Source organism: Balaenoptera musculus, chromosome 18 (assembly GCF_009873245.2).
Source record: "Balaenoptera musculus isolate JJ_BM4_2016_0621 chromosome 18, mBalMus1.pri.v3, whole genome shotgun sequence".
NCBI lineage: Eukaryota > Metazoa > Chordata > Mammalia > Artiodactyla > Balaenopteridae > Balaenoptera > Balaenoptera musculus.
The window spans coordinates 78,611,774-78,897,796 of record NC_045802.1 but is presented as its reverse complement, the minus strand read 5'-3'; the positions used below and the strand labels follow the sequence as shown (position 1 = coordinate 78,897,796).

At 53.7% G+C, this 286,023-nt stretch overlaps 2 protein-coding genes and 2 long non-coding RNA genes across 9 annotated transcripts in view; 2 read left to right on the top strand and 2 right to left on the bottom strand.

Moving 5' to 3' along the window:
• Positions 1-89,959, bottom strand: part of MCF2L (MCF.2 cell line derived transforming sequence like) — a 131,002-nt gene extending 41,043 nt beyond the window's left edge. Inside the window, 4 exon segments of the mRNA XM_036831389.1 lie at positions 6,488-6,602; positions 10,038-10,121; positions 83,515-83,687; positions 89,881-89,959. Of these exon segments, the coding sequence (XP_036687284.1) occupies positions 6,488-6,602; positions 10,038-10,121; positions 83,515-83,683 (368 nt within the window). The 5' untranslated portion in view covers positions 83,684-83,687; positions 89,881-89,959.
• Positions 62,337-66,285, top strand: LOC118884133. The gene is made up of 3 exons (XR_005017196.1): positions 62,337-62,760; positions 63,981-64,077; positions 65,213-66,285. It is a non-coding gene; the product is annotated as an uncharacterized LOC118884133 (long non-coding RNA).
• A 6,445-nt stretch (positions 89,960-96,404) lies between the features above and the next one.
• ATP11A (ATPase phospholipid transporting 11A) lies at positions 96,405-221,609 on the bottom strand. 6 transcript variants are annotated; one of them, XR_005017179.1, is made up of 31 exons: positions 221,147-221,609; positions 160,294-160,416; positions 153,304-153,393; positions 152,449-152,529; positions 148,851-148,958; positions 145,757-145,885; positions 143,276-143,379; positions 142,748-142,798; positions 139,903-139,967; positions 139,156-139,237; positions 137,777-137,927; positions 136,517-136,714; positions 135,127-135,300; positions 133,360-133,523; positions 132,999-133,055; positions 131,593-131,664; positions 130,451-130,524; positions 126,578-126,681; positions 122,053-122,234; positions 120,066-120,317; positions 118,765-118,939; positions 116,538-116,640; positions 116,139-116,284; positions 115,517-115,576; positions 114,927-115,054; positions 112,892-113,027; positions 107,224-107,289; positions 106,550-106,653; positions 104,393-104,558; positions 100,821-101,065; positions 96,405-100,150 (listed from the first exon to the last, which is right to left on the bottom strand). XR_005017179.1 is itself a non-coding variant. In XM_036831419.1 (31 exons), exons 1-30 carry the CDS (start codon positions 221,183-221,185, stop codon positions 100,973-100,975), a joined length of 3,477 nt encoding a protein of 1,158 aa, XP_036687314.1. In that variant the 5' UTR covers positions 221,186-221,609; the 3' UTR covers positions 96,406-100,150; positions 100,962-100,972. The 6 variants fall into 6 exon arrangements, 5 of the variants coding, with proteins under 5 accessions (XP_036687318.1, XP_036687314.1, XP_036687315.1 ...); XM_036831419.1 differs by having other exon boundaries at positions 96,406-100,150; positions 100,962-101,065; XM_036831423.1 differs by lacking the exon at positions 135,127-135,300 and having other exon boundaries at positions 100,962-101,065.
• A 189-nt stretch (positions 221,610-221,798) lies between these two features.
• LOC118884204 lies at positions 221,799-223,870 on the top strand. The gene is made up of 2 exons (XR_005017228.1): positions 221,799-222,081; positions 222,548-223,870. It is a non-coding gene; the product is annotated as an uncharacterized LOC118884204 (long non-coding RNA).
• The last annotated feature ends 62,153 nt before the right edge of the window (positions 223,871-286,023 follow it).

Below are 286,023 nucleotides of genomic sequence, written 5' to 3'. Positions count from 1 at the left end.
CTCCCCTGCCCGGTCAGCCTTTGCAGTGCAGCCGCCAAAGGACAGGCAGGGCGCCGTCGACGAGGACGCCTGCCACACGCCGTCGGCCAGGAAGGGGCTGCGCTGTCCTGTCTCGCGGGGGCGCATTTGCACACGGACGGGGTGAGAGGCTTAACTGTGGTTTCCTGTGGGGAGCGTGAAAGCTAACGATTTTCCACGTATGCATTTGAATTGCTCGGGACACGTTCATGCCACATTTTCTATCTTTATATTCAAAAGTCAACTGAAAATTCACATGGAAATCACAGCCACAGCGAGAAGTGAGGTGCTGCCAGGGGCTGAAGGCCGGGCGAGAGGCGGCCTGGCCGCAGGGCTTTGCATTAGGCGTGTCCCGAGCGCGCGGCTGGGAGCCTCAGAACGGCATTTACAACCCTGTTCCATCCCCACGCGAGCTGCCTTTCCCCGTCACGTAGTCCATACAGCTGCATGTGGGGGGCACATGTGTGCACGCGTGTGGTGTGCATGCTTGCGTGTGGTGTGCACACACGCTCCTATGCACGTATGAGCGTTCGTGTCTGTGGTCTGTGATGCACACCTGCGTGCACACGTGTGATGTGTGATGCACACCTGTGTAAGTGTGCATGGTGTGATACACACCTGTGTACATGTGTGTGGTGTGACGCACACCTGTGTACGTGTGGTGTGTGATGCACACGTGTGTGCACGTGTGGTGTGCATGCTTGTGTGGTGTGCACACCCGCTCCTATGCACGTATAAGCATTCGTGTGTGGTGCGTGATGCCCACCTGCGTGCACACGTGTGCGGTGTGTGATGCACGCCTGTGTGTGTAAGTGTGCATGGTGTGATGCACACCTGTGTGTAAGTGTGCATGGTGTGTGATGCACACCTGTAAGTGTGCATGGTGTGATGCACACCTGTGTGTAAGTGTGCGTGGTGTGTGATGCACACCTGTGTGTAAGTGTGCACGGTGTGTGATGCACACCTGTGTGTAAGTGTGCATGGTGTGATGCACACCTGTGTAAGTGTGCGTGGTGTGTGATGCACGCCTGTGTGCACGTGCGCGGTGTGTGATGCACGCCTGTGTAAGTGTGCATGGTGTGATGCACACCTGTGTAAGTGTGCATGGTGTGATGCACGCCTGTGTGCACGTGTGCGGTGTGTGATGCACGCCTGTGTGTGTAAGTGTGCATGGTGTATGATGCACGCCTGTGTGTGTGTGACCTCTTTGTGTGCACCGCCCCTCGGGGTGAATGTGGCCCGCCACGAAAGCCAGATGGGAGATGTGCCTCTGCCTCCCGAGCAGCTGGGTGATCCGACCCGGGTCCGTGGAAAGTCAGCGTCCTTATCGGCGTCAAGCAATCTAGGAGCCCCTGGGCTGGGGAGGGACGGCAGCTGTGCAGGAAGGCGATCCTCACGATGTTATCTTCCAAGCACAGGGCGGGTAGGTGTGGGATGCCCCCAGGGACCCTGCAGGACTGCCGTGTGGAAGGGCGTCCAGGACGGCTAAATCTGTCCTTCAAAGAACAGCCAGAAACCTACTGTCTCAGTGTTGGCAGCCCTAAGACCCTATGACCTTGCGTGTGTGAGTGCACGCATGTGCCTGTGCATGTCTTGTGTGTGTGTACACCTGCACTCACGGGGGAAGCCACCGGTGACTGCCTTCACCAGGAGGGGAGGATCAGCTTGGAAACTTCGGTTTTGCCACAAGGAGGGGTGAGAGGGGGTAAGAGGTGGAGGGGGGGGTGGGGGGGACCGAGACTTCAGAATCGCGGGAGGAGGGGCCCTGGAGCCCGGCATGCCTGCTCCGTGACTCGCTCACAATTTACTGGGTGCTGGACCCAAGCCCTGCATGGAGACACATGGCAGGTGTAAATGAATCAAATGGTCACAATCTTTCTTTTTCTACTGGGCAATTTCCATCAGCATAAACATGCTGTGATCTCCCTCATCTTAAAAGAAAACCTCCTCTGCCTCCCCCCGTCCCTCACTGACCATTTCCCCACCCCCCTCGAGAGCAAATCCTGGAAGGAGGTGTCCACACTCACTGCACTGGCTCTGATCCCTCTCTATGACTGAGGTCCCCCCGACTGACACCCCCCCGGGGTCCTGTGAGGACCATCCCCCTGACTGACACCCCCCCGGGGTCCTGTGAGGACCATCCCCCCTGACTGAGACCCCCCCCGGGGTCCTGTGAGGACCATCCCCCCTGACTGAGACCCCCCCCCAGTGGTCCTGTGAGGACCATCCCCCCTGAGACCCCCCTGGTGGTCCTGTGAGGACTATCCCCCCTGAGACCCCCCCGGGGGTCCTGTGAGGACCGTCCCCCCTGAGACCCCCCTGGTGGTGCTGTGAGGACCATCCCCCCTGACTGAGACCCCCCCCCTGGTGGTCCTGTGAGGACCATCCCCCCTGAGACCCCCCAGGGGTCCTGTGAGGACCATCCCCCCTGCCAGAGGTCCCCTCACCTCCCGTAAGTCACCGTCGGCGGGGGGTCCCCTCTTCCCGCCCCCGCATCCTTCACCCCCTTTCACTTTGTTTTTCTTCTTTGGCAACCCACACTCCTTGCATCCCGTTTAATTTTCTGAGACCATGAGATGCAGGACTTTACCTGTTTTGTTCCCTGCCAGGTCCCAAGTGTGTCCAGCACCGGCCGATCCTCACGGCGGTGACCTGAGCGGCTCCCTCTGCCGTGTGCACCCCCCGACCGCCGGCAGGAGTTCTGCTGAGGTCACAGCCACTCTTCGGGCAGGGCCTGGGGGTCACGGTCACACGTCCTTGGACTTGTCCCCACCGGCCTGGCAGATGCTGGTGATCAAGCCCCAGAGGAACTGCAAGGGTTGTAGGCATCGGAGTGGGAAGCCGGCCCCTGAGCCACGACGTGCTCCCAGGACCAGCCCCGCGGTGCGGCCGCGGACCCGCCAGCTGAGAAATCACCAAGGCAGCCCAGCTTCTCTCATGGAGGCATTTCCAAGTTCACGTGCATCCGGTGCATCCGGACGGGGGCCGCCCGGCAGCGTAAGGTTTCGAGATGACCCACGACTGTGAACCAGACGTAACCTGGGGCTCCTGTCCTCTGCGTGTAATAACGGGACGAGTGCTACGGGCAGGAGGGTGTGTTTTTCAGAGGACAGAGGGACGCTCGGGGCCGACTGCAGGAGGCAGCGTCTCTGAGAAGCAGCCGCACGAGACGTCCGTCCACGTGGTTTGCGTTGACTTTACAGCGCGCCTGGTCCCAGATCTCACCCTCCCGCGTGGAGGCCGTGCTGGCGCCGGGCTGTCTAGGGTAAGCCCGGCCCGTGCGGGGGGCGGGGGGGGTTCCCCCTTTTCTTGGGGCCGGCAGTGCTGGCTGCGTCCGCCAGGCGGCAGCCCCTCCCTCCCTGGGTTCCCGCAGGAGGGGAGCCCTTGGCGGGCAGCGCCCGGCCCTGCTTGACCCACGGACACCGAGTGTCTCCCCCCCGCCCCGAGACGTGCATTGAATCTTCTGGAAACACAGCTGCCTGTGAGCTGATGGGCGACACCCTTCTGTACCCTTAGGAGGTCCCCCAAATCCGCCCTCGCTCGGGGCTGATCCCCCCACACCCCCAGGAGCCGGCCCAACAGCGCTGCGGCCAAGGGCTCAGAACGCGGCCCCTGCCCGCCTCCCTGACAGCCTGCTGGGCAGCTGCCCCTCCCCTGCTGGCCCAGCGCCCAGCTGCGAAAGGACGGTGTCCGGCGCTGCCGCCGGGGTTTCACTCTGTGCGAGAGGGCGTCGGGGCCACGGGACCCCACCCCATCCTCCGTCAGGAGGAAGAGACGTGAACAGGACACGCGCTGACCACCACGCCGCATGCGCCTCCCTGGAGACGGAGCCCACGGGTCTGGGCTGCACACGCTCAAGCCGGCCCCGCGGCCAGGTCCACGGCACCATAGCCCCGCCAGGTACAAGGAACCCACCGTCACTCCTCAGCTTCAGGGGGAACGTGTCTCTTGCCCTTGCATCCGAGGGCAGATTCTGTTTGCGACCTTGGAGACCAAGGTTTGGAGAGGTTCCACTGCACCGGGGTGAGAAGCCCTTAAAGAAGGAGCGAAACACAGGTGCTGGTCCCACCTGAAGGAGAGGTGAGTGTGCGGCGGTGAGGGACGCGGGGGGAGCCTCAGTCCCGCCAGGCCGCGGGCTGACTTCACCCCCTGAGCTGGCTTTGCTCTCTGCAGACGAAGCCCATTTGTCCAGGAAATATTTACCAAGGAACCACCTGCTGCTCTCGGGACCTGCGTGCAGGGCAGACACAGACCAACACCGCGCCGTCAGCTAACGGGGACACTGCAGGTAAGCCCGTGAGGCCAGTGGGCCGGGGCCCGGGGGTGGCGGGTGTGACGGAGGGCCCACCAGAGGAGGGGGCCTGCAGCCCGAAGAGGAACCACCAGGGCCGAGGGAGCGAGTGCAAAGGCCCCGAGGCCAGGAGGCCCGAGGAACAGCAGCGCTAGCGAGAGTGGTGACCGGGGCGGGGAGGGGCCGAGAGGGCACAGGGCTCGGCCTGCTGCGTCCGGGCGAAGGCTCGCCTCTGAGCCCGCTGTCGACGCTGCCAGACAGAAAGGGACCTCGGACCTTTCCAAACCCGAGAGTGACCTGAAACCTGAGACTCCCCCACCGAATCGGGGGGGAGGGTCACCCCAGCGAACCACTGTAGGTGGGCAGTGGGAGACCACACAGAGCGCCCCCGTGGCCCTTGTTCAGCCTGCACTGAGCGGCCCGGTCACCGCGGCAACGCCGCCCGCCGGCCACCGAGTCCAGGGCCGGCCACCGCCTCGGCGGGGGCGGCAGGGCCGTGACCGTAGCTACGGACAAGGCTCATGGCAGCTTCTAACCGCAGGACTTCGGACCGTACGTCCCTACGCAGGGGCCGGAGGGGGAAGAGACAGAGAGACGAGGTGGCAGCAAGGAGGCCACGGGGGTCTCCAGGCCCCTGGACGAGCGCAGAGCCCGCCCGCCCTTGCCCATGCCCCTGAGTCATCTGACCCTGCCCACCGGCGGTTCAGCAAAGAGGGGCGGGCGCCCAGCCGGCTCCACACAGGGCTGTGACACGGACGTGGGCAGAAACCTCCACGGAGCGCAGGCGGCCTCTCTCACGGCTCACGGGTGTCGGACTGAGAACAGTGACTCGGACCCCTCCCCGGGCAGCGTCCACACGGACCTCACTGCACCGTGAGCTCCACTGCCTGGTCTGAGACAGGCCTGGGGACCACGGGAGATGGGGGAAAAGCCGGCCACAGGGGGACAAGAGACACGGGGTGGGGGGGGTCACAGAGCGGGGGAGGAGGGCCACGCCTCACCTGGACGTGGAATGCCCACCCCTGGGACGTGTCATGGAGGGGAGCTGGGGAGCTGGCCACAAGCCCGCCCCCCGGAGGGCCAGTGAGACCCCTGGGGGGCCCACAGTCAGCCACCAACGGCCGCCGTCTTCTTGTTAAATCACTGACTGCCTGAAACCGGTGCCGAGTGCAGCTGCCCTTCCTCTTGTTGGCCTGTCCCCGGTGTCCCACCGCCAAGGCTGTGCGGCTTTTCTGCGTCTCACTGTTGGGTGCGCCGAGAGCTGGACCCACCGTCCCGGGTCCCCCTCCCCAAAGGACACCCCCTGTGCCGCTCCACGCGGGCAGCAGACACCTTCCGGCCACTCTCCAGATCCTCGAACCTACTCAAGCATCGTCCCCCGAGGTCCAGGGCCTTGTCCATGGCCTTCCTGGCTGTAACTTCAAGGGAGAAGACAAATGGAGATGCTTTGCAGGGTCGCAAGCCCCCAAGAAGCCCCTCGAGGGGGCACGGCCAGCCCGAGGGGCCCTTAAGGAAGGCCACGCATTCCCAGGACAGTGGCCGAACCTCCCGCCTCAGCTCGGCCACCCGGAGCCTGGCCCAGCGAGTTGGGTACAGAGAAGGACGGAGACGGTGGCCACCCTAACCCAAGCTTAACAAGAGACCGCACCCCGCGGGACCCAGGGCGCGTCGTCCGGCTCTCTCTGCCAAGTGGCCTTCACCACCCACGTCCGTCGGGAGGGCTCCCCCAGCTTAACAGCTCCACCCCGCAGGCATCTGGAAGGATCTCCCCCAGCCTCCCCCTTCCCCCGGCACCGATCGGTGCTGACGGGACGACACTGACCAGCAGTTTCTGTAGGACAGGTGTCGGGCGGTCAAACTCGCTGCGGGTCTGTTTCCCAGATTAGACTTAATTCACCGAGCTGTGACCCGCCTTCCGAAACCCGACGGAGGGAGAGTCTGACGGCACCCACGTCCGCAGTGCCGTAGCGGGGCAGCCGCTCGTCTGCTGGGCGGGAGGTCCGCAGCCTCACCCCTTCCGAGGGGGGGCCCCCGGGCAGCATCAGCCCCCCCCGCCCCTTGGCTCCTGGGTGCCACACCGCCCAGCACGGCCGTGGGCTCGGAGAAGGTCTCCCTACCTTTCTGGAGGACGGACCCAGTTCTGCTTGTAATACAACAGAGTGACCCCTCCACACGCACCTGGGGATGCTGGTGAGATAGGTCATGACATTCTGGAAGTCCTTGTCGGGGACGTCGCCGAAGGCCGGGTAGTCGGGGAAGGTGATGACGGGGCTGCCGTCCTGCCCCCGCCCACCTGGGGAGAGAGAAGATCAGCACTGAGCACGGGGGTCGCGGGGGCTGCTCCCAGGTCTCGGCTGGACAGTCATTTTCCAGAATGAAACTCACTTTCCATGTTTTGGTATTTTTTTTTTTTTGATGTAGACCTTTTTTTTTTTTTTTTTTTTAAATTTTATTTATTTATTTATTTATTTATGGCTGTGTTGGGTCTTCGTTTCTGTGCGAGGGCTTTCTCCAGTTGCGGCAAGCGGGGGCCACCCCTCATCGCGGTGCGCGGGCCTCTCACTGTCGCGGCCTCTCTTGCCGCGGAGCACAGGCTCCAGACGCGCAGGCCCAGCAGCTGTGGCTCACGGGCCCAGTTGCTCCGCGGCATGTGGGATCCTCCCAGACCAGGGCTCGAACCCGTGTCCCCTGCATTAGCAGGCAGATTCTCAACCACTGCGCCACCAGGGAAGCCCTGATGTAGACCATTTTTAAAGTCTTTATTGAATTTGTTACAATATTGCTTCTGTTTTTACGTTTTGTTTTTTTGACCGCAGGCATGTGGGATCTTAGCTCCCCGACCAGGGATCGAACCCACACCCCCTGCACTGAAAGTCGAAGTCTTAACCACTGGACCTCCAGGGAAGTCCCTTCCATGTCTTCTATTATGAGAGAAACGTGTGCTGTCGATGGAAATATTTGGAATGAAGAGATGAGCTGAAAGAAGCACCCGCTATTCTGCCACCGCGGGAGCATCGTGGCAGCACGTTTCCTCCCAAACCCACTTCCGTGCGCTTTTGCGTGTGACAGGCTGCGCTGAACAGAAAGCTGGCATCCTGCTTCCTTCCTGACGGCGTGGACGTTTTCCACGCTCCACAGGTGACGTGACGAACATTTAAACATTGCACGTGCCATCAGGCTGCACCCTGACTGCCCGCTCGCCCCGTGGCGGCTTCGGGTAGACAATTCCTGTCTGATGGGAGTCATCCCTTCGGCACCGTGTGTGGGGAGGGACAGGTGGAACCGGCGGGGGGGCACTTTTCCCAGGGGAGGCGCACCCGACACAGTTCCCGAGGGAAAACGAGGCAGTGGCCTTGGATCTGGGAAGGTGAGCACGGCTCCCCAGGGCCAGGCAGTCGGGAGGGCGGGCGCGGAGATGCAGGCTGGGAGTCTGGGCCGAGCTGTCCCACTGACGACCCGCAGCAGCAGTGCGGAGGCCGGGAGGTGAGGCCAGGCGTGGTCCGCTGCCAGCCGGTGCCCTGGGCGGCAGGAGATGACCACCGCTGCTCCACCGGGGCTGGGCCCTTCCCTCTTCCCTTTGAACCGAGGCTGGCCTGGCCCATCCGAGGTGGCAGAAGTGATGCCGCGTGACTCTCAAGGCTGGTCTGCAGTGACCTTGCACAGGCAGCCAGCTGCAGACAGCCTGATACAGGCGAGCACCTGGGGCCCCTTACGAGGGCAGACCCGGTTGACCCCTGAAGACCTCTCACTCTGTCCACACCAGCATGCTCTGGTGTCCACTGGCAGCGTCTGGGCAGTTCTGGTCGTCACTCTGGGGGGTGCTGGCCTCCAGTGGGTGCAGGGCAGGGTCGCTGCTCTATGTCTTACAATGTGGGACAGCCCCACGGGGGAGCCGTCCCCCCAGTGTCAGCGGTGCTGGGCTGCGAAGCCAGCCACCCTGACCTTGGCCCACGGACACCCCGGCAGGAGGTTACGGCAGTTTGGTCCAGGGCAGGCGGTGGGCACCGTGGTAACTGGCCAGGGCGTCCTCACGCTGGGAGGCGGGCAGCTGGGTGTCCTGGCGGGTGGGAGAGGGATGGAGAGGACGAGGGCCACCCCCGCCCCCGGGCTCTGCTTGGCCAACCCGCACGGGGTGTCCGCAAAAACCCAGGACGGTCCAGCTTTGTTTCAGACGTTGAAGCTCAAGATGTGTTGTCTTCTAACCAATTCCCAGACTTGACGACGTGAACCAACCCGGTCCGTCGGCTCTCGCTCTGCAGGTTGGGATGGCGGCGGGCTTGGTGGTCCTCAGCTCAGGGCCTTGCCACCCGCCTGTGGGCTCGCCTGAGCCCGGGGTCACCGCCAGCCTCGCTCAGGTGCTGGCAGAATCCCCTCCCGTGGCTGTAGGGCTGGGGTTGCTCTCTGCCCACCTCGGCCGCCCACCTTCCTCCAGACACACCCCCATAGCCCAGGCCGGCGGGGGGGTATCTTGGTCACATCAGCTCCCTTGTCCTTGGCCCCCCGTGTGCTGGGGGACCTGGGGCCTGTGAGGCCCAGTGGTCAGCGACCTTGTAGCCACCGGGCTGGGGCCGTGGTTACTTGCGCAAAACCCCCTCCCCGAGCACCCGGCGGCCTCTGAATAACAAGAGGGGTGTCTGGGGGTCAGGGCCCCCCTGGGGTCTCCTCCTGAGGGCAGCGGGTGAAGACCTGAAGGAAGGTCAAGGTCATGACCCTGTCCTGTTGGGGACTTTTGTTTCTCAGAAGGACACCCCACTCTCTCTCCTTCCTCCGTGAGGTGGGCGCCCCCTGCGGTGGTGGCCCCTCCAGGAAGAGCAGGATGCCGTCTCCGCTGACAAACCACAGAGGCTCAGCTTTCCTGCTCACGGGGCTCGGGCCTCAGGAGGCACTTAAACCCCAGAGCGACACCGCGGGTCCATGTGTAGGGGGGCAGGTGGGCCAGAGCCACACAGGGCACGGCCTGGGGAGCAGCTCCTGGCACCAAGGGATGGGCAGGTGAGCCCGGGGGCGCAGGACTGGCTCTCAGAGCTCAGGAGAGACCCCAACCTGCTGGCCAGGGGAAAGGGCCGTGAGCAGGGGGCCTTCGTCCTCGGGCCCCTGACGGACAGCACAGGGAGGCTTGGTGGGCAGGCCTGCCCGATGGGAGGGGCGGCCACCCCACTCCAGGCACTGCTCTCGTGCAACCGTCACGGCCTTTGCAGGCCCGAGGCACCAGCACCTCGGCCGGCCAGGTAGGACAGCAAGATGTCCCTGCAGGGTGGAGACAGAACCTGGATCCCAGGGGAGGGTGGCAGGTGGACAGGGGCCGGAGATACAGAGCGACCCCAGGACAGGCTTGTGGGCAGTGCCAGCCCCTCGCCCATGCCGGTGGCACCCCAGGGGCTTCTCCCAGAAGGCGGAGCCACGGAAGCCAGACCCCAGGCCCTGGACACTGCACGGCGGCGACTGTGCCACACCTGCACCTCCTCCCCGTCCCAGGAAAGCTCTGGAAGCCAGGAGACTGCAGCCAGGAGCACTCGGGCCGCGCCCCCCGGGGGACCCAGCTGACCCCTGGCCGGCACTTGCCGGCTCTGAGCTGCCCTCGTCACAGGCATCAGTGCCATGGGGGGCGGGCTGCACCGCACGGATTGTCCCCAGGCCCCACGACGCGGTCACGGAGGACCAGGAGGCCGACCGCCTGGCCGAGCACACCCCCCCCGCCCCCGTCACACGCCCTGGCCTTCGCACTCACCAGACAGGTAAGCAAAGCGCTTCTGCAGTTGGTCCTGGATGTCGGCAGCACAGAGCGGGCTGATGTCGTGGTGCATGATTTCATCTGCGGGGAGAGCAGAGCAGACGGAAACACGCTGTCACTTGGAGGAAATGGCCTCCCGAGCTACGTCTGGGTCAGCCCCACCGCAGACACTCGAGGGTCCAGCGGTCACGGGCCTGGAAAAAGGGATTCCAGTTTCCAGTACAGAAACCTTTGTTTCTCAGAGCACAGAAAGCTGTGCGCTGAGTGATTCATCAATATTTAAAGCGTGGTGTGTGTCAGAAGCACAGAGAAAGGCGGAGGGAGTGGAGGAAGGGACAGGGAGGGAGAGAGGGGGGACAGGGAGGGACAGGGAGGGACAGGGAGAGAGAGAGAGAGGGAGGGACACGGAGGGACAGAGGGGGACAGGGAAGGACAGGGAGGGAGAGAGAAGGATAGGCGGGCAGAGGGGAGGTCGGGGGGAGCGGGGCAGGACCGGGAGCTGGAGGACTGACCCCGAGACAAGTGCTCAGGGAGCAGACATGCTTTGGTCTGAGAGCACCTACCGACGTCCTGGAAGTGGCTGGGCCACCCTTGGGGTTCTCGCCTGCTGTCTATGCAACAACCCACTGGTCAGAGTGGAAACCTGGCCATGGCGGTGGGTTCAGACACACATGCCTGGAGCCTCACCCCAGCCTGACACTGACCCTGAGCAGGGCGCTGAGCCCAGTCCTGACAGCCGCAAGTCCTAGATCAGGGCCCGGAGTGACCCAGTCACAGCCTGGAGGCGTTGACCAGAAACAAAAGGTTTAGCAAGACTCCTGGTGGAACCCAGACACGGACGGGGTCTGGGTCCGTGCTGGGGCACCAGCAGGTGGCCACAGAGCTGGGGTGCTCGGGGGCCTTCGGGGACCTGTGTCTCTAGTTGCTGCCAGGTTGGTACCACGTGACCGACGGCCCACGTCTCGTGTCTCCAGACCCGGGTGTCCTGGAGTCTGCAGCCTTGAATGTTGACACAACTTCTCCACAGAGACTACAACTCACAAATGGCTTGAAAGTCAGCTCTCCTACACCCAGAAGAAGACCCAGGCCCCCAGGGCCCGGAGATTCGGGTCACGGAGACAGTGAAGCGCCCTCCGAGCGGATGAGCCTCCGTCCTGCAGACCAGCGAGCATGGGCAGGTGGCACGACAAAACGCACAGGCGGGTCCCCAGATCCGGGCTGTCATTTGTGGAGCTGCCGAGACCCATGGCTGGCTGCCCTGCGACTCTGCCTGGCGCTGACGAGGACGTGACGGGGGCCGTGTCCCTGGGCCCCTCGTCCCGACAGAGCCGCAGCACGTTCAGGGTCAGGGACTGAATGACGGGTCACACTCAGAAACCTCAGAGGCCACGACTCTGCCGGCTCCACGGGCAGCTCGGGGCCACGCCACCTCCCCTGTGCAGGGAAACGTCTCACCAGCGGCTTTTTTTTTTTTTAAGATTTATTTATTGATTGATTGATTGCTATGTTGGGTCTTTGTTTCTGTGCTAGGGCTTTCTCTAGTTGCAGCAAGTGGGGGCCACTCTTCATCGCGGTGCGCGGGCCTCTCACTATCGCGGCCTCTCCTGTTGCGGAGCACAGGCTCCAGATGCGCAGGCTCAGCAGTTGTGGCTCACGGGCCCAGTTGCTTCGCGGCATGTGGGATCTTCCCAGACGAGGGCTCGAACCCGTGTCCCCTGCATTGGCAGGCAGACTCTCAACCACTGCGCCACCAGGGAAGCCCCCAGCGGCTTTTTTTTGTGGAAGAAAAACAGGGCTGGAAACAAGTGCTAAAAGAAAACCTGAAATGTTTTTAATTCCAGACGAGGTGGTTTATGGCCGTCACACCTCATTTATTTAGAACACACGTCAGGTGCGATGGGCAGGCAGCTGCACGGAGGCTGGGAGGCCAGATTTTACGCTGCCCACGCTGTCGAGCATGGACCCCGTTCTCCTCAAATCCGGCCTCTGCCCGCTGGGGACAAGCGCGTCATTGAGACAGACCCCCGGGGAAGTGGGGTCGCCCTCAAGCTTGGAAAGGAGACACGCGGGGCTGCGGAAAACAGCACGGATGCTGCGAGCTGTTAAGTCCCCTGACCGGCGTGGACGCTGGGACGGGCAGTTCCCCAGGCCCCGCGAGACTGCCCTCAGCCTCCAGACCCCCCAGGACCACATGGAGACTCCGACGGGCGTTTCTGCAGAGACTCTCAGACCTGGTTCCGAGCAGCTCCGAGTGGCACGGCCTTCATGTGGCCCCTCCGACGAGAACACTCCCTCCTTCCTGGGCTCGCTGTGGACACCAGAGCTGTCTGCCCTCCGTGTCCGGCTCCCCCGGACGGCAGACGGCGCCCCACGTGCTAGGGGCACGGCTGATGCTCCTACCATCCCTGCCCTTTCTCACTGGCCGGACCACTGTCCATGTTAATTTGCTTCCGCAGAGAGACGTGCTTGGGGCCGCCGCCCCGATGTGCTTCGAGTTCCCCGACCAGCCGAGGTCCTGCCAGGCCCGGGGTCTTTGCACAGGCTGCCCCCTCTGTGATGCTTTTCCCATCCCTGTTTCCTGGTCCAATCTTACTCAAGATGTCTTACCGAGACGTCACCTCTTTGGGGGGGCCTTTCTCCGCCTCCTAGCCTGGCGGGGGCCTCACAGCCTCCCGCATCCCCCGCGGAGGGCACCAGCCGGCCCACTCCCAGGGCAGGAGCCCAGAGAACTCGTGCTGAAAGAATAGACGATGACTTCTCAGAGCTTCATTTGGAATCTGGCTAATTTGGCAAAGTTCGTTCTGACTTGCACCCAGGCTGGTTCCAGAATTTCTGCCCATCGCAGGCCCCGTGGGTACAGACCGCTGACCACGGCAGCCGCGCCCCAGAACCCACCACCCGTGAGTTTTCTTGGGCAGGACTAACCTAATATCGTGCCTTAGATCAAATGACCCAGTCTACGTTTAAAAGTAGGGTTACTCTGCGCACGAGGTCCATTCAGACAAATGGACTGTACAAAAACTCATACGTGTTAAACGGTCACTGGCCGCCCCTAAGAGAGCTGGGAATAACCGAGCACAGTTTCCATCGAGGCACGTGGTGTTTGTCACGTGACCCTCCGTGGACAGCGGGCGCTGGGGTGTCAGGCACTTACTGCTTCTTTCTCGCTCAAAGACTGGGGCCTCGTCCACGATATTTCATCTTGCACTCGAGCGGCAGGTGACGGCCGGTTGAGAAGGAAGTGGAGGTGCCCGTCCTGGCCCATCTGAGGTCTGGGACGGGAAGTGGGGTCGCCCTGCCCGCCAGCTCAGGGTCAGGGTCAGGGTCAGGGTCAGGGGAGGCCCAGCTCCCGCACAGACCCGCTCTGTGTGCGCACAATGCCTCACAGATAACCACCCGACAACAACTTTCCTGTCGCCCAGACGTAAGCGGAGACTCCAGGCAATTACCCAACACAGAGTCACTCTGAGACGGGAGGGGTGCAGGGGGGAGAGGACAGCGCTTCCCTCCCGACCCCTGCAGGGTGGGGGCCGGGGCCGGGGTCTGCAGGTTGACCTGGCCCCGCTGGCACCAGCTCTGGAAGCCCGTCTGGAAAGGTCCCTCTGTCCGGAGCACCGCAGGGGACAGACGCCCGCTCCCTGTCAGTGGCCAGAGGGAATGACCCCTCGCTGAGCTCACGACATCTCAGTGGTGCGGGGCCCCAGCTCAGTTCTACACAAGGACAAAGGGGAGGAAACACCAACCGCTGGAATCTCTGGCCACAGAGTGGTCCCCTGAGTCCTCCCTGGTCTGGGCAGCAATCAGAGAGTCCGGGGGAGGGGGTATCACCCCTTTATCTTCACACCATTTCATCTTAACACAATCAGACCCCGGCAGAAAACTTCCTTCCTCTGGCAAACTGGCTCGCACATTTGCTCTCCTTTAGGACGAGGATTTCGTAACGCAGAGCAGGCGGCATCCGGCCCGTGCTGCCCACGGGAAGGGCCTCTGAGCTGCACCGTGCTTGCCAGCGCTGCCTCGGGCCGAGAACACACGCAGGGCTGGGGCTCGAGAGACGCAGAGCGCGTGGACCCTGGAAATCCACGTCCAGGTGGCAAGGGTCCGGGTCAAGGGAGCCCACAGCACGTGCAGGAGCCTGGCGTTCGTGTTTGGAGGCTGGTCCCTGCCTTGCCGGTGACCTTGGATCTCGCTGAAGGGGGACAGGAGCCTGAGAAGGGCTCCTACGCAGGGGTCGGCAGCTGGCAAGAGGCCCTGGGCCGCAACGTCCACTAAGTCCGTTACGGCTAATTCTCTTCCTTGTTTATATCTGGCTGAACATCCACACCCGAGGCTTTTGTTTATTTTCTGTTTATTTTATTATCAGAATACACCCGTGATGCCCTTTCAGAGTCCAAAGTGGAGAGTCCGTGGGGTGGTTCCACCAACTCACTTGGGTGGGATTCCTAGTCCACCAAGACCCCACCCCGGAACCTCCAAACCAGAGCAGAGTGTGTGCAGAGGAACGGCCACAAAGAGGCGACTCCAAGCCGGGGGACGAGGATGCCTGGGGCTCCGAACGGGCTCCGTTCTGGCCGTCGGTCAGGCAGGGACCCGTCAGCTCCCCGAGTCCCTGGTCAGGCAGGAGAGGCATCTCCATGGCAACCTGTAGTCCCCAGGACGGCTCTGGGACTCAGCCCTGCGGGATGTTGGAGATCTACACTCACTTGGGCTGAATCCTCTCTCACAGGCCACCCTGGGTATTTTTGACAAGTTACGCGTTACTGGATTTTAGGCACAAACATTTCACGTCACGTACGATGCGTCGTTAACTCAGTTCACCACTGTTCTCCCCGATTTCCTGATCTCAGGACGTGAATCCTTATGTATTTTAAAATAAAAGGCCCCATATGAGAAGATGCTTAACCAAACTCGTCCTCAGGGAAGCCCCATCCTCAGCAGAGGGGTTGGCTCCCAGGCACCCCCGGCGAAGCTCAGGGAACCAGTCGGGGCCCAGCTGGCGCCGTAGGAGCTCTCCCGCGTGGGCACCGGGGACAAACTCTGAGCAGAGCCGCAGGAGGCCCTGGGGGACCACAGAAGGCACCATCCGTGCAGACGAGGCCCAGCGTCCTCCTACCATCCAGGCTCTAGATCTGCATCTTCCAAGGCCACGGCCCACTCGGCAGCGTGTCTGCAGCTCAGGCTGCACGGGAATGACTCTCCTGGGGCCTCAGCGAGGCTCATGTAGAATCCTCATCCCGCCCTGCCCCGCCGGCCACGGCCTTCTCAGTTGATCTCAGAGGAGTGCAGGCTTCTCAAGGCCATCCGCCCGCGGGACTGGTGCTGATCAGACCCTCCTTCCGTGCGCTGGACAGCACATCAGAGGCCAGGGCCCCCCCAGGGACACCAGCAGACACGTTTCCATCTGCCCCTTCACCAACACCCGTTTTGTGAAGGTTTCGGACGTCAGAAGAGACCACCTGGGCAGCAGCTTCAGCCTGGTGGGCCTCGGGGCGCACGCTCCACACCCACCCCAGGGGCCCCGGATACGAAGCTTGCACGTACGTTTCACAGCCTGGCTTGTGGACATTCACACCGCACGCTTGGCGGTTTCTGAGCTACAAACAACTTCTTAAAAAATAGCTTTTGGAATCCTGTCCCGTAGGATGTCCACTACATCACCTCTGCCAGGTCCCGGGAGATGCAGGACGTGGCAGACACCTGGCTTAGATGTCGCACCGCCTGCCGACGGCAGACGGCTGAGCCCCAGCGGGCCTCAGAATCCTCTCTAACACAGGCTCCAGGCAGCTTGCCAAGCATGCAGAGACCTGCCCCGACCTGCATCAGTGCGTAAGCAACCCTCACACCCACTGACCCTCACACCAGCATGGAGCATTTTCCCAGGGGCTCCACTCACACTGGGGGGCTCCAGACTTTCACTTCTCTGCACCTTCGGCAGAGCCCCCTCCCCAGTCAGGGAGAGAGAGAAGGGCTCCGCAGTCGGACAGACTTGGGGAGCACCACAGAAAACCTCTTGTCTTGGAGACTCTGGTACTACCCCCCCAAACTTAACTGTCACGGGTTCTGGGGTGTGCGGGGAGAAGGGGGTGCACGGCACCTCCGACTCCTGCAGGATTCACGTTGTTGACAGCATACTTGGGGACAGGCCACCCTCACTGGTCCTTATGAAAACAAAGTCTTAAATGAAATTCCCACACAAGTACCCACTGAGTCAATGACACAGATTAAAGTTAAAACAAAACACCGAGGTCTCAATCAAGAAAGCAAGTGTGTCTCAAACATCTCACTGTGACCAGTGGACACAAGAGAAAGTATAGGAGAAAAGTAAGAATTTCTTAAACTTGTAGGCTGTCTGGGCAACTGGATTACTTTTAAATGGGTTCACACAGAAAATCTTTAATCCACAGTAGAAATAGCAGTTGCAATATAACTATTACTAAGTACTTTTAATATACTAATGCATTTAATTGTCACAACAAACCAAGAGGTAGGAACATGATTATCCCATTTTTTTGGATGAGCAAACTAAGGCACAGAGAGGCTGAGTGACTTGCCCGAGGCCACACAGCAGTGATGGGGTGACCATAGGTGGAGCAGAGCAAAGAAGGGCAGGGCAGGGGTGCCCTCAGCCTGAGACAGCATCAGGGTGGGTGATTCTGGGTCTGGGGTTAGCAAGTGGAAATGCTGGCGGGGGGCGGGGCATGTCTAACTTGGTGGGAGGCTTGGCTCTGCAGAGCCGCGGAGAAGAGCTCCAAGTAACTGCAAAGCAGGGGAAGCTGGGCCCCTCCCGGGCTCAGAGGGGTTACAGCAAACGGTAAGGCCTTCCCCTGCATGTGATCTGGGGGGTCCCTGACCCAGCGGCAATGATCTAAGAAATGACACTGCAATTAGATGAGACACTTTAAATCATCTCGTGAGTTTGCATTTCCTCCTTAGAGTCTAAGGAGAATTCTTTCTTCCTTCCTTCCTTTATTTTTGGCTGTGTTGGGTCTTCGTTGCTGCGCATGGGCTTTCTCTAGTTGCGGCGAGCAGGGGCTACTCTTCATTGCAGTGCGCGGGCTTCTTGTTGCGGAGCACGGGCTCTAGGCGTGTGGGCTTCAGTAGTTGCGGTGCACGGGCTTAGTTGCTCTATGGCATGTGGGATCTTCCCAGACCAGGGCTCAAACCCGTGTCCCCTGCGTTGGCAGGTGGATCTTAACTGCTGCACCACCAGGGAAGCCCCTAAGGAGAATTCTGATCCAAGATCTTATAAGATCTGAAGCTGTGGGCGGAGAGGAGAATGACCTTGCCCTCGGTGAACGGGCAGACGCGCACCTGCAGCCACCTGTGAGCATGGACTGTCCGTTGTCCCCAAGGCTCACACAGACATGCCATCTGCAGAGCTGCTCTGGCCTCTGGGCCACCTCCTGGTCCAGAGGCTGTGTTTTATTTTGCAGAATCACCTGTTACGTGCAGGGATTCTGGTCTCCTGGGCAGTGGACCAGTGCTCCTGAGGCAGGTGGGAGCTGTGTGACCTTGGGCGTGTTACCTAACCTCTCTGAGTTGGTCTCTTTGTCTGTAAATCAGGATAATCGTGGCATCTAGCTCTGGGGAGGCTTGTGCACACATGCAGCAATGGTGTCTGGCATGCGGTGGGTGTCTAATTGCTGCTAGTGTGTGAGCCGGCACCTGGCCGCACTGCACCTCGCGGAGGTCGGGCCAGGAAAGGGCCGCATCCACCCCTCAGCCTCTCCCGGTTTCTTCTGGCTCTGCTGCCGTTACCGAGAGCAGGGACGTGCCCACGGGGAAAGGCGGGTTCTGGGTGGGATGGTCCCACCCTGGCTTTTCCTGCTCCCCGCACCTGCTTGGAGGCACAGCTCTGCCTAGGACCCTCCACCCGGCCTGACGGTCCTGCGTCTCTCAGCTCAGCTGGGGCCCCCCCAGCGCCTGATCCCAGAGCCCCGGCACCCCCGCTGCGTGCCCCTCATCTGCGTGGCGGCTCACGTGTGTCCAGAGCAGGTCCCCCGCCCCCAGAGCTCCCGGGATGACCGGAGTGTCCCCGTCTCTGCCGCCCGACCCACAGACACCGCTGAGCGCTCGAAACGTGGTTGATGGGGGTGGAGCAGCTGCAGTTGTTCATTTTATTCAGTTTTAACTGGTTTAACCGTAAACAGCCACACGCGGCCGGTGGCCGCAGAGCTGCACGGAAGGCTCTAGCATCTGGACGTCAGGAGCAGAGGGAGGCGGGGCCTGCACCTGCCCAGCAGAGAGGACCAAGCCGCGGGGTGGAGGGGAGAGGTGCCACCTCACTCACTCAGTTCATGGGGCCGTGCTCCCCCCGGGTCGCGGAGCTGGGGTCTGGCCGCGTGCTCGGACGGCCAGGTTCACCCTGGGTTCAGGGTGGGCACTGGGCTGGGGCCTGGGATGTCCGCTTGGACCAAGGGGCCTTGGGCCCCGTAGAGGACCCAGAAGGGACCCCCTTGCCATGGGCGAGGGCCTCCTTTGCACCCACCCGTGGAGCTCCAGGCGGGGTCGGGCTGCCCCTGCGAGGCCTCCCTGGAGAAGGGCCCTGATGAACTAGAATCAGACCTGCAGGATGGGGGCGGGGGGGGGGGGGGTGGAAGCCCAGCAGGAGGCCTCGTGGCCACATCGCAGGCAGGTTAATTTACTACACGTTACTCTGCGCAGTGATTCTGAGTGCCCAGAGCAGGCTGGAGGGATGAGGGTGGGTCACACACCCAGCAGGGAGCCAGGCAGCAGGTGGGCCAGGTAACGAGGTCGGGGAGGACTAGGGCGGCCCGGGGGCCTGGGCTGGAGCCTCCAAGCTCGGGCATGGGGTGTGGGCTGGCACGGAATAAAATCTCCGTGGACCTTTTATCATCAACAACGGTCCTCCTAGTGGCCCTCCTCCCCGTGCGGCACCTGGCAAACCCTGCCAGGGTCCAGCTCCCGAGCCTGGCCAGCCCACCAGGCAGGTCGTCACACACGATGACCCAAGGTTACGACGACGCAGTGGGCAGAACTGCTGAGACCCACCGGCTCCCCATGGCTCTGGGAGCCCCCGGGGCCCGGGCCAAGCTGGAAAGGGGTGGGGGATCTGCAGGTGCCAGCGGGCCCACGAAGCAGCCCCGGGGCCAGACGGTGGGCGTCCCTCTCCTGGGCCTCACTGCTCCTCCCCTGGCCGAAAGTCCACCGCCACCCAGGGCCTGAGGGTCAGTCCTTTCCAAACCTTCCTCCTTCTCCTGGGCATCCTGGGCCCGAGGGCACCTGCCTGATGAGTTAATGTTGCCACTTAAACACGCACCCAGCGGCCCAGGTCCCTGCGAAAGAGCGGGTCCGAGAGCAGAACCGCAGCCCCCGCCAGGCAGGCCCCCAGCTTCCGTGCGAGCTGTGCTGGAAGTCCCTCGGGCTCCTGCCCGCTCCAAAAGCAGCGGCCCTCGGTGCCCAGTTAGGTGGAACCCGCCCTTGTGCTGCTTGCGTCTCATCCCGGCCGGGCGGGGCCTCCACAGGGATCAGGGACGCGGTCCAGATGGGATTCCAGGCCCCGGAGATGACCGGGAGGGGGGCCGCGGCTGGGGTCACGCTGGCCCGGCCTCCCCGCAGGACGCGCCGAGCAGAGGCCGCAGGAGGTGCCCCGAGGGCCTGGGGAGGACGTGGCGCCTTCCCCGGGGGCCAATGGCCAACAGCTTGCACACCCTTCAAGCCACACCACCATCCACGCCCTCTTCGGACGTGGGCACTTCGGGGTTCAGTGAAAGCCAGCGGGTCCAAGCAGTGCGCCGGCAGCAAGGCCCCACCCTCACTCGGCTTTGGCTCGAGCCTCCCGCCATGCTGGGCCCCCGGCAGCTTGTCGGACACATCTCACAAACACACCACAGATACACACACGTGTGAGCCCACTGCTGTTTGGAAATGAAGGAGATGTGCGACAGCTCTTTTCTAAAACAACCACTCGTCAACAGTAAAAAGCAGCACGTCCATAAAGCTCAGGGATGTCCACCTACTTCCGCCCCTCGTCGCTCCGAAGGCAGAGGTGGGGCTGGGGGCAGTACCCCCGGGACCTGTCCAGATCTGCCCTCGGAAAGCAGCTCACAGAACGGGCCGCGTGGGAGGCCGGTGCGGCCCTGACACCCACACCACGCTCCCGCAAGGACCCCAGCAGCTCCCCAAACCCTCCCCTCGACGGTGGACACGCACACGGAGTCCCACTTTCTAAGTGTCTGCAGCTCGATAAATCTAAGACCAGACAAGGAACTGCACTGACCTTCTCAAAACACAACCCTCCCCCCAAAACACAGAAACAACGACGCACAGGGCAGAGGAGGCTGGGGCCCTGGGCGACAGGGACGGGGGCGCATGTCACCCTGAGCCTCACCCAGGCGGCCCTGCTGACGGGGTCCCTGATCGCCAGGCGGGGCGGCACAGAGCAGAGCGGGGCTCGGGCCCTCCACGGACGCTGCCCCGCCGGAGCTTGACCGCAGAGCCCCGGACACACGTAGGAGACAGGGGAGAGAGACAGAGACAGAGAGTGAGAAAGACACAGAGAGACAGAGGGACTGAGGGGGGAGAGACAGAGAGAGGGGAAGAGACACAGAGAGAGGAGAAGAGGCAGAGAGAATGACACGCACAGACACAGCGAGACAGACGAGACAGACCAAGTGAGAGAGACAGAGAGACAGAGAGAGGAGGGGTGACGGAGAGGGAGCTGGGGGGCTGGCAGCGGCGGGTCGTGCACACCTGGCGACCTCACTGGTTTCGCAAGGGACAGGACGGGGGACCCTGGCCCTGGTCTGGGAGCGCGGCTCAGCCCTGCTGTCCTGCTCCGCGGGCTCCGCTGCCCTGGGCGCGGTGACGGAGCTGTGGTCTCGCCACGTGACTCTCATCCACTCCATCTGCTTAGGGCCCGGCTGCCGGCTCGGTCGGCGCCAACCGCCCCGCCTCCCCCCATCCTGTGCAGCCTGAGCAGAAGTGAGGAAGGAGGCGCAGCAACCTGTCCGCAAACAGCAGGCGTTAACGAAAGTCAGCATCCGGTTACAGAGCCAGGTACGGGCCACCTGGGGAGTGTTCCCGGCAACACCAAGGGAGAGGTCACATCACATGTGCCAGCAACTCTGCGAAACCGGACAAACGCTTCCTTCTGTAGGAGACCAGTGGATGGTTTCCAGAGACTGGGGGAGAGGCCCTCCACCCCTCAGGCACCCCAAATTGCCTCAGGACGTTCACTCAAGAGCCCGTGTATCTTAAAAGTAAAGCACGTGTTAGAAAAACACCTAGAATTTTTAAGGGAACCGTGATAAGAATCAGAGCCGGAGTGTAGTTTGGAAACAAAGGGACGGCTTTGAGGACCACACGGGTCCACGCGGGAGGGGAGACTCCAGCGTGCGGTAGGGAGCGCACCACCCACTGGCGAGCCTCTAAGCTCCAAGCCCCAGGAAGCGTCCCTTCCAGGATCCCAGCCTTGTCATCGTGCTGCCAGCTCAGGCGTGAGTCACACGCTCTCACTCCGTGTACCAGCCTGTGTTCCGACCTGGCCGCCCAGGCGGTCACCGTCCTGCGCCCTGTCCATCAGGAAACTCACCGATTCCCTCGTCTCACCTACCGGTCGCCTCCTTATAAAACCGGAAACTTCACGCACTGCAGGCTAGGGTGTGGCTGATTCATTAAAATTTACAAAAGACTATTTAACGCATTGTTGGTCAATCCTTCGCAGAAGCACCCACAGGAAAACGAACTCACGACAAACTACTTCCAAGCGAACACCTTCCGTCCCTAGAAACGAGCCCAGGAAACTGGGCGCCCTCCCGGGCCCAGCTCTCTTTGTTCTCGGTCACCACGGGTGTGACCCTCCCCCAGCCAGGCAGGTACAGGAGCGCGGGCTGCAGACCGCCCCGCGGTGCTCCCCGCCGGCCCAGCCCTGGTCCCGCTGCGTGGAGGGGCCCCAGCGGCGCCCCCCACCATCGGCAGGTCTCCCGCAGCCGGAACAAAGGAGCTTCCAGGCGGAGCGGCGACCGTGGCCCGGTACCCGGCAGGCGCTGCCCGAGGACGAGGATGAGGATGAGGATGAGGATGGGGGGGAGGGACGCGCGGCACGCCCACCCAGGAGGCTCCCTTCCGCGCCCGCCACCCGGCCCGGACCCCGCCGACAAGTCCCGAGTCCGGCGTGGGCGACGCGCCAGGCCCCCGGGGCCCCGCCCCCTCGCGCACGGTCCCCACGGCGCCCACCGGCCGCGCACCTGTGCGGGTCTTCAGGGGCAGCCAGAGCGCGGACAGGTCCCGCGACAGCAGGGAGAGGAGGCTTAAGGTCATGCTGTCGCCCGCCGGCCGCGTCAGGAGGTGGCGACCGGCCGCCCGGAACGCCCGTGCTGGGCGCACAAAGGGACGTGGTCGGGCTCCATGCTCGCGCCGCCCGCCCGGAGTGCGAGGACCCGGGCTCTCCCCGGGGCCTCGGGTTTGCCGTCCCCGAGCCCGGGGCCTGCGGTCGGCTCCCCTGCTCTGCCCGCCGCCGGTTAACCGTGCGGCCAGGCGGTGGCAGGGCTCGCGCAGCGCCGGCTCCCTCCCCGTCGCCCGTCCAGACCCTCCCTGCGGGGCCCCGCGCTCAGCGGCTTAGGGAGCCGGGCGGGAGGGAGGCAGGACGGCCGGGGTTGGGGGCGCAGGACCCGGCCAGGACCTCCCAGGGCCGACCCCCCAGGTCCTCGGCAGCCAGACCTCAGAACACCGCCGCCAGGGGCTGGGGGGCGGGGGCGTGGCTGAGAACAAGGAAAATGGGACTGGGACGGGGTGGGGGTGGGGGCCGCCGCGGGGCGAGGGGGGTCCCTGGGGAGCTCGTTAAAACGTGAAAACGCAGGGTTCGGTTCTGCAGGTGGCGCTCCCGGGGGAGGGGGAGGCCAGGCTGCCCCCCAAGGACCAGATCTCCAGCAGGAAGGACCCGAGGGGCTGAGCCCAGCCTGGAGCCGACCCACCTGGAGAGGACGGCCCTCCGGCTGGACCAGGACTGGCCGTGGCTGTGCGTCCACGGGCAGCGAGGGCTCCGTCCTCTCCATCGTGGGAACGAGGCAGATGTGCCCTCCCCCAGCCTGGGCCCCGGGCCGCTCGCCCCAGAGGAGGCCGTGGAGTCCAGCAGCTCACGCCACTGGGGGCACCGGTCACGGCACAGCCAACACGCGCCCCGTCCACGCTCCCGTCGTGCGTCATGTGGTCCCGGGTCTGACCTGGCCTTTGCTGGATGGGTCCCACGTCTTCCTTGTAACAGCTCCCCTGTGGCCTCCCGCTGGCGCTGGCACACGAGTCCCGCGAGCACAGCTCTCACACCCTCCGCCCAGGGGCCGGGACCGCGGACGTTCCTGCAGAGCGGGATGCAGCTCCCAGCGTGGTGGGCAAGGCCCTCTGCGGCCGGGCCGGCCCAGCTCCTCCCCAGGCAGCCCTCGCCCACGTCCCCCCACGCGCGGCCTGCGGCTCACACCTCAGGCGGGTCCTTGCCCCGAGCGCGGCCTCCAGAATCACGCTCAGGGTGGCTGGCCTCTGACCCCTCGGAGACGCGGAGACCACAACGGCCCCCTCCTGCCCCAGGGACACCTCGGGCATCCAGCATGGTGTGGACGCCTGCCAAGTGAGTGACCGACAGCCTGAGAGGTGACCGCTCTGAGAAAGGAGTCTTCAGGCCCGACATGCCTTTACCAGGAGGTCGTGCCGCACGCCCGGGGTACGTCCAGCCTCGCCTGCTCCCACTGTCCTTTCTTCCCGACCGAGTCAAGGTCGAAGGCCCGACCTCCAGGCCACTGTCTCAGGCAGGTCGCCACACTCCTCAGCCAGCTGCTGGGCCACGGGCTCTGGGCTCACAGGCTCAGCTGCGGGCGCCCTTCTCCAGCCCCAACCTTTCCTCTCCAGGCTGTGCTTGAACGTGAGATGCGTGCCCGGCCCGCTGCTGAGTTGCCTGGCCTCCGAGGTGAGGTCCGAGGCCCACAGGTCTGGTGGGTGGAGTCCTAATGCCCGCCCTGTGCTTGTGCAGAACCAGCCAGAAGGCACCGCGCTTCAACGTGCACAAAACAAGCACGCGCTCTCCTTTAAAACCGGTCCGCTCCAGATCCCCGACTCAGAGTTTAAAAAGAGAGTCACTGGTTTGTAAGTTTCCCTCTAAAGACACGTGATCTGTTCATCCAGGAAATGTGCGTGGGGTCGGGCGGGAGGGGTCAGAGGAGGCCGGGGGCTGCTCTCCCCCCACGGGCCACGGTCAGGGAAGCATCAGGACAAACCCCATTCGGTTAATCAGCTCCTGGTCTCTCCACCCCAAAGACCAGAGAGCCGAGGGGCACCAGCACCACCCACACGTCGGCACACCGCCAGCCCCGTTCCCGCGTCCACGGCGCTCGGGTGCCCATGTCTGCGCCTCAGCTTGTGTCTGCCGCCGCCCCCCAAGGGCCGAGCCCCCGCTACACCTCCAGCAGCCCAGGGCAGGTGCGTGACGAAAGGAACGTGGTCTCCGGCGGGCGGGAGAGGAGGCCGCTCCCTCTGCAGTCACCTCCCCCGACTGGCTCTCCGCGGCCCCAGAGGCCCTCGGGGTGGTGTCCGGGCCACAGGCCCACGCTCGCATGGGTCTCCTCGGCCTCGGGCCTCCGCGTCAGTCCCTGTGTGCCCACCCGCTCCCCATGTGGCCCTTGACCACAGGCTCCACCACAGACCTGGAAGCCGCCGGGGTTTTCCTCTCGCTGTGCTGACGGCTCTAGGACCATCGCTTCGGCCCCTGGTTTTCACGTCCACCCGATGCTGTGCTCTCAAGAGTGGGCCATGCACGGAGTGAGGAAGGGCGTGTGGGCCAGCTGGGGCCAAAGGGCACGCAGACATTTCTCGCAGTCTCTGGGGATGGCTCAGTAGCTGATGCCCTGCAGAGCCTCAAGGACAGGCCCTGGGCCAGGGGTGGCAAGTCACACTGGGGGACAGCTGAGCCGGAGCCCAGAGTCGCACACGGATGCCACTGACATGCGGCTCTTGAGTGGCGGGCGTGTCCGTCTGGGGGTGGGGGGGTTCGCGACCTCAGCCCCGATCAGCTGACACTGGTTACTTCTGCAGAGTTGGCTGCGTCCCATACCTCACCCCACGTCCCTTGTTTGGCGCTACAGGCCTGCGAGCTCACTCAGGACCTGGCCCCAGGGCTGGCCGCTGGGCCAGGAGGGTGTTTGCTTAAGATGTAAACACTCTCCCAGGTGCGGGGTTTGGTGAGTTTGTGGATATTCCAACCTTTTCAACCTACAAAGAAGGCAATTTTATGCGGCTCCACCCAGCAGTACAGGCAGGCAACCAGCGCAAGATGCAGAAAGAACCAGCGGCAGGAGAGGGTGCAGAGAATCCGGGGAAGGAGGCCTGACGGTCGGACAGGAACCGGAGACCAGAGGCTGCCGACCACGGGCCCCAGGCAGACGCCCTGAGAGAAAGGCAGCGGGCAGGGGCGGGGCCTCTGTTCCCAGAGAAGCCCGCTGCGAAGGGCCGTCCAGCTTCCCCCGTGACCCTACAGGGGTTCCCTTAGCCGGAAGGACATGCAGGCCCGGAATTCAACGTGGACAGGGCGTATTTGAGCAAACGCAGCGTTCTGGGTCACGTGCGCGTATTTAGCACACGGTATAGGCGGCGTCATGCTCTGAGCACACAGGGTGCACCCCGGCTGCACCCCGACCCCCCGCCTAGCTGGTCCTGTAAATAGTTACAGACACTTGGTATTAATTCTTCCTTGCCCAGGGATGCAAGACGAGCTCACCAAGGACAATCTCCTCGTGGGCAAGACTGCGCTGCTTGGACCGTGCAGAAGTCAGGACCAAGCCGCCACCCTCTCCGGCCACGACCCGCTGGTGATAACGTGGGAGGGACCATCCCGCGCTCACAGGCGCGCCCTTGTTTGCCGAGGCCACCCTTGCCACCTGGTCCTGTTTCATCGTCATGGCAACCTGTGAGGCAAGTGTCCCTGATCAGCAAAGCCTCAGGCAGCAGGGAAATTGGACACAGCGGCTACTCAGTTCTCTCCAGGCCCCCAGGCCCAGTTGGCCCCTGTCCCCTCCATGTCTCCTCCCTGACCTCACTGTCCCCCTCCCTGTCCCCCTCTCATGTCCTCACTGTCCTTCTAAGGCCCCGTGATCCTTGCAGCCCGGGTCCCTCCCACCCCCAGCTGCTGCCCCTTAGATTAAGGTGCTCCCGGGGCTCTGCCCTGTTTCTTGTCTCCTGCAGCCCCGTCCACCCAGCTCTCCTGAGCTGAACGCATCATCCCTGCCCCCAGGGTCACCCACGGTCACAGGATAAGAAGCAGCCTTCCTGGAGTGACAGGCAGGCCCTGAGGAGCTGGCCTGAGCGGCGGTCCTCGCGGCCGGCCATCCGCGCGCCCGGCCTCCGCACGAGCTCCAGCCGTGGATGCGGCAGTGAGAACCTAGGAAGGTGTGCGGGGGCCCCACCTCGGGACACGTGCCACCACAATGTGCGGGGCCCGCAAGGAGGGTGGGCGGCCACCGGGCAGAGGGCTCGCAGGCAGCTCGTCCCCAGGCAACCTCTCGGCTCCCGCAAGCACCGCGGTCCACGCATCCAGCTAGCGAGCCTGCGGCCGGCGCCCTCCAGTCTTAAACCAGCGCTCGCGGAAGACCACAACCCCCACCCGTCCCCCGGTCCCACGTCCTGGCTCAGGGTCTATCGGGGGTCTAGCCCTGGCCCCAGGCACGCAGCTCCTTCCCCCGGATTCCTCTACCCGCCCCCAGGCCTTCCAATGATTCTGGCTTTGTTTGGCGGCTGGACGAGAGTCTCCTGGGAAGGCGGGTGGAGCCTGCCCGCCCCCACGGGCGCCCCACGCTGGTCCCCAGCACTGTCCACGCGCGCCGGACCCTCGGAAGGGCTGTCTCTTCCTCATTCTCAACCCAAGACGACTTCCGCCCTCCCGGCCCCGAGTTCACAGTGAGCCCGAGAGGAAGGGGACGTGGGCTCGCGGTCCCGCGGCAGACTCACGGAAGGCCGCCACGAGGCTGTGCTCTGAGTCTCCCGGCCCCTTTGGGGAAGGGAGCACGCTTGTCGCTGTTGCAGCTGGAACCACGTGGCTGACGGCCACCCCTCCGTGCCCTGGGCCTCCCCTGCGGCCAGAATCTCCAGACCAGGCGCCTTGCCGGCTCTGAGCACACACACCTCCGACCCGCGCTTCTTGCCACGGGGGGATCGAGGCTGGCGGGGATGTGCACCGGGAGGCGGCTCTGTCTGTCTGACCTTTGCCTGTGGGGTTCAAGTGCCAAGGGCACCGGGGGCTCTGACCACCCTTCGTGGGCGGCCCGAGATGGGACACGTGAAATCAGGGCCAAACGCATCCCCGCCGCATCAAAGACGATCCGTCCGCCCCCAACCCGGCTGCGGCAGAGCCAGGCCGCTTCTCTCTGTCTCTCTGGCTTCCCTTCCATCTGACTACAACCCGATTCTGGTGCCCAGTCACCCTCCAGGACAGCATACACCCAGACGCCGCGTCCCACAGGGCCCCAGCCCAGCTTGCCCACCCGCCCCCGCTCTACGCCGCCCCTCCCTCTGAACAGCGCTCGATTCTGTGTTTTACTGCATGTCTGCACGCAGTATGCTCTCCTTTCCCAGTCACAGCAGGGATGAGCCCTGACGTTTTAGGACTGCCCACGGCGGGACCAGAGAGGGCTGTGGGCAGTGCTTAGCCCTCACTTTTATGCTGGCTTGTGTGCTTCACGTTGCACAGTGACCGTGCATGGGGGTTATACTGCGGGTGCCCTAAAGTCTCTCCTGATGACTACAGGAACCGGGGACTGAAAGACGACAGAGGTGAGGCCAGCGGAAGTCAGTGACACCTAACCACTCGGGTGGAAGGCAGCACGAGGGGCTCAGGACCCCTCCCGCGGGCCACAGAGCAGATGTGCCGCCCGCAGGGCCGTGAGCAGGGCCCCCGCCCACCTCCGTGAGCTAAACAGGAAGACTCTCCTGCCCCGCTGGAAAAAAGACACAGGAGCTGCAGATACTATCGCCTGCCTTCCGGGCGGGGCTGGGACAAGTGTTCATCTGCACCCATCACTCCCCACCCTCCAGGGCAGCGGGAAGAATGTTCCATTTGTTCTGCACAAGTTGCGACCTGGACAGAAGGACCGGGAGGGGGCCAGGCCCCGCCTGCTAGATCAACAACTTCTGTCACAAACCCAGTAAATCCGGGCGGCTGTGAGGAGCAGACGCGGGGCAGAGAGCAAACACAGCTGGGCCTTAGGTTAATAAAATGCCACTGAATGAGGGTGAGGCTGGGTCCGTCCAGTGGACACCCGTGGGTCCAGGACACCCTGGCTCCGGGACACCCTGGGGGCTCAGCCAGTGGACGGCAGGTGTCCGGGGCTCGGAGGGACGCCTGACTTACTGGGCCCTTCCTGCCCCCAGAGGGAAGGCGGCAGCATTCTCCCCCCGCCTGCAAAGCACAAAGGGGCTGTTGTTGTGGGATTCAGGACGGCGTAGAGAGGTGACCCGGGCTTTTCTGGGCTGGACCACGGTGGTCTCGGGAATTCTGGATTCTAAATCCGACCACCGAGCGGGTCTCAGTTTCCTTAAGGGAGAGATGGGGACAAGGTCACCCACCCTCCAGGGCTCACAGTCCCCTCCGTCCACAGTGTGGCAGGACCCTGGCCACGGGGCACAGAGGAAGGCGGCCCTCACCCGGGATGTGGGGTGCAGACCTGCCTGAGCCAGTGCTGGGTGTGCCTGAAGGGCTGAAAGAGTCTCGAGGGGGTGGCAACTCAGATCCCAGGCAGGAGGCTCACGAACGGGAGCCCAGAAGTGAAGACAGCAGGTGGGCGGTGCTGCCGGGCGGGGCGCTCAGGAGAACCGAGGGGGCACCAGATGGGGACGCCCACGGGCCCACCGGATCCACATCTGGGGAAGATGGTCCCGAGAGTGGGGACAACAGATGGAGGAGTCAGATGCGGCAACGGGAAGATCCCTCAGGAGGGGCAGATGTCATGACTCGTTTAAAGCTGTTTCCAAAACAAGCTTCCCGTCGCAGGAGACTCGGGAAATTGTGGCACAAATGCCCTTGGGTTGGCTCACAGCTCTGCCGCATGCGGGGCAGCGGGAGGGCCTCGGTCCTGGGGTGGCCACTGCGGGCACCTTAGAAAACTCTGTTTTTATTTTTAAAACCTACCTCAAGAAACAAAAAAAATCTCAACTAAACAATCTAACTATACACATAAAGCAATTAGAGAAAGAAGAACAAAAAAAACCTGAGGTTAGCAGAAGGAAAGAAATCATAGGGGCTTCCCTGGTGGTGCAGTGGTTGAGAATCTGCCTGCCAATGCAGGGGACACGGGTTCGAGCCCTGGTCTGGGAAGATCCCACATGCCATGGAGCAACTGGGCCCGTGAGCCACAACTACTGAGCCTGCGTGTCTGGAGCCTGTGCTCCGCAGCAAGAGAGGCCACGACAGTGAGAGGCCCGCGCACCGCAATGAAGAGTGGTCCCCGCTCGCCGCAACTAGAGAAAGCCCTCGCACAGAAACGAAGACCCAACACAGCCAAAGATAAAAAAAAAAAAGAAAGAAATCATAAACATCAGATCAGAAATAAATGAAAAAGAAATGAAGGAAACAATAGCAAAGCTGGTTCTCTGAGAAGATAACCAAAATTGATAAACCCTTAGCCAGACTCATCAAGAAAAAAAGGGAGAAGACTCAAATCAACAGAATTAGAAATGAAAAAGGAGAAGTAAAAACTGACACTGCAAAAATATAAAGGATCATGAGAGACTACTACAAGCAGCTATATGCCAACAAAATGGACAACCTGGAAGAAATGGACAAATTCTTAGAAAGGTATAACCTTCTAAGACTGAACCAGGAAGAAATAGAACATATGAACAGATGAATCACAAGCACTGAAATTAAAACTGTGATTAAAAATCTTCCAACAAACAAAAGCCCAAGACCAGATGGCTTCACAGGTGAATTCTATCAAACATTTAGAGAAGAGCTAACACCCATCCTTCACAAACTCTTCCAAAAAACTGCAGAGGAAGGAACACTCCCAAACTCATTCTACAAGGCCACCATCACCCTGAAACCAAAACCAGGCAAAGATACTACAAAAAAAGAAAACTATAGGCCAATATCACTGATGAAATTAGATGCAAAAATCCTCAACAAAATACTAGCAAACAGAATCCAACAGCACATTAAAAGGATCATACACCATGATCAAGTGAGGTTTATCCCAGGAATGCAAGGATTCTTCAGTATATGCTAATCAATCAACGTGATACACCATATTAACAAATTGAAGGATAAAAACCATATGATAGGGCTTCCCTGGTGGTGCAGTGGTTAAGAATCCGCCTGCCAATGCAGGGGACACGGGTTCAATCCCTGGTCCAGGAAGATCCCACATGCCGCAGAGCAGCTGGGCTCGTGCGCCACAACTACTGAAGCCTGCGCGCCTAGAGCCTGTGCTCTGAAACAAGAGAAGCCACCGCAATGAGAAGCCCGCTCACTGCAACGAAGAGCAGCCCCCGCTCGCCGCAACTAGAGAAAGCCCGCGCGCAGCAGCAAAGACCCAATGCAGCCAAAAATAAATAAATTAATTTAAAAAAATACCATATGATAATCTCAATAGATGCAGAAAAAGCTTTTGACAAAATTCAACACCGCTTTATGATAAAAACTCTCCAGAAAGTGGGCATAGAGGGAACCTACCTCAACATAAGGAAGACCATATATGACAAACCCACAGCCAACATCATTCCCAATGGTGAAAAACTGAAAGCATTTCCTCTAAGATCAGGAACAAGACAAGGTTGTCCACTCTCACCACTATTATTCAACATAGTTTTGGAAGTTTTAGCCACAGCAATCAGAAAAGAAAAAGAAATAAAAGGAATCCAAATCAGAAAAGAAGTAAAGCTGTCACTGTTTGCAGATGACATGATACTACACGCAGAGAATCCTAAAGATGCTACCAGAAAACTACTAGAGTTAATCAATGAATTTGGTAAAGTAGCAGGATACAAAAGTAATGCACAGAAATCTCTTGCATTCCTATACACTGACGATGAAAAATCTGAAAGAGAAATTAAGAAAACACTCCCATTTACCATTGCAACAAAAAGAATAAAATACCTAGGAATAAACCTACCTAAGGAGACAAAAGACCTGTATGCAGAAAACTGTAAGACACTGATGAAAGAAATTAAAGATGATACAAACAGATGGAGAGATAGACCATGTTCTTGGATTGGAAGAATCAACATTGTGAAAATGACTATACTACCCAAAGCAATCTACAGATTCAATGCAATCCCTATGAAACTACCACTGGCATTTTTCACAGAACTAGAACAAAAAATTTCACAATTTGTATGGAAACACAAAAGACCCCGAATAGCCTAAGCAATCTTGACAAAGAAAAACAGAGCTGGAGGAAGCAGGCTCCCGGACTTCAGACTACACTACAAAGCTACAGTAATCAAGACAGTATGGTACTGGCACAAAAACAGAAATATAGATCAACGGAACAGGATGGAAGGCCCAGAGATAAACCCATGCACATATGGTCACCTTATCTTTGACGAAGGAGGCAAGAATATGCAATGGAGAAAAGACAGCCTCTTCAATAAGTCGTGCTGGGAAAACAGGACAGCTACATGTAAAAGAATGAAATTAGAACACTTCCTAACACCATACACAAAAATAAACTCAAAATGGATTAAAGACCTAAGTGTAAGGCCAGACACTATCAAACTCTTAGAGGAAAACATAGGCAGAACACTCTATGACATAAATCACAGCAAGATCCTTTTTGACCCACCTCCTAGAGAAATGGAAATAAAAACAAAAATAAACAAATGGGACCTAATGAAACTTAAAAGCTTTTGCACAGCAAAGGAAACCATAAACAAGATGAAAAGACAGCCCTCAGAATGGGAGAAAATATTTGCAAATGAAGCAACTGACAAAGGATTAATCTCCAAAATATACAAGCAGCTTATGCAGCTCAATATCAAAAAAACAAACAACCCAACCCAAAAATGGGCGGAACACCTAAACAGACATTTCTCCAAAGAAGATATATAGATATCCTACAAACACCTGAAAGGATGCTCAACATCACTTATCATTAGCGAAATGCAAATCAAAACCACAATGAGGTATCACCGCACAACGGTCAGAATGGCCATCATCAAAAAATCTACAAACAATAGGGACTTCCCTGGTGGCGCAGTGGTTAAGAATCCGCCTGCCAATGCAGGGGACACGGGTTCGAGCCCCGGTCCGGGAGGATCCCACATGCCGCGGAGCAACTGAGCCCGTGTGCCTCAGCTGTTGAGCCTGTGCTCTAGAGCCCACGAGCCACAACTACTGAGCCCATGTGCCACAACTGCTGAGCCCGTGTGCCTAGAGCCCGTGCTCCACAACAGGAGAAGCCATCGCAATGAGAAGCCTGCGCACCTCAATGAGGAGTGGCCCCCGCTTGTCGTAACTAGAGAGAGCCCATGCACAACAATGGAGACCCAACGCAGCCAAAAATAAATAAACGAATAAATAAATTAATTAATTTAAAAAAATCTACAAACAATAAATGCTGGAGAGGGTGTGGAGAAAAGGGAACCCTCCTGCACTGTTGGTGGGAATGTAAGTTGATACAGCCACTATGGAGAACAGTATGGAGGTTTCTTAAAAAACTAATAATAGAACTACCACACAACCCAGCAATCCGACTACTGGGCATATACCCTGAGAAAACCATTAATTCAAAAAGAGTCATGCACCACAATGTTCACTGCAGCTCTATTTACAATAGCCAGGACATGGAAGCAACCTAAGTGTCCATCACCAGATGAATGGATAAAGAAGGTGTGGCACATATATACAATGGAATATTACTCAGCCATAAAAAGAAACGAAATTGAGTTATCTGTAGTGACGTGGAAGGACCTAGAGACTGTCATACAGAGTGAAGTAAGTCAGAAAGAGAAAAACAAATACTGTATGCTAACATATATATATGGGATCTAAAAAACAACAAAAGGTTCCGATGAGTCTAGGGGCAGGATAGGAATAAAGACGCAGATGTAGAGAATGGACTTGAGGCCACGGGGAGGGGGAAGGGTAAGCTGGGACGAAGTGAGAGAGTGGCATGGACATATATATACACTACCAAACGTAAAATAGATAGCTCGTGGGAAGCAGCCGCATAGCACAGGGAGATCAGCTCGGTGCTTTGTGTCCACCTAGAGGGGTAGGATAGGGAGGGTGGGAGGGAGACACAAGAGGGAGGGGATATGGGGACATATGTATATGTATAGCTGATTCACTTTGTTATACAGCAGAAACTAACACACCATTGTAAAGCAATTATACTCCAATAAAGACGTTAACAAAAGAAAAACTCTCTGAAGCCAATATGTTTTATTTTAAAACACCATTTACCTTTGTGCTACCGGACGTAACTAAAAATTACTTAGAGGCTGGGCCAACTGGTTTGGGCTCAGAAGAGATGCCTGATTCATCGGGCGGGGCGGGGGGGGGGGACCCTGGGAGAGACAGGCGGTCGGGGGAGGGGCATGGGGGCCGACCCGCTAGAGGACAGGGCGGAGCCGGCATGGGCGCCTGGCCCGGGGCACCGGGGGCCTGAGGGAGCGTCCTGGCCCTGCCTCGGGCCTGCGGAGGTGCACGGATGGGAAGGAAGGGGCTGCAACCTCCCCCTCCTGTTCCGTCAGACTCGCGGGTCCCGCACGCCCCGCACCAGCCAGCCGGGGAGGGGGCATCTCTGCTGTTGCCCACCCAGCTCGGGTGCCCCAGGGCCGGGGGGCAGGATGCAGGGGGGCCCCGCCCTCAGGCGAGCCGGGCAGACCCGAGTGGAGGCGCCTGCGCTGGGCCGGGGGCTCGGAACCCTCTTCCCTCCTGGGGCCACCGGCAGAGACGCAGGTGAAGCAGGAGGCCTCACCGCTTTACCTTCTCGCTCTTTGGTACGTTTTAGACACGTGTGTCTATATCGCAGCACCGCATCCCACAGGTGCTGAACCGCTGCTGCCCCCCATACCACGCTGGGGAAGGAGAAGCCAGCACAGCAGGGAAAGCACATAAAAAGCATCTCGCGCCGGTGAGAAGCAGCCACGCCCACACAGCAAACGGCCTTCGTGCTGCCAGGCTTCCCGGGAATCACAGCCAACACGCAGCGCCAGCAGGACCGCACTGGGCATGCCTCCCCGGGGACGCCTCCCACCCTCGGTTCACTCCCTACAGCCCCTCGAGACACAGACTACTGACAGCAGCCACCTCTGCCCAAGGCCCGCGGCCCTCGGGGGGGCTCGGTCGGGGCGTGCCCCACCTGACGGCGGTCCCGACGGCGCCTCTGCCCTCGTGGCGGACATTCTCCCACCTCCACGTCCGGGTCTGGCGTGCACCTGCCTGGGCAGCAGCTCTGAGCGACACCTGCTGCCGGTGGGGATACGCCCCCAGCCCGCCTCCCCTGGCCTCTGCTCTTTGGGGCGGAAGCTGAGCTTTCTGAGACTCAGGGCCTCATGAGACGCTGAGGTCCCAGGAGCTCGAGTTTCACTTCCCCATGGCCACTCTGACTCAATTTTAATTCACCAGCTGAGTATTTTTAGCCAAATATGGGGAGAAGGGCACCCGCTCTGTCGATGCTACTGTCATGTGAACAGCAGTTCCAAGGGGAATCTGGACATTCAACAGAAGTGAAAAAGCCGGAGAATCAAAACAGAAACTGCGCTGCCCAGATTAACTTCATGCCTGGCGGGCTCAGGGGGACCTGGGCTGCGTCCTGGGCACTCCCACCCTGCCCGGGGGCTGCAGTGTCCACCCCTCGGTGCCAAAAGTGTTTCCAGAAAGTGCTGGAAGGGGCGGGCGGAGAGAGACTCCATCCCGCCCACATGAGACCCAGGCAGAGACCCGGCGGCCCCCCAGGCCCGTGCCCCTCGAACGGGCAGCCCCTCGGCCGTCCTGTTCCCGCTGTCCTCTGGGGAAGGGCCGGGGGCCGCAGCCCAGAGAGGCGTGCGGTGAGAGCGACCCACCGAGGTCAGGTCACCCAGTGACCAGACGTGAGCTTCGGTACACGAACTGTTCTCGACGCTGTGACCTTAGGAGTCTCGAGCTCGGGGCCACGGGCCCAACTGGACCGAGAGGCTGTTCTCGGCTGTCACTCTGGACGACTGTCCAGGACAAGCGATGCTGTTTCTGACAACTGCTACCTGGCCCCCCATGTCTGTAAAGTGGGTGACATTCACGTGAGACAGCGACGCTGCAAAGCTCTAAATCCGAGGAGATTCAGAGCTGGGGCCACGTGAGACGCTTAGGAGGCACCGAGGCTGTGTCTGCACTGCGGCCACCTCTGCCTGCCAGGACCCGGCCCCGGCCCCGGCGACCCCAGGGTGCCTCCCGCAGAGAGGCCGGGACTCAGCCCAGAGGAGACCCGATGGCCAGCGTGGGGCCCGGGTCCTGCCAGGACGGCCCAGGAGGATTCGCCGGCTCGCAGCTCCCCGGAAAGCCCGCCACAGAGCAGCTCTGTCACTGAACCGCACTTGGACGTACCAGCAGCTGACGTTCAAGTGAGTCACCTGCTGGTGCCTCTCTGTCGTGGGCTCGTCAGTACTGCGTAGCTAACGGCTCTGTTCTGTTCTGCGTTTTGCGTGGACCTTCGTCCTTCCAGGGCGCTTGAAGGAGGTCCGGCTGCAGCTCTGACGGGCGTGGCGCCGGCTGCACCAGGTTTGGACTGGCAGAGCTTATGCGTTTAGCCAGAGGGAGGGTCATCTAACGATATCTGGGTGAAGGGCTCACACCCCGTCCCCGAGCTGCTCCGAATGCCAAGGGGATGCAGGGTGCACGTGACCCGCCAAGACACCTGCACGCGCCGTGCCCATACTGCGCGGCCACTGCCACCACGGCCGGGTCCCTGCCCCGTCCCATCTCACCTCCTGCGAGTGACCCCGAAGCACTCACCCTCAGCTACAGAGAGCAGCCAGGAGCAGCACTCGGAGTAGATGTAGAAGCTTTTCATCTCCTCCAGGGAGACGTGGGCGGCCGCCCGGTCTCCCATGGCTGAGGGCCCGTTGCTCCCGGCAGCCTCCTCCCGCTGAACTTTGCTCCCTAAAATCCGCCTGCGACCAGCTGCCTTTCTACTTCTGCTTCACCCTGCAGCCAGGACGAGCCATCACAGGGCGGCTACCGCCCGCGGGCCAGCGCCTCCTCCGCCCGCCCCCGCCCCGCGTGTTTACACACAGGCTCGGGCCGTGCAGCTGTCCCCGCCTCGGTCCCAGGCACGAGGGACCCCTCCGCGGGCGAGACCTCCGTGCTCTCCAGCAGGTGCGCGCTGGAGGTGCTGATCAGACGATACCGTCCCGTCCCATCTGCTGAAGTCCAGGGACAAAGAGCAGGGCGGCCGCGCTTGTCTCGGGAAGGTGAGGAAGTGGGGACACAGGCACCGCATCCAAGGCCCCTCTCGTCTCTGCCCGGACTTCCATTCAAGGTGTGCGTCTCTAAGCCGTGCGGCGTGAAGCAGCGGCCCCACCTGGGGACCCCCCTTCAGAGCCCAGAGAACGCTTGTGCCGCCCGGCCGTCACGGTGGCCCTGCCCCGCCCAGCACGGGGACGGCGGGAAGGCTCCCCTCACCCAGTGCTCAGAGACCCAGGCGGGCGGCGTCCCCGGACCCCAGCCAGCAGGTACCAGCGAGGCTCCTGTTGCGCATTGGATGGAGCCCAGGCCGCGCAGAGCACGGGGCCTGGGGCAGGCGGCTGGCGGGTGGGCCTGCAGCCCCAGGGCTCCTCGGGCCGAGACGCCACGAAGACCCAGACGCCTGCACACCCCACTCTGTGTCCTCCTTGGATCTGGGGAAATCGGGGAGCTTGGAGCAGGAGGCCAGAGGAGGGACTTCAACCAAGTTGCCTGAAATTCGAAGTAACAAAAATACTACCAACCACCAGATTTCCTCAGCCTGTGAAGCGTCTCCTTACCCACAGGTTTGGTACGGCCCGTGGGGAGACACCTCAAGGCGAGTCTTTGCTCCGAGAAAGCGCTGTAACTAAAACAGCACGTCCCTCTGTCCTTACAGCTCCCACCAGCTCTCAGCCGGCGCTCCAAAAAGCCAAACGTAACAACCACGGCGAGGGTGAGTGCCTGCGGCTTCCTCTAACTCCCAGAAAGATGGAAACCAGGTTCACAGTGTAAAACCCGGAGGGAAAAACCCAAAGCATCAGGGCCGGGTGTTGACTGTACTTTCCCAAATGCGTGCCCACTTGTGGCCTCAGCACAGACCTGGGCCTCCACCTCCCAGGCCCACGGGAACGGCAGCTCCGAGGCCTGTGACCTTGTGTCCTGAGCATGACGGCGCGGCCCTGAGACAGTTTCGGCCCAAGTCAGATCCCACTTCACACAGGCTCTCCTGGAACAACAGGGGGAGGGGCCCAGGCAAAGGCTGGAACCACACTGATGCCTCAGCCAACTCTGAAAGGGCCTCACCAACATTTAGTGCTGTTTTCAACATTTTCAGGTGCATCGATTTTCCAAAAGAGAGGAAACGTTCCAAAGACGTCACCTACTGAGTGTTCCAATGCCTCTAATGCACACAGACAAGCGACTGCTTTCCTCCAGAATTCCTTCCAGAAGGGCCTTTTTTTTGGGCACGTGACCTTGCATTTAAACATTTCCCCTTTTTGCATCAGCTGCCAGGAAGCTCAAGGGAAAATTCTGTGCTCACTTGCAGTGAACAGCTCACCCATGCGCCTAAGATGCGTTTATCTGCTTTTTAAAGAATCAGTTCTGGTTCTGTGCAAAACTGTCCGTGACAACCTGGAACACGTTCCTATAAAGAACTTTCAATTCTGAGGGACACGGTTGGCTTTCCTGCTCGTTGGGACTCAGTCCCAAATGTCCCAGAGCAGAGTGGACGCTCCTCCCCACTGCTCGAGTGCCCACTGCAGGAAGTGTTCTGCTTCTGAAAGGGTGGCAGCTCCTTGTAGGAACAGAGCAGAGGCGACAATCAGGAGGCTGTCCCTGACTTCCTCTTCATGAACTGATAACGTCCACTCTGGCGAGCAAAGAAAACCACAGCCTCGCAGCCACACTTCCTCCTGCGCCCTCACCTTGCAGCGGGAAGTCTGACCCTGTTCATCCCCTAACTTGAAGGTGTTTCTTTCCACACTCACCCCAGGGAAACGGCTGAGGTGCCTGGGAAGGTCTGTCCAGGGGACGCAGAGGCCAGCCTGACCAAGACGTGTGCATGGTTGGGTTTGCAAGGAAGGAACCAGGGCAAACTCACAGGCAGGACGGAAAGCTGCGGTCAGACTGCTTCTCTGGGAGCAGGAAAAAGTGATGCTGTGGGACCCGTGAGCTTGGGACTGCTCCTGCAGGTCAAGGAACATGATCCCAGAAACGCCAGGCCAGACGGGGAGGGGCGTGGGGAGCAGACGGACAGAGCGGGGAGGTGGAGGACGGACAGAGCGGGAGGTGGAGGACGGACAGAGCGGGAGGTGGAGGGAAGACAGAGCGGGAGGTGGAGGACGGACGGAGCGGGAGGTGGAGGACGGACAGAGCGGGAGGTGGAGGACGGACGGAGCGGGAGGTGGAGGACGGACAGAGCGGGAGGTGGAGGACGGACGGAGCGGGAGGTGGAGGATGGACGGAGCGGGAGGTGGAGGACGGACGGAGCGGGAGGTGGAGGACGGACAGAGCGGGGAGGTGGAGGACGGACGGAGCGGGAGGTGGAGGGAGGACGGAGCGGGAGGTGGAGGACGGACAGAGCGGGGAGGTGGAGGACGGACAGAGCGGGAGGTGGAGGACGGACGGAGCGGGAGGTGGAGGACGGACGGAGCGGGAGGTGGAGGACGGACGGAGCGGGAGGTGGAGGACGGACGGAGCGGGAGGTGGAGGACGGACAGAGCGGGGAGGTGGAGGACGGACGGAGCGGGAGGTGGAGGACGGACGGAGCGGGAGGTGGAGGACGGACGGAGCGGGAGGTGGAGGACGGACGGAGCGGGAGGTGGAGGGAGGACGGAGCGGGAGGTGGAGGACGGACAGAGCGGGGAGGTGGAGGACGGACAGAGCGGGGAGGTGGAGGACGGACAGAGCGGGAGGTGGAGGACGGACAGAGCGGGAGGTGGAGGACGGACAGAGCGGGGAGGTGGAGGGAGGATAGAGCGGGAGGTGGAGGACGGACAGAGCGGGAGGTGGAGGACGGACAGAGCGGGAGGTGGAGGACGGACAGAGCGGGAGGTGGAGGACAGACAGAGCGGGGAGGTGGAGGACGGACAGAGCGGGAGGTGGAGGGAGGATGGACAGAGCGGGAGGTGGAGGGAGGACAGAGCGGGAGGTGGAGGGAGGACGGACAGAGCGGGAGGTGGAGGGAGGACGGACAGAGCGGGAGGTGGAGGGAGGACAGAGCGGGAGGTGGAGGACGGACGGAGCGGGAGGTGGAGGACGGACAGAGCGGGGAGGTGGAGGACGGACAGAGCGGGGAGGTGGAGGACGGACAGAGCGGGAGGTGGAGGACGGACAGAGCGGGAGGTGGAGGACGGACAGAGCGGGGAGGTGGAGGGAGGATAGAGCGGGAGGTGGAGGACGGACAGAGCGGGAGGTGGAGGACGGACAGAGCGGGAGGTGGAGGACGGACAGAGCGGGAGGTGGAGGACGGACAGAGCGGGAGGTGGAGGACGGACAGAGCGGGAGGTGGAGGACGGACAGAGTGGGAGGTGGAGGACGGACAGAGCGGGAGGTGGAGGGAGGACGGACAGAGCGGGAGGTGGAGGGAGGACGGACAGAGCGGGAGGTGGAGGGAGGACGGACAGAGCGGGAGGTGGAGGGAGGACAGAGCGGGAGATGGAGGGAGGACAGAGCGGGAGGTGGAAGGAGGACGGACAGAGCGGGAGGTGGAGGGAGGATGGACAGAGCGGGAGGTGGAGGGAGGACAGAGCGGGAGGTGGAGGGAGGACGGACAGAGCGGGAGGTGGAGGGAAGACGGACAGAGCGGGAGGTGGAGGGAGGATAGAGCGGGAGGTGGAGGACAGACAGAGTGGGAGGTGGAGGGAGGATGGACAGAGCGGGAGGTGGAGGGAGGACAGACAGAGCGGGAGGTGGAGGGAGGACGGACAGAGCGGGAGGTGGAGGGAGGACGGACAGAGCGGGAGGTGGAGGACGGACAGAGCGGGAAGTGGAGGCTGCATGGAACCACACTGACCAGGGGCCACATGTGTCACAAAGCAGTTAACTGCCCATCGTCCACTCTGGATCCTCATGACCAACAGGCAGAGCACAGAACAAAGGCATCTAATGTGCTAACCAGGAAAAGAGAAGCTGCTCCGGTCACATGGCCCCCTTTCCCCAGATCTCCGATGGTCACAGCCACCCCCTACTCCATAGAGAGAGGACCCTCGGGGCCCCACTTCATAGCATAGGGCCCCTGGAGCCCTAGATCCACTGCCCCGACACACGCCTGGAGAGTGGGGGGCAGACTCAGGCCCCACCCTCCCCCCCGCCCCCGGCGTCAGGACAACAATTCAGTCGTTCTGGGGTTGGGGGTCCTGGGTGCCACCCTAACCGCCACAGCGCAGATCCCCAAGGCCAGGGCTTGTCCGGTCAGGCTACTCGGGGACCCCGCCGCCCGGGTGGAGTGCCCAGCCCGCCGCGGGCTTGGGAGGGAGACAGGAGAAGGTCTGACGGAGCACTCACACCCCTGTGTGCACCGGGCCAGGCGGGGGCTCACGCGGCCCCTGGTGACGGCCCCTGGCGCTGAGTTTAGGGCAGGAGTCAGCGGACCTGGTGAAAGGCCTTGCATCGTGGGCGCTGACGGGGCTGAGCCCAGAACCACGGCCACGGAGCCGGCAGCGTGAGGCTGAGTCCAGCTCCACCGGGGCCACGCGCACAGCTCCGTCCAGTCGGGGCGCCCTGCCCCCTCTCTCGGTGCCCCCCAGCACCGGGCAGCTGCCCGACCCTCCCCGAAAAGGAGAGGACCGTGGGCCGAGCCACAGAGGGGCCGGCTCTGACCTGTTGTTTCTGACGCCGCACGTTGCAGACACATGGGCGTCTGTCCTGGGAAGCGATCCCAGGCTCACGGCCGCGCAGAGCGTGCCCCGGTCAGCACCCACTCTCCCCTCTCCAGGTCCCCGAAGGAGGAAGGGGCTCCCGGCTGAAGGAGCAGAGCAGGGAGACGGGGCGCTTTTCTCCAAGTCAGCCCCGTGGAAGCCCCACTCCTGGGGCAGTCAGCTGGGAAAACCATTCTTCGAGACCCATGAGGGTTTCTCCTGCGCCGTCTGGCTGAGCCTTCACTGCGCCTGCCCCGCTGTGGTCCCAGCCAGAGCCCAGGGCCCTCGGGACAGAGGACAAAGTAAACCAGATAAGAGCCGCAGCCCAGCCTCAGTCAAGGCTGCCCAACACGGCTTTTCTATTCCAGCCTTTCCGAAAAGTCCTGTGAGTGGCACACGTTTCTTTGGTGAAAGAAATATACAGGGAGCCGCCCGCCCGCCAAGGGACCCAGGCGCCGGTTCCCACGCCCCGCGGCCAGCGCCACCCGTCCCGCCTCACCGGGCTGTGGGCACCTCGAGGCCGCCCGACGCCTCCAGCACTGCAGCAGGGGAAGCGGGCAGAGCCAGCGCTGGGGGGGCCCCCGGGACGCGCCCCTCTCGGCCATCGTGTCGTCTCCCCACCGGGGACACAGCGGCGGCGGCAGCGGATCTTCAGGACGGGCTCACTCGAGGGCTGCCCTGCAGGACTCCGGCGGGGACACTCACTCGAAAGCCGAGCCGACTCCGGGGACGTGGAGCGGGGGTGCCGGGCGCGGGCTGCACGCTGCGCTGGGACGAGGCCCCGGGTGACCTCGGGTCTGCCGTGCACGTCCGGGCCACGGTCCCCACACCGCCCGGCACCGCCAGGCCACTCGGGCGGCGGCGCACAGGGGGCCTGGCTGCAGGGCACAGGACTCGTCGGGGAAGGGCTCCTGCCGTGGGCGAGGCTCGGCTGTCTACTTGCAAGTCCTGGGCGTTTCCTTCCTTGGGGGGCGGGGAGTTGTGGCGGAGCTCCCAGCCTCAGGGGCCGCCAGAGCCAAAAGCCCCTTCCAAGCTCAGGAAGCCTCACGTCCAAACAAACAACGTGGCAGGAGGGCCTCAGGGGACGCGGCCTGGGCTCTCTTGAAATAAACTGGCAGTTCCGCCCTCTGTCACTCCTGCAGCTCCAGCTCGGGGAGAGGAAACCCTAACGCTGCTTTGTTTGGCAAGCAACACTTTCCAGAGAGACGCTGAGCCCGCCCCTCGACCAAGGCCCCCGAGCAGGCCGCCCAGGACCGTCCCAGGACGCCTGTGCTGCGGGCCGGCGGCCGGGCACCCTGGGCGTGCAGAGCCCTGCACGCAGCTCCGTGCCGATTACGCTGTGTGACGCTGAGGCCCCCCGGGCTCCAGGCGCTTACTAGATGCTCAAGGTTGCAGGATGGCGGGGGAGCACCTGGGTGCCGTTCCCGGAGCCCGGGTGACACGGCCGCACCACGACGCCTTGGTTCACCCTCCTCCCACGAGCGCTCCCGACACGACACCCAAGCCAGAGCAGACGCCGTCCACGCTTGCGTTTCCACACCGGCTTCCCAGAGAGGCTGGCCCGGCACACGATCCAGAGGAAACAGATGGTGCGTTTGATGTGGCACGTCCGGGACACAGGCCCCTTCCCGCAACCAGGTGCGGCGCCTCGGGAACAGCCACGTGGAAACGTGGTCCCTACGAATCCACGGAAGCCGCCGCCGTGGGGGACTGGGACCACAGCGAGCCGTCGCCCTGGGCTGTGTCCCTCCCCGTGCGTGCGGCTCGCACAGAGAACCCTGAACCCTGGGGGTCGGGCCGGTGAGTCAGAACGCGCCCCCGCGCACCGGTGCAGACGGTTTATGACCCGATACGGTCTTCCCACCAAGTGGCCGGGGTTAATCCACTTTCTCCCAAATATCTAATTGTTTTAAAGATGTTACTAATTAAACCCTTTTCCAAAAGCCGGCTCTGCACTGGGGCCTCACTCACAAACCGCTGGTTTCTCTGTCGTGCACGTTTGCCGCCTCGGGTGTCCGAACATCCTGAGACTCTGCGGGGTTTTGCCAGCAGTTGGCGGACGTTTCCTCCCCAAGACCCCGTGAAAAAATCACAAAGACTCCTGAGAGCCAGGGCTCCTGGTAAGACGCTGGCCGGGGAAGCTGAAGGCCATTCACGAACCGGACTCACTTCTCTGGACCCAGGGGTGTATTTCATACAACGTGGCCTCAAGTTACTAGGAAATTCCTACCAATAAATGGCACGGCTTTTGGCAGTAAAAGAGTCTTTAATCCTGCCAGAGGAGCAGGGAGTCATTCAGTGCAGGTCTGATGCCAAGTGAGACGCTGGGTGATTGAGAATTCAACCCTCGGGGGCGGGATGCAGGTGGCAGCACTGGGCCCTCAGGCCACGCTCCACACTGAGGTGCAAAACGTGTGCCCCTCGCTCTTCTTGCGACACCGCGTACAGGCGGCAGCCCGTGGCTCTCACGTGGACTCAGTGGATTCCCATGAAGCCGTCGCACCGGCGAGCACACCTGCACCCGAGGAGCCCCCGCCCCGCGGACCACGGACAAGCATGGCCCGACTGCCCACTTCATCCCTCCCTGGGTTCTTTCCTCGACCTGGTGCCTGGCGCCCCTGTTGCACTGGGTCGGGGGAGAGGGGATTCATTCTGGCTGTGTGGTCTCGGGTCCGGTGAGCACTGAGGTCCACAGGCGGCCACACACCTGACGAGCCCTCCTCGGGCTCGGCCCCATGACCTGGCACCGCTCTCGGCCACAACCTGTGGGCCCATCTAGTGACGGTTCCTGAGGCAGCCGCGTGGCCAGTCCCTCCTAAGTTGTTCCGTGTTTAGGAGGGGCGTCGAGTAGGGGTGCTTTCTGTCATTTCCAGGCACATGTCTTCCCTCTAACAAAGAAAGTTCTGGGAGCTGGGCGATCAAGGTAACCTGTAGGACTCGTTATGGTTCTAAAACTCAGAGGCTTCTGTAACCCAGGAATAAAACCATGTGTGGAGAAACAGGCCATTATAGAGTCTGGGACTAGTTACTCTTAAAAACGAGCTTCTTAAATGATATGCTTAATTTCTTTAAATAAAGGATAATGTCACAACTGACTGACCAATCATGACAACATCTGGAGATGATGCCCAGGGCGTATGACTTTAGAAATCTCTTAAAACACAGATAACAGATGCCAAGGTGATTTAGGCCCTTTCTAAGCTGTGTTTGCAAAAATCTTTCTTTTTTTTTGGCTGCACCACGCAGCATGCACAATCTTAGTTCCCCGACCAGGGATCGGACCTGTGGCCCCCGCGGTGGAATCGTGAAATACTAACCACTGGACCGCCAGGGAAGTCCCACAGAAATCAAAGACACGGATTGGGACGTGGCTGGGCCACATTTTACATAAGGGTCTTCCCTGTGCTGGGAACAAGCATGCAGCCCGTGAAATGCTCGGGTTCTAACACGGATCACGTTTAGTGGCGGTTGTGTCTGAGGACTGTTCCCGGCGAAGCTTTCGGATCCAGACAGGACCTCGCCGGCCTTGGTTCTGCTCCCTAAGCGTCCGGTGAGTGAATGAATGAAAGTGTCCATAGGAATGAATGATCCTGTCAACACTAAGGGTGTGGTTTCAGATGAGAAGACAGTAGAAACTTTAGTCCTCCAGAATTGATGGAGGCATAAAGTTATAAAACTGATAAACCACAGAGACCTACCATCTATGTGCATTCAACCGCTTTCCATATTTTGTTATCATTTAAGTATCAAATGACATGTTCCCCTTCTTAAGGGTTCAGGAATCAAAACACTAAAAAATTTTTGTCCTTAAAGACAAAGCACCCTTACAAAAGTGAAGTCGTACTGGGGGCATTAGTTCACCGTCCCTAATATCTTGTCCAAGATGTCATCATTTGGTGACATTTTGATACCAGTCCTTTCCTTTGGTGAAGCAAGTACCACGGCCACGCAGATGACGATAAACATGAGAAACGGGTCATGCTTTGGGGATGGGACTCATTTCTTTCACACTACTAATAATGGAATAAAGCAAAAACCCAGAACATTCGTTGAAACCCCAATCGAGACACATAAGAGGCACTTATCTCGAAAGCTGAGAAAGAACAATCGGCTCTTTTGTATTTTCAACTTTAAATTTTCTTGAAAGTCTCCTCCCCAGAGTTTGACTTCCTCTCGTACGTGTGCATGCGCGGGGTCTGAGCTGGGGACAGGGGTCTGGGCCCCGGCCTCGCCCGTGTGTGTCCTCCGCACACCTGCCCCGCCTGGGTCATCAGCCCTGGCCCCCTCCTCGCTGAGCCAACTCCCACTCCCCCGGGACACTTCCCTTTCCTTCTCACTAGCCTGGAGAATCCCCACCTTTCATGACTGGGATGTTAGTCAAATGACGTAGTTAGTAACATGCATAATAGAGGCCAGGGCATGGCCAGCTGTGAGCGCGAAGCCCCAGCTCTGTACAGGGCAAGGGGGTGTGAGGCTGAAGGGAGCTTCTTAATTACGTGCTGACTTCTGTTTGGTAAAATATAATTCCTCCTTTTATTAAAACACAAGATTTTGACAATCATTTGCTCAAATCTTAAGTTCTGTAGAGAAGCACACGATTTCTTTGACTCGTTAACTGCCCGTGTTTGGTCTATTTATGTATGGGAAAAAAGCAAACTCCAAAGATGAAAAACCAAACACCTAACAAAGAGGTATTAAGTGAATTCTCAGAGTTTTCCACCCACCAGAGCAGAAAGAACCAGGTTCCAGCTGCCGATCGGCCGGGGGACGCTCACCCCAAAATCCCCCTGCGTCCTCATCTCACGGGTTCACTCTCCGAAGCAACCCAGGAAAAGCACAACTTCCCCAGGAAGAGAACAGTCCCTACATCTCGAGGAGACGTGCAGCCTGGCACTTCTGGAACCTCAGAGGCGGTACCCGGCAAATCAGAAAGACAGCCCTGCTCAGTCCTGGGGAGGAAACCGGGGTTGCACCAAGCGTCTCAAGACAGAGGACAGCTGCAAGGGCGGGTGACGAAGAAGGCACGTTCGTGAAACTTCAGGAAACGCTGCCCTCAGCACCACTTACGTGCTTCACTGTGTGCGTAAGCTCTTCAAATAAAGCCGTCATGTTTCCACTTTACATAGCTGAGAAGTGCGTGCTGTGTTCCCATCTCTCATCCTGAGCAAGCCCCTAGGAAGGGTTACGCCTCCTCGCGGAACTGAGAGGGGGCGGGAAAGGTGACCGCCCTCCTCGCAGGGCTGATGGTAGGGGAGGGGGGCCGGGCCGCCTCGCTGGGTGCAGGACTCAGGCTGGTGCAGAGAAAAGGCAGGTCAGCCCCAGCAATGCCGACCACAGGGCGTGGGCACCAGTCGGGGGCCCGGAGGAAGGGGTGAGCGCCACCGGGGACCCCGGACACAGAAGAGCCACCACAAGCCCTGCCACGCAGAGGGGAGGAAGGGGTGAGCACCACCAGGGACCCCGGACACAGAAGAGCCACCACAAGCCCTGCCACGCAGAGGGGAGGAAGGGGTGAGCGCCACCAGGGACCCCGGACACAGAAGAGCCACCACAAGCCCTGCCACGCAGAGGGGAGGAAGGGGTGAGCGCCACCAGGGACCCCGGACACAGAAGAGCCACCACAAGCCCTGCCACGCAGAGGGGAGGAAGGGGTGAGCGCCACCAGGGACCCCGGACACAGAAGAGCCACCACAAGCCCTGCCACGCAGAAGGGAGGAAGCCCCCTGCCCAGGCAGGCACATCCCCGAGGGACCAGGCACGACCAGGGCAGAGCCCGCCGTGCGCCAGAAGTGGGCGCGCTGGGGGCGGAGGTGGCAGTCCTGGGCTGGAGCCAGGCCGTCCCAGGTGGGGCGGGAGTGCAGGGGGGCGGCAGCAGGACCACAACGCCTGAACGGTTTCCTTGGGAACAGCCCAGAGCACAGCTGACTCCGCGGGGTGCAGGCCGCACGGGCGAGGACAGGCTGTGGCCACAGCGGCCCCTCCCCCGGGCTGTCAGTCTCCTGCACGTCCTCTCCACCCAACAGTGTCTGTTTTCCCTACAGAGAGACGGCTCAGGTCAGGCCTGGCACAAAGCTACGTCCGCTTCCCTCTGTCGGGGCTCTCTAGGGAGCTCAGCGATAGGACCCCTACAAAGCCTCGCTTCTTGCAACTGATCGCGGCTTTCAGAGGACACAGCTGTGGGACGCCTGGGTCCTTAAAGGGAACAGGTCGGACACGTGAACACCATGTACCCAGGTGCTGCTAGAATGATGGTGCTGGGACAGCGTCCCGCCCCCAACAGGCCGAGTGAGCAGCTGGGACAGCAGGTGGATTTAGCTTCTTGCATTGTGGTTAAAGGTGGTATAAGAGATGAGACGATGGGACCGAAAGGACAGAAAGGAAGACGTCTGGATAAACAGTAAGGGTCCCGGGGCTGAACTTGAACCGGAGGAGTGAACGGCCTCACCGCTTACATCCTGATTCAAACCAGCGATTTGTTCCTTCAACATGCAAAGACCTAGGAGTTGTTAGTCCTCATCAGGAGACATGAAAACTCTGAAATATGACAGAGCTTCTTCTATCTTTACTGTCTTGTGTGCAACCTCGTCCATGGGTCCATCCATCCATCCGTCCACCCCCCCCCCATCCATCCTTATCCATCCGTCTGTCCGTCCATCCACCCAGGACAGGAGCTAACACTTTGCTCAAGGTCAATCAGTGGAGAAGGTGGCACTAGGTTTAAAGACTTTTCTACTAAGTGTTTCTCCAATTTTGCTTCCTGGTCCAGCACCATCAGCGTCACCTGACAACTTAAAATGCAAATTCTCAGGCCCCTGACTTCCTGAATCAGAAACTCTGGGGGTGGCCCCGGAATCTCAGATGATTCCCCCCAGGAGATCCAGATGCTCCGGTTCAAACCACTGTTCTCCTGCATCGGCAAATGCTTACAAGGACTCGATCCATTAGCATTCCTCCCTCATATGTTTCTTACTTTGTCCCCACTTACTGCAAATCTAGGGAGAAAAACAAAACAATGAAAACGCTGGAAAAGGAGCCCCACCACATGGAAGGGGACCCTTGGCCACCGGAAGGGGGTCCTGGCCTTGTGACTGAAGACTGAGTTCGAGAGTCCAGAGAATTTAAATTCTCAAGGTCAACAGCCTCACAGGCCACAGGGGCAGCAAGCGCCATCCTCCCTCACAGGCGGACTAACCAGCTGATGACCGGCCTGGAGGACACGGGGCCACAGTAACCCTGAAGCTAAAAGCAGGCGGCAGCACGTCCGCACGGCAGACGAGAGAAGGTGCTACCGGTCCGGGCCAGGGCCTCGGAGGGTCCAGCTCCGCGCGGGGAAACTGCCACCCAGCCCTGGGAGGGCTCCGGGCACCCGAGCCTCAGCTCCGAACCCCCTCCCCTGAATCGCGACAGCGGCATCCAAGTGACCTCTGTGGCCTCCAGACAGAGCCATCCTGCTACGGATGGGGCTCCCTCCGAGGAAGTGCTGGGGGTAAAGACCTGAGCTGGTGGGCGGTTTACAGCGACCCATATCCCCGTCCCCACAGGAGCACGTGTAACCCGCCCACGCTCGGCGGGTGGCACTGTGTCAACGCCGCACGACACACGCCCGGCGCCGTGTCTCACAGCCTCCGTCCGGTGGCACCTCCCTGTTGCAGGCGTGAAAAGTGGGTTTGCGCTGAAGGAAGAGGCGGTGTTAGTGGGAGGGAAGCAGGTCCTCTCCGCTAACCAAGCCCGATGCGGTGTTCCGAAGACCAGCGTCTGCTGACCTGGATTTTAAAGAGTCTTGGTGAGACTGGGGCCGGGAGCACAGGTGTGTCAAAGGACACACCTAGGGAGCTGCCGTTTAGAGCGAGGCGATGGTGCCCCGGGGCCCGGCTCGCAGCACGACTCGGGGGGCGGTCAGCGCCTCCCCGCTCTGGGCAGGAGGCCTTTTCACAATTCAAAGTGCACATGCGTCTCCCGAGCTCACCAAGAAGCCTGCATCCCTGAAACGCAGGGATGACATCACTCTTGGGAACAGTTCCCGCTGGCTCTGTAATCCCAGCTCCAGCCCAGTGCAGGGGGCACCCGGAACCCAGTCCCGTGCCCTTCACCTCAGCTGCACACCGCATCCTGTACCCAGCGAAACGCGACCTGCGTGTCAGAAAAAGGGGCCCCTTCCTAAGAATAAGGGGCCACGTGGCACAAAATGGCTTTATTTGCTTTTGACCCATTTACAATAAATCCAGTAGCTTTAATCACAAAAATCACCATTAAAAACAATGTCTCCCAAAGTCTCGGTTAGACCATCACACACAGTGTGTTTACACCGACTTAGTCATCGCTTTGCTCTCCAAATCTTTGGGGTCCCGCGCTTATAAGAGAGGGGTGGGGAGGATACCATGCCCAAAACCAAGTAACCTAATCTCTCAGGAAAGCATTATTCAGACAATGAGGCCACGGTCTATAACAACGCAGGGCAACGTCAGGCAAAAGGCTGGCAACTCACTGTTAATGATACACGCTTATTTCCTACTCATTTCAAGGAAAACGAGCCCAGGCCAATGTGCCCCTGCACACGCAGCAGGAAGGCTCAGAAGGGACCGCCTGAAAGCAGCGCCCAGCGCGGCCTGCACAGGGCTCTCCTGAATCCAAACGAATCCCCTGGAACTTCTCCTCAAAGCTAATTGTGAGTCATCCTTTACTCAGGGCAGAAAACGAGCATCCAGTCAAGCTGTGCCCCACTCCACACCCACACCGCGTTCCAACATCTGTCTTAGGTTCGAGTCATATTTGGTGGAGAGAAGAGCTACCTGATTCACCAGATTCTCCCTCCTCAAAATGAGCTTCTGACGCTCCGCCAGCCCTACACCAGCTCGAAACGCCTGGGCTCACGTTATTTTCAGGCCACAAACACGTACACTTTCTCCATTGCGACTGTAGCCCATGAAGCCGAAATGCGGGTTGAATGAGCAGATTTCAGACCACGGCTCCACGTACAAACCTGGGGTCTCCCAGAAAGCCCGTCACCAATCTGCAATTCTGTCCACCTTCCTAGGCGGAGTAAAATCAGGCTGACCGGCCACGGAGCCTATCAGCTGCCAGACCAAAGCCGTCCTTCTGCTGCCCTGTTACCTCTGCTTGGAAAAAGAAATGCAGGCTGTTACAGAAAAACCAGCCGCATCTCCCTAGACTCAGCACATGATGTCAGGCTCAAGAACGGGCTTCAGGGCCAGCGGCTCCGCCTACCAGTGCGCTTGGAAGCCGCATTCAGTCTCCGCACCATCTCCTCCAGGGCCGTCTCGTCATCTCTCAGCCAGAATCTCATCCTGAGACCGAGCAGAACGGCCCCTCAGCCCCGCTCTCGTCCGCACCAGAGGTGCTTCATGGGCGGGGCAGGCGGTGGGGAGGGGGCCGGCAGCGCTGCCTTCCCGGGATTGGTCCCCGAGCCCCGCCAAGGGGGCGCGCCCTGCGCGCGGTGCGGGGAGCTGCTCGGCGGAAGCGGAAGCGGTGCGCGCCCCGCGTCTCCCCGCGGCCACCTGGGAGCCCCGCGCGCGCACCCACGGACCCCGGACGGTCCCGCGCGCGCACCCCCGCGGTCACCCGGGAGCCCCGCGCGCGCACCCACGGACCCCGGACAGTCCCGCGCGCGCACCCCCAAGGCTACCTGGGAGCCCCGCGAGTGCACCCCCGCGGTGACCAGGGCGCTCGGCAAGGGCCCCCGCCGCGGTCACCCGGGAGCCCCGCGCGCGCACCTACGGACCCCGAACAGTCCCGCGCGCGCACCCCCAAGGCCACCTGGGAGCCCCGCGGGCGAGCGGGCGCACCCCGCCGCGACCTCAGCCCGCAGCGCACCCCTCCCCTCCCCTCCCCGCGGGCGCAGAGGCGCAGCCCGGCCCACCCCTCCAGCCGCGGGTCTCTGCGCCCGGAGAGACAGGGGAAGCTGCGGGCGCAAGCACCGGAACCTGCCCGCCGTTACCTCCGGCCGCCCCCAGGCAGGTGCAGAGGTCGCAGCAGCCGAGCGCGCCCTCCCCGCGCCGCCCCTGGTGAGTGGGTCGGTGGGTCCGCGGGTGGAGGGGTGGACCGGCCGCTCCCCCTGCGCCGCCTGCCCCGAGGAGAGGCGCAGGAGGGAAGCGCGCGCCCAGACTCGGGTCCTGTGACCTCGCCACTGTTGGCACGAAGCCACCCAGTACGTTCTGCACCCCGGCATCCTGCAGATGCCAGTCGTGAGTGTGCCCGGCCATGGCACCACTTCCCAGGGATGTGCGTGGACCATGTGTGCGCTCTCTGGACCCTGACTGGCCTCTCCTTACCGAGGGGCTGGCCATCCCTTAGAGGCTGGCGTCACAGAGGGAGTGTCTCAGGAGGAAGTGCCCGTTTCCGTAAGTGGTTTTGGGGATTCAGGTGGGCAGCTCGTGTCAGCACAGTGTGTGCCCACTAACCGTCGGCACCGCTGGCGGGGAGGAGGGGAGGGTAAAAAGGGGAAGGTGGCCCAGCGTTTGCCCTCAGCGCTCAAGGGTCTGGGGGCAAGAAAGATCTGGAAACACATAATTGCAACATGAAATGAAGGTATAATAGCCACACATGGAAAGTGTGGAGTAAAGCTAAGAAACTGATGATTTTTCTTTTTTAACGTCAAAACCCACTGAATGTCAGCAGTTTTGTGTGGTTCAGAGTAGAGCCCAGCGAAGGGCGTGGGGGTCTGGAAAGGTGTGGCCGCAGGGCAGAGGGTGGCCTCTCCCTGTGGACACGCGGCCTGGGCTCCTGCAGCTGAAGCAAACCCCGCTGTACCCGCGCCAGGCCAGCCCGCCCCCATCACCACCTCCCACCTCCAACTTCAGGGAAGGCCAGTCACCTGGCGGCCCAGCCCTCCCCAAAGTGCAGGGGGGCACATCCGCCTTCCCACTGGTCCAAGGGCAAAAACAGCCTCACTTGTCCTGGAGCTCAACTGGCCCCAGGCCACGTGCCCTCAGGCCTCCACAGCCACCTGGGCGGGGCCTCCTCTCTCCCAGGTACCACCCCCGCCTCCTTGTCCTGGCCTTCCCCCTCTTCAGGCACAAAAGTGTGCGCAAGTGGTGCTCCAACTTGAGGTGACTGGGGTCCCCCGAGAGCTCATTAACCCCGGAAGGCCAGCACCCTCCCCCCAGAGTTCCCCATCCAGTAGGTCTGGGGGACCCAGGAACATGCCCTTCTCACGGGAACCCCGGTGACGCTGGTCCACACTTTGAGAACTGCTGCCGGGGTCTAGCCCATCTTTAAACCAAAAGCAAAACAGAGGAGAAGGCGAACCTTCTGGCCCTGCTGCTCTCACGGACTCCCGGTCCCTTTGTCAGTCGCTTCCTCCCCTGAAGCACCTCTCGCTGGTACATTTCTGAGACCAAGCCGCTAAATCCAGCGCTGCTTCAGGGTTGAGTCTGCTGGCCTCGGTGCCCAGATGTTGGCTCAAACTGTCTGGATGTCATTTTGAGGGTGTTTTGTAGCCATGATGAATATGTAGACCAGCAGATCACCCTCTCTGGTGCGGGTGGGCCTCGTCCAATCAGTCGAAGAGGAGAAGATTGAGGTCCCCGTGGGAGAGGGAATTCTGCCTCCAGACTGACCAGGGTCCCCAGCCTGCGGCCACGCTGCACACTTCAGACTTGCTGGCCTCCATGATTCCGTGAGCCAGTCCCTCCCTCCGTCTCAATCTATATCGGACCTTTACTCTCTCCTTAAATTATGGCACACGTGGTGCCATCTTGCCATAAAAATCACTGAATGTGGCGTAAAGTGTAACAGTCATAACGATCACACCCAACACTATTGAGCACTTACTGTGTTTCGGGGACCCTCCTAAGTTCTTTCCATGATGTGAACTGATTAAATCGTCACAAGGATTTACGAGGCAGGCACTGTTTCTACCCTGTTTTACAGAATAAGGCAAAGAGAGGTCCAGTAACTTGCCCAAGGTCACACAGCTGGTAAGGTGTCAGAGACAGGATCAAACTTCGATGCGTATAAACACAGGCCTAAAAACAAGTGTTTGCTTCAGGGAAACACTGTCACGGATCAACTGGAATGTCACCCCCAGACCCCACCCTGCACAAAGCATCTTAGCCTGAGTGTCCCAAGAGCACAGCCCTGCTCTGCATCACTGCCTCGGCCCGTCCCAGAAAGAAGAGGCAGAACGTAAGATTATCCCCGGATACCGAACACATCCTCTTAGCAACCGTTGCAGAAAGTCAGCCCTGAAAGGGGAGGCGAGAAACAGGAGAGCTGGGAGGGTGTGCAGGTCGGGTTCTGAGAACCCAGGCGCCGGGGGAGCCCGCCCTCGGGAGAATGGAGGGGGTCCTGGGAGAGGTGGAGACATGGCTCTTGGAAGGTAGCGGGAGCCGCCCGCCAGGCCTGGGTGCGGCTGTTTCCTGCACTAGACTGTCCCACAAGGCGGGGGAGGGCAGCAAAGAAAAAGGGGAGACTTGAAAAGGATGCTGTGAAGAAACCCGCAGCCTTGGGCAGACAGCCTCACCTGTGAGCTGGGGCACAGAGCCGGCGGGGACCTCAGGACACACCCGCCTCTCCTGGGCAACTTCCCCCTGGGCGCTGGATCCAGGTGAGTGCTGAGCAGGCAGCAGGGGCTGGGGGCGGTCCCTGCCCTCACGGGGCTCCCAGGATAAGTCCCCGGCCTGGGGCCCCATCAGCTGCCTTTCCTGTAACCCCGGGCCAAAGGCTCGGACAGAACACTCAGAAGACAAAAGGCAGGGTTCACCCAGGATGCTGTGGGAGGGACCAGCTGTGGTTCCGCCAGCACACAGCATGAGAATGGCTGGAGGGCGCTCAACACCAAGGATGTCAGGGATGCAAAGAGACCTCGGGGAGACACCACCTCTCACCTGCCAGAAGAGCCTCATCAAATACACAAGAGGTGGCAAGTGCTGGTGAGGACACGGAGAAAGGGGAACCCTCGTGCACTGTTGGTGGGAATGTAAACTGGTGCAGCCACTGTGGAAAACAGTGTGGAGGTTCCTCAAAAAACTAAAAACAGAACTACCATGTGATCCGGTAATTCCACTTCTGGGCATTTTTCTGAAGAAAACAGAAACACGAATTCATAAAGATATAAGTACCCCTATGTTAACTGCAGCATTATTTACAGTAGCCAAGATATGGAAGCAACCTAAGTGTCCATCGACGGATGAATGGATGAAGAAGATGTACGTACACACAATGGAATATTACTCAGACGTAAAAAGCAATGAAATCCTGCCATCTGTAGCAACATGGATGGACCCTGAGGGCGTTATGCTGAGCGAAATAAGTCAGACACAGAAAGACAAACACTGCGTGATCTCACTTATATGCGGAATCTAAAAAACCAAACTCAGAGAAAGAGTAGGATGGTGGTTACCAAGGGCTGCGGGCAGGGGGTTGTTGTGGGAGATGGGGAGATGGTGCCCCAAGCGTACAAACCTCCCGTTACAGTTGCGGATGAGGAAGTTCCAGGCTCCAGCGTTCAGGGAGGTGACTACAGTTATCAACACCAGATTGTAAATGTGAACGTTGTTAAGAGGGTAGATCTCGAAGGTTCTTAGCACAGGAGAGAAATGGTAACTATGTGATGTGGTGGAGACATTAGCTAAGCTCACCGTGGTGCTCCCTTGATGTACCATGTATCACACTGTCACCGCGCACCTTAAACTCGACAGTGTGTATAGGGGCGTCCACCCAAAAGGCGGTAGGGGTCCCATGGCCCAGGTTTGGTGCAGAGGCTCCAGGGGAGGGTGGCCATCACCGGGATCGGGTGGAAGTGGCGCCACAGGGGTGGCGGTGGTGCGCCCGGCCAACCCCACACGCTGGTCTCCAGGAGACAGCCCGCGAGTCAGCCCATACGTGCACGCATCTCCCCGCCCTGCCCCGCCCTGGGTCCAGGGAGACGCTGGGGGAGGGAGAGTGGAGAGCAGCGCCCCATCCATCCCAAACCTGCGCCCAGGTGGGGCGGGACGGGGTGGAGAGGGAGAGATGGAGGCCGAGGTTTTACATCAGGACTGAGCCTTGGAAACTGAGCTGAGCTAACTGAATGACAACAATTAATAAACTTCTGGACTCAGAATAAAAAGTCACCGGGACGCCCTCTGTAGGTAACAGAGGGGCTGGCCTGGGCATGGCCACACCTGCTGGATCCCGGCCCAGCTGGGGAACCTGCAGACGGCATCCTGTCTCACGAGGCTCAAGTTAACCAGACACCTCCACAGACCGAGGCCCTGCTTCTCCAGCTTTGCCCTTTCACAGCCTTGACAGGCTCTGCAGTGCCATTCCTGAGCTCAGCAAGGAGCCCAGTGCCCTGTGCATTCTAAGAGGAAATGCGAAATCCAGAGTGCTCCCCTACTGGCACAGCATTACTTACCTGGGAGCAAGGCAGGGTGTCCCTTCCACAATTTACTGGGGATGGTTTAAGGGAAACTTCACAAAGATCCCCCAGCGGGCCATAAATGACTCTGACCGATCGGGACAAGGACCCTGGGACGCAGGACTGACTGTCCAGAAAGATCCTAACTGGGAAATGAAAAGCCTCTGGTCTGAGTGATGCTCTCAGGCTGCGAGTGAGCAGGTGGGGACCCCTGTGGAGCCTGCCTCAGAGAGGGCTGCGCCCCTAACTCAGCCCCTGTTCTGCTGGGGCCGCAGATCCCCCTGCAGCCACACAGGGCGGGGCCTGGGGGGAGGGCAGTGCCCGTCTGGGATCCACCCCCACTCCCCCCCGCTTGCAGGGACCCACAGCACCGGCATCGCCGGGTTCTGCGCTTACTGTAAGGATGTCGCCAGGCTGGGGTTCGGCCCTGCCGCCTCCCAGCTGGGCACCTTGGACAGATCTTTTGGGGCATTGGGCCTGTGCATCTCCTCGTGGGCCTGAGCAGCCTCCAAGTCAGAGCGGTTTCGACTTTCTGGGAAGAACGTTTTGTTCAGATGTGAAGCAGTAAGTAACTGCAAGGACCCACCTGGCACTTTCCTGCCGCGCCTGAGTCGGTGTGGAGGCTGTAGCAGAGCAGCATAGGCTCGCGGCTCGTAAACAACAGAAATTTAGTTCCCACGGTTCTGGAGGCTGGACGTCCAGGACCAAGACGCCAGCGTGGTCTGGTCTGGGGAGGACCCCCTTTCTAGGGCCTCCTTGCCGTGTCCTCACACGTGAGAAGGGGTGAGGGACTCTCTCGGGTCCCTTCTATAGGAGCCCTAATCCCATGGGGCCCCGCCCTCATGACCTAATCACCCCAAAGCCCCCCACCTCCTAACACCATCACCTTGGGAGTTACGATGTCAACATATGAATTTGCGGGGGGGACACAGCCCGACCACAGCATTCTGCCCCTGGCCCCCCAAAATCTACACCCTCACACGCAGAACGTGTTTGCTCTGGCGTCAACTCTGCAAAGTCCCAAGCCTCTCCTGAACGACGTGGCTGAGACGGGTCACCGAGGCCAGGTCCCCTCCGGCCGAGAGCCCGTCAGACGGGACAGGCGACCGCTTCTGAGGGACAAACAGCCCCGTCCCAAAGGGGAGAAAGGGAAGAACGGAGGGTAACGGGCCCCGGGCCCGTCCAGATCCTAAGGCCCCGGGGGGGCTGTCTTCCAAGATGGGGCGGGGGGTCGGTGCAGGCCCCGGGGGCCGCCCTCACGCAGCCTTCCCAGCTCGGAGCCCTGCAGAGGAGACGCTGCCACGACAACACCAGGGTTTACCCCCCGACCCTCCGGAGGGGCGGCCACCTGGGCCCACGGCACACCTAGGCCCATACCACGCCCGGGCCCGCGCAGGAGCGAGGTGCCACGATGCCGGGAGCACCGCCCCCCAGGCAGCAGCGGCCCCCCGGCCCTGGCACTCAGCTGTGACAGCAGCCCGGTGGTCTCCGGGGCCCCTGCTGCGTTGCCCTGGACAGCAGGTCCTGGCTTCGTCTGGTCACAGTCACGGCCACGCTCCAGTCCTCCTGAGCGCTTTGCTTTGTTCCCTAGGACGTCAGCCTGTAACGAGGCGTCACGTCACGCGGACGGCCGTCCGGGGAGGGGGAGAAAAGGAGCCGTGGCTGCCGTGACAGGCGGGTTGCTACAGAGCCACCAAAGTGCCCAGGCTGCCTGGCGTGAGGACAGTGGGATCCGCCCACCTGGGAGCTGACAAGATCCCCAGATGTTACACGAATGCCCAGAAGACGTGACAGCTCAGCAGACAAGCCTGATACTCGAGGAAAACTACGCCGGGTGTCCGGCTTTGATGGACGTCCGCCCGCGGTCAGGCCAGTGAAGCAGTGTGAGGTTTCAGGCCCAGCGCGCCTGGCTTCCAGGGGCCCTGGTCGGAACACGGCTGACGCAGCCTCGCCTGGGGCCGCCTCGTGCATCCCAACAGCACTGGACGCCCCCCGAGGAGAGCGCGCGGGTGGCGAGGCGGGTCGCAGGCTACCCGAGGACAGTCGCGGCCCGGGTCGCTCGGGCCCAGCGCACTCGGCAGGAGCTCTGACTCTAAAGTGGGTGTCACAAACGGGCGAGGTGCTCTGTTAGCGCACACCGACCTCGCTTATAAGCGAAACGAGCTTTCGGAGCGAGAACCGCGTGTCTGTGTCCCTTCTCCAGACCCTGACCCCTGCTTCGCTCTATAAACACGGCCCTTCGCCCAGAACGAGCGCCGGCGGGAAACACAAGAGTTTTAATAGGCAAAGTGCTTAAAGCGAACTCGCACTTTGACGTCTACCGTTCTCCTCACGTCGTGTGAACCTCAGTTCAGGTTCTCAGGACAGAACATCAGGTCCGAGCAGCGACTCGGGATTCCCCCGGGTTAGGGTCGGGCGCAGCGCCAGCCCCACGACCTCGCACCTGTGTTGGGCTCTTTCGGTTCCTTGGGAATCACGCCTCCTGGGAAGCAGGAACGGTAACTCGGTGCACGGGGACATCTGGACTTTCTTCCCTCATTTCAGATACTTTCCAAGAAACCGAAGGAGACTAGAGAAGAGCACGCGATTGGCCCTGAGGGATCTGGCATCGCTCCCTCTGGGACTCAGTTCAACACTTACACCCGGTCCTAGCAGCTGGAGTTGATTTTAGTCTCCGAGCACCTGGGGATCTCCTGTGCGCGCGTTTAAGAGGCCCCCGTGTTCGGGGCTGTGCACGTGGCATCCCCACCGTGAACCCCAACCCTGGCCTCTGGGGAGACATCCTCACGGAAGGCCGAATGCTGACAATGCGCTTTTGGGGGTGGAAACGCCCCTCTGGGAGACTGTCTAGCGGCGCAGCTCGGAGTTTGGGTTCCAGAGTCAGCAACCTGGGCTCACATCCCAGCCTGGCCACTTAACTTCCTGGGTGGGTGACCTCGAAGAAGTTTCTTAGTCACGCTCTGCCTCAGTTTCCCCATCTGTGAATGGGGACCACAAAATACCTACAGCAGTGGGTTGTTTTGAGGATTAAATACGTGGAAACGGTTAGAAGAGTGCCTGGCGTGTGGTACACATTCGATAAATATTAGCAGTGCTGTAATATTCAGAGAATCAGGCAGGAAACCCGGAATGGACCACTGGCCTTGTCCCCCTGGTTCAGGGCGACCGGGGGGACCCCACGCTCGCCAACCCCTGAGCCCTGAGGCCCAGCACGGACGCGAGGCTGCACTCCTGCTCGGCGGCGGGTCCACTTGTCCAGCACGGACTTGAGCCGCCCCCTCTGTGGCCCAGGTCGCAGTCACGTCTTCTTCGTTTGCCCGACTCCTGAGGTCTGATGACGCGGGGCCCCCAGCCTGGCCCTGGCCCAGCGGCCCCTCAGGGCACAGCGGGTGTGACACGGCGTAGCTCCGAGTATCCCAGGGCTGTTTTCTCCTTACAGGGCAAGCCAGCAAATATGAGCACCTGATGTTTGCAAAGCCACGCACCCAACCCTACGACGAGCACACAGAACCCAGAAACCCAGGGCCCAGTCCTCCTGAGGCCCAGCCGCCTCATCAAACCGGAGTCCGGGGCCTTGGCCGTAGGGGATGCCATGGGGAGGGGCTCAGCCCACAGGGGACGGTTGTTCAGAGGGGCCCAGCCTCCAGGTGGCCCCTGTGGCTGCCGGACTAGGTCAGGGGAATCATGAGGTTCAATAAAGAGAGTGAAAAATTAAAGCGGCTCCACTAACACGTGTTGTTCTTTTATTTCACTATTTCCGTTTTTGAGCAGCTTTACTGAGGACAGTTGAGATACGAAGAGCCACACCGTTACCGTGTACAGGGCGATGAGTCTGGACCTGCGAGGGCACTGAGAGCCCCTCCACAGTCAAGGGAACAGAGGGCGCCCTCACCCCGAGCTGCCTGCACCGCCTTCGCTGCGGCCAGAACGCTTAACGTGAGACCTGCCCTCCTGACGTGGTTTCAGGTGCACAGCAGCACAGCACCGAGCTCTCGGCCAGGGCGCCGTGCCGTCAGCAGCTCCAGGGCACCCTCGCCTCCGTAACGGAGACGCCACGCCCGCTGAGCCTCCCCTGCAGCCCCTGCGGCCCCCGTCCCGCCTGCTCCTCCGGGTCTGACTACTAAGACCTCACAGCCCTCGCAGCTGTGGACCTCGCAGCCTTTGCCCCTCTCTGCCTGCTCATGTCAGCCGGCGTAATGTCCTCCAGGTCAGTCCCCGTTGTGACAAGCGACAGGGTTTCCTTCTTTCGGGCTGGACATCTTAGCCAGGCGTTGAGAGCACACCACCAGCGTGAGGAGGGGGGCGGTGCCAGGTGTCCCCTCCCCCGGGAGGTGCGGGCTGGAGCAGGGAGGGGGGACACCGAGGGCAGCAAGGCAGCCCACAGGGACCTGAGCCGGGTGGGGCAGAGGTGGGAGATTTCATTCTTTTGCCACCACTGTGTTTGAGGCCTGGGAAGGCGGGTGTCACAGGAAAGTGAAATACGACCCTGGCTCTGGGCACTTACAATCTCATTGGGTGATAAGACAAGTTTGGGAGAAGTTCCAGGAATAGCAAACTTAACTCACGACCTCACAGCCGCTGAGAAAGGCCAGGAGGGTGGCCGAAGGAGACTGTCAAATACAGTCCCGTCCAGAGAGCATTAGAACGCTGGATGTAGACACAGTCTTCCGGCCGGGCGGCCCCTCCCCAGTCCTGCCTTTGCCTGGTCCCCCTCCTGGGAGCAGCTCCCAGATTCCCACTGGGAGGCCATGGATGGGAGGCCAGGGAACAGGGGTCATGGCAGTCCCTGGGGGCCGGGACACCCGCAGGGGCTCTCCCACCCTTGTCTCTGCCATTTGTGCCCCTGCACAGGTGAACCCTGTGACACAGAGATCACGGCTTCCGTCTTAGGCTCCCAACCACGGCCCCTTGGACGGTTGGCGGCTCCGTGTGTGCCCGCTAGTGTCCACCTTTGTCTGCTGGACTCTGGAGGAGATGGACACCCACGTCAGACCTCTCTCGGATTAGTGTCAGGTGGCCAGCCCTTCACCACATCCTACAGAGATCAGGGCTGGAAACGTTCCTTCCACCAGAAACGCACGGAATAAGCACTGATGCCGAAATAGGGCCCCTGGCAAAGGGCGGCATCCTCTTCTCCCCGCAGGGAGCAGGGCCCCTTTCAGCTCCCTGGGGGTGGGTTGCGCCCCAGCACCAGCCCACAGGACAGACTCGTGCAAAGTAGCCCCTCACACCCAAGGTACCTCGGACCTTCTGAGTACTAACTGCTCTCCATAAAAACAGTATCTCCTCCCCAAACGGGCGGGTGTGTAACTGTCGCCTGCAGCCTTAATTATCCGCCCCCCGCCGGGCTCTCCCTGGCAGTGGATTTGACGTCTGGGTGGAAAGGAAACTGCTAACAATAGGGGTCACCGATGGCGATGATAACGGGTCCTCTCGGGGCGCCCCGGCTGACGCACGTCTCTGTGCTGTTTACACTCCTGCCCCGGGGACTTTGGTCCAAAACAGTAAACATGGGAGGACATGCCAATCTGTAATTAGGAAGTTGGTTTATTACTTTCTTTAGAAAACTAGTAGTAACAACTTTAAATTTGATTTTATCGTACGTTTTCAGATCCTCCCCACCCAACAATCCACAAAATACCAGAAGGTCCAGGGGAGGGGGTCACAAGCGCTCAGGCTCTGCAGAGGCTCGGGGGCTGGTACGTGGGCCGTGGGCCTCCGGTCTCTCCCCAGGGACGTGGTCAGTGGAAAAGATGACGCAGGGGCGCCTTGGCGCTGAGACCTCCAGGAAGGAACCGGGAAGCCGGGCATGTGTGTGAAGCGCACACAGTGACACTGGCGGTGCCCGCAGGGCAGTAGGGGAGGGCAGGGGGGAGGGCAGTGGGGGGCGGGGGAAGGGCAGTGGGGGGAGGGCAGTGGGGGGAGGGCACGGGGGAGGCAGTGGGAGGGCCGGAGGAGCGGAGGGGGGAGGGCAGGGGCGGGGGGAGGGGGGGGGAAGGGTAGGGGGCAGGGGGGGCAGGGGGGGAGGGCAGGAGGGAGGCAGTGGGAGGGCGGGGGGGGAGCGGAGGGGAGGGAGGGAGGGGGCGGGGGAGGGCAGGGAAAGGGAGGGGGGGGAGTGGGGGGGTCAGGGAAAGGGTAGGGGGCAGGGGGAGGGCAGTGGGGGAGGGCAGGAGGGAGGCAGTGGGAGGGCCGGGGGAGCGGAGCGCGGGGGCGAGGGCAGGGGGTGGTCTGAGCTCCCTTGCAGCCCCCGCTGAGGCTCCAGCAGCAGAAGAAGAAACCACACTCCCCTTGGAATCGGCCGCTGCCTCCATCTCCTTTGCCTACCACTGAATATTTAAACATACCTGATTTAATTTCAGAAATGTCATTTATTCAAGCGTTAACTTAGAGGCCGTATTTTCCAAGGCTCAACACCAAGGTCACTGAAATTGAATTTAACCTACCTTAACATCTATTTTAACTTGTAGATCTGGACCTATAACTCTGTAGCAAATATTTATTTTAAGCCAGTCAAGGTCACAGCTATCTAAAAGGAAAGCTCTTTTCCCCCTCCTTCCCACTGCAAGTAAGATTCTACGTCTTGGCAAAACCCCTCCTACCCAGCACATATGTGTGGACTTGTTGGCAGTGAGTGAATAGGGCTGTGGATTATTAACTTCCTTTTTTTAAAGACAATTGTAGATTCGCATGCAGTTATAAGGAATAATCCAGAGAGATCCCTTTTCCCCCCAGTGGTTACAGCGTGCAAAAGTACAGTAAGATGTCACAGCATGGATACTGACAACCGACACAGCCCTCACCCTGGGCTCCCCATCACCACATGGTCCCCTTTTAGAGACACCTGCCTCCCTCCCACCCCCTCCTGAACCCTGGCGACCACTAGTTTTTTCTCCATTTCCATAGTGCTGTCATTTCAAGAATGTTCTCTAAATGGAATCACTCAGCCTGACTCTCTGGAGGTTCATCCAGGTGGTTTTGTGAACCTGTCGTTTGTCCTTGTTCTTGCTGAGTAGTTAGCCTTCCACGGAGTAGAGGGACCACAGCTTTTTCTAGCCATTCACCCATCGAAGGACACTAGGGTTCTTTCCAGTTTGGGGCTACTATGAATACAACTAATGGAAACATTCGTGTGCATGAATTTGTGTGAATATGTTTTCCTTTCTCTGGGATAAATGCCCAGGAGTGCAATTTGCTGGGTTGGATGACAGCTGCATGTTTTGTTTTAAAAGAAACTGGCAAACTGTTTCCAGATGGCTGTACCATTTTACATTCATCCCCACCATCAACGCAGAGATCCAGCTTCTCGGCACCCTCACCAGCATTTGGTGCGGTCACTGTTCTTCACTTTAGCTCCTCTGACAGGTGTGTAACTGTAGCTCGTAGCTATTTTGCATTTCCCTAATCACCTTTCTGGTGTTCCTTTGTCATCAATACCTCTTCATCTCTGTTTTCCATTTTCTAACTGGATTGTTTGCTTTTATACCGGTGAGCTTTGAGACTCCTTAGTCCTTTATTTGTGGTTTGCAAATATTTTCTCCTATCTGTAGCTTCTCTTTGTTCGCCTAGCAGGGTCCTTTGGAGAGCATACGTTTTTCATTTTGATAAAGTCTAATTTACCCGTTTTTTCTTTTATCATGTTTTTGGCATCAAGTCTATGAACTCTTTGTCTATTCCTAGGTCCTGAATATCATCTACTATATTTTTTTCTGACGTTTTATAGTTTTACACTTTATGTTTAAATCTGTGACCCATTTCGAGTGAATTTTTGTATAAGGTGTGAAACTTAAGTCATGGTTTTTTGTTCGTTTTTGTTTTGCCTCTGATGTCCGACTGCTCCAGACCATTTGTTGAAAGGCTGTTTTTCCCCCACTGAGCTGATTTTACACCTTTGTCAAAAATCAGTTGGTCCATCTGTGTGGGGTTACTTCTGAGTTCTGTATTCCACTCCACTGTCTGTCCCTCTGCCAGCTCCTACCCGTCCCGATTACTGTGGCAGAATAATGCCTTGCTATCATTTAGACTGGTTCCTCCTACTTTATTCTTCTTTTTCAAGATATTTTAGGTATTCTACCTCTTTGACTTTCCACACAAATTTTACGATAATCTTGTCTATATCTACAAAAAATTTTTGTTGGGATTTTGATAGGAATTTTGTTAATCAGTTTGGAAAGAATTGAGGTCTTTACTATATTGACATCCGATCCATACACACAGTATGTCTCTCCATTTATTTAGGTATTTGAGTTCCTTCATCAGCATTTTCTAGTTTTCAAGCCGTGTACGTGTTTTGTTGGAGTTGCACCTAAGTATTTAATTGTCTGGAGTAACTGTAAATGGTATTGTATTTTTAATTTTGGTGTCCATGTGTTCATTGCTATACGGAGAAATGCAATTGATTTTTCAATGTTTATCTTGTATCCTGCAGCCTTGCTAAACTCACTTATTAGTTCCAGGGCATTTCTGTAGAGTCCTTGAGATTTTATAGTTAGATAGTCGTGTCATCTGTAAATAGAGACTGTTTAATTCTTCCTTGCCAATCTCCATGCTTTTTATTTCCTTTTCCTGACTCACTGCACCAGCAGGAACTTCCAATACAATGTTGAGAAAATTGTTCCCAGCTGTATGGGGAAAACATGCAGTCCTCACCACGAAGTGTGACGTCAGCTGTAGGAGTTTTTTGTAAGTACTCTGATAAGTTAAGAAGCTCCCCTGTATTCCTATGTTTCTGAAAGGGTGTTGAATTTTGTGAAATACTTCTTCTGCATTGATTGAAATGACCATGTGATTTTTCTTTAGTTCATTAATATGGTGGATTACACTGATTAATTTTCAAATATTGATCCGGCCTTGCATTCCTGGATTAAACCCAAGTTGGCCATAGTGAATAATCCTTGTTATATATTGCTTCATTCTATTTGCTAATATTTTGTTATGGATTTTGTGTCTGTATTCACGAGGGTTACTGGTCCATAGTTTTCTTTCTCGTTTTTGTCTGGTTTGGGCATCATTGTAACACTAGCCCCATAAGATGAATAGGAAGAGGGTGTGCAGAGTTGGTGCTCTTTAATGCTTGGTAGAATTCTTGAGTGAAACCATCTTGATCTGAAGATTTCTTTTTTGAGAGTTTTAAAATTATGAACTCAATGTCTGTAATAGCTTCAGACTATTCAAATTATCTGTTTCCTATCAAGTGAATTGTGGTAGTCTGTGCTTTTCAAGAAATTTTTGTCTTCAACTTTCAGAAGTTTAACTATATGTCTTGGTGTGGTTCAGGGGGACTTATTCTAACTGGGGTTCTACTAACTTCTTAAATATTTGGGTTTGTGTCTTTTGCCAAATTGGGCCATTTTCAGCCTTTATTTAGGTACTTTTCAGCCCCGCCTCTGTCTTCTCTCCTGTGACTCCAATGACGGGAAGGTCAGATCTTCTGTTAGAATCCCCTCGGGTCCCCAGGGCTCTGTTCTTTTTTTTTTTTTTCAGTTTATTTTCTTTGTGTTGTTCAGGTTGGGTGATTTCTGTTGCTTCATCTTCAAGTTTATAGATTCTTTCTGCCGTCCTCTCCCTTTTGTTGTTGAGCCCACTGATGGGGATTTTTTGCTTCACTTACAGTACTTATGAAATTTATGAAATTTCCATTTCCTTCTCTCTATCTTCTATTTCTCTGCTGAGATTCCTTATTTTTCCCTTTTAAAGCATGTCTGTAATCGCTCAGTGAAGCGTTCTGTGGTGGCTGCTTTGACCTCTTTGTCGGACGGTCTCGCCATCTCTCCCATCTCTGCGTTGACACCTCTTGTCTTTTTTCATTCATTTTGAGGTTTTCCTGGTTCCTGATACGACAGCTAGTTTTCGAAGGACACGTGGACATTTTTGCATTATGTTACGAAACTCTGGATTTGTTAAAACTCTGCTGTTTTGGCTGACTTCCTCCGGGCGCTCCAGCAGGGAGGGAAGTAAGGGCACCGCCTCTGTACTGCCAGGCAGGGGTGGAGGCCAGGGTCCCCAACGGTGACACGCAAGACTCTCGACATCTGGGGCAGAGGGTGAGAGGTCGGGGGGCTCCCTGTCACTGCTGAGGGGGTCTCCACTGACGCCTCCCGGCCGGGGGGTCTGGAGCTCCTTGCTCTGCTCCCTGAGAGTTCCCACTGTCACTGTGGTGGGGGGGGCCTCGCTCATCCCCCCCGGTGGTGGTGAAAGTCCTGGGTCCACTAAACCTCCTCTGAGTCCCAGGGCAGGGGGACGTCTAGGCTCCCCACGTGGTCTCCCCACGTGGTCTCCCCACGTGGTCTCCACTGACCTCAAGTGTCAGCGCTGGGATGGGACTCATTACCACCGAATGAGGCAGGGGAGCCTCATGCAGCCTCTCAGGGTGGAAGCCTAGGTTCCCGCCATCTTTGGGGCCTGGCGGGTAGAGGGGCACAGTTTTCCCGTGACGTCAGGCTGGGGCGGAGCAGGTATCGTCCAGAAATTGCCGTCCTTCCTCTCCTGGTCCTTTGGTGGAGAGAGCAGGCTTCGGTCAGGGCTTTCTGGGGTTTATGCCCAGTGGCGCTTCCAGCTGCCGGTTCCTCCAGCGCCCAGCCTGGACCACCGTGTCCTTCTCGGGCCCTGGGATCCCGGCGGCTCTCCTCCTTCTCAGAATCTTCTCACTTTTTTCACATGTAAAGTTCAGGGGCCCGTGTTTACCGAGAGGAAGGATGAGGGGAAAGTCCATCTGCTCCGTCTTCTGTGCGGTGGTCTTTCACGGGTTAAGGTTTAAAGTGACATCAGAGCACAAGCATCCCTTCTGACCCAGCAAGCTCTGGATACACACCTCCCTCGGGCTCTGGGTGAATTCATTCAGAAAAACTCCTGAGACAACAAAGGGGGCTGCCTCTCAGTTTCCCACGTAAGAGGAGGCCCTGGCCTGGGGGCGGGGCGCTGACCTTGAGGAGGGCCCTGACCTAGAGGCGGGCGCTGACCTTGAGGAGGGCCCTGACCTGGGGGCGGGGCGCTGACCTTGAGGAGGGCCCTGGCCTGGGGGCGGGGCGCTGACCTTGAGGAGGGCCCTGACCTGGGGGCGGGGCGCTGACCTTGAGGAGGGCCCTGACCTGGGGGCGGGGCGCTGACCTTGAGGAGGGCCCTGGCCTGGGGGCGGGGCGCTGACCTTGAGGAGGGCCCTGGCCTGGGGGCGGGGCGCTGACCTTGAGGAGGGCCCTGGCCTGGGGGCGGGGCGCTGACCTTGAGGAGGGCCCTGGCCTGGGGGCGGGGCGCTGACCTTGAGGAGGGCCCTGACCTGGGGGCGGGGCACTGACCTTGAGGGCACCTCCAGCCCATTTTCACAGCAAAATCCGAGGAGGGTTGGGGCAGACACAGCCCTCTTCCTCGGAGCGGCTGGAATAAAGCTGTGACCTGCCATTCTTGTCTGCTTCCGGCCTGTTGGGTAGAACACGTGCATTCACATAGGTTTAAAGTTTAGTGGTTTGTCGGCTCACAAGGTATCTAGCTAGTAATTATGCTTCTGCGGGTCACAGCTGCATCTATTTTGTTTATTTTGATATTAGAGTTACTGTCGTTTTTATGGCAAAGGGAAGAAAAATGATCTTTAGGGGTATCTGCTGAAGGATGTTGGCTAACTTTAGTTAGAGTAATTCCACTGGGTAGCAAATGTGCCTACTTACATTCTGACATTTCAAATGAAAAGCTGACAAAGCGAAAAGGTGATGAAATTTTAGCATCCGTCATGGAAAGCTCTGGAATTTCAACAAATACAAATGGAAAAGTGTTAGCATTTCAAAGAGAAATCCCCTCAAAACATGATGCCCCGAAGAGAGAAGCCTGGCGCCCGGGTGAGCTCAGGTGTTCTGCAGGAAATAACCGCAGTTTCCCACCTGGCTGGAACCACCTGGAAGCCACAGGAGGAGTCCTGGGTTTAAAAAATTAAAAACATGGTTAATATCCGTGTCAACGAACCACGGTCTCACTGATTCACCCGCCTGTGCTTCATTTCTGTAAGTCTAAGAAGGACGCTGGTACCAACCCAATCATCTATCTTAACCACTGCAGGTACTGGGTGTATAAACGTGCCAGACACGCTCCATCACCACCCGTGCACGCAGGACGAGGCTTTGACTCTGCCCACCGGGCTCTACCTGCTCAGCTGGGTGGGCGCACAGCCCACGGTCAAGAAGACGGTGCAGGAGGTGAGGGTGCAAACCCGTCACCGCAGCTTCAGACACACCTCGTGGGAAAAGATCCCAATGACAGTGAGGTGGAATCACCCCCTTCGCGACAAGCACTTAGATGTGAGACTTCAACTTTGAAGGCAGTTTGAGGTTTGCAGAACAAGGAAGAGAAAGTGCAGGGAGCCCCCACGCATCCCCCCTCACTGGTGCGGTACCCGCGTTATGGCTGATGAACCAGTGCTGCTATGTTCTCTGTTATGAACTAAATCTGCGGTTCACGTCAGAGCTCGCTCTTTGCGTTGGGCAGTTTCTGAGTTTGGACAGATGCATGATGTCACGTACCCACCATTATGGTATCGTGCAAGATGGTTTCACTGTCCTAAAATCCCCCTCTCTCTGCCTGCCCTGTGGTCATCCCAGGTTGCTCTGGGGCGTCCCCGTGATGTGGTCCTTCCCACAGGACGCAAGCTGGAGGCATGGCGACCTACCCTCATGTCCCGCTCACTCGCCCCTCCACCCCCCAATTCCCTGGTCCCCCCACCCCCGTGGTGCCCACAGGACCTTCCTCCCTCTCCCCAGGCCCTGCTGCAGCCTGAGAAGCAAAAAACACGTGGTTTGGGGCACCGGACCCTGGAAACTTGCCCGTCAGGAAGGCACGTTCCCCAAGACAAACTCTGCTCTGAGACGCTCCACTCAGGGTGTCACGGGCCAAGGTGCACCCAGCCCCGGGGACCACGCCCATTCACCCCGGCAGGAAACCAGCCCCAGCGCCCTCTGGGTCCTCAGGGGTCAGCGCATTAGTGAGGTGGCACTTCCCACAGGAAGGCTCCTGCCCCTGGGCACGGTTTTGGTTGTCAGCATGGGTGGGTGGAGGCCGGACCTGCCGCGCACCCCACCGTGCACGGAAGGGCCCCCTGGCCACGAGCAACTCGCCCGCACACCCGCCGTACCAGGTGGGAGCCCCAGAGTGAGAGCCAGGGACACAGGAGGGCCCCGGGCCTTGTACCCAGAAAACGCAGAGCCCTCCACAACTCACAGTAAGAAGATAAACGCCCCTAATGAAAATGACCTGCATTCACCGTTCTCTGAAGAAGGTAAAAGACGGCCTTCAAACTCATGGAAAGATGCTTACCATCGTCAGTGATCAGGGAAAAGCGCATCAGGTCACAGGAGGCACCACCTCCCTCCCAGCGGACGGCCGAAAGAGAGCCGATGCACAGTGACACAGCTGGTGGGGATGGGTGGGGGGACAGCCACTGTGGGAGACGTGATCAGCAGCTCCCTCCCAGGTCCAGCCCAAGAGAAAGGAAAGCCGGGCCACACAGACGCTAGCGCATCAGTGCTCACAGCAGCCAAGACGTGGAAAGAACCCCAGAGTCCACCGACTGACGGACATGAAGTGAGGTCCATCCACGCGGGGCGGGGCACGATCCAGCCGCGGAAAGGAAGGAAGCGCTGACACGCTACAACACGTATGACCCCTGAGAACATGCTAAGGGAAAGAAGCCAGACACAAAAGGCCGCGTACTGAGACATCCAGAACAGGCAAAACCACAGAGGCAGAAGGCAGGTTAGCAGCTGCCGGGGGCTGCAGGGGGCTGGGGAGTCAGTGCTGGTGTGTGGGGGTTTCTCTGGGGCCAGGGGATGGTCTAAAATTAGACACTGGTGGCTGCCCAGCTCTGTGAACACTAAAAGCCACCAAATTATACATTTTAAAAGGGTGCAATTTTATGGTACGGGCACACCTTGTTTTATTGTGCTTCGCAGATATTGCATTTTTTACAAATTGAAGGTTTGTGGCAACCCTGGGTTGTCAGAGGATAACTGCCATTTTTTAGCAATAAAGCATTTTTAAATTAAGGTATGTAGGGTTTTTTTTTAGACATAATGCTGTTGCACACTTAACAGACTACAGTATAGTGTAAACGTAGCTTTCACATGTACCGGGAAACCAAGAAATTCATGTGACTCGCTTCATCGAGGTACTTGCTTTACTCTGGTTGGCCTGGAACCGAACCCACAATATCTCCGAGCTCTGTGTGTATGCGAATTATGCCTAAATAAGCTGTTATGAAAATTGAAGGGAATGGCAGACCGGGCAATCTACATTCACACACCCCAGCCCTTCCTGGACGCTGTCAAGCTTCTCACAAGTCATTTTCTTCTACTTTCCCTGCAACAATCCAGAAGCTGGCGGAGAAACTCAGAGAACGCCGAGCTCGCCCAGGCGCCACCCCAGCCGGAAGGGTGACCTGCCTGTAAACTCACCTGTGCATAAACTCACCTGTGTGCCTCCTGGGCTGGTACACAAGCCTGTGGCTCAAGGCCTCCTGGGACCCCTCGGCTTCTCCAAGGAGCAGGCCTGACTTCCCTGCTCATCCAAGCTGTACTCACCTAAAGCGTCCCCACCATTCTGTCACAGCCTTAGGACACAGTTCATCCCTAAACATGGAAGGAAAAGTGGTCCAGCCTTGGCCGGCCCAGCAGTGCCACCTGCTGGCACGAGGGGGTCTAGCGGGGCCAGGCCGGCCCACCAGGCGGCAGGGGAATTGGAATTCTCAGGGTGTCCGTGCCGGGGACACACTGTGTCAACAATTGTCGATGCCCTGCACCCCTGGGACATTCCTGTCAGTAAAATTTGGGTACATGTATCTGAGCCCAGAAACACTGTATTTTACACAAAACCAGACAGCATTTTTGCAGTTTCCATGTTCAGATACTAGCACACAGGTTTCAAAGTCAAAGTCAGTGTTTAACGGAACCCGGACCCTCCAGGTCGCCAGGATCTCCGCCCGCGGCTGACCACGGGTGTCCGCGAGACGCTGCGTCCCTGTGTTCACATGTTGGCACCTTCCACGTGCCGGGCGGCGGGGAGTCAGCGTGACCAAGGACACTCCTGTCCGCAGACACACAGGAAAATGAGCTATGACAGCCTTTGCAAGGGTGTCAAAATAAGCCAGTTACAAGTGGCTTATTGTAAAAAACACAATAGCTTCAAGATTTACATGAAAAAGCGGCGAGATGTTTCTAAGGACTTAAAATACTTATTGTGAAAAAATGAGAAATGAAATCTTTGCTTGAGGGGCCCGGCGGAGCCGGGAGTTACCTGCGGGTGACCGGTAAGGAGAGCCTCTGCAGTGGGGAAGCGGCCTTGTGGTTCTAACCGACCCCCCCTCCACCGGCCGGCAGCTCGCCCAGCGGCCTCCAGGGCGGGCTCAGGACCGGGGGTCTCTGGACGCGGAGCCCCCAGCCTAGCAGCGCCATCCGCCCTGGAGGGCAAAGTTGTGTTGGAGTTTCATCTCTTGTCAGAGCAGGGGTGGGGGGAGAGAGGGCGGCGACTTTGCCCCTAACCCGGGTACTGGCCAGCGTCGGGAGGTATCTCTGGTCGTCACGACGCGGGGTGCTGCCCACACCCCACAAGGCACAGGACGGACCACGGCAGGACGGCCGGCCCCGAATCCCAGTGCCGCCGAGGCTGCGAAAGCCCTGTGGACCCAGCGGATCTGTTCCTGCCCCTCCCACCTGGCTCCCAGGTGTGGCCCTCAAACGACAAGGACGTGATTTGGCCTTACTTTCCTCAGAGCGTAAAACAAATTCTTTACCTGCTGTTCAGTGAGGTTCACAGATGCGTCTGGAAATTGAAACTCAAAGGTGACATTTTTCTTTCTTCCACGTGCTTGATTTTTCTTTCTTGAAAGCTGCGGCCGCTGACATTTTGTGCCATTTCTGTGCTGTCCTGTGCACGAGGGGCCTGGGGCAGCCTCCCCGGCCCCTAATGCGGCGGCCGCCCTCCAGGGAGACCCCCGCCACGGTCCTCCCACACCTGCCTCTGCGGTGCTCCGGAGAGCAAGTCAGCATGTGCAACACGTGGCCCAGCTGTTGGATAAGCCACACAAAACGTGGACATTTCATACTAAACAGTGGACACGAGGACGGGCTGAGGTCAGGAATGTGGTCAAGTTTCAAAGTGGCTGTTCTGGTTTCAAACTAAACAAAGGCCCCTTTCCTCCGAGTCACCCGAGCTTCCGTTCCTGGATCTGCCGTCAAGGCCCCACAGCAGGTACGAGGCTCCTGGGTTTACAAACGCACAGTCACCGCCTTCACCTCCCGAAGATTATCCAACAGGGTGTCAGGCAAACACTTACATTCCTCCCAAAGAAGAAGTCCACCACCTGGTACTTTTCCTCTGTGTTCTCTTTATTTGACTCCGTTAGATAATTTTTAAACTGGAGTTTTAAAGAATTCACTTTAGAGAAACAGTAACCTCGAGGTGTAACCATCGTCCTGCACGAGGACTTAGTATTTACAGCCTGTACTTTGCAGAAAGACATCTAAGAAATAATCTCCCAGAGCAGCTGAATCACAAATGTTTTCCAGCAAAACATTTCAGATTGTTTTCAGATTAAGGAAAATCTTTTCTGACAAAGTGTCCACGAATTTTCTGCCACCAGCGAATAAATCGCACACCGTCTTATTGATTCCTTCACTTCGACCCCCAAAACATATTCTTCCAAATAACCAGCACTAAATCAGAGGCTTTCACCAAAAGCTTGGTAACTGCATTAAATAGCAGATGACCAGCAGGAAAACTATGAGTGTCCTGGGGCCACTGTAACAGAGTTCCACGGACTGAGCGGCTTAAACAACAGGGATCTGTTCTCTCAGAGTCTCCAGGCAGGAGTCCAAGGTCAAGGTGCCGGCAGACTGGCTCCTTCTGCGGCCACGAGGGAGGGTCTGTCCTGGGCTCTCTCCCAGCTCCTGCTGGTCCCTGGCATCCTTGCCTGCTAGAAGCATCACCCTGATCCTGCCCTCATCTTCACGTGGCTTCTCCCTTTGTGCGTCTCTTCTCCCTGGGTGTGTCTAAATTTCCCATTTTTAGGAGGACACCAGTCACGTTGGATCAGGACCACCCCATTCTAGTAAGGCCTCATCTTACCTAGTTACATCTGCAACAACCCTTTTCCCAAATAAGGTCACATTTTGAGGTGCTGGGGGTCAGGACTCTGACACATGAATTTGGGCCTTGTAATGTGATCCTGTCATATCTTCCAAAGTGTTTATTTGTTGGGAAACACAAACCCTAACACTAACGTGTCCAGGGCCAGGAAACTGGTCCCACTTTCAAAAGGCCCATCAACACCTCGGAACTGAGAATTCGGGGAGCGGCCCAGGGCCCTCGGGAAGGTCGGCCTGTTCATAACAGGGGTGGTGTTTAGAAGTCTCTGGGGGGCCAGCGCTGGGGATGCCAGGGCAACCGGGTCCCAGCGGCGTGAGACGGTCTGTGTGTCTCAGCACCAGCCCCCGGGACCCCTCCCACACATGACATTCCTGCACCCAGAGGGTCACTGGTCGGGGACTGAGAACACACGTCCTGTTCACACCATCCTCAAAAATAAAGACAGGAGAAGAGGTCCTTCAACACCACACTTCAAACAGGCAAACATTCCTGCCTAATCGTTAACTGTTAATAACAACAGGGAGGAAGCCACTAACAAAGCCCGGGGGTCCCTCGGCCCTTGTGTACGGACCCCCTCCCTCCCCAGGCCACTTGCGTCGGCACGTCACCCACCCTTTACTGACCACACATCTGTCACGTCTGTGTGCTTCCTGAGACCCCTGACGCCCTCAGTGGTTTGTTTCATTTGCATGCACTGAGGTTCACGCTTTGTGCTGTAAAGGTCTCTGGGTGTTGACAGATACGTGATGTCCTGCATCTACCACCACAACCGTGCAGAATGGTTTCACTCGCCCTAAGATCCTCTCTGCTCACTTCCTCTCCGCCCTGAACAGAATCATCGGCCGGATGGACCGCAGTTTGTTTATCCGTCACCTGCCGAAGGGCACCCTGGCTGTATCCACGTCTTGGCTGCTCTGAGTAAAGCCGCCGTAAACATCCACGTGCAGGTTTGGTGTGGACATAAGTTTTCAGCTCGTCTGGGTAAATACACAGGAGAGCGGTCGCTGGATCACGGGGTAGGAATTTTGGAAGAAACTGTCCAGCGTCTTCAAAGCGGCCGCCGCATCCCGCACCCCTCACCTCACTCACCCTGACGGGCTCCGCTGGTTCTGAATCGTGCGTCAACGTCCAGCGGAAAGGACGTCAGGAAACGGGGCCCCTGAGCAAAGGGGGGCTCCACAGGACGAATCCGACAGGGCACAGACCCGCTGCCTGGGCCGCGGCAGGGCCTCCCCGTCCACCTTGCAGGCGCCGAGCAGGTGCCGGCGGCCCAGGCGGGCGGTGAGCGCAGGCCAGAGGCCCGTCCCCGCAGATGCGTCCCCTGAGCGGTACGTGCGGCCGGGGGGCCAAGATGGACGCCGCCTGCTTCCTAGGCTCCTTGGGGGCCGGAGAGTTAACCTGGGACGAGCCTCGCATCAGCTCCCGCTCTTTCCTGCAGCGATTCCGCTAACCGCCCAGGAGCAGGCTTTTCCTGCTGCCCCGTGTCCCCCTCCCGACTCCCCCTGGAGTCAGTGCCCTCGGGGGGACGGGGAGGGCCGCCGCGACTCCGGAGCTCACCCCTCGGCTCGCGCGGGGCCTGGCCGCCGTCCGCGGCAAAGGTTAAGCCCACGGGGGGACGCACAGCAATCCCGAAGGCGAACGGCCCACGGCCACGGCCAGCCCGGCCTCCGCTGGCACCCGAGTCCAGGGGCCGGGCGAGTCCTTCCAGGCGCTGGTGGCCCGGAGTCAGTCTCGCAAAGGCCAGTTAGCGTCTCTGACTCTGTGTCCCCGGCACCAACCTCAGACGGCGCCCAGGAGCCAGGAGCTGTCGGGGACACCCCCGGGGTGGGGTGTCACTTGGGGAAGCAGCCCTCCCCTTCCCGAGGGCGACTCTCGTGCACCCCCCTCGGGGCAGGGTCATGAAGCTTCCAGGCTCATTCCAACACCCGCCCCATGCCTGTGCCACAGCCACGCCCGCGTGACCTGCGGCTCCTGGTCCCACACACACGCGAGCAACGGGCAGACTGGGCCGTCCCACGTGCCTGCTGCTGCGGCTGAAAATGCACTCGGGGCAGAGTTGTCATGGCTTTTTTTTAAGGAGGAAAAATGCACCAGATTTATCTGAAAAAGCGAAAACCGTTCCTCTGCATTCAGGTCTGGTAACTGTGGGCCCGGCTGGACGGAAAGAAGCCCGCTCTCCGCCGGTCCCCAGGGATGCGATCCGGCAGAGAACCAGCCCGGACCGTGATGACCACGGTCGTGGCCTCGAGTCAGGGGTCTCTGCCACGCAAGTCACGTTACAGGGGATTTTCCGCCCACAGGAGAAACTTCAGATGTGTACAGAAGCAGCGGCACAGGGTAAGGGCTGCGGGTGTCTGCGCCCGACTCGCCCTGCGCCTTCCTCATCCCAGGAAGGGGGCTGCACCGCCCCTGCCCCCGTGTGATCTAAGGAGACCAGACACATCATCGAAACACAAACACGAGACAGTCAACAGCCGCGTGGCCACGATGCGGTTAACAGTTCTCAGTTTAAATATCGTTTCTGTGTTCTGAGCCCACTGGGTTTGTTAGAATTGGGATCCGCACGATCCAGCTCACACACTGGATTGGCTGTTACTTCCCGGCGGCTCTTCGGACCTGCAGGTTCTCCTCCAATTCTTCCTTCTCTGCAACGTTTTCGTGGGTCACGTAAGGCTTCCCACAGACTGGGGTCTGCCAGTTACTCGCCTTCGGCGGCCTTTAGCGAGATCCCCGTTCCCAGTATTTCCTAGAAACTGTCTTCAGGTCTAAGTGTCCTCAGATGTCAGCGCAGCTTTTTCTTTACCTACCTCACTGCGAGGGCACCTCTCCCCTCCCCGCCCCCCTGTGACCCTCCCGTCCTGTCTCCCAACACCTGCTTCGCGGTGAGCACCCAGCAGGCGGTAATCACCGTTTCCACCCACTTCATCTGTCAGAGCAGATGAGCAGCCCAAGGTGCCGCGGCCCTCAGCCGGGGGGAGGAGGGGAGGAGGGGGGGCTCTTCTTTCCCTCCACCCACTGAATTCTGTCCCTCATCAAAAGCCCAGGCCAGCCAGGGCCCTGTGCCCCTGCCCCAGGTGGGAGGCCGCTCCCCGGCTAACAGCTGTCTGTACTCAGGGCATCCATCAGATCCCCGCCTCTCCCGGCACCTCTGTCTGCAGACACCTGTCCCGACTCTGCAGCCAGGCTGCTGGGTCCTGTTAACCGCACCCCAGGGATCCAGCTCCGCCCAAGAGACACGTTTGCCTGTGAGTGTCCATAACTGACCACACACACGTGCAGGAGGCACCACCCACGCACGGGCTGCACAGCTGCTTGCCGGGTCAAGTTTTCTTCCGTGTTTGTGCCAACACAAGAAAGAAAATGTACCTCCATCAGATGACCTCAGAACTGAGCCCTGAAGACCCAGATCCCTCTTCCCACTTCCCGATGCACAAATCCACGCTCTCCCCTCTGCAGGTGAGCGAGGCCACCTGGGTTTGTTGGCCACACCCCCCTTTCCCTTAAACGCCTAACTCTCCAGGTGTCGTGATCGCCTTCCCGCTTCTAACCTCAGAAAACAGAAAAGGTCCCAGCTGCACAGGGGACAGGTCAAGAGAGGTGGCAAAACTCACGAGAGATGTCAGACACTAGGAGACACGGCGTTTCCTGAAGAGGCATCAAACTACCTGGTAGGACTGTTTATTTAAGAAGAGAAGGACAGTAAATGACTAAAGATGCATAATTCAGCCAAGCCTTGATATCTGAAAGAGGAGAAATTATACAGAGAAATCATACCAGTTGTTGGGTCCTTCAAAGCATGGAGAAATGGAATATTGCATCTCGAACACATTTCACGGTCTACTTCATTCAATAAATAAAAAATTGCATTTCAGAGTTGCAGATGGTGCCAATGAAATGAATGAATGCTGTTTCATTACTCTCTGTTTTCAGGGAGTAACTGAAAAAGTTGCCTGGCTAAATGTGCAGACCAGACTTTAAAGCCGCTAAAACAAGACCACAAAGACAGCCCACAGGGAGAGCAAACATATGATAAGAATTACCATTAAGAACTTGTAATTTATATGCTTTCTATGTTTTCAAAGCATTTTCTTCCAAAGCAAAACCATGGTTCCAAACACTTTTGGTATGAAAATGGCATTTTATTTTATTTTACTTATTTCTGGCCGTGCTGCGCGGCTTGTGGGATCGAGTTCCCTATTCAGGGATGGAACCCGGGCCCTCGGCAGTGAGAGTGCAGCATCCTAACCACTGGACCACCAGGGAATTCCCTGAAAATGGCATTTTAATATAAAAATTGCAAACCCTTACCTGGTGGTCATCCATTAGAATATACAATTGGGAAAATGAGTAAAGACTAAAACTCCTGTTGTAGGATTTCATATATTTTAGATGAATCTGAATCAATCAAATCATCTCTACGCACATGGAGAGAGAATAAACGAGTGAACAGCACAGAGACGCTGAGTCCACGACGACAAGGGGCAGCCCAGAGACCCCAGAGGCGGTTCCAGGGGCTGCGGGGCAGGGAACTGACGGAGAAGCCGGAGGGTGGAGCAAGCAGTCAGCAAGGTCTGCAGGCGGAGACGCCGCGGAGGCAGCTAGAGGTGGGGCTCAGGGCGACCGGGCGCCCCGATGTGGATGGTTCCCACAGCCACAGGACTGCGAGCGCACCGAGGGGCTGGGTGCAGACGGCGGGCAGGCTCTCGGGCGGGAGACGCTACAGCACCTCTGAACTGATGTGGGTCCAGAGAGAATGAAGACCCAGAGACGCAGGGAGGACAAGGGGGAGATGGAGCGACGTTGGAGGGAGGAAGAGGGCACCAAGGCTCAAGCGGGGCTCAGGCGGGGCTCAGGTGGGGCTCAGGTGGGGCACAGGTGGGGCACAGGTGGGGCTCAGGTGGGGCACAGGTGGGGCTCAGGTGGGGCACAGGTGGGGCTCAGGTGGGGCACAGGTGGGGCACAGGTGGGGCTCAGGTGGGGCACAGGTGGGGCTCAGGTGGGGCACAGGTGGGCACAGGTGTGGTCAGGTGGGGCACAGGTGGAGCAGAGGTGGGGCTCAGGTGAGGTTCAGGTGGGACACAGAGGGGGCACAGGTGGAACACAGGGGGCACAGGAGGGCACAGGTGAGGTTCAGGTGGGACACAGAGGGGGCACAGGTGGAACACAGGGGGCACAGGAGGGCACAGGTGAGGTTCAGGTGGGACACAGAGGGGGCACAGGTGGAACACAGGGGGCACAGGAGGGCACAGGTGAGGTTCAGGTGGGACACAGAGGGGGCACAGGTGGAACACAGGGGGCACAGGAGGGCACAGGTGAGGTTCAGGTGGGACACAGGTGTGGTCAGGTGGGGCACAGGTGGGGCACAGGTGGGGCAGAGGTGGGGCTCAGGTGGGACACAGGTGAGGTTAAGGTGGGACACAGGTAGGGCACAGGTGTGGTCAGGTGGGGCTCAGGTGGAGGGAAAGGTCCAGGCAGTGACAGCCAGGAAGGCAGGCGTGTGGTGCAGGTGGAAGGGTGGCACCGGCGGGAAGGCGCTCCCGCGAGGGATTCAGTCCCGTGTGGGGTGGGCTCAGCGTCGCCCGCAGGAGAGGGTGAGGGTGGGGACGGGCACTGGGCTGGGGAGAGAGCGGGCCTGGACAGTCCGTGCAGACAGAGCAGCCTCCCGAGGGCTTCGGGCTCACCGAGGCTCACGGCTGAGAAGTGAGAATCAAACGATCTGCCTGCTGGTACACTCGGTTCAGCTGTGTTGACACCCGGTTGGCACACGACGCCCGTCCTCACTCACCCAAGTACGAGCGGGACTAGGCGGACGGATGGAGACACCAGGTTCTGGTTCTGCCCAGTCGGTGCCAGGAAACGAGGGGTGTGGGAACGGAGGTGCCCGCCGAGCGGCGGGGAGTTGCGGGGGCAGGAAAGATCAATAGATTCATTCCATTAATGCCCCGAAACTGAATGAAAAATAAATGAATCAGGAAGGAGCTCAAAAGATTCTTAAAGGAGAAATAAAGCACGAGAAATAGAGACAGAAGCAGAAACAGATGGCCAGTAAAATTAATTAAACACGCTTAAATACAATGGTCTCGCATAGTCCCCTCCTTTGGGATGGGCTGCACAGAGCAGCCTGGTTCCAAAAGCACGGACCGCAAAGGGGTGGGGGGAACCTGTGCCATGGGGAGCCTGACAGTCACACCTTGGCCAGCTGTGCCCACGGTGTGACCCAATGGAGGGGGTTGGGAGGTGGGAGCATGGGGGGGGGTGCTGCCTAGCCCCGCTTTCCGGGGCTCTGTCCATACCTAACTTCTCCCCCAGGAAAATCCTCCCACCAAACCTCCCTTCAAAGCTGCTCTGTGCCCTCCTGCCCTCGGGAGAAGCTGGGCACATCCCAAAGGGACCACGCAGTGGGGACAGTTCCTGTGTAAACAGCGCCCACGTGGGCATACGCTCCCGGGAACAGGGTCAGCGTGGGATGGGAGGTGGGTCCTGGGGCCGAAAGGGTCCAGGCTCACATCCTGCTTTGGGAAACGAGTATCTCAGAGACAGTAAGGCTTCCTGATGCGGAAAAACAGAGGAAACAAAAAACTGCGAATGCATGATAAAAATACACTGAGGCACCCGTCGTAGGTCTTTCATCAAAACTACACACACTTTGTGCTCACAGAATCGCCGTCACAGTGCATTGTTTTATAATCGGCTGCGTCACTTCCTAGAGCGTAAGACATGGGGCAGTTATCACCGGACAACTAAATGATTTCGCCCCCCCCCCAATCCTGTGATTTTGCTTTTCCCAAGATATCCATCATCATAAATAATGACTCTGGTGAACATCTTTGTTTATGAATCTTCATGACAATTTTTAATTAATTCCTTAGTTTAAATTCTAGAAGTGGAGATTGCTGATTGAAAACAAAATGCTTGAAGATTTTTATCCACACCATCAACCTGATTTCCAGGTCTGCTGTAAGGACAGGCATTCTTACCAGCAGTGGGTGTAAAATTTTTGTCCATAACGATAGAGACAAAGGAGATCCCGTGGGAAATCGACACTTCTCGTTCCCGTTTATTCACAGGACAGTGTTTCTCGTGCTGCCGTGTCATCGCTAAAGCTCTAGTTTCTGTCAAGACGCCTGCCCCGCTGATCCTGCCTCGTAGGGGAGCCACGTGTAGAAAGGCCGTATCTTTGCAGCAATTTTTTTTCTCGTTCTTCGCGGTTAATCTTCATGGTGATTTGTGATGCAGAGCCCAGAGACAAGAGCAGCGCTCGCTCTGCGGGGTCATGGGGTCATGGGGTTGCAGGCGCAGCCCCGGGGGAGGAGGATAGGCGGGACGCCGGGAGCACCGCTTCCTGGAACAGGTCGGGTGTTTTGCCAGTCCTGGATAGGCAGGCAGGATTCTAAGCAAGCACAGGGCAAGGCCAGGGGAGGACGAATTTCTGGGCAGTGGGACCTGGTCAAAGGGCGCAAAGGCTGGCCCCTCAGTCACCCTCCTGGCTAGGAGAGATGCAGCCTGTACCCGCTGGCCACACTCACAGGAGGGTGCGGCCACTGGTCACCCTGGTCATACGGCACGTGTTATAAAGCACATAGTCAAACAGAAAACCCGCTAAGTTTCTGCTGAAACGTTAACAAACTCGCCGCTGCTACTGGGCGGGCTGCGCTGGCTGCCAGAGGTGGGTCCTGGGGTTCGGGCTCTGGGCTGAGGGCTCCCCAGGCATCCTCAGGCCTGTGATTAACCCCCATCAGCAGCTCAGCCGTCCCTCCTGGTTCTAGGTGACACGGCCTGTCTGTGCTAAGTAAAGATGGGACACTCCAAGTCAACTCCCTGAGAAGAGCATGCAGGAGACGCTGGGGGACGGAGGACCCCCCTGGAGTCCCCGAAGCTTTGCAAGGTGGCCGGGGGGGTTGATCAGCTCGGGGCCGCTCGGGGCCCTTCTACCCTGAGACCTCCTCCCACCCCCCGGCTGCCTCACCCGGCCCTGGCCCCCCGGCAGCTGCCCTAAGAAGATGATCCGCTCCCAGTGTCAACCTGCAACACACCAGCTCGTCTCCCAATATTTATAAATTCATGAATGGTGCTGTGTTCTCTAAAACACAGTTCCTAAAACAAAAAAAAACTCCTTCTAGCTTCCTGGCTAATATAAAAAGTCCAAATAAAGACCAAGGGATCAGGAAAGGTTAAAAATGAGAAGTTAATCCTTTACGGTAACACCAGGAGCTCCGTTTCCACAAACAGCGTGTTTGTCTTTTGAGAACGTCCCCCTCGAGACGCACACAACCACAAGGAACAGACGGACCGGGCCGGGTGTTCTTGGCTCGGTCAGGAGGGTCGGCAACACCACAAGGCTCCCAGGAAAGTACGGACGGTCCCGAGAGAGAGAATGAGCTTCGGGAGACAAGAACCAGGAAACCGCGAGCGCGACGGCCGCCCAATTCTGCACAGCTCGACCCTCGAGAGGGCCGCGATCGTGGAAAGTCACTCGTTCTCCTTAAACTGCAACCACCACCCAGGCCAGAAACACTAGGGACAGACAAGAAGCCAATTTCTCTCCAAGCATCACTTTCCTGTGGTCATTTTCCCCTTTTCTGAAATGCATTTTCAGCCCAAGCGAATTGTTTCTGCAAACCCCCCTCCCCAGAAATGTGAATGGCCCAGGGTCACCCCCTGAGTCTCCTCCGACCCCCTCCTCAGGAGCCCCCTCCCCAGAATCCTGAAGGATCTCACACCGTAGATGCACTAAGGTGTTGGGTTCAGCTGTGAGCAATTACCGATATTCTAAGGTTTTTGACCCAAACAACAGCAACTTCACAATTCAACGAATATTGTAGGTGGCGTTTTGGCATCACTAAAGACACTATTAACCGATCAAGACAGACAGAACTTTCTAAAAAGGAAACGTGCACGGCGATGGTGGTGGCCCTGCCCCTTCGCCTCTGCTGTGACACGGAAACTGCTATGCGTTCTCAGCTCCCCTTCCTGCTCCCAAACTCAGGCTGTACGAGGACAGCAGGCATTCGGAAACACGAGCAAACGTTTCCAGGCAAATGCAGCCTCGCGCCCCGCAGCCTGCTTGTGAGGTCGGGGCCACGCCGACCGCGGCTGCGGGCCCACTGTCCTCCGTACGCGGCGCGTGCACAGCCAGGGCAGGCGGTGCAGACCCATCACCCGCCGGCTCCGAGGCATGGGCGGCAGCAGGAGCGCGCAGGGACCTGGCGTGCGGACATGAAGGCCTTGTGGGGAGGACGGGCAGGAGGGAGGGGGAAGGCCCCCTTGCCACATCGAGCTCACCGGTGTTCACGCAGCCCGGCCCAGCCCCCCTGACCTTCTCCAAGACCAGAGTCTGCTGATGCGGAGTCTGCAAGTGGGGCCAGACAGATCAGCCCTTCACCTCACCGTCACCCAGCTCGACAGGAGGAAACCAGCTTCCCTTCTGGTTTCAAAACCAGCGAACGCTCTCACGACCGGCAATCCCACTTCTGGGGATGCGCCCAAAGAACGGGAAGCAGGGCCTCGGGCAGACAGCCGTGTACCTTGTTCGCAGCAATGCTATTCACAGCGGCCAAAAGATGGACGCCACCCAAGTGTCTCAGCAGACAATGGATAAACAGCGTGGACCATCCCCACGAGGGAACAGGACTCAGCTCTGAGGATTGAAGCACCGACCCATGACGCAACACAGACGGGCCTCCAGGACATGTGTGTTGTCCTGGAATAGGGACACCTTATTCCATCTGTGCTGGCTGGAATAAGCCACAAGAAGACAGACGCTGTCTGACTCCACGGACACGAGGTCTTTGAAGGAGTCAGATTCACGGGGACAGAAAGTGGACAGTGGGGCCCACGCTGGGGGAGGGGACAGAGCTTCAGTTTGGGAAGGTGAGAGAGTTCAGAGATGGACAGCGGTGATGGTTGCACAACAATGTGAATGTACTTCATGCCCCTGAACCGCACACTTAAAAAGAGTTGAAATGGCCAGTTTTATGTTATGTACATTTTACCACAATAAAAATCTAATGTACTGATTTCAAAAACTTAAGTTCTGACACAAGCAGACTTCATACCCCATACGCCCGCAGCAGGACGGAGCCCAGGACACAGCCGTGAGCCGGCGACCCGGGGACTCAGCAGTCTCAGGACGACAGCACTGCCCTGAGCCCCAGCTGTCCAAGCCATCACGGGAACCAGCTCGGGGCCGAGAAAGCTCCAGCGGCAGAGCCGGAAGAACTGTTACCCAAGTTCCCGCATGAGTCTCTGGCTTTGGGCTCTGGCCCAGCCCCAGGGGGACGGCATGGCCCAGCCCCAGGGGGACGGCATGGCCCAGGCCAGCGCGCTCACCAGCAGATTACCACAGGACCTCGGGTGGCCGTGCGCGCGTGTCCCTCATCCAGGGAAAACTACTTCGAGAGTCAGCTTCGGAAGGAATGGCAACAAATGATTCAACACAGGCAAAACTAGGAACAGGAGCTACGTTCCTCCACTAGGAGGTGTGGGAGAGCGCTCAGGACGGCCAGGAACAGGAAGAAAGGTGGCCCGGGCCTGGACCAGGGGTCAGGCTGAGCTACGAGGAGGGCGGGCGGGCGCTGCCCAGTGTGTCCCACGGGCCTGGGCCACTGCTGTGGTGACCAATACAAGCCTGGCACCACCTCAGTCTGACAAGGCACCAAATCCAAAAGACGGCATGGGTGGTTCTGAAGCTGAAGCGAAGGCCGGGAACAGGGCCCTGGGGGAGCGCCGTGCTCCGTCTAAAACCCAGACACGTGCTTCTCGTGGTCCCACCGGAGCCAGCCTCAGCGGGTCGACTGCCAGGAGGCCAAACGGGCAAACGTGCAGAGGTGACGTGTCACCCGCACGAGGGCAGGGGCGGCCCCTGGACCCAGCCCGGCCCCGCCCCCGCTGGCAGGCGACCCGGGAGGCCAAGGCGCACTGTTCCCCCAGATCTGAAACACGTCGGTCCCCCCAGGAGGACCAGAGGCGCGATGAGGACCCAGAGGTGCACGGCGGCCCTACCTGCGGGCGTGGGCGTCCCCCCCGGCTGGTCTCGAACGAGCCTGATGACGTCAGACACATCGACCCGAGGGTCACCTTCTTCCTCGTTGGCCTCACTGGGCCCTCGCGCGGGAGGACCATCGTCACCTCCAGTCTCCTTGCACAGGATGAAACTCCAACAGTCAAACATGAGTCTGCAGAGCGAAAAACAGGGTTTAAAAGGAAATGCAGCTCACGCAGCCAAAGCCATCAGCCGTGTTTCTTTGAACAAAACCCAAATCACCAGATACAGCCTGCAGCAGTGTTTATTCTGAAATGGAGGCAGGTTATTTAGAATTCAAGTCATTCTTCTCCTGTGAATTTCTACCGTGTCAACGTTCAGTTAAAGAAGCGGCCTTCTTTTATAACGCCGAAATGGAATAACGCGTGGCACAAGCAAAAATATTATTTACTTCTGCTGCTTAAGAAAAAGAAAAACCTAGATTTTCCCCTTGACATTTGGGCTCTTGTTTCAAGGATAAAAAAGCCCCTGGTTCTCCTGGTTTCAATGTCACAGTCGAATCCACTGAACTGGCAAACGTTCAGAGCCGCTGCCACCTGCGCTGGAAACACCTCCAACCCCCCAGGTAGAGAATGCCATCCAAGTGCCAGGACAAACATTCGAGTCTTACTCCTGCAGTGAAAATGTGGTTAAGAAACTCAAATCAAGTCTTTGGGAGGCAATCTTGGATCGAAAGAGACAGCTAGTGACTATATTTCAAACAGAAGCCGGGTGACATCACCTGCTGGGTAGATGCTCTCCGCCAGCAGGTAATCACAGACGACTCCTTTCTGTACTCGGTTTTTTGGCATATTTATGGCTCATTGGCTTACGACCTGGCTGGGCCCCTTCCTTAAGAATAAAGATGTAAATAATTCAACTTGGATAAATTCTGCTTGGGATCCCATGGCAGCTGCTCAGCTGCTTTCTCCACTCAGGTGGCCTGTCCTGCTTCCAGCCGCACCCCACGGGCAAACCCTCACTAGCCCGTGGAGGAGGCCACCTGGACACACGGGAAAGGCCGCCCAGCTACTCTGGATGACCCTCCTGTTCCCATATCTCCCCCTTCGTGCCCTTCCCTGAAGCCCCTCCCCCAAGGTCCTCCCTGGCCACCTGGCCACGCGATGCCAGCCCACGCCCAGCACCGTTCACGAGCCCACCACTGCCAGCGGCCCCAGGGAGGGGTTCCAATGGGCCGCCTACATGAGAACCACGGCTCGGGGCCTCGACCATCATTCCAGGGGGGAAGGGGCTGCCACGGGGCGGGGGACACACAGTTCAGGTCCCAAACCCTGGGGCTCCACCAACCCCACACTAACAAGGACAGGTGGCGTTTCCTCTCATCCCCTCCTCTTCCCGCCAAAACCTACAACCCCACTGGGCTCCCACAGCCTCAAAGGCATGTCCCTTTGTCTTTATCAGCACTGCCTTCGGTCAGTACCTTGTCTGTTTTACCCGTTACCCACACGAGTCTTCGTGTCACTTTTCCAGGCATGTCTTCAGATCCCTGTAACGTTTTATTAAACCCGTTTGCGTGACCCTATGATGAGGGGCCTTCCTGGTGACAAGAGACAAGGGAGCCACATCCCACACCGTCTCCTCCGGCAGGACCTCAGCCCTCGGCCCTGGTCCTCGGGTCCTGCTGCATCTTTCCAAGAAACCCAGGCCAGGCAGGCGCTCGGGAGGGCACAGAAACCAAGCACAGTCAGACCCGGGGCTACAGACTTCTGGTGGCTTCGGTCTAGTTTTGACATTTAAAAATAGGAAGAGAGGGCTTCCCTGGTGGTGCAGTGGTTGAGAATCTGCCTGCCAATGCAGGGGACACGGGTTCGAGCCCTGGTCTGGGAAGATCCCACATGCCGCGGAGCAACTAGGCCCGTGAGCCACAATTACTGAGCCTGCGCGTCTGGAGCCTGTGCTCCGCAACAAGAGAGGCTGCGGTGGTGAGAGGCCCGTGCACCGCGATGAAGAGTGGCCCCCGCTCGCCGCAACTAGACAAAGCCCTCGCACAGAAACGAAGACCCAACACAGCCATAAATAAATAAATAAATAATTTTAAAAAATAAAAAAATAAATAAAAATAGGAAGAGAAATTTCCCTAGCTAAAAACAAAACAAAACCCCAAACCCTCTTTTGTCCTCTTTTCTTCTAAATTCTACTCAGAGAATTTCCGACAGGAGCAGGCCTATCGTGACCTCAAACCTCCAGAAGGAATAGAAAAGGCCGGTGTGTCTGCTTCACATTTGTCCCCAGTGGCCATGATGTGCCCCCCCCCACTCCGGGACAGCCCTTCCACCAACCCAAGAAGGCGCTGTTGTTAAGTATCAGCAGCTGCTCAGGCTCAAGACACACATGCAAGATCCAAGGTTTGCTTTTAACGAGTTTGTTCTGAGAAACAGAAGAAACGTGCCCTTCGCCTGACCCGGCTAGAGGACGGGTGAGCATCCCGCTTCCACAGGACACGGTCCAGGGCTGCCCCCCTCCCTGCGGTCAGCCTCCGGCCCCGAGGCTGCTGGTGCCAGGGGCCCAGGGAGGGCGGGGCTTCTGCCTTCCACCGGGATTTTACTTCTCCAGCTGCGTGGACAGGAGCATCCCAGCATCGTTTCAGCAGAGGTGCTGAAACGTCCCTCCAGAGACAGGCCAGGAGACAGGGCGGTTTCTCCAGCTCTGCGCTTCCCACAGTCCAAGGGCGCAGAGGACAAACCCAGACATTAGGCCCACATGGGTTGTCGTCACCCTCTGTTCACTGTAAAAATCTCCAGGCTGGCGTAACCACAGAGCACCGAACCCTGTCGGTGCCTTTCGATGCCCTGTTTCCCACCGAAAAAGCCCTGACAAGCAGCTAGGACAGAGATGACAGGGGCCCACGTCTGGTCTTGGCCTCCGAGCTCCAGGTGTCCCGCACACAGACGAGAACTCGGTCACCCGGCGGCTAGACACGGCCAAGCACCGTGCGACGTCCACCCCAGGAGCTTCCCTGGCGTGCCACCTGCTCAGCCAGCACTCCCTGCACACCTGCTTCGTCCCCCTGGGCGCTGAGGGCGCGGACACAGGGCAGCCCCAACCCAGGGAGCTCGCAGCCTGGAAGAGCGGTTTGTTCATGGACCACAGCCATGGGGCAGCGGGGCTCTGTGGCGCTCACACCCGCCGCGGCGTCTAGGGCACCAGGGAGGGAGGTAGGGGCTGTCCAACTCAGTGCCTGGGACGGGCAACCCTCAAGGGAGGTGAAGTCTCCATCTCCACCCCACCCCGCCCTCCCTGCCCCTCAGGCCCATTTTGTGGGACAAGAGCAGGGCCTTCCCCGCGGGAGTCAGGCCCGCTGTGCTCCTTCTCCAGCCCTGAACACGGAATGAGACACAGACAAGTGAGGAGGAAGGAGTCTGAGAAGATGTCAAGTCCTTCTAGCTGTACTCTCTTTGGCGTCCACACCATTACCTTCCTATTTGAGTTGTTCAGATTTTTGTCTTTGTTTCAACTCGGTAATTTGAATAAAGTTCTTCACTTTCTCAACAGATTGGATGGAATGCCCCAACGGTGACTTACATCCACACTTCACCTGACACGTCCCAAAGGTTACCCATCCTGGCGCAGGCGCTGCAGACGGACCCTGGACGGCTCCTTGCTCACCTCCGTGGAGCTGCGGAGGGACTGGTCCTTTGGGCGCCAAAGAGATGCTGGGAGGTTCTGCGGAGGGCCGGGTTTCCTGGGGATCCTGGAGCTGACCGGGGCTGCCCTGATGCTTGGTGAGGCGCTTCAGGAGGGGCCCCTGACCACAAAGTGAAGGGTCCGGCTCCAGATGTCCACGAGTTTCTCGGTAGACACGGAGTGTCCACAATCCCATCGTGGGCTGGGAGTCCCCAGCCTTCTACTTGGGGAGGCCCAGAGGACACAGGACGCAGCCGTCCCCAAGGCGAGGGTACTACGGGCCGGCTCCGCCAGCACGAAGACCCCACACGCGGCTGGCAGTGCAGCCGGCCACCCACCCCACGCCGACTGCACAGCCCGTGGTGCCTTCTCCGGACGCGGGGCCCAGCCAACTGCATCCTCCAAGGGACGAGTGGACCGAGCATCGCTCGGGCGGCTCCAGACGCAGCCCTGTACGCCCTTGGCCGGGTTCAGGGCGCGCGCGCTCAGCCCAGCGTCTCTCGTCTGTCAGGTAAGAGCTTCAGCCAGGCCCTCCTGGGCTCAGATGAGGGTGGAATGAGTGAACCTGAGAACAAGAGGCTGAGCTTCACGTAGAACAGAACGTCACCTTCCTGTCAGCGTTACTGTTACACTTCTAACTTCTTCCCCCAGAGCCTCTTAAAATAGCACCAAATCAACTAAGCTGGTGGCCAGACGCTGCGAATCCGAATCTGTAACATTCCCGGCCAGTTTATTTCCATCACACAAGCACTCCAGTAACCTTCCTTTCAACGTCAGGTTTTTCGCTGTTTTACAAAAGGTACTTAAATGCCAATCGGCAGAAAGCTCTTCTTTCCAAGTGACTGTAATTTCACTTCTAGTCACCAGGATTCTGCTTCCCAGATAAATGTCCAGTTTTCACAGCGGAGCCCCAGACTCAGAAAGAGGGTCTCGTGGAAAGCTGACCTTGGACCACTGATTACAGTTACCGCTGACCTGAGGACCTGAGTTCAACAGAAGCCCAGCAATGACGGCGGGTGGGGTGGGGGGAGTGAAGACACTCAAATTCAGGAGAAAGACGGGATTTCAAGCTGCATTTCAAGCACAGAAGTCCTCTTGTCGCCGAGCTCCGCAAATCCGATCACCTTGACAAGTTAGACTGCCGTCCTCCTCCTGTTCCCAGGGTCTCTTGTACGAAGACGGCGCCTCCACCACTCTGGAAAGGGTCTGCCTGAAGCTGTAGCCAGGAGGGTTGTAACCAGGCTTCCGGTGCGTAGGGCCCTTGGCTCTCTCGTCACAGCCTTTCGCACAACAGTCCTGGCCGCCAGGGGAGGCATCACACGGGGCGGGGCTGAGGCCACAGAGGCCTGGGTGTTCCCACCACAGCTGCACTGGCGCCTGCCCAGACTGTGGGGCCAGGACCTGGGAGGGTGCCCCTGGCCCAGGGGGCGGGGGTCCTAAAATAGAGCTGAAAACTCTCTCTTCCTATCCCTCCCGGATTGACTCACCCCAGAGAGGCCCGCCTGGCCGCCCCCCCCAGGACCGCAGGGCAGGACTCCCTCCGTCCCCCGTGGGGGTGGTCTCTCCTGCTGCAGTGGGTCCCAGGAGGCTGGAGCAGAGCTCAGAACGCAGGTCCCCACACCAGCTTTGGGCTGGTCATTTCACCGATGATTTGCATATTAGAAGACCCTCCAGCGCAAGGGCTCCTTCCCCAGGGCCCCCGCCTCTCACCTACCTGCCCAGAGGGGTCCCCTGCCGGCCTGGGGCCCACGGCAGACAGTCCAGCACCAGCAGCCCCTGGGGGACGCACTTCTATTTCTGTGGCTTGGCTCTGCCCCTCCCAGCGGTCACACATCCTGGGGCCTCCCACGGCCACCCCACACATCCTGCCTGTGCCTCAGGGTCACCTTAACCCCTTCCCCGTGCAGGGCTCGCAGGCGGTCCATAGGGGCAGGGCGAGCCACGTGGCCCCGGATGGGGACGCTTTCAGTGAAGTTAAGAGGCTGCACCTGCTCCAGAAAAAAGTCTCCTTTTTAGGAGAGTCTCCAGCTCCCGCCCGGCTCCTATTTAAGTGTCCAGCGCTACAGAACGGCAACAAAGTGTGGTTTTTAAAAACTGGCAGCAATAGTCTCTGGAGTTGAAAGAGCAAACGGCATTATTTTTAAACTGCAGAGCCTACTCTTCTGCGGCCCGGCTGAAAAGCAAAACAGCCAGACTGGGGCCACGCCACTCCCGCTGCCCGGCCAGGAAGGGCAGAGTCAGGGGGGCACCCACGCCCCAGCCGCCCCTATCACACCTGTCCCGGCACATGGTGGGGGTCTGCAGAGCCTGGAGAACGGCTCCTCCGCGGAGGGAACCCTGCAGGAGAAGGCCTGGGAGTGACACCCGCCGGGGTGTGCGGGACCCCGGCCCCGGCAGTGGGGAGGGGGGTCTGTGCGCGTGGAGCCCGCGCTCCGGGCGGGCCCGGCGTCCCCAGGGCTCTCAGGGGTCGCACGCTGGGCGGGGGCGGGGACGGGAGGCGAGCGGAGCCTCCAGGAGCTGACCGAGCGCGCGCCCTCCCTCCCCCGGCCCCCCTCCCCCCTTCCCCCTTCTCCAGCCCCACACACCTGCCCGGCCCCCCTCCCCCCTTCTCCAGCCCCGCACACCTGCCCGGCCCCCCTCCCCCCTTCTCCAGCCCCACACACCTGCCCGGCCCCCCTCCCCCCTTCTCCAGCCCCACACACCTGCCCGGCCGTGGGCCCGTCCTCCCCGCGTCCGAGGCCTCCACCCGCAGGTGCCCGCGCTGCCGCCGCTCCCCCTCGGCCTGGGGGAGGGGAGAGGGGAGGGGAGGGGAGGGGAGGGAGGGCAGGAGGGCGGTGGGGTGGAGGGCTGGTCTGGCGGCGGCAGGAGAGTGGCGGGGGGCAGGGGAAGGAGGAGGGAGGAGGGTCTGGAGTAAAGGGAGCGGTGGGGGAGGGGACAGCGCCGAGGGAGCGGAGCCGAGTGGGCGGGGCCGGGGGACGCGGGGAGGGGAGGAGCCTCCGAGCCCCGCCCCGCCCCTCCCCCCGCGTGTCCGCACGCTCCCCCCACGCGCCCCAGTCGGCCTGCGTGGGGCAGGTGCCGCTGCGCGTGGGTCGAGATGGGCGTCGCCCGCGAGCTGCTCGGACCGGGCTCCGGGTGTGCGGATCCCAGGGCAGGAAGTGGTTCGTGGATGAGCCGCCCCGCGGAGGGCCGGCCGCGGGGGTGCCCGACCCTGCGGCAGCGTTTGCAAGGAAAAGGAAGGCGCCCGCCTTTTCACCCTTGGGTCTTCCAGAGTTCAGGGCACACACAAGTTCCCGAGGAGAACTCGGAAAATTGAGGTGCACAGAAGGGCTGAAGCATCCCAGATGTTGACCTGGGTATAAACTTTATTTTAGTTGGGGCTTTAACACGTCTGCATTTAGTGGGTCACGGTGGGAAATGTGAGTAAAACAAGCGCGGGCTTCTGCCACGAAGGTGGCCAACATGAACCCCAAAGGCTCTAGGGCGCCCCCGGGGAGGCGGGGCGGGGCCTCTGAAGGACCTTCCCCTCAAAGTGCGGTTCCCGCGGCCACGCACCGTCGCCTTGCAAGTCCGCGTGCACTGCACCGGCGTCCCGGAGCCCAGGCGGAGGCTGGGGCGCCGGGCAGGCGCTCCCCCCGCGGGATGGGTGCCGCGGAGGGCAGGGCTCCTGGGTAGACAGGACACCAGCTCCTTCACGGGCGCAGCGGCGGCTGCTGCAGAAGGAGGGGGGCCTGAGGGGACAGGACGGTAAAGGCAGGGAACTCCCCCAGCTGGATGGCTTCCTCCGCAGAAGGGGGGTGGAGGGGTCCACTGGAAACGCCCCCAAGAACCTGCCAGGGTTGGAGACAGGTGCCTCTTCTCAAAGGGCCTCGAGACCAGTCAGAGGGGCCAGCGTGGGGTCCTGAACGGTTAAGACCGCGTCCCTCTTTCCCATGACACACCGAGGACTTGGGTCACGGCGGTGCCCTCCCAGAGGCTGTTTGAGTGTCACTTACCGGAGCCGTGAAAGTCCAAAGGGAGGCAGCCCGGCGGCGAGCCCGCGCGGGAGGGGTTCTCTACGAGACGTGCAGACAGACAGCACCGCTGGTGCGGACACGAGGGGAAGCAGTCGCTGACCCGCTCGACCCCGGTCAGGGCATCTGCAGGCTCAGATCCCACGGCCGGGCAGCACGGACTCCGTCCGGCCTGAAGCCCACCGGCCCAAGGCGGGCGTCCCGCGAAGGGTCCTGGGTCCCCATCTCAGTCGCCCGCACCCGGAAACAGGCCAGCGAGCCTGGAACCCCTTTCCTTCCCCGTGAAGGCTTTCTGCCTCGGGATGTGGTGAGCGACATGGGGAGGACACAGGACACGGGGCACAAAGCCCCAAGACCCCTGTGCTCTTAGAAATGGTCAGGGCTCATTAAAGTCGCCGTAACTCAGGGGGAGCGAATCCCCAGAACAAAAGCCCGGCGGGCGCCCTGCTGGCGGCGGCCTTTGGGGCCTAGTGAGCCCTTTGTGCCGAGCTCTCCCGGCTTTCAAGGCCCCGAGGCCCCGGGGAAGCACAAGGAAATTAGCATCACAAATGGGGTTGTAGAAAGAGCCCCGAGGAGCTGAGTTATAAGGGACAGTTCGCCCGAGGAGCCTCCGCTCCGGCACAGGGTCAGCCCCAAGGGTGCGGCAGAGCAGGGCCTGCGGCGCATGCAGGGCCGTGGCCCCGTGGGCTCCCCAGAGGCGGGGCTCGCGGCCTGGAGACCGAGCAGCCTCGGGCCCGCGGGCGCCCGGCAGGTGTGGGGGGGCGTCCTGGGACGGCGTCCCCGCTTGGTCACGGTGCTGATGGCCGTTCGGGGAGGTTGGAACTTTGCCGCTTGAGATTAAATCCTTTGTGGAAAGCGTTGCTCCCACAAAGAAGTCTGTATTAAAGGAAGTAATAACACCCGAGCGGGGAGAACCGCCCCGCTCTCCGTAAGCCTGGGGTCCCCTGGGACACGCGGGAGGCCAGGTACGGGACCTGGTCCTCTGGAGTCCTGAGGGGCCCTGAGGGGCCATCCCTTTGGGGGGCTGGGGGGCTGCCTACCCCATCCCGAGGGCGTCAGAGACCCAACCTGCTGGGGAGGACCAACGGGGCCCCCAGTCGTCAGCATCCTGGCCCCGACCCTCCCTCCCCCGCTCCTCCTGAGCTGCGGCACCTCCGGCCCAGTGCCCCGGTTCTAATGCGGGGCCGGGCGGGGCGGGCAGGGCCCTGAGCCTCCCGTGCCCGGGAGTTATTCAGGCAGCGACAAGGCCCCAGGCCCCATGCTGGCTGCTGCGCTGGACCAATCAGTCGGGCCGTGAACACCGGCCCCGTGTGGGCCCCCCGCCCTCTGCTGCTCCCTCCCCACGCGCATCCCAAGGGTACAGCCTCCGTGGTCGCCCCGAGTGCCCTGCCGCGGATCCCCCAAACAGACTGATGGGTTGAATTGTGTCTCCCCAGAAAGGTATGTTGAGATCCTAACCCCTGGCACTTTAGAATGTGACCTTATTTGGAAATAAGGTCTTTACAGACACAACTAATGTAAAAATAAGGTCATCAGCGTGGGCCCCTACCCAATGTGGCAGACGTCCTTATAAAGATGGGACGTTGGGACACAGACAGGCACAGGGGAACGCCCGCCTGATGGAAGCAGGGACAGGGTCTCCAGGAGCCCCAGGAGCGGACCCCCCCCTCCCAGCCCCGAGGGAGCCAGCCTGACCTCAGACTTCTGCTTTGGGGACTGAGGGACAGTCAGTTCCTGTGTTTGAGCCGTGGGCCACCACAGCCCCAGGGAACAGGAGACACAGATTTTCTTCCAAGTGGCTTTACTGTGCTGCCTGGTAATTCTTTCACACTGTCCTGTCCACATGGAATGACCTCCTCTTAATTGTTGTAAGACGACCTACAAGTGCTACAATAATAGCCAGTCTTCAGGTTTCATACATTCAGTGTCACTGGTCTGTGTTTTTAGCCTTCACGTCCCTAACAACACATATATTTTCTGCTCAACTAGTTTATAAGGATTTGGGAACTGTAATCATTCATAAACAAGACAAAGTCTTGGCTAATTAAAGCACCATGTTTATTTTGATACTTAGCTTGTATTTTGAGACTCTACAGTAGGTCTTTTTAAAATTCTAAAGGTACTGAAACTGAGTCTCAGAGGAAATTTTATTCTTATTTTACAACCCTCTCTCTCTCTTTGGATCAAGTAAAAACCAAGTGAATAAGAGCATTGATGAGTGAACGTTTTCAAATTATGATGTTGTGTAACTATTTTTTGAAATTAATTTATTTATTTACTTTTGGCTGCGCTGGGTCTTCGTTGCTGCATGCGGGCTTTCTCTAGTTGCGGCGAGTGGGGGCTACTCTTCGTTGCGGTGCGCGGGCTTCAGTAGTTGTGGCACACGGGCTTAGCTGCTCCACGGTATGTGGGATCTTCCCGGATCAGGGCTCGAACCCGTGTCCCCTGCATTGGCAGGCGGATTCTTAACCACTACGCCACCAGGGAAGTCCCTGTATAACTAATTTTAAAGGATAATACATACTCTTAATAAGTAATACATCTAGTAATCCATATTTCTCATTAAAGTTTTAACAAATAAATTGGGGCAGGGTCTGTCATAGGCCCCTCAGGTACCAGGCACAGCCCTTCTCATGGCTTCTGGGGTGTTATGAGTTCTCATACCTTGCTGATGGGAGCACACAACACGACGTAACGAAGAGACGGGGGCCTTGAAGAATGTGAAGAACGTGCTGTGTGGGGCATTAAGTGTAAATTTCTCTGGGGATCAAGCGCTGACTCAAGATCGCCTTTAGACATGACACCTGTCCACTAGTTGTGGGGTTTGATGTCTTGAGTAAGAAATTCTTCATCTGATTAAAGATGCTGCATCTCTCGATTTCTGCTGGGCCTCCGTCAGGATTGATTAGGACTAATGTACCTCGATGAGGAATTAGAAAGTTGCTAATTAAATGCTCCTGAATTATTCGAATGGCCTGAATAATAAAAATGTACAAAGGGGTTAGCATTTTCCCTGGGGAAGTTAATACGATGATACAGTTTTAGTGGTGTCCCCTTAGTGCAAGAAAGGAACTGAGAGGTAACTGCCTATACTGCTGAACTGAATGAATAAGCATTTTCAGAACTCTAATGGAAAACTGATGAATTCATAAAAGTGCTAACAAAAGATCAAGATGAAAAAAAATTAATTACATGGGACTGAGTGAACTGATGAGGATGATTTTAATTTTTGTGACTTTCTGTTTGAAAAAAAAAAATCCCACAAGGACTCAGAGGCAAAAAATATACAAATCAATTTTCACTGCAAAGTAAAGGAGCTGTTACAGTGGAGGATTACTGGACTGAATGTCAATATTATGACATAGTATGAGTGTGTTTTGTGTTTGGTAATTGCAATCGTTGTTGCTTTTGTTGTGGTCATCCATTTACAATGCTTGGTGTCAGTTGATTTATCTCTTGTAAAAATAAAATACAGTGTGTGTGAAAAAAAAAAAGATTACAGGGCTTCCCTGGTGGCGCAGTGGTTAAGAATCTGCCTGCCAACGCAGGAGACACGGATTCGAGCCCTGGTCTGGGAGGATCCCACATGCCGTGGAGCAACTAAGCCTGTGCGCCACAACTACCGAGCCTGTGCTCTAGAGCCCGCAAGCCACAACTACAGAGCCCGCGAGCCACAACTGCTGAGCCCACGTGCCACAACTACTGAAGCCCGCACGCCTAGAGCCCGTGCTCAGCAACAAGAGAAGCCACTGCTATGAGAAGCCCGCGCACCACAACGAAGAGTAGCCCCCGCTCAGCGCAACTAGAGAAAGCCTGCATGCAGCAACAAATACCCAACACAGCCAAAAAAAAAAAAAAATTAGAAGAAATAATCATGAGATTAATATGAATTCAATTTTGTTTTCTATAATTTTATAGCCATAATACAGCATTACAATTATAATAGAATTTATAGTGATGATTAAGATAAAAAGATTTAAATGTATTAAGTATAAGTTTAATACTGTTTATTATATTCTAATTAAAAAAAGAAAGGAATTGAGAAATTCTGTGTTTCTAAGATCTTTCCATGAAAGAGGAAGCGTAATAACGTGGGTGTGATCAAGCTGGGGTACGACGGCCCAGCAGAATAAAGGCCTGTGATCACGGAACACGGGCGCACAGGCTGGCTGCACCCCTGCGGAGCCTCAGGCGAGGGTGCCCTCACCCGCTCTGAAAGGCCAGCGCGCCCCTCCCGGCTGCCGAGGTTAGCGCGGTCACGCATTTGGGTCACCTGAGGCAGGTGTGGACACCGGACCACAGCAAACAGCAGCCCCGGGGCTCCGACTCACCTGCAGCATCTGCTTCCTGTAGCGTCTGTAGCTGTGTTGGCTGCTGGCGTTTGGTCTGACAGCCAAGGTTACCCACTCAGGGTGAGTTACTCGCCCCGGCTGTGTGCTTGTTTCGTGGTGTTTGGGAGCCGGGAAAAAAGCCCCCAGTTTAGAACTGTGCCCGGTGAAGCCAGAGGCCTGAGCCGGTCCCTCCCAGGGAGCCAGTTGGCCCTGAAGGGGCAGTCCTGCCCCAGCCCAGGGAGGCCCCTTCTCAGGACCCTCGACCTGGCTCCACCGTGGTCCCCTGGTCCCAGGAAGGAGACCTGGTGTGAGGATGCGTGGACTCTTCTGAGCTTGACGCTTTCAGAGGAGACAGGGAGCTCGGTGGTGCTGGTGGGAGCAGTGGCCAGGGGGTGGGGAGGCCAGGGCTGGGGGGGCAGGAACCTGGGCGCACAGAACCCGCCCTCCCTCCGACTGCCCACGAGCCTGTGGGACCCGGGGCCTGGACAAGAGCGGGGAAGGGAGGAGAGCCTGGAGGGAAAGGGGAGGAATCCAGATGGAAAGGGGTCTCAGGCGGAGGGTCAGGGAGCAGCTGGAGGGGGGCGGGCAGGACCACAGCGTTAGGAAATCCGACACCGAGCTTCCCGTCTGCGCCCCTCGGCCTCGGTGAGGCGGGGGCCCTGGAGCCAGCCGGTCCCACACGTTCCCAGGGCACCAGCTCCCACAGTGCCGTCCACTTCATCCCAAACAGAGACACTCCCTTTCAGAGTGTCTACCCGGCAGCTCCTCTTAGCAGGAAGTTAAGACCAACTTCTGTGATCTTTTTAATTTGTAAAGAAACTAATCCAGACCTTTCTTCTCCTTTATTGCAAGCAGATTCAGGTCTCCTGCTTAGATAATCTGCAGAAAAGTCCAATCATAATTCGTATTATGAAGATATACTTTATCTACAGAAATAAAAGTTAAAAACAGTAGCATACAAAATAAATTCTACAGAAATTTAAGATTTGGTTTAATTCACAATTTAATTTTTCAAAGCAGGTTAATAAATAATTATCAATTAAACACTACTGTTTGGAGGCTGATTTATTATCTTAAACGCACCTACTATATTCAATAATTTAAAAATAAATTCCAGTATTTATGATGACAACACCTAGAGATAACATTCGTGTTAAATACAGTTTTGAAGATTCTTTTATTACATTACATAGTGAATGGACATTTTAAACAGCAATGCAGACACACATTATAACTTTAAGTCAGAGACAATATACGCATATTAAAATTCTGTATATTTCGATAAGGTAAAAAATAAAGCTATATAAACGGATCTTCAGATTTTTTTCTGCAAAAGTAGAATCACACTTTAATAATACTCTGACACATCTTCATTAAAGCTTTGTTTATAGACAATCAGAATGATTCTCACCCCCATTCACCTACCCTCTAACTAAAAACAAAAAACAAAAAAAAAAAAAGAAAAGAATGCATTTGCCAGCTGACATTTTTCCTGTTTTTAAAGTTACAAATGGGAAACTTCCAAAAGAAAGTGCATAGCAAGCTGTTACACTGAGTTGTCAAATAAATACCATTAATTTAAAGATAAAGCAGAAGTGGTTGTATTACGTTATTAATAGAGCAAAACAGATGAACTTAGTGGTTTTAAAGAAAAAGGCCGGAAACTTCCCTTAGGTTGCCCTGAACTTTTGGTTGATGCCCATGAACTTAAGAATAGTTACACAGCATGTGCAAGGCAGTTCTGTAGTTAAAGCTGCAAAATCTCACCAGGCCGAACTATGCTTCTATAAACCTGTTACTGCAGAAGGTGGTGTTTCTGGGCTCCTCCCGCGGCCCGGCACTGCCACCAGTGGGTCTCACGGGGCCACAGTCCCCCCCGGGGGAGGGGGGCGTGGGTCATTTGGTCTGCGTTCACCCCATGGAACCAAGGGCACAGGAATGGGCTGATTTGGGTTCTAACAGGAGTTGCCAAGAGCGGGTCTTTACTCCCAGCCCCGGACACAGGGCCGCTGCAGCTGGGAGGGTCCGAGGGCTGCTGGCAGCCACCTGTCCTGAGGGTGGGGCTCAGAGGCCCCCGCAGGGTCCCCTTAGGACGTGGGATGTGTGTGCACCTGCGGCCTCGGGTGGCCGGGAGCTGAAAGCAGGAGAACGGAGGTGGCCGGAGCAACACGGCCTACAGACAGCTTGCTTCGGGGGATGGCGTGTGGGTCAGGAACCAGACATCTGGACCAACGGGGGAAATGTCAATAAGTGATTAACGTGCAGCTGTAAGATTTTCAAAACTAAGGAAAATGCTTAAATTACTTGCTTTAAGGTTAGTGTAAGGCAAGTAAGTACTGCCCACTGTCAGATGGGAATCTCATTGTCTTGTCTGAAATGTCACTTCGGTGGGTTCTCCTGTCCCTCCTTTGACTTTACTTTTGATCTCATGCCCCTCGCCTATTTCAAATTATCAGGCACAGTCACTTAATAATTTCCCAAACAATTTTAAAAAGACTTTTTGAAGCATGTAAAGGTCAGTAACTTTCATAAGGAGACTTGACTTATCCGAGGTAAATGGTAACCGTCTCAATACAGGTAAAAAAGAGGACACAGAACCGTCAAGAAGCTTCTATTTTAAGGCTGAAGGATAGAAATTAAAAACCAAATAAAAAGCAGATGAAATGGCAATGAACTGTGAAGAAAGAGCATAGCAAATTATCATACTCTACATATGCCTTTTAGCTACTCACTACCGCCAGAAACACCAAAAATAAACAGGTGTAGAGAATAAAATCAAACCTGAAAATTCACATTCATCAGATATTGAGACATTCAGCCAAAATGTTCATCAGAATTCAAATGTAAAGTGGCCAAAATGTCATCAACTTAAAAAATAAAAGCTTTAAAAACATACTTTAAAAATTAGATACGATACATTGACAAATAAATGAAGAAAAAAGATTATAAACAGCTATGAAAATACTTCAGTGCAAAGGGAATTTTAAGATTTCTAAAAAAATACATTACAAACAATTTGTTAACTAAACGTACAGAGAATCTGTCCCCCACACGTATTACATTTATACCCATTTTAGGTTCTTAAAAACGACTGTAAAAATGCACACACCGTTGTTTGCAGGGTCTAGTGTGGACCACACACCGGACGTGGAGCGTGGGTGACAGAGGGCGGGGCGGAGGCTGGAGGGCCCTCAGACAGACACGCCCTCCCACCCCCGTCCCACTGGAAGCCCCACGTCCACCATCCTAGTCTTTGGTATGTTTATACTTCACCTGCTTCACCCCGACTACCTGTGTACCCTTGTTCTTGCTGTTAACTCATCCCCTCGTTTAAACAAGTAGTTTATAGGTGAACATTGTACAATCAAACTGAAATCTGAACTTCCCGAAATCCCTAACGTCAAGCATCTCGGAAGTAGACTCAGTGTTCACTCCCCAACCAACATCCCTGAATCCCACCCATGCATCCAGTGGGGGCAATGGTTAGCTTCTGGGTGACCTCTTCCTAAAAAGCCATTGGTTTTACCCTCTGAAGTTTGAATCTCAAACTGAAATGTCTTCTTTACGGACTATTAAGGCTATGTCGAACGGGTTATTTCTAGAAATAAGATACTGGTACAGGAAAGTGACAGGGAGTTTACAGCACAGCTGCCTTCTGACGGTTCACCCCCCCAAGGAGACACGGATAGGACCCCCGGCAGAGCAGGGTTTGGTCAGAGCCAGCGCGGTGGCGGCGAGGGCAGCGATATTGCTTTTCAGGTCGCCCAGGCCACCTTGTCAGCCCTGTGGGCCTGACACAGATCTGGGGGACAACACCGCCCGGGAGGCCGACCGCTCTTGACGGGGGCCTGAGCACCACAACCAGAGGCCGGCCTCGGGCACCCAGGCCCCACTCCTCCCCTCAACCCCAAAACGGGCATTTCGCAGCGAGGGCACCCCGGTGAGCCACATCCTCGTGAGCAGGATGATGAATCGCCTGGAACCTGTGCCGGAAGCTTTACTGGACCGGTTCCCCTCTTCGCAGAGGCAGCTGGGGGGAGGCAGGAGGCGGTGCCCGAAGCACAAAGGCCCCAGCCCCTCGGAGGAAGGGACGTGGGACCAGACACGTCCACGGTCAGCCTCGCTACTGCAGGTCCCGGCGACAGCAGTGGACGGACGGGAGGGAGGGGTGCCGGTCCTGGGATGTCCGTGGGCTGGTTCCGAAAGCAGAGGTTTTGGGGCCCGGGAGGAGGGGCCAGACCCGACCCCACCTGCAAGGCTCAGCTGCGCTTCCCAGGAGGTCGTGGTGCGCCCTCACCCGGGGGGGATTGCGATCCCCCGCAGACGTCCCCCGGCTCCCACCGGGTGCACCGAGGGCTCGTGTGCGTCCTGCCTGGTCGCCGCCCGGGGACGCCTGTCCTGTCCCCTTCACCGTGCGGCTCTTAGCGGCTGGACCCCTGATCCACGCATCCGGTCTCCCCTCGGGCCACGGGAGCAGGGTCTCTAGCCGGGTGGGGACGCGGGTGGTGGGAGAGGCCGAGGAGGAGGGGGCCTGGCGCCCCCCGCCCTCCCAGGGCGCTGCCCAGGGCTGGGGTCTACAGAGAGGCAAGTGGGTGACTCCCGAGAGGTGGTCCTGACACCAAGCACGCGGTCTGTCGGGAACAGAAAGGACAGAGTCAGTGCCGGGACCCCCGCGAGAATCCCATCGAGCACCCGTCGTCTGACCCGACGCCCCGACGTGGCCGCCGCCCTCGCTGCCCTGGCCTGGGCTCCCCTGAACACAGCTGGACCAGACACGGAGGAGGCGTGTGGACCGTCCCGGCTGCGATCGTGTCCCTTTCTCGGGTCCACCGTCCGGCAGAAGACACGCGTGAAAACACGGAGCCCCTCCCTGGGCCCGGGCTGACTGCGGTTTCTCTAACGGGGATGCTGACCTCGCCCTACCCAGCGCCCCCAGAGGCATCTGCCCGGCCCACACGTGCGTTCGGATCGAACAGGCAGGGAGGGGAGTGGCAGCCGGGCGGGAGACGCCTGCTCTGGACACTGAAGGCGCTGCTGGACACCTGCCCCGGCCAAGCCTCGGGCCACTCACTCCAGATCCCCTTTTTTACTTCAAAAGGTGGTCTTTCCTGATGGACCTTTCGGGTGAAGCCATTCCCACCACCACGGACGAGAATGAATGAACTGTGCTCTGGACGCCGAACACCGGACACGTGTGGGGCGACATCCGCCCAGCGTGTGTGCTGCACAGGTGTGCAGGCGTGTGCGTGCGTGTGCACGGCACGCAGCCCACGCGGCCGGCCTCTTGGGCGGGCCACTTACCTGGGATGGAACCCACGTGTGTAAAAGCCTTTCTTTGTCACCGTGAACCTAACAGACACAGCACAGCACGCAAAACTTTGGAGGAAAACCGCGCAGTCAGCAAGAGCACAGCACACCGGGCTGCCCGCGGGTGGCCGTTACCTATCCGCCAGCTACTCGCGCCTCGGCCGCGGCTCGGGGTCCATCAGGAGAGGCCGGTCAGGGCTTGGCGCGGCGTCGGCCGGGGCTCGGCGGCTCGAGCTCCTCTGCAAGGCGAGGACAGACACTGAGCCCACGGAGGGGAGGCCGGGCCACCGGGGAGGCTGCTGCCCAGAGTGGGGCGTTGGGTAACGGCCTTGCCCGCTCCCCGAGACCACGGCGGCACGGCTGCGCGCCCCAAGAGGGCGCTGGCCCCAAGGGAGGCGCTCTGTGCCCGTCCCTCTGTCCCGCTCTGTGTGCCTGCCTGTCCCTCTGTCCCGCTCTGTGGGCCTGTCCCTCTGTCCTTCTCTGTCCACCTGCCTGTCCCTCTGTCCCGCTCTGTGGGCCTGTCCCTCCGTCCTGCTCTGTCCACCTGCCTGTCCCTCTGTCCTTGTGTGCCTGCCCGACCCCGTCCCTCGGCCCTGTCTCTGGTCAAACAGAGGAGTCCTGGCCTGAGACCAGAATCTGGGAGGTCCAAGGAGTCACAGGGCCACAGGTCAGCGGGGCCCGGCATCTGAACACTGAGATTTTCTAGTCAAACTGTAAGAGCTTCTCAGTAACAAGGAAGAAGAGAATTGTAGGAGTCGAAGAATCCCGAGTTTGAGCTGCACAGTGTTCTCTGGCGAGGAGGGGGTGAAGCAGACGAGCGCTGGAGTGGCTGCTCTCTGCAGGGGCGGAAGTGCACACGACTGCACGTGCACACGGATGGAGAAACCAGAAGTGCACACGTATACATGAATGACCTACGCGTGTACACACACGGTGCCTGCCATGTTTTCGCTTTAATAGGACAGGTGAAAACAAAAAGCCATCCATCTCAAACGCAGTACGTCCCACAAAAGGGCTAGTCAAGTGTTTGTTCCTCCCAAGTTTTGCAGAAATTGGACGGTTCTCCAGCAACAACACGTTGACCCTGTGTGTGCCCGGAGTGCAGGCTCCAGGCACCCTGGGAGGACTGGGCGTGGTGCACCCTGGGGTCACGGCCGCGGCCACGGACACACAGAGCTCAGGGCCCTTCTCCAAGCAACCAGAGTCTGGCTTCTGCAAATCAACTCTAAATGAAGTCCATCAATAGTCAGAGGATTTAGTTTTAGCCTGGAGTTGGCATGGTTTAACCAATCTCATAAGCACCTCCTGTGACTTATTAAAATGTTCCTAATAATTTCATCCTGAATGTTTTCGAGTGTGTGAACAACAAGATGAAATGATGTAACTTATTCTAACAAATTCTGATGGCATCAGATTAGAAAAATTTCGATCGCCAATAATTACTTGAACTTAAAAAATGCACCATCCTCCTAGTCAAAAAACAGTGCTAAAGCTGTATAGCATATGAACAAGGTTTAAAATAAGAAAAAGCCTTGTTTTTTTTTGTTTTTTTTTTTGCTTTAGGCATTTTCCCATTAAGCAAGCTGCCTCAGTAAAGCAGTAACACCAAACACAGATCTTCAAAGTGTGCCTGATTCGGAGCACACAGAAACGAGGCATCAGGTACACAAACAACTGAAAACAGATACGCTGTGTCCCTGAAGCCTTGGCTCTGGACGAAAAGCCTTCAATCCTGGGCGGCGGCCACAGAAAACTGCGAATGGCTCTATGTGCCCGAGAGAGAGGCGCTACGGCCCTTTAAGGCAAGGTCAGCGCCTTTTTCTAAAAATGATCACAGACTTTTTAAAAAAGTTAAGAGGGGCTTTGGTAAAAAAGTTGACCCCAAACACGTCTGTCCTGGCTTTGTCTGCAGCCCGGTGGCACGGCCTGAGTCTGGCCTCTCCGGAGGCCCTCAGTCCCGCCTGCGGAGCGGGCTCTGGGACCCAGGAGCGGCCCCCCTGCCCCGCGCGGGGACCAGGACCAGCCTCGTGGCAGCCGCCTGAGCAGAGGGGCCTCTGACGCTCCCCAGGGACACGTACAGGCACCGGTCGGTGGTCAGTGGCGCGGACGGCAGGAGCCCGGCACCCTGCATCCCCGACGCCAGCGGCCCCGTGCGGTCCTGCGGCTAAGTCCCAAACATGCAAAAAGACAGAAAAGCGTCACCTTGTTCCGTTAGAAAGTCAGACTGCTGGAAGTCTGAGAAAGCATAAAGACGGTGGGCTGCTCGACAGAAAGGCACTGGCTCCTAGTCTGCCGGTCCCAGAGGTCAGAGGTCAGAGGTCAGGAGGCCATGCACATCGTTAAACAAGGTGGTTATTTGGGCAAAGAGGCCGGAAGACGAAAGGAACGAAGAAGGGAAGAGACAAGAAAAGGCGGTGAGTCCGGTGAGACGGCGGCAGCCTCCGCACATCCCTGCAGCCCCTGGTCCCCTCGCACTCCCGCCTGCGTCCCGCCTGGGAACAGCCCCGGACAGCTGTGAGCAACTCGTGATGAAGTTGTCAGACGTGGACCTGCACCAACCCCTCCTGCGTTTCGTCTGGGCACCGACTTTACAAACCCAGCAGAACCCCCAGGGCTGGGGCACCGCGCTCAGCATTTTAAACCAGCACCCGGGATCTGAAGGCCTGCCCACCCGACCCGTCACCTGCTGGGAGGGGAGCGGGGGCAAGTGCCGTGACTGCGGCTCCAGCCCCCGGAGGTCCACCTGCTTTCCACCCCAAAGCCGGCCACCAGCACTTGGGGACTGAGACCACGGGGCCCCTGAGCTTCCCAGAGTGACTCAGCCCCAGGACGTGCCACTCGCCCTCTCCTGTTGTCACCCTCCCTGCTGTCCCTCCCCACCTGCATGCCCGGCCTCCTTCACCTGCAGAAGCACCTCGCACTACAGGTGAGACAAGCATCCTGCAGCAACGGGCCCTGCTGTGGTCTCTGCCCTCTCACTAGCATCCTTTCTCCTCCTCCTGAGGCCTGCACCTCCGAGGGCAAGTCACAGGGGTGAAAGGGTGGGGGGAGGTCACAGGGGTAAGGGGACGGGGGACACCCCCTCCCCAAGAACCCCGGGGAGGGCCAGAGTGCTCTTGGGAAGCTCTGAGTACCATCTCTGTGTCTGATGCCGGTCCGGGCATCCTTCGTATCTCTCATCTTTCCTGAATCCAGAATTCAGCTTGTTGGCTTCCATTGGGAGTGTGGAAAACAACAGCCCTACCTACTCATAAAGAGAATTTCCCAAAATAAATGCTAAAGTTTGAGCCAAATTCACCATCCCTAAAAATAATGCAATTTTACCTTCAAGGTAATGATTAGTTGAAAAAACTTTTAAAAATGTACACAAAACAATTTGCCTTTTGTATTGGCTTCATCTTTTTCTTAGTTCAGGGACTAGCCACTCAAGTCTAACCACTGGTCACCTAGGTTCAGGTGTAAAACCACGTGTCATCATGGAACTCGTTAGTAACGGTGGACTGACCGCATTTCCAAACCCAAACCTTTCCCGCTCCCCTTTCTAAGGACGGCGCCCGGGGCGGTACCTGGACTTTCTCGGTGGCGCTGGGCCACAGCTGCCGGCACAGCACTTTCTTGAGGACGTCGGGAAGGAGGCTGACGACGACGAGCAGGACGATGGCCAGCCAGGCGGGGCCGCTGGACAGCATTTGTATGAACACATAGTACATCCTTTGATAATTGAGGAACGGCCTGCAGCGTCGAGGGGAAGAAGAAACAAAACACGATGGCCGGAGAAACACCGAAATCCTGGCCTGTTTTCTCTACTTGCACGAAGAGCCCATTTGTCCTGGCAGTTCTCACTTTTGTCGCGACAGTCACTGGACAAGCCACCTAGCCGGCCTGCTGGGACTAATCACAGAAACACTGGGGTGTGACCTTTCCCTGTAATGCTGTGTGTTAACGCATGGGTAAAGGAGAGGAATTCTGTGAAGTCATCCCAAAGGGGAAAATAAGTCCCCGAAGTTCAGTTTCAGAACAGCGGGAAAGATTTTAAAAGATGAAGTAGGTGATTTTTTTTGTACCTTAGAATCATATCTGCGCAATAGCTATTAATATGGAGAAGATATGCAAGCATGCGTATCTTCATGCATTCATATCTGCTCGCGTCAGCAGAACGATTAAATACTTAAAAAATTATGCCATAATATTTTTTTTAAATTGCCATAAAAATACAGAGAATGAAATGACTCTCCTGCCAAGTGAATCACAAAAGCCTCTGGAAAGGGGCAGTGATGATGGTAAACTTGAGTTACACAGCCTCACGGCTCTGAAGCCCCAAGGCCCAGGAGCTGCCGGGGAGTTTTCGGGGGAGCCTCCCATTTACACAGCCGCTCTGGAGAGCTCGCTAGAACGCAGGGATCTTTGGCCTGGGGCAGGGTTGCTGGAAACCCACCAAAAGCTGGTCTGGTTTTCCTGGATTTCCTGGTCTCCAAGAATGTGCAACGCATGGATCTGGCCACTGGGGGGTCAGCGACAGAGCGGGTCACTGGGTGGATGTCAGCTCAGCAACCTCCACGCAGGGACCTGATGGACCCGGGAGCCTCTCCCCCATTTCAGGGGCCGCCTGCCCCTCCCGGGAGCTGAGATCAGCACTGGGGACGCCAGGTGGAGGGGACACTGCTTGTGGCCTCCCGTTCGGCCAGGCTGTGGTCCCGGGCCTCACTTGCCTCTCCCCAGTCCCAGCCCTGCTCAGGAAACTCTCCATCTTATGGGGGAGGTGGAAACGTAAACGGGAGAATTACAGGAAAATCCGGCATACGCTGTGACAGGGGAAGGAACAACTGCTTGGGGGACCAGGTGGAAATGCCCGCCTGGGAGGTGACTCGAGGGAAGAGTGGATGAGGCTGATGGGCCGCCGGGTTTCGAAAGAGGAACAGCTCACCAGGCAGGCTAGTTAGAAAGGACGCCTGGGCAGACGGACAGCGCCGGCAAAGGCAGGCTTGTGGCGGATGCCAGATGCAGCCGCTTGCTGCCTCGTCAGGACCGACCACTGTATTGCAATGGTCTCTAGACCGGTTGTCTTGTTTGTGTCCCAAGTGCACTTTCAACACAGCAGCCACGGCGACCTTCCTAAAAGTGCAGTCGGACTCTGATGCTCCTCTGCTTAAAATCCTCGACGGCCGGCAGGCCGGGGTCTCGGTCCTACGTGGCCGGCAGGCTGGGGTCTCGGTCCTACGTGGCCGGCAGGCTGGAGTCTAGGTCCTACGTGGCCGACAGGCTGGACCTTCCTCCCGCTGCCGGGCCCTGCCCCAAGGTGTTTGCACGTGGGGCTCCCTTCCTTAGGAAGGGCTCTGTCTGGGGTCCGACTGCCTCGGCCCAGGGCCAGCTCCCCTGGCGCACCCACCACGGTGATGACGGTGCTTTTCTCCCAGGTTTCCCTTTAAATAACAGCTTTTTTGGAGAGGCCTTCCCCAACCTTTAATCTGAAATAGGTCCCTTGCTGTAGTGTCCGGTCTGCTCCTCCCCCGTCACATGTACGATGCAGCGTGTCTCCCCCACTGAGAATCTGGCGGAAAGGAGCAGGGACCATACCCGCCTCGTCCCCCGCGGGCCCCCCAGCCCCGGCGCCATGCCCCCCCCCACAGGAACGAGGTCGTACGGAGAATGAGTGGTCAGTCCTCGAGGAGAGACACAGCAAGACTAGTAACGTAATGAGGATTCTATAATTACCAACTCCATACCAGATAATCCCTCCCCAGAGGAGGGAGAAGACGACGTAGAACAGCAACGACCCCCAGATCACAACGTGGTTTATCCAAGTCCAGTAGTGGGTGTCCAGCGCCAGCTGAAAGAGGGAAAAGGTGACGGATGGCGGTGTTACCTGGGCAAGGCCCTGTGAGCCCTGGCAGCTGGGGGAGGAAGCCAGAAACCACGGCCTCCGAGTCTAAACACTGCCAGTAACTCTGCCCGGATCCCGGGGGGATGCTCCCACAGGGCGACTCGGGCGACGGCTCAAGGCACTGGTTGTATTTCTACCCAGGACATTGCTTTGGGATTTTCCAAGACTCAGGTTGGTAGGATTTGGGACCTCCATAATGATATTCCGGGAAGAATCCGACTTGACTTGAAAAAGAGCTAAATTTTCCACAGTACATTAATTTGTTCCAATTAAGATGTATTTTGCTTATACTAGGGGTGGGGCAGATTGCCATTTAAAAGAAGTCTAATCCCCATCCCTTCATACAGAATAGGCTCCTTCCCTCCTTCACCTTCTGTGTAATTCTGGCCTTTGCCCCTCGGGGCCGGGGCCGAGTTGGTGGCGGGGAGAAGACCCCGGCAGGGTTAGGCTTAGGGTCACGACTCACTAGGAGGGCTGACTGTGCCCGGAGGAGGCACGTCAGGTCGGGGGATGTACCTTCAGGGTGACCGTAAACACCATCACCGTGAATACCAGCGTCCCGAAGGTCCAGTTCCCAAACATCTGCGGAGACAAGAGTCCACGTCGTCTCCCACTAATACGGATTCTCCTCCTTCGCGCTCCGCACGAGGGGCAGAGAGCTCCTCCCACTGCCCCGCCTGACACTTCCAGCGCCAGAGACGCGGAGACCCCGCGATGTCGCCACAACGTGAGAGGGAGGCCGGCCGAGCCCGGCTCGCTAGGCCCCGGGTCCCGCAGCAGCGCCGGGGCGGGCGGTGGTTCCCGGTGGGCGCCCCGTCCTTCCTGCACAGCCGCCCCCGGTGTTGCCCCCTCGTTGCTCCCGCAAACGGTGGCCCTGCTCACAAACTAGAGCAGGACACGCCTGAGAGCTAGAGTCACGGTCTGCACGGGGCCTAGCCGGCTCTTCCCGCGGACGAGACCTTTACCCGGTGGCCCAGCCCACGCTCGGTACAGCGCGTGTCTAGCCTCTTTCACCTGTCAGCTCGGAAGGCAAACCACTGCTGGCATCGTCCTGGGAGCAGTGAGAGCGACAGCCTTGTCCCCTGCGGGCGGCATCGCAGGGACGGGGCCCCGTGGGGGTCATGGAAACGGAGGAGGGGAGACACGACAGAGCTGCACCAGGGCCCGGGGCAGGTCCGCGGCCAGAACCTCGGACACACAGCGGCCCCCGGACGAGGCGCCGGCGGGATGTGGGCTCGGCCAGCGGGAAGCACACACGTCCGCCTGGGAGACAACACGTTTCTCACCCACAGACACAGACACAAGCAAAAGGAAACACCAGCCACTTAAGAGTCTTCCTCCCGGGGACAAACCAGCCTCTTGGACATGTTATTTTACAAGAGTTATTTTCCTTGAGATTTCTACACCGCCTAAGAGCCGACCCATTTCTGGTTGGTCGGATTCTGTGAGCTGGGCCTCTCAGAAAATGCTCCTACTTCTTCTTCAAGAGAAAACAAAGCTTTACGTCAGAAAGCATTACAAGCTGGAATAAAAATTGCTTTCCCGTATGGTTAGTTTTCAACCAAAGAAACATCCCTACACGCGACTCACTTCAGGCGAGCATGTGGGCTGCAGGTCTTGTGAGGTGTTTACCGAGGCAAGAACCTACTTGCACAATTCTAGAAGAAAAACCAAAGCGTCAGGATTTTTGTAGGAAACAGACTTAAGGACCCTCATCACTTTATTCTCCACTTCATCAGCGTGATCAAAACTGGGTTCAGATCCACAGCCACAGTGGCCCTCCCTGGAGGTGACTCTGTCCCCGAGGTGGGGGACACCTGCAGTGTCTGGGGACATTTCGGGCGAGGGGGGCTACTGGCATCCAGCAGGCAGAGGCCAGGGGTCTGCTAACTGCACCGGGGCAGCCCTACAACCAAGAACTCCCGGCCTCACCGGCGACAGTGCCCAGGCTGGGAAACCCTCAGAAACACGGCTCTCTCTTCAATGCTTAATGTCGGGGGCAGGAAAGTTTACCTCTGAGGTGGGTTGCAGCTCGGCAGTGGCCAGCAGGTGCAGGAGGACGCAGCACCTGCTTCCTTTTCATTGGAAGCTACCGTTTTTAGCCAAAAGCAAAAGGTGAAGGTGCGGGGGGGGGGGGGCAGCTCTGAACCCTGCGGGCACCGTCAGCTCAGCTGGACGGGCAGGAGCCCTCACAGCCCATGTGTTTGTCACCCCCGCTTGGCAGGGATTCAGAGATCTTTCGCGAAACTGTTAGATGACAGCAAATGTGGGTGTGGAACACGAGTGGCAGTGACAGGGCGCCTCCAGCAGCATCGCCACCGGGGACAAAGTTCCGATCACTCAAATGGCTTCTCGTCTCTTCCCGAGAGGGGTGGGACGGTGCTTCCCAAGGCACTGCCGAGATTCCCAGGATTTGGTAGATTCTGGTGGATCTGGGATCCACGCCCAGCCCAGCAAAACAGAGGGTGTGATTTTTACAGGCGAACAGCAGTAAAGCACAAGTACCTTGAATCAGATTCGGGCATTTGGGTTGGAACCCGGGCAAGGCTGCACACCTGCCCGCCTTCACCTGTGCCCTCCGCCAGCTGTCGCAGCTCACTGGGAGGTGGTCATGGTAACACCCCCGTAAGCTCCTCTCGGGTTCCTTATTTAAGGGAGCCCTCAGGTCAAGCTGAGAGTCAATGTATTATTGAATTCAATGGCCATTATTTCTATGGACTTTGGGGGTGATTCACTGGCGCTCCAATCCCCTTTCTCAAAGGGGTGTCCTGAGGGCCGGCCTTTTTCCCAAGTGATATCAGTTCCCCACCCCCCAGGAAGCCCCAGGGCTGATCTCCTAAAGTAACACGTGTCTCCGCGGAGAACGTCGTGAACTTCCGGGCCTCGCTCGGAGGATGAGGAGGATTCAGTAGGAGGTCTCCAACCTCCCCCCCCACCAGGTCCAAGTTTAATTCCTTCTCCTCACGCTCCGCCCTCCCTCCTCCTCCTCAGGAGCATGTTGTAGGAAATTTTACTGCTCACAGAAGCTCTGAAACCTCGACCAGTTTAATTTTTATGTGTGAAGATATTCCACGACCAACATGTCTTGTGTTTTCTCAAGATCGCAGTCACAAGGAACATCTAGTGCGTTCGCTCCACGTGCTGGTTCGGAACCTCTGCTGAATGCTGGTGTTCTCGTCCTCAGCCCGCTGGGGACCGCTCACGTCCCAGCTCTCTAGATGTTTACTGGCTTCTATTACAACGTGCCCCAAACTTTCAAGCGTTCACCTAGGAATATCCCGCAGTTCAACGATAAAACAATCATTGTCTTATATTCTCACTGGAGAAATAATACAGCTCTTGATGTCTGTGCAGAAAATGCTCCACAAGTGAATTTCTCTTTTTCAAAAGTTATCAATGATTCAGTTGTTCTCAATAGATCCACGAACATGCCTACAGAATGATTTAGGTCTTCAGGGGTCACCTCCCAACCATCACTAGACCAGGGCAGCTACAATGTCCCACCAAGAAGACACGCTCGTCCTCCTTGGAAGGGGACAGCGATGACCGGTATCATCACCGAACCACCTGCTGCCCAAGACCAAGGGCATCACCAGCCCCTGAGGCTGCCCTTGCCTTACAGCTTTGTTTGCAGCTTTATCTGAATTACTACAGAACCAGCCTACAATATCATTTTTGGTTTTGTAAGTGATGCAACCCCCTTACCTGCCAAACAAACAAGAATTTAAGAATCAGTGATTCAGAGCGAGAAGGCTCTGTGCGGAGCCCCCGAGGTACTGCGGGGGTCGAGAGTCAGACCATCGACGGGGTGCACTCGCCACACGTGGCCCTGGGGGCTCCCCACCTCCTGGGGCTCCTGTTCCCCTGGTGATAAAGGTCTACCCTGGGTCCCCGCAGGTGTCCCTCCACTTATGCTGGTCTTGCTCTCACGCCTCTACGTCTTTAGGTTGTTTATCGTCCCCCGCACGCCAGTGACCCAAGGCACAGCTGTGGACAGATGCCCAGGTCCAGCACCTCACTTGGTATGACTGTCCCGCATGCTGCCCTGACATCACCGTGCATCTCGGGAGCTTTTCATGTGACAGGGTGTGCATGGCCTGTGCTGACTCTGTTCCCACGGGGGCCTCAGAGCTCCTGGCCCGTGAGCACAGGGCCCCAGCCAACTGGCGTTTTTTCTACCTCGCTCTCCCTTCCTGCCATCGTTTCAGATTCTAACCAACACTTCTGTCCCATAACAGCTGAGCAAAGGCACAGAGGTGGCGGGCGGGGGAGAGATGGTACGTAACCGTCTCACGGAAAAGACCCCTTCTAGATGCTGGGATCCAGGTTCCATGGTGGCTCAGGGCACCCTCAGGAGAGAGTAGCAGAGAAACAGGAAACGGCAGAAGCCCTTGGCTCACGGGAAGGGCCTCAAGGCACCCGGGCCTGCAGCTCCGACCACAGCAGCGGCAGGAGGAGATGCGGCCCAGCCTCGCGCCAGGAAGGCCCCCCCGGCCTGCACCCAAGGTCACTCGGGCGACCAGCACCTGTGTCCAGGGTGCATGTCCCCTCCCTGCTCACACCCGCCCTCTCGTGGGCTTGCAGAGCAGGGCCAACCATGTCACCACGTGACGTGAGCGTCAAGCAATTCAGCAGCCGCGTGGTCCAAAACACATACCCTGGGTTTGAGCTCTAATTCCCTGACCTTGTACAGTATTTATAGGTCTGAACTTCCACTTCCTCGGCTTAAACACCGTGAAACTGTCCGACTGAAGGAGCGACAGTGGTGAGCGAGGGTGACGCCTGCAGAAGTGAGTCACTGCCTGGATCCTGGGACCACGGATGCTCGGGACGCGAAGTCTGAGCTCTTTAAGGTACATGTGAGGTGCTCGCTTAAAGCTGGGCCCGCAAGGAAATCGCACTAAAGATGCAGAAGAGCGAGCAGTAAGACAGCTCGACTCAGCTACTGATACATGGCCTGGTGGCACCCGGGAACTATTCTACTAAAACTAAGACGGAGAGTAAATTCTTGAAAAATGTAAAGATTTTAGAAAAGCGCAATAAGACTTTGAAAAATCCTCAAGACCAATTTAGGAAAAATTGGTTTAAGTTATAATAAGAGATAACAGCACCTTTCAGTCACGAGGAAAAAGAAACAGACAAATCGATGGGCAAACACACAGCAAGACTCTGAACTTCAGGCCAACCACGCGGAGGGACAAATGGGCAGAGAGGTGTCCCATCAAACAGGACATGCAGTAAACCTCTGTTCACAAGCTCCCCTTCTTTATGTGGACCCTGGGACATCAGGCCAGAAGCAGGACGCTGGGCCCCGGGCCTCTCGATATTCTCCAGGCGGGGGTGGAGGTCGGCCACGGTCAAAGCAGCATTCCCGCCGACCTCGCATGCTTGTGTGTCTTCCTACTTACTTAGGTCAAGGGAAGTCTAAACAGATCAAGTCCACTTAGAAACATCACTGACCCCGCTGGCGGTCCCCAACATGGAAATCCAAGGAGTAACCTCAGCAACAGTGACCCAAGTGGACACACACGTCTCTGGGACGACCCCAGTCCTACAGACATGGGGCAGCAACTAACAGCATTTCTACCGACAAAGCACACAGAGGGAGTCACGTTGGAAAATATTTTTGAGAAATATTTTATTTATAATGCACTCCAAAAACACAAAGGACACACCCACAGATTTCTTACCATGTGTGTGTTGGTGGTCACTATCTGAGAGTGGGAAGGAAGCCATGGCAAAAAGAAAAAAGCAAGATACAAATAAAACAACCCCTAGAAATTATGCAAAAAACCAGAGAGCTGAACGTCTACCAGGAAACTGTAAATCTACTCGTTGAGAAGGAAACAGATACTTAAGGACGTGAACAAACACTAAAATGGGTTAAATACTAAATTATTTCCCATATTTAATAAGCCACGTCTCAATGATTGAATCGAACCACTAGATATATAGCTAACGGTGAGTAAGCTACAGAACTAAAGCCTGGATCCCCTCAGGAAGGGTGTCCCTACAGTCGGCAAACTCTGCCATCATGTCCCTTCCGTCCAGCTGGGGGGCAGACACCCAGACACGGTCCCCACGGGCTGTGCTGAGACTGCGCTGACCCGGGACCGTGCTGGATTCAAGCTCTTTCCCCAAAGAATCCCGGAGCCACGTCGACACGACCCAGTTCCGTACTAACCTGTCCGTTGCTGGTCACGGTTGTGTTTTCAAACATGAAGTAAGCACCGAAGAAAAACACCAGAGCATCGAACACGCCTAAGAACGTCCAATAAATGAACACCCGCCAGCGGAGGAGAGCATTCTTGGCGATGTCTCTGGGGGAGGCAAAGGGTGGGAACCTGTGATCGCGTCCACGCACACGCACCCACTCAGCCCCCACTGTGTCCACCGGCCCTGCGGGCACCGTCCTCATCCGGGGGCCCCTGACTCGCGGAGAGCCCTGAGGTGGCAGAGCTGCAGGGACAGGAGGAGGAGGGCCCTCGCAGGGGACGGGGCCCCTACCGACACCCGCTCAGCCAAGCCCCGAAGAGCGGGTCCTGGAGAGGCCTGGCCGCGAGCACGGGGTTCCTGGTCTCCCGCCTGGGGTCACCCCACACAGCCTGTCCACGTCGCGGCCAGACCCCCATCTCCACCTGTCGACTGGCTGGCACACGCTCTGAATGCACGGAGCCTGTGGGATGCCAGGTGGGCCTCACGACTGACCACGCCCCCGAGTCACACCTGATGCTCTGTGGCTCCTCCGGCCACACGGCCTGTCACTTCACTCAACCCCACACCTGGTCCCAGAAGGGCCCTGGGACAGCTTGTAGCACAAAGCTGTTGTAACCGAAACCATCACGGTCAAAGCACAGTAAGAAGGGAGCAAACACGCTGAGGTGTGAGGGGCGACGTCCCCATCTGACACAGTGGGAAGGACCAACAGACATTAAGTTTGAGCTTCCTGGGAGCAAAAGCAAAATGTTCTCCAGACTTTGCATTTTACTACATAGGGATATTCCCGAACAATTTGTTTGAATATTTTATTTCTCAAAGTGGACTGTTATATCACTACAGGAAGAAAGATGGCAGCGCTCACACTTCTGCTTCTGACAGTAGGGACACAGGGACACGCTGGCATCCACTAATGACAAGACCGCCGGCCTCCGGGACCAGGCTGCACATTTCGCGATAGGACTTCCTACACCTGTTAGTTTAGTTCAATAACGCAGAGAAGCTGCAGGATTCCCTCTGGGTGTGCGTCTAAAATGGTGTGTGTTCTCCTATTTTCTTAGACTTATTCCTGTATCATTAAATGCACGTGACAAACTCAGAGCTTGCTTTTTTAATCACCTACAGGGATTATTTTGGACCCCAACACGTCAAGACCCCATTTAATGGCTAACGATTCTGATGAAGGCCGTGGGGCTGGCGAGGTGTCTTGACTGTGTGGGCACAGGACTCACACACATGAAAAGCCTGCACAGAATTAAGTGCACACACACACACGTGTGCACACGAATGAGGACCAGTAAAACTGAGAAAACTCCAGTAAGACGGCTGGGCGTGTCGCATTGTTGCCCTGCTTGTGACCCTGTCCTGCGGTTCTGCAGGATGGTCTGTCAGATGTTACCACTGGGGAAATTGGATAAAACCTCACAGAATCTCTCTCTACTATTTCTTACAACCACATGTGCATCTAAAATGTTCTGAAAATAACACGTTTAATTTACAAAGCCACAATAAACAGTGACACATTGAATCGGTCAGAGATCCTGGGGTGCGGTTCTAAAATAGCAGAAAAATCTTTTCCTTGTTATTAAAAATACTTTTTAGCAGAAGAGAGCACCCTGAGATCAGCTATGTTAACTTTTCTCTTTTCTCACTGAATGGAACCTATTTGGACCTGCAAGGATCGTTTAGGCCATAAATCCACTGGGGTCACAAGGGGATAGAAACTCTCACCCCAAGTTCTTTCATAACCATTGAAAAACACGGTGAAATACAAACTGGCTTAACGTGTACATTTCAAACGCAACATAAATCCTCTGTCTGAATTTGGAGTATATTCACTTAAATTACATTGCTTCCTGCTTGAAGAATCTCCTGTGGAAGCAAGTGTGTCAGCTGACACTGAATCGTCTGGTTTTTAAGTACTTCAACCAAGTATTATCTGGATTTGCGGTAGGGCTGCCCGGTCCTTCTCCGTGTCTACAGCGGCTGTCTGCTTGAGGTACCTGTAGAGGGCAGGGTCCCTCTTGAGCGTGTCCATGGCGACGTGCTGCTCCATCAGGCTGTACAGCAGGACGGGGAGGGAGGTGAAGCTGATGTTGTACAGCGTCAGGTAGGCAGTGTCGTACAGGGTCTGCAGGACCGAAAAGCCACGTGAAAACAGCACCCGGGCATCTTGACAAGATTTCCGGATAATTTGTCTCAATATGCATATGTAGTTTTCATTTACAAAGGCCCACAAACATGAGCATTCTAAAAGCACACCGGGCCATTTTTTCTACAGATACAGAAGGACAAGGACGTTTTTCAAAGTGTCACGATGTCGACTAGTCTGGATTATAATCACAGCGGACCCACCCGGTCCTGCCATTCCAAACCTGCGACAACAGAAAGTTGCATAAAAGTTTGCAGTTCTGATCGCCACCTCCAAGCTTCGATTCTCCCTGGTCCCGGATGCTTCAGATGAAAGCAGATCAGCGACGGAACGGGGTCGTCTGGCCTGCAGGCCCTACCGTCCACCCTCCACCCACCACAGGCACACGCGGGGAAGCGGGATAAGGCTCAGGTGAGCTCGACCTCAGGCCTCAGGACTCACCTGTTGTGAAAACCCACAGAAGAACTGGTATAAAAACTGAGGGAAAATGAAGCAGACATTCTGAAAGACAAGTCACACGCCTGTTAATCAAGGGCACACTGTAACAGGTGTCACTTTTCTATCCCGTCACAGAGCTTGGCCACGTGACACACTCTACCTGGGCAAAGTGCCCCACATTCTCCAGCAAGACGGGCAATGGCTCTAAAACTCTTTGCTCATCTCAGGGGCTCCCACAGTGCACACAGGACCATTCTGGTCACCCTGAGATCAGACAGACTCAAGGGAAGCTTGTGGCAGACAAATGAGGAGGCAACGTCCGTGTCAGTACAGACAGGAAAGAATGCAACCGCATTAAAGAAGAAGAAACTACTTCCAGGAGCTATAAAAGAATGCCCCTTCCTCAAGCGTTTTACAGCCCGTATCTCACTGGTTCCACATTCAGTTTTGAGACTGTGCGAAGAGAGCTGGGCGTTTGCTCCCGTGGTCCTACAATTACCCCCTCCTTTCTGACAGTCACTTCTATCCACGGACAAATCAGTCCTGTAGCCTCGGGGCATCATGACAGACGAGCCATCGGTCACACGCTCTGAGACGGTGAGAGGGGAAAGGAAAGCCTTCCTACCTTATAAAAGAAGTACTGCACAAGCTCCGATATTCGAATGTAGTAGAAGTGCCCGTGAACAAGCAGCATCTTCTTTAAGTGCTTAAATTTCGGTATCGCGTAGTCACTGTTCCGTGCAGCCTGGCGACCTTCCTTCCCAACGATGCCTACAAGAAGGGAGCAAGCGTGCTGAGTAAAGCCCTTCTCAGCGCCACGCAGGCGGACACGGACACAGGCAAAACGGGGCGAGGCGGAACCGTGACTGTCGGATTTCCAGTCACGAACGCTCTGTGTCACAGACAGTGTCCTGAACGTGTGTCTGAATTCTATGGCCCTGCCTTGGCTGTGTCCTTTCTCGTCCAGCTGCGTGATAAACCCGGGTTACCAAGAGGCGCAGGGAAGCAGAACCGAGGGGCTTACCTATGCCCACGTGGGCCTCTAGGATCATGCTGACGTCATTGGCGCCGTCACCAATCGCTAAAGTGATAGGGCGCTCTTTTGAAAATTTGATTAACTTAACAATCTGGAAAAGAAGTAAGTGCAGATTTTATCGTCTCTGTTGTATTTTTGCAAAGGTCATTCACTAACTAGGCAGAAACGACAAAGATGTAAAGTTAGCCAAGGAAAAATGAAACAACTATGTGCTAAAAGTGAATTATTTACTATATGCAGTCTATTTTATCCACTTAGGATAAAATCTTTTTCACGTCGAAAGTGAAACACACTTAAGCAAAAGCAGCTAAGAAATGACTGTAGTAAGATGAGCTGAGCAGGCTGGTGGGCAAACAGGACGGAGAGTGAAATCCGGGAAGTCATTTGCAGGGGCTGCTCCACTCCTTACGTAAACGTGGGGGGAAACAGATTTAAATATATGGGGGCGGAATGTGAACGCTGCATTCCGTTAGAAGATACTGCTATTCCAAGCTATCTGGTTTCAAGCATCTATTTTTTAAAATAAGCTGTTCATTTACTTTTCAAATTTGTCATGTGTGCAAAACCAAATCTGACAACTCAATGCAATGAATAATTTCCAAATTTTTAGTCTGTGTCTTTATAGTCTTTTTTTCCTATTTATGTGCCTAAGTATAAGGTTCCACGATGTAAGACTGAAAAGACAAGGAAAAAATGTGTGGATTGTCTTCTTGTTTCAAGACTGAGACACCAATTGGTATAAAAGTTTGCAAAAGTCAGTTAAGAACCTAAAAGAAATACCAAGTAACATGCGAAGACCAAACGACACCCTTAGTTCTGTTCTGGACATCACTATACGAGGTTTACTCAGAGTCACACACTTAAGAGGGACAGTCGGGAATAAAACCATTTTTATCCCAAATACAATGTACATGAATTCTTGAGTCTGCTTCTCTTCACTGAGAATCACCCCAGGGCGATGCTGGTGTTTTATGCTTAGTGACACTGTCACGTGGCAGATCAGTGTAGCACGCATGCAAGGACGCTAAAAATGACCCCTTTGCACGTGGTGTTCAGTATTTTACCTTAAGCACTAGGTCAGTCTGAGAAGCTGACAGTTTCCTTCATGAGCAACTCAAGAGAAACTGATCTCCCTTATCTAAAATGTGGTTTACAGAATTGGGACCGTTTTAGGTTTACCAACACCAGAAAGGCACACGTGCTCACGTTCGTATCCCATATGCTTTAAAAAATATTTAATAACACACAACAGGGGGCTTCTCTGGTGGTGCAGTGGTTAAAAATCCACCTGCCAATGCAGGGGACACGGGTTTGAGCCCTGGTCCAGGAAGATCCCACGCGCCACGGAGCAACTAAGCCCGTGCGCCACAACTACTGAGCCCGTGCTCTAGAGCTCGAGAGCCACAACTACTGAGCCCATGTGCCACAACTACTGAGCCTGTGCTCTAGAGCCCTCGAGCCACAACTACTGAAGCCCGCGTGCCTAGAGCCCGTGCTCCGCAACGAGAAGCCACCACAATGAGAAGCCGCGCACTGCAACGAAGAGTAGCCCCCGCTCGCCGCAACTAGAGAAAGCCCACACGCAGCAACGAAGACCCAGCGCAGCCAAAAAAAAAAAAAAAAAATTAAGAAAAAAACACACGTCAGGTGGTGTTTCCACAAGAGTGTGGTGCAATGGGCAGAACGTGAGTTCGGAGTCTGACAGAGTGGAAGCCGATTCGGACGGCCACTTTCCAAATCATCCCTCCAGGCAGGTTCTCCCGATTTTCTGTGTCTTAGGTACTTCATTCCTAAAATTAGCACAGCCTCCCTCGCCTCAAGGGTTACCGTGAGGGTCAGTGGGTTCGCACCTGCCTCAGCAATCGGCACACAGTAGGTGCTTGACTGCAGCTGCCTCCCTCCCGGCTTCCGTACAGACTCTTACAGACGGCTTTACCTCCTTGATACAGTTCTGTATACGTGAGAGGTGGGACGAACATCTCCCTTGGTCTCTGTACCCGGAAGGGCCATCCATTTGATTCCATCAACGCTTACTAACCACAGCGAGCAAAGTAAGTCTCACGTTTCAATTTCTATCATTTTTGCTTCCATTTTTAAAAGGAGGTGCTTTGTTAGATTTAAAAAAACCCCAGAGGCTGTAAGGGCTCATGAATGGCTCTCACTACGTAACCCCCTTCCCCCCGGGGTCCCTAGCTGGCTCCTGGCGGGCGCGGACCTGGGCCTTCTGCAGGGGCGCCATCCGGCAGCAGAGCACGGCGCTGCAGTTCCGGCAGATGTCCAGGAAGAGCTCCCGGTAGCTGCTGGAGCTCCCGTCCTCACGTGGCTTCATTATCAAGGACAGCGCGGCGCCATCAATAATTAAACCGTAGTCCTGCGTATCGGCTGAGAGTCTGTTAGATCATACAAACCGGAGAAATTACTCAACAACTAAATGCAGAGATTTGAGAAGACTATGTACTTTTTTGGGATATCTATAGATGCTACACATTCAGGATCAAGGATTAAGAAACCGGTTTTTCTTGTTTTGTCAATAATGATACAGTCTCTAGATCAGTGGCTGTAAGGCCTTTGATTACATTTTAAAATTGTGTGTGAATTAAACTTTCTCATTTCACTGAGGCAAAGCAAACAACGGTTGCAACTGTGGATTCCTGGGCGTGTTCCGGTACTTGACAACAGAAGGAGAGCGTTTATCCCGCTATCGAAGAGATCGGCCTTTATTCCTGAACTGCCTGGCCACCTCAGCCAACCACAGTCTTTATTGTTACAACTAATACCTCCTTGCTACTCTGCCCGGGTGACGTGACTTGGAAAGAACATGGTCGTAATATTTGTCTTTGCTGGGTTTCAAAATTACAAGGAGTATCTCTAATCCCCAAAAGGAATTCTGCAGATAGGGCAAAGGGAAATATCGTTGTACTATTTATAAATGAATAATTTTAAATTCACATATGATTAGAGAGCTGCCTTTGCTTTACCTAAGTTAATGAAAATTTGAAATGATTCAAATGAAATCTAATCTTAGATCATGCATCTAATACCAGCAAGGACAGCATTGATAAAATGTGAATAAATTGGTGAATATTCTTGGAAAAAACCACTGTTGGGCATACACTGTTTTGTCTTCATCGACAAACGACCATGCATTATTCACGTCTCCCTCCTGCTCTGGCAGATGCCCTGAGGAATCCACGATGCAGCCCCCAAGCGTCGTAGAAGCAGATGGGAATCACGCCATGCACGATATTTTGTAAATCCATGAATCAAGTCTCTGCATCCTCAGCCAGCAGTCTGCAAGTGAGCACACACACACACACACACACACACACACACACACACACACCGCTCTGAAGCAAAAAGGCACGTCACACTTGCTAAAGAGAAATAGCTCTGGTCATGGTCCCAACCACGGGATGCTGTTAGAGGCCAGAGGACAGGACCACGTCTGCACAAGGGAGCTGAGGCCACGGCCCTGCCCACGGAGCTTGCCCGTCCCTCTGCAAACGTCCCGCCTACCCTGAGAAGTTGTCGCGGGTCAGGCTGGCGCCGCAGTGCAGGATGGTCTTGCTCAGCTCGAAGAGCACGTCGTGCAGACTCTGCTCCTCCAGCCTCTTGGTGGTGACCTCGAGCAGCTGCGTATTCCTGCGGAAGAGCTTGCAGGCGTAGCAGGCGGCGGCTGCTGTCTCCATCTTGTCACCCGTGAGCACCCACACCTTGATGCCCGCCTTCTGCAGGGCCTCGATGGTGTCGGCCGCCTTCTCCTGCAGCCTGGGGGGCGGGGGGCGGGGGGCCACACACACACGTCAGCGTGGACACAGCAAACCAAAGTGTAGAATTCCAAGAACTTGTGATCTACTAAACTGTTTCCGTTTTTTGCCCCCAAATTAAAAAGCACGCTGGCTTGTGATTTACTGTAAAGGACCGGAAGCTGGTTACAGCTGTGTATTAACTTTTTACAACAAAACACTTCCTAATACCAGAAAATCCACAGGGATAAAATATTAAGAAACAAAATGGCATCTTGTACAAGTAACAGTTGCCGAGCACACAGTTTTCTGCCTGGTGGGACTTGCTACTCAGAGAGGATTTTACGCTATTATAAGAAGGCCCATCATAACCGCCAACCAAAAAAGTCTTAACCAGGGAAAAACGGGACCTGGAAAAGAGGTGACACTCACCACCTTTTCTTTGTGCATAAACTGCTCTAATTTTGCCACGTATCAAATTGGAGCCCAGGTTCCCCTGGAGAACGTGCAACGCCAGTCGCGGCTCTGGGACCGGCTGAGGGGCGTCACAGGCTCCCCGCGCGTCAGATGCTGCGGGAAGCACTCGCCTGCGACGTTTTGTCTCTGCCAGAACCTTGCAGGACGAGGACTGTGTTATGACCCTGGTCCACGTGTGGAAAACCCAAGGCTTGCAGAGGCCACAAGACAAGTCTGAGGATAAACGCCCCTCCTGATCTCGGTCAGGCTGTCTTGCCATCTGCGGAGGTCTAGCATCAAAACCATGTCTGCCTCATTTGGGGGCCTGCTGTGTTCTCTAGATTTTAGAGTCTTAGTTTTTGACAGATGTGTGTCAGCGATATACTGTATTTCTGTCCAGTGCTGAGTGAAAGGAAAGGGAAGGATCTGGTTTCTGCCTGGAAGCTTCGGGTTAGATTCTGGGGTAAACTTCCCAGGCCAAGTCTGGAGGTGATACAATCGTACTATTCTAGAGACAGAAAAAACCATCTCTCATTTCATCCTTTTTTGCAAAAAGGAAACCGAGGCCCAGAGTGGTCTGTAAAGATGCTGGCTAGAGATTTTAAAGAAATAATTTGTAATCAAATATCATCACTCCAACCCCTCCCCTCCCCCCCATCCCCGGGGATCTACTCTCAATGTCCTGAGGTGCCAGCTCCCCGCCGGGTGCATCAGCTCCCAGGACCCCTGTGAGGGTCCTTGGCTCTGCAGGCGAGGATCCCTCCGCCCTGAAGAGCCTTCCCTTCTCCCCAGTTCCTCCAAGGACCCAGGAATTTTACCAGCTATTATTGTCAGTTTTTGCAATATTCTACTTCATTATTTTAAATTCCTTCAGTGAGTGATGACAAAAACACTGAGAATGTTAAGATCTAAAATGTTTACACTCGTATTTGGAAAGAACTAGTGACAAATTTAGGAACAGATTAGTTATTGATTCCATTCTAAAGAATAATTGAACAACATAGCCTTGTAGCTTGACTAATCCTAATATGGTGTGAAAATGCGGACCATTTCTGGTTTCTTCTGGGGAAGTGTGACTTTCAGGCCTTTTATTCGTGGAAAGTCAAACATCACAATAGCACAGCCTGACCCCCTGTGCTATTACCCTAGGCAACCAAGCGGCCTGCCCGGTCCTGACGCGTGAACGCGTTCACCGGGTGCGGCTGACACCGGCTGTGGGGCTCCTCCCGCAGCGCCCCTGTAGCCCCTGCTGTCCCAATGCCACATGACTATTTCTGAAGACAAGCACAGCGAGCCTTTACCGATCCTCCACGGCCGTAGCACCGAGCAGGATAAGGTCTTTCTCTATTTGCTCATAGGCTTCTGCTAACTTCCTTTCCCGATCTTGAAGCGCCACTTTGGCAGCCTGCAGCAGCTTACAGATGCCTTCATATTCTTCTTGGATGAGCCTTTTGTAGGCAACGCACAAGGTCCGAAGCCCCTCCTGCAGGACACAAAGCAGCACTTAACGTGAACTCGAGGGTCACTCTGTTGAATATCACTTCCCAAAGCTTTCCCGACACCCGTCTCCAGCTAGAGTGACTAACCAGAGAACGAGAAACCAACCCACCCTCAAAGGGCTGGTCGTCTGCAACTGAAGCATATCCACCTTAAATATACATAATCATGGTAGATTATAAAGTTTTCAAACTAGTAAGCGTGGGAATACAAAATATAAACCAGGGCCGTCGAAAGATAAGACTTTGTTCTTTTATTTTGACAAATGAAGAGTTAACCTTTTTTAGGATAGCAATTTGCAATTTATAGTAAATATCAAGTGATATTTCTTTTTTCTTTGGCCACACCACGTGGCATGTGGGAACTTAGTTCCCTGACCAGGGATTGAACCCATGCGCCCTGCAGTGGAAGCTCAAAGTCTTAACTGCTGGACCACCAGGGAAGTCCCATCAAGTGATATTTCTAAAGCATCACCCTGCAGTGGAAGCTCAAAGTCTTAACCGCTGGACCACCAGGGAAGTCCCATCAAGTGATATTTCTAAAGTGACACTTTACGTGGGGTGTTTGTGCAACACTTTGATCTTATTTGGGTCTCACTGAAGGAAAACCACACGGTTATTGATCACACCTATCGGGTCCACAGGAGAGTAAAATAAGAACCTAAGACTAATTCTGGATGTCAGGGCACACAGGGCAAGCACACCAGGCGGCAGGGCACCAGGAAGCTGGGGTCTCGAAGGCGCCACACGGAGCACTTTCACTCCGTCAACAGACGTTTCCTTCGGTCACGATGAAGCAACCATCACAATGGCCCCACTGGCGACCTTGGATGATCCCCTTCTGCTTCCCTTGTTCCTTCAGCCCCAACTCTACTGATCCCCTGAAATGAGCCAGAGTCTCCTACATAATCAGTCCAAATTCTGGGAGGACACTGGTTTCTAAGATTTTAAGAAGGTTTTCCACTATATGAATTCTAATGTCCCATAACTCTCAGGGAACGCGTCACATCTCTCATATTTTCTCCGACCTCCAGATGCAGCCGAAGGAAGGATCACGGTCGGGTTAACAGCTCCTATTGTCCCCGGAGCTCTCGGAAGCCTGGAGGCAGGAAGGGAGGCCCCAGGAAGGAGCAGGACAAAAGCAGCATCTGTGTGTCCGACACTCTGGGAAGGCTCTGAGCTCCGTGACCGCCCACCGTCCAGGTGCTGAGTCCCGTCAGAGGGGAGCAAGCAAGCAGCCCGCTCGCCTCTCTCTGAGAAGGCAGGTCCCTCCCCACCCCTGAGCTGTGAAAGCGTAGAGATGCTGTTCCCCTGCATCCTTCCCGGGTCCGCTCCCCGCTCACTTCGCTGCCTCCTGACTGCCTGCCTCCTTTGTGGGGCGGGAGCTCTCAGGCCGCTGGCACTGTCTTACTTCACCCCCGACTCCTTGGCACACAGTAATAACTCGGTAACTTCTGCCAAAAAAAGTAAGTGGTTGAAGTTGGATCAGACGCATCCATGGTGATCAAGTTACAGATCAGAGACATGAACTTGAACTACAGAACAGATCCTCTGGCTTCTCCTAAGAGGTGAAACGCACAGGGTGTATGACTTCCTTCTCACGCCAGAAAAACTGCACGGTAAGAAAGAGGTTTTACGAGGATAGTAATTCAGAGCTGTCCCAGAATACAGAGCTGGTGTGAACGGTCAGCAGAAACTTCAGAAATAAATAGAACCTTGCTTTTAAAAGCAGCTATGGGACTTCCCCTTGCGGAAACATGGAGTAGAAATACTTTTCTCTATTCTTCCTGCGAAGTATTACTAAAACCCTGGACACTGTATATAAAACAATACTGATATACAAACAAAGCCAGACAAATACATCACAAGGAAAGAAAATTACGGCACATTATCCCTTACAAACATAGATGCAAAAATCCTCAACAAAATTTCAGTAAACTGACTCTAACAGTATGTCCGAAGGATTATATACATGACCAAGAGGGATTTATCCCAGGGATGCAAGGGTGATTCAACATATGAAAACCAATCAATGTAATGTATGACATAAATAGAACAAAGGAGAAAAACTCACATGATCATCTCAATAGATGCAAAGAAAGCACCTGACAAAACCCAACACCTGTTCATGATAAAACCACTCAGTAAACTAGGATAGAAGGGAACTTCCTCAACCTGATAAAAGCCATATATGAAACTCATAGCAAGCATCATACTCAACGGGGCAAGATTGAAAACTTTCTCCCTAAGAGCAGGAACAAGACAAGGATGGTTGCCTTTGCCACTTCTATTCAACAGGGTACCAGAAGTCTTAACCAGAGCAATCAGGCAAGAAAAAAAAAAGGTATCAAGTTGGAAAGGAAGAAATAAAGTTATTTCTGTTTTTAGATGATAGGATCTTATATGTAGAAAACTCTAAGGATTCCACCACCACCGAAAAAAAAAATTGTTGGAACTAAAAGATGAATTCAGTAAAGGTGCAGAATACAAAGTCAACACACAAAAAGCAGTTGCATTTCTATACACTAACTATGAACAATCCCAAAAGGAAATTAAGAAAACAATTCCATTTACAATAGCATCAAAAAGATTAAAATACCCAAGAATGAGTTAAACCATGGAAGTGAAAGATTCATAGGCTGAAAACTACAATATGTTGCTGAAGGAAATCATAGAAGATCTAAGTAAATGGAAAGGCATCCTGTGTTCATAGATTGCAAGACTTAATATCCCACGATGACAGCACCACCCAAAGTGATCGACAGGTTCAGAACAACCCCTATCAAAACTCCAGTGGCATTTCTTGTGGGAATGGGAAAACCCACCCTAAAATTCACGTGGAATCTCAAGCGACTCAAAGTAGACCACAATCTTGTAAAAGAAGAACGAGGCTGGAGGACGGACTCATGTTTCCTGGTTCAAAACTCACCGGAAAGGGACAAGTAACCAAAACGGTGTGGTCCTAGTGTAAAGACAGACATAGACCAACGGAACAGAACTGAGAGCTCAAAAATGAACAGTTGCACATGTGGCCCAATGATTTTTGACAAGGATGCCAAGACCATCCAACAGGGAAAGAACAGTCTTGTTCAACCAATGGTCCTGACACAAGCGGCCATCCATATGTGAAGAGTGAAGCTGGACCCTTACCTGTCCCCCACACACAAAATTAACTCTAAATGGATCAAAGACCTGAATATAAGTGCTACATTATAAAACTCTCAGAAAAAAGAAAATACATAGGGACAAATTATGATCTTGGATTTGACAACAGTTTCTTAAATACGACACTAAAAGCACAGGCCATAACAAAAAATAAATTGGACTTGATTAAAATGAAAAACTTTTGTGCATCAAAGGATACTATCGAGAGAGTGATAGACAACCTACAGACTGGGAGAAAATATTTGCAATTCATACATCTGATAAGGTGTTAGGATTCAGAATATATAAAGAACTCCTACAATTCAACAAGAAAAAAAACCTGATTAAAAAATGGGCAAAAAACTTGAATAAGCATTTCCGCAAAGAAGATATACAAATGGTCAATAAGCACATAAAAAGGTGCTCAACATCTTCAGTCATTAGGGAAATGCAAATAAAAACCATAATGAGCTACCACTTCATACCTAACCAGGGTGACTATAGTTAACAAAAATGGAAACCAACAAGTGCTGGCAAGGATGTGGAGGAACTGAAGCCCTCACGCACTGCTGGTGGGGATGTGAAATGGTGCAGCCTCTGGGGAACGGTCTGGCATTTCCTTAAAAAGTGAAACATATTGGAATTACCAGGTGACCCAGCCATCCCACTCCTAGGTACGTGATCAAAGGAACTCAGACGATACAAGCGCACCCATGTTCACAGCAGCATTGTTCCCCGTGGCCAAAAGGTGGAAACAACCCAAGTGCCCACCAACAGATGATGGATAAACACAGTGTGGCACACGTAGCACATCCACACGATGGAATATCATTCAGCCAAAAAATGGAATGACGCTCTGATGACATAAGAACTCGGATGAGCCTAGAACAGACTGAGCACTCGCTTCAGAACAAAATGTGGGAAGAAAACCAAACAGGTCACAAGGGAAAGCATTAAGCGCCAATCACTGGAAGTCCTCAGGATAAAGATCTATTTTCTTCAAGACTATCACAATGTGCTTGTCATTCTGGACGCCCTCACCCCCCAACACCAGCGGAGGGCTGCGGAGGGTGGTGCCCGCCGAAGGGCACGTGGCCAGGCTTCCCACGGTGCACGCACGTGGCACCCAGCAGGAACGCGCCCCCCACGAGGGAGAAGAGGCGTGAGGCCGCCGCCCGCCTCTCACCACTGCGTTGCGCTCCACTCTGGATCGGATCTGGTCCACCTTGCCTTCTATCACTCGGGGAAATATTGAAGAATCTGCTCCTTTGCAAAACAGATAAATTTCTCCTAGAAAACGAGAAAAGAAGATTTTCATTTAATCACTCTATGGGAAAGATGAAATTATTTTTCAAATGACGCTTTTATTAAAAACAAAACCAGGGATACCAGCGCTGAGACTGTCGTGGAGATGTCGACTACCAGTTAACCTGTAAGGTCAGGAAAACGTCAAAGCTACAGAGCCCCCCGCAAAGCCTCGTTTTATTCCGACAAGCCCAGAATCTCCGGAAAGTCAGGAACCAGGAGCGAAACTGGCTCCTGGGCGGCCTTCCGCCTGCTCCCTGGCAAGGATGTGAGTGAGGGACGAATGCCCTCGGGACCAGCGAGGGGTACGGACGCAGAGGGCGTGGCCGACCCCAAATGGGGTAACGAGCTGCTGGGACACCGGGCGTGACCAAGAGTGACGGGAAACACCTGCCGAACGATCCTCCCCACACCTACTGCCCGGTCACGTCACACGTCTCAGCGCTGGGGGTGCGCGCTCCTCCCCCCTCGAGGTGAAAGGTTTTCCCCTCCAGACGGGTCGGGAAGCTCTCGGCTCGGACAAAACTGCGGGCGCCTGCGCTGACCCACAGGCCGCTGGCACCGGGGCTCCTCTTTCTCGAGGAATCTTCTGGCCTGCAAACCACGTGGCTCTCTGCTGGGGAAGCACCGAGGGGCTTGTCACAGCGGCTGCAGGGCCGGAGAGGGGGCACTGCCGCTGGGACCGGGCTCTATTCAGCACTTGTCATCAGACAGAAATCACGCACACCGAGCCCCGGCCCGGGGTGGGTCCCTGGAAACCCAAGACGCTGACGGCCCGCGGGAAGGAAACCCGGGAGCCAAACCCAGGGCACCAGGAGGGGCCGAGAGGAGGGGGCACAGTGCCGGGGCAAGGGCTGGGGAGCCCAGAACCGGTGGTCCCCACGGGGATCTGCACAAGGGCCCGTGAACTCAGGGGCAGCGTCGGAGCCCACCGTGGCTCCGTCCTTGGTCCCAGAAAGAACTATCTTCTGCAACATACGGAGCGAAACACTTAGAACACGGCCCGGTTCACGCTCACGGAAGTCCTGGAATTAAGCCCAGGGCAACGTCCACCTACGGCCAGGAAAGATGGCGTCTGCAATGTGTGTCACAGGCATGCGGAGGGGACACGTGGGGCTGAGCTGGGAAAGAAGCGGCAGCACGCCGCTGCCCCCAGTGGGAATCTGAGGAGTGAGTCCGATCCCCAGGAGAAGCCTGCACACCCTCAGGCCGTGACCCAAGAGTCCTGGTCACGTGCCCGCCACCAGCCGTGACTGCTAGGCAATGCCTGAACGTACGGCATCAGATATAGGATAAAACAAGTTTTGTGGTCCAGACAATTCTGAGTGGTGATACCTTCTTGAACAGTAATTCTTTTTCTAGAAAAATCACAGATGACTCCAAGTAACGCCCTGTGAATGACTTAAGTCTTCTACTGTCTCAACCTGTCATCCCGCTGTACCCGCTGTAGACGTGGGACGTGTTCAGCCTAAAGACTTGGTCAAGCAGAGCCTCTGACGTGAAAACATCTGGAGTGGAAGGCAACATTTAACTTGCAAAGGACAAGAGCAGACAGTATTGGGCCCCAGCTGTAGACCTGCTTTTCCAGTTTTGTAAACGAGTAAGCAGCTAGAACTCCAGAGCAGTGCAAACACGCAGGTGAGGTGACCGTGGCCCACGCCAAGCGCCGTGGGACCTGGGTGGCTGCCACGGCTGCAGTGGCTTCTCGGGGAGAATCCTCAGACGCTCAGGGCTGCAGCGGCTCTGGTCTCCGTCCTGCCCACGAGGCTGTCAGTCAGTGCCTTTAGGGTCATCGCCGGGGAGGTATTACTACTGAGACAACAACTTGTTTAGTTAAATATTCAACGTCTCTGAGAATTCACTGCTGCCCTGCGGGGTTCTGATGGCCCGGCCTCTCCCCTCCAGGAAGGGGTTTCTAACGGCGCGAACGCCGAGGATGTAAGCCCTTCACGTGACCCAGCTCCTGCTCCAGGCTGAGCCACGCTCCTTTTGACGGGAAGTGTCGCTGTTTGTGAAGATTCCACGGTCCACACCTCGGTTCCAGCGCTGTGCCGGGGCGGGTCAGGAGAATGGGCAGAGGGGGCAGAAGATGGTCTGTGACCAGCTGAGGCGTTGCTTCCCGAGGCTGTGGCCATGACTGCCGGCTCACGGACTGTCTCAAGCATGATTCACGTTTGTATGGGGGAAAGTCACAAGAGAGAAAGACTGATGGTGTGACCTTGTGCGGGTGAAGGCCTTCATCCTGGATGGACCCCGGCGCTGCCAGCGCACAGCATGGGGAGCACCAGCCCAGGGGACTCGTCTCCAAACATGATGGGCTGTGTGCTTCCCGTGTCCTGCTGCCCCTGTGGCCACGTGTTCGGGGCAGCATTTACACAAGGACTTGATGTCCACGGCGCCCACTGGTGGAAGGCTCGGTGGTGGAGCTGTCACACCTGACAGCCTGTTTCGGAGGCGAGGGGGCCACGCGGACCCGAGCGCCAGCTCTGAGACGCCCAAGTGCTCCAGCTCGCGGAGCGCAATTCACAGGGCCTGGCTGAAAGACGGGCCTTCAGTGACCTCCCGATGTCCTCAACTGGCTTGGGAGACAAAATAAGGCATTTCCCGTCCCATCGCAAGAGGCCCAAGCAGCCCTGTTAAGGGACCTCACTTTGCGGAAATGAAATCCGCTCGACCTGGGTGTTAGGACGCTGCTGACGTACAGCTCTCCAGGTCACACTTCAGGCTGAGCCTGTTTAGGTTCAGGGCAGCAGCTTTGCTTGGTTTCTCTCCAGGCAAGTTTCCAAAGAGAAAAACATAGCCTAGCGCGGTCTAGTTTTAAGAAACGAAAGAGTAAGATGCCATGTCTCTTGGTAAGATGCCACTTGAAAACACGTTAGTAAACTGAACCCAGCAGCACTCACCGAGCACTCAGCAGTGCTGTGCTGGGCACACTGTTGAGAAAGTATAGTTCTGCATTCAGGACATCTGCAGCCCCGCAAGGGCAGAAGGAAACCAGGAAGGCTTCCTACAGGTGGCTGTGGACACGTCCTGGGAGAGCTGCACATGAGTAAGAGGGCCTCCAGGTGGAAAAGTCCAAACCAGGTTGAGGGCCTCCAGGTGGAAAAGTTCACACCAGGTAGAGGGCCTCCAGGTGGAAAAGTCTACACCCGATAGAGGGCTTCTAAGTGGAAAAGTCCAGACCAGGTAGAGGGCCTCCAGGTGGAAAAGCCCCACCAGGTAGAGGGCCTCCAGGTGGAAAAGCCCCACCAGGTAGAGGGCCTCCAGGTGGAAAAGCCCGGGCGGTGCACCCTGGGGGGCGGCCTAGGAAGGAAAGCGGGAGGCAGCTCAGGGCCTCCACGAGAAGAGCTGGAGCAGAGCTGCCTGTTTCCATCAAGGACACGAGCCCAGGGGGCCCAGGAGGGGCTGCGAGCAACGGGGGCTTGGGAAGGACGTGATCGCAGACGCCTGGGCGGGGCCTGCGGGGGGGACCCAGGATACAGGATGCGGCGTGTGTAAGCCGAGGGGAGTTTACAGCCCCGGGGATGAGTCACAGGACTTTCCCTCGCAGGAAAAACCAAAGGTGACTAAACCTCAGCCTAAGATGCTCGGGGACAAACGGGGCCTGAGGTTGAGGAGTTAGGGTTGGTTTATCCATGTTTTTAAAAAAGAGAATAAATAGTTAAATCCTTAAAGCTCCTATAGAATTTAGGCATCAGAGTAAAACACAGTCACAATGTATCATTTAAGAAACCAAAGGGAAAGAAATTTCTACCTGTAGCAGATTTGACAATTACACTCATCCTCCTCCTTACTGAGTCAAAGCTCAAAATTTCCAGCAATTCAAACCTGAAAAAGAGATTGAAAAATTGCTGTTACCGTCATCCGGCTCCACGTCTCATTACATCGGGGTGACTACCGACCCCCCCCTGCGTGCTTCACGGTCCCTAAAGCAGCACGGGGGTCGTCAGCCGGGGTGGCTGTGAGGCTGCGCCGGCCCCGCCGGCCCACGAGCTGGCTCCTGGGAGTCCGGGAGCGCCAAGCGGTGGTTATGGCCTCAGGGGCGCTCTCACTTGCCTTTCCAGCTGGAAACCAGAAGCCGGACAGCAATGCCACTGCCCTCCCAGGGGCGACCCCATGGCGCCCGGAGGCCCCGAGCGCTTGCGGGAGGAGCCCCAGCTGACCTCGGCGGGCCTAGGGCCCAGCAGCCGTTCTGGAGTCGAGGGGCGCACCACCTCCGCAACCTGGGAGTTTATTTTTCTTAAGAGCAAAAATTTAAAATCCAGCTCTTTTGAGACCATCACCACCAAATCTTACATTCTTTACCGCATGTGCCGTATCCGTAACTGCCCACTGATGTTTATTTAGCAAGGAGAGATGGATGACCCCATCCTCGGAGTCAAAATCAAAACATGCCATTTGGCTCTGGGAGCAGCAGTTTTAGACTAGACGGTCCCTAAGAGTCGATACGGAAAGTGAAACATCCCCCGTCCATCTGGTCCCTCCAAGGCTACCGCTCAGTGTTTCTATAGGACCCCGTGCTCCACGGCCTGGGAACCTGCTCTGAGAACACAGGATTCCAGGGCCACTCCCGGGGGAAGGGCTTACGTTGGCCCTCTCGTGGGGAGTCAGAGCTCGGCCTTGGGGGTGTCAGAACGTACTAGAAGCTTTGTCAACTCCTGCAGTAAAACTGACAATGTGTGGCTTAACCCCAGTCTGTCTGAGGGCACACCACCACCCAACTTCTCCTCTAACCATCTGACTCAACTTCTCCAGGAGTTTCGGTGACATTCTTGGGGTTACTGAGAGGAGGGAGAATGAGTTACGGAAGGAGTACAGAGAATTTGGTTTTTCTCCGGTGAAAGAACTCTGTAAAGACACTCCTGTACCACCATCCCAGCCAGGCAGGGTTCGCACCTCTCAATGTCATTGCCCCTGTTTTGCAGCTCCATGTAATTGTCCTTCAGCCTCAGGTACGTGAAGCCCAATCTGCAGAGGAGAAGACATACCTGGGAGTTAATGTGGACCCTGATGGTCCTCTTTTGTAGCATGTTTCCATTTTACACTTTGGGAAAGCTCTCCTTTTGAAAAAGAAATGCTTCCAGAAAAACAGAGGCTGTAAACTGCATTGTAAAGTCGGGAAATTATAGCACTGTCTCAGAACATTCTCCAAGAGCCCAGGGAATGTCAACTTACCCGACTGTCTGGCGCACCACACGCAATTAGCTGCCTTCTTACTGGCGTGTTGAACGGCAGCAGGTCTGAGGATTGGTCCCTGTCTCTACTGATCAGTGGGGCTGCTTAGAGGTTGGTTACCATGTCAGAATTGGAAGGACTCTGGGAGCCCGTCAATCTCCAGGCAGACGCTCCATTTTACTGATGAGGAAACTATAGCCCCGTTCAACCAACGGGCCACGGGGCACTTCATCTGTAACGCCCCCTCCTGCACCAGCATGTGTGAGGGCTCTGCCAAGCGGGCCCAGGCTGGGATGGGAAAGAGCAAACGGGCCTGGCTTCTGGACTCAAGGAGCTTCCAGGATGTGGAGGTGGAGACATACGCTAACACGGCAGCAGCCCTAATCGTATTAGGAAGACACTATGGGACCATGAGGACAGGGTCCCGCTGACCTGGCAGGAGCTGGCAGGCTGAAGGAGAGGCTGCTTGGAGGGTGATCTCTATGACTGCAGGCGCCTTAATTCCTGAGCACTCATTTTCCAAGGAGAGAGAAATCTCGATTCAAGAACTCTCACCTACGTATGTGTGAATTTGTACGTTGAATAAAGGTCTGTGGTGACACAATGTACATACCTGATGTCACTTTCAAATTGCATGGGAAAAACACATATAGTTTAGCCAACAACAAAATCATGGTTCCAATTAGAGGAGAGGAGCCTGGTGCCCACTCACTAAGGCAGCAAAAGGGGAAGGTGAGCGTGGCCTTTAGCACTTTCTAAATTGAAAGATAGTTGATTTACAGTATTGTTGTAGTTTCAGTTATACAGCACTGTGATTCAGTTCTTTTTGCAGATTATATTCCATTACAAGTTACTATAAAATATTGGGTTAGTTCCCTGTGCTGTACAGTATAAATCCTGCACCTTCAGTATTAAAGCAGGGTCGTAAGCTGTGAGAATGGAAAAACATTTCCCTGAGGGAAATTATGCCACGTGTCTGGAAAAAAGTATTTTTCTAAGTGTTTGCTTACAACCCCATGTCATGAGGCAGCGAAAACTCCCAATAACAAGATCTCGAAGGAGGCAGAGTTGGCACAATAGGACACATGGGAAGTGAGCAGTGAGAGAACCCCAGCACCCAGCATCACCTTTTCCTTGCTGTGTGACTTTGGGGAAGTTGCTTGATATCTCTGGGCGTCAATTCTCTAGGATGGATGAGGAAGACCTGTCATAAAGGGATTCTAAGACTGCTGGCATCTTTAAAAGCCTGTGACTATTTGGAATGCCCTCTAACTAATTTACTGCAGAAGTTCGGAGGAAAAACCACCCATCTGAGACAGCAGGAGGGACCCGCGTGCACCACTGTGGGAATCGGGGGGAAGCCCTGAGCACAGAGGCAGTGACCGCCCCCTCAGCAGAACGCACCGGACACAGGACGCTTCCAGGACGAGCCTGTGGTCGGGGCGGAGAGGCCCCGCACACCCCGCGCCCCCGGGACCAGAGACGCACCTCTGGACGCCTTCGACCAGAGCCACCTCGTCAGGCGAGGCTGAGATGTACACGCAGCGCCTCCCTGAGTCCGGCGACTTCCTGGGCCCGTCCGCCTCGTCGCCGTCCTTCACCTGGATGGTGTGGCACAGGCAGACGGCCCGGAAAAACAGCTCTTCCCGCTCCTGCAAATGCGGCACAAACCCACAGCTCTGCGGCACATCCGCGCAAAGCAAGGAAAGCAAACAGCAGACGGTAAGCAGCAACGCCGGGCCTGCAGCCCTGGGCGTCAGGGAGTTTTAGCTCCACCTCTGGCGGTGGCAGCCGAGTCCGGCTGCCTTCCCTCCTCTCTCGCGGTCCAGACGAAGACGGACACGGACCTCAGGGAGGCAGGGGGTTCAAGGCCACAGGAAGAGACGGGCCTGCGATCCCCGGAAGCCGTCCCGCGCCCTGGGGTGCGACCGAGACTGAGGGGCCAAGAAGGGCTGGGCTGGCCTCGTGCGGGCCACGTGGGCAGCTGAGGCAGGTGGGACGCCCCGCAAGGCCACAGACCACCTGGCCCTCCCCCGAGGCTCGGGGGTGAAGAGGCCGTCTCTGCACCACCAGAGGCCCACGCGCACCGGCTCTCAGAAGGCCGCTGAAGCGGAGCTGACTCAGGCCCCCTCAGTCCCCTGGGGCTCCACGCAGCCTCTGCAGCCACCAAGGCTTCCGGAATGGTCTCCTGGGCAACCGCCACCGAGGGTCACGGCCCTCCTGGAGGGGGTGAGACCTGGAGCCGCGGAACCAGCGTGTGTGTGTGTGTGTGTGTGTAGTGTATGTGAGCACATGTGTGCCTTGTGTCTGTATGCAGGTGTGTCCGTGTCTGTATGTGAGTATGTGTGTGCCTTGTGTGTCTGTGTGCAGATGTGTGTCTGTGTCTGTGTGTCTGCGAGCATGTGTGTGCCCGTCTGTGTCTATGACACGTGTGTGCCCGTGTCTGTGAGCACGTGTGTGCCCGTGTCTGTGTGTCTGTGAGCACACGTGTGCCTGTGTCTGAGTGTGTCTGTGAGCACGTGTGCCCGTGTCTGTGTGTGTGCGCGCCCGTGTCTGTGAGCACGTGTCTGTGAGCACATGTGCCTGTGTCTGTGAGCACGTGTGTGCCCGTGTCTGTGAGTGTGTATGTGTGTGCCCATGTCTGTGAGCACATGTGCCTGTGTCTGTGTGCGCCCATGTCTGTGAGCACGTGTCTGTGAGCACATGTGCCTGTGTCTGTGAGCACGTGTGTGCCCGTGTATGTGTGCCCGTGTCTGTGAGCACGCATGTGCCCGTGTCTGTCTGTGTGACTGTGTCTGTGAGCATGCGTGTGCCCGTGTCTGTGTGTATGTGTGTGCCCGTGTCTGTGAGCACGTGTGCCCGTGCCTGTGAGCACGCATGTGCCCGTGTCTGTGTGACTGTGTCTGTGAGCACGCGTGTGCCTGTGTGTGTGTCTGCGTGTGCACCCGTGTCTGCGTGTGAGTGTGTGTCTGTGTGTGTCCGTGTGTGAGCACTCATGGTCTGCAGGGCCCCCTACTCTCAGCCCACAGCTTCCCCACCTGGCCACGTGGCGAAAGCTGCCCCGGCCCTGATGTGACGGCCAGATGCACCCGGGGACGCCTGTGCAGACGGGGACGCTCACAGCTCTTCTCCCCCGAGTCGCCGGAGGGCGGCATCGGTCCTGGACCCCAGGGCCGCAGGTGCCCCTGGTCCATCGCACGACCCGCCCATGGGCGGGTGGCAGCAGGGTGCACGGCCAGGAGCGCGGCCACCTACCCGCCCGCCGGCGCCCGGGGAGGCGTCGATCATGTCGATGGCGGCGGCGGCGGGGAGCACCTGCCCGTTGCAGATGGCGTGCGGCACGTACACGTGGCCCTCCACACAGCACTCCTTGAACTCCATGTTGTTCTCGGTGAGGGTGCCCGTCTTGTCCGTGAACACGTACTCCACCTGCGGACATGGCGCGGCTGGGAGCTGCTGCCCCTCGAGGGCCCTCGGACCCCCCGAGGCAGCCTCGTCCGAACGAAGCGATTTCCGGGGCCTTCACCCAACCGCGCTGCCTCCCCGGCTGGACGGTGAGCACGCTGGCCGCCCCCGCCCGCAGCTCCGGGCATGCGAGCGTCCGGACACAGCCTGGCTCCGGGGGCCGAGGGGGGACTTTCTACACTTTTCTCCTTCCGTCTCATGGAAAGACAGAGACGCGGTAGGGGTTGGGGGCTTGGTCCTGGATCCGGTCTGACCAGAAAACCAAGGGTACGGGTGGGATGAGCTTATCCCATAAGGCCTGGGAGGCGCAAGACTGCAGCATCGTTTAAGGGTTGGAAGGTGACAGAATTCAAACAAGTCAAGGGACAAAAATCTCCGACAGAAAACTGTGGCAAGTGTGAAAACTACATGGAGTTTTAAACCCTGGATCTCGATGGACTGAAGGAAGGTGGGGATCCCGGACCCTGTGGGCACCTCGCGAGCTGTGGGGAGCACGGATCCCCCCCAAGCCCCCGCCACCGGCTATCAGAGACCCGCGGGCCCGGGAGGGGGTGGAGGGTCCCGGCGAGTCCACGCCCTACGCATCCTGCTGGGCTCCTGCTCGGGGGCTCCCACCCGCAAGTTCCGTCCGCGGGACACGCTGCAGGGCGGGTACCTGTTATTACGCCCACTTTACAGGTCAAGAGCCGTCAGCCTGGAGCAGGAGTTCAGTGGAGGGGTTCTGAACTCTTTACACCGCGAGACTGAAACTCGGGTCTCACTCTGCCCACCTTGACAATGATGACCGGGGCCGTGAGGACCGAGGAGATGGGACGGGAGAGCCGAGGGCAGCCCCTGTGAGCAGGCTCACTGCTAGCTCTCCCTTGAAACCCAGAATCAGCACCACTTAGAAAGGCCACGGCTGAGCTTATGGCAGTGAGATAATGGGATGAATCTGCATAACTTGTAAACCCAAAAGCACCCCGCCCTGTCACATAAAGTTAAAAAGCCACTTTGCCGTCGTCTTTCACTAGGTATAGGTTATATCTCTGTGCATGAGCTGAAATGGAAACGTTCCCATCTGACCAGCCTGATGATCTGCCTGCGTGATAAGAATCACGTAGCTTCTAGAAACCTGGGGACATGAAAGAGAGGGGCTCAATGGCCAGCCAGTGAGAGAAGACAATTCAGGAGACCTGACCTGTCCCAGCTCTTCGTTTAAATCCGAGGTGTTAACCAGAGGCCCTTCTCCCGTTTCCTCGTCAAACATTTCTTCGTCCCAGGTGATGAAGTAGGAGCCGAGGAACTTCTGCATCTCCACGGTGACGTACATGGACACGGGGATGATGTAGTTGAAGAGAACCATGAAGGCCAGGAAGTCCGTGAAGGCTCTGAGAAACTAAGAGAAGGCGGTGTGATCCCCATGCCGCCCACCAGCATCACGACGGCTCAAATCTTAGAGTCAGTCAGGCACCGCTTAACAAGTGCTGTTTTTAAACCAAGTGCTTCAAACCCAAAGGTAAAGACCACTGGGGCAGCGGGGGCTGTCGGCTTTGTCTCCTGCAGCCGACTTTAGCGCTGTGGCGGGCCCGGGACAGGAGCCGCCTGACATCTGCGCTGCTGGAGGGTGGGGGGCAAGGCGGGGGGATTAGGTCACTTGTGAGTCAAACTCAGAGACGGCGGGGAGCAGGGGGTGGGTCTCCAGTCAAGAGCCCGCAGGACGCTGTATACTGTGATTATTCCAAGTTTCCCTTGTGAGTCTGATAAACGACCAAATTTAGGGGTCTGTACAAATGGTGTTTCTGTATAGTTTTATCCTTATTTCTGAGCCATTTGTCTCATGGGAGGCCGGACTGAACACAGGAAGGAAGTGGGGGCCAGGTTGGGATCTGCACACGGCCCTGCTCTGAGCTGAGTGGATCCAGGTCTGGTTTTGCACACCGCTCAGGTGGACGCAGTAGGCCCAGCCAGAAGACTGTACTGCTTTAAGTAGAGGACATTTCATCAAATTAACACCCTGGTTTGGGGGAAAACATTTTTGATAAATATAAGCAACGGAGCCAAAATCCCCTACGTAAGAATGAAACCAATTCTTATTGTAATTTCCCATCATTGAGACGCTCCTTTTATTCACCTATTACCTAATTAGGGATCGTGTGTCTCACTAATAAGCAGCTACTCAGCCCCTCTTATAATACAGGTCACCGCGCTGAGTTTTATGTGTTTAAGGTGTGTCCTTATGAATCTAGGATGGAAGCCGATACCTTTTCAGACTTGATTATTCAAATACCCAAAGAAGGAGGCTCAACCAGTGTCTACAGCTGGGGGGCCGGGGGCGGGGGCAGGCAACTGACGCCTTCACTATCCACGAGCGCGTCTACTACAAAGATTTCATCGACCTAGACCTCATCCGGTCTCCCCACGTTTCCATAGCGACAGCCTGCGGAGTCACTTTCCGTACCAGGTTCCTCTGTCTTTCTGCCTCTGTCTTCTGGTTGTACCATGGCTCATCTCGGAACGGCTCGCTCTGCCACACGTACTTCATGACGGTATTAATCAGCGCTTTGCTGATTAGGATGCAGAGGTACACGATGAGGAATACATTCATTGATCTGAAACACAAGACAGCGGTGGGGGCTTAGTTCCCGTTCCCCGAGGAATCCTGAGCTGTGCGTCGCCTTTCTCACAGACGTCAGCAGGAACATGTTGTGAACAGACAGGGACAGCACAACGGCAGGTTTTAAAGGACCCCCCCAACCGACTGTCACGGTAAAAGTGAAAACGCAAGCTCGTCTACATCTGAGTACACTCTGTGGGCACTGGCATGTGTTCTGGGGCCACCAGGGAAAGTGCTGAGGGCAGGGAACTCCGACAGGCAGGAGGGCACAGCCTTGCTCACAGGGCTTCTGCAGGGCCTAGGACTCTTAGCTCAAAGAACACCCAGACATCAATTTCTTCTACCATGGCGCATCAGCCAGTGAGTTCCAAACTTGGAGATCATCACCACGAAGGAAGAGGGGAGGGAGGGAGGGAGCGAATGCCCTCCGCATAGGAAAAGTGCTGAATCCTTAGCCGGTATCTTAGGAGCTTATGAAGAAGGTTTGATTTTCCAACATCTATTTCTGAAACCAATTTGTCAATGCAGACATCTGGAAACTAAGCACTCTTCTTTAATAAGAACCAACTGTCCAAGTTCACATCTGATGCAGCCACAGATGGACAGAGACCCAGGATCACATTTCAGGGTCGACTTGCCAGGAGCAGACAGACGATGCCTCAACAGTCTCCCCACAAATCACCCAGGAGCCCAGAGCTCTTTATTACACAACATGCGGACACTCAGTTGTACACTTCAATCAAGGACACACTTTAGCGAGAGGCAAAGAAGACATCATTCTGGGCCATGTTTTCTTACAAATTCAACTGTGTCCTTGACTTATTATCAGAAGGATTTTACCATTTAATAAAAAGAAGACTGTTCCCTCTGCTAATGCTTTCCTCACTGAACCCATATCAGAAAAGTGACTGAACTTTCACTTTTTCATGAAATGGTGGGAGGAGATGCTGGGCGCCCACAACTGACCTTGACCCAGAACTCCGGGTGTCCACGCGCGGGCGGGAGCCTGCAGACGTGGCTGAGGGTGCGTGGCCATTTACGTCCCCACAAAGTAAGACTGTCAATCTAAGGTCTAAATAACCCGCTTGACTGTCCATCAGATCCCATGAAGGAGTTGCTAGTAAGACTAAGAGGAAAACGGTTCCCCATCTGCGGGGGTTTGAGACAGCGGGAAGCCACGGACGGGTTTTTACATGTTTCGAACCATGGGGCACTCAGCTTACTTTTCGACAGCAGATCGCTTCTGGGATTTTGACTGATAATTCAGCGCCATCTTGGTTTCCATGCCCGTGTAAATAGCAACACCTATAAAGTACAGAGCAGATGTTAGAACAACACCACAACTATGTCTTGCTCTACATCGTAAAGTATGCACAGCTACGATAAAAGCAAAATTTTGGACAAAACAGATCATATTTTAAATTCTTCTAGGCAAGCTAGCTGTTCATAAAAAGTCACACAGGATTCTTTAGACCAAAGGAATGTTTTTCTTTTCCTGCATAGAGAGCAATCCGCACTTTTTTTTAAGTTCAGATTTTAATGTATTGAGTTTTCCAACAACGGGACACATTTGTATATTTATAAGTTGTTTCAGTTAAAACATAAAAAGTAACCCACCAGCAGTGGGAAATACTAGCAAAGAAATACAGCCATTAAAGGAAATTTCTCACAGAACTACACCGTGTGAATCCTTTCATAGATATAAGTTTACGTTTGAGTCAAAAACTACAGGCACTTAATTTGCAAGCAACACTCTGAGGTGTCACGGCTCTGTGGATTGCGGTTATACGCGGCGACTGGTTTTCTTAGTGAGCAAAATTACCGCGGCCATAAATCCACAGCCCCTCAAAGCACAAAGAGACGCTTTCATGGTACGCTTTCATCCGTAGTTAAATCTACGGATTTTAACTGCTTAATGGGTCCTTGGTTTTAGAAGCTATTATTAATAATTCACTAATTAAAACATTTACCGAAGATTTTCTCAGTGTTCTTTAGCGTGGCTCCTCTAAGAAGCAAGTTTTCCGATCCTAATGGCCTGCAAAGATAAGGATGACCAGAAACAGGGCAATGGAGAAAGCAGGTCGGCACGACAAGATGGAGAAGCACCTCACTGGCTCCACACACTTTGTTCTAAGAGGAAACCGTCTCGGTGTAGACCTGCTTGTGCTTGGACTAGGAAAGCTAGCCGGGCCCATGTGAAAGCACGTGCTCTTTCCCTGGGGGGCGGGAAGAACCTGTCTGCTGGGAGATCCCGGAAGATTCAGCTCCTCCAGGGCCCCAGCCCCGCCCCAGCCCCACTGGGCCTCACCCCAAGGCTTTCAACGCGTTCCACTGGCGACAGCGAGGGTAGTGGGGCCCCCGCGGGTGCCATGAGCAGCCCCTGGGCACTAGTCAGAAGTGCCACTCGAGGGACCAACCCGGAAACCCGCTCCTAACAGGCTTCACGTCTGAGGCCTGAGGCACCGGGGACCCCAAGTGGTGCCCGTGCCTCAGCTGTTTCTACCGCACCCTCGGGGGTTTCACGTACACAACACAGTTGCGCTTTCAGGGAAGAAGGCTGTGAGGCCCTGCGTGGCATTTACAAGCACTGCAGCCAAGCCCCAAAGGCCCCTGAACGCGGGTGGCCTGGCAGTCTGGAGCGACCCAGGTACTGCTGTTCCAGGGGCAAATGCAGCGACCGAGGAATTCAGAAGCCATTCGTGTGAACACAAGCACTCTGGACCCAACAGTGAGCAGCAGACAGACACTCTGCCTCCAGGGGCTCGTGGTCCAGTGGTCCCCTTTGTTGACCAAGTAGTAATTTCTTCTCGTTTCCCAAGAGTAGAAGGGAAATAAGCAGAATTCAGATTCACTAATTTTGCCATTTACAATATTCTCCTGATTTTCTTCGGAGGGTAAAGGGAAAGAGTTGATTTGGGGTAAAGGGGAAGATTTGCTAAAGCTTGCTTTTCACTTTGTCGGCATTTAATTTCCCTTTACCATGGAAGGTTGAGAATCCACTGAACGTGATAAGCTTAAATGCGTTCAGTATACTTAGCTGACCCAGCTCAGGACCACATCAGGCTGAAGATGAGAAAGGGGGGCTGCCCAGCAGGGTGCGCTGGCAGGGGCCCCCCCCCGACCTGACGGGCCTACCCAGGGCTGTCCCATGGCCTCAGGGTGTGTCCCCCAGCCTCACAGCCACGCGGGACAGGCGCCCGGCTGCACACGTGCTGTCTGCTTGTGCTACAAGTACTGTCAGCCTCTGTTAGCAAACACTTACGACAGCTCATGTCCAAGGTGTTTATGGAAATAAAGGGCCCTTTTATAAAATGTCTCTGGGGAGTCTAAAATTAATTTACTTCAAAAAGTACTTCACTTCTAGTTTGGACAGGAGAATGAAGAAATATCACTCCAAAGAGACTGAGAGCTTAGATATATAACTCCTAACTGTCCACACCACGAGTTTATAAACACCTCTAAATACCCAAATATTAGAAGTCTGCTGAATCATATAGATACTTAAAAAGCTAAACTAGAATTAGTATCAAAATACAAAATATATTGGTAATTATCTTCCTAAAGGGCTCAGCCTTCAACTTCGTCCAAATATCAAACAAGGAAAGCCTGCAGTGCTCACTTTTCCAGCCTCACTCACTGGCAATATGGATCCGTCTAAATATATTCACTCTTGTTCAAACTCAAATTAGTCCTCGCAAGACACAGAAAGCCACGTTATTTCTCCAAAGTAACTAGGCATTTACCTTTAGAACAACAGGTATTTAAGAAGGATCAAGGCAATGCCTCCATAGGCTCTGGAAAGCAACTGCTAACCTGCTGATGAAGAATGGTGATCAAAACATGCTAAGAGGGGTGCCAACTGTTTCCTTAAAACAAGTCATTTCTGGAGCCTTTCAAGGAGATAAACCCCATGACGATTTATTTTGCAGTAATTTCCCACTGAGTGTTTTTCTCCTACTTCTGGCCCAGTATTTTCTTTAATACACAAGGTAATGCCAGGACACAGACAATCTGGTGACTGCTTAAATTGGAAGAAAGATAATTTCTCTAACCAGTGGGATTTGTGAAGAAGGAGAGCAATGTCAAAACCTACTGAAAGCCAAGTTCCCTCAGTGTAGACCTGAGGCCACGTGCAGGTAAAACGTCCAAGGCCCGGGAAGTGAGGCAGCACAGGCCACAGCTGCAGTGAGCAGGGCTGGCTCCGTCTGGGCGCCACGACCTCAGGGCTGAGTCAGCTCCCTGCCGCCAGCGGTCTGGGGTGAGGCCACTGACGAAGCAGGTGTGGACACCCACCTGTGACCGCACTGGCCACTGCCCATCCCCTGCAGCAGATTCCCCCGTCCCCGGGGGACGTGAGCCTGGACAAGCCCTTGGGAGACACATCCCCCAACGTCTAAGACTGAGGCTGTGTCCCAGCGATGAGTCTGGGCGGATTCATGCAGCCCAATAAAGCGGCCCCCAAGTCAGAAACCGTTCAACCTCCTAGCTGAAGACGCACGGTCTGTTCAGTTATGAAAAGCGTTTCTGTTGGGGAAACGCGCCTTCCCCTTCGCCTGCTGCACCAGCTCCTACCCTTCCCGGCTGTGAGAAGACCCTCGGCAGAATCCCGGCTCCACGGGGTCGTTCGTCTGCTACCGCGTCCAGACGTGTGCACGAGAGAAACCAGCAAGTGGAGCGGACCCCGGACCTCCGGTCACGCAGAATTCCCCCCTCAAACCCAGCAGGACAGCAACGATGAAAAACTCTCATCAGGAAAAGAATCCACTTTTAATTGAACGATAGAAATGAAATCGCCAAATGTTCAGGAATCCTCACCTCACCACAGGGTCATTCAGATCGCTGTAAACATTTATGCGGCCGACGAACCTGGGGACAGGAGAGTCAGGTCACTGCCAGGGCAGCAGGGGACCGGGGGTGGGCAGGACCCGAGATCCCGGCTCTGGGGAGCCCCCCTCCTCACCCCTGACCCGTTTCTAAGGAGGGCTGGGATTCTGTACTGGAAACACAGGGGTGTGAGGCTAAACCACGCCTCCCCCCTCCTCCCACTTCTTAATTGTTCTATTTAGCTCATGACTTAAATGGTTTTCCTTACAGTCACTTCCTCAAAATACAGAAAATTCATTTTTCTTTGACAAATTTAGCTCCATGAAGCCTTTTCAGATATTTGTATTAAGAGTTATGGATTGGAATGTTGCTGGACTATGAAAATACAGAAGTAATGTATTTTTGACCAGGTCCTGATTTTTCAGCAGTGATTTACAGTCTCATTCCAAACAGCCACGCGGCTAGGCCACGTGGCACGGACGGCAGGGAGGACGCCCGGGGAGGAGGAGGCCGGCTCACCTGTAGAGATCGGGTTGGGGCTGCTCACACTCGATGGTGGCGTGGAGAGAATCCATATCTTCCTCCGTATGAAACCCCTTTGTGTCTTGAACTGCATAATGGGTCTGCAGATTGACAAGAAACGGGAATTCACAGCCAAAACGATCAAGACAAACCCAGCAGCGGGGGCCGCCCGTCCTAGGGCAGCACCGATGTTTAATTTTTTAGGCATATACATAAGCCTGGTGACAAAGCCTGGTTACCATATGAGACAGGGTGTACAATAAAGAGTTTGCAAATGGAACAAGGTTACAGAACTGTAGGTTCCACCGGGATTCCGGTACCTATGAGGTGCCAGGAAATTCTTCCATTCTTAGCCAGTGCCCTCAACTAACAGAATTCTTCTTCTAAACTGGACACTTGGATTCATCTGTCAGAGTGGTCGCTCTGAATTAGGAAACGAATTTGGGACCTAAAATATTCGTTTCTGTTTATATGGTTCACAGACAGCTGTCGCAGGCATGGCAAGCTGCCCGCACCTGTCACTGTCCGGGGAGCACAGCTCTCTGCACGGACCCTCACCTGGCCTTGACCCCAGGGCTCCTCAAACCAAGGGGGCCACGGACCCCAGGCCCCGCCCCCAGAGTTTCTGAGGCCGTGAGTCTGGGGTGGCGCCCGAGAACCGCATTTCCAACCTGGTCCCAGGTGATGCTGGTGCTGGGGTCTGGGACCCCGTTTTGAGAAGATGGGCCCAGATGGCACCAGGGAGCGTGGATGGGTGGACCAGCCTTGGGAGGAGACAGGAAGGAGGGACGGGGGGAGGGGATGCAGTCTCCTCCGTGCCTCCCATGAGTAAGTGTCGGGCGAAGCGTGAAAGGATTCAGAGCAACCGGGGGTGTGATCACAGCGTCCCGGCAGCGTTGTGGAGGCACTTGTGCGTCCGGCACTTTGGGACATTTCCTAATTATAGCCTCACAAGAGCCCCTGGAACACAGGTTTGCCCCCGTCTTACAGATGTGAAAACTGTAGGCGTGACCTCTGCTTTTAAGGAAAGGGCTCAGGTGACTCCGGCCCCCCCAGGCACGAACACAGAGAGGTCCAAGCGCAGCCCCGGTGCTGACAGGGGCCACGTCTGGACCAGGGTGACTGCCGTGAAACTTCACCCTGACAGCAGTGACGCACCCAGAGGCTCGTGGCGTCTGCTCCGGGGACGCGTCTAGGCAGGGATGTCCCTCTGTGGGTCGGGGTGCAGAGGGCAGCCCACAGCCCGCAGCCGGGAGTGCACAGCTCGCCAGGGCCGGGGAGGACGGGACACGACACCCTAAGCTCCAGCGGCCACTGGACACCCGGCGCTTTCCAGCCCAGATCTGCTCTCCCTGACAGCTGACTGTGCCAGAAGGGTCCCCCCTCCTGGGATTCGTTACATAGAAAATGTGAGAGTAAACGTGGGAAACCCCACAGGGCTTCATACGATGACACCCCAAGTCACCCACAAAGGACTAGGGCACGCTTTGGTGCTTCCCCGGCATAGAATTGCCTGTGTCCACGGGCAGCATTCAAGCACTGTTAGAGCTGCACTTCCGGAGCCAGAGCCTCAGAGCAAGGCTCACGTTCATAAACTCCTTGGAAGCTTCCAGGTTTTTAAAACAATGAAATCCTTAAAATTAATAGCGATGTGTTTCTTCTTTTGTGATTGTTAATTAAAATTTTGTAGCACTAGCTGCTGGTACAGAATTCCACACTGAGCGTAAGAAATGAATCATAATTTCAGAAAATCCTTACTAAGATATTTTAACAAAAAGACACTCATAGGGCTTCCCTAGTGGCGCAGTGGTTAAGAATCCGCCTGCCAATGCAGGGGACACGGGTTAGAGCCCTGGTCCGGCAAGATCCCACATGCTGCAGAGCAACTAAGCCTGTGCGCCACAACTACTGAGCCTGCGCGACTGGAGCCTGTGCTCCGCAACAAGAGAAGCCACCACAATGAGAAGCCCGCGCACCGCGACAAAGAGTAGCCCCCGCTCGCCGCAACTAGAGAAAGCCCGCGCGCAGCAACAAAAGACCCAATGCAGCCAAAAATAAATATAATAAACAAATTTTAAAAAAAAAGACACTCACTGATGTAACAATCGGGCAAAATCTAGACTCACGACTCACTTTTCACACAATTCCAGTCCAGTCAAGTCACTAACTTTGACCAGTAAAATGAAAACTTCAAAATTCCAACAATTTCTTCCTTCCATCCTTAACTGGGTACCGCCGCTAAACGACACAGCTAAATAAGGAACATGGAGTTGCTTCTGTTAACCTGAGAGGCTGGTCGTTAGCGGGGCTGAGGATGGAAGGAAGAAAGTGGGAAACAGGGAGAAGCAAACGAGAGCAAACAGTCCCTGGCTTTTCCCTGAACACAGAGCCTCATGCCCGGTGTAGCTTCTGGCCACAAGAGCACAGCTGGGGGTGGATGGGGAGGTCCTGACGGGGCACAAACAACAGGCACGTTACCTTGTGGCTGGACTCTCCGTCCAGGCTGGCGGTGGTCACGTGGCAGGTCCCGTCCACGCGGCTGCTGGATAGGAAGATCAGGTCACAGGGGAAGGTCTCGTCCTCCTTGACCATGACGATGTCCCCGACCTGCAGGACAGACAGACAGCACCGTGAACCGAAAACCGGGCTCTGGGCGGCGGCTCCCACAGGTACCATCACGGTGTTACCTGCAGGAAGGCGTGTGGGTGCTAATATGACTGAGAAAGATCGCTTCCCGGACATTTGGCCCAAACCCAGGAAAGACCTGTGAGGTCAGTGCCCCAGCCTTAGACCTGGGATGCTTCACAGTGCAATAGGACAGAGTATTTTGCAATATTCTATTTTGCAATGATAGAAATATTTGCAGCATTTGTATTGCAACCAGGCAGATGAGGTGGGCAGTCACCCTGCGGGCACGAAGGCTGTGACAAGCCGCAGTGATCAGGGCTGGGTGGTCCCGAGTGGCCCCCGCAGAAGACCGGCACAGACCGTCGCGACGCAGCAGAGAGCCCAGAAACAGACCCACGAAAATACGCTAAACTGACTTCGGACAAAGGTACGAAAGCCACTCGATGGAGAAGGGACAGCCTTCCAACAGAGGAGCACTTGGTCAGACCTGGGCAAAAAAGGGCCTTTCACCTAAACCGCACACCTGACGTAGAAAGTAACACAAAATGGATCAGGAAGTTAAATCTAAAACATAAAACTATACAACTTTCAGGAAGAAAAACCAGGAGAAAACCTTTGGGCTCCAGGGCTTGGCAAAGAGCTCTTAACCTTGACAAGAAAGGCAGCATCCATAAAAGGAGAGATCAGTAAATTGGACTTCATCAAAATGAACAACTTCTGCTTTGCGAAATACCCCATTAAGGTATTTCTGACAGAGGACCAGCTTCTAGAATATATGAACTCTCAACGTTCAACAGTAAAAACCCTCAATAATCCAAGGAGGAAATGGGTAAAGGCCATGAATACATGTTTCATGAAGAAGATGTCCTGATGGCAGATAAGCACATGGTAAGATGTTCACCAGCCTCTAGGGAAACACACACTTAAGCCGCACCGAGAATCAGAATGACTGAAAGAAGAAACAGCGAGAACACCAAACGCTGCCGGGGATGCTGAGAAACGGGCCTCTCACACGTTGCCGGTACAACAGTGCAGACACTCTGGGAAATGGTTTGGCTGTTCCTTTTACCGTTATTTCATGACGACCCAGCAACTGAACTCTTGAGTTTTTACACCAGAGAAACGGAAACTATACACATACAAAAACCTGTACCCAAATGTTCACAGCAGCTTTATTTGAACGGCCCCAAACTGGAGAAACATCAACATCCTTCACCTGGGCCACCCCCACCCCCCCCCAAGACTCTGCAACGAAAGGAAGGCGCCCAGATGCCCAACCTGGGTGAGTCCCAAGGGAATTCAGCTGCATGAAAGTTACAGACTGTATGACGCCATCCACGCGAGGACAAATCCTGGAGGTGGACAAATTGAAGGTTTCTTTTCTACTAGCCACAAGCAGCCTTTGCTTCCTTCCTTGTCTCACAGACTCCATTAAAATCCTCTCGGGTAAAACAGGCTGGATATAGAGCAGACATTCCTCATAGGAGATCGATACATTAAAAATTCAATTTTCTGCTGATAGGTACTGTTTAGGTCTGTTTCTGAAGAGATGTTTATTAAAAGTATAGAAGACTTTGCAAAGGAAATATAGTTGTTTAAGGAAACGGTCTTTGGAGCCTAGGGTCCGAAGGAGCCTGTTAACATACACATGGGGGTCCCCACTGCTGTTCCCACACTGAGAGGCTGTCCTCCCAGCTCCTCACCTCCTGACTCCTTGACCACTAGGAAAATATCGCCAACCTAGGCTAACGGAGGGGAATTACTGAAACACCTGGACGGTGAAATTTATAAAACAAAGAAAATGTGGTTTAAAAACTTAAAAATACATCCAATATAGAACACATATAATAACTATCATGAGGTTAACAAAGATGGACCACATGCTGATGACACCTGAAACAGGAGTGTCCCGGCATCCTGAACCCTGTCCTACGCCCGAGATATCCACTGACCCCCCAGGCTGACCCGCTGCCCCCCCCAGGGCTTGGGGATGTGCCTGGAAGCAGAGGCTCGGGTTCAAGGACGCGGAGGCCCACCTTTCTGTCCCTGTGCACGAGGGCTGGCGACTCTCTCCCACAGCAGCTTCCTGATGGCCCGGCCACGACTTCCGGCCAGGAAAGCAGCCCCGGGGCGCACAGAGGGATGGTGGGGCTGCAGGGGAGGGGGAGGGGGGCGGCGACTAGGGGGAGGACGAGGACAAACCCAAGGAGAGGCCGGAGGAGGCTGGCCAGGCTCCACCCCCAGGCTCACAGCGAGACGTGACTCGGGGACAAACCGTAAAAATCGTCCTTATCACCTGCACACAGGTGAGCGCTTCTGAACGGCGAGCGTAGGCCTGAAAATAATCCACTTACATAATTTAAATATGAATTTAAACATAATGATGCATTATTACACCAATAATATATTGAAAAAAAAGAAATTAAAATGCAGCCTTCAGGGAGGTTTCTGTCCCCATTTTCATAAATTTCCAACTAGTAGAGTTGATCATACTAGTATGATTTTGCCTTCCTGTAAAATGACTTTTCTACAGGTGTTTGGAGCTTTCCCTGTCTCGACTGGTCACTATCATGTCACACGCTTCAGACAACAGGCCTGGGAGGAGCCTGATGGCCCAGAGGCTGTGCACGGGGGACCGGCGGCGGGGGAGACACGGGGAGGCTTTGGACCTTCCACTCAATTTGCTGTGACCCTAAACCTGCTCTAAAAATAAAGTCGATTAAAGCTTTAAAAATAAATACATAGAAGTAAGAAGTTAAAAAAAGATAGTGGTAGGAGCTTGCCCGAAGTGAGCAGTACTTGGGGAAGAGGGTGGGCCTACATCCAATAAATGAAACAGTTTCAGACGAAGGTTTGGCCAAAGAGAACAGCCCCGTGGCGCTGTCTTCTCATCGTAACAGGTTTGCGGCCGTCTGGGGGCCGCCTGGGGTCGGCGGGGACTCACCCTGAGCTTCCGGCTCTGCTTCCGCACCAGCCGGCCGTGCTGGACGAAGTGCACGGGGCACTGGTTCACGGCGCTGTCGGCTTTGTGGCGCAGCCAGTCCTCGTAGCCCTGCGGTGGGGGAGAGACGCTGTGAGCCCCTCCTGGACTTGGCGGGCACGGCCGTGGCCACGGTCAAGTGCGTGTGGACACGAGCGGGCAGGAGCCGCGTCCCTGGGCTCCCGTCACCGCCATGCGTGAAGCCACGTCACCTTTTGTGCCCCCTTCCCTCGCACCCAGCCCCCACCCGGGCAAGTCCTGGCGCGTCCTGCACAGGGACACGCGTCCTGAACCGACCCCTTCCTGCTCCGCGTCCCGGCTGCCCCGTGCCGCGGCCTCCGGCCCGCAAGGACAGGACCAACCCAACTCCGCCCCACCCGACACGGCTCCAAAGGCTCCCATCGGGACCCACGCGGGCGGACGGCCGTCCTCGTCCTCGGGTCAGCTGGGCTGTGCCTGGGGTCCCTGGGGGGCCGAGAGCCGCTCGAGCCCCCTGGGTCTCAGGAGCGGCCGAGGGAGGGGTGAGGGCCGCGGGCAGGTGGGCAGGGGAGCAGGCGGTACCAAGGGGCTGTGCCCACCCAGGTGAGCGCCGCAAGGGTCACGCAGAGGCGCCAATGTTGCCACATGCTGCTCAGCACCCAGAGGAGGGCGGGAGCACGGGAGCTGGCCAGGCGGTGGGCTCCGTGGGAGGGGCTTTGCATGCAGAGGGAGGAGGGGGCTGAGGAGGCAGGCGGGGAGGCAGGGCTCGGTCAGGAGGGCAGTGGGGGGCTGGCAGGGCTGGAGGTGAGCTTGGGGACGGGTGGTCCTGGAAGGTCACAGCTCTGACAGGGGACCTCCTTCGTCCTCTCCTCAGGCCCTTCGGGTCTGCTGGCCGACGTCTGAGGGTCGAGCCAGGATGGACCTGGGCTGCGGAGGGCAGTGCTCCCACCTGCCTGGCACCGTGTCCTGGCCGAGGTGGCGGGCAGGCGCTTTCTGTGCCCATGGGCTGGTCTCACCCACCAGGAGCTGCTACCACCGCCCTCACTCCGTGGCCACAGGGCGGGGAGTTCAAGGGCACACACTCAGGGACAGGGACACCGGCTGTATCCAGAGGCCCCTCGCCGTGGTCAGGATGCTCTTGGGGCTGGCTCGGTGCTCTTTCGGCTCTGCATGCGTCACTGTCTCAGGGCAGAACCCTCTAAGATCAGGCCCGGGGTCGCCAGCCCCCTGGTGACGGGTCTGTTCTAAGATGCTCACACAGTATGTGCTAAGTGCCTAGACCAGGCTCCATCTGTGGGTCCCTGTATCACGTCCTCAGCTTCGCCAGATATTCCCAACTGTTCCCCAAGGCGGTCCCGACACGCTCCCATCAGCGTGTGTGGATGACTGTCTGACCACATCTCAATCCCATCTGCTCTTCAGACTTTTACATTTAAAAGCCAATTTCATGGGCATGAAGTAAAATCATATCGTTGTTAAAATCTGTGTTTCCAGATGACTGGTGAGTGGAAAGTGAAACCCAAATGATCACAAAGGAATCCTTAAACGCTGCTCACGGTTCTGTATTAAATACAGACCAGTCCAGACGTTCACGCTGAAGACAAGCTGGGAGAGCAGCAGACACCGCCCTTACACTCACAGAGGTCACCTTGAGACTCCATTCTTCATGTTTTCTTGGTCCGGAGTCAATCACTCCGCCATGCATCACCTCATTCCCACTGTCACCCACTGTCACTTGTACCATGTCTCATGTGACATGTGTGTTCAGTTTTTAAATTTTTTATTTAGAAACTAACACAGAAAGCATGGCTTTGTCAGCAACGATGTGACCATTAAGAATTTAACTCGATGCTGTCTTTCTGTAAATTATTTCGAATGCAAATGTCATCGTGTTCAAAAGTTTGCAGCAGGGACTTACTTCCCTGGTGGTCCAGTGGGTAAGATTCTGCGCTCCCAGTGCAGGGGGGTAGGGTTCCACACCTAGTCGGGGAACTAGATCCCGCGTGCATGCCGCAACGAAGAGCTTGCATGCCGCAACTAAAAGACCCCGCATGCCGCAACTAAGACCCGGCGCAGCCAAAACAAATAAATAAGTAAATAAATAAATCATTAAAAAAAAAAAGTTTGCAGCAGATAAGGGACTTGTATCTACAACATATAAAGAATTTTCACGACTCATGGATAAAAAGACAACCCAATTTAAAAACAGGCCAATGACTTGAAGCTATTTCTCTAAAGAAGATTTACAAAAGGCCAATGAGCTCATGAAAAGATGCTCAGCATCATTAGTTACCAAGGAAATGTAAAACCAAAGCCACAGTGGAATGCCACCCCACACCCGCTAGGAGAAGTGTAATAAAAAAGATGGGCGACAAGCCTTAGCAGGAATGTGGAGGAACTGAAACCTCACACATGGCTGGCTGGAATGTAAAATGGGGCAGTCACTTTGGAAAATACATCGGCAGTTCTTTACAACATTAGAGCAACTCTATTCCTTTGTAGGTACCCAGGAGAAATGAAAACCTATGTCCACACAAAGCTTATATGTGAATGTTCATAACGGTGTTCTCCATAATAGACAAAAAGTACAAGCATCCCGGGAATTCCCTGGCAGTCCAGTGGTTAGGACTCTGTGCTTTCTCTGGGTTCGACCCCTGGTCGGGGAACTAAGATTCCACAAGCTACGCCATGTGGCAAGAAGTAAGTAAATAAATAAATAAAGCCACATTAAAAAAAAAAAAAAGTAGACGCACCCCAAATGTCCATCAGTGGATGACAGATAAACAAAATGTGGTCTATCCACATGATGGAATATTATTCATCTGTGAATGAAGCACTGACACACGCTACAACGTGGATAAACCTTGAAAACATGCTCGGTGAAATAAGCCAGACACAAAAGATCACTACTGTATGATTCTGTTAACATGAAATGTCCCGAACAGGCAAATTAGAGCAACAGAAAGTAGACCGGTGACTGCCAGGAGCTGCGGAGGGGGATGGGGAGTGATGCTCATGGGTACAGGGGTTTCTTTCAAGATGTCGGGCATTTTCTGGAACTAAACAGAGGTGATGGTTGAGCGTTAAACTGGCTGAACGGATGGTGGGACTAAGAGACGAACTGTCTGTCCTGTTAGTCACCGGCTTTATCTATCAGGACGGCAAAGAACAGCACAATCCACACTGAGCGAGTCAGGAGTCGCCGGGCGGCTCTGCTCATGGAGCCACATCCCAGACCCTGTGCACGAGCAGGTCCTCGGGGTTCAGGCAGCCAGGGACGCAGCGGGCAAAGCAACGCAGGTGCCGTCTCCGGGCACGTGATTCCACGTGAGATCGACCGTGTCCTCTTCAAACTCTCAGGGCGACAAACGAGCACTAAATTACACAGTCTCTCTTCTTTTAACTCAAGTATCTCTCAACTCAAGACTCTATCTAAACCAGTCACAAAAGTGAATTTCTAGAAGTCAGCTAAGTTTCCTACGAACCAGCTGAAACAAACCAGAGAACTTTGCTTTGGCTGAAAGGCGATGTCCTGTACCAGAGACTCTGTAGGACCTTCCTGCTTTCTGCCTGTAAAGCTCACCTGCTTGATAGCTGTGACAGTAATGACGAAGAACAGCGGGAGGCCACTCGTCACTGGACTCGTGGGCGTATCGATGATCAGCTGCAAGGAGAAGAGAACGGTTGAGTCATTTTCAGAAACACTTCTTAGGGGCTTTAGATGGACCGGTTGGTCCTGGAACACCTCCCAACGTTTGCTTTGACTCACTTTAACTCGCTTTACTGTTACCCCACTTCCTCCCACCACCGGAGGTAAATTAGCTATGAATTTTTACTATAAAACTGAGGGCAGTTCTCCTTAATTACGGGATGTGCTTAGGAAGCCACGTCAGCAGTGGCAAAGACACCAGCTGACTCCAGTGCATGTTTTACTTCAATTTACCCCTCTGCTTCTGGTGCCACACTTTAATTACATTATTTGCATAAACTACTGTCGGGGAAATTTTAAAACTCCTTCAATGGTATTTTGTATGATTGAGACCAGTTAGCTTGCTGTTCTTAAAGCACATCTGACCTGTTCCCTAATCCATACCTCACTGTGGTTTCCACTCTCTTATTTTTAACTCTTTCTCTTAATGTTTTTTTTTTAGGAGAATCCCCACTAAAGATTAGGAAGACCCCGCTCTCCCATCAATACTGGAGAATGAGGACGGAAAGTGGCCAGGACCAGTTCACATGCACAGGGCTCACACCTATGTTTTAGTGAACAGGTCTCTCTGAACCAACATGCTTGTCCTTGAAGAAAACAAGTGAAGTATCTGCAGATAAAGGGGCACCAAGTCCTTACTCCTTCTGATGAGTGAACCAATCAGCTGAGAATAAATGCCACTTATTTATATTTACATTTGAGGTGACAGAAAAAGATGACCAGACTTACCTGTACCAGAAATATGATAAGAAAATAAAAGTTGGCTATTCTTCTGAATTGTTCAAATAAGTTCTTGGGTATGAAGTTCCAAAATGTGTACTGTATAAAAGAAAAACAGAAAGGGGTCATTTCGGTCACATTTTACATTGTGTAGTATTACTCTACCACATGATAAGCAGTCCTGAATTTCAAAGTACAAAATGTCTAGTTTTAGATACAAAACAAAATTGAGAGTGTTTGTAGTCATTTTATCAACTTGTTGACTGTAAAAACAACTGCTAACACAGAACATGTGCTCCAAAAGCAGCATATGTCAACTACCTAATTCCAATAATTCAAGGCAAGGCAAAGTAGATTAAGAATAGTTTTACTATTAAAATGTCTCTCGTAAAATATAAACCTCTGATTGTTAACTCAAAACACACAAGGTTAGCATTTTTCTTTGACTGTAATTTTTGGTAAGCTCTCTGTTTTGTTACAGCATGGCTAGGAGGGGACAGAAAGTAAAACAGAAGTCACCATTTTCAGGTGGTCTTGACCCAGCTTGGCTAGGTTCCTGCACTGCGGCGGTGTCCCAGCCCCTCCCCCTTACCTAGGGGGCTGGAGAGGGACACAGGGAGGATAGTCAGGCCACTTACTCGCCAAATGTCTCGTTTTTGCCTCAGAAGGAGACCTTCCCTAACCTTTGTGTTGAAAACAACAATGTCCCATGTGTCATTAACCTACAGTAAACACTGAGCTTGGACACTGTTTTTAAAATTCCATTGGACAGTTTTGCCTTTTAATGAAGATCGTCCCCTGAAGGGGGAGAGCCTGCTCCGCCCGCCATCTCTCTCATCTGGACCAGTAAGCACCTTGGTCAGCTCCCATCAGGGGATGGAGCTGGTACCGAGGATCTTGACGCTGGTTACCAAACTCATCCCAAGAGCCCCTTTAATGCCAGGATCTCTAACACAGGTTCTTGCTGTGTTTTTAATTTCAAATTCCACTTGTTTGCTGCTGGCATATAGGGACGCAATTGACTTTTGCATCCTGCAATCTTGCTATGATAGCTTATAAATTCCAAGAGGTTCTGTTAATTCTTTGGGTTTTCTATATAGACAATCATGTCACTTGTAAACAAAGACAGTTTTATTTCTTCCTTCCCACTCTGTTTATCCTTTATTCCCTTTCCTTCTCTTACTGTATTAGCTACGACGTCTAGTAAGACGTTGAATAAGAATGGTGAGAAGGGCCTCTTTGCCTTGTTCTCAATCTTTGGCTGCAAGCATCTAGTTTTTCACTATTAAGAATGGTTTTAGCTATGGGTTTTTTTGTTTTTTTTTGGTAGCTGTTGAGGAAATTCTCCTCCGTTCCAAGAGTTTTCATCACGATTGGGTGTTGGATTTTGTCAAAGGCACACTAGGTTTTCTTCACCGGAGTACACCCAAGTTGAGAACCAAAAGGCAGGTCCGAGACTGAAATGTAGCTACAGAAATTGAGAGGACAGAACACACTGCTAGATCTTCTTTACCTCTGTTTCTCAACCAGAAAAACAAACAAAAACAAACAAAAAATCCCAACCCTGACAGCCAGTAAAAGTACAGGCACTTTCTTCCTTAAAATAAACAAACACCCCCCCCCGCCCCACGCAAAACCATGATCTGAATCTTTAACTTGCTCCTGCTACGTCAGGACATTTAACTACTCCATGGAATTCTCAAAATATTTACTCTTTACCACACCACAAAAAACATGGACTTCGGAGTCAGACCCCATATTAAACCCTGGTCCTGATATTTAAAGATTGGGTAAGAGCAAACTATTTAATTTAATGACTGAATTCTACCCTTCTCGTTTATAAAATGAGTATTAAGAACAGCATGTGCTTTAAAGGAATGTAATGAAGATCGAAGTTCTGGCTCAAGCTGGTCTCAAAAATGACTGAGACGATGAAATTCTACAACTTGAGAAGAAGCACAAACAAATCAGTCTTCTCAAATGTTTGAGAGAGATATATTTTCTCTTAAGCGGGCCATAATGAAATTCAGTTACTTTTCACTAACTTTCAAAAGGAGTTATTAAAAGAAATATAAGTTACGTCATCACGGCATTTATGTCTCATTTTTGTGGTTCTGTAACCAACCTAGAATGATCTTTCATTCTTCGTATGCTCATTTCTACGAGATACTGATCCCAAAATGGAATTGTCTTTAAGGCCCCAGCCCATGAAACCCACCCTGTCTCTCAGCACCCAGGCTGACAAACTCACTACCCAGTAGTTAATCAAAACGCCTCCCCAAATACCTATAACCCACTACTCAGTAGCAAAGTCCCATTAATGGAAAAAGTTCCTACTTAAAATCCCATCTTCTATCTGCCGAAATATTTATAGATGGAAATTATATATTGTTTAGGATTTGCTTCAAAATGATCTCGAGGAAGAAAACGAAGGCACAGATGAACACACTGGGCCATGTGTTGATAATGGCAGACAGTGCATAGACATTTGTACCCTATTCTCTTTATTTTCCTATGTTTTTGAAAGTTTCCATATTAGAAAGCTCCATATATTTATTATAGAACATCATCTTCTACAATCCTACCAAATGCGCAGATCAGTTTTTATTAACCCTAGCACGCTACATGAATATCTGGTCTTATTCTATTTTAATGCTACTATTTCAGGACACCATTTCAGTTTCCTAAATCCTAGTCTACCAGGGCACCAGTACAGATCTGGAATTTTAAACCACTTAAATGATGACTTTATTCCTATCAGGTGCAGGAGGCCCATGCTGCAGCTTAGACATTATGTTTTGTGATCTCCGTATTTTATAGAATAAATGACTGTCATAAGTTATTACTGCTGATTATTAGTAATACGGTCAAAATCCCTGATGATGTATGGTAAGAAAAGTGAAAACCCAATGAGATAGTTGAAACATTCATGACTGCACTGATATATCAGTACTATATGGATAAAATAAAATAAAACGAGCGTTTTATTACACATGTAAGAGTTGGCAATTGGATAATGGTGTGCCAATTGTACATTTTAAAAATATTCCATTACCACATTTTTAAAAAAAATATGTATTTATTTACTTATTTATGTGGTTGCACCAGGTCTTAGTTGTGGCAGGCGGGCTCCTTAGTTGTGGCTTCCCTGGCTCCTTAGTTGTGGCGTGCAAATCTTTAGTTGCGGCGTGCACGTGGGATCTAGTTCCCTGACCAGGGATCGAACCCAGGCCCCCTGCATTGGGAGCACGGAGTCTTATCCACTGTGCCACCAGGGAAGTCCCCCAATTGTACATTTTTGATCTCTGCTAAATTGTAAAGATCCAAATATTTGCTTAGACACTTGGGCCACAATATAATGTAATACTTTGTATTACAATGTACAATGCAACACTCTGACCTACATCCCTCAAGTCCTGCGATCAGTAGAATAGAACTTAATACTGGAATCCTTGCTATTGAGCCACAAGCATGGAACAAAGGGGTTTTTTTTTGCTATGAGGGAGCTGAGGAGTCTGAGGTCAGCGGAGCATCTCTTTCCCATCAGACAACTTGAGGAGTACGGATTCCACAGGACAATTACTAGCCTTGCGTTTCTTTCACGCCATGGAAGACTTCACACCCAAAGTGTGCATCTGCCCTGGGGGTCGTGTGTCATCAGCGCTGAGCTGGTTTCGGCCACTCTCTTCCTTCCGTGAGAGTCACCTGTGTCCTGTACTCACTGGGAGGGCGGCTCAGACGCAGAGAAGCCGTCCCACCTGGTCGACCTTTAGTCACATGGAGACGGGGAGACAAGGACAGCCTGGCGCCACCCTGCTTCGCCAGCCCCGGAGAGTGAAACCAGAGCACCTGGAAACCGCTGAGGCTGCGGCTATTGTGTGCCTGGAGGGGGAATCCCGCACAGGTGTGCGCGGGGCGCCCTAAAAACGCACCGGGCACGGTCACTGATCTCCAGGGAAGGCGACCCGGAAGGTCACAAGTAGTTCAGCTTTCTGTACAGGGCGGAGGGACAGCACAGCCTGAGCTGAACATTTAATTCCACAGCATTCTGAGGGCAGAGATGGGAGCCACATGCGTTTTGTGCCCAAAGGTACAATTTTGTAACTTGATGAAGTCCCATTGTCCCCTGAGTCCGGGATCTGGTGCTCGAGCAGGCCCTGGGTTGGGGGCTCGGCGTGAGGTCAGAAGCCAAGGGGTTGTGCTGGGGTCATCTACCAGGTTCTGCCCAAAAAGGAAACAGAACTCACTGATCACCTATAACAGCACTTCTTCGGATCAGGCCAGATGAGCATTTTCACCCCTCGTGTAACTTTTCACGTGCTAAATGCTTTCACAACCTTGGATTTAATAAAATCAAACTTACAACTTCACTGCTAGTAGTAGTATTACTACTCCGTAAGTAGTAAGTCATAAAACTTATTACTAAAGTGCGTCTGCGCACTTACGAAATCTTTGCTGACAATCTTTTAAGGTAGAAACGAATGTTCTCTTCCCAAGAAAACATATATACATCACCACAAACATATTCTCCAAACCTGTCTGTAAACTCACGCTTTACAAATTAAGTTGTATTTTCCACATCCTGAGCTGTTTTTAAATGAAAATGATCGTGTGTCCAGATGTTCACGGCGTCTGGTCTAAGGCCACGGCCTGTCCTCCCTGCTACTGACTTGGATTCTAGGTCCTCGTCTGAGGATCTCCTCTGTACTGAGATCAATTAGCAACCGAGGTTACGCTGCCTGTAACTGTTCTTGAAATCACACACCATCATCTACCTGGAACTGACTTTAAGCCACTAATCCTGCAAGCCCCCTCTCTCCTCAGAGCTCAGACTTGTTGACTTTTCACCAAACCACCCCCCTCCTGTGTGACAGCCTGATCTGGCTCCTGGGGTGAAGGAAACTTCCTGAAAAGAAAACACTTTTGAAAAGGCGCCCAGGACCTGCACGTGTATCGAAACCCATCCTTACAGTGCCCTCGCCCCGGGGGTGGGTTTCCTCTGTCAGAACCCAAGGAGCCTCGGGGCACACAGGAAGAAGCCACCGCAGGCAAGGCAGGAGAGAAAGGCGGTGCCGAGCAGGCCCCGGGAGGTGACACGGGGCCCCTCAACGCCTTGTTGGCCACTGGCTGCAGGAATAGTAGAATGGAAAACCTGAAAATGATAAACTGGCTCGAAACCTGAATCATAGCAAGGGGTCATAAATGGGATCTCGGAATCACTGCTCTTGATTATCTCCCCCAGAGCGTGGACGGGGCTTCGTAACAAACACAGCGCCCCGCAGCCTCGGGCTGCGGTCCACCGAACGCGTCAAGAAGGGCTTTGCTGCTCCGATCCCTGAGTCTCTGAAGTTTCCTTCGAGTGGCTGCACAGAACCTTCCAGGTGCCCGGGAGGAACCGGGGCTGGGACAGCAGGGCCCAAGCTTCGTCCCTGGGGGAGAAGCGAGCTGTGCGGGATGTGACTCAGCGGCCGAGGTGGCTTTGTCAAACGTCCTGCCCAGATTAGACGCGGGGCAGCATGGGGACTCGACACCTGTCCCCGCGAGTTCACACGTGCACAACATCTGAGTGTTTTCAGTGCACTTCCCCATTCCTCAAGGCGTCTGCACTGCACACGAGCAGATTTCTAAGAAATACGTTTGAGGTTTTGTTCCTTTGGGGGCACTCGTGGTTGGCAGAGTGCATCTTTGGTGAGCTCTATTCGAGACTGTCTAACTTATAAATGTCACTACTGGAAAGACCTATTTCTGGATATGAGGTCCTCCTGTTTATTTCTCCTTTCACTGATTACGTCTAGACAACCACGGACGACGTTTGTTTGGCTCTGATTTTGTTTATGAGCAACTGACTTACCCATGCTGTATTTCTGGAGATTAAAGTTATTATTTTACATTGCAGTTTTAAAATAAAATAATTCCATTAAGAAAACTGCCTTACAAAAATGAACCTATCTATGAAACAGAAACAGATTCACAGACACAGAGAACAGACGTGTGGTTGCCAAGGGGAAGGGGGATGGGGGAGGGATGGAGTGGGAGTTTGGGGTTAGTAGATGCAAGCTATTACATATAGAATGAACAACAAGGTCCTAGAGTTGAGCACAGGGAACTATATTCAATACCCCAAGATAAACCATAATGGAAAAGAATATAAAAAGAATGTATATATATGTGTAACTGAGACACTTTGCTGTACAGCAGAAATTAACACAACATTGCAAATCAACTGTACTTCTACTAAAAAAATAAATTAAAAAAAAAACTGCTTTAGAAAACCTCCTCTGTTGTCAAGTATTCGTAACAAGCACGGGACACTCTTGATAACTCATGAAAGAATTAAGCGGGTCCACCGCAGGTATCTGGACACGCAGCACACTGACGCGTGAATTAGGTGGGTCTGTGACGTGGATCTGAGTGTCCAGGACACCCAGGCATGTGGAATGTTCTCTGTAGCCTGCAAAGCCACCGTTTACTGTTTTCCAGAGTCAGCAACCCCATTCTCAAGACCCAGCTACCGGTCACTCTGAGGTGTGAAGACGGTCCTGCAACCCTACCTCCGGGCCAAGAGAGGGTCACGCCCCCCGTAAACAGTGACACGCACGCGTCCTCCTCTTTGCGTCACTGCTCCTAACGGACGGCCTCTGACACGCGTCCAGCGTGCGCGTTCGCAAGCTGGCGTCACTGGGGCACCTGCATCGTCTCCACTTTGCAGCAGGAGACCCTGGCCTGGGGTGGCTCGAGAGTGGCACGCGGCCAGACAGCTAATACGTGGTGCCGGCGGGATCTGGATGTCCTAGACGTCAAATCTGATCCTCAGACGTGACACAGGTAAGAGGGACGTGAAGAGAACGTGCTGTGACGTCTTGTCAAGTCTTAACAGTGTTCGGGGGCAACCGGAGGGGTGCTGAGCGTGTAGCCCAGCTGTTCAAGGCGGGAGGCCGCCGGGCCAGGAAGGGCCCACGCGCCGAGGGCCGTGCGGGGAGGTCACAGGCTGCCGCTTACCTTGGAGGAGACGATCCTGTTGTCCGGGCACCTCTGCGGGATGTAGGCCTCAGCGCCCGGCGGCGGCTCGCGGTGGCCCACGTACACGGTCCGGCTGTCCACGCATTCCTCCTCCCCGGCGCACTGCGGGGGAAAGAGCGGTCAGAGCGGGCCTCGGGGCGGGGGGTGGGCTCTTCCCGGGGTCTGGCTTGGGTGCAGGTCTGTGCCGGGCCCCGGGAGGGCTGGGCGCACCTGCAAGGCCGTGCCCCCCACCCCTGCCCACCCACTGGGCCCTTACGGGGTAAGTGCTTCAAACCACTCCCCCCAGCTCTTCAGGGAGGCGGTCTGAGCGGCCACCCGCACCCCCAGCGGGAGTCGAGGGGGGCCTTCAAAGCTCGTGGGCGGTGGAAATGCCACAGGGCGGGTCAGTTCAAAACCAGAAAGTGACAGCAAAACCCTAAGCCTTCAGAAAAAAGGACGACAATCCCAGAACTTTTGGGAAAGGTCTTTAACGAAAGAAGAAAGTAAAGCTATGAGTTCAGAGCAGAAGGGCTGTTCACACGCTGCGGCCGCCCGTCAATAAGCCTCTCCGGAAACGGAGAAGACCTGGCTCTGACTCATCTTTGCATTATTCAGAGCGCTGTGCACCAGACATTACGGAAACGCCGCCGACCCGAAGAACCTTCTAATGACACTCAACCCACTGTATGCGGTCAGCACTGCGGTGCCTGAGACAGGATAGCTGCTGCTGAGAGACTAAGATGAAGCCTCGTATGGCGGCCCCGGCACGGGGCCCTGGACCCCCCCCCCCCCAACGCAGACAGGCAGCCCCAGCACGGGACCCTAGCCCCTCGCTCAGCGCTGTCAAGAACAAACAGAGGCAACGAAAGGAAACACACGGCCATGCTCCGGGTGCCCAGCCCGTCCCATCTGGCACCGTGTCCAGCCTTTGTGGCTCCAGGGAACCTTCACTTTTTAAAGCCAAACACTGGTAACAGAGCAATCCAGCATTTCTGTTGTGTGAGATTATTGTTAGTCTTACACTGCCCTTTTCTTTCTCTTTTCTGCTTATACTGTCGTCTCCTCTGCTCATCTGTCAACTTCTCGCGGAAAGAAGTCTACTCACGTGTGTGTGTATACTCCCACTCCATTACCACCTTTCCACAGCAGCTGCCTGTCTGCACGCTTCCTCAGTGAAGTCCCTACTTCCCTCTGCTTAGGGCCTAGCTGTGTGGACAAGGCCACGCGGAGGCCAGCTGCCCCCCCGGCAAGAAGCCCTCCCCCTCTGCAGCCGGCTCCCTGCCGCCTTCCCATCGGGGTGAGGCCACCAGTAAGGGATGCTGACTTCAAAACCTGCTTACGAGCTTCGTAAATAAACCTCTGGGTATGAAAGTTAAGAAAGCTGAAAAGGCCCCCGATTTCCCTTTATTTCTCAAAACACAGCCAAACAGGTGCTTCTCATTCTCGTGGATTCAGGCAGTTACGTTGAAAAAGAATATATAATAATGAGCCAGGGGAGGAAAGAAAGCATACAAATATAGCTTTTAACACAAACGTGAAAATCCTGGAAGCCTTCCCCCTAAACTTGGAAGACAGTGGTTCCGCGGCTGCAGACACAGGCACAGCAGGAGCCCCGTCCCCAGGGAGGCAAGGCAGAAGGAGGTTCATTAAGGCCAATTCACATTCTGGGCACAGGCTGGCTTTAGTGTAATCATTCGACACCTCAAGTACCACTCGCCAGCTCGGTGCTGTTCTAACCGTACAGGTCGGGGTACGACACCTGCCTGTGGGACGAGATCAGAAGACAAACGCAACACGACATTCAGAAGGACTTGCCACTTCATCACAACACAAGCTCCTTTGGGGATGAACCTCGTACCTACTCAGCCCTGTATGACACAGCAGGGACGGAGCGCCGTCCCTGGAGCTGTGAGGGGTTTCGGGTCCCCGTCCGACGACAGCAGCAGGAAGTGACCAGGCAAACCCTGCCCCAGAGCCGGTCCTCCTCGCGCTCCACCCGGACGTGCAGGAGGAAAACGGGTCCCACCTTCCCCTGAGACATGTCAACACTCCTTACAAGTCTCGGGACTTCAAGGTATTTACCTCCTGCTGCTGAGCCAGACGGCAGGTAATGTGTCCAAATTACAAAGGCAGAGCTGTTTCAGCTACTTAATTGTAAATCTACAAAGTGGCAACAGAAATAAACCCACTCCCCATCTCTCTACCAGCAAGTCCTAAACCAGGCAGGAACCTCAGCAGACTTTCTGCCCTGTTCGGTCCGACACACACACTGGCGAGAAGAGACCACCGTCAGGGCACAGAGGCTGAACCTCCGATGGAAAGAGGCCCTGAACCTGTGAGGCCAGCTTTCCCCCACCTTCAGGAAGGCCCGGGGGGCGTAGGAGACACTTCTCCTGAGCTGCGGGGCAGGGAGGGGCCGTTGCTCCTCTTCTGCCTACGCCTCTCCTCAGGGGTGGGGGGCGGGGGGCGGGGGCTGAATCAGGAGAGGAGCTGGGTGACCTGGGGAGGGTGAACCTCCTAAACATCCTGCACCCCTTCGCTCCACACGGGCCCCTCGACTCTGAAACCCACACTCCCTGCTGTGATGCCTTCTGCTGCCACTTCCAGGCCCCACTGGAGCAGGGACAGGGCTTTAGAGCCTGCATGTGCCCCTAAGGGGACACGGCTCAGCCCCCAACACGTGTCACCTGTGGAAGCTGACTCTGCAGGTACACCTGAGGTCCTGGGTACACCTGAGGTCGCGGGTACACCTGTGGTCCCGGGTACACCTGAGGTCCCGGGTACACCTGAGGTCGCGGGTACACCTGAGGTCCCGGGTACACCTGAGGTCCCGGGTACACCTGAGGTCGCGGGTACACCTGAGGTCCCGGGTACACCTGAGGTCGCGGGTACACCTGAGGTCCCGGGTACACCTGAGGTCCCGGGTACACCTGAGGTCGCGGGTACACCTGAGGTCCCGGGTACACCTGAGGTCGCGGGTACACCTGAGGTCCCGGGTACACCTGAGGTCGCGGGTACACCTGAGGTCCCGGGTACACCTGAGGTCGCGGGTACACCTGAGGTCGCGGGTACACCTGAGGTCCCGGGTACACCTGAGGTCGCGGGTACACTTGAGGTCCCGGGTACACCTGAGGTCGCGGGTACACCTGAGGTCGTGGGTACACCTGAGGTCGCGGGTACACCTGAGGTCCCGGGTACACCTGAGGTCGCAGGTACACCTGACGTTGGCAGCTGCACCCCCAGGGCTCTGGGGACATGAAAGGGAAAGCGCCCCACCTCGGGCTGAGTGCAGAGGAGCACCCGCAGGTTATAATGCAGAAGAAGGATGAGGTAACCCAAGGTGCCGCCCGCCTCTCCCTGGGCCCTCCCTGGGTCCCACGTCGACCATCAGGAGCTGCACAGATGAAGCATCCAGCTTACCAGGAGCTGGAAGGGCACCGCTGCTTGTCTGCTCAGAGGGCGCGCAGCCAGCAGGCCCCACGGGGCTTCCGAAACAGACTTGGGGTGCAGAAGGGCTCAGCCGAGGCGCAGCAGGAAGGGTTTCCTTGGCTGCAGGCTAAGCAGTGTGTGCGTGAACAAAGGGCCGCGGGCACGGCGTCCTGGGAGACTGCTAGAGACCAGCGGCTGAGGGCAGCCCGATCCTGGGGGTGGCGGGCACGAGGCAGCTCCCCCCACCAGAACCCTGGGCGGCCACAGGAAACTGTGCCCGACACCCTCCTGGGGGTGGCAGGAAGACGGGTGAGACCCGGCCCCACAGATTGCCACGTTCCTGGGGAATCACAAGACGTTCCACCAAAATGCAGGTGAACTAGAGGTCAAGGCTTTGCCTGCGCAGGCCCTGAGGATGCGTGAAAGGTCCCCAGGGTTGCCCTAGAAAATACTCGCCAATCGTATCTAGTGAGGGATTGGTACCTGGGATAGACAGAGGCCATCGCAACCAATAATAAAAAGACAAATAAGGAGATTTGACTAGACTTTCTCCAAAGGTTTACAATGGCCAACATCACATGGAAAGATGCTCAAAATCAACAGCCCTCAAGGAAATGCAAATCAAACCCTGGACAAGTGGAAGGGGCCAGACACAAAGGAGCAAACGCTGGATGATCTGTTTATGTGGAACATCCAGAACAGCCAAATCCATGGAGACGGAAAGCATGGTGGTAGCTGCCAGGGGCTGGGGGAGCCGTTGCTTGGGTACTGGGTTTCTTCGGGGTGATGAAAATGTTTCAAAATTAGATTATGATGGGGACTTCCCTGGCGGTCCAGTGGTTAAGACTCCGCACTCCCAATACGGGGGGCACGGGTTCAATCCCTGGTCGGGGGACTAAGATCCTGCCTGCCACACAGTGTGGCAATCAATCAATCAATCAATCAATCAATAAAATTAGATTATGGCGATGTTCCATAACTTGGTTCAGTACTAAATTCCACTGAACTGTACTCCTTGAACAGGTGGGTTTTAGGATCTATGAATTTTACCTCAATAAAGCTGTTGGTTAGGTCTCGCCACGAATTCCTGGGTCCCGAGCATTGCCCGTCACTTGCTTCTGCGTCCATGCTGAGACCCCACCCTGGGTCAGTGCAGCGAACCTCACGTCTCTGAAGCTGAGACGGGCCCTTCCTTCCCAGACAAATCCACCCCCTCCTCTTACCACAGTGAAGCTTGGGTTTTACCAGAGTGCGGGATCCTCTCCATTTTAGGGAAAACGAATAACATCTTTAAGGTTTGGTTTTTAATAGATAGCATTTCCTGATGGATAAAATTGAGCTGGATGCGTTTCCAAAGGAGAACGCCCAACAGCCGAGAAACTGGAAAAGAAGAGATTACCCCTGGGGTAAAATGGGATGAACACAGCAAGCAGTGCGCCCCTGCTCTCTGGACCTGAGCCAAGTAAACACCCCACTTCTAGGGGCCTCGCGGGGCCATCAGGTACGTCAGATGCAGCGGCCGCGCCTTCAACAACTTCGCCATTGGCCTTGTTAGGATTTGGGGCACAGCAGCCTGAGTGTTAAAGTCAGAAAGCACACAAGGACAAAAGAGAGTCTAAAATACGCCGAAAATCAATTTTACCCAGTGTTAGTCACCTAATGGAAGTTTTGAATTTCAGCTGAAACAAACAGAACCTATTAGCTGAGTTACACGTCGGACTGGAACGTAAACATGTAATCTAGCCTCGAATTACCAGATCAATTTTTATAGAGGTGGTTCCACCTAATGACCATCTCTTTCTTTCTTTTTTTTTTTAATAAATGTATTTATTTATTTTTGGCTGCGTTGGGTCTTCGTTGCTGCACGCGGGCTTTCTCTAGTTGTGGCGAGCGGGGGCTACTCTTTGTTGCGGTGCACGGGCTTCTCACTGCGGTGGCTTCTCTTATTGCGGAGTACGGGTTCTGGGCGTGCGGGCTTCAGTAGCTGTGGCACGTGGGCTCAGTAGTTGTAGCTCGTGGGCTCTAGAGCGCAGGCTCAGTAGTTGTGGTGCATGGGCTTAGTTGCTCCGTGGCATGTGGGATCTTCCCGGGCCAGGGCTCGAACCCGTGTCCCCTGCATCGGCAGTCGGATTCTTAACCACTGCGCCACCAGGGAAGTCCCCTAACGACCATTTTTCAAATTTACAGGGATCCAATGACAAAGCAATTCCTTGTTCTGGTGTCTGTTTATAGCTTTAAAAGGCAACATTTCTTGTTTGATGGTTAAGAAGATGAAATAGCACTGACGTGCTTCTAAACTTGAGGCGTTTTTCTGGCTCACCTTCCCCAGCACTTCAGCTTCCTCGTGATGAGCAGTGTGTGATGTGGCCCCTTCTGTCACCCCTGCCCACGCCCACGGGTGTCTGTCTGCGCCCAGGGAGTCTTCACTTCTGCTTCTGCAAGCCTCACTCGGGTGCAACGATTAAAGTGATGCTTCGTAAGTGGAACCCGTGGGTTTAACTGCTGATCAGATCAGAGCTCTCTGCGTGAATCACCGGCCTTTCCAGGGCCAGTAAGCAGGGCCTGGACTTCCCGCGGTGAGGCGGGGGCCCAGGTGTGCACCCTCTCTCCTGTCACTGGACCTGTGCCCTTGGCCTCTGCCGGAGCCCCTCCCCACGGACCACACTCAATGGGAACGACAGGCCCTTCATTCCCAGACAAATCCGGGCCTCGGCACGGCTCTCAGTGGCATTTTTCTGCCACGGACATATTCCTCGACACAAAATTGTTTGGATCACAGAAGCACCAGTGATGGCCCACTTCATTTGGAAACACTGACCATCTGGAAAATGGTAGATGCCGGCTGACCTAAACCATAATTTACTGGGTCCAGGACCAAAATAAAAATAAAAACTCTAACCGCAGACGACTTTTGGCCTGCTCTGGGCTCTCCGAATTCGAGAGTTCACAGCAGCAGATAAAGAGTCCTGTGCTTGGGGTGCCCGGGCGGGAGGCCGGGACCGGGCTGGACAGGACAGAGCTCCGGCCGCCACTGCCCCCCTCGTGAAACGCGCGGGAGCGAAAACAACAGGGACGTTTCTGACGAAAATAAGTTTCCAGACGAGGCTGCAGATGAAGCAGATACAATCGTTCCTGCGACTTCAACGTGAAAGAAGGCAGCAGTGATCAAAGGCGGGTTTCCGTCCGGTTTCCCGCCGTGACCCCCTCACGACGCCCATCGTCAGGGCCTGTGCAGAGATGGAGCCTCGTCTCTGGCCGTGGGCTGGGGGTGGGTGCTGGGGCTCAGACCTCCCTACGGGGAGCAGGTTCCAGCTCAGCTCGCGCAGGCGGGTTACCTGCCACCTGTCCCACGGGGGCCACAGAGGCCCGGCTCCCCTGGAAAGCAGGCCCGGGTGGGTTCCCCACGTGCTGCCTGGGGAGGGGCTGGGAGGACACAGGGAGGACGGGGCACGGCTTCCCCACGTGGAAGTCAGGGAACCAGCCCATCGACGAGAAGCAACGACTCCAGGCTGAGCTGACGTAGTCAGTATGGAGGTGCGGGCGAGATGGGCTGAGTGAGTGACCCGGCGGTGAAACGAGAGAGCCTGAGGAAGGGAGACGAGGCTTACAGCGTCGGAGAAAGAAGCTCACCCGCAGGTCTGAGATGTGAGCCCAGTTCCCCGGCCCGGGCCAGAGGGGACCCAGCCTATCAGCTCCTCCCGCAAAGAGAAGGGCAGGGAGTCCTGAGTCGCTGACCAGATAAGTACCGCCCTGTGAGCCAGGGGCCGAGGGCTCCCACGGCCCAGAGCACAGCACGGCGACCCCGTGTCCCCTGGAGCGTCAGGAGGGGGACGGGGTCACAGGCCAGACGGTCCCTGTGCTGGGGTGGGTGTTGGTGCCGGCAGGGGGCATTTATGAAGAAGGGACAGAAAAGGGAACAGAGGCCCGGGTTCCGAGGAGGCAGAGGGGCGGGCTGGGCAGCCTGTCAGGGGCCCGTCCAGTTTCTGCATCTGCCCCCAACCTGCTAACCTCACCGAGGTTGTTGGTTCCCCCCCCGACGTTCCCCCCACGAAACAGCCCCTCTTTACAACAGGTATACATCCTGGTGCGTCCCCAACTGTTCACGTTACAGCGCAACTGCAGTAGCCTCTGCAGGATGAAACGTGGATAACGATGCCAGAACACGGACAATGCGAAGAAGAATTAGCCAAGCACACGGGCCAGCAGAAACCACAGCACGAGGATGGTGGGTGGAAATCAGTTAGCCTGAGAGAGATGCTCAAATGATCCAGTATCCCACGCCAGCGCTGCATAAGGCTCTGGAAAAGCTGTCACCAGGAGGCCGGCAGGAGGACCACATGATTTCTATATTTACTTCCCAGGAAAGACTGTCTCCTTCCAGAGATGAATTAGCCAGAAAGCTAAGCAAACTCACCCAACTCCCACACAAAAACATGTTGGTATACATGGAGGCTTTTCACAGCTGAAATTATATACCTTCCACTGCACTGGAGGCATATTTTCTAAATATTGAATATATATCTAATGAAGGGCCCGCAGGGCTGAGTCAGGAATTACGGCAAACTGTGTGGTGAAAATACTGACTAATTGGATAACGACATCCACAGAGCCGCTTCAGAAATCGTGGTTCAGCTGGCTGGCTTCGGCCTGGAAACAGGCAGCCTGAAACCCGCGCGAATCTCCGAAACCCCGAAGCCAAGAGTCTATGTCGGGGGAGATACCGGCCTGGGATCCTGAGGCTGAGGCCAACCCCACAGTGGTCTGTGTGTCAGGCCCGGGAAGGTGACCACCAGGGGCCACTGACAAGTCCTGAGACCGGGGCCGGGCTGGCGGGGGCAGAAGCCGGAGGGGAGAGCAGGGCGGCTGCTGTGTTGGCTGCACGTGGCACCCCCCCCCCCCGGCGACCAGGAGCCCCTCTCCTGACGGCCCAGCTCGCCCACCGTTCCGCCCCTCCCCAGGGCAGCCCACTGTGACGCTCCTCCGAGGGGGTCCAACGGTCTGGCCCCTCCCCTGGCTCAAGGCGCAGGCCTGTGCGTGACCCGTCACACCTGCCCCGCCCCCGCCCACTTCCCGACGGGTGCTCAGAATGAATGGGGTCACCATCGGAGCCCGTGACTCACTCCCCAAACGAGAAAACATAACTGAGTGTTTCTCCCTGTGTGCGAAGCCCACTTAAGAAATGTCGGTATTTCCTTGTCCACTCTTGAGGCCATTTCTTAATCTTCACTGTGTCACCAAACACTCAGAGGAAGGAATAGTTAGATGCAAGCTGGGCGCCAGCCAGGCAGGCCCTTCCTGCGGAGGGGAAGGGGGGCGGCCAGGCCTGGAGCACGAGATGGGGGGGCCTGAGAAAGAAGCTTCCAGAACAGGGAGCCGAAGGCCAGGACGGGACGGTGGAGGTGAGGGCCTTCACACCACCCGCACCATAGGCCCAAGGTGCGCCAGGCACCTGATAGCAGGGAGGACAGGTGACACCTGCCAGCTGCAACCTTAGGGCCCCAGGGTCTCCCCGTATAACTAAGCAACCATTTCAGACCCCAACCTGTCCCACTTCTTGCAGCTCCAATCCTGCTTCTTGACAAACAACTTATGTAACTTTGCCGGTTTTGCCTTTATGAGCCTCAAGTCAGTCCTTCTTGAATCGGTGTCTCCTGGGCTCAATTCGGCTCAAACAAAACTTTTCTATTCCTATTATAGACTGTTTATTGATTCTTTTCATTGAAAATGAAATACAGACAGCCCCACCCCCAGAATAAGAATGACAGATTATACAGCCTAGGGAAGGACCGGGTGTCCCAGAGCTCCTGGGGCCGCTCCTTCACTGCCTATCCCTGTGCTGGATTAGCAGCCAGCATCCCCGTCAACAAGCTGCCCGGAGACCCCGTCTGAGCCAGCCAGGTGGCAGGAGGGGCTGAGAGCAAGCCCACCGGGGTCCAGCACCGTCCGGGGCAGAGTCTCCCTGCGTCCCGCCCCACCCATCCCTGGAGCGCTTCTCACCCCGTCAGACCCAGGGTCCCCTCCTGTTAGTAAACCCCTCCTACCATCCCCTTGCTATGAAATTCCTAGGAACAACCCCAACTAACCCCAATAACTCGTACAAACCACCGGGAGGCTCTGATTCTAAAGGGAAGATGGAAGGAACCCAAGTTAGGAAAACCACACACGCATTTCAGCCCGTACGACACAGACACGGCTCCACCTGAAACTTCAGGACTGATGTCACCAGGGCTGCACGGCTACAGCCAGACACCCTGGGCCTGTGTCAGGCACAACCAGACACAACACTCTTGCTTTACTGGGGTGTGACACCATGAGCAGAGATACTACAGGCTACGTGACTTTCCACAGTGGGAACCAGTCCTGGTAAGGTTCTAAAGAAAATAACGTAAAATCTCCCCACAATTTACGTAACAGCTGACTTTTTTAAAAAAAATATTTATTTATTTATTTATTTTTGGCTGCGTTGGGTCTTCATTGCTGTGCACGGGCTTTCTCTAGTTGCGGCGAGCGGGGGCTACTCTTCATTGCGGTGCGCGGGCTTCTTATTGCGGTGGCTTCTCGTTGCGGAGCATGGGCTCTAGGTGCGTGGGCTTCAGTAGTTGTGGCACGTGGGCTCAGTAGTTGTGGCACGTGGGCTCAGCAGTTGTGGCGCACAGGCTTAGTTGCTCCGCGGCGTGTGGGGTCTTCCCAGACCAGGGCTCGAACCCGTGTCCCCCGCGTTGGCAGGCGGATTCTTAACCACTGTGCCACCAGGGAAGCCCACAGCTGATGTTTTGAAATGTACCGGGATTTGTTTTAATCAGGTCTGGTGAGTCACACAGAACCAGAAACGAAAGTCCTGGCGGAGGGAGCCGTTACGTCACAGATCCCTGGAAACAGGAGCAGGCCAGGCGGGCAGGGCCACACGGGGTGGCTGCAGGGGGGAGGGGGATGGAGGGAAACGCAGCAAGGCTGGCGCCCCACGGCTGGGCTGCACGGAGCCTCGCAGGTGCTGCCCTGTTCCCCAAGCACGACTCGTTCATTATTAGAAACTAGAGCGGGAGGGGCAGGCAGTGAGAAACCTCAACGCAAGAGGCAAGTCCCAAGGAGGAGGGGCGCGGTGACCACCACCTCTGCCGGGACCTTCACACCCACAAAGAGACGGAAGCAGGAAAAGGCTCCGGGGCTTTCCCCGCATTTGATTTCTGGGGTCAAACACCTTTTCTCCTTAACGAAGGGAAACACCAGGAGCGTGAGAGGAGCGACCCGGCCTCCACCACCCAGAGCCGGCGGATACGAACATCTTGTGACGTCTGACGCGGGACTTTTCAGAGCTAACACCTCATGGACAGAGCTGCGGCCCCCCATTTCCCCCTTCAGCCCCGCCCCCTCCCCACGAGGCACATCTGATGGATGGTGAACTTTGGGAGCGTCCCAAAGGTGAGGTCACACTCAGGGTCCAGGTTAATCCAGCCATGAGCCATGCACACGACCTGGTGCAGTCGTGGGTCCCCAAACGTGTCTCACAACGGCAGCATGCGTGCTAATCCCCTCCAACCCGCTGTTTCACCCAGGGTCGTGGGAACGGGGCTGTAACGGTGACTCTGAGACAACGGCTTACCTATAGGGATGAACACAGATTGGGCGCATCCTTTTAACCCACTGCAAACCCCAGAGAAGGAACTGACAAGTGACCCATGTACCCGAGAGGTTTTCCCCCAGATTTTTCATGCCGAGGCAGACATCCTTGTGTGGGCATGAGCCTCTCTGGGGGTCACTCTGGAAGAGGAGGCTGGACGGTAAACCACGGGCAGGCACATTTTGGGGGAGCCGACGTGTTCTGAACGTACACCCCAGGACGCAGCCCCCAGCAGGTCCGACCCCCGGGTGCCCACCTCCCGCCAGCTGTCACGGGCCTGTCCCTGCGGCCGAGCTGACTGTCTGGGGAAAGAGCTTGCTGCCTTCCTGGCTGCCGCGGTTGGACCCTCGTGAACGGTGAGCTCTGCGTCATTTACCCACTTTTCTCTACTGGGTTTTCTTTTTCTCACAGATTCATAGAGGCTTGTTACAGGTGACAGACACCAAAGCACTGCACACCTCCTCCCCGTTGGTCGGTCACTTCTCTTTTAACTTTCATAGTCTTTCGCATAGAGTTTTACACTGTGGTGCAGTCAGACTTACCCACCTTTCTGCAAAACTTTGTACACACTGATATTTTTAAAGGAGATGTTATCTGACTTCCGTTCCTAGGTGACACAAATTTGACGGCTGACCGATTTACTGATCTGAAGACCCCACCACATAATTTGACAGACGAAGGAACGATAAAGTTCCAGTAAGAGGAATTGATTTGCCCAAAGCAGCAGGTCCAGGGCAAAACCCAGGAGTCTGATTCCCCACCCGTGTCCCCAGGCTGGGCTGTCAGGACCAGGCGTGCTGTGCCGTCCCACCTGTCAGGACCAGGAGCTGAAATAAGATTCCAAGTAGTCAAGCTTGGCTGGATAAGTAATTAGGGGAGAATAAAAACCTTTCATAAGTGTTAGTTATCATGATCTTGAGTAGATTAAAGCTCCTTGATGGCAAGGATCCTATTTAATGTTGTTTTCTATCTTCTATCAAGGTCAGAAACACAAGCAGCTGGAGACTTCCCTGGTGGCGCAGTGGTTAAGACTCCGCGCTCCCAAGGCAGGGGGCCCCAGTTTCGACCCCTGGTCAGGGAACAAGATGCCTCCTGCTGCAACTAAGACCCGGTGAAACCGAATAAATAAATAAATAAAAAGGAAACACAAACACCTGCAGGGCAGGGCAGGTAACGAAGGGAGGGAGATGGGTGTGTCCCATAGCTGGGCAGCCCTTCTTCGGGCAGCCGTGGGGTGGCAGGGACAGCTCGGGACCACTGGCTGAGCCAAGGAGTTTCAAGGCTTTGTAAAAGCACAGCTAGAACAAGCCATGACATCTGACCTGGGGTCACCCCCCAGCGGATGAGACAGTGTTTGTCCAATGTGTACAATGCCTGGCACCAGTAACTACTAAAAAGGCTTGTGGACTTCACAAATAAAACACTTACTACATAAAAAACGAACTTTCATCCTTTCTCAGCCGCAGTACTTTAAGTCTCAGCTTGATTTTGTCCAATTCCTACCAAAGCAATAAGTATTACGGGCAGCGCTGTGGCCGTCATTACCATCTTAGACAGACATGGTTCGGGGTCCTGGAACTCAAGTCTGAGTGGAAGGAGGTGCCCGTCCAGCTCTGAACGTGCCCTTAGTGTCCGTGTGAACTGTCTGTGTGGTTCTGAGCCTGCCGGCCTCGTAGGCCTTGACCCCAGGAAACCCAGGACCTGCACAGGGCAACCAGCCTGACAGCACTCTCGTGAGTTCCAGATAATGAGAAAAAAATAAGAGAGGTGACTTTTGTTCCCATCTCTGGACGGCGTGCGCGCAGAGGCTGAGGGACAGAAAGCTCAGCCCACACGCTGCTGTCAATACCGAGAACCCTTCCTGTTCCTCCTCCCTAAATCCCAAGCGGAGCCCGCCCTGAGGCATGTGGGCAGAGGGCCTCCTACCAGCTGAGGGGACAGGAATTAGTGCCCAGATCCATCTACAAGGTTCTGTTTTCCACCGTGTGCGTTCTTTTTAAGCAAAAAGCAACTCACGTGAAAAACACATAACTTGTTACTAAGTCGGTTACTATGGTTTTCTAGGAGAAAAACTACACAAGGTCTTTTTTCAATTGACATGTCGTTAATTTGAGTAAGAATTCGAGATTTCAGAATCAATGTCATTCTGCCTGCTTGGCAAAATCAGAACAAAATGAAGTCGCTCTAGGGCTTCCCTGGTGGCGGAGTGGTTGAGAATCTGCCTGCCAATGCAGGGGACACGGGTTCGAGCCCTGGTCCGGGAAGATCCCACATGCCGCGGAACAACTAAGCCCGTGCACCACAACTACTGAAGCCTGCGTGCCACAACTACTGAAGCCTGCGTGCCACAACTACTGAAGCCCATGTGCCTAGAGCCCGTGCTCTGCAACAAGAGAAGCCACCGCAATGAGAAGCCTGCACACCACAACGAAGAGTAGCCCCACTCACTGCAACCAGAGAAAAGCCTGCGCGCAGCAACGAAGACTCAATGCAGCCAAAAATAAATAAATTTATTTTAAAAAAAGTGAAATCGCTCTATAAAAAAAAAGATAAAACAAAAAAGCTTCCAAGACAGGCTCCAAAACACTCCAGATAATCTTGGAAGCATCTTTGACAAGCAAACAGAAGATAAAGAATGCCCATCTCTGATTTTTCCATCAGTAAATGAAAGTCAATTGGCTGAGCTGAGCTTGATGTCGGGGAAATTTTACTGGCGTGCGAGTTCAATGAACTGTTAACATAACCGATGAGTCAGAGTCAAGGCTGCCTTGAGCCCGAGCACACGCATCAGGTGGCCGTGACCACACGCTTTCAGGGAAGGGGCACCAAGGTCATGGGCAGCCTTACAGCGGGCCCCCAGCCTGGGCCCTGAGCACAGCGCACCCAGCACACGCACAGGTGAGCATGTGAGCGTCAGGCTGGGGGGCGGGAGCCCCACCCACTCCACCTGGGGGCCGTCGGCTGTTTCCTGATTCAGTCAGTTCTCGGGGACAAGGCGGGAATTAAAACAGATGCAAGAGGATAGCAACACACTAGAAAACCAGGTGGGTTAAACTTATTCTTCCTAGAAAGGCTGAGGGCAACGAGTCAGGAGTTTTCACCTTGTTGACTGAAATGAAAGGGCTTCCGGTGTTTGCTCACAGGACCTCGGCCCAGAGACCAGGAGCCACGCCACCTCTGTTGTTTGAAGGCCAGAGTCAGACGACCCCCCTCCCCACACTCTCTGAAGGGTGCTGGGCGTCCCGAACCCCACAGCTTGTAGAGCTGGCCTGTAACACGCACAACAACTTCCGTAATGACTTACTTTTTGCCTGAATACATACTCATGTACAGTAGGTGCTCAGGTGGCTGTGGAATAGATCTGCTGATATTTAAAGTCTGATCGTTTTATAAACAGTTCGTTTATGTACAGTGACTTAAACTAGTAAGTTACTAGATGGCAGAGCTGCTAAAATAAACAATTAGTATGTATTCATTCCTATTTCCCCCCCAAAAATACCCAGTTCTTATCCTTGGCCCGTGTCCTCCACGTGCTTGAAAAATCCCCGTCTTCCGACAACTAGACCCAGGAATGGGCCACAGTCCAGCAGACGTCCTCAGACTGTCACCCCTTCCCCTGTTCCATGACAGAAACTTCTGGATGAGCCTCTCGAAGAACTCGGTACTTGACAAGAGTCGATTTGGGGGTGTCCTGTGTGAGCCGCCCCAGGGAGAAGCCAGGGGACAGCAGCCGTGAGGACCCAGGCCAGCACGGACACCTGGGTGACCTGGAGGGGACGCCCCCAGTGAGGCCAGGAGGAGAGGCCTGGAGTCACAGGGCCCAGCTCACCTGCACCAGGATTCCTGGTCCAGAAACTGAGGTGATAACCAGAGCTATTTTCAGGTTGGGGTAATTTGTTACTCAGCAAAGATGACAGATACATGGCAGGTCACAGATTGCTGAACCAGGTCACTGACACACACACACACGAGAAGGGCACGAGGTCCGTCCCTCAGAGCGGGAGGGACGAGCAGGACCCCGGTGAGAGCGCCCTCCATGTGCCCCTGGTGGACAAGTCCTGAGGTGCTAAGAGCCACGCAGGTCAAAGGCTCGGCCCAGAGCACCCGGGGTTCCCGGGCGGACTCCAGAGCTCCCTCCCGCCACCTCCAAGGGAGCATCTCCCGCACCTTCAGCAGCAGCGATGCTGGCCTGACCCAAGTCGCCTCTGTGCGCTGCTGACACAGGCCCCGAACGAGGGGCCCAGCAAAGAACGCAGACAGCGTGTCTGCTACCCCACCACGTGCTGGTGGCTCAGGCTGCGGCCACGGCAGAGGGTCAGCCCCACCTCCTGTTTTATGGGTTAAATTGTATTTAATGTGCATTTTGCGTTGGGTTCTATGGTGTAAGTATAACATAATGTCAAGGTATAAGTATTATCATAATAAAACTAAGTCGAGATTAGGGTTCTCAGAGACGTTTACACCGCCCTAACCACGCGTCCCTGATGGGAAATCATTCCTGGGATGCTATTACTACGACCACCACCTTCTGTGACGGTAGACAGCATCGGCCACCTGGAAGGTGGGAGCTGCAGCTTTTTTAGTGTCTGTACATTTTTAATCCCTCGCACTTAAAATAAAAAAGAAGGCACAGAGCACAGATGAGCTGAGAGGCAGGGAGCCTGGCACACGGTGGGCGCCCAGCAGTTATTTTCCGAGTGAATAAATACAAGCATTCCACCTCAGTACAGTCAAACTGGGGCTTTAACTCTACTGGACGACCACCCATGGTGGAAATGGAGACTTTGAGAGAGTGCTGGGGTCTCACGAGTTACATGCGTGGTATTCACAGGTGTGAATTATAACGATCACACCACACGTTTACAACACGCATCCCAGCCACCAGCTCAGTCATGTGCATTGTCACACCTGAACTTTATGACAACGCTGGAAGATGCTATCTCCCTTGCTGACAAAGACACTGAGAAACAGGCCAGGGAGACGAGCCAACGCCTCTGTCACCATAAACTAACTGTAAAGCTCCACGGCCTCACAAGCAAGGAATGTCCTGGTCACCCACCGACGCTTGGTGAAGGGCTGCGTGTCCGCTGTGGGATCAATATGTCCATTTGCAGCCCACCTTGAAAAACTCAGACTGAAATCTAGAACACAAAGAGCAGCTGACAGAAACTTTAAATTCTAGCTTTTGCAACAGTCCTGAAGGGCAGGGACCTCGTGTCCCTATTACACACAGGAGCCCGAGGCCAGAGGGACGAGGAGATACCCCACGGGACGCTAGAGAGCTGCTGACCTGTTAGTGCCAGCAGGGACAACCTCTGTAGGACACGGAGGAAAAGGAGAAAACCCGTCCCTCGTGATGAAGATGAGGCTGGTCCAAGCTGGGGAAGAGCCTGGAAGGTCTGAGGCCAGGCTGGGCAGAGGGAGCTGAAATGCAGCGACCTCCGGGGTTGGCAAACTGTGGCCCACAGCTGTGGTACAGGTTTTACATTTTCAAACGGTTGAAAAAATCAAAAGAAAAATAATTACTCACGACGTGACAACTGGAGGAAAGTAGAACACCGCCATCTGTAATAAAGTCTTACCATCAGGCAGTGGCCCTCGTTCGTTATGGCTGTCACAGCTGCACTCACACTGCAGGACAGATAGGCGTGGACAGACCACGTGGCCTTGCAGCCCGAGATATTTACCATCAAGGCCTTGACAGAGGGTTGCCAGCCTGCCGACAGGACAGAAGTGGCTAGGAAGCTTGGGACGTGATCAGTGCTTCTCGAAGCTACAATGATTACAGCGGGTCCATTCTGGATCCCCCCAGGCCCATGCATCTTGGTGATCCTAATGCCTCCCCACCACCACCCCAAAAGCTGGAGATACACACGAGATCCCCATGGAGAAAACCCCAGTCTGACAACACTGCGCGGGTGAGGTGGGTGGAGAACAAGCATCGTTATCACTGCAGGTGAAAATGCAAAACTGTGAATAAAGAGGCATTTCCTCCTGCCTCAGAAATCCCACTTCTAAAAATCTATCCCAAAGACATCCTTGCAAAAATACTATCGATTCACAAGACTAGTAACTGCGGCATTACTGTAATAGAAGACTAGCAACCGATGTCCATAAACGGGCTGGTTGACTCACAAGGGAATATCCTCCAGCTGTGTCCATGCAACAGGCTGGTGTGGAAGGACCTCTGGATGTACTGAGAGATCGAGGACATGACCGTGTTTATGGTTTGCTGTCGTTTGTGAGAAAGAAGAAATACCGACATACATTTGGGGGCAATCGGGAAATCCGAACACGGACCGAATAGTAGATACTAGTCAAGAACTGCCATTGGTTTGATTCGGTGTGATGATGGGGCAACACCTATGTTTAAAATACGTTCTCGTCAGTTACAGACCATGTGAAATATGCAGGGTGAAGTGACCCGGCATGCTGGGTTTGTACACTAGCAGGGAAAAAAGGAGCTTTTGCAGGGTAAGGAGGAAACAAGATGGATCGTAACTTAGTTATGGTTGAAGCTGAGTGAGACGGGGTTCATTACACTGTTATTTCTAATGGTGTATATGTTTGAAAATGTATACGATAAAAAGTTAAAGCACAGAGGATACAATAAACGTCCATGAACCCGCCATCTAACATAAGAAAACTGAAAGCCTGCAATCTGTAATGGGCTGGACTGTGTCCCCCAGAAAGACATATTCAAGCCCTAACTCCCGGGGCTTCAGGGTGTGGCCTTATGTGGGAACGGGGTCTTTGCCGGCATGACTGGTTAATAAGACTGGCTCACACTGCATTATGAGGGGCCCTAAGTGCAGTGCCCGGTGTCCTTCTCAGAGAAACACAGACACACAGGCGAGATGGAGACAGAGGGGGTGATGCACCTACAAGTCAAGGAACAAAGAGGATCCCAGCAACTCCAGAGGCAGAAAGAGGACGCTCCAGAAGGACCCTCCCCCGAAGCCTGTGGAGGGAACGCGGCCCCGTGACACCTTGATTTGGGATGGAAACCCCCAGGGCGTAACAGGACAGAGCCCTGTGTCTTCGGTCCCCGCGCTGTCGTAGTTTTTTCTGGCCACTCCAGGAAGAACACACCCCCTCTCTCTGCGGGACCCTCGCCGTGTCATTCCTTCTCCACGTGCCCAGAGGTGACCACTGTGGTCCTTTTGCTCAACTTGATATTCAATTTCTTCACACTGACACTTTTATCTCTGTTTTAACTGCTGTAGGACACTCTATCATATCCTATTGGTACAATTCGCATTTTAATTCAAAAGCAGTAAAAGAAAAAACCCCACAAATATCAGAAATGACTTCAAAATCCACGGTACTTTTCTGCTAAGAGAATAACGTTCAATCAGGTGTTGTCAACCTCGGACAGGAGACCTCTGCCGTGGGGTCCATCCTGTGCGGTGTCAGCAGTGTCCCTGCCCACTAGATGCCAGGAACATCCCCAACTCTGACAACCAAAGATGCTTCCTGACATCACCAAGTGCCCCTCGGGTGGCAAAGTCACCCCTGCCCTCGCCGAGAACTGCTGCATTAAATATACAAATATTCTGAGAACTTTTAGATGATGGACCACGTAATCTACATGTTCACACGATCATATAACCCCAATCCTCCACTTATTTTCCAAAATTTGGTTCCAAACTTTCCGCCACACTAATAAACTAGTCATTTTTCCTAAAGCATTTTTGCCTCTGAATCCACGCAGGATGCGTGGAAAGTTCCATTTGCTGATTACGGTTCCCTTTGTTTCTATACTAATAATCTAGCTTCCTGAGTGTCCTGCAGCAAAATAAGGGATTTGCTCCCTGATATTCAATACTATTCGTGCCAGCTATTGACGGCGTGAATCTGTGGCTTTTAGGCACTGTCCTGACTGCGAGGCCAGCTCATTCTCGTTTCCTTTCTCCAAACAAGTGTCTACAAAGTAAGGTGATTTTGAAAAAGATAAAATGTTGATGGTGCTCAAGTACCAGTTTTTGCCAAATCTTACAGACCATCTGAGGCCCAGAACAGATTTCCCACGACTACCGTGCGAAGTCACCTGGTCCTGATGTTCTGATCTACTGTGGTCAGAAGACTCGGGTGAAAAACGAACAGACAGCGCCGGGGCTTTTCGCGTGTGCGCGAGCAGGACGCGTGGTTCGCCCGCGCGCTCCATCCCCTTAGGGCAGCAGGTGTAAATAACACCCAGTCTGTCTCTCCATCTCCTCGATTCTCTCCAAGGACGCGCCCCCAGAGAGCCCCGCACGCAGCCGCCGGAGCCAGGGGGAGCCCCGTCCCGGGGGCGCGGTGCCAGGCGCTCCCGGAAATCCTGTTGTCGCCTGGCCACCCCACGTCTTCTCTTCAGCAGTTTCAGGACGGCGAGAGCCCGGCGCGGTCGTCTGCGGTGCAAAGTAAACTGCTGGCATCTGCAGCTCCTCCGGGTGTCAGACTACAGTACGTGCTTTGTTTGGAAGAAATGTGGGGTGTACTCCACTTAGGAGGCAATTAAGCTCGGATGATCAGAACGTCTCTGACTGAAAGGCCTCATTAGTTTTCTCACATAGAAACGCACAACCAGTCAGCAGGGACCGTCCACGTTCTGGGCTGCAGCTCTGCCCCCGACCGACGCGTGGGGGCTCCGCCCCGAGCCCCACTTGCCCAGCTTTGCAAACGGCACGGTGCGACCACCCAGGCCCTGGACCGTGGGCCGGCCCGGGATGTTCGCACGCTCCGACGACCCACGTCTGTGCTCAGAGACGCCCTTTCCCCGCGGGCGCCGCATACACAGCCCATACGCCCACCCGCACCCTCCCCGCGCCTCTCTCTGCGCCCTCACATCCGACAAAGCCGCTCCTGTTTTTACACGTGGACCGCCTGACTCGCCGGAACGGAGGCACGAGGGCCCCCATGACCGCCACGGAGCGGCACTCGCCAGGCAGGGCGGGCACTCAGGCAACACCCGTGGGCTGAATGAAGCTGAAAGAGAAACCAAGACCGTCCACAGGGCAAACACCCCCTCCACATCTGGACTCGAGGTCCACACGTAACCCTCTTCCGGACCTCTTCCCCATTAAACCCGTGCAGTCTGAGGCCAGGGTGCAGGGCACCGGCTCTTCCACAACATCACAGACAGCCAAGAGTCTGCAGGACCCCAGAGAAATCAATCCCAAACTCTCCCATAACACAGTGCAAATGCTGTGCGTTTTTATGGCGAGGTGGCATAAAAACCAACAAAATTCCCCTTCACAGCCCACCCGACACCTGACTATCCTGGCAGAGAAAGGCCCGTACCAGCCACGCTGCCAACGTGCAGGGGGCCCTGACCCCCAGCTGCCATCCGTTCCACAAGCACAGAATTCCTTTGGAAGGAGACAGACCCTGCATGACATCAACAGACACCAGGCTCCAAGTTCAATGCCCCAGGAAAGGTAACACACCTTAAGTTCCTAAGATAAGAATGACTGCTGTGGGAAGAGAAACAGTCCCTTAAAGCACGTGGCCCCCCAGCGGGCATAAAAAGACTGACAAATTGGCCACATAATTATTTTTAAGATCTGCACGCCTATGCATATACACGTGTATACGAACAAACACACAAGAAGTGTCCGTCACAGTAGGAGGATGGACCCCGAGCCACAGGCCTTCTCTGAAACTCACCAGCCGCGTCACAAGGGCAACTTTCTTCTTTCTGCGCCTCGATTCCCATCAGCAAATGGAACATAATGCTGGCTCCACCTCGTGGACTGTCGTGAAGAATAAGACCCAGAGATGGCTTAACACAGACTTCACTGCTCTGCAAGTGTTGGCTGATGATGATAAGTAACCGTAACAACAATCCTCTTTGTTACAAAGGGGAAAGCTGCTCAAACGTAACCATGAAGAGGTCAGGGGTCGGCCCTGCCAGACCGACAGCCTCCGTCTCCATGCCAGTCCAACCTCCAAGCCTCTCAGCATCCCCCCCAGAGAGAGCCTGGTCCACAGGATGTCAGCGGGCAGAGAAGAGGCAGCACTGAGGCGTTCGCGAGGCGCTGACGGAGGCCGGACCGCTCCCGACAGCACGGCTGGGGGCCGGTCCCACCTGCGCCGCCTCCCCCCGACCCCCGCCAGCCTCAGTGTCCCTTCTCCCTTCCAAGCAAAGCGCCCACCTTCCCAGAAGCCAGCTTTCCAGCTTTCTTTGATTACTATCTAGGTTCAGTACTTCCCCCAAAGCATGTCTGTACTTCCCTCCTTCTTTCTTCCCTCCTGACTTCCGTGCACCTCCTTTGCCTGTTCTTACCTAGTGGCCATAATAGTTTCTCAATGGCTTGCAATTCTTTTTTTTATAAATTTATTTATTTATTTATTTTTGGCTGTGTTGGGTCTTCATTGCTGTGCGCGGGCTTTCTCTAGTTGCGGCGAGAGGGGGCTACTCTTCGTCGCGGTGCACGGGCTTCTCATTGCGGTGGCTTCTCTTGTTGCGGAGCAAGGGCTCTAGGCACGTGGACTTCAGTAGTTGTGGCTCACGGGCTCAGTAGTTGTGGCTTGTGGGCTCTAGAGCGCAGGCTCAGTAGTTGTGGCGCACGGGCTTAGTTGCTCCGCGCATGTGGGATCTTCCTGGACCAGGGATCGAACCCATGTCCCCTGCATTGGCAGGTGGATTCTTAACCACTGCGCCACCAGGGAAGTCCAAGACTTCTTAAATAAATGTTTTTAAAAATGCTACAGAAGGACAAGGGAGGGGCACGTGATGAGGATGGACCCCCCCCCCCCCGGGAAGTGTGCAGATATTGGTGACAATCGATTTATTTAGCTGCACGTTTGTGTTATTATTACTCTTAAACTGTTTGTATACATTACACACACTCTTTTGCATGCCTGGTATATTTCATAAAAAACTGTTTACAATCCCTTCCTTCCAAAATGCTAAAAAAATAAGTTTCCATTTTTTAGGGAAGCGTGGCATCAGAAATAGAAGCCTGGGGCCAGGGTGACAGATTCAACCTGGCTCTCAACTCTTATCCTTCTGGGATGAAGGCCAGGCCCAGGAGGGGGCCAGCTGCACATACAGCTACCTCGGGGCTGGGGACGCAGGTGTCTCCTGGCCGCATCCTTCTACCCAGAACCTTGTGCAAATATTATGACTCTGTGCGCGTTCTGTGAGCTGGAAAAGGGTGGGAGGCACTGCAAAAGCGGGCAGCAGTGGCAGAATTAACAAATTTAAGGTGTTACAAAGACGCCAGCATGATCTTGAAGCCCTTGTAGCAATCAGAGCTGACCACAGACTGAAATTTTAATGGTGCAAATATTGAAGATACGGACCTACAGGCAGCATTTTCTGCCTGGTAATAGGGTTTTACAATATTTTGTACATTACATCTGCAGCTGGCTGGCTGACAACACAACTGCTTATTCAGATTAACAAAAAATAGGCATAAATTCCCATAATTTTAAAGTTGCATTCATACTTAGGATTACTTCTCAGAATAAATACATCTACTGCATGATCATCAAAATTAAAAGGTAACAAAGGCCCATCTTGGTCTGTGTAATGGCTTCCAGACTCTGCCCATAAATGTTTTATGAATTCATCCCATCCTTTCGACTTCGTCTCATCCTTTCTTTTTGCACACAGTCCTACATGTTTTTTTTTTTTTGCAAAAAGCTACAAAGGATCTGTGAAATGTGCACATGATGCACTCTCTAAGAAAAGCATAGCTTCTTTGAAACACTGCCAGAAAAACTATTTTGCCTTTGCAGTATCTTGCACCATCGGCCCCATGCTGAGCGGAGCGAATGCTCGCCAGTCAGGGCTCCGGGGTCCCGGAGGCGGCCCGGGGGTCGGCCAGCCTGCGGGGACGGCCTGCGCACCGTCACTCTCACTGTCCGCTCTCCGCCCGGCCCCCCATCGGGACTGGGCAGCACGAGCTCTTCCCTGGCTCCCCGACTGGTCTCCCTCAAGGCCCCATTTGTGCTGAAGGTTTAAGCAGCACCTGAGGTGAACCACTCCCCGTCCACAGCCAGGCCCCGACCCTGAACTGTCGCGCCCACCGTCGACACACACAGCGGGGACCCACCTCCTGCGGCCAGCTTTCCAGAGAAGCTCCGGCCCCTCTCCTACCCTCCCGAACACACAGCAGATCTAACGGCACAAAACCGGAATCTCAGATCCGTTGCTTACTGGCTGGTTTTACGTCTGATCACTGGTTCCCAGCCCCGTCAGCACATCAGTACCACTTAGGAAGCTTTGAAAAAACAATACCAATACCGCTCAACAACACAAAAATAAATAACCAATCACAAAATGGGCAAAGGCCTTGAATCTACATTTCTACAAAGAAGATATACCAGTGGTCCATCGGCACATGAAGAGATGTTCAGCATCACTGATCACCAGGGAAATGCAAATCAGGACCACGATGAGACACAGCCCAACAGGGTGACCACCGTCAAAACAGAAAACAACAGGTGCGGGTGAGGACGTGCAGAAAGTGCGCTGTGGACGTACAACGGTGCAGCCGCCGCGGAAAACAGCTTGGAGGTTCCTCACAAAATTAAACCTAGAATTAGCATATGACCCAGCAACCCCACTTCTGGGTATGCACCGAAAAGAGCTGAAAGCAGGAAGTCTAAGAGCCGTTTGTGTGCCCATGTCCACAGCAACATCACTCGTAACAGACAAGATCTGAAGCCCGCATGTCTACTAATAGGTGATGGTCCACACGTACAAGGGGATATTATTCGGCCTTGAAAAGGACAGGAATCCTGACACCTGCCACAGCGTGCATGAACCCTGAGGGCACTGTGCTCAGTGACACAGACCACTTACAAAAGGACCAATAACGTATGAGCCGTATGAGACGCGTCGATTCACAGAGGCGGAAAGTACATGGTGGACACAGGGGAGGGGAGAGGGTGGGGATTTAATGGCACGGAGCTTCAGTGGGGAAAATGAGAAAGTTCTGGAGGTCTGTTGTGCTCCAATGTGAGTACAGTTAACACTACCGCACTGTGCACTGAAGAACAGTCAAGATGGTAAATTTTATGCTATGTGTTCATTAATACAGTTAAAAAACACACAGTAAAAGGAAGAACAATGCCTGGGCCTGCCTCTCAGAGCTTCTCATTTCCTGGGGTGGGAGCTGGGTATCTTCTTTTTTAAAGTTTCTTATTATGATTTTAATATAACCATGACTAGGAACATCTATAAATTATAAACGGCAATTTAAAGATATTTGTTTATTTGTGTCTTTTTATCTTCTACATCCTGGGTACACAGTAGGTGCTCAGCACTTACAAAGTATTCCCATGACCGTGGACTGAGTAAAAGAACGAACAATTAGCTGGGTAGTGATGACACTCTAAATAATCATTTTAAACCCTGGGCTAAAATCATAAAGTGCTCAATTCTGTTTTAATTGTGTTGCCAATTTCCCTCAAGACTCGTAAGTCTCGTCTGGATCCAGTGCCAATTTCCGCTGGGAAGTTAGCAGTGCGGGTCCATGACCACGTGCCGGGCACTCACCAGGCGCCCCCATGGGCATCCTTCCCAGTTGAGGAAGCAGGGCCTGGGGACCGGCAGTCACCCGTCTGGGGGGCAGGACTGGACCTGGAGTCCGGGGGCCACAAGCGTCAACATGGGGTCACGGGACAGCGTCACACGGTAAAGAAAACGGTAACAGAAGTTAGCCAAAGCCAGTGCTACGGAGAAGCTCGTTTTTGTTTTATTTTTTTAGTTAAGGAGGAAAACATGAACCTGCAAGAGGACAGAGTCTGTTCGCTGTGTCCAGATGCAGGGTGGCCGCTCCCCGATGGGCAGCGGGCAGACCAGGGAGGCGGGGGCGGGGCGCTGGAGGGACACGGGCACTGCTGCCCGCACCTCTGCCGCCAGGGTGAGGCCCCCTCTGACGAACAGCTTGCTGGACGCCAGACAGGAAACCCACCTGCGAGGCCACGGCCGGGCAATGGTAGCTCCCACCTCCGCAGGGAGAAGCCTTGGCCTCACATCCCAGCAAAGATCAAAACTTGACTCTCATCACCACGGTAACCCACCGAGCGCCATGAACACGGACAGAAGGAAGAACTGGGGGGTTGGGAGAGACCCTTCCATCACCCCAACCACAGTCCTTCCTCCGGATTAACTCTGCCTCTTTCCAACCTGATAAACCACCAGAGTTACAGTTTAAATCTCTCTCCTTCCACTTCGTTTGAAATACTGCAATCTAGGATGATCTTTTCAGACACAATTTCCTCATTCTAAGGAGTCTTCACTTGGGCTCTACCTTAGGCCACAGCTGACTCTGCGCTGAAACTCATCTGAAGGTGACTCAGGTGCCTGTAAAGCTAGAAGCATGTTTGGAAAAGAACAGGGCGGCCCCTGTGTGTCCTGTGGTCACAGTTTGCAGGATTTACATTAAAATGGTTTCTACAAAGGCACATCTCGAACTACAGCTGAGTACATGAGGGACACGCCACACCGCACCCTACGCACCAGGAAGACTGGGGATCGGCCAGGTGAGGTGGGTGGAGAAATGTGCCTTCCCGGCAAAAGCCAGCAGAGGCAACTGGGGTTCAGTGAACATCCCGAGGAGAGGCCACTGGACAGGGAGGGGCGGTGAGCAGAGGGCGGGGGGCGGTGCCATCTGTAAACTATTAACCACGGTGAAGCTCTATCACTTTCATGTGGTGTGTCCGGGGGTCACCAAACGGGAGATTCAGAGGTGGACCAGCTAGCAAACTGAGAGAAACTATCCCTGAAACCACCAGAGGAAAGCATGGTAAGTCAACACAGAGAAAAAACACTCAAATCACACCCTTTTAGATCAGCCCAAATCAGGTTAAAGAACAGGGACACTTCCGGTTCTTTTATGAACTTTCTTGCCAAACAGGAAGGCATTACTTACTCGAAAGAGGCAAGCAGCTAAACTCCCCCCCGATGGAGGCCTGGTTCAGTTTTACTTGTTATGAGTAGTGTTATGACTAAAACGGCCACTTTTCACATCAGCACAAAATAGTTTCAAAATGTGAAAACTGGCTTTCCCTACAACCTGCACCGCTGGTTCAGTCATAACCAGACACCTGCTCAGGGTCCTTGGCAAATCCCCCAAATCATAGCAACCCCCCTGGATGACTTGATGGCCCTATTTTTAAACTACAACGGGACATGCCGAGACCCGTGCAGATAAACAACGAGTCATTTTTTTCCCTTAAACTACGTAAGTCAGCGTAAACGTATTTCCAAAGACTCCTCAGCTGCAATGAACCTGTAGTATCTGCGCAGAGTCAGGGTCTGGAGACGCCCCAGGGCCGCCCCCGGCTCTTCCACTTTCTGACGATGGTCATCACTAGCCCTTGGTACTTATGATGCTGTAAAGGGTGAGAGAGACACCCCACAAAATCTGCGCCCTTCACCGCTAGGATGAGGGCGTCTCGAGCTCTGTTCCGATCCTTGGGATCTTCTCTGTAGGAGCCAGAGTCGCCTAATGACTGTGCTTCAAAAATCGTTCTGCATCTAGAAAGGCTGTCAGCATCCCCTGTGTCATAAACTATGCTACCTAAGCTTAAAAACCAAACTACATTAGCTTAGGAAGTTATCTTTATCGAACTTGTAGGCAATTCTTGAGTTTCTTTCCCCTCTTCCAGTACATGCAATAAAGGATCTGAAAAATGCATGTTCTGTAAATAGAAACCCACAACATTCTCAAGGTCAGAATCCGAGAATGTCCTTTGGAACTTTCAGGTTGAGAACACGCACTGGAGCCTGTGAGATACAGGTACACGTGGGGCACATCGTGAAGGCTGGTCGCCTTACGTGGAATATGCCATCAGAATGAACGAAAACAAGGCGAGTCCGGTGGTTCATGAGAAAGGAGGTTGTTATTATGCACAAATAATAGGCTTCATACAAATTACCGTAATTAGCGTCATTTTTACATAGCTGAGCAAATTTTTAGTTCTTCCTTGTCTCGCTTTTGGTCCTCTGGGATCTAAAATTAGTGCTGATATCAAGTTTACCCTGATACCCATCAACTGTAAGCCAGACACCGGCGCTGCTGTAAACCCTGCAGGCACGGGCACCGCCGACGCGTCAGGGTGACAAACGCTCCGGGCCTGTCCCCAAAGGGGAGGCCCTTCCTTCAGCGGGTCGCGCTTGGCATCCGCTCAGCACGAGGCTGGGGTTTCAGACCCGCCGTGACCATGAGGGATGCCCCGCCCGAGGGCACTCTTTTTCGGAATGTGCCTGTCCCGGGGGTGCGCTCTGGTGTCAGAGCCATGTTGGGACAGGTGACAGCAGTCTCCAAATGGGTCTGCACACGTTTCGGGACTCTCCCCTCGGCCCGGGCAGTCAGGACCAGGAGGGAGTGTGGTGTTTGCCCCGGGTCAGGACAGCCGGGGCTTTGCAGGGGAGGGATCATCGTCACCTTTTCTCCCCTGGATCCAGGACGGTCCTGGAACAAGAGGCTCGAGTATTTGTTTCAGTGTTAAAGGCAAGACACCTCCTCCAGCTCCTAAGGCCTCAAGCCTCCGGGACCGGGTACCACCCAGGTGGACAGAGAAAACGTCCAACAAAGATGCAGAGACACAGCAGCCTCGGCTGAAAATCGGCCCCCCGGGGGTCAGGTTGGACGCCGTGACACAGGAGCAGGGCTCCCACTGCCCTGGGGCGGCCATCCGCCCAGCTGGATGATCCAAGAAGGGCAAGGCCCCAGCCCTCCTGCCAGCCCCTCTGCCCTCCCCACCAACAGGGTTCCTGGGCCACCGGGACAGCAAGCTCCGGACACCACCCTCCACCCTCTTGGTCTCCCCCAGAGCGCTTACCTGCCACAGAGCCTGGCGAGGCCGGCTGCCTCCCCGGCTCGCCTGCCCAGCCCCGTCCCTGGCATGGCTCCGCGTCCCCCCCTCCCCGTGGCTCCGCGTCCCCCCCTCCCCGTGGCTCCCCGTCCCCCCTCCCCGTGGCTCCCCGTCCCCCGCTCCCCGTGGCTCCCCGTCCCCCCTCCCCGTGGCTCCCCGTCCCCCCCTCCCCGTGGCTCCCCGTCCCCCCCTCCCCGTGGCTCCCCGTCCCCCTCCCCGTGGCTCCCCGTCCCCCCTCCCCGTGGCTCCCCGCCCCCCCCCACAATGATGCCCTGCCCCCTCCCCCACTACAGCCCTCAGTCCCCTCCCCAAACCCCACCCCCCAAAACTACCAGTTCCAGAGAAACTTAACAGTTGTTTGTTTGGCTTTATATCCTTGAAAACACTGACCTAAACACAAAGACAAAATCCCATACAGAAATCATTAAATAAGTGCCATCTTGGCCTCATTTGGTTCTCAAACAATCACAACTGCAGAAAACACAAACTTAAAAGCACGTCAGGCTCCTCGTTAGATCAGCTAAATTTCACCCTTAATAATGCTCAGTGTGACAAGATGTTAGCAGCTGGGACGGGACGCCAGCCGACTGGCAGGCGACTCCAGCAGCAAGTGCCTCGTCAAGAAGACATCTTAACGGCTCACCTTTCACAAAACCAGTGCCCCTGGGCATCGGAGCAGAATCTGCGAGACACACGGGGACGAGGAGACAGGCGGTGACGGTATAACCCGTTACACCGGAAGTGAGGGCCCAGGGAGGCGCGCCCGCCCGCTGGGATGTACAAAACCGGTTCTTCTCTGGGGAAGTCGTTTTCCGGAGCCTGGGCTACCATTCACTTTAAAGCTCCTTCCAAAGGGTTACTGAGTGCCCCAGCTGCGCAAAGGATAAAATGTTTTTACCTTAACTTTACACACCTTTCTGCCAAAGGCCAGAGACAACTCAAGAAAGATGTATATCAAAGGCAGTTTTATCTGATATTACTAAAGCCGAAACTTATTTCAGTGTACCTACTCACAAACTTGCATTGCCATGATAAAAAAGTAAAATTTGCTCATAAAATCCCAACAGCACTGCCTCTTGGATAACAAACAAGGGCAACATGATTAAGACAGCTCAGTGGGGACTTCCCTGGTCGCGCAGTGGTTAAGAATCCACCTGCCAATGCAGGGGACACGGGTTCGAGCCCTGGTCCGGGAAGATCCCACATGCTGCGGAGCAACTAAGCCCGTGCGCCACAACTACTGAGCCCACGCACTACAACTATTGAAGCCTGCGCGCCCTAGAGCCTGCACGTCGCAACTACTGAGCCCATGTGCTGTAACTACTGAAGCCCATGCGCCGAGAGCCTGTGCTCCACAAGAGAAGCACTGCAATGAGAAGCCCGCGCAACTCAATGAAGAGTAGCCCCCGCTCGCTGCAACTGGAGAAAGCCGGCACGCAGCAACGAAGACCCAACGCAGCCCAAAATTAAATTAATTAATTAATTAATTAAAAAAAAAAAACAGAGCTCAATGCTTCCTAATTATAAGGTACTGTTCTGAACACTTCAACTGTATTGTTCATTTAATTCTCAAAACAACTTTATAAAGTTCTCATTAATTCTTCTTACTATACCATTCTTAAAAGACAAACTCAGGCATATTAAAAATTGTAATAGCTTATTTTGTCCAAAAATCTTGCCCCACAGCCCTTATGCCAATTATGCTGCCAGAAACACAAACAATGGTATCCTTTTACCACTTGGTGTTCCAATTATTTTTATAAAGATAAAATTACAGAAGGTCAGGACAAGAAAGGCAAATGGCCCATAACGACACACTAATATATATTTTCTTTTTTGCATACTCCCTTTGCCTTTGACCATATTCATACATAATTTAAGGCAATTTTGCATGCTAGTGTTTTACTGCTACTGTTTTAGAATAAACTTAATAGCAAATTGGGAAATAACAGCCTTTCATAGCTATTAATAGCAAATAACTTCCATACCACATTCAGTGGCTATATGTTGAAATGCATGGCTTTTCAGCAGGTTTTATAGCTTCAGGCCCCACCACCACTGTCACCTGAGTCCCACAGCTGCAGATTCACACATGCACGCACTTACCTGCCAAACTGGGTCCTTACAGCTCTAACAACCGCCAAGACTTGGATTTGTAAATGCTAAAACCCAGTGGCACTGGGACTTCCTTGGTGGTCCAGTGGTTAAGAATCTGTCTTGCAATTCCGAGGACGCCGGTTCGATCCCTGGGCAGGGAACTAAGATCCCACATGCCGCGGCGTGACTGAGCCGGAGGGCCACCACTAGAGAGAAGCCCGTGCACGCCCCGCAACGAAGCGAAGAGCCCACGCGCTGCCACGAAAGATCCCGCACGCCGCAACTAAGACCCGACGCAGCCAATAAATAAATAAATAAACATTAAAAAAAAAATGGTGGCAATGGGATAAACCCTAAGAATTCAGAAACCACCCGTGGTGAATGTGATGTGATTTTAATTCTAAAAATCCCCCTCCTTTGAATTCTCCAAAAATGAAGTATTATCTAGCAAAAAGGTCTAAAGTTAAGTATCGTTAAATTTAAAGGGAGTTAAATATAAACCACACACCCCACGGGAAATTTCCGAGGGACACAGTTCCTTTTCCTTGAGATGCACTCCGTACAGTTCTCCCCATGGGACGTGTGTCCCGGGGCAGAGCGGCCTTAAAGAGACGGCCACGGAGGAGCTCGGCAGGTGTGGGGGGCCTTCCTCCAGTGGCCCGCCCCCGAGCCCTCCCCGCCCGGGCGACTCACGGGGCGCCGTCCTCGCCCAGGGCCTCGGGGGCTGGCTGCAGCCGGGCGCAGCGAAGCCAGAGGCCACCGCGTTTCCTGCCCACCTGGAGCTGCCCAGGACCAGGCTGCCCTCCCTCCTCGCGGTCCAGACCTCTTACCAACAGCCCCCGCCCCGCCCGTGCATCACCCGTTGTCCATACACGTCGTAAATGTCACCCACGTCTGTTCCAGGCTCAGGGAACAGGGGACAGAGGCCTTTCCGAACTGCCAGCACCTTCAGACACAGACGGAGGTCGGATGGGCACCATCGCCCTCTGGAGCTCAGGGCGTGGAAAGCCGGGAGCTCTGACCAGTGTGGTCCCGGGAAGAAGGCGAGACGGACCACCGTGAGCGCCTGCATGCTTGCTCCAGGGCTCAGAGGCTCCGGAGGGCGGGCGTGTTGGAGCAGCATCTCCCGGTGCCACGGGGAGCCTGCTGCGGGGATGCACTTGGGAGGACCTGGTCACTGGGACCACCCGCTACGGTTACTAGCTCAGCACCTGAGCCCGCAGTGATTCTCAGCACAGCCAGAGGGGCTCTTAGAAATAAGGCTGCCTCCTTCGACCTCTTCCCAAATCCCCCAAGGCTCCCATCCGTCCAGAGTTAAGAGGAGAAAGTGTCTCAGCCCCCGGGCCCTCCCTGACCTCACTGCCCAAGGCTCCCCGGTCACTCGTCGCTCCAGCCACTCCAGCCTCCTCCCTGCTCCCACCTCAGGGCCTGCAACCCACCCCCCCAAGCCCACCATTCCCTAGCTCCTGTCCCCACTGGAGGCTTCCCTATGATACTCACCACCACATCACTTTATATTTCGATGAACACTCCCTTGAAAAGTAACCTACAAACAAAAAGTGCCCATCCAGGTGTGTAGCCCAGCCTTCACCTGGGTACCCAGACCGGGATCAAGAAACAGAACATCTCTTCTGCCCTGAGAAGCCTCTCCCACTATTCCCATCCACTCCCGCCAGGGCACTTGGCATCGTGACCTCTGTGCCTGGTTTGAACTTCACTAAATGGAACTCTGTAAAAAGTACTCTTTCCGTCTGGCTTCTTTGGGCTTAACCCTAGGTCTGTGGGAGTCACATGTGTTGTTCATTCATTTTATGTCGCGTGTGCTGTGCCAGTATATAAACATATCATGAATTATTTTGTTTTTTTCTACTGCTGACAAATGTTTGGGTTGCTTCCAGGTGCATATATGTAACTTGACCGGATATTGCCAAACAGTTGTCTGAAGTGGTCCTTAGTTTACAATCCCAAGAGCGGTGTACATATATATATGAGTTCTAACAATTGCACATCCTTGCCAACATCCGGGTTGTCTACTATGTAATTTAACAGGTGATTTGCTTGCTGTCAGCCTCTCCCTCCACCATGGACACTCAACTACGTGGACACCACCAGGGCACGATTCTCAAAATACTGACAGAAAACCTGCACACTCAAAGGTGCTGTGAACATTAACATGCTAGAAACTACCCAAATTTAAATTTAATTTGTGTTGCCAGGTTAATTCACTTTTTGTGTGCACACCTCAGAAGAGAACTTTTTCTATTGTTTGTAGCTCCACACTGACCTTTTTTTTCTTTTTTTTAAATTCCAGTAAGCTACTTCAAGTCCTTCCTGGAAGAGGGTTACTACAACTCATAATTAGCAGTTCTTTTCTCTTTCATCAGCCTGACCTTCTTTGCTGAGTGCCGTGAGTGGCTTACATATATTATTTTCTAGAAATTGAGGCAAAGCTAAAATAATGCTCGACTGTCAGAGTTGCTAATCTTAGGAGGTAGCTGTACTATCCCATAATCACATTTTTTTCCTATAAGATTAGCTAATACTTTTTGTGCTCTTACTATGTCAGATATTACTTAACCGCTTTACATATATTTTCTCATTTAATCATCCTAAGATTCCCAGGAAGAAGGCATTGTTACAATTCCCACTTTACAGACAAGAAAACTGAGGCTAAGCAAAACTAAACAACTTGCCAAAGGTCAAACAACTGCTAAGTGACAGAGTCACATTCAAACCCAGGGCAGTTGGTTGGGCCCCGGGTCTCACCCTCCGTCCACACTGCCCTCACCACCAGCATCCTGGTCCCGTGGTCCATATACAATGCAAGATGTGGATGGAGGGAGAGACCTCTATGCACGCTCACACCAAGGGGCAAGCTTGGATGCTTCACCTGCGCTATATCCAGCTAGCAACCACTTTCAGATGTGCGCACATGTTCAGAAAGGCAGGCAACTATTTGTTAGGTGATTTCAAGCAGCTGCTAGAGAACTGAGCTCCATGTACGTCTCTCTGGAGGTTCTGGAACTGTTTGCACTGCAAAGGGAAGGGTTCCAAAACCTGCCACCTTCACGACTACTCACATGTCAGCAAGATTTTCCCTACACGACGCGACCAAAAGAGAGCCCGGCAGTAGAGATGGACCCCAGCAGACATCCTAACCTCTGACTGCAAATTTCCTGTTCATTGAAGTCTCACTTTCTCTGAATTTATAGTAAGGAAACGTTAAAACTTGGAACTTACACATTTATACCAATGAAATTATTTTGAGACGAGGCTCTGCTGCCGAAAACCTTAAAGATGACTGCTGTGGGTTCTCCAGCTCGAGCCTCGCGTGAATTCGGAAAGCAGAGCCCAGCAGTCACAGAGAGGAGACCAGGCCTGTGCGATTCTCAGAGGGATCAACTTTTATTTACAGAAGAACACCTTAATCTGAACATTTCGGAAACATTAGCAAAATCACAGTTTAAGATGATCGATTTCCCCGTGTCCTTCTATAATTAATTCTCCCTTGAATGGAAGAGTTTGCTTTGCCCAATAAAGGCATAGACTCCAAACCCAGATGGACATTTCCATTTTTTACTTTAACTGCAAGAAAACAAAGAGCTAATGTAAGCAGCTGTCTGCTGACACTTTTTTTTTTTTTTAAATTTATTTATTTATTTATTTTTGGTTGTGTTGGGTCTTCGTTTCTGTGCGAGGGCTTTCTCTAGTTGCGGCGAGTGGGGGCCACTCTTCATCGCAGTGCGCGGGCCTTTCACTGTCACGGCCTCTCTTGTTGCGGAGCACAGGCTCCAGACACGCAGGCTCAGTAGTTGTGGCTCACGGGCCTAGTTGCTCCGCGGCATGTGGGATCTTCCCAGACCAGGGCTCGAACCCGTGTCCCCTGCATTGGCAGGCAGATTCTCAACCACTGCGCCACCAGGGAAGCCCTGCTGACACTTTTCTTCTTAAATGTCCTGCTTTTTGTTGCATTTAATTGCATAAGCTACTTCGAACCCTTCCTGAAGAAGGAAGACCAGATCTCATCAGCGGTGGCTCACAGCACTTCTACTACACTCTGGAAGTTGAGGGACATTTAAAACAACACTCAGCTGTTGCAGTTGCCATCCCATCGACACTGGGATGACACTCCCACAAGCAACACCGAGCGGCGGGCACCAGCGGCGGGAAACAGGAGAGCTTTTGTTACGTCAGGAAAAACAAAGCATCGCTGACAAAGAGACTGAGTCCTATCGCTATCCGCTGTGAAATCTGCACAGTTATGGAAGGGAAATGACACTCAAGTATTGGGTCACGTTGGTTGCTAATATTTACCATATTAGTAAATTTACTTTTAGTCCAATACAGCCGGGATTCGGCTGTTCAAACAGCCTGAGGGTGGACCTGCGTTTGACGGCTGAGGCTCCTGGCTTGCAAAGCCGATCTCTGCCCAGATTTTAGTTTGCAGGTTAAAAATAAAGGTAAGAAGTTTTACTTTCATCTTCAACTTTCAGTTACTACAAATTCCTTGAAGACAAACCTATTTCAGTCTAGTCCAAACATACATAACATATAGCTCAGATCTTCAAAAGTCTGCTCCATGTGCACGGACTAACACATTTTTTGAAAGAAAAAGGGAAACATTCCGTGCCACCCTCCTGGTCCCAGGGATAAGGTGGGACTGAGGGCTCCAGATTCCCTTAACCAACCACCCAACCCGCAAGCTTCTCAGCAAATAGCCAGGCTCCACACAAAACTGTGAAGAAGTGAAATGAAAATTAAAACGAAAGGCCAAAGGCATATTTTTATATATTTAATGTCGGCAAGAAAACAGTAAAACTCAACACCTTCCGGCTGCTTGTGGAAGCGATAACTTTCAGTCAGCAGTTTGGGAACCACTCTTTTATCTCTCACAGATTAATTTTCCTTTGGAGAATCTACCTTAATGGACAAAAACATCAGAAGTCCAGGCAAAGATTTACGCACAGAGATGCACGCTGCAGCATTATCGTAAGAGAGACGGGAGCAGACCTGAGGTCCAAGAACACTGTTAAGTCAACGTCACATCCAACCTGAGATGAAGAACCGTGTCAAAAAATACTAGATGTATACAAAAAGGTGAAAGAGGCTGTTTGTTCCAAGCCTGTAAATTGGGAAGCCTGTAAATTGGGAAGGCTGCCACAAGAGTCACCCTGCGTATTGATAACCAGGATCAGTACAGGATTTTTGTACTTGTGCCTAGAGAACTTACACCCAAACAAGCTCTGTGGCCCAGTACTCATCCCACACCCGGCACGGGTCCTAGCTCCGCCCACTGCCCCACCTGACTCTCCACGACCCCACCGGCTTTTCAGCGGAGGCGGGCGTCCACGCCCCTCAGCCGCCCCACCCCCTGATCACCGCATGGAGGTGCGTGGACCCTGAGAGATACAAACGGGGTGTTTTGAAAGAGCGTTTGCCTGTACAATGAATTCCTTAAGGAATGTATCCTTGTGCTTCTAATGCTGAATTTTAACAATAAAATGTAGTTTTAGAAGAAAAACGTGTATCAAAATCTTTATATAAATAACCTGTAAACAAGACGTGTCAATTGCTTCAGCATCCATCCCCTGAATCAAACAGGAACGCTAATCAGACTGAAGGCAGACACGCCTGTAAAACAGACGAGTAAGTGCTGGTATTTCTCTGGCTTTAACCACTGAGGGCAGAAGAGAGTGAGGAGAGAGACACAGAATGAAGACGGGGGCGGGGCTGGGGAGGGGAGAGCGAGAGACCTGCCCACCGGGACTGGGGGGGGGGGGCCACCACAACACACGATTTCTTTTTAACTTTGTGTTCGTTCTTATTTTATGCAAAGTGTTCACGCTCTTCGACAATAAATCAGAATTTGTGGGGGGTTTTGTTTTTATTTTATTTATTTGTTTTTGGCTGCGTCGGGTCTTCGTCGCCGTGCGCGGGCTTTCTCTAGCTGCGGCGAGCAGGGGCTACTCTTCGTTGCGGTGCACGGGCTTCTCATCGCGGTGGCTTCTCTTGTTGCGGAGCACAGGCTCTAGGCGCGTGGGCTCAGTAGTCGTGGCGCACGGGCTCTAGAGCGCAGGCTCAGTAGTTGTGGCGCACGGGCTTAGTTGCTCCGCGGCACATGGGATCTTCCCGGACCAGGGCTCAAACCCGTGTCCCCTGCATTGGCAGGCAGATTCTTAACCACTGCGCCACCAGGGAAGTCCCCAGAATTTGTTTTAACTTAAAAGATGTTTAAGTTAACATTCCTCCAAATAAAGCCGATCCACCAGCAGACAGGTAAGATGGTCCTGTGGTCCTGACCACGCCCCCCCACTGCCCACCACAACACCTGCAGAACCCTGGGTAAGGGTACGTACGGCAGATGTGTCCCTGCTGACAGGTTAAGAATGGACACTGCAGACCTACCCTCCCAATAGGAGGAAGGCTCTGCTTGAGCTTTAATAACCCATCAGCACTTGTGACGGGCAAACACCGGTGCGCCCCGGGCCCACGCCGTGCAGGCCACCCTCCCTCTAGGCACTGGGGACCCACGCTCCTCCCTGCTGTACCTGACGCTTCTCCGACAGGCTTCCCTGGACACCCAGGCACCTGAGGGCTACTTGCCTTCCTCCGACCGGGCTCAGCCCGCCTGCCCTCCCCTGGCTCCGCGGTCTGGCGGGGTGGCCTCCCCTGTGTCCCCCACCCCTCACCCCTCAAGGGGACACACAAGCCGGGCCAGGCGGTCACTGAATGGGGACAAATCAGGTTCTAACACGCGGGGCCAATTCCCACCTACATGGTCACATTACCACGGACCTAATACAAAACAGAAATCCATCAGCACAGCGGAGAACCCCGGGGAACGCGGGGTCGCCGGGGGGCTGGACGAGGCGCAGGCTGGGCGTCTGCTGGGGAAACGGGACAGGCAAGTCCAGTTAGGAACCGTGCTGCCATCAGAAGAGCTCTGAGCGCGGCCTCTGTCTGTGCTCTCGTGGCACTTCCTCTCCGTTTAGTAAGAAAGCTAATTTTACTCTTTCATATTTTATTTGATTTATTTAAGAAAGAATGTATAATGAACGGAAGTATCTTCCCACGAGGAAGTTCTGTTTAAAAGCCCACTTACTTCACCACAGTAGCAACCAAATTCAGACAAGTCTCCCTCACGCCCGCCAGCCGGCGGGGCTCAGCTGATTCCCACCCTTCACGAGCTCCCGTCCTACTCAACCCTCACCTTTGACATGTTAGATCTCTTCCCCCAAGAACCCTGCTCTCTGGGTGACGCGCTGAAACCCCAGTTGCCTCCGGTAATGGATAAACCGCTGATGTGAGGTGTGTGGTGAGCAGATAATCACCCTGATGAAAGTCTGTGCAGACAAAACCAGCCAGGAAATACTGATCAACTTCTACTGGGAAGTTGGAAACATTACAGCAATTCCCCTCCAAATACTTGAAAGCCCCCGAAAAGCTTCTCCCTTATGAAATTATTTACAAATCCATGATCTGTGCCAAGTCTGGGTTCAGAACCAGCTGGGTCCAGTGGCCAGCTCTGCAGGTCAGGAAGGGCAATGCCCAGGCGGGGGCCTCGGCTGCCTTCTCCCCGGGAGCCCAGCTCTGCAGTGGGGGTTTGAGCCCACCTCCGTGATCCCCCCCCGCCCGAGCCCACCTCCGTGATGATCCCTCCCCCCCACCCCCCTGCCCGAGCCCACCTCCGTAATCCCCCCATGTGAATCCACCCCCGCAGCCCCCAACCCAAACTGGCACGGGGGTCCAGCGCCTTCACTGTGTCTGTTTTCTGCGTGCCCCTCCATTACTTTATCACAGACACAGTGATGTGTGAGGAGTTAACTCCTATAGCCCTTGAGGATGAGAGAGTCGACGTCACACCTAAATCGAGGGACCGGCGTGGAAGCTCCTGAACGCTGTGGGGTGTGACCCTGCTCCAAGGATGCTCTCACACATCAGGGATCTGCCAGCCTTGTCCTCCCCATCAACGCCTTTCCTCCCACGAGGCGCTGGTGGGCAGTGAACAAAGATGACAGAGCCCCGTAAAGAAACTGCTGCTGATGGGGGACAAACAGACCGGCCCTGAGGTGCCATTTGCCACTCCCCCCAGCAATACATCCGCTCAGTCCACTGTCTACGTTTAGGCTGCTGAGGTTTCCCAAAGATGACCTTACTTCCCATGAAGAAACGCTCCTGTCCACAGGGTCAGGAACACACTTAACCCGGAAACAGAAGATGGGGAAGGAGGTGGCGTCTGCACCCCTCCCCCCAGAGCCCAAATCTGTAACTAAGAATCAGCACTGAATTTTCTTAAGTATAAATTCTGGCCAATGGAGTAGTATGGACTACCGTTCTACCTAAAGAATTCAACAAATCATACTTATGAGCCATTTAAGAGTGATTATTTTTCCCAATTTGCTTCAAATCAGATTCATTATTGACCAAAATAGCAGCTGGCGCGAGTTTCCAAAATAGCAGCTTCCCAGTTTCCTTTGCTGGCTTTCGAAGAGGCGGTGAGGCAGCCTCACAGTTTCCTAAAACCTGCTGTGAGGAGGTGGCCTGCTGGCCTCACGGTGGCCTGACGGGATCAGCTAAAGATAGCAGGAGACTAAGAATAGCTGGGCGCCCTGGAAGGCCCTTCTGCTCTGTTCACCGCAGACGCCGGGGCCGGTAACAGACGGCACGCAGGCTCATGCGAGCAGAGCCCAGAGGCTGCGGGATGAAGTGTGAACTGGTCAAACCCCAAACTGTACAAAGTGGTTTCTGATCTGTGACGGAGCAGCAGCCCCAGAAAAGTCGGCTTGGCCAGAGACAGGAGGTCCCCGTAGCCACGCATCCTGGGTCCAGCAAGGCTGTCCCCCAGTCCTCAAGGTTCTGTCGCTCGGGTTCCTGGGACAGCTGGGCCCTATCCTGGACTTCAGGAGGGAAGAAAGCCCTTGCATCAAATCCATGAAAAAAGACAGCCCCAAACGCTGCCAGTGTGGAAGCCCGCTTTACCCACCCTCCCTGTCATTCCCCGTATGTTTGCCCACTCGCCAGCCCTGTGTGTGGCGGGAAGGTGGGGGGCCCTGGGGGGGGGCAGGCGAGAGGGGCTTTCACCCGATGCTCTTCTTTTACGTTTGCATCTCGAGCCACATGTATGTCTATCCATCCATCAAGATAAAAAGATGGAGAACATGAACACCGGAGGCAAGTGATAAGTAATATTTTTAGTTAAAGCTACCTGGAAACTGACAAAGTGATACAGGCGCCAAGTGGAGGGGGGAGGGGTAGTCACCAAGTTCATGGGCCAACAGCCACCCCTTCAGTCCAGGACAAGGCTGGAGACTGTTTGGTAAACGCAGCTTCATTGGTGCACAGCCAGGCCGGCACCATGAATGGTCCACGGCCACCTTCCTGCCAGATGGCAGAGCTGAGTCATTGCCACAGAGCTTGTAGCCCTGAGAGCCTAAAACAGTTACTATATTGTAAACACTTAGACCCCCATAAACCCAAAAGATTTGCCCTTTTCAAAACAAGTTTGCTACCTGCTGGTCTAGGGAAAAAGGGACGTTCTTCCTTTGCTCATCAGAGAAGGGCCGTCACTAGAGCCCTATGAGTAACCATTACTCATTCATTCCCAGTTAGGAGTCAAGGAGACCAGGTCGCTAGTGCAAAGTACAAGAAAAGTGTGGCCTCACCCTTAACAAACGCTCCCAGCCCTGAGGCTGGCCCCTGGGTGGGCTGCTTGGTCTAGAGTTTCCTTCTGGAAACACGAGTTGGGTGAGAGGAAGGTCCCCCGGCCAGGTGCCCTCGAGGAAGCTGACTCAGGACATCTGCACCCACGGTCGGGTCTGGGCAGGACTCTCCCACAGAAAATCCCTGCACCTCACCCTGCAAGATTCCTTCACGCTCAAGAACAAAACTGGGCTCCTTTGCCGGTCTCTCCCGCTGGATTTTAAGTTCCTACAGAGAAGAGACCAATTCTTATTTCCGTTGTCTAGTTTTTTCTGTATTCCCAGCAGCTAGCACAATACCTGGTCTACAGTGGGCCCTCCTTAACTATTGGTTGAATAAAATGAAAAATACAGGTAAACTTGCTGAAAATAGAGCAGCAAGCTATTGCCAGAAACAGAATTCAGCCTCACCAACACCTATAAAACTGAGTTATTTTAAAGAATTCACAGACAGTATGAAAGAGCCTTAAAGATGTAAATTAATGAAAACTTGCAACGTCCCCAAAGTTTTCCATTAAGATTTCCCAACACCAAGTCCCCATAAAAACCCAGAAGGACGGGTTTGGAGACCTTCCCAGTTGGTGGCTGGTGAGCACGTGGAGATGGGGACGGCGGTGGCCTGGACCCTCCGTGCCACCTCCCCACTCCTTGTCCTGTGCATCTCTTCCATCTGGCTGTTCCTGATGAAACCCCGTTCCCTTACTGAGTTCTCTCCATCCAACACTTTACTCCCTGTCTTGTGCCCTCTGACCTCAATCCTGTGCTCACGGAACACTATTCAACAGGGTCAGACGGCTAAGATCGCTGCTGTCGATAACACTGTTAATAGACTAAAACCGCTATCATAGACTGTCATCATCACCTACAAACTCAGGCTGCCTCTCCAGCGTGAGATGAGTGAACAGACCCCCAAGCCAGGGACCACCTGGCCTGAGAATCCTAAACCCAGGGACATCCTGGCTCCCGAAATGTCCCTAGATGATGATGGTGAATCCCAGTCTCTTTGTTCTTCCCCTAAAAAAACCCCAACTCAATGTCCAAGAGAGAGCGATCTGAGGCTTGTCTCCCACCCCCTTGCTTGGCGCCCGAAATAAACCCTTATTTTGCTGCGAACACCTGCTCTCAGAGTTTGGCTTTCTGTGCTGCAGGCTCACAGCCCTTGCTCGGTTACACTGAACTGTGTACTTTTATAATAAGCTGGTGAGTTAGTATGTAAAGTGTTTCTCTGAGCTCTGTGAGTGCTCCAGCAATTTAACCGAACCCGAGGAGGGGCCGTGGGAGCCTCTGACTGTAGCCGGTGGGTCAGGAGCACAGGTGGCAACCTGGACCTGGGATCCGCGTCTGGAGCAGAGGGTGGTCTCGTGGGATCTGACGCTGTCGACAGTCATCACGGAGTTGAAGTCTGGAGCGCCCCGTGGTGCTGGAGTACTGTTGACTGAGTGAGGGAACACGCCCCCCGGCCGCCCCCCTGGAACTGGGTGCAAAAGCTAATTTCCCGTGTGTCTAAGCTCCTTCGTTACTATGTCACCACAGGCTAACTTTATGCGGAGGGGAAAACTAGCCACTGTCTGCGTCCGGGGTCATGAAACACAGACTCAGCGCCAACTCCACGCAGACAGACTATCCTGAGGCACCTGGGGGGCCTAGGCTCGTGTGGGTGCAGTTGGTCCACCGGGCTGGTGCAGGGGGGCACTGAGGGGCAGCCAGCGCGCAGCACACACAGAAAGGCAGAGGCAGCAGATGGCGGGGCGGGGCGGGCAAGGGCGGCGGGGCGGGGCGGGGCGGGCAAGGCCGGCTGGCCTCAGCAGGGAGGGAAGAGGCTGGTGAGGAGGGGAATGGATCGGCCTTCAGCAGGAGCGCCCCTCACCCGCCCCGGGTGCCCTCCTCCGCGGACACGCCCTCACACACAAGGCCACACGTCTTGCAACCACGGAGGTACCTGTCTGTCCAGGGCCCACGGCCCGCGGCCATCCCCCGCAGACCAGTTTCCCGGGGCAGGGGGGTGGTGAGGCCTCTGTGATGGCCCCTGGGTTGAAGCAGGTGTGGGGTCCAAATTATCCACCAGGAACAGCGCGGCCTGCCTGCCGAAGGGGCAGTGACCTTAGGAAGGGGCAGTGGCAATAGGAAGGGGCAGTGGCCTTAGGAAGGGGCAGTGAACCTCAGCTGGGAACCAAGACACTGCCCAGGACGCAAGGGCCGGGGGCAGAAGCCGCAGGTGCGGCCTGGAGAGGGGCGGGAACACAGTAGGGCTGGGCGCCAGACGGTGGGTGGGACAGGAGAGCAAATGATTCCTGAATCAAACGGGCGGATGTGGATTCCGGCTCCTTTGTCCAGGTTCCCGGCACAGAGCTTTGCAAGCCCTTGGAATTTCCTGTGAGGCAGGTGTCCTTGTATTTCAAAAGGGGCCCCTTCCGGCCACACCTCCCCAGCTGGCTCAGGTGGGCCCCTGGATGGTTTCAGGGGAGGGGCTGGCCACACGCTGATGCCAGGGCTGGAACTCCCGCCCCGCTGCTGACCTCTGGGGAGGGCAGGGGGCTGGAGAGTGGGCTCAGCCACGTGGCCAGTGAAGTGCTGAGACCCCAGGGGGCAGCCTGGAGAGCTCCTCGGTGGGCAGGCGCCTCAGGCGCAGGGAGAGACGCCCCGACCCCCCGGGACAGGGCAGGAAGGCTCAGCCCCACCCTGACCCCCAGGCCTCGCTCCCACTGGGCCCGAGGCAGAGTTGTGTCTTTTATAAAAATTGGAATTGTACGGACTGCACGTGTCTGTAATACGCAGCAGTGCCTGGAATACGCAGTAGCATAAAGGCTGTACAGCCAAAATCACAAACATTTACCACAGGAGAACTTGGGGATATTTATTCTCAATCCAAGTATGTTTGGCTGTTAAAATGTTTTCTAAAACTGTGTTTTGCAAAGAACCCCACGCCCCCTCCTGATCAACGACCGACCTGACGGTGTGATGAGAGAGCCCTGTCTGCTTTGGGGTGCGGCCGTACATTCTGAAATAAATCTGGATGTGACTCAGGAGGAAAATTCTTCTTCTGGCCATGAACTCTGCATGTACCCATTTCACCAGCTTTTATTGCAAATACGTGAGGCCCTACTGTGCGTGTGACATTCTGTCCGGCTCATTCAGCTCTTTGTAACCTGAAAACCGCCTCTTCCCCAAGTAGGACAATCTCTGCTCAGGGCTCTCGATCCTCATTCCGGGAGAAACCCCAGCAGGACGCTTCCACTTCCTTGTTTTCAGAACACGCCTGAGCCCCCGGACTCGCCCCCAAGCCCACCACCCCCGTGCGGGGCTCCCGACCCCCGGGGCTTGCGTGTCCACAGACCCGAGAGCCCGGAAAGTACAGGGCTCGGGCGGACCCCGGAACTGCCGGGGTTTCTGCAGTTTCGCCTGCCATCGCCTGTGCGGCTTCTTCCAAAGCAGACAGAGAGGGGGTTCTGGAAGGGGAGCCGGGCTGCCCCCAGCCGAGACCACTTCACACACACACACGGACCCCAGCCGTGAGGGGGGCGGTGCATGGCAAGTCCAAGGCCACGGAGCCAGGCTCTGGCCCTGGATGGAGGGGTGAGAGCCCGCCCAGGCCCGAGGGGGCCTCGGTCCCGCACCTGCCCTGGCCCCAGAAGGCAGGGCTGGGCCAGCAGCACCGAGGTGGCCCCCTCTGAGTCCCCCCGAGCTGGAGGAGGGGGGAGAGCAAGCTAACCCCGAGCTGGACGAGGGGGGAGAGCAAGCTAACAACACGGCAGCCGCACGTGTGCTGAAAGGACGGAGACGAGGGTCACACGTGGAGAGAGACGAGCCTGGGGAAGGGCGGTTTCAGGCAAGGGCAGGGGAGCCGCCGGGGCAGAGCGGTAGCAGGAGGGAGCCGCCCAGCCGCGGGCCTGTGCGGAGCAACGAGGGTTAGACAAGCAACACAGCCTTCTCCGGTGGAGTCTGGGGCAACCCGAGGGCTCTGGTCTTACAGGAGGTTTTGGGTCCATAACAAAAGGCTGCAGGAAGCAACCCGTGTGTCTGCCAACAATGATGGATAAACAAAACGAGTGATACACATGCAATTATTCAGCTTTAACAAGGAGGGGGATTTCTACACACATACGACGTGGACGAGCCTTGTGGACACTGTTGAGGGGAATCCTGTGTGACTCCACTTACCGGAGGGACTCGTCTCAACAGGTCAAGGTCAGGGAGACAGAAAGCACAACCGTGATCACCAGGGCGGCGGGGAGGGGCAGCTAGTGTTAAATGGGGACGGAGCTTCCACCTCAGACGAAGAGTCCAGGGATGGACGGTGTGATGATTCACAATCGTGTGAATGTACTCAGTGCCTCTGATTTTATGTCGTGAAATGGTTACAGTGGTAAATTACTACAATTAAAAAAAAGTGCTGCCTAAGTATCTCATGAATCCTTTGGAAACTATAGGACGAACAGCCTGGGGTGTTTGCAGCCGTCCCGTGGTCAGGGGTATTTTACCTTCATGTGTCTCTGCCAAAGCTTCCCCACACAGAGCACCTGTAACGGCACAGAAGCACACAGAATAAGCCCAGGGTGTGGGGCGGGAACACGGAGCGCCCGATTGAGCAGACAGGCCAGCCCCCGGCTCTGCTCCTTCCTTCCTGTCGCCCCGCCCCGTGGCGGCTTAGAGCTGGGGTGGGGATCCTCCGAAGGGCAGGAAAACCACAGCGTTTTCTCTGGTTGAGAGGGGAACGTTTCCCATCAAACCCAGAAGATGCTCCCTAAGGATGGGGGATGAGGGAGGGAAAGGTGAGGGGAGCCGGGCTTCTCATGGAGGAAGAAAGGCAGGTGAGGGAGAGGGAACAGGAGGAGAGCAGAGAAACCCAGGGGGCCGGAGGGACAAGAGGTAATTAAGCCACAGGGCTCTCTGACCCCTCTCTGTCCTACCTGGTTTCAATTCATCCTTATCAACGGTTAGCTACCAGCAAAAGATTAAATGGCCCGAATGTGATCTTCCCACAAACAAAATGGGAATAAAATTTCCATTCTGCCTGAAACAACTGCGGCCTTAGAAGCCACAGCTTAAACAAGAATTAAAAAGCCATGAGAGGGCTTCCCTGGTGGCGCAGTCGTTGACAATCCGCCGCCAGTGCAGGGAACACGGGTTCGAGCCCTGGTCTGGGAAGATCCCACATGCCGCGGAGCAACTAAGCCCGTGTGCCACAACTACTGAGCCTGCGCTCTAGAGCCTGCAAGCCACAACTACTGAGCCCACGTGCCACAACTACTGAAGCCTGCATGCCTAGAGCCCGTGTTCCGCAACAAGAGAAGCCACCGCAATGAGAAGCCCGCGCACTGCAACAAAGAGTAGCCCCCGCTCTCCGCAACTAGAGAAAGCCCGCGCGCAGCAACGAAGACCCAATGCAGCCAAAAATAAATTGATAAATAAATAAGTTAAAAAAAACAACAACAACCCACGAGACCTTCTAAAAGGTAGGCATGAGGAAATGTAATACAATTTCAATACTGCCGTTTACGCAGGACACGACTCCTTTCTGTTTGAACGTGTTCAATAATATGAATTCTTACATCCACAAGGATCATGAAATTTATAAAAAATAATTCCACAAAGATCCATAGAGCCTTGTGAACTCTGTTATGTAATACTGTGCGGATAAATTTACAACTATTCCAAGTCCACGGAAATCCAACTGAACTTGTTTTAAACATTCACGCCTCTACTCACAAGAACCAAACGTGTCTCGTTCGAAGATCCAAACACACGCCAACTGTAGGTCTATTCAGGCTCTGAGTTCCAGGGGTGGCTGCCAGAGAACCACCCCCCTCTGAAAGTGTCCCGACACTGAATGCACAGCCCTGCCGGTGTGTGTTCGGCACTGGGTCCCGGAACGTGGCTCCGGAATGTTCGCCTCTTCATGGCTCTGTCCAGTGGCTTTGAGAGCGGGCGGGAGCGGGCGCTGTCTGGCTGGTTTCGCTGCAGCCGTACAGCTGCACGTTGGCGGTCTTAGCCTCACGGGGGCACCAGGCTGGTCCATGGAGGAGGCTCCACAGGAAAGGAGCTGGGGGCTGTGACCACCAGTTAATCAGCAGCAGCACTTCCAACGATAAGAAAGGGCCTCTGCCCCGGGCCTGTCCAAGGGTATGGCTCCCCACCCACTCCTGGCGGTCAAGCTGTGGGACCCAGCGGGCTGCCTACCGAAGGTGCATGTGGTGACCATACAATGCAGGGAAAGGACCCGCCCTGGAGACAGGCCAGCCTCTGCCCCCAGCCCCTGTGGGACCTGGGCTGGCGGCCTCCCCTCACTGTCTATAAGTTGGGGGCCCAAATGACACCACCTACACAGGAGGGCTGCAGGAAACCAGCCCTCATGCCCTGATCCCCAGGTAAACCGAACCATGAACAGAGCATTTCATCCGTGTCGGGGGGCAGGGTGGGGGGACTTAATCAGGTTGCTCTTTACCTGTAGGGACACTGCGTTGCTTACTCCTGGGAGCTACTGGGAAGCAGAAACCGACTGCAGTACGTTTGAGGCATATGTAGCGCTAGGCATTTGGAAGCAAACACGGAGAAGAGGCACGTGGCAGCTCTTTTCACAAAGCTCCGTCTAGCACCGTGTCCCCTACAGCCGGCCGGGCTGGGGTGAGGAACCTCAGACTCGGGATGCTAAGCAAGGCCTCTCCCCTGCCCTGTCCTCATCCTTGCGCTCCAGAACCGAGTCCGCGCCGAGGCCCCTGGGGCACATTCAGAAAGACGGCGGGGACCACGCAGCCTCCTTTCCGTCTGTCCCCATCAACGTGAAAGTTCAACCCGACCTCACACACTGGAGCAGCCTCCCAGCCCCCGGATCACCACTCTCTAGTAAACTCAAGCCTGGAATTCTGAAAAGCTGCCCCAAGGTGAAAACACACCCGGGACCCGGGGACAGTCACGTGTCAGCAAGTCCGGTGGCCCTTCTTTCCTCCCCGGTGTCCCATCAAGCAGAGCTGAGATCTGACCTAAGTTAGCTCCGCTCCTTCCCTCTGAGTTTCTAGTTTGAACAAACAAGTAACTTCGGACAATTCTCCCCTTGACTACGTCAAGTCAATTTTTAAAACCACAAAACTTTATAGTGAACCCTAAATTCTAAATTACAACAGGACTGGAAAAGACGCTGGCTCTGCTTTAGGAGGAATGTCAGTCCCAGGCCGGCTGTAAACCTGCCTCCCCCCCGCCGCCTCCTGGCTGGGGTCCCGGAGGGAATGGACGGTGGCCGGGCATCAGTCCCGCGCTGGGCACCGAGTCAACTGCACGGCCGCTCCGGGCTACCCGCCACGCGCTCGGGCGGAAGGGGCGCACGGGGCCAGTCCCCGGATAGACCCTCCCAAACAGAACGCGCGGTGCGGAGCCCCCGCCCCGCCTTTATCGGCCTCAGCGACCTCTGACCTCAGCACTTTGTTTTCAACAACAAGGTGCCTCCGTGCCCTCGTCAGGGGCAGCAGCGGTCGGCGCCCACCCCGTGCCCCTCGTGTCCCCCTGCCCCCCGCAATCAGCACCCCCTGCTCCGAGCTCTGCCACTCGCCGTGGTTAATCACTAACCGCTGCCCGGGTTCGCAGGAACTGGGGCCAGGGCGCCCGAGCCCCTCGCAGAGCAGCAGTGACAGCAGGGAGAGCGGACCCTGCCTGGTCCTGTCCTGCTTTGATGGTCGATCTTTATTACTATCCGCCTCCCCGCTGCCCAGCTGGCCGCCTCTCAACGACCTCCCTCCATCACCCCTTTCGTTAAATACTGAACACGTGGTACCCCTACCTGCAGCGAGAACACTGACCGTAGGGCCCGGGTGTCAGAACCGCCCACGGGCCCAGGGGGGCCGCCACCCCACCCCAGACGCAGGGCCAGGCCCCCTACTGCGGGAGCTGTGTCCACCCGCCCTGCCTCGCCCGTCACAACTAAAGCAGCAGACGGATGGGACCGGGCTGCCCTCCGGGGGCGCTGGGCCCCCCTCCTCCTGCTCCTCCACCTGCTGGAGAGCCACGGGGGGCTGCTCTGCGGCAGCGGGGGTCGTCAAGCCGTGAGGACCGAAGCGGAGAAGCAAACGTGCGCGTGTGTGGGAACCCCGCTCACCGGCGAGGACACGGACTCCACAGGGCACGGGCCGTGTGTGGACGGCATCCTCGGCTGCAGAGCCACGTGTGGATTTTACACGCTGGAGGCCTCGCCCTGGCCTTTAAGACAGAATCCAAAACCTATTGAGGAGGTGCCTTTCCAGAAGGGCCCACAAGGCCGGCAATGGAACTTCAGGTCGCAGGCCTGCCCGTCTGCGAAGAGAAAGTCCGGAAAATCTTCATGACCCTGTCGCCGGCTACACATCTAAGGCTGGTCAGTCCGTCACCGGGACGAACACGCCGGATGCTGAGCAAGCGGCAGGCCCGAGCCCAGGCTCCCACTCCCCAGGTCCCCCCTCGGCCCCGTCCCCAGCAGGGCCAGCGAGCCCGGGGCAGGAGCGGGCAGCTCGTGGGCCCACGTGGGGCGCCGGACGGCCGCCTGCCGTGGAGCAGGACCCCTGATACACACCGGCTCCCTGAATCCCCCTTAGGGTCTGCTCTTCGGGCCCGGCCCACGGCCTTCGGGTCAAGACCTGAACCAAATCGCTCTCTTCCTCAACCGGGCCCATTAAAATAACAAAATCAAGGAGAATCAGATACACACATCCTAAATCTGGACACAAACCCCACCCCCGGTGAGTTCAGCGCACAGGCAGGAAGTCAGTCATTCACTGAGAAAATGACCGAAGGTGGGTGAACTGTCTGCCAGAGTTGGGACAAAAAAGGGAAAAAAATCAGCACCGGGCACGGCGACCCCAGTGACAAGTCCTCATCCCAGCGAGGGGCAGAGTTCTTCGTGTGGACGAGACGTCCTCCCTCAGACCGCAAACCTTTCTGAGTCTGCAAGGGTAATGGATTGATAGAAACCAGCATCAACCCATCTTTCAAGAAACTTAAATTGTGAGGGTGCTAAGGAGGTGCCATCAGCGCTCTTTAAGTTTTACTTTTCCGTCAGCTCCAAAGATCACCTGCCAAGCTGGGCATCTCGCCAACTCCCTGTTACAGCTGCGGTTTTTTACAAGCCAAAGTATTTAAGATATACAATTATTCAACTTTTCAACTAAGTTTCTCGTTAATAAATTAAGTACTTAATAAGAATGGGACGTATTGCTTTTGAAACCATGCTGTTCTCTAAAAAGCGACAGGGCAATTTATGAAATCAAGGGATTATTATTTCAATTTAAGAACAGAAAAATCTCATATCCCCTTTGGAGTAGAAATAACAGGAAACTGCTTTTCACAGACCCAATTTTACAGAAAAAATTTAATTTTAAGTTTAATCTATTCTTAACAATTTTTTAGACAGTAAAAGAACACATGTTATAGATGAACTCAAAACAGAAAACTGATCTGAACCAGTGAATCAGCAGAATGCAGTTTCTGGAGGAAAATTTCACATAAAATGCTTTAATTCCTATTCCTTATCAATGCACTTAGGAGAAAGCCACGTGGCTTTATAATATCGTTAAACGAACACCATTATGAACTATATTATTTGAAAGTATTGCCAACTAGACATAACTTTTATGATATTCTGTTTCATTACAGAATGACTTGTTCTAAGACAAATGTCAGATTTTCTTCTCTGGAGCGATAATCACCACTCTGGCCGCTCTCGACAAGCACACACTAAACAAAACATAAAGCCCAAATGAATCCTCACATTCAAGTATTTAAATTTTAATAAAACTTACCATTGCCAATTATTTAAAAGAAAAAAAAAAACCCTCCTGCCAAAGGTACATTTTCCATTAAAATTTAATCAGCGCTTAGGTTTCAATAAGTCTTCCCATGACCCTGATAAGGTCCTTATCATTGATTTTAAAAAAAATGTTTCCAAAAAAGCAAGATATACAATATCAAATGTGGAATAAACTACTTAAAATTGCTCTTATATCAGTTTCTGTTTGGGAAGATGAAAAAGTTCTAGAAATGGATGGTGGTGATGTGAATGTACTTAAAGCCACTGAACTATACACTTACTTCGAAATGGTCAAAATGGTAAATTTCAGGGATATTTTACCACAATAACAAAAAAGCTGCCCATAAACCAACCTACTGTATATTCACTCAATAAGTCAATGCATCTTTATAATGTTAAACCATCTTAATTTATCTATTATGTAACATTTTCCTCCTTTGGCCATATAATTTTTAAAATTTTTATTAGAGTATATAGTTGATTTACAATGTCATGTTAGTTTCAGTAGTACAGCACAGTGAATCAGTTATACAGATACATACGTCCGCTCTCTTTTTAGATTCTTTTCCCATATAGGTCGTCACAGAGTATTGAGTAGAGTTCCTTGTGCTCTACAGTAGGAGGGCCATATAATTTTAAAACAAACCGAAACCTTTATCAAAGGCAACACATATAACACATTCCATATTTTAAGCAATGAAATTTGCGGGGTGGCCACGTGCTCCCATTAAAACGTTGGTGACACATCATCCCTGTCACATCCCGCCCCCCCCCCCCCGCCACCGCCCTCGGGCCTGCCGCCCTGGGCTGGCCTCTGGTCTCCATCCTGCCCAGAACCATCCTGTCTCCCCGTCCCAGACCTGGCTCCTGTCACCCCCTCCACCCCGTGACCCCCTCCCCGGCTCATGTCTGTCCGCGGCCCTTCCCGACACCTAGCCTACTGTGTGCTTACTTATTCTGTCATATTCCACCCAAAGGCAGTCTCCGGGGCGCCCGGGGTGTCTGTGTGTTCTGCCCTGCCACGGAACCCCCTGTGCCTTCAGCAAGTGTCAATAAACATCTGGTGAGCAGCCGACGCCGAGCACCTAGTGTGTACCGAATGCATCGCACGCCTTCCTCTGCTGGAATCTTACTGGCTTTGCCCCACACGTGTTCTCAGTGCCAAGGGTTTCCATAGCTTATTCCCATTTTACAACAGAAAAATGGGGAAATGAGCTGAACGTCAGAAGCGAGGACTCAGACTCTAGCCACAGGATGGTCACCCCGACTTTCTAACCACGCTGCTTTCAGATTTACATCCAACTGAAAAAAATGCACGCACATACCTCACGGCTATCGACTATTTTAATGGTTTGCCTAAATGTATCCGAGTCAAAACAACTGTTTCCATACACTTTCTAAACAGAAAAGGTAATGTAAATTATTCCACATACACATATCTGTCACTTTCAGATATTTTATCAGATATTTCACCTGAAAGTGACAGATAAATCTAGGTCTGCTTTACCCTCATATCACATCTCTTCCACACCAGTGATCACCCCATGATTTTGTTCCATGGAATGACTTTAAATTAATTCCATGACTTAAAAACTCATGTTTTGTGGGCAGTCCCCGAGGCCGTCCTGAAGAATCACACAGAAATCCGGATGACGTTCCAATGGCCGCCCTTCACTGTCCCTAATCCTTCGCTGAAAACAGGGTGGAGGAGATCCTCTTTGCTCTGAAGGAGGGCGATTACGTAAGGGCTTGGACGGCCGACTCCTTCCCGGCAGCCGGGGGTCTGCCCGGAGAGGAGGGAGCGGCAGTCAGCCCCCGGTCCGGGGGCAGGCTCAAGGGAGCGAGGCCAACATGCCAGGCCAGTGTCACACTCACATGGCCCAGGTACGAACTTGATCTTCAGGAAGCAGAGCCCGTCATTCTGCACAGACAGTGCAGACGGGACAGTATGGGGAGGTGGGAGAGCCCCTCAGGGTCCTGTGGCTTTAACTAGTGTCACAGCATCAGACGGGGTGAGCGACCAGCCTCCCAGCAACAGCAGAGGCCATCCAAGCTCCTGATCATATGATGAATAATGCTTTAGGATCATTTCCGACGCGGGCTTACAAGAGCGTAAGCAAATTTTTAATAAAAGAGAATGAGGCTGTGATTATAGAGAAACCTAAGAGGGAAAGGTCCACAGCAGCTGGCTTGGGAACTTACGCACTGCCGCGAAAGCCCATGATGTGTGGGCGACAGGGTGACACCATGTTCTGGATGTGCAGTCACGTCCCTGTCACCCTAACGACAGCTCGGGGTCACCTTCCAACCATCACTTTCCGACTTTGCCAAAGGTAAGAGGTCACCCTGTACAGAGCAGGCCGACAGCGTGGAGTCCCTAAAACCCAACCCCACTGACGAGGAGAATCGGCTCGTTACGCAGCGGCCTCCCAGCTTCCTCAGCAGACACGTCCGCCCTATCCAGTTACATGGCAGATACCGTGACATCTGTCCTGTCAACAAGCCAGACGCTGTGGATTTAGGTTATAACACAAAACCCCAAACAACACTTTATAGTCTTGCCTTAATACCAACCACCGCTCTCCTACCAAGCCTCCTACGGGGGGAAAAAAGAAGCAACAGAAAAAGAAGAAAAAGATATAAATACACACAACCTTAGACCTGATCAAATTATGGAAACTGTGGTCTGTCAGAGGTAACAACGGCCTAAATCTGCTCCACAGTTTAAAAAGTAACCCATTCCCACTACACGTTTATTTTACTTTAGTCTTCCCAGATTTTGTGGAACATTTTTTTTCTATTTGTTTGATAAAACAGTCAGCAGACGATGCACTGTTTCAAACTGCCTCCTTTTAGGTTCTTTACCTGTGTGAATGTTTACAACCCAAACCGTGCCTCCTCTAATAGTATACAGCCTTGAACTGCACTGTGTCCCCCTGTATACAGCCTTGAACTGCACTGTGTCCCCCTGAATTCACATGTTGAACCCCTAACCCCCAATGTGATTAGAGTTGGAGATAGGGATTTGGGGAGGTAATTAAGATGAAATGAGGTCATAAGGGTGGACTCGTAATCTGATAGGACTGGTGTCCTTACAAGAGGAGGAGAAGAGCTCACTTGCTCTGCTCCCCTCCCTCCTTCCCTCCCTTTCTGGGCACCAGCAGAGGCAGCTGAGGGGAGGGAAGGCTGCCACCTGCAAGCCAAGAGGAGGCCCCTCACAGGAACCCACCTGCAGGCCCCAGGTCTTGCACGTCCAGCCCCGAGGCTGAGAATCTGAGCTCTGCAGTGGGCACCAGCCCTGCCTGCGGTGAGCAGACCAGGACACGCACAGGCCTGTCACAGCTTCGTATTTTAGATGCTGGCACTTACACATGACATTAAAGTTCACAGACCCGCCATGAGCATCTCAGAGAACAACCCCAGAAACAATGTCAGCTTTTCGCCATCAAAACCACTCCTTCCTCAGCCACGTTCTTGGTATCACGTCCTCAATAATCAAACGTGTGTGTCGACATGATTGGCATCTCAGAGTCGTGCTGGCTGGTCTCTGACCTAAGACCCAGGAAAGAGGCGTGAAAAAGGGCGCTGAAAGGTCAAGGCAAAGGGCACAACGTCCACGCTCGCTGGGAAGCCCCTGACCCAACGCAGACGAGGGGACAGAGGGGTGGTGAGCTGCCCCCGGGGAACACAGCCGGGAGGGGCAGACTGGACGAACCAGGCCCCCGTCCACTGTGTTCACAGAAAGATTCGTGAGCCCCAAGGAGACTCACAGAGCGTGCGCATCTTCCCAGGCGCATGCGCTCACGGGCTCCAGCGGGACACCACGCCCACACGGGCAGCATCCCACCCACCCGCGTGCCCGGCGGCGGGAGGGGCTCCTGGAACAGACGCAGGTCCCCCGCAGGTAACATGTGAAGGACACGGTGCAGAAGACGGTCACTCTGGTCTCTACCCGTCACGGAACCCATGAAACAGGCACTGATGTGAGCACAGCAGAAACAAAGTGAGTGGAAGTTAAAAGCCTTTTTGCCACTGGCAGCCCACCTTTGCGAAAACGTTTCATCCGCAAATCACACACAATGGACGGGGCAAATTTCTCCAGGGCCACCAACCCTGACAGGTGCAGCCAACTAATGTGGGCTCAAGTCCGTGTCGAGCGGGGGCAGATTTTGATGCCGGGTGACGCGGGGCACACTGCTGCCTCCCCGAAAACTGACTTCTTCTGCCTCCTACATCACTCCCGAGAGGTGCTCTGATACTGAAACCCACCAAAGATAAAATCAAAACCACAGAAAAATGGGAAACGTTTTGCCCACAGAAACCAGGAGGGTGGGAGGCGGTTAAATATTTCTGGAACAAGAATTTGGAAATCCATCCATCTGAGTGACTCTTCTCCTCAGAGGATGACTAACTCCTCAAGTCAGGAGTGACGGAAACATAGATGGGAAGGACACCTGCAAACGTGTGTAAATATGTTACCACCAAACTCCTTGCTGAGAGCGTGGGGAAAGGAGGACTCGGAGGAAATGACTTTCCTCCCGCTCCACTTAAAAATGGGGAAAAATATGTAAAGGGTTGGTTTGAAGAGGCAGCTAATGATTAACTCACCCACAGAGCTCACCTGTTCTGGTCTGGCCTTCACCCAGGTGACAAAGGTAACGTTAACAGAGGGGGCCTAAAATCCTCTCCTGACTCTCAACCCAATGGTGGGTTTTTTCTGGGTCCACACACAGCATGAGTGAGCCCCCCACCCCTGGAGATAGTGCTGGATCGCCCCCCCCGGCACCGCCCCCCAGCACCCAGCACACACACCGGGGGACACGGAGCCCACAGCTCTGTTCTCAGTGGCCGGTCACAGGGGTGTCTTCTAAACTACCTACAGACGCAGCTTGCTTTGGGCTCAAAGGTCCACCCAAACTGGAGGAGCCCGTATCCTGGGGTGGTGATGACAGGGCAGCCACAGGACAGGGCGCTGGACCCTCCGTGAAGGGCAGCTGTGGTCCCGGGAAGCCACCCAACGCAGCACTGCCAGATCACACCATTTATGAAAAAGCGAGGAAACCTGGATACTTGCTCACACTCACCCATGTTCAAATGTTGGCCAGACACTCAAGTAGCTCTGACACAACCACATCAGAGGGACCAGAGGGCCGGTTCCCTACCTGTGTCTTCAGACAAGGTTCTCAGCCTTCACTGGGGCAGGCACTCCTTTGAGAACCTAGCAAATCTGGGAAACCCCTGCCCAGAAAACAAAAAGCATCCACGCAAAAAGCTCTGCGCTCTGTGCGATGGGGGTCCAGGCCTCACGGGGACCAGCTAAGAATGCTCGTTCATGACGAGGCTCCGGGAAAGGGTCCTTTCCAGGCCCGGGGTCCGCAGGACGGACGCAAGAAAAGAGGAGACACATCCCGGGAGCCCAGTGTTCAGAGGACCAGCCCTCGAGCCACAGACAGAGCACGGCGGAAGCTACCCCCGAGTCAGGCGTCCGCAGCAGAGGTGCGGGACCGCGGGCTGTGACCTTGGGGACTTAACTTCCTCCCCTTTAGTGTTTACTAAGTGAGGGGGTGGGACCGGACGCCTTCCCTGTCTTTTCCCACATTGTTAAAACTCTGTGAAATGTACCAGGGAAAGAGGATCCAAAAGCTTGAGGTATCATTAATCACTCAAGTCCTTGGAAGCGCCACGGTTTCCTTCGGAAGCATCCAAGGGCAGCTTCTTCAAGGGTCTTGTTAACAGCAATGATAAGAGGCGTAATCAGTCTTGGGGCAGATGTTCACGGAGCGCTGACTGTGTGCCAGGAGCGGTCCTACGGGCCTACGGGGTGGGGGGGAGGGGGGGCGGGAGGGAGGCTGGGCTCCAGAAGGTAACGTGGGGTCTGCGTGGGATCTGCGGACACAGAGGAGGAATTCCAGGTCTCCCCCAGGCAAGGTGCTGATGGGGAGGGAGAGGGCGCCAGCATCAGGCCCCCGGGGTGACCCCGGTGAAGGGGCAGCTGACCCGCTGGGCCCTCCTCTCTGCCTCGACGCGCCCGCCAGATGCCGCAGCTCAGCGAGCCTCGCGGCCCCAGCTCCAGCACCCACCACTGCCCAGCGCCCTGGGACAGCACATCTGGGCACCCCCCTGCCCAAGGTAAACGCCACAGGAACAGGGACGGGGGTCCGGCTGTCTGCCCCTTGTCTGGCTCAGGCTGCATTGGTGAACATACACCAAACGTGTGCTGCGCCTAAGAAACCCAGCAGGACCCTGTGAGGCCCTCCGGGTACAAATCCTTTCCGGGTTCCCCGTCTCTTGTTTGTAGGAAAAACGTTTCAGTGTCCGTGACCTTCCCTGGGTTCCAAAGGGCAGACTCCAACAGCTGCTATCGGGGAAGGGGGGGGATGTAGAGACACGGGAGGGGCGACAGTGCAGCCTGGGGCCTGGCTCCCCCGGAGGCACGCACATCACCACCACATCTCGGAGCTCTTCTGCAGGAACCAAGACCCCACCCAGCCGCTTCAGGCCGAGCACAGAGTCCTGGAGCCCCGCCCTGCTACCTCGCCACCAGCCAATCAGAAGACAGTCACGCGCCCTGCCGCCCTCACCCCCAATTTTGCCTTTAAACACTTCCCCCCGAAAACCGTCAGGGAGTTCAGGGTTTCTGAGCACGAGCTGCCCATTCTCCTTGCTCGGCCCTGCCTGCAATAAACCTTTCTCTGCTCCGAACTCCGACGCTGCAGTGCGTCGGGCACACGAACTTGCACTTGGTAACACCTGCACCAAGTACGCTGAGGCCAGCTGTGAGGGCAGAAAGGCGACCCCTGGCGGGGCCGCCTCGGACACGATGGAGATGGGGATGGACACGCCCACCGGAGGGACACCGAGATGCCACATTACAGAAACGTGGCTGTGAAGGAAAGGGAAGCGGGGAGATCGTGGGAGGGGAACGCGGGGTCAAGAAAGTCTGCTTTTCAAAAAAAAAAAAGGCGATTTCAAGGCATGGATGAGTGCCACAGGGACTGGGTGACGTTACCCGTAAAAGGGAGACGCTGCTGATTCCGGAGAAGGAGGGGTGAGGGGCGGGGGACCCCAAGCTGCAGGACAGACCTTTACAGAGCGGGCTCACCTGCCCCGAACCAGAAGGGCGGCAGGAGCACCCACAGGCGTGGGCCGGTGGCAGAGGGCACCCCGTCTGAGGACCGCTGCGCTCTCCGCCAAGTGCAGGGCAAGCACGGCCCTCCACACCCTCCGCAGGGGGAGCGGGGCCGGAGGCTCTCCAGGAAGCAGCAGACGCCGTCCCTCTGAGGAGCTGGGGCTGCCAGCAGCACCAGGGCTCACCTTTCAAATAAGAGGCCCCTTGATGGAGCATCTCCCCATCCTGGCAGCGCCCCCCAGGGAGCCGCAGTCGGTGCCTCGTTTCAAGCAGGAAGACGCCCAAGGCCTCGCGGTCAGAGGCCGGGCCAGGTCTCAAGCTGCCTGTTAGGCTCTGAGGCTGAACTTTTGACCTCCACAAACAACTATCTTGTTTCTCAGATACCAGGAGTCAAGTAAAAGCAAAAACAATCCCTTGTTCAATCTTGTTGAGTTTATATTGCTGTAAAAATGGCTTTTTATTGATTTTCACTGCAAATAAATAGCATTTCTGCCGGCATTTAACTTGGTTAAAAAAGCATCTGTAAGTCTGGGACTTGGGGATCTAAGCATCTCTGATTAGCCCTGCTGCCAGTGGAACATGTGGTCCCAGCACCAAGGAACAGTGCGTCTCTAGGTTTCAGGGCCCAGCACAGCTGTAAACAGAGGCCTTCTTGCGTACTGAGCAGCAGCTCAGTGCATTCCAGGTGGTTTTGGCCAACTGTAAACTGAGGACAGTGCGCTTATCCCTAGAAATGCAACTGACTGCAGCAAAACCCAATCGCCTAAACCCCCTTTTCCCCTCGGGTTATTAAACCTACCCTCAGGCATGAAAGAAAAGCATGTCAAGGTCCCTTGTCCCCAACAGACACTCAACAGGGTTTGAAAGGACAATGGAAGGAACTGAACAGCCAGGACACAAAGGTTAAATTATACACCTGGCAGACTGCTTTGAAAGGCCTGTGCAAACACTGTAGCACAGCCCTGGGGCCAGCCTAAGGGGTCACCTACTTCAAATACCTGAAGGCCTCGGTGGTTCCAGCGGCTTAACTTAGTGTCCTGGGGTGTAGACTCCAGGAGCAGATCCGGAGGCCCCATGTCGGAAGCGCCATTAAGAGGCAACCCCAAGTCAGGCGGCACTCAAAGTTTTTAAAACTAAATCTGCGTCAGATGGATGGGTCCGCCTGTAGGGCAGCATCAGTGGGCGATGACGTCCACGGCACACACCATTTCGTGATAAAAAACAAACCAAAGCAGACCCATGTGCATGCATACAAATAGTGAATTTTTAAGAAGGTGTAAAGCATTCTAACACAGCCACGCCTGAGGTTCTCCAGCGACCAATGATGTTTACTAAAAACAAACGCCAGAAACATGACAAAATTAAGCTTTACAGTCAAATCTCCTGAATGTGAGGCGTGGATGGAAAGAAGGAGACAAGTGTCTTGACAAGGTGGTCCTCCTGGCCTGGAAATAACTGTTGTGGTCAAACGTGGCCTGCAGGCTTTTCGTCGGGCCTGCGGCATTTTGGCACCCCTCGTTTTAAAATTTCCCGAATCCCATCTGAGCCCTACACGCTGCTCCAGAGCAGGGCACCCAGGGCCCCTGGTGGCCGTACTGACAGGCCTGGCCGGCAACCAACAGAGGTGCTTGCCCTCCCCCGGCCAGTGACCGGGGGCAAAGTTATGCTAACGGCTAGTCGTGACACGTGTGCTGAGTACTTCCGCAGAGCCGGCACCGCTCTTAGCTCCTGGCCTGTACTAACTCATTTAATCCTCACAATAACCCTCTGCAACGGGTACCGCTATTCATCCTCAGATGAGAGAACCGAGGCAGAGAAAAAGCGAAGCCACCTGCCCAGGGTGACACGGCCTCAAAGTGGGCAGGCCAGGTCCACACCCAGGTGGGCTCCCGGAGACTCTGCAGGTTCCTCTCAGAATTTAAACTCCCTGACTCTAGGTTTCCCACCTCACATCTCCTCTAAGAGGATAACACTAGTTCTCCACCCACTTTGTTAAACATTTCTTTTAAAAGCTCGAGGTACGGAAGCATTTTGCCATTTACAAGTACAGCGCACCTCTACGTGGCTTATATGCGTCCAGGCTCACAAACGACCAGTAATGCCAGCTTTGGCATATACCTGGCCTAACCCGGAAGGGAATTCTCTCATTCATTTGCCTATTCTACCTCTCTGGAATTAACCCAGAATAAAATACCCACAGCAATGGTTTCCAAGGACTCCTTTATCTTTGGCAGCCCTCAGGCATCATCATGAAAAGGTTTCTTTGTCCTAGAAATTCTGACTGTGTGAACACCAGATGGGAACAGGGTATGACTTTATTCATGATTATGAAATACGTCATATACGGAAACCACAAGGAAATATGAATATTTAATCCCAGAGTCTTTCTTTGCCCTCTAGCAAAAGGAAGTATAATTAATTCCTACATATTGAAACATAATTCAGTTATAAGGAAACAGATTGACTGTTTCTGGAAAAAGTCAAATTAGTTTAATAACGTAGACATGAGTTTAATATCATAGAAATGAATGGTTTTGTATGTGAATATGGTGAAGTAGCCAAGTGATCAGACTGTTAAAAAAAAAAAAGATGTGGAATGAGAAACAAAGAAATAATAATAGCATCCCATAACTGGATTCCAGGGACATTACCAAATATATATGCTGGGAACGTTCACTGAAGAATATTTACCAGTTAGGTTTGAGAAAAATAAGTCTAATAACACAGCAAAGGGGAATTAAAAAAATATAAGGTACACCAACATTTATATAGATTGATATGACATGAAACAGCTGAAGGCCTGGAGGAAGTAAGGGAGTAAAAGCACAAACCTCGGACACCTGTCTGCCCGACTCCGAGGACGAAGGGGTCAGGAACAGGAGGGAGGGGAAGACCCACCAGGCGGTGGACCTCGGCCGGTCCGAGCAGGAGGGTGGCCCACCCGCCCTTCACCTCTCGTAGACAGAGACCGCATTACCGCTCACAATTCAACTCTCCTTCCTATCACAGAGTCTTAGAGTTGGAAGAGAATAGAAATTAATTGGAAAACTAGTGAGCACATCCTAGGTTAACGCTGGCTCCGCGCTCGTGGGCCATAAGCCTGAGATCAGAATGTCTGGGACCCGTCAAGCGTTTCTCTAAGACATCTGGTTACCTACTGTCACTGTTACCTGATTTTCCAGAACTTACTACTGTAGAGACACCAAGGTGACCCTGATGTTTACACTCACGTTATAAGATGGACTCAAGAATCCCTGAGGGGACAGGGCCCTTCCCATGGGAAGCCTTCCCGGCCCTAACCAGAATCCCAGAGGGGTTCGCCCCACTAACTGGAAGGCAGACCGCCCTCCCCAGGGGAGCTACTGGAAGGTGCCACAAGCTCCCCTGACCCTTGAGTCCTCTGGTGAGTGAGTGGATTCGGGGGAAGGCATTGATTCAACGTTCCCCTTGGATGAAGAGAAACACTCTCGTCTGCGGCCAAGGCCTCCTCGAAGAAAGCTCATAAATATGAATGACTGACGAAGAGAATTCCTCAGCCAGAAAAAACCAAGTTCCCACCACCGTTCCCTCTTCTAGCGGAAAGCTCAGTGCGCGCGACTTTTCCAACCTGTGACTGGCGGCGGTGCGCGCGGGGGACAGGGGGGCCTGTGTCAGAGACGCGACCAGTTTCCTTCTCCTGCGCGCACCCCGTCTACCCCCGGGGCCGGCGTCAGCGCCGCACGCGGCTCCCCTCGGGCGGATGTGAAACAAACCCAACTCGCCCCTCCGCGCCCCCCTGCCCACGCCCGGCGTCGCCACGCGCCTCCCGGAGCGAAGACTCCTGGGGAACCCCGAACCGCCGGCCTCGGGTCTGATTGGTTACTTTCGGGACAAAGGTCCCAAACTTCACTTCCGAACCCCCCGGTGCTGTTACCAAACTCACGAGCAAAGCCACCGCCGTTTTCCGTGTGGGCGCCCCTCTCCCTGTCCCTTAAGCCTGGGGCAGAGCCGGCAGGCGAGGCCGAGCCCGAGCATCCCTCCCCAGCCCGGCCCGCGCCGATCTAAGCAGTCTCTGCCCCGGCAGCCCCGCCCGGCTCCCGGGAGGAGCGCGGCGGGTGGGCGCCCGCGCCGTCGGGGCCCAGGTGCCAGCTCCGCAGGTACCCCGCGTCCTGCCGTCCCCCGGGGCGCGGTCGGCCGCACGAGGCCGCCCAAGCCCTCAGCGCCCCCGGGCCGGCGGCCGCGGCAGGGTCGGGGGCGGAGGGCCCGTCCCGCCCTGTCCCGCCCGGCCCCGGCCCCGGTCCCGCGCCGGCGGCACTCACGTATCTGTGCACGAGCGTCCGCACGAGGCTGCAGTCCATGGCTCCTCCGGCCGCGCCCGCCCGCTCAGCGCCCCCGAGCCGGGCTCGGCGCGCCCATGGGCCCGGGCCCGAGTGCGGCCGCGCGCTCCGCCCCGGTCACGGCCTCGGCGCGCCGGGCGGTGCGGGGGGCGGCCGCGGCCCCTCAGCGCTCATGCCCGGCCCGGCCCGCGGCGGCCGGCTCGGGGGTGGCCGCTCAGCGACCGGAGCCCGCGTGCCGAGGCCCGGGCGGTGGGGCTGCGGGCTCGGGGGCGCGGCGGCCGGCGCTCCCGCCGCTGCTCTGCTGCTCTGCTCCTCCTCTCCGCTCCGCGGCTCTGCCCTGCTCTGCTCTGCTCCCGGTCTCCGCCCGCCGCCGTCTCGGCCCGGCCTCCCGCAGGCCGGTCCCCGGGCGCACGTCACGAGCGCGTGTGAGCATGCGCCCCGCGGCCCGCGCCCCCGCCCAGCGCCCCCGCCCCGCGCCCGAGCCCCCGCCCCGCGCCCGCGCTCTGGCGCTTGGGTGCCTGCCCGCCCCGGCCCTGCCCCCTCCCGGCCCGCCCCCCCGGCGCAGGGCCGCCGAGGGGACCCGGGGGCGGAGGGCGGGGGCGTGGCTCCCTGTTGCTTCCGCCTCCCGGGCGGGGGTGCGGGCCGCGCAGCCGGGGCCTGGACGGCGGGCCCTGGGCGGCCAGTCCTGGGTCCGGCCCGAAACGTCTATCTCCCCGCGAAGGCCCGAGGGCGGGCGCGAGATCGCGGGGAGTCGGGGAGGGGGCGGGATCAGGTTGGGCCGGAGACCAGCTAAACCCGGCCTGTGTCTCCCTCGTGCTCGCCGGCCCCACGCGCGGCCCGCCTGCTCGGCAGGTGAGGGGGCGCCGAGGCGGGCCCCGCGGGGCTTGGTCGCGCAGCTCCTCTGCGCTGGGGCGAAGGTGAGCGCAGCGTCTCCCACCTAGGATCCCCGCTTCTTTCTGAAACCCCGCCGGCTCCCTCGCCCGGGGCCCCTGGCCCAAGGACTCCAGACCTGCGACAGTCACAGGCACTTGTAGTCCGGCGGGGCTGAGGGGCTGGAATCAGCCCTGAACCTGTTCGGCCAGCCCGGCCCCGCTGGCCGCCCCCTTAGGTCCTGCAGGTCCAGCTCCTGCCTCCGTCCCCGGCTGCGCCAGGCGGTCACCCGGAGGCTGAGCCGGGCTCGCGGGAAGGAGCTCTGGGCTCCGGGCCTCCAGGCCCCGGGGGGCGCGCGCTGGTGCGTTATCTGGGCACCAGACGGAGAACCCTTGCGTCTCTCAGACACCTCGATTTCAATCCCAGGGAATGCTTCTGTTTTCCCAACGTGAAACGAACTATCTCTTCTCAATCACAGTCAGCCTTGAATTAATGGATGCACTTTGTTTCCAGCGTCTGTTCTCACTGCCACGGGCCACAGCTTGTGAAACCAGAGGGGCCTGACAACGCCTTTGGTGCCTGGCCAGGAGCGGGGCTCCTGCCCCTGGAGGAACGCCTCTGAGTGTCCCCCTGGCTGGTCGTGGAAGAGAAGCCACTGGACCCTTTGGGGATTAGATACAGAAGCCTGGGATTGAGCGGGAGTGAATGGTGATCATGGCTAAACTATCTGGGTTCTGAACTGCTTTTCTTCAGTAAAATGCTCGTTTTTGGTCACCTAATTCATTGATTCTTCACTTTCCAACCAAATCTACTCTCTCCTGCTTGGCATCCAGGAGGCCCATGGCCATCATCAGTGGAGCTTCACCAGCGGGGCGTCAGTTGCGGGCTGAGACCAAGCAGAGAGGCTGGGGCCTTTCTTCCCTCCTCTGCAGCCTGGCCTGGCAGTGTCTGTGTCCTTCTGTGACCACAGTGCTTGCCCAGCTTTCTTTTCTGTTGGATCAATTCGTGTCAGGCTCCGAATGAGTGGGTAACAGTTGTCACCCCATGTTTCCTACCCGAATGGGTGACAGTTGTCACCCCCTGCTTCCTACAGCCAGGCAGCGGTGTCAGCTGGGCCCTGGGGCACAGCACCTCTGGTGGGTCGGGGAAGCATGATCACGCTGCAGCAGGTGGGCCTGTCGCCGTGCGGTCTTCCACATCTCCTCCCAGGACCACCTTCTGCTTCTTGCCAGGACCCTGGCCGCTGGAGCCAGACATTGACTGGCCTACCACCTTGCAAACGGTGACATTTGCAGGGGGCAGGTAGAAGGACACAGGCAGAGATCATACAAGGCCACAGGATAAAGGCTGTGTGCCTTTCAGGAACGCCTGTTTTGTTCAGTGATCAATGCTGATTTCATCTTTTAGTAAACACTGTGGTGGCCACAGCCATGCCCTCTTTGTCCTTGCTGGCAGAAACCCACCTTGGTGCAGGTAGCGTGGCTAGGGGTAAACTGGTCCATGTAAGCTAATCTCAGTAACTCCATGCCTCCTCTTGTGATTGGTTTAAAACGAGTTTAAGCCAGTGAATCCTGCTGTTGGGAAAAGTCTCCTCACTCGTAAAAAGGCACATAAAGAGGACATGCTCGTCGTTTCCTGCTGGATGTTGTGTGTCTGGATGTGATGTCTGGCGCTTTGCAGCCTTCTTGCATCCGTGATGTGACAGGAACAGCGTCACAGCGGGGATGGCGGCGTGGATAGATGGGAAGAGCATGGGTTCTTGGTGACACCACTGGGCCACTACCCTAACTTGGATTTCATGTCTTGAGAGATAATAAATATCCTTATTGAGTTGGATTTTCTGTTGCTAGCGGCTCACAGCATCCTAATTCTAAACCTATGGAAACATGGGATTGATATATACACACTAATATGTATAAAATAGATAACTAATAAGAACCTGCTGTATAAAAATAATAAGAATAAAAAAATAAACCTATGGAACCAAACCAGTTAGGACTCTATTAAAGTAACATTAAGTCCAACTCACGCTGTGAGTGGGTTATTTGTTTCTGTGTAACAGACCACACAAACTTGGGAGCTTAAACACCAGTGAGCTATTATTTCTCAGGACTGTGTTTTGGGGGCAGGTTCCTCTGTTCCACCTGGTCTTGGCTGGGATTGTTCATGCATCTGCATTCTTTTGGGGGCTTAGCTGGGCCCTGGGGGTTTCTGATGGCTTTAGTCACACGTCTAGTGTCTCGGCTGGGTGAATGGAGAGCTGGGAACAGGTGGCCTCTCTCTCCGTACTTGGTGGTCAGCCTGAGCTTCTTTACATGCAGCTGGATCCCAGGAGGGTCAAAGTGGACACTGCCCGGGCCCTGAAAGTCTGGGCTTGGAAGTTCCGGTTCATCACCTTCCCCTCATTCTACTGGGGAAAGTAAGTCCAAGACCATCCTGGATTCACGGGGGAGGAGCAGAGCCTTGTACATAAAGGATGAGAGAACCTATGAACAGTCATCTTCAGAAATAACCTACCTTACACATCAAACGATGACTGAGTATGTTGACAATATCACAGGAAGGTCACAGTGAAACAGCTGTGGGAACTCCAGGGCCTGTGTGTTTCTTCATTCCCATCCAAGGGGAAAGAGAGTCTCCACTCTGATTGGACCGGCCACATCCTCTGCCCATTCCTGGCCAGTCAGGTACTAGGATGGTGGAATGCCATCAGATGATTGGCTTAGGCCTGGGTTAAGTGCAGACCCCTGGCTAGTAGGTGTCCGTGGGGGATGGAAGGATCCTAATGAGCTTGGGGCCATCAGGGCCTTCCCCGGACCCACACACAGCATGGCTGCTTCCCCGTGGAGGGTGGTATGAGCAAGTAGGAGGCACAGGCAGGAGGCAAACCCCAAACTGAAGCCAGATTGTGGATCTGCAGTAGCTGCACGCGCACCCACACCCATGCACAGGCTCACACACACCTGCCCTAACCCTCCTCCACTGTGCAGGGACGAGGGTAGGAGCCAGGGCTCCTGGTTCTTGGGCTCCCACGTGAAGAAGACCTCTGAGAAATAAGGGGGCAGGGGCAAAGAAGTGGGGCCTTCCTGTGGAGACAGTCGAAAGCAGTGATTGTTACTGGGACCACAGATAACAAACCTGAACCCAAAACTGATAGCTGAAAACACAGAACAGGGAAGTGTGAGTTTTCCATGGTTGTTTTTTTTTTAAACATACTTATTGGAGTATAATTGCTTTACAATGGTGTGTTAGTTGCTGTTGTATAACAAAGTGAATCAGCTATACGTATACATATATCCCCATATCCCCTCCGTCTTGCATCTCCCTCCCCCCCCATCCCACCCCTCTAGGTGGTCACAAAGCACCGAGCTGATCTCCCTGTGCTATGCAGCTGCTTCCCACTAGCTATCTATTTTACATTTGGTAGTGTATATATGTCCATGCCGCTCTCTCACTTCGTCCCAGCTTACCCTTCCTCCTCCCTGTGTCCTCAAGTCCACTCTCTATGTCTGCGTCTTTATCCTTGTCCTGTCCCTAGGTTCTTCAGAACCCTTTTTTTTTTTTTTTTGTAGATTCCATATATATGTGTTAGCATATGGTATTTGTTTTTCTCTTTCTGACTGACTTCACTCTGTATGACAGTCTCGGTTTTCCATGTTTTGTTTTCAGGTGGGAGGAAGAGTACGTCCTGTACAAGGGGGCATGGCCTCAGGTGAGCGTCCTTGCTCCTCCGGGTGCTGGGACATCCGTACCCCTCTCCTGGGTTACTGTTCCCACGGGTCTGGGGTTATTTTGGTGCCATCCTTCCGTGGACTGGTCCTAGAATTCTTTGTTGGCAGAAATCCTTTCCTGTACCTCCTACAGGCTCCCACTCACCTCCCTCATCCCTTTTGTCTGGAATGTTCTACCCCATCCTTTGTCTGTCCCACCAAGTCCTATTCATCCTTGCAGTCACACTTGAGTGTCACCTTCCCCTACATCTTCCCACGCAGTGACAACGAGTCCCTCCTTTCGCCTCTTAATGGCACTCTTAGTTAACTTACTAACTTGTCCAAAACTAATTTCTAAGCCCTAGCTGTTGATTGAAATCATCCAGGGAGTTTTAAAAAACTAGCTGTTTCCCAGGACCCGTTCCCCTGGCCCAGGCATTTTGATTCAGTCTGTGTAGCATGAGACCCAGGCATCCCTGTTTTTCAAAAGCTCTCGGATACAGCAGGTTTGAGACCTGCTGCTCTAGATGTCGGTCCCTGCTTGCGTGGGAAGGGTGTGGAGGACGCCTCCCCGGCAGAGCACGATCCCGTGTGCAAGAAAGGTGCTCAGTAAATGGTGAAAGAGCCAACACACCTAAAGTGCTATTTCAGCCACTGAGCATTAATACAGCAGAATAAAGGGAGGGCTTTACAGTTTGTGGTCTGAGCACATGTGGAGAAAGTCAGTGCCCGTGACAGTGAGGAGTGAGCTCGAGGTCACCGCATCCACGAGGCTCTGCTGGACCATTTCACACGGAAAGTAGCCCCCCCTCCACACGGGACGAGCGGTGGGGCAGCGACACCGAGTCACTTTCAAAAGCCTAGCTTAACGTGTTCATTACACAGGTACCAAAAAGTGGGAAAGTTTCATGTCATCATCAGTCTTAATCCAAAATACGTGAATAGTACGAGTGCCAGTCTCAAAGAATTAGCAGGATCGAACCGTGCCTATAGCGCTGGCATGAGCTCTCCCTTGAAAGCTTTTGCCAGGTCCTCAGATTCCTGGTCATACTCGGGTCTGATCAGCTCATCGCGAGACACTGTGCCGCCTTGCATTTTGTGTCCTTGAGGTTTTTGTCTCCTCTGTCACTCTGAGCCCTTTCTTCCTTGGGGTGTCAGACACAGGTCCAGACTGAATCCCAGAATGACCACTGTCTCCGGGCCCTTCCCCTCCACAGTGAGGTACTCGTTGCCCAAACCCAGAGGGGCCCCATCCCATCTCATGCTCACGGCGGGCACTCAGGCAAAGGGGTGCTTGTCCCAAAATGAGCCTAATCAGGACTAATTTTGCTTCTCAGCTACCCATTTTCTCTGCATTATTTTTCAGTGAGACTACATGAAAAATTGCTAAGAATCCTTTTCTCTTTCCTTATTTATTCTTTACACCCTTCCCGCTCTTTTTTCCCCCTCTAAAGAGATTTTTTTTTTAATAAATTTATTTATTTTGGGCTGCATTGGGTCTTCATTGCGGTGAGCAGACTTCTCATTGTGGTGGCTTCTCTTGTTGTGGAGCACAGGCTCTAGGTGTGCAGGCTCAGTAGTTGTGGCGCACGGGCTTAGTTGCTCTGCAGCATGTGGGATCTTCCCGGACCACAGCTCGAACCCATGTCCCCTGCATTGGCACGCGGATTCTTAACCACTGTGCCACCAGGGAAGACTGAGCTTGATCATTTTAATTCCAGTTTCCTTTCAGGAAAAAAAGCTACGTCTGTGATGCTAAAAATTACCAATAAAGTCATGAAAGCAATTTGTTGTTCTCATTTATTTCAGCAGAAACTTTAGATTTTTGCTCCTCTCCAACAAGGTAAATAAATCACAAGGTATCTGAAGTAGGAGCTGGACAATAATTAGAAATCAGCATTACATGGGATAAATTGCCCCTTCACCCCAGCAAGTCACGTTGACCTCACATAACATCATTTCACTGCATCTTCTCTTTATGGACATATTTTAGAAAACTAGGAAGCTGCTTTCTCTTGTCCCTTTGTTTCTGTAAACAGGACTTCCCCAGCCTTTGTGTGGATTGTCCATAGGCTTCACTTCAATGTCTTGGGAATTCCCTCCTTCTCCCTCATGCTTGTTTTCTAGATCCCATGATGTCTCCTTTCCTGATTTCTTTCTTTATTTTGCCGGAATATATTCTCCAGTGGCTTCCTGGGGAAGGGTGCATGGAAAGTAAATGTTACAAATGTTTTTTTCTCTGACATCATAGTTGATGGATAATTTGACTGGGTACATCATCGTAGGTAGGAATTACTTGTCTTAAAAATGTTGAAGGTAAAGGATGGTGGTGACATAGTTTTTAATCTTTCCAAATCCCAACATTAAAACCGAGCAACTGGATAGTCAAACCAAAACCCCGTGAACCACATTTACAACAAAATAGGTGACAAGGTATCTCCATGAACTCCAAGATACAGGTGGGTGTTTGCGTAGATGTTACTAAGAGAAGTTCTCATGGTCCACCTTAGGTACTGGAACTTTGCAAATTAGTTACTAAATAAACAGCTAAAAAAAAACCTGAGTGGGCTTCCCTGGTGGCGCAGTGGTTGAGAATCTGCCTGCCAATGCAGGGGACATGGGTTCGAGCCCTGGTCTGGGAAGGTCCCACATGCCACGGAGCAACTAGGCCCATGAGCCACAATTACCGAGCCTGCGCGTCTGGAACCTGTGCTCTGCGACAAGAGAGGCCGCGACAGTGAGAGGCCTGAGCACCGCGATGAAGAGTGGCCCCCGCTCGCCGCAACTGGAGAAAGCCCTCGCACAGAAACGGAGACCCAACACAGCCATAAATAAATAAATAAACCCAAAGTTTAAAAAAAAAAAAAAAACCTGAGTAAACAGCATGTGGAAATTTGTTGAAATGACTTCTTACTCGGGCAAGCTCATTCTAACTTTAAAAACTCGTTACAAAGAACAAGTATATTTAGTCTAAACCAGTAAGTTTTCTAAAAATTGTTTCTCGTTTTTATTTATTTTTATTTTTTCTTTCTTTCTTTCTTTTTTTTTTTTGGCTGCATTGGGTCTTCGTTGTTGCCCATGGGCTTTCTCTAGTTGCAGTGAGCGGGGGCTACTCTTCATTGTGGTGCACGTCCTTTTCACTGCGGTGTCTTCTCTTGTTGTGGAGCATGGGCTCTAGGCACACGGGCTTCAGTAGTTGTGGCGTGCGGGCTCAGTAGTTGTGGCTCGTGGGCTGTAGAGAGCAGGCTCAATAGTTGTGGTGCACGGGCTTAGTTGCTCCATGACATGTGGGATCTTCCTGGACCAGGGCTCGAACCCATGTACCCTGCATTGGCAGGCGGATTCTTAACCACTGCACCACCAGGGAAGCCCCATTTCTCATTTTTAAATCTAAGCTGTAAATGGAAAGAGGCTTACCAATTTTGGACAAAAATGATCAATTTCTTTTTTTTAATCAGACTTTTACTATGGAGGCTATTTTTTAAATTGAAGTCTACTCGTACAATATTATACAAGCCACAGGTGTACAATATAGTGATTCACAATTCTTGAAGGTTGTGATCCATGTATAGTTAGAAAATGTTGGCTATATTCCCTGTGTATGTCCTTGTAGCTTGTTTTATACCTGATAGTTTGTACCGCTTACTCCCAGCCCCATGTTGCCCTTCCCCCTTCCTTCTTCCCACTGGTAACCACTAGTTTGTTCTTTAAATCTCTGAGTCTGCTGCTTTTTTGCTGTAGTCACTACTTTGTTGTATTCTTTAGATTCCAAAAGTGATCAGTTTCTGGGCTAACATAGAAGGAGATGGGGACATCTCATGGAAAGGAGGGGAGTCTGAGCTCCAGGAGACAAAGGGGCAGTGGGTATTGTTTCCCGTCTACTTGTGGAAGCCTTAAGAAAGTGAGCCTGTGTGCAAACCCCGTCAGCCGGAGCTCAGGCCTACTGAGCATTGCCGTCTGGGAGCCAGACGTGACTTCAGCTTTGGGGCCAAAAATATTCTCTTTGCCCCTGACTAGAAAAATTAGCAACTTAATTGAAATGTCATCAAGTACAGCCACAAATTCCAAGTAGCCAATTTGAAATGTTGCTAATAATAATCTTAGCACTTGCATTAATTTCCATCTTCAAAGCCCTTTATAAACACCAGTCTTTTCCAGCTGCTGGGGGAGCAGTTGCTGAGCTGGGAGGGTAATGGGCAGAAAATGAACGTGCGGGCTGCCTTTGGATCTGGTACGAACGTTACAGCATCTGAGGGCTGACACGTGAGTCTCTACGGGAACTTTACTGGAGATTGTATCTTCTACTATTTTAAGTGTGACAAGAGATTTTGAACCTGCCCTCAAGAATGTCGGGATGCCGAGCACGCTTCTTTGTCACCTGTTTTGGCTCTGATTTTCCATGGTTCGGAATTCCATGTAAATTAAGAATGGAAGAAGAAAAAATGTAACTTCTTGTTGTTTGTATTCTTGAGGGTTTGGAAACTGTGAGGGCAGACGAGCCAGACGAAGCTCTTGAACCGTTGGTCTGCAGGGGAGACGACAGCTCAGGACCCTCCGACATGTTGGCTTCCTGCTTGTGTTTCATGTTTTCTCTCTCTACCCCTGCCATCGGCTTGTGAACGCCTGTGCCCCAGGCCCTCTAGTGAGCTGGGCGAATGGACCTCGTTCAACGTCATCAGACGAGTGTCTGGGGCGGGTGCTCTTCCTGAAATCTGCTGTGCAAGAATCAATACTACCAAGACTTCCTGATGACAGACAGAGGGACGCTGAGAGCATGGGGCTTTCAGGTTCAACTGAAAGTGGACCTAAGTGGCTGCTCAGGACCTATTTCAAGCCCTATTTTTTGTTACAATACAATTACGGAATGATTTTACTCTGTGAATTTTACTATAAAGAATTTGATCCTGTTACCCAATCCATGGTCACTATATTAACAGTTAAATATTGGTGGGAGGGGAATAAATTAGGAGTTTGGGATTAACAGGTACACACTACTATATATAAAATAGATAAACAACAAGGACCTGCTGTATAGCACACGGAACTATACCCAATGTTGATGTTTTGTAATAACCTATAGGGGCAAAGGATCTGAAAAACAATATATATAGAAGTTTTATATATATATATATATATCTGAATCACTTTGCTGTATACCTGAAACTAACACAACATTGTAAATTAACCATACTTCAATAACATTTTTTTTAATTCCAAAAGAACCATTTTAATATTAATTAGATCGGATTGCTTTTTGTTCCATGAAACCTCAGCGTGTTCATCTAGTTTTCAGAGTGTCTTGTAGTCCGGTTGATCGGCACCTGTTTAGACAGATTCCCTTCCTTTTCCCCACATCGCTCTCCATCCCCTGGACCACTCCTCCTCCTCCGTGTCCTGGGCAAACCTCACTGACCTTTGAGATCGGGGCTGGGGTGCCCCCTCCACTAGGCACTGGCTCCTTCCTCCGGAAAGAATTCTAAGATGCCCCCCAGCCCACCCTGGGGCACTCTCTACCATCTCTTCCCATCCTGCCACGGTGAGCATGTGACCTCGCCTGGTGTCTCCCCTGTGACTTGCCACCTCGTATTGAGAACAGGAAGGGACTCTGCAGATGGAACGGAGATCCGCCATCAGTTGACTTTGAGTTTGTCAAAAGGAGACCTTCCTGGATGGGCCTGGAGAACAGGTGAGAGAGGTCGGACCCGAGCAGCAGAGACGGGGCAAACTGCCACGGAGTATGGAGGCCACGTGGCAGGGAACAGGCACCCCACAACTGAGACGGCCCCCGCTGTCAGCGACCTGGGTCCCAACGCAAGGAACCGAACTCTGCTGCAACCAGCGAGCGTGGAAGGTGGCCCTGGGCCTCGAATGCGACCACAGCCCCAGCTGACACCTTGATCGGCCTCCGGAGCAGAGGACGCCGCTAACCCTACTGTCTCCTGACCCACGGAAACTGTGAGATAATAGTTTGTGTTGTTTTTAACCCCTGAGTTTGCGATCGCGTGTCTGCAGCCACGGGAACCACTACAGGCATCTGTGGCACGTAGTAGGTCTCCCAAGCACGGCTCCCCGCTAAATGGTCATTGCTTGCTTGCTGCTCTCCTGCCCTCTCTTGCGAGTTCCTACAAGGAGGTATCGCCGTGGGTTTTGCAGTGGCTGCACCCTCACGGTAATGACCAGGGTACATCTGAGCCACGAAGAAGGGCCTGAGAGGTTGTTCCCTACCTCATTCCCGCTGCAGTGTGCGGGTGGGCGGGGACCGCTTACGGGGACCCAGCATGGGGAGGGGGACCTGCCCGACCTGCTGCCGGGTCCATGTGCACCCATCGCGCACGACTTTCATGCTGGAACCCACGAGCGGAAGGCAAAGGGAACACTGCAGGGGATCCCTCATGGCAGAGGCACCCAGCCCGGCGCCCTGTGGTGTCACCACCTGTGGTCCCCGCCCCCAGCCTGTCTCCTGCCAGGTAATTTTCTAAGCCTGGCCTTGCAGCCTCCTCCAGTTCTGGGAGACCTGTATGCTTCCTGTGAATTCCCTTTGTCCCGTAAGAGAGGGTGATTCCTACCCGGAGCCCAGGAGGAGTTACCCCCCGATTCTACGGTCCAGCTGCCCATCACATCTTCAGCTTCCACAGTGTAAACAGGACTGTCGGGCTTGAACACTGGGCCTGCCACCTTGGAAGGTCGCACACACTCTCTGGGTCTCGTCTGTAAAATGGGGGAAAATGACAATCCCTGCTTCGTGGGTTAGTGCGGGATCCGTGAACTAACACACGTGAAGCTCTGGGAACTGTGCCAGTATGTGTTTGCTATTATTTCATCCTTTTCTGTCTGACTACGGAAAGTGTCATTTTATAGATTACTCTTATTTCCCAAACTAATTTGTTAAGGTCCTTCAGGTAAGATGCTATTCTTTGTTTATGTTCCGTCTGAGCATCAAGCATGGGGCTTGCACAGTACAGCAGGTGTCATGGGACCCGTGACCACAGGTACCTTTCTAACTGGAAGATCACACCTGCCCTTGGATGCCAAATCCTGACCCGCAGTGGTCTCTGGACGACGCTGCCGACATGACAGGGGCTCTGTACATGCCTACGTCTTTTCAGAGAACGATCTGGATTCTGTTGATTCCAGCCTGTGCGTTTACTGAATCCCAGCAGGGAGCTGATTGAAGCCGAGTGACCCCACCCTCCTTCCGGCTGCACCCAGCAGCCGCCTCCGGCCCCTCAAAGCCTTGGGCAATAGTTTCGCCCCTCCTCACAAGCCAGGGTGGCTTGGACCCAGCCTCACAGTTTTCGTTGAAAAAGTAGGACCAAAATTAATCCATCAGGATTACATTTAGGGGCAACATTTGCCATTTAATGGAGTTGGAGAGAAATTCAAAATGTTTGACAAGCAGAATGGTGTCAGCACAGACACCAGCTGTGAAGACTGCATCAGGTGGCCTAGGGTGAACTATCGGCTCCGAATACAGAACGTGCAGCCAGAACAGTACAAGAAAACTAAAGAACTGTAAAGGACTGATCTTTTCATCTTAAGGAAATAAATGAATGCAGTGGTGAAATAGGTACTTTGGAAAAGGGAAGATTGGCAAACATGGCCAAAGAATGGGGTGGGATGGGATAGGGTGGGATGGGGGAGAAAAGGAGAGGAGTGGGGGTGGAGAGGAGGGGTCATCTACATCTGACATGCAGCTTAGACTACACAAGTGGGTTATAATTCTGGTGTCTTTTCCTGTCATACAACTTATTGGGAATGCAAACAAATACTAATGCATTATTAACAAACTGTCAGACCACAGAAAGCACAGATGTCTGGCCATGTTAAAAACTACATGCATTAATCATGAAGCTGTTTTCATCTTCTGGTGCTCACTCACAGAATGGCAGTACAAATTTTTATTTTTTCTGGTAAACTTACTGGAATACTACAAATGAAGTGAAACTTCAGTGAGGATTTGAGACAGAACTCTTAAATTCAAACCAATTTAATAAAATAAATACAACAAATGAGGATGCTTTCATTTTAAGGTTCTGTTCAATGTCCCAATAAGCGTCTTTTTGTAAGAGATCAATTAAATACATAAATAAATACAAAAATCATACAGTGATGTAAGAAAGGAACCAATGATGGTTCTGGCTGAATGGAATTCTACTTTGATGAAATAATCAAAAGAAGCCTGAAGAGTGTACTGAATAAAGCTGAAAAGCAGACGGATCACAAACCAAAGAGGTAAGTTTAAATGTCTAAATCTGATGTACTTTATAAAGACACTGAGAAGCTGCTGAAAAAGTGTAAAATTTCAATTTTTTTGTATTATGATGTCTAAGATAATGATCGACCAGGAATTGGTAAATAACAACGTTAATTACTTTATGCACCATCCATTGTCACGTTCAACAGCCACATATGTGGCACGCATGTGTGCCGTGCTGCCCTGGGGTCTGGGGGCGCATCCGGTGAAGACAGATACAGGCCTGTGCTCGGTGAGTCTGTAGTCCAGTCAGCAATCCCCTGATGAAATAAAATTTATATTTTGAGGCAGGACAAGAAAAATTGAACATAAGATTCTCCCTGTGTCCGTTTGGGCCGCCTCCCTCCGTCCCTAATGTGCCGTGTGCATCTGCCTCGTGCATTAACCAGAGCTCCTCAGAGGTGGGAGTGCCTGCTCGACCATAGGATGGATTTTTTTCTTTCTCCTGACGCTAGTGATGTCACTTCTTAGAAGGAGAGCGTTCTTTCCCAGCTCTGCAGGGGTCATGGTGATTTGCTGTTCCTTTGTACGTGCTCACCTGGACTATGTGTCCCTGGTGAACTTCATGTAAATATCAACATGTCATTTTGATGTACGAGCCTTTTTCTCAGAAATGTGTATGAGTGTGCCTCCGACTTCTAACGGGCGGAACAGGTCTCAGAGCTTCTGCTTCCTGGGCCATAGTCCTCAGTTTGGCGCGAATAAAATTCCCTTTCTTCTTCTTAACTTGATTGTTCATTGAACTTTCCATGAACACACCTCCTGCTCAAAACAAACACACAGTAAAACCCTGGGTTAAAGTCTCCGAAGGAAAGTGATAGAGTCTCTGATTGTCAACCCAGCCTGGAAGGAGGTCCCTGAGGACAGTGACGTGTGAGCTGAGGTCCTAAAGAGGTAATTCTGCTAATTACAGGTTAATTAGGGGAAAAGGAGAGGGAATGAATGTGTGAATCACTCATAAGGTAGAATGACTTGGAGAAAAGTGGAAATAACATAGATCTTTACAAAGGTGTTTGTTGTAAGTAGTTCATACTGAGTTTTCTCTTAATAAACGGGATCAGTAAATAGGTCCACAAGACATCCTGCGACAGACGTGGAGCAACTCAAAAGTGGTGGATTTCGACTGGTGTAAAGCTATCCACTAGCCTTAGACCCTAAGGATGACACTCGCTTGGGGCCAACCAGCTCAGAAAGAACAAGGGAATGGTGTTCCTTCCAAATGTCCTCTGTCCCCTTTTGATTTCTAGATAACTGAAATTTCTAGGAATATTTATCATCGCTTAAAAAAAACCTCTTCCAGTGTGACAACAATAAAGATTTTAAAACAATCTTTATTATCCAAAGTTTTAAACATATGTAAAACTAGAGAAAAAAATGTGTCCATCAGCCAACTTCAATAACTATCAACTCACGGTCAATCTTTTTCCTTTTGTGCCTGCACCTATCCCATCCCCATACAGACAATTCTTCAGAAATTTCAAACACGGAGATAATTTTGCTTCTTCCTTCCAATATGGATACCTTTTATCCTTTTTTTTCTTTTCTCTCTCTCTCTCACCTAATTGCCCTCATGAGAACCTCCACTACGACGTTGAATACAAGTGGCAAAAAGTGGACATCCTTGTCTTGTTCCTGATCTCAGAGGGAAAGCTTTCAGACTTTTACCACTAAGTATGATGTTAACTCTGAGTTTTTCATAGGTGGCCTTTATCAGATTGAAGAAGTTCCCTTCTATTCCTAGTTTGGTAAGTTGTGTGGTTGTTGTTATTGTTTTAATTATGAAAGAGTGTTGCTTTTTCTGTGTCAGTGGAGATGTCCCTGTGGTTTTTGTCTTTTATTCTAGTAAAGTGACCTATGACATCCATCGATTTTTGCATGTTGAACCACTCTTGCATTCATGGGATAAATGCCACCTGGCCACTGTATACAATCCTTTTTATAAGTTGCTGGATGTGCTTTGCTGGTATTTTGTTGAGGATTTTTGCATTTATATTCATGAAGGATATTGGTCTGTGGTTATTTTTTTTTTCTTCTTCTGATCAGTCTTAGGGGTTTCGGTGCCAGGGTAACATTGGTCTCATGGAATGAGTTAGGAAGTGTCTCTCTTCTCTTTTTTGGGAAGAGTCTGTAAAGGATTGGTATTGATTCTTCCTTAAAATTTGGTAGAATTCACCAGTGTTGCCATCTGAGTCGGGGCTTTTCTTTGTGGAAAACGTTTAATTACTAGTTAAATCTCTTTGTTAAAAGCCTGTTCAGATTTTCTATAACTTCATGAACCACTTTCAGTAGTTTCTGTTTTTCTAGGAATTTTTCCATTTCATCTAAGGTATCTAATTCGTTGGCAGAAAGGTCCATTTTCTATTCACTTCTACTGTTGTTTTCACAAAGTGAATAAAAATCCTGAGAGCTGCTTCCTGTTTCCTGAGACCCACCTGCGCCTCTTCCTCGTCAGGGCCTTCTCCTGCTTTTGCCCCTGGTGTCCTGTGCTGCTCCCTTTGGACGCCCCTCTCAGCTCTGCTCTGGCCTCAGGGGTCCACATCTGCTGCTTCAGCGGCTGCTGTGGTCACACGGCAGCCAACCCGGACCGGAACCTGCAGACCCTCCCGAGTTTGGGCTCCTGCTCTGCTGGCCTTGCCGCGCCTTCTGGTTGGGACTTGCGGCCACCGCAGGCCTGCTGTCAGCCCTCCCTCCGTGTCTTAACCACAGACAGTGACACCTTGTGGGTTTCCTAGCTGTTGGGGGCTCCTTCTCACCTGCTCACATTCACAGCTGTGGGAAGACCTTGTGGCTTGGTTTCGTTGTGGACGCCGTCTCTGGGTTTCGGGGGTGTCTCAGCTTCCTTCCTGTGAAATGGGGTAATACACAAAAATGAGGCGGTGCAAAGTGCCTTGTCAATATCATTTCACAGGTTCTTCCCTTAATGTGGAAATGCTGCAGCTTAAATGTGGCATAATCAAATCACCTGCTTTGTTTACAAATAAAATTAGTGGGAAGGCATTTTCGAATAAACTGAAAAGCTGTATAGGTACAAATTAAGTTTAAAATTTAAAAACAGTGGTAAAATCAGGAAAACACAAAACACTAAGCACCACGTATTTTACTGGCTCACGGGGCTGTTTCTGGTGTAATCTGAGAGAACTTCAAGTGCATCTCTCTGCTTAGCTTTAAAGTCATAAAGGAGAGCTCGAATTTTAAAATTGGAACTACAAATATTTAACTCTGACAAATTGTCCACTCGTTTTTTAATCATAAAAATAAATCAATTAAATTTGTATTACATGAGCTAGTGATTATCTTTCTCCAGTAAGTTTTGTTCATATTGACAACCTGACTGGTTGGGATAAATTGTTCCAATGTTTCTTAAGAAAACAAAATCACATTTTAGTCTTCATTATGATGGCATTGATCAAACCTGCATCTGAGTGTCAAATTCAGAAGGGCTCACGTGTGCTTTCAGTACTGTAGAGAGGTGTTCCCATTGGTTGAGAAAGTCCTAAACAATAGCTACACCCTCACCCTACTAGCTCAACTCATATTAGCTATATTCATATACAAAACAAGGGGCAATCTTAACTGGAATAATGGAAGAAAAATAAGCATTGTTCCTCAGTCAATTTTCTTGAAGTAATGAGATACATTTTCACGGTCTTTTTTTTTTTTTTTTTGGAGTATAGTTGCTTTACAATGTTGTGTTAATTTCTGCTGTACAGCAAAGTGAACCAGCTATACGTATACATATCCCCTCTTTTTTGGATTTCCTTCCCATTTAGGTCACCACAGAGCACTGGGTGGAGTTCCCTGTGCTATACAGTAGGTTCTCATTAGTTATCTATTTTATACAGAGTATCAATAGTGTATATATGTCAATCCCAGTCTCCCAATTTATCCCACCCCCACTTCCCCCTTGATATCCATATGTTTGTTCTCTACGTCTGTGTCTCTATTTCTGCTTTGTAAATAAGATCATCTATACCAATTTTTTCAGATTCCATATATATGTGTTAGCATACGGTATTTGTTTTTCTTTCTGACTTGCTTCACTCTGTATGACAGACTCTAGGTCCATCCATTCACAGTCTTGATATAATAATATCTGACCCTGCTCTAAGCGGGTGAGTTAGGCTTCTGTGTAACATACCCTCTTTTTTTTTAAAAAAATCACTAACTGCACTAAACAGAGACCAAAGAGGGACGTTACACGGCTCCCACCTGTTGTCCTCAGCCTGCAGACAGACTCCATCCCCCGGGGACATTTGACAAGACCTGCAGTTTTGAGCCTCGTGACTTCGCTCCTGGCACCCAGTGGGTGGAGGCTGGGACGCTGCTTAGCGCCCTGCAAGGCACCAAGCAGCCCTCACACCCAAACCTTATTCGGTCTGAAATGACAGCGTTGAGGCTGAGAATCCCTGGCTCACACTGACCTCCTGGGCAAGAATCGACTCATCATCCTAAAGAGTTTTTCTCTCTCGTAGCCCGTTTTCAAGGCCAAATAGCAGTATCAAAGGTCAAGGTGGCGGATGTAACATCACCCAGATTTATGGACACTGGTGACGCTTATCGCTTGGGGTTTTGTCATGTTTAAGTCTAGAATTATGTGGAACCAATTTTAAGAAAACCAACAGGGTTTAATTTATTTTTTTTTGAAAGATGGTTAATATTAGTTCATCTGACTGTTTCCATACCACAGAAGCGGTGGTGCCTCCCAGGTGTGTTCTGGGACTCTGTGGGGCACTCTTGGTCGTCACCATAACTGAAGTGGTCCTTGAGGCATCTTTAAAGTGATCCTGGACACTCATGTTACATAGGAACCCAAAGAACTTGTGTGTGATTTTAACATGCAGACTATATACTTGGGGTTTAATTTCTCATGTCCACCTGTACCACTGTTTTGCCATGTTCTCTACTTTTTGAACAGTATCACTTTTTAACATGCTTTTTAAACATCAAGACTGATACATTAGGGAACTCCCTTGTGGTCCAGTGGTTAGGGCTCCGTGCTTTCACTGACGAGGGCCTGGGTTTAATCCCTGGTTCGGGAACTAAGATCCCACAAGCTGCGTGGCATAGCCAAAAAACAAAGAAAAGAAAAGAAAAAAAAAAGACTGATACATTAAAGTGAGTGAGCCTCTGATTACTTTACCTGAGTACATTCTGTTTTGCCCTGTGATCATACCTGAGAATTTACATTCTTAGATATGCATTATTTCATCATAAATTACACTTGGTTTCTCCTTTATATTTCTCTGAGTAGGAATTTGGGCGCTACGGAGATTTTTCTAAATTGTTTGAGGGTGTTCACACCACGTGTGAATTAATTTCATCTCAGGCTGGTGAGGGTGTTCACACCACGTGTGAATTAATGTCATCTCAGGCTGGTGAGGGTGTTGGGCTGAAGGGCTGAAGTCTCCTGATCCAGCCTCTGCGCCTTCTCCTGTTTGCCTCTGCGGACTGCAGCCTCCCTGGGCGACCAGGATGGGGCAGGGGGTCCAGGAGAGCGAGGGGGGCAGGGGTAAAAGTGGAGAGGCAGATTACAGCACATCTCTCCAGTTTTTCCTTCTATCCCTGTCACACGTGTGTGGTCACTTTTAGACAAAATATCAGGTAAATACAATATCATGTTCTCTCTCATTTCCAAGTATAAAATATATTATCTCAAACTAGTGAATCTAGTCCCACGTGGGGTCCCAATATCTCCATATTTCTGTTATGTGCTAGGGGAATATATAGGTATATACACATAATATATAATGTGAGGCGGCTTCTCTGGCGGTGCAGTGGTTAAGAATCGCCTGCCAATGCAGGGGACACGGGTTCGAGCCCTGGTCCGGGAAGATCCCACATGCCACGGAGCAACTAAGCCCATGCGCCACAACGACTGAGCCTGCGCTCTAGAGCCTGCGAGCCACAACTGCTGAGCCCATGCACCTAGAGCCCGTGCTCCGCAACAAGAGAAGCCACAGCAATGAGAAGCCCGCACACTGCAAGGAAGAGTAGCCCCCGCTCGCCACAACTAGAGAAAGCCCGCGTGCAGCAACAAAGACCCAAAATATATAAAGCAGCCAAAAATAAATAAACAATAAAAAAAAATTAGTCAACAGACGCCGCCCCCAAACCTCACAGCTGAGTCCAGGAGGGGCCTCATGCCCCTCGGTCAGTGGAAACACACGTGCTGTCCCGACCTTGACGTAAACCATCAGAGGGAAGAGAGCGTCTTCCCCTGGGGGGGCCCAGAGCTTCAGGGAGGAGCCCCTCGCCCCGGTCCAGGGCCTGGAGGGGGTCCCTCCCCGCCGATCATGACTGAACAGCAGACCGCCCCACAGCTGTCGTCTCTCCTCGGGGCTGAGCTGACAGAAGCGGAGAGCCTGAGTCTCTGCATCCTTCAGCTCCAATAAATCAAAGCCGACCACTGTTCTCTAATGAATCAACAAATAGAAGGATTCACAAATACAGCGTTGTCCCGAATACAGGGCTTTGTAGGACAGCGAAGATATTATCTGCTCCCCACCCTAACCCTCGGCCCAGACATTAATTCTTGGGTCTTTCTGAGGATAATTCACTATTACTACTGTAGAAAACCTCTGATTTCAGGAGAGTGATTAAATAAATCTATGACTCTTTCTTTTTCCAGGAGTTGAAACAGCACAGGGTTATTACCCTGTATTTTCAAGGTCAAACCTCAAGAGCAATAAAATGTGCCTTGTGTTTACAGGATGCTTAAGTTCTTTCCTGCTAAGTTTTTTACTGTTAAGTTCTTTGTGTGAATGATCTCAAACACCCTGAGGGGCAGGGCTGAGATGGCTCTCTCCATTCCGCTCTGGGAGAAAGGAGGCTCAGAGAGGTCACGGGACAGGACAGGGCCCACCCAGCCGGGGCCGGAGCCTGGCTGAGTCTGGTTGTGTCCCCTCCGTCCCCCTCCCCCTCATGTGGGATGGCGCCCAGCTTCCGATGGACGCCCGAGAAGGATCTGGAGGAATCTTCTCTACCGTGCGAGGCCGGGCAGACGGCAGCCGCTGAAGGACGGGTCTGAAAGGTTCACATCTTCTCCTAGATTGCTGAACTGATTTTGGCAAAACTGCTTACAATCTTGAGTTTTTCCACATCAATACAAGGATATTGATTACTGTGAGGAGTGTCTAAGGAGACAGATTGGAAAATATTTACCTGACATGCATGAAGGGCTTAAACATGGTATCTGAGAATAGAATTTTGTTCTGTGCACAGAGGAAGGTAATAAATCCCTGTAAGCCGTTCTAGTCAATAGCACACTGGGATCATTTCAAGTCTAAGTTGCTAGTGATCCACAAATAATGCTTCGAAAATGAAAAGGAGAGAAATAGGAATCAGACATTCCCATTCTGCTCTCAGAGTCTCCTATTTTCACTAATTGGCTCTCCAAGTTTAAAATATTTTCTCACGGAAATTCAAGATGGAAAACTATTCAGTTGCATTTGGTCACCACTTATAAAACACCTGATTCAGTTTGGCTGTATTCTTCTTGATATTAATGAAAAGATCCTTTTCACCCTGGTAAGCTTGGAAGTAAAACATATAGTGTGAATTCTTGAGCTGACTTGTTCAGAGCACAACCAGCCCTGGACAGCTGACATGGCAGACAGACCAAACTGCCAAACCCCTGGAGGGGACTCAGGTCCGTGCCTTAGCAGAGGCAGTTTGTTTTTAGGCCTTTAGGGCTCTTTTTTTTTCCCCCTTCCTCTTACAGGAATAGTGTACATTTCCCTGAGACTACAAAATCATTAAAGATCAGGAAGATAGGAAACAATAAAACAATTTATCCTGTCAGGTAAAAGGAAAGACGCCACCAAAAAAGCATTCATGGTATTTAAGATGTGGGGCTAGGCAGAGGCCTGAGCTGTGCCTTCCATCCTGAAGGCCCGGGAGTGCCACGGAGGCAGAGGGACGGACGTCCTCATCGGGACCGCCACGGCGGCCAGGGTTGTGACGAAGCATCAGCTCGCCGCTCTGCGTGTCTCCGTGCGCCGGTTCACTGCATGTGTTTCACTGCAGTCGTCTTGCTGGTCGGGGGGACAGCCTAAGGGGCACGAGGGCCGGGCCAGTTCCCAAGAGGTCCTGGGTCCTCCGAGAGACTCACTGCAGAGGGATCTCCCAGTTCTCCCCTGGGGCCCCGAGGCCACACCGGCTTCAAGAGCTGCCCCGGGAAATAGCAGGACGGGCCCCCCCCAGTCACTCTACGTGCATGTTCTGCGCGTCGGCCGAGTGCCAGGTACCGATCTCGGGTCCTCCTGAGACGGACTCTGCCCCCGTGGGCTCACACTCAGCATCTCTCGGTTTGGACAGAGACCAAGACGGAGGCCTTGGAAATAAGTAAAACACATGGGAACCCCTTCCAGAAGCCTCCCCAACACTGCATTGGGCAGTCAGGCTCCTGTCTGCCCTGGGCTCCCTGCCTGAGGCTGTAGAGCCGTACAGAGAGGGTCCGCGCTCCCCTCGTTTTACAGAGGTGGGGGACCTGCCTCGGGGCAGCTGGTGGTGGAGACAAGCAGGCTGGTCCCCTTCCCACCGAACAGTGAGCTCTGCGCCCCCGGGAGCCCCGGGGGGCCGCGCCTCGTCGCTTTCAAGGGGCCCCGAGAACAGTGTTCACGGGACTGAATGCACCGAAACCGAGACTGAGGCGATTAAAGGTCAAGGAGGGGGTCGACTCTGCGCCCCCAGGAGAGCCGGCCCCGGGCCCCCTCCCCCGGGCGTGCCAGCCGGGATGGACCCGCCACGCCTCTGCGGGGACGGGTCAGCCTCACTCAGCCCCGCCAACAGCTCCATCCTCCCCGCAGTCACGCCCTCCACGTCCTCATCTTGGCAAATGGGGCCCGGAAGCAGGACGTGTGGGTGGGCTTGTTGTCATGGGAAAGAGACTGAAAAAGACAAGTTCATGTTTGTTTGTTTGTTTGTTTGTTTTTAATGCAAATAATACAGGAAGGTATAAGGTAAAAATCAAAAGCTCTCTTCCAAACCCTGGATCCTGCTCCCGGGTGTGTGTATATACACACGTGTGTGTCTGTGCATGCGCGTGTGTCCTGTTGTCTCCATAATGCTCTGTAATGGTTTTCTCACTTAAGGAACCGGACAATTTTCTGCCAGCATGTGTAGCTCTCCCTCATTCTGGCTTAAATCACTGAACTGAATTCTTTTACGTGGCTGTATCATATTTATTTCTCCAACCGCCTAGTGATAATGACCCTGGAGGACAACTGCCCAGGGGTCCATGGCCAGCGGGGTCCAGTGGGACGACAGCCCAGGGAGGTGGAGCCGCTGCCCTTCCCCGGCCCCCCTTCCCCGCAGCCCACAGTGTCCACAGTCCCCCCAGGCTTCGCCGGCAGCTGGGCTGCTCTGGACACGGGGTTGTCACCAGAACTCTGATGACCGGCTGTGTGTGTGAAGCCTCCGTCTCCCTCCTTCCCAGGTGAATTGTGCCCAAGTACGTGCTTAATACATCTTGTAAATAGCCGGTATAAAAGCAAAGCAATTGCCTTTTTTATGACCCAAATCTCTTGGACAAAAGCATTCTGGGGCTGAGATTGAAGCATAAATATTTCCCACAAACTAAGTCGTTCCTGCTCTGCACCTCGAAGCAGAGCCCAAGGGGGGCTTCGTTTTTTTCCACTTTTTTAAAAAAAATTAATTTTATTTATTTTTTATACAGCAGGTTCTTATTAGTTATCTATTTCATACATATTAGTGGATACATGTCAACCCCAATCTCCCAATTCATCCCACCACCACCCCCTCCCCCGCCACTTTCCCCCCTTGGTGTCCATACGTTTGTTCTCTACATCTGTGTCTCTATTTCTGCCCTGCAAACCGGTTCGTCTGTACCATTTTTCTAGGTTCCACATATATGCGTTAATACACGATATTTGTTTTCTCTTTCTGACTTACTTCACTCTGTATGACAGTCTCTAGATCCATCCACGTTTCTACAAATGACCCAATTTCGTTCCTTTTTATGGCTGAGTAATATTCCATTGTATATATGTACCACATCTTCTTCATCCATTCATCTGTTGGTGGGCATTTAGGTTGTTCCCATGACCTGGCTATTGTAAATAGTGCTGCAATGAACATTGGGGTGCATGTGTCTTTTTGAATTATCGTTTTCTCTGGGTATATGCCCAGTAGTGTGATTGCTGGGTCATATGGTAATTCTGTTTCTAGTTTTTTAAAGAACCTCCATACTGTTCTCCATAGTGACTGTATTGACTTACATTCCCACCAACAGTGCAAGAGGGTTCCCTTTTCTCCACACCCTCTCCAGCATTTGTTGTTTGTAGATTTTCTGATGATGCCCTTTCTAACTGGTGTGAGGTGATACCGCATTGTAGTTTTGATTTGCATTTCTCTAATAATTAGTGATGTTGAGCAGCTTTTCATGTGCTTCTTGGCCATCTGTATATCTTCTTTGGAGAAATGTCTATTTAGGTCTTCTGCCCATTTTTGGATTGAGTTTTTTTTTTTTTTTTAATATTGAGCGGCATGAGCTGTTTATATATTTTGGAGATTAATCCTTTGTCCGTTGATTCGTTTGTAAATATTTTCTCCCATTCTGAGGGTTGTCTTTTCGTCTTGTTTGTAGTTTCCTTTGCTTTGCAAAAGGTTTTAAGTTTCATTAGGTCGCATTTGTTTATTTTTGTTTTTATTTCCATTACTCTAGGAGGTGGATCAAAAAAGATCTTGCTGTGATTTATCTCAAAGAGTGTTCTTCCTGTGTTTTCCTCTAAGAGTTTTATAGTGTCTGGTCTTACATTTAGGTCTTTAATCCATTTTGAGTTTATTGTTGTGTATGGTGTTAGGGAGTGCTCTAATTTCATTCTTTTACATGTAGCTGTCCAGTTTTCCCAGCACCACTTACCAAGGAGGACTTCTTAATTCAGCCAAACGGTCCTGTAAAACCATAAAACACTTTATCACACGTATAGCCTCCCTTCTAAGTGGTATGTTCCTTATCTTATAGGCTGAGTATAATCAGGAGGCCTGTCTATACCGCATTTCTCAACATTTATAAGCCAGGCACAATTCTGATAAGTGGCTCAGGATCACCTTCCTAGTGATTTAACAGAAACTACCAGTGAGATGATCTAGTTGAACTTTATTTTCTGCACTTTACTTGATGAAATGATGGGTGCTTTTTTCTTTCCCCAAATATAAACTTTCGTATTGTGTACCTTTATAGAAAACATTTTTATTGAGATATAATTCACATACCACAAGATTCACTCCTTTAAAGTATACAATTCCATGGTTTTAATATATTCACAGAGTTGTGCAACCACCACCACGAAGTTTAGAACTTTCCATCACCCCCAGTGAAAACTCCTCCCCATTAACCCTCACTCTACCCCCACCTCCCCCAGACCTAGGCAGCCACTCATCTACTTTCTGTCTCTCGGATTTGCTGATTCTGGACATTTCATATCAATGGGATCATGCAATATGTGGTCTTTTGTGACTGGCTCTTTCATGTGTTTTCACAATTCATCCACGGTGTGGTATGTGCCACTGTTTCCTTCCTTCTGATGGCTGCATAATGTTCCATGGTCTGAATACACCACATTTTATTTGTCCATTGGTCAGTGGATGGAGATTTGGGCTCTTTCCACTTGTTGGCTATTGTGAAAGATGCTTTTACAAACATTAATATACAAGTCTTTGTGTGGACATATGCTTCCACTGCTCTGGGGCCTATACCTGTGAGTGGAATTGCTGGGTCACATTGTAACTCTGTGTGTAGCCTTTTGACGAACCGCCAGACTGTTTTCCAAAGAGGCTGCACCATTTCACATCCAGCCAGTAATGTATGGGGCTCCAGTGTCCCCACGTCCCTGCTGGCATTTGTCATCATGTGCCTTTTTATTATCGCCTTCCTAGTGGGTATGAAGTGGTTTCTCATTGTGGTTTGGATTTGCATTTCCCAATGGCTAAAGATGTCGAGCATCTTTGCATGTGCTTATGGGATCCTTGTATGTCTCCTTGGGAGAAATGTCTATGCAAGTCCATTTCCTTTTAAGATATGGATTGTGTTTTTGTTGTTGAATTGTAAGGCCTCTTTATATATTCCAGAGGCAATTTTCTCATCAGATACATGATTTGCAAATATTTCTCCCACTCTAGGGGTTTTCTGCTTTCTTAATGGTATTTTCAATACAAAGTTTTAAATTCCGATGAAGTGCAGTTTATTTTCATGGGTTCGCTTTTGGTGTCATATCTGAGAAACCATGGCCTCATTTTACAGTTTAGGTCATGAAAGGTCAGAGGGCAGGGATGATGTCTGTCTTGTTCACTATCCCCCACCTTCGCGGTGCACACAGTAGGTTCCCAAACAATACCTGTCGAATGAATACAGTTCCGCAGAGGCCATGTGCCGGGTGGTCTCTGGAAGTGGACGCTCACTCTGACAGCCCCTCACTCACTGCTCTGCGTCAGGCTGGAGAGACTTCGCTCCTGGGTGCCTCCCCCTCCTTACGCCATCGAGCTTCTGGCAAAAATGACACTGGGTAGCAAACCCCATCTTGTCAAGAGGCAAGCCGTGAGTTAGCACGTTAAACCCCCGGCCCCTGACCGGGAAGGTGTAGCATGTGTGGGCCTGAGCCAGAGTGACCCCCACGAACAACATATGAGGTTGAACTATGTGATCTAACCCCTATATGACCCACTTTATCTAGAAAAATTGCAGCTGCAATTGGTTCAACATAAAAAATTTGAATTAGTTTCCACCAAAGAAAATGAAAATGCATTTAATTAAAAATCTTTGTTTGAAACCTACAAAACTCCCTCCCTCATCCGGGGTTTTTCTCTTTCTCTCTCCCCCTCCATGCAGGGAGCACGTCCAGGCCCAGCTCCCGTTCCACTGGAAGGGTGCTGGGACAGGTCCGCCCTCTCTCCCGATGGCACGAGGTGGGCGCTATCCCGCACGTGGCATGGTGGTGTCTGAAGCAGGACTTCTTGGGCCTCAGACTTAAGTTCCCTGACTATTTCTTACAGGGGAACTTACAGACAGCTGGTACCAGGCAGGGGCCAAGGACAGAGGACATTCTGTACGCAGCAAACCAATGTCATTAAATGAAGTTCTACATAAGTGATGATCTGTTTTTCTGCATCTACCTGGTGACTAAGGAGAGGAATTTCACTTGGTTGGTTTTTTTGTTTTTTTTTTAAGTGTTTGTCATATTTTGTTGTTACTTGAATGATTTGGAGTTTTTCCTTTCCTTTTTACTTCACTAAATTTACTTTCCCATTTTCTAAGTCAAACTTGACAAGCACCTTGGATAATACATGATACATTATTCATAAGGAGCTGCTTGAAGTAAGGAAATTTAAGTTAGCCAGTTTCCTGAGAAATTCTACTTATAGCACAAAGTTTGTGGTCTAAGTGTTGATGAAGTCCATTCATGAATAAAACATGAATATCAAGGAGGGCATTTTGCAACCGTTTTATATTCCGTTTTGCTTTTCTGACTTTCCTTTTACAATAGCTGTGCTTTTCCTGTGTACCAGGTACAGCCCAAGATTTCAGTAGGACGGGGAAACTTTATAATTAAGGAGCCTGCATGATAATAAACTTCAAAGGCTGGTGTCTTAAAATTGGAGGTCATGTAAGGTTTTGAACGGCAAAATGCCAATCATTGTTCTAAATGCTCTCCAGGCCTTATCTGCGTGACAAGCGTTAAAATCAAGATTGGCCAGAGTGCTGTGTGGCAGGTGACATGGGACCCTGGAAAGTTCAGGAACATTTCAGGACCCAGGACCTCACAGTGGATGGAGCACAGGGTTTCTTTTTTCTTTCTTTCTTTCTTTGTTTTTTATTTATTTATTTATTTTTATTTTTGGCTGCTTTGGGTCTTCATTGCCGCGTGCGGGGTTTCTCTAGTTGCGGCGAGCGGGGGCTACTCTTCGTTGCGGTGCGTGAGCTTCTCATTGCGGTGGCTTCTCTTGTTGTGGAGCACGGGCTCTAGGGCGCGGGCTTCAGTAGTTGTGGCACGCAGGCTCAGTAGTTGTGGCTCTCGGGGTCTAGAGTGCAGGCTCAGTAGTTGTGGCGCACGGGCTTAGTTGCCCCACGGCATGTGGGATCTTCCCAGACCAGGGTTCGAACCCATGTCCCCTGCATTGGCAGGCAGAGTCTTATCCACTGCACCACCAGGGAAGTCCCACAGGGTTTCTAACACAGCTGGGTGGTGGTCCAACCCGCCATCTCCCAGATCTCGGTCACAGGGTGTGCCTGTGCACGTCACTCCATCTTACTGGGTTCCCACTTTTCTTGCTATAAAATGGGAAATTTTGCACCACCTCTCCTTCGAGGGAAACTTGTTCCTTCCTCGTGCTTACAGAGTCCGTGTGGTCACTCTAAGCTGCTTTACATGCTTAACAATGGTGCCTTTGGGTGTTATTGTTATTATCTTGGAGTTCTACCTTGAATTGTTCTTTGAATTTCAAAGCTTTTGAAGAAACACCTTCTGATTTATTTGCCTGGCATAAGGCTCTGCTTGGCCCGGAGAAGGTCCGAGGTAGATGATTCACAGGATGAACAGAGAGGTGGGGACTTCAGATGAGACTTTGCCTGGAATGAGCAAAGGGAGAGGGGAACTTAGGAAGGAACATGGCTGGCCAAGAGAAGTTGTGTGAAATGTCTGCTTCATGGTGAGAAGTGTGAATTCTCACCCGTCAAATTTTCCGTAAAAATGTTTCTCGTTAATGAGCTGGATATTGGGTCTGTCTGTGGGGGAGGGGTGTGGAGGGGGCTGGGAGTGGCCTCAAGGTGGCGGCAGGATGAGAGCCGGGAGCTCTGTTCAGCCGCGGGGGAGGGGAACGCAGCCCCACCGCTGGTTCTCGCTGGGGAGGCTCAGGAGGGGCCCAAGAAGCCGCAGTGGGTCTGGGGCCACCGTGGCCACGACGTCCCATTCCGAGGGAAGCATGCATTTCCAGACCCTGATGGATGGAGAAGAGGCTGCCTACTCAGAGAGCCCCCTACACCCTCGTCCACGTGGACCCCACACGTCTGCAGCAGACGTAGAAACCCTGAGGCTTCGTGATGTTTCTCTAATTTTAGACCACACAATGCTGACTGTGAGCATCGCGTTATCCTTCACTTGCAAACGGTGGGACCGTCCCCACTCGTCCCCTCCCGCCACAGAACTGAGGGTCCAGTGCGTCTAGAAGGAGCACCGACTGGCCTGGTTCAGAGGAGGAGGCAGCTCTTGCTTTGGTCGATGCTTGAGAAGTATTTGTGGAGCAGAGGAATGAGTGAATGAATGAAGGTGTGAATGGATGAATGAATGAAGGTGTGAATGGATGAAAGAATGAAGGTGTGAATGGATGAATGAATGAAGGTGTGAATGGATGAATGAATGAAGGTGTGAATGGATGAATGAATGAAAGTGTGAATGGATGAATGAATGAAGGTGTGAATGGATGAAAGAATGAAGGTGTGAAGGGATGAATGAATGAAGGTGTGAAGGTGTGAGGCGTGCTTTCCTGGGCCTGCTGGCCCGACGTTTACCACATTCTGTGTTCCACTTGATTAAACTCCAAAGTCCCAGGCGATGCAGTGAAGACGCAATTGAATATCTATGCTTCTTAAGTCCTGAAACTCACACATTTAGAGAATCAGACCAAGACCCAAGGGCAGAGGGCCTGTGGTCCTTCTCCTCGCCTGACTGGGCCCCTGTCAGCACCCGCATGCCTTGCCTGTGCCCCTTTCAGGCCCTGATGGTCACGTCCACCCACCGTCACCCCTCACCTCGTGGGCCCGGATCCGTCACCCTTTCCCACACCACTGGATTGTCTAAATCGTCTGACCTAAGCTTGGAGGCCAGCACCCTCAGCTCCACCCAGGCCCCAGAACCTTTGTTGGAAGCTCTGAATCCCCGTGGGACCCGAGCTGGGTGCCGGCCCCTCTCCCCTCCAGGCGGGAGTTGGCCCTGGCAGGGGGGTGGGGTGGGTCCGTGTCTGCACTGAGACCTGACACCCATCGCTCTCCCGGAATGAAGAAGTCCACCATCTCATTGTACTTGTTGAGAAAAGAAACACAAAAACACTGACCGATAATCTAGGGAACTTCCTGTTGGCAAATCCTTGGAGCAAGATTATTTTCACCTATTCAGCTGTTAAATTCATAACTTGATCAGGCCTTTTAAGAATTAGGTAAGACCCCCGGAACCGGAGCCTCCCAGAGCCCCGTTCGGAAGCTCAGCGCTGAGGACCAGCGGGGATACGCACATGTGCTGGGTTCGATCCCGAATTCAGAGCGCGCGGTGTGATGCTCCGTGTGGACGCCAAACACAGGTCTCTCCTGCAAAGAGGCGGAGACACAGGCGCGAGACCGGTGTTTCTGGTTCTTATCTCCCATGGGGCCATGTAAACAAGCCGAGGGGACCCAGTTTTACGACAGAAACGGCCTCAGAGCTGAGCTCACTTACTTCTCACTGTGTTCAAAACACTGACCAGGTTGATGCACGGCCACAGACCCAGCAACACCAAAAATCCACTAGGGTCCCTTCAGGGGTTCATCCAACGCTCCTACCAGGTTCCTACGAGGCTTGAACTGAGAAGGGCTGAGCTGAAGAGCCCTCGCCTGGGTCAGCAGGATGTAGGGACACGAGGTCAGCCCTCTCCTTCCTACACTGCTCAGAACTTGAGACACCAGGTGAGGCTCTGAGCTGCAGCCCCTTGCCCAGTATTTTGTCTGCAATGCTGAGGCACAAACAGAAAGACATTGAAACCCCGAGGTGAGTGAATTAATTATTAAGCAGTCTAGCACAATCGATACAATATTGCTGCTGTGTTTCCTTGTAGATATTTCCGGAGTTTGCTTCAATATTTAATTCAACCCCAAACTGTAGGTCGTTAGAAAATGTGTACTCCAGCCTTCCACAGGGTACAGCTTGTGTTACGTGGTCACCCCACAGGAGGCCTGGAATCCTGGATGCAGATCTTGGGTCTGGTTTTCAAGACCCCCTCCCCCTTAAAGGAAAAGTCAGGAGACACTCCTCAAGGCTCTTTTCTTGTCCGCCTTTTTTAAAAAATAATTTTTAAAAACTGAAATATACTTGATTTACAATGTTGTGTTAGAGTCAGGTGTACAGCAAAGTGATTCAGTTATACATATACATGTATCTATTCCTTTTCAGATTCTTTCCCCTTATAGGTTATAACAAAGTATTGAGTAGAGTTCCCTGTGCTGTACAGTAGTAGGTCCTTGTCGGTTATCTATTTTATATTTAGTAGTGTTTATCTGTTAATCCCAAACTCCTAATTTATCCCCTCTCTATCCCCTTTGGTAACCATAAGTTGGTTTTCTATGTCTGTGGGTCTATTTGTGTTTTGTATATAAGTTCATTGGTATCACTTTTTTAGATTCCACATATAAGTGATATCAGATGATATTTGTCTTTCTCTGTCTCTTGTCCGCCTATTTAAAAACACAGGTGGGGTTACTTCATTTGCTAATTCTTGAATCAACGAGTTGCCAAAGAGTTTGGTGTGGTAGGGTCTTTGCTGAAAAGAGGAAGAAACAGTGTGATTATACCGAAGTGCTGTGTCCTGTGTTTCTCCTTATTAGTGTGTAAACAATGAGATCAAAGGGGGGGGAAAAACTTTCGTGTTTTTGGTGTTATTGAGGACGTGGAGAATCCTGCCCAGAGCGCGCGACTGGACTTGGCTGCATTTTCTATTTGACCTGGAAAAACAACAAGCCAGAAACCCCACACAGTACCTTTCATCCTTTTAAAAGTGACTGAATTGTTCCACTGGATGATGGGGTGAGCTGCCCCCTCCCAGGCCGAGCGTCTCCTCAGCGGGGAGGGAGCGGGGATGTCAGGCACGTCTGTCTAAACTTTACTTGGAAAGAAAGTTGTGTGATTCCTCGGGTTGACCTGGCTACTTTGACACAGTTGCTTAGAAGAATGACGTAAAGCAGCTTCCTCCGACCCCTGTTGAAGCCCAGGTGAGGCCGGGGCCCCCGGGGGCCCTCCTCCGCCATCCTCCCCTCCCTGGCGTGTGGCTGATTCTAGGCTGTCACCGTTTGGGATGTCCCCGTCGGGGCTGAGCCACGATCCCGCCGATAGAAAGGGCAGCCCTTACCAGCCGCGAGCGCCTCCCGTGGCGGCTGCCAGGGCCAACGAAGCACCACGGCCGGGCAGCGAGCACCACAGAAAGTCCGGAGGCCAGAGTCAGGACCCCGGGTGTCGGGGCGCCGGGCCCCCTCCTTGGCTCGCCCAGCTCCCGGTGACGGCGGCTGGCTGGCAGTGCTTGGCTCGCAGGTGCAGCGCTCCAGCCTCGGCCTCCGTCTTCACGTGGCTTCTCTGTGCCTGTGTCCAAGTTTCCCTCTTCCTATAAGGACTCCAGTCGTGTTGGACTTGGACCGGCCCTACCCCGGGATGACCTCAGCTACCTCGATGACGTCTGCAAAGACCCCGTTTCCAGTGAGGCCGCGTTCACAGGCTCCCGTTGGGCGTGACTGTGGGGGGACACTGTCCCTCCCTGAGCAGCCGCCACTGTCCTCCGGTCTGACCGCCGAGGACCGTGATGGGATTCCTGAGGCAGGCTGTGAGGTCAGGGCCTGGACACCGCTTAGGGCAGAACAGGACGGCCGAGGCCTTCTGTGTGTGGGGAGGGGTGGCCGGGGGTCCGGGGTTTAGGAGAGGACGACAGGGAGGCAGGAGCCCAGAGAAGAAGCAGCACCCACTTCACTTCTGTCTTGGGCAATGCTTTCCAGCCAGGTCCCGCACCCGCCATGTCCCAGCACTGCACCCCACGCTGCCCGGGCCGGGGAGGGCGCTGAGGGTGTCACTGCCCCAGCCAGGGTCGGGGGGGCCGGGTCTGCCCCTTGTTCTGGAGCAGGTGGCCCAGGGCCACCGCTAGGCGGCACAGCCTCCATAGGGCCACTTTGTACCAATTTTAAACAGGATTCCTTCCCTGTAGGTGAAGAACGTGTTTATATTTTAGCTTTGTGCAAGACTTGCATGTGGTAACGAAAGGCAAATTACAACTTTCAATAGCGTACATGGTAACATTCAAAAAATTGACTCCAGAATTTCCCTATCTGGTTCTTAAACAGGATGCATTACAGAGGCATTAAGATACTTTTGATAAAATCCAATCAAATTTCAAGAGTCAGTTATTTTTACCAGCAATGGAGACCCTGTGGAGAAGACCCAACCTGTGACTTCGGTTCACACGAGTTGTTGTTCCTTTTCTAATTGTTTCCAGGGTCTAAAGGTAAAAAAATGACGAGAAAGCAGAATCTTCATTGTAAAAGAAGGAAGCAACGTGACTTTTAGAGAAGGTAGATGTGTCTGAGGGATGTCCTTCTCCGCTTGAAAGTGAAATTGGCTCTGAGTTCATAAACGGTAAGAAGGGGTGAGGGGTCTGTGTGCTTCTTAATGGAGGAGAAACAAACGTCTTGTGGGAGAATATTATGTAAATAAAGGAGGGAGGACATTTTGGGAGGCCGTTCTAGATTGAAACAGACAAAAGAGACATTTGAAACAAAGCACAGGGCGTGAATCTTGACTGGGCTCTGTGATTAGAGGCATTGGGGCAGGATGGATGGCGTTCCCTGTACGACAGGAGGACTTCGCTTGTGTGAGAGACACAGGGCGAGGCGGCTGGGGGTGAATGGCCACCACGTCTGCATGAAGTGGGTCAGAAGAAAAAAAAGCAATAGTTAAGGACAATTGGGTTACTTTTTTCAAATGTCCTCTATATTTGAAACCATTTATGATGAAAATAATCTGACAAAGCACAATATTAGCAGATGCCTGCGATCATGAGGCTGGCCTCCGTTGCCTTGGCCCGGAGTCCCCGCAAATGCTCAGGCCTCTACCGACGTCCCGTGGGCGGGCGTGGAGCGGTCGCCGTGTGGCCAGGGGGCAGCCTGCGTGGCCCGCGCTATTCGGTGACCGCGCTCCGGCACGGGGGGGGGGGACGACCTCCTTTGTAAGTTCTCTCCTTGGTCTTGCATCTGTTTGTGGAGTGACATCCGTACAGCCCTGGTCTTTCCGGGGAAAGTTTGTTTGGAGACCGCTGCTTCGGAACAAGGACGTGAGTCCTGCGGGGTCTCGATTTGCCAGCGATGAAAGCTAACGCTCGTTCGGTGCTTCCCACGGGCCAGTGATGGAGGCCCATTAACACTCACGTGCAGCGTCGCACTGCTGGGTCCACATAGAGACACGTCTCACAGACGAGGGGCCGGCAGAGACTGGCTTGCCCGAGGTCACACGGCCAAGATGCGGCAGAGCTGGGCTGAGGAGGGGCTGGCGTCCCGTCAGGGAGGTTTGGTTTGAAATACACAAATAGCAGGAAGGCTTGGGGAGAAGGGCAGGTGGATCAGACAGCGGCTGCACGGCGCCTAGGCGGCGGGCTGGTCACTGGACGATTCATTCACATCTGCCGAGTTTAAAGTGTTTCGTAAGAAAATTTGGGAAAACATTTAAAAGTGGCAGGACTGAATTTCAGGCCAACGCAGCTGTGCTCCAGGGTCGAGCTTCTTGGCGCCCGTGTGCCACTGCCTCCCAGGCAGGGGGATTTGGGCCCCAGACGCTTAAGGGATTTGACCAAATTCTTGCTGCAAAAGCATCACAGGACTGGGCGGAGGCTGAGAAGTTTCTGCTCAGCCCTCCCCCGAGGGATGAGGCTCAGGGCGGGGGAGGCTTGCTCGGGGCCTGGGGGAGGGGTGGGACCGTGTCCCCGACACCCCCCCCCTCGGCGCTCGGTCCAACCTCCCTTCCCGGCGGCCACGCCCCTTCCTGGGAGCAGCCGGGGCTGCTGTGTACCGTCTGCGTGTTTGGCCACAGAACAGGCCTTCTTACGGGCAGCCGGGCCCTGCCTGCTGCGCTGCCGGCTCCTGACGCCTCGTTCGCCGTCGCGCCATCCACTGCCCCACGTCAGAGCGCTGTCCTTCACCTTCCGTCGTGAGTGCCCAGTGTACTGAGCTGCACAGGAAATTCCGCCCTCTCGTTTCAACGTCTGCTGGTTTCACTTCTATTTTTAATACCTTGGATTCATAGAACGCCCTTCTCCGATGAGGTCAGGAGCTTCGCAGACATTATGTCTTTTTTTTTTTTTTTTTAATTATTTATTTATTTATTTTTATGGCTGTGTTGGATTTTCGTTTCTGTGCGAGGGCTTTCTCTAGTTGCGGCAAGTGGGGGCCACTCTTCATCGCGGTGCGCGGGCCTCTCACTATCACGGCCTCTCTTGTTGCAGAGCACAGGCTCCAGCGCGCAGGCTCAGTAGTTGTGGCTCACGGGCCCAGTTGCTCCGCGGCATGTGGGATCTTCCCAGACCAGGGCCCGAACCCGTGTCCCCTGCATCGGCAGGCAGATTCTCAACCACTGCGCCACCAGGGAAGCCCCAGACATTATGTCTTGAACCTTCCCCAACTGGTGGGGCGGGTATTGCTGACCGGAGGCCACAGAAGGAAAACAACGACCTCCGGAGCTTCAGTGACTCTCCCCAGCTCGCAGGTGCAAGAGGAGGAGAGGAGCCGGCGTCCCCGCTGCAGGAGGTCTTCATCTTCTAGGGGCCGGGAAGCGACGCCTGTCCGGCGCAGGGCTTACGTCCGAGCGCAGACGCGCAGCATTTCAGCGCACGGAGGGACCGCGTCTGCCCTTTACTGATGGGGAGATTAGAAAAGTGGAGGGCGCAAACCCTCCTTGACGGCGAAGCCTCTCGCAAGGTCCTGGGTCGCCTGGGTCTCGGAATTCCACTTTCGGATGGTTATTCTTTCATTTCCTACGAAGTAATATTAAGCCACACACATAATTCCTTGCTTGGGGACCATGCAAGCCTTTCTCAGCCCAGGACAATTCTGCCTTTCAGGAAAATCCCCTTGGAAGGTTGCCCTCAAGCCTGGAGACCTAGACAAGTCTGTAAATGTGCGTCCCTTTTCCGAGTGTGTTAGCACAGGCAGTGCCAGTCTGGGGGAGGAAACCAGCTGTGCTGGGGATCCCGGGTGAAAGGTCGGGTCCTAAGAAAGGCATTGACGTGGAGAGCACGCTCAGGGCCACCTGGACCAGGCAGGTCAGCAGGGCGGCGCCAGTGGGTTTGGGCCGGGCTCAGAGCTGTCGCCAGGATGCTTCATGTCTTGGCCTGAGTGTCCCGTGCGGGGCACCTGGGTTCTCCTCCACGTCCCGCCCATGGCCCAGTGGACGCTCCACAGGAACCAGTAACCACGGTTCTGTGTTGTTTCTGGGCTCCCTCAGCACCTTTGGGGTTCTAGGGGGCCACCCCCCAAATGGAATACTTTTCTTTTTTTTCTTTTTCTCTTTTTAAAATTAATTTATTTTATTTTTATTTATTATTTTTGGCTGAGTTGGGTCTTCATGGCTGCACGTGGGCTTTCTCTAGTTGGGGCGAGCGGGGGCTACTCTTCATCGTGGTGCATGGGCTTCTCATTGCGGTGGCTTCTCTTGTTGCGGAGCACGGGCTCTAGGCGCGTGGGCTTCAGTAGTTGTGGCACACGGGCTCAGTAGTTGTGGCGCACGGGCTTAGCTGCTCCGCGGCATGTGGGATCTTCCCGGACCTGGGCTGGAACCCGTGTCTCCTGCATTGGCAGGTGGATTCATGACCATTGCACCACCAGGAAGCCCTGGAATACTTTTCTAGGAGTTCAATTAACGCTGCAGATGGGTCGATGTGGACACCTAGCCAAGTTCAGGGAGGCCTAGAGCAGGAACTTGAAGGAGGTCTTTGGCCTCCACAGTATAAGACGTTGATACCATTGGTGTTTGTGTAAAAAAATTCTGCAGAGGCAACAGTTCTCAGTTCTTTTCAATCAATGTCCCCCATAATATTTTCTCATTTCATCTTCCAGATACCACCTCAGTAAGGAAGATTTTGGGGAGCTCAAGCTTTATTCCATTATTTATTATCCATCCATCCATCCATCTACCCATCCATTTATTAATTTAATTAATGTATTATCTATCCCTATCTAACCAGACTCAGATGTACAAGTTGGATTAGCACGTTTCATCATTGGCCAATGGATGGTGGGTGAGTTAGATATCTTTGATAATGTAATAAGCATCTATAAACCCACACCCCAAACAAAGCTAGAACTTCTACCATAACCTCCCTTGAACTGTGTAATTCCACCTCAACACCTGCCCCATGCCAGCCCCTTCACTTCCCATCTCAGGCAACCACCGTCCTAAATCTCATGTTCGTTGTTGCCTTGCTTTCATTTTTCTGTGGTTTTGCATTCGTATGTATTTCTAAAATGTATGTGTGTGAGCGTGATTGTTTTTAACTTTGTAAAAAGGGTCTTGCCCTTTCTGTAGTGTTTTCTGAACTTACTTTTTCACTTATTAAATTGCTGTTTCCCTGTGTTGCCACGTCTTGCTGTAGTTCTTCCGCCATCATAGGAATACAGTGCCCAGAACTGTGACATGACCAGGTGTTACCCTACTTGAGAGCTTTCATGTTAGCCCGTCAGGTCCACAGATCTGACAGGAGGCAGGAGACGCCCATCGGGGACAGAGGACTGTGTGACGCCTGGCCCTGCAGGCAGCAGGGGCATCGGCGTGACTGTGTGGTCCCCTGTCCAAGCCCCACGGGGGACACAGGGGCCTGCACACACAGTGGGTCCCTGGGCTCGGGGAACGTGAGTCTTTTACTGCAGGCAGTCAGCATGCCTGCCCTCTGCTCCAGGGGGGCCCGGCCATTGCTATCCTCCAAGGCTGTCAGCTGCACAGACGTTCTGGAAGAACTAGTGGGGACAAGGGCAGTTGGTGCCTTGCTTGCAGGATGTGCAGAATGTGAGAGATGGTGGGAAATTAACTTTCACACTTTAAGGTCCTGTTGCGAATGGAATCGAAACATCTCTAAGAAAGCAAACATCCTAAGCCTTATCCATCCATTTATATCTTAAGAAAAATGAATTTATCTGTTTTTTACCACTTTCAGAGGTAAATGAGCTAAGCTTTAAAGTAGAGAACGGGGAGGGGGAGCATTTTGGGTTCCCAAGTCATGGGAGATGCATGCAGAGTAGAGGCTGCCAACGGGAGGATGGGCTGCTACACTTAATTTCTGCCTCTCGGGTGATTTTATCCGAAGTGACCATGGCCACGTATCCGATGGGATGGATGCCACCTGCCTACATGGCCATGACATCAAGTAGCAGTTAATTGATCTGACTGCATTTTTATGCTGTGCTGATTCAGCAGCAAAGTCAGGATGGACGAGAGGCAACCTGGATCTAGGAAAGAGTGAGCTTGGGGCTGCAGCACGGTGCCTGGATGTGCTGACACCAAGCTAAGACGACGCTGCCTTCTCAGGAGCCCCCCCCTCCCGAAACTCCACCCCCTTAACAGCACAGGTGGTTTCTGGGGCGGCTGAAGAGGTGGATATACCAGGGACATCCCATAGGAAGAGTCTGAATGCTCACCTCCCGGGCACAGCGGCTCTTGGGCTTGGCTCCACCTGGGGTAACCTGGGGACTGGTAACAAAGCCCCTGCCAGGCTATGGCCACACCAAGCGCTGCAGAATCCCGGGGCAGCTCGGACCTCACACAGACCTGGGTACCAAATAGGGGTTCACTGCATCGGTGCTTCATTGAACTGAGCAGATGCTCCTACCCCAACCTGCAAGACAAAGATCCAGAACATGGCTTTTCACCCGTGTTCCCAGCAGAGTCACCCGGGATGGACTCAGAAGCCTGGTGGTGGAGCCCTGGCCGAGGCTTGTCTGGAAGGCTCCCCAGGTAAGAACTACAGCCTCGGGGAAAGGAATGAAGACTCAGCCTGTCCTTGCCGTCGGCTCAGGGTCAGCCTCGGGGTCCTCACACGGACACAGCGCAGGTCAGGGGCACGCGGGAGCGAGTGGTCCGGCCAGCCTCCTTCTCCAGGAACTGACCCGGTCAGGGACTTAGCCGAGGGGCTGCCGCTCTTCCCTGTAATTGAATGAAGTGTTTCAATAGCTCCTACAGGACTCCACCCGGTTTCTCCATGAGATTTTTGGGGGTTTAATTAGCGGCAGAAGCTTCCTGAAGCAGAGGTGGCGCTGAGTTGGCGAGTGTGAGCCGCACTGAGGAGACTGGGATTTAGCCAGCTCTTCTGGGGCCGTGAGGCTCCTCTGTCTGGGGTTTCTCTGATTCCAGGGCGGGGAGGGGAAAGGCCAGGTCTCTGCAGCTGGCCTTGAGCATCCCTCGTCTGTTGCTACGTGACAGAGTCTGGCTGTGCTGGTGGCAGAAGCAGCATTTAATTGTTTCGGTGTCTCCTTTGGGGCCTTTCCCATATTTCCCATATTTCTTGAGAGGCGGTGCTTCTCACTGGAACCGATTGTGCTAATTGAGAGAAGCATCCTTAGGCTGAGTTTGGTGAAGGGTTTCGGGCTGGTTGTGAAGCTGCCTGAAGCCTCTCAGGCCTCCCCCTGGAAGACTCACAGGGGGTCTGGGCTCCTGAGATATGGGTCTCAAGGAGGGAGTGGCCACATGAGGGTGGAGGTCCCACATGGGCCCTTGTCATCGACAGACCCCAGACCGTTTGGCCCTGGCTTCCTGGTGCCCTGGGAGCCAGCTGGGGCCACGAGCAGACTCCGAGGAGCTCAGAAAGCTGGCGGGGGCAGCAGGACAGCATCGTGTGCTGGCCTGTGCCACATGGAGATGACACAAGTGCACCGCCCCTGTGCACGCGTGGACTCGGGAGGGGCAGACCGTGGTCAGCGGTGGGGGAACCAGGCCGCTGGGGGTTCGCACCCCGGCTCTACCCTGAGTCGCTGGACGTCTCCGTGTTCCCGGTTTCCTCACCTGTGACACGGGAATTGTAATAGTTCGCGAGAACCCTGCCTTGGACCGACTCCTGCATGTGCTGAACACCACCGGGCGTTGGCCGTTCTTACCCCCGCCCTCCGGGAGGGAACGGGCAGCCCCCAGCCCGGGAGTGGACCGGACCAGCCGCCGTCCCCGCTGCGGGGAGCCGGGATCCCAGACCTGGGAAGAGTGGGCGCCGCACACCCAGCTGGCCTTGGACCTGCCCGTGATGCAGTCCCCTCGCTTTAGCGGGGTTTTCTCTTCACCGCGGCTGAAAGCATCCTGACGGTACAGCTGCTGCGTCTTTGCGCCATCGCAGTCTTAAAATAAAAAGGGAAACCCAGTTCTGCTAATTCTGGATTGGCAACTTAGTCAATAACTAGTTGACAAACTGTGAGCACAGGCTTGACAGAGGCAGCTAGCGGGGTGCACGGATGAGAAACGAACGCCGCAGACAGAAAGGGACCCACTTGAAAGGATGGGAATTTAAATGCTAAATTAAGGAAAACAGGATCTGATCTTTGAAACAGATGTTGATTTTTTTTTTTTTCTATCAGAAAAACTTAAGGACAGAGTGTATTTGGAATCCCCCTGGAGCAAATAACCAGTATCAGCTAGATCAATTCTCCTTTCAAACATGTGATCCTTAAGCATTTTATTTTTTACTTTAAAAAAGGCACTCATGTTCTGTTGTCATAATCCAAAATGCTTCCTGGGTTTTCATTTTTCCTTTGAAGATTTCCAAATTCTGAAATATCTGGATTCAGCCCAGCATTCAGATAGCCTGAAAGCGCTTACATTTTACCTAAAAATGGGTTTCGGAGGTTTTCATCTATCAGAGGCCCCACGGTTCTGCCTGGCCTTTCAGACAAGCCCAGAGCAAGGTGTGCATTTCCCACCGCTCAGTCAGTGACCCCCGGATGCAGAGACCACAGGGCAGTGATGTGGGACCACTGTGCAGCCCTTCGGCTTTCTCCGGACCCTTGGCCACTGGGAATGGCATTGTCGGTGCTGCCTCCTTGGGCCTGGGGTGGGAGTTATGGGGTCCCTGAAGTCCTCTTTCTCTTCCCCCGGACCCCTGTCCTCCCAGGGCAGAAAAGGAAGGCTACAGGGAGGCTGTCCAGGGCCTGGGATAAGCCACCCCTGCCTGCAGGCATTGCCCAGCTGCTTGGGGAACGGAGAGAACGTGTGGAGACCCAGGGACAAGTTGGGGGAGACCAGCTGAGGACTGTTGATGCCCGTGGGCCTGCCTTGCTGGAGGGGAGCCGCCCCCGGCCCTGCACATCCCCACGCAAACCGTCCGCGGCTTTGTGACCAAAGCTCTCCGCTTCCGCGCCCTAAAAGACGGGAAGGCCGGGGACAGGAGACCAGGAGACGAGCAATCCAAAAGCAACGTGTGACCCTGGAAGAGATCCTGTCTTGGAGGGAAAATAGGATGAAGGACGTTATGGGGTCAGTGATACAACTGGAACACAGGCAGTAGATTAGGTAAAAACATCGTGTCGATGTTGAATTTACTGACCTTGGCAGCTGCTCTGTGGTTATGTTAGACAACGTCCTTAGTCTAAGGAAACCCGCGCTGAAATAGTCAGAGGGTCAGCGACGTATGCAGCCCACTCTCGCACAACTCAGGGGAAGGGATGCGTGTTTATACACGATCATACGTGTCAGGGAGAGAGCGAACACAAATGCCAAAGCAAATGGGGCAAAACGTTAACAATAAGTGAATCTGGGCAAAGGGTTTATGGACATTCTTTGCACTGGTTCTGCAAATCTGTAAGCTTGCAGGTTTTCCAAATAAAGTAGTTTAGAACCTCTGGACTGAACTTTAATATCTCTCTGCGGACCCTCTCTCTGACACACACACACACACACACGGCATCTTCTGTTTCACTTTTTCCTTCCGTATCATTTACTGTGGGACGGAGGCATGGTTTTCCACGATTCTGTTTCATTTGCAGAGCTGGTTTGAGAAGGTCGGCATTTAAATGGATGAGTCAGGAACATGACATACTTTCCTCCAGTGTGTGGTGCTGTAGCTGAGCAAGGGTCCATGTGCCTGCAACACGCAAAGCCAAACGCTGACAGCGGGAGTTTGCGGCAAAGTCAGGGTTTATTTGCAGGTGCCAAGCAAGATGAATGGGCAGCTCGTGTTCAAAAATCCCGAATCCCTGCAGTCTTTCAGGGAAGGGATTTTAAAGACAGTCTGGGGGGAGAGGGTTGCAGGGTGTGTGATCAGCTCATGGACCTTCTTCAGATCGGTTGGTGGCGAGGTAACAGGTAACGTTTCGGGCATCTCGACTTTCTGGTCCCAACCGCTCCGGGGTCCACGTGCCTGTGGTCAGCACGTGGTCACCATCCCCCAGCTGGGTGGGGCTCTCAGTTTCTAGAGCACAACTCAGAGATATGCATCAGTGTCTTATCTCCGTCCCTTCAGAAGGACCCACTGATCAGTTAAATGACCTTCCTGTGACAGACTGATGATAAAAACAAATCATAGCATTTTCAAAATATCACTTTTTTGGCAAAATAAGTAGTTGGCAACCCCATGTTGATCCCCTAGATGACGATTTCACGTTTAACCGTCCCGTGATCCAACACTCGGGGAATCCTTGCATTCTGCTATGTCCCCTGGGGCAGCCGTCTACACGCTGGGAAATTCCTCAGAGAGACAAGACCCCAGAGGAGGGGCTGCCTGCCAGCTCCACGTGACACTGTGATGTACAATTAAAAGAATCCGAGACGGGCTTCTTGTGGGGAAACTCCCCCTGCACAGCCGTCATCCCCCCCTTACCCACGATTTCACTTTCCGAGGTTTCAGTTACTGAAAATATGAAGTGGAAAAATTCCAGAAATAAGCAATTCATAAGTTTTAAATGGTAGGCTGTCCTGAGTAGCGTAATGCTTTGTCCTGCCCCGGATGTGAACCACCGCTTTGTCCAGCGTATCGACGCCCGTCAGACACTCGGTAGCCTCGGTTATCAGGTACCGCAGGGCTTGTGCTCAACTGACCCTGATTTTACTTAATAAAGGCCCCAAAGCGTAAGAGCAGCGATGCCGGCCACTTGGATACACCAAGAGAAGCCTGTGAAGTGCTTCCTCTAGGTGAAAAGGTGAAAGTTCTTGACTTCACAAGCTGAGAAAAAACCCTGTATGCTGAGGTTGCTAAGGTCTACGGCAAGAATGAACCTTCTATCCATGAAATTGTGAAGAAGGAAAAAGAAATTCGAGCTAGTTTTGCTGCTGCTCCTCAAACTGCAAAAGTTACAGCCACAGTGCGTGATAACTGCTTAGCTAAGATGGAAAAGGTATTACATTTGTAAATAAGATATTTTGAGGGGTTGGGGGGAGACCACATTCACATGACGTTTATTACAGGGTATTTGTAACCGAGCAAGGGCCAAACTCTTGACGGTGAGAGTCTGCAACAAAGTACCGGTTTATTGCAGGCGCCAAGCAAGTGGGTGGGAGACAGGTTTCAGATCCACTCCCTCTTGGGCGTTGAGTTGCCGGGGTTTTTTTAGGGGAAGAACAAGGAGGCCAGGGTTAATCTTCATCTAGTGACATTTCTTAATCTCAGTTTCAGGAGCCAGGATGTCCCTGGTTTACGATTCTCAGGCCAGGTGGTCCCTGGCTCGGGGGTCTGTTCACTCATCTCGCCCTGGAGAGACAACCTGAGTTTGTAGGTGATGATGACGTCTATGAGAGCGGTTTTAGTCTATTAACAGTGTTATCGACAGCAGCGATCTTAGCCGTCTGACCCTGTTGATTAGTGTTCCGTGAGCACAGGATTGAGGTCAGAGGGCACAAGACAGGGAGTAAAGTGTTGGATGGAGGGATGAATCATAAACTCAGTTAGGGAACAAGGTTCTAGAGGGCTTGGTTTCATACTGTTGTAATTGTTCTATTTCATTATTAGTTATGGTTGTAAATATCTTACTGTGCGTAATTTATAAATTGAACTTTACCGTACGGCGGTATGCAGGGGAGAAAACAGAGTGAGCGTAGGGTTTGGTACCACCCGTGGTGTCAGCATCCACGGGGAGTCTTGGGATGTACCCCCCGCGGGTGAGGGGGCGACTGCACACACAGCTTTGTGCAGAGGTGAGGCGGAGGGGACGGGGACACACAGGAGGCGGTCCCGTTACACTCGCCACCTCCACGGCCACCTTGCTCTCCGGGCCCACGCGGACGGTCTCCCTCACAAACGCCCTTCTTCTTTTTCACATCTGCTGTCCACGGATAGTCTTTTCTGTCGTTTTCTTAAGGTTAAATTCTTTTCTTGCATGACTTATGTTTACTTCTGTGTCTTACGTTGCTGGACCCCCCCCCAGCGTTCTCGGGCCTCTCAAATTTCCCCCGTCCCCCAAAGCCGAGTCGCCAGCCTCCCCCGCTGCTGCCCCCATGGCCACCTGGCTCCCAGAGTCCTCCATCTGTAACCTCTGAGCCCACCCTCAGGCCCCGAGCTTCCCTCTCAGAGTGTCGCTAAGCCCAGGAACCCCACTACAAACCACAGAAGGCTCAGAGGGGGCCAAGGGGGTTCACTGAGCACCCCCGGCCTGGCGCCGTGCCATACACGATCTATCGACTGATCAGTCCATCAGTGGGCGGGTAAGTGGCTATTCACTCATGTCCCTGGTTTAACCTTCACTGTGGCTCAGAGAACATCCATGCCCTGTGCGCCCAGGGCGGGCGGGGACCAGGATGCCTGATTCACTGCTCAGGATGCTCTCCCCCATCCCCCTGCTTTTGTCTGTTTCTGGTCAGGGGACCGCTGGTTTGGCAGCCTGGTCTTTTCTTTAGAAAGGCTTCCTCTGTGAGGTGACGTATCGGATGTCCCAGGACAGCAGGTCAGGAATTCTCCTACTCCAACTCTAGGCAGCAGCCCTGGTTCCACACAGAGAAGAAGGGACTCAACAGCCACTGGCACAGTAAGCACGCAACTTGTCCTGGCCCTGGACACCAATTTGCTCCTCCACCTCTGACCCTACCCTGAACTGACGCAGTTGTCAGACCTCCAGTGCCTCATCAGGTACAGGAGACAGCAGTGGGCGTGAGCCCCCGCTCTCCACCAGGGGTCAAGCGCGAGCAAAATTAATGCACCCCAGCCCAGATATCTGCTGGGGCTGCAGAGCCCATCCTGAAAAGCATGCTGCAGCAGCATCTGTGCTTTCTATGAGCAATTCTCATTCCAAATGAGTGAAATGCACATCGGTGCTTCTGGGTACAGGCACTGTTCCATGATGGGGCTTACCTGATCCACCAGTAATAAACACCTGGTCTGGGCCTTCCCTGGTGGCGCAGTGGTTAAGAATCCGCCTGCCAATGCAGGGGACACGGGTTCGAGCCCTGGTCCGGGAAGATCCCACATGCCGCGGAGCAACTAAGCCCGTGTGCCACAACCACCGAAGCCCGTGCACCTAGAGCCCGTGCTCCACAACAAGAGAAGCCACTGCAATGAGAAGCCCGCGCACCGTAACGAAGAGTAGCCCCCGCTCACCACAACTAGAGAAAGCCCGTGCGCAGCAACAAAGACCCAATGAGGCCAAAAATAAATAAAATAAAAATAAAATAAATAAAATAAAATAAAAAACACCTGGTCCTGGGAAAGGGGACCAGGGATCACAGGTGTGGTTAAAACACGGGTGGCAGGAGCGAGGGCTGGTAAGCGGCCTATTTCCCTTCTGCCCGGTCCCGGGCTACTATCCTCCAAGCAGCAGCCACGCATCGTCTGCGTCAGCTGTGTCCCAATCCAGCGCCGGCCAGCGGATCATGCAGGTTCTCTCCTGCTTCCTCTCTCCTAGCCGCTCGTGTTTCCTCTTATCTCCTCTTTCCCCAGCACAAGGAGAATGCTACTGGTTGTTTGCTCTTATCACCCCATCACTTTCCAGCCAGCATCTCAGGCCCTGTCCTACCACGGCCTACGCGTCTAGGTGACGACACCCCTGCACGTGGCCTTCGCAGCGCTGGGTGGGGCTAAAATAACTCGATTTGAATTCCTCATCATAAATGTTCCCACGAGACACTAGGAAATATTCCTTCAAATGTCGGTTGATAGTAAAACCCCTTTGATCTTGAATTTTAGAATTATGCCCAGAAATCCAGAATGATCAAGCAGTTTCCTCATTAATGAGTTGGTTATCCAACATTAGTTCAAGGGGTAATTTAATGTAAGCTTTCATCTTCATTAGAGCCGTGGTGACATTTCATTCTAACACTTTTTTTTCATAAAATTATTTCCATCACACTAGTCAACATCACTAGCTTGATTATGAAGTCCTGCCGCCTCCGAGAGAGATTTTAAAGCCTGACTTTGTGCAGGTACAACTTCTCCCGGCTAAGGAAAGAAGGAGGCTTTGTGAGAGAAGAGACACGGTGAGCTTGGGAGAGACTGGCATCCCAGGAGAAGCAGGTGCTCGGGCTGCAAAGCCTTCTCCCCAGAGGAAGCACCGGGCAGGACGACTGCGGTGTGAAGCCAGCGCCCGACGTGCACGGTCCTTTTAGTGGCTGTAAATGGGCGTGTTCCTGTTCCCGAGCAGTGTGCGTGGAAACAGACACGTATCCAATAAACATGGGCAGAGAGCGGATAACAGTGCCGTTCCACTTTTTTACTGCCTTTGGCTCTTTTCCAGTTATTTGTCGAAAAGCTCCTTGGGCCCCATAAAAGGTGATACACTTAAATCAACAAATAAGAAATTACGATTCTTATTATGTTGAAAATTCTGAAAATATATCATCTGTACGACTTATTTTAGAAATAGGTTCTGTCCCTTCCTCCATTCAGAGTAACTAGAGATCTTAATTCTTCATGAGACTCTTGAAACTTATATTCCTGAGTCAAGGGAATTTATGCATTTATCCATTCATCCCGTATTTATCGCGTCTGCCCCGGCTCCCAGCAGGCAAGGCTCTGGCGCATCTCTGCAGGAGCAGAGCCTGGCTCTCCCCCGCGGGGCTGGGTCTGCTGCTCGTGGCTTCTCCTCTAGTCTGTTTCCGCTTTCGGAAGGAGCTAGATGGTCCCGCAGGGAGGTGCAGGTCCCTCTGCATCTCCTCAAGTCTGGGGGCCTGAGAGAGGAGCTCACACCTGAAGGAGGGGTGGTGGACGTCATTCAGCCCTGCGTAGCTTCCAACAGAGGCAGACGGGGCGGGTGGAACGCGGGTGGCCAGCAGCCCCCAGTGGCTGGGCTTGGGTAGGAGGCAGCAGCTCGGCGCCCTGACCTGGCGGAGGAGGAGAGGAATAAGGGCCTGGATTCAGGTTGCGGATGGGAGGTGTCCCGGGAGGAACGATTCTTCAGGACGGGCTTGATGAGCCCAGGTCCCAGGCAGGAGCTGTACCGGCAAGAACTCATCCCTGGGCGAGGACGTGGGGTCACCTTCGCTGAAGCACTTTAAAGGCAGGATTCGTTTCCCCCGTCTGGGGCAGGTGAAATCGGTCTTTCCGAGGGGCAGGAAATGGATCTGAGTGATGGTCAAGGTCCTTCCTGGCTCCGTGATTCCGCGGTTTCGCCACCACTTGAAGTAAGGAAGGTACAACTCCGAATGCATTTGGAGAACTGAAAAGTCTGGGCAGGTTTTGCCAGGGCTCGTATGTGATCTGTTTGCACGGGCGGAGGTGATTCAGATGAAGGAAAATGCTCTGTCTTGTCTCTTCTAGACACCGGTTTATGAGAACAGCCAAACTCTGTAGGTCATCCAAACAGGTACTGGAGGTAGATGTACAACTCCAGCATCCTCTAGGACAAAGCACGTTAACTCCACTCTAGAAATGCTGGGAAAAGCTCAGACACTACAGCCCGAGGCACAGAGGAAGCATGAGAAATACTGAGAGAAGACCAATAGCAGTAGTCACCTCCTGGGAAAAAGTAAGCCAGAAGGACAGAAATAGGAAGCCTTCAAGGGCAAGACTGAATTCTGTAAAACCGTGAGGGTCAGAGGCAGAGTGAAAAGACTGATTGCTAAACCCAGATCCCAGAACATGGATGGGGGAAGCTTCCTTTAACTTGGAAGAGACAAATTTACTACTTTTCAAAGAAGGCAATAATTTTTCACAATAAGTAAATTCATGGAACTCCTGATCCTATAATTAACACTAGGAAGGTTTAGAAGGCTTAAAGAGATGAACTGGCGATGGAGACACACAGTTCCACAGAGGAAAGTGGGGTTTTCACCGTCTGCTGTTAGCTGTGAGAACACTGGCATGGCCCACGACGTAGCCCTTGTACCATGACCGTGAGGACACAGTGCCCTGGGTGGATGGACCCTGGGGTGCTGTGACGACGACTTTTAAGGGACCTCGTGGGGAGAGGCTGCCTCCTTCTCCAAGGAAACTGCATGCATTTGAGGCAGATTGAAGGCCCTGTTGATTTGAAGAAAAACGATTTTCAAGTTATTGGTTATTTGCCAAACTAATGAATATCAGACATCACTCCTGTCATCTCACGAGGACAAAATGAGGGGAAAAGGTGCCTTTTCTTAGGCTCCTGAAGTACTTACATATACTTCCTACTTGGCCCTTCCTCTAAATATTTATGATTCACGAATGGTCTTTCCCCTAAGTGCCTTTTGAATCATATTGAATCAGCGTTCATTTATTTATTCATAGCAAATACTTATTGAAAGGCAATACGTCGGTATTGGGACACAGGTATTAATAAAGCGTGGCCTCTGCCCTCCAGGAGCTCCCGGTCCGATGGATGAACCACGCGTTGAGAGGTGAGGGTGCCGTGCAGAGGACAGGCTCAGTCCCCGCTCCCTCAGCCCAGCGCTGACCGTTCCTAGCACCCGAGACCCCTTCTTGAGGGCTCCTCTGGCGCCCAGAAGCACAACTCCACCCCCGAGCTGGTGGATGGGGGAATGAACATACTCTGCATACATAGATCGTAAATGCTAAACAAGGACAGAGGGTGAACACCTGGGCGATCTACTGCTTAAGGGGTGGTTGACGGGGCAGGAACCACCGCAGGAGGCGAGAGCAGGGATGGCTGAGCTCCACAGACTGGGGTGGCAGGACAGTTGTCCTGACTCCAAGGAAAGAGAGTAGTCCCACTGGGCGAGAACTGAACACGGCTGGCGACCTGGGCGACTAGGAGGTGATGGGGGACCCGGACCAGGGTGCCAGAGGACAGGAGGAGCCCTGGGAAAGCATCACACACGCGGACGCGTCCGTGACAAGCTGCCCTGAGGCCTGTCCGCGGGAGCGGTGGCCGCTACTCAGTGATTCAGCGTCTTAGCACCTGGGAAGCGTTTTGCGGTGATTGTCCGACTACTCATCACAACCCCATGAGGTAGACCCGGCAGCTATTCTCTCCCCAGCTCCACAGAAGTGTCCACGGTACAAAAGAGAGCTGAGTTTTAAAAAATTGCTATCATTTCAGTTGCATTTGGCATTTGTTTTCCCGGTTAAATATCAACCACCTGCCCAGACACTGCAGGGTGAGGTGAAGATGGTGTGACATTTGAGTCTGGCTTCAGGCATCCTGGGGAAGTGCAGGCCTCTGATAGCTGGGGTGTCAGGGCTAAGGACTCGGGGTCAGGGGTGACATCTAGGGGCACCGCACAGCAGGTGCGCGCAGACCAGAAGCAGGCAGGCTCTTCCTTAGTGAAACAGGAGTCAGAGATTAAAAAGAAGAATTGAGACCCGGAGGCAGCTACGAGCAAAGCCCTGTGAAGAAGGAAAAGCAGGTGGCGCTGGGCCTCGGCAGAGGATGGGGCTCATCTCTCTGCTGTCCCGGGGGGAGGCCGTGACTGCACATGAAACACCCATCCTGGGCCCCGGCCCCAGGGATCCTGACGGGGTTTCAGAGAATTCTTCACGCTGTTGTGCAGCGGGGATTGGGAAGCACAGACCGTGTTGGCTAGCATGTTCTCGGGCATTTCTGGGAAGGTAATTTACATAAAGCACCTGCACTTAGTAGGTACATGGTGAATTCCGGTTTCCTCTTGTCTCTTTTACCTCTTTCTACATCATTTAAATATATGACAAGGGCTTTTCTTTTCAACCATCTCCCATGTATTCTACAAGACTTGCAAGAAATGTGTCCTTGATTACAATGTTGTGACCTATGAGATCACTGCAGAAGAAAATCATTTTTTAACCATCATTTTATTTATTTTGCCAAAATTGCACTTTTGAGTCTGTTGTTGGCAGGGACCGCAGCACCATTTCTAAGCATTATTGCACAGCCGATGCCGGCGAATGGAAACCTGATATAAAACACCCCTTCTATCCTGCTTTGATATTGATTTAATATCAGAGTGCCATTTTCTCTTCATCTCTACCAGATGCTAAAAGGAACTTGAGGTGGATAGAAAGGACATTTCCTGAGAAAGGTAATGCTCATTAACCTAAAATAAAAGACAGCTTTTTTCCTTCCTTTGAAAAATCTTGTCGCATTTTTTTTTTATATATATAGAAAGCAGCTTGTAGCTGTGTGTTGAGACAGCAGGATTCTAAATGATAAAAATAAATCAGAAGGACACATTTTTGCCTCATTTTGCGTATCCTTCATTTTTTCCAGTTTTATTGAGCTATAATGATCAATAACACTGTGTAAGTTTAGGGTGTACAACGTGATGAGATACATATATATATATATAAATGATTACCACATCAAGGTTAGTTAACACATCCATCACGCCACACAGTTACCTTTTTTTTGTGTATGTGTGGCAAGAACATTTAAGCTCTACTGTGTTAGCAAGTTCTAAATATCCGACACAGTATCGTTAACTTTAGTACCCATGCCGTACATTAGATCCGCAGAACTTATTCCTCTTAGAACCGAAAGCTTGTATCCTTTGAGCAACACCACCTCCCCACCCTGTTTCCCCTGTCCCCCTGTCCCTGGCAACTACCATTCTTCTCCCTGTTTCCATGAGCTGCACTTTTTTAGATTCCACAAATAAGTGAGATTATGCAATATATGTCTTTCTCTGTCTGACTTATTTCACTTAGCACAATGCCCTCAAGGTCCATCTATGTTGTTGGAAATGGCAGGATTTCCTTCTTTCTCTTGGCTGAAAAACATCGTTTGTCCACTCCTTCATTGATGCAGACTTAGTCGTTTCCATGTCTCGGTTATTGTGAATAAGGCTCCATTGAACATGGGGTGCAATATCTCTTTGAGATCCTGATCTCATTTCCTTCGGATATATACCTAGAAGTGGGATTGCTGGATCTCATGGTAGTTCTTTTTTTAATTGTTGAAGGAACCTCCATACTGTTTTCCACAGTGACTGTACCAGTTTGCATTCCCACCGACAGTGCACAAGGGTTCCCTTTTTTTCTACATACCTCTTGTTATTCTTGGTCTTTCTGATGATGGCCATTCTGACAGGCATGAGGTGGTCTCTCATTGTGGTGTTGACTTGCATTTCCCTGATGACTAGTGAGCAACTTTTCTTGTATTTGTTGGCCATTTGCATATCTTCTTTGGCAAAACGCCTATTCAGGTCCTTTGCCCACTTTAAAATCAGATTATTTGTGTGTTTTTTGCTATTGAGTTGTAGGAGTTCCTTATATATTTTGGATGACATTTGGTTATACTGGGTTCACAGAATCTTCCCTTCTCTGCTGTTTGCTAGAGGAAATTGTGTAATTATTCTTTAAATGTTTGGTGAAATTTTCTAGTGAAACCACCTGGATCTGGATATTACTTTTTCAGAATTTTTAGTGCAAGGTCAATTTTTAAAAAAAGGTCATATACCTATTCAACTTACCTATTTCATCTTGGTTGAATTTTGGTAGTTTGTGGTTTTCGAGGAATTGGTCCATTTCTTCTGAGTTGTCATATGTATGAGTGTATGTTGTTCATAGAATTCCCTTTTTATCCTTTAATGACCACAGAATCTGTAGTTATATTTATTGTTTTATACCTGATATTGCTGATTTGTGTATTCTATTTATCTTTCTCAGACTTTCTAGAGGTTTATCAATTTTGTTGCTTTTTTGGGGGAAAAACTGACTTTGTGTTTCATCGACTTTCTTGATGTTTTTAATTGTATTGATTACTGCCTTTATCATTTTTTTCATTTTTCTTTCTTTGGATATATTTTGGCCTTCTTTTTCTAATTTCTTGAGTTGAGAACTTACGTTATTGATTTGAAACTTTTCTTCTTTTCTGATTAAGCGCTTAGAGTTATAAATGTTCCTGTCAGCACTGCTTTAGCTGCATTCCACAAATTTTGGTATGCTGTATGTTCAGCTTCCTAGAGTTTACATATTTTCAACATTTCTTTTGAGACTTCCTCTTTGCTCCAAAGATTATGTATAAGTGTGTTGTTTAGTTTCCACATGTTGGAGATTTTCCTGTTGTCTTTCTGTTATTGATTTCTAGTTTGAATCCATTTGGTCAGAGAACACACTCTGTATGATTTCAATACTTTTAAATTTGTGACTTAGGTTACTGTTTATCTTGGTCCTTGAAAAACTGTGTATTCTGCTGTTACTGGGTGCAGTGTTCTAAAAATTTTAGATTCTGTTGGTTGAATGTATTTAGTTTTTCTATATCCTCATAGATTTTCTGTCTAGAAATTCTATTTATATCACAGAATAAGGTGTTGAATGAAGTCTCTAACTATAATTTTATTTTTTAAAATATTTCGGCCGACTTTTATTTTTATTTATTTATTTATTTTAAAAAATACATCTTTATTGGAGTATAATTGCTTCACAATGCTGTGCTAGTTTCTGTTGTACAACAAAGTGAATCAGCTATACGTATACATATATCCCCATATACCCTCCCTCTTGAGCCTCCCTCCCACCCTCCCTATCCCACCCCTCTATGTCATCACAAAGCACTGAGCTGATCTCCCTGTGCTATGCGCCTGCTTCCCACTAGCTATCTGTTTTACATTTGGGAGTGTATATATGTCCATGCCACTCTCTCACTTCGTCCTAGCTTACCCTTCCCCCTCCCCGTGTCCTCAAGTCCATTCTCTACATCTGCATCTTTATTCCTGTCCTGCCCCTAGGTTCATCAGAACCATTTTTTTTTTAGATTCCACATATATGTGTAGGCATGTGGTATTTGTTTTTCTCTTTCTGACTTACTTCACTCTGTATGACAGACTCTAGGTCCATCCTCCTCACTACAAATAACTCAAATTTGTTTCTTTTATGGCTGAGTAATATTCCATTGTATATATGTGCCACATCTTCTTTACCCATTCATCTGTCGATGGACACTTAGGTTGCTTCCATGTCCTGGCTATTGTAAATAGTGCTGCAGTGAACATTGTGGTACATGACTCTTTTTGAATTACAGTTTTCTCAGGGTATATGCCCAGTAGTGGGATTGCTGGGTCATATGATAGTTCTATTTTTAGTTTTTTAAGGAACCTCCATACTGTTCTCCATAGTGGTCATATCAATTTACATTCCCACCAACAGTGCAGGATGGTTCCCTTTTCTCCACACCCTCTCCAGCATTTATTGTTTCTAGATTTTTTGATAATGGCCATTCTGACCAGTGTGAGGTGATACCTCATTGTAGTTTTGATTTGCATTTCTCTAATACTTAGTGATGTTGAGCATCTTTTCATGTGCCTCTTGGCCATCTGTATGTCTTCTTTGGTGAAATGTCTCTTTAGGTCTTCTGCCCATTTTTTAATTGGGTTGTTTGTTTTTTTGATATTGAGCTGAATGAGCTGTTTGTATATTTTGGAAATTAATCCTTTGTCTGTTGTTTCATTTGCAAATATTTTCTCCCATTCTGAGGGTTGTCTTTTCATCTTGTTTATGGTTTCCTTTACTGTGCAAAAGCTTTTAAGTTTAGTTAGGTCCCATTTGTTTATTTGTTTTTATTTTCGTTACTCTAGGAGGTGGTTCAAAAAAGATCTTGCTGTGGTTTATGTCAAAGAGTGTTTTTCCTATGTTTTCCTCTAAGAGTTTTACAGTGTCTGGTCTTACATTTAGGTCTTTACTCCATTTGGAGTTTATTTTGTGTTTGGTGTTAGGTAGTGTTTTAATTTCATTCTTTTACATGTACCTGTCTAGTTTTCCCAGCACCATTTATTGAATAGGCTGTCTGTTCTCCATTGTACGTTCTTGCCTCCTTTGTCATAAATTAGGTGACTATATGTGTGTGGGTTTATCTCTGGGTTTTCTATCTTGTACCATCGATCTACATTTCTGTTTTTGTACCAGTACCATATTGTCTTGATTACTGTAGCTTTGTAGTATAGTTTGAAGTCAGGGAGCCTGATTCCTCCAGCTCCGTTTTTCTTTCTCTAGATTGCTTTGGCTATTTGGGGTCTTTTGTGTTTCCATACGAATTGTAAAATTTTTTGTTCTAATTCTGTGAAGAATACCATTGGTAGTTTGACAGGGATTGCAGTGAATCTGTAGATTGCTTTGGGTAGTATAGTCATTTTCACAATATTGATTCTTCCAGTGCAAGAACATGGTATATCTCTCCATCTGTTTGTGTCATCTTTGATTTCTTTTTTTTTTTTAATACATTTTATCACCTAACATTCTTTTTTTAAATTTTTAAATAAATTTTATTTATTTATTTTTGGCTGAGTTGGTTCTTCGTTGATGTGCGAGGGCTTCTCATTGCGGTGGCTTCTCTTGTTGTGGAGCACGGGCTCTAGGCACACAAGCTTCAGTAGTTGTGGTGAGTAGGCTTCAGTAATTGTGGCACGTGGGCTTCAGTAGTTGTGGCTCATGGGCTCTAGAGCACAAGCTCAGTAGTTGTGATGCACGGGCTTAGTTGCTCCACGGCATGTGGGATCCTCCTGACCAGGGCTCAAACCCATGTCCCCTGCATTGGCAGGTGGATTCTTAACCACTGTGTCACCAGGGAAGCCCCTTGTCTTTGATTTCTTTCATCAGTATCTTATCTTGATCCTATTCAAGTCTCCTATTTTATCAGGCAGTGCTTCTGGTTATGTTTCGTGCGTAAGGCCTAGCCTGCTTCTGAGACCTGTAATTCCAATGACAATGTAGTTTTCAGGGCCCTTTCAATGCTATTCTGGTCTGCTTATATTTCAACAGAGTTCAAAATTTTACTAAGCATGTGTTCACTTTGTCATTAGCAAAATGAAAATTCCATGTGGACATGTATTTTTTACCCCATGTATTAGCATGGAAGACACCAAGTCCAAGTTAACAAAGAGTCAAAGGAATGGCTGAGAGTCATGGCCAGGAAAAGAGGAAGCAGATGAGAAGTTCTGGGGTTGGAGGGGAGAGGACAGTTTGACTGTACCCCAGGGAGCAATGGTTTGCTGGGGTGAGGTCTCTGTGGCCACTGGGTTAAGATGTGTCCATCTCAGAGATGCTCTCCAGCATCTGGGAGGGGTTTGCCCAGTGGCCAGACTCAGATTCAAATTTAGGGCTTCAGGCTCTGAAGTCAGAATGCTTTCTTTCAGCAAGTAAGACGAAAGACAACACAATCTCAAATAACTGACAAATTAGTTAATTTTCCACATTGAAATCTTGGTTATAGAGATTCCACCTTATATATGGGATCTCATTTGTGTCTCACGTGACTCAAGTGGACAGCAGTGCCCTTGACGGTGACCCGTGTACCATGTAGATAAAGTCAACAATCTCTACAGACCAGAGACCCATGTACCATGTAGATAAAGTCAACAATCTCTACAGACCAGAGACCCGTGTACCATGTAGATAGTCAACAATCTCTACAGACCAGAGACCCGCGTACCATGTAGATAAAGTCAACAATCTCTACAGACCAGAGACCCACGTACCATGTGGATAAAGTCAACAATCTCTACAGACCAGAGACCCCCGTACCATGTAGATAAAGTCAACAATCTCTACAGACCAGAGACCCGTGTACCATGTAGATGAAGTCAATAATCTCTACAGACCAGACCTTTGCTCACTGGTTACGACTATTGAAATAATTTTACATATTTAGGCCTTTGGCTACTTTCAAATTATCTTTGATTAATTTTTAATACATGTCATAATACAATATTCACATATGTGTAATGCTGAATTAGTTTCATTTTTAAAATAGATTCAATGTGATAAAAACGAATCTCTTTGTTCGTCCTTCTAATGTAATCTTGAAAAAATTCAAATACTGAAATCTACTAGTAGACATTCCATAACCTCCCTTACAAACTGTAATTTTCAAATGTTTACCAGGTTGGGTTTTTTTTTAAACATTAACTTGTTGAATCCTCTCAAAGTCTGGCAAGGTGAATATGTTCATTCTATTTTGAAAATTAGAAAATTGAAGCTGGAAGAAATAAGTTGCTCAGAGTCACACAGCTGGTGGTAGGGTTTGAGCCCCAGTCTTTCTGAAGAACTCTGCAGTACACTTTGATGTCTCCCACTTTCTCTCACTGATGGCAGAGTGAAACAGTCTCAGAAGCATTCTGAAAATGAGACTGACTCTTCCAACATCATTTTTGAAGATAGCATTTAATTCGTTTGATGCAGAAAAAACACACTCCGGATTAGCTTTTTGCAGTAAGGCAAAGACTGTGGACCAGGATAGAAAAGTTAAGGATACAATTCTTACTAGGTTTATTCTCTAAAACCAGTTGATGGGATTAAGCTGCAATTCCCGGGTCTCAGGAGAGCAATTCGGACCATCCGGCCAGCAGAGGGCAGCACTAGGCCGGCACTCGGAGGACGGTCCAGCGGTGACCGGCATCACCTGGCCTCGCTCTCCTGATTGATTACCTGGGTATAGCCCATCCCAGGCCCCTTGCGGGGCACTGGTGACCTGGCGCTATTAAGTCGTGAAGGGCCTAATGGCAGAAGAGGGGGTTCCTCTCTGGTCCTCTGTGGGTTTACAGAATGGAGAGAAGAGCTGAGAAAATTCTAAACCAAAGGCACATTTTCTCCACCTAGTGATCCTGTCAGATTCTGCATCAAATGTATTGAATGCTATGTTCCAAAATATTTCTGATTGTACTTCTTGCAGCAAGAATTCCAAATGATATCCCAGGAGCTAGATAACAAGATACAGAGAAACTTAAATTTCCATGTAACCCACCAGGGAATTTTGGGAAGGAAACAGTGTTCACTGGGGGAAAAAAACCCAAAAACGTTGCTTTTAAAAAGCGTACAGAGACAGCAGCTTTGACACGGTAGATGTCAACTGGCAAAGATTATTATTTTTTGGCCACGCCACCCAGCTTGTGGGATTTTAGTTCCCTGACCAGGGATTGAACCTGGGCCACAGCAGTGAAGGCATGGAGTCCTAACCACTGGACTGCCAGGGAATTCCTGCAAAGGTTTTTTTTAACACATGATTTTGTACTGAGTTTTTATCTCCAAATTTTTTTTTTATAAATTTTTATTTATTTATGTATTGTTGGCTGTGTTGGGTCTTTGTTGCTGTGTGTGGACTTCTCATTGCGGTCCCCCTAATTTTTAAATAGTGTTAAAATAAGAAGTAATAATTCATTTTAGGGACTTCCCTGGTGGCGCAGTGGTTAAGACTCTGTGCTCTCAATGCAGGGGGCCCGGGTTTGATCCCTGGCCAGGGAACTAAATCCCACATGCATGCCGCAACTAAGAGCTCACATGCCACAACTAAGGAGCCCGCCTGCCACAACTAAGACCTGGTGCAACCAAATAAATTTAAAAATTAAAAAAAAGAAGTATTAATGCATTTTATAGACCATCAATAATCAAATAGAGATTTAAAAACTACATTCTAATTGGTAATCCAAATTTCTATTACAGAGTTACTATAAGGTAGTGTGCTAATAGCAAAAACAGCCTCAGCCTGGAAGAGACATGAATCCTAGCCCCTGCTTGGCCATTTACTGCTGTGTGAGCTTAGGCAAAACACTCAACTTCTCTGAGCCTCAGGCTCCTTATTTCTAAAATAGGGATCATAACCTCCACATCAGGGAGGCTTGGTGAAGCAAACTGTCTTATCTGCAGCTCCTGGTTAGTAGTGTAGGTATAATGAGACTTACCGTTCCGTGTCACTAAGAGGTTCAGTTTGTGTAGCATTTCGCGGTATGTTTACCTTCGCAGTGTGCCTGCCTCCTCTGTACTGACCAGGAAGCCATGACTCGAGTGTGTCCGTGCCTTTGCGATGGCCACACAGACGATCGACAGCAGAGCCAGGATGGGAAGCTCTCGTCTGGCTCCAAATCCTGCTCCCTTTCTTCCTCGCGGCACTGCCTGGTCAAATCTGTGAAGGGCCAAGCGGAGGTGGAAAGGCCGGAATCACTCCCAACTTGCTCTAACTTCTAATGAGACGGGCTAAGAGAATGTCATCCTCAAGGAAACAGTTCTGATGAAGACTTAGAGTGCTTGTCTCTCCAAATTCATGGCTTTACAAATGGACTTCAGCCGGCGTTTTGGGTCCAAAGCTGTCTTTATTGGCTTTAATGTTCTTTGCATATAATAACAAAACATTTGCAAACAAACAGGACATCCAGGATCATGAAGAGGGAGATTAATCACATAAATTGTGACATATCCATAAGACAGAATATTATGTAGTCATTAATGGTCAGGCTTTAGCCTATTTGATGACATAGAAAAACACGAGATGTGATATTGAGTGAAATTGGGGGTCACAAAATAGTACGTGTAGTACAATTGCATGTATATGGATGTGCACACACACAGAGGGAGACTGGGTGTATAGATGCTAAAGCATTAACGGGGAAAAAAACTAATGGGGGCTGTCCCTATGGGTGCCATTATGCCTGATTTTTATCCTTTAGGTATTTTTGTCGCTTCTCAATTTTTCCCATGTACATTTGTTATCTTCGGGGCAGAAAAAAGTTTATTTTTAAAGAGTTGTGTATATATAACACTGCCATTAAATAAAAACAATTTTGTAAGTTAATATATGGAGACCATTTCCCCAACTAAAAGATGCCAAAAGAAAACCTTAGAAAGATAAAATGAATGCATAAATTGAAAATAAGAGCTCATAATGCCAAGACACTAAGGAAAATTGGGTAAAACCTCATAAGACCTGGTAGAAATTAGAACAAAGCATTTGAAATTGATTGGATTGTTTTCTCACAGGACAATAAGAAATCCTATCAGTTTACCACCAAAATGCTTTTCGGAATTCTGGAAATAGGGCTTAAGCAGTGATGTCTTTGCCCGGAAATCTGCTCTTAAGATCCCAGGAAGGAAAACTGATCTGAATAGAGAAGGCGGACAGTTAAAGTTACAGTTACAGTTAAAACAAGAGAGTTGGAGTGTCGATTTGAAGCAGAGCCACCATAACAAAATTCTGGATATAAAGTGAGCAAAATCAATCTCTTGGGGCTTCCTTGGTGGCACAATGGTTAAGAATCCGCCTGCCAACGCAGGGGACATGGGTTCCAGCCCTGGTCCGGGAAGATCCCACATGCCGCAGAGCAACTAAGCCCGTGTGCCACAACTACTGAGCCTGCGCTCTAGAGCCCATGAGCCACAACTACTGAGCCCATGTGCTACAACTACTGAAGTCCGCATGCCTAGAGTCCGTGCTCTGCAACAAGAGAAGCCACCGCAATGAGAAGCCTGTGCACTGCAACAAAGAGTAGCCCCCGCTCGCTGCAACTAGAGAAAGCCCGCACACAGCAACAAAGACCCAACGCAGCCAAAAATAAATAAATAAAATTTAAAAAAAAATCTCATTCCTTTCCTCCCTCCTTTGCTTTCCTTTCTTTATGTACATGTTACCTTTGACCCCATTTTATAAACCAAAGATAAAAAATTAAGCACGATAGTTTGTGGATGTTATTAAACATTTAGGATTGTTATACTGAATTCTTAACGCTTCTGAGTTTAAAAACAAAGCAAAACAAGCTACCAAATACAGAGAATTAGTAATTAAATAAAATTACCCCCAAAGAACAAAGACCAACCCGGTTTTAGGTGAGAAAATTCTGAACAACCACCCCTTATACACAAAGACAGCCTTGAAAACTACAAAGATATCGCAATCGCAGGGGCCGTTCTTGGGATGCAATTTCTGCGAAGGCTGATGGGGGACCCTGAGGTGTCCGCAGTCAGGGCAAGGCCAGAGTGTACGGGGTGTGATCCACTCCGTTGTTTCAACAAGAAATCTGAAATTAATAAAATGCTGCAGTTTTTGTTTTTCAGATCAGAAAGCAGGCAAGAAGAAGTTAAGCGATCCGCCCGCGGAAGGACCAGGGCCGCCAGATGATCCACCTCTGGTTTTGGTGTTTCTTCCTGTGCTTTAGTAAGTCCTTGCTGCTTTTTAAAAAAAAACTAATCAATTTTTTATTGAAGTATAGTTGATTTACAATTTGTGTTAAGTCTGTTGCTTCTAAACTGTAAATTGAGGTTGTGCACAGGGAGACTTTAGAATGCAGACCTTGCCTTGGGAATATCTACACAGTAACTTTATATTTACATTATACACTGAATGTGAATGGCAGTGAGGGATTGTGGGAGAGTGTAATTGGTGTAAACTGAAGAGTTAATGTGTTAGCACAGGGAGATCAGCTCGCTGCTTTGTGACCACCTAGAGGGGTGGGATAGGGAGGGTGGGAGGGAGACGCAAGAGGGAGGAGATATGGGTTTATATGTATACGTATAGCTGATTCACTTTGTTATAAAGCAGAAACTAACACACCATTTTAAAGCAATTATACTCCAATAAAGATGTTAAAAAAAAAAAAGAGTTAACGTGTAAGACACAAGATGGGGGGATTTTCTCGGCTTTGATTCTGTGCTTCATATTATACAGACTCGCCTTGTGTTGATATATTCCAGCTGTGTCTTTAAAAATATATTCAAGCAAATTTTATGTAAAACGAACAAACAGTGTTGGTTGTGCATGATGGGTCATGGGTCCATCCCATTGTCTTCTGAGGCACAGGAAAAATAAAAACGTGACAAACAGCAAATGTCTTTTTCCACTATGCAGAGATGAGCTGAATTCTGTCGCTGCCAAGGTAACATAGGATAGATATTTATAGAAATAAGCGAGCTGTCCAGACATTCACGTGCTTCAAATCAATCCCTGAGCACAAAGCCCCAAGCCCGGCAGAAAGAGTGTTATTCAAACCGCCTGGGAGACCTCAGCGGCCACGACGGCTCCTTGAAGAGTTTGTGGCTCAAAGAGGCTCCCTATCTGCCCATTGTTAACTCAGCGAAGCATTTGTTCAAGCAAAAGGGGACTAAGCGCTCTAATCATCTGGAAAACTAATTAACTTCTTTTTTCAAAGGCTTTATCAGATTTCTCCTTGCAGCGTTCCTCAAATTCCTCAGCACCGAAGGGCTGAAGACCCCGGAGAGCAGCTCCAAAATATATCAGTGATCAGGAGTGTCTGGAGGAGAGGCTGAAACACACCATCTCGGGGTCCTGCGACCCAGATTTGAATCATGGGTCTGACCCTGGCCGTGAACTTGGACAAGGGATTGATAACTTCAGGTTGCAACGGGGAGAACAGGACTGGGCTTGTGACGATTAGAGATGGGCTAGCCCACACTGCACACAAAGAGCAGGTCGCGGCAGCTCTGTAACCTAGCAACGCTGGGCCAGGTGGCCATGGTGGCCTGGTGGACATCGTGACCCCCGCAGCCCCTGCGGATGGGCCCTGAGGGCCTGGGAGTGATGAATGGGACAAAGGCGGCCTGGGTCCCAGAAGCTTCACAGACTTTGGGGGCACAGGGTATATCCTGCTGTGGAATCGAACACTGTACTAGGGCCAGCCTGGGCCGGCGAGGGCTTTAACCCGGGTTTCTCAGCCCCGGGAGGAGAGGAAGCCTCAGCCCACCTCTTGTGCCTGGGGTGATGAGGGGCGGGCGCAGGGCACGGAGGGACCCACGCAGGAGGCAGCCCAGCTGTCACCTTTAACCTGACTCGAAAAGGGCGTCCAGTCCCTAGTCCCGGAGGCAGGTTTTATCTTCCAAAATCAGACGCCAGCACCACGTGCCGAGCACTGCAGACGCGACCCACCAGCTACGCGGACGACCTGCCCCACTGCGCACCTTCTCTTTCTTTACTCCTCACAACGGCTCTGCTTAGGCTTGAAGGATCTCTAAAACTCTGTTCAGTCTTCTACCAAGAGAATCCACCTATTCCCAGCCACCCCTAGACAACAGCGTAAGAACATTCAACCAGATCATGAGTAAACTGGGAAGGTAAAGTTGGTAAATCCACGGTCAAAGGGGAGAGATGAGGGCAGGATGGAAATACTAGTCATAGAATTTTGTACCCAAACAAGGATATTTCATCCCCATTATGAAAAGTCATTTGTATTCTTTTAAAATAGTGTTTTTAAAATTAATTTAAAATACTTTTAAAATCAAAGAAGCAACGTGCCGGTTGAACACCATACTAAAAAACGTGATATGCTTCAAAAACTGTAAATATAGACCGGAGAAATAAGATAAAAGAACTCTGACAAAAACAATGCTAGAAAAGAGGGGAGTAGGGGCTCCTGCTTCCTAAGCTGGGGAGAAGGGCAAAGGTAATACTCAATCTTGGTGGTATTTATAGTAAAGCTGTGTCAGATGTCAGCCTTTGAAAACTGATTACAATTTTTTAAAAGTATGAGAAGAAACACTACATACTCACAAAACAAGATAACAGAAAGGACAGTGGCTCAAAAGACTTCTTGACTTCTAAAGTAATTTATCCATCCACTTACTAGGGTTAAATGACACGTTCCTGAAATATATGAGTTTTCAAAGTCTAATTGGAGTTTCTTTCTGTTGATCTGATGTCAGAACAGTAAATTATTATGGTCTCAAAAAAGAAAAGTGAATATCAATTTAAAAATTCATTGTAATTTGAAAGACTGTTCACTAGTTTTAGTCAATCAATCATTACTGATCTTTATAATCACTGAGTTGGGTACTGAAAGCTCGTTAATCACAAAGCTTCCGATTGAGGCAACTTGAATGGGTTTTTTCCTATGATATCAAATGTGACATAAGAGATAGAATATGAAAGAATTTTAAATGTAGCCCATATCAAGGAGAAGTGAGACAGAGCAGCAGATCACACAGGGAAGAAGGGAATGTGAATAGCCAGTTGTGGAAACTCTCTACTGTGGTATCCCACATGACTCTGCCTCACTGTTTTACAGAAAAGTTGAGACGGGGGCACCTGACCACAGAATTCGCTGTCTTACCACAATAACCCACCGCCCAGAAGCACTGGACTAACATAAACTACGGACTTTAGTTAATAACATGTCCATATTGGTTCATTAATTGCAGCAGATATACCACACTCATGCAAAATGTTAATAATAGGGGAAGCTGTGCCTGGGTTGGATGGGTGTATGAGCCTTTCTGTACTATTTACTCAACTTTCTATAAATTTAAAATGATACTGGGCTTCCCTTGTGGCGCAGTGGTTAAGAATCCGCCTGCCAGTGCAGGGGACACGGGTTCGAGCCCTGGTCCAGGAAGATCCCACCTGCCGCAGAGCAGCTAAGCCTGTGCACCACAACTACTGAGCCTGCATTCTAGAGCCCGTGCGCCTAGAGCCCGTGCTCTGCAACAAGAGAAGCCACTGCAGTGAGAAGTCCACACACCGCAGCGAAGAGAAGCCCCCGCTCGCTGCAACTAGAGAAAGCCCGCACGCAGCAACAAAGACCCAGTGCAGCCAAAAAAAAAAAAAAGATACTAAAAACCATTAAGTCTATTCACTATTTTTAAAGAACTCACGGCCATGAGGGAGTGTCCAAGGGATACAGGAGCCAGCTGAAACAGCTCCCAAGAGCCAAGGCTGGAACAATTTGAGCAAGAAAATAAGTGATGCATTATTGCATTATGACCCAAAGTATAAAAATAAATACCCGCAATGCATACTGATATAAGTAAATTGTTGAAAAACAAGCAAATGGGGGAGAATAAACAAATCACCATGCAGAAAAATTTTACATAAATCTGTGTAGGTACCCCACACTTAGGGAAGAGGACCATAACTACCCACTCCCTAGGTGTGGACTGCACAGTGACATTCTTCCAAAGAACAAGAAAGGAAAGAGAAAAGGAGTAACTGTACGAACACCACTGGAGGGCAGCTGACCAAGGTCCACACCAGCAGTGATACGTCCAGTCAATAGACTGCAGCCTCGATGGGATGTGATTAGAATTGTTCTTCACCTCTGTGGACTTAATATTTAATGTAATTTGTGAGTTACTTTGGTTTCAACATACCATCTTAATGTTTTCTCTTGTCCCTCTTGTTCTATGTTCATTTTAATTTCTTTTTTCTCTTTAAGTGGATGAAAAGTTTTTATTGTTTTATATTCTACACTATCATCTATCTAGAGTGAGGGAAAGAGATTGAGTTATTTTAAGGGATTGGCTCACATGAGTGTGGGCATGGCAATTCCACAATCTGCAGGGTGAGCTGTCAGCTGGAGACCCAGGGAATAGCCAATGCTGCAGCTTGAGTCTGAAGGCTGCCTGCTGGCAGAGCTCCCTCATCCTTGGGGAAGGTCAGTCTTTTGTTCTAGTCAGGCCTTCAACTGATTGGATGAGGCCCACCCACGCTACAGAGGGCAATCTGCTTTACTCAAAGCCTACTATTTACATGTTAATCTCATCCCAAAACACACTCACAGAAACACCTAGAACAATGTTTGACCACACACCTGGGCACCACAGCCAGTCAAGGTGACACAAAAGTCACCCTCACAGCATTAAAATCCTGGCGGGGCTGCCACTTGTACCAAGTGGGCCCCCAACCTTGGGCTACTGTAGCTGGAGTGTCACCATTTTCGTTTCCTACCAAGCCCCCTTTAGCTGGTGAGCCATGGTTTTTCACCTCCTGCCCCAAATTGAGCCCACCCCTTCTGGGACCAAAGCCGATGGTCGGGCAGCCACCGTGCACTGGGAGTACCAGGGCTCTCCTGGGTCAAGCTGTGTGGTGGGAACTGGAACAGCCCTGGCAAGACCACAGATGCACGTTTTTCTCCCTAGAAGCTCCATCATTTTTTCAAGACTGAATGCTTTCCAATTTGTGGTCTATCTTTGGTTGATTTCCAGTGCCCTGGCTTGGTTCATCTTGGTAATTTGGTCCAGTTTTTTTCTTTTTTTTTTTTTTTTTTTTTGGTGAAAAGGAGTTGCTTGCATCCTCACCCATCATCTCTGTAAGTCCCTCTGGCTTCACGTATTTTGAGGGTCTGTCATCAGGCACACACGCATTTACAGTTGTGTCTTCCTAAGGAATTGACCCTTTTATCAGCATGAGATGTCCTTCTCTGTCTCTGGACACTCCCTGTCTCCGAGTCTATTTTACCTGATGTTAATGTGGCCACTCCAGCCTTGCTATACTCACTGTTTTCGTGGTATATCTTTTCTCCACCCATTTACTGTTTACCAACTTTTTATATTAAAATATGGCTTAACCTGTAATTAGGTCCTGCTTTTTTCCTTCACTCCTTCTGGCAATCTTGGCCTTTTAATGGAGCGTTTCATCCATTAACACTTGTTGCAGTCATTAGAGTGGTTGGATTTAGGTACACTGTTTTAAAAGTTTGTTTTCTGTTGTCCTCTTTGATTTTTTGTTTCTCTGTCCACTCTTTCACTCCTTCTTTTGGACGACTTGAGTCCTTTGGAATTCTGCTTCACTTGCTGCTGAGAAGAGCCATCCTGATTCTTCAGAAAATGGAGGAAAGGCCAGACTCTGCACACACACACGAGGAGGGGTTTCCTGCTGTGTTTAAGAAAGTTCAGGTGACTTGGGTTTTCACGTTTTACCCAAACGTCTCCATCTCAAACCTCAGGGTCCACTTCTTCTCAATTAACCATCCACCCTTAACAGGAGAGACTTGGCAGGACTGTGTGTTCAACTTGCATCATAACTGGAGTCTGGTCCTCAGTTCTGATGACTTTGCAGGTACAAGAATAAGAGATTTCTTTTAGGGCTGTTATAGACGCCCTCTGATTCTGCCTATGGCTGCGCCTCTAGCTAGAAATGCACGGACCCCAGGTTTCCGCATGTACCCCAGCACAGTCCACCCCATCCTGTGCTCTCTGTAGCCATCATTACCCCTGACCGCAGCAGCTGCTTAATTTCCCCAAGTCTTGCCATCAGCCAGCCCTTTTCCCCAAGTAGCCACACGTGACCATGTAACACATTTTGGTGGTCGAGCCTGCCCCCTTCTCTCGCTCTTGTCTGACTAGTTACCTGGGGCTGGGGGTGGGGAGGTGCCAAACAGCACTCTTATGAAAAGCTGGACAATGTGGCCGGTGTCGACGGTCAGCCACGTGTCGAAAATCATAAAACCCTTGTACTTCTATAAACAGACTTCTCCACCCAAAGTGTAAGTAGAAACAATGATCCTTTAAAAAAAATC

Bases quoted from the DNA above. Each gene is read 5' to 3' on its own strand.
- ATP11A (XM_036831419.1), bottom strand. From the start codon at position 221,185: ATGGACTGCAGCCTCGTGCGGACGCTCGTGCACAGATAC. The intron at 142,799-143,275 runs GTGAGCCGGCCT...TCCTGTCCCCAG, and splicing joins CCCCAACCCGATCTCTACAG to GTTCGTCGGCCGCATAAATG. The intron at 133,056-133,359 runs GTGCGTCTCTGG...CATCCATCCTAG, and splicing joins CTGGTCGAAGGCGTCCAGAG to AGAATTGACGCCCAGAGATA.